Source organism: Phocoena phocoena, chromosome 1, assembly GCF_963924675.1.
Source record: "Phocoena phocoena chromosome 1, mPhoPho1.1, whole genome shotgun sequence".
Lineage (NCBI taxonomy): Eukaryota > Metazoa > Chordata > Mammalia > Artiodactyla > Phocoenidae > Phocoena > Phocoena phocoena.
In genome coordinates, this window is record NC_089219.1 from 113,431,413 (window position 1) to 113,709,293 (window position 277,881).

The 277,881-nt window shown below is 50.1% G+C and overlaps 12 protein-coding genes, 1 long non-coding RNA gene and 1 pseudogene across 33 annotated transcripts; 9 read left to right on the plus strand and 5 right to left on the minus strand.

Annotated features, from left to right (window-relative positions):
* The first annotated feature begins 2,912 nt into the window (after positions 1–2,912).
* LMNA (lamin A/C) lies at positions 2,913–21,612 on the plus strand. Of its 5 annotated transcripts, none has more exons than XM_065890803.1 (13): positions 3,121–3,476; positions 14,911–15,067; positions 16,382–16,507; positions 16,768–16,938; positions 17,141–17,266; positions 17,822–18,042; positions 18,136–18,358; positions 18,788–18,895; positions 19,004–19,123; positions 19,554–19,643; positions 20,446–20,715; positions 20,992–21,014; positions 21,573–21,612. In XM_065890803.1, exons 1-13 carry the CDS (start codon positions 3,121–3,123, stop codon positions 21,610–21,612), a joined length of 2,031 nt encoding a protein of 676 aa, XP_065746875.1. The 5 variants fall into 5 exon arrangements, with proteins under 5 accessions (XP_065746887.1, XP_065746875.1, XP_065746883.1 ...); XM_065890818.1 differs by lacking the exon at positions 3,121–3,476 and adding an exon at positions 10,725–10,744; XM_065890811.1 differs by lacking the exon at positions 21,573–21,612 and having other exon boundaries at positions 20,446–20,565; positions 20,992–21,018.
* A 14,013-nt stretch (positions 21,613–35,625) lies between these two features.
* Positions 35,626–52,985, plus strand: SEMA4A (semaphorin 4A). 2 transcript variants are annotated; one of them, XM_065878348.1, is made up of 14 exons: positions 35,626–35,791; positions 37,650–37,810; positions 39,385–39,447; positions 39,701–39,799; positions 40,031–40,136; positions 40,957–41,073; positions 41,452–41,576; positions 41,738–41,910; positions 42,967–43,117; positions 48,468–48,648; positions 50,523–50,641; positions 50,751–50,908; positions 51,178–51,274; positions 51,667–52,985. In XM_065878348.1, the coding sequence occupies exons 1-14, from the start codon at positions 35,650–35,652 to the stop codon at positions 51,967–51,969; spliced, it is 1,995 nt and encodes a 664-aa protein (XP_065734420.1). In that variant the 5' UTR covers positions 35,626–35,649; the 3' UTR covers positions 51,970–52,985. The 2 variants fall into 2 exon arrangements, with proteins under 2 accessions (XP_065734420.1, XP_065734419.1); XM_065878347.1 differs by having other exon boundaries at positions 35,639–35,791; positions 51,174–51,274.
* Positions 52,986–55,136: 2,151 nt separating this feature from the next.
* Positions 55,137–55,587, plus strand: LOC136134304 (large ribosomal subunit protein uL23 pseudogene; annotated as a pseudogene).
* Positions 55,588–63,499: 7,912 nt separating this feature from the next.
* Positions 63,500–80,911, plus strand: SLC25A44 (solute carrier family 25 member 44). 2 transcript variants are annotated; one of them, XM_065889375.1, is made up of 4 exons: positions 63,500–63,643; positions 69,003–69,640; positions 75,938–76,065; positions 79,550–80,911. In XM_065889375.1, the coding sequence occupies exons 2-4, from the start codon at positions 69,016–69,018 to the stop codon at positions 79,739–79,741; spliced, it is 945 nt and encodes a 314-aa protein (XP_065745447.1). In that variant the 5' UTR covers positions 63,500–63,643; positions 69,003–69,015; the 3' UTR covers positions 79,742–80,911. The 2 variants fall into 2 exon arrangements, with proteins under 2 accessions (XP_065745447.1, XP_065745438.1); XM_065889366.1 differs by lacking the exon at positions 63,500–63,643 and having other exon boundaries at positions 69,016–69,640; positions 75,914–76,065; positions 79,550–79,741.
* Positions 80,912–82,382: 1,471 nt separating this feature from the next.
* Positions 82,383–107,704, plus strand: PMF1 (polyamine modulated factor 1). Of its 10 annotated transcripts, none has more exons than XM_065875626.1 (5): positions 82,383–82,564; positions 103,291–103,396; positions 104,128–104,228; positions 105,447–105,642; positions 107,188–107,704. In XM_065875626.1, the coding sequence occupies exons 1-5, from the start codon at positions 82,404–82,406 to the stop codon at positions 107,239–107,241; spliced, it is 618 nt and encodes a 205-aa protein (XP_065731698.1). In that variant the 5' UTR covers positions 82,383–82,403; the 3' UTR covers positions 107,242–107,704. The 10 variants fall into 10 exon arrangements, with proteins under 10 accessions (XP_065731698.1, XP_065731716.1, XP_065731706.1 ...); XM_065875644.1 differs by having other exon boundaries at positions 82,404–82,564; positions 104,131–104,228; positions 107,188–107,241; XM_065875634.1 differs by lacking the exon at positions 103,291–103,396 and adding an exon at positions 97,645–97,753 and having other exon boundaries at positions 82,404–82,561; positions 107,188–107,241.
* Positions 107,705–109,379: 1,675 nt separating this feature from the next.
* On the plus strand, positions 109,380–110,454 carry BGLAP (bone gamma-carboxyglutamate protein). The gene is made up of 4 exons (XM_065875695.1): positions 109,380–109,470; positions 109,704–109,742; positions 109,947–110,016; positions 110,170–110,454. Exons 1-4 carry the CDS (start codon positions 109,407–109,409, stop codon positions 110,297–110,299), a joined length of 303 nt encoding a protein of 100 aa, XP_065731767.1. The 5' UTR covers positions 109,380–109,406; the 3' UTR covers positions 110,300–110,454.
* Positions 110,455–110,542: 88 nt separating this feature from the next.
* Positions 110,543–115,558, minus strand: PAQR6 (progestin and adipoQ receptor family member 6). 3 transcript variants are annotated; one of them, XM_065876691.1, is made up of 8 exons: positions 115,432–115,558; positions 113,928–114,003; positions 113,355–113,482; positions 113,017–113,222; positions 112,752–112,878; positions 112,262–112,358; positions 111,905–112,055; positions 110,543–111,567 (listed from the first exon to the last, which is right to left on the minus strand). In XM_065876691.1, the coding sequence occupies exons 2-8, from the start codon at positions 113,976–113,978 to the stop codon at positions 111,293–111,295; spliced, it is 1,035 nt and encodes a 344-aa protein (XP_065732763.1). In that variant the 5' UTR covers positions 113,979–114,003; positions 115,432–115,558; the 3' UTR covers positions 110,543–111,292. The 3 variants fall into 3 exon arrangements, with proteins under 3 accessions (XP_065732763.1, XP_065732767.1, XP_065732771.1); XM_065876695.1 differs by lacking the exon at positions 115,432–115,558 and having other exon boundaries at positions 113,937–113,978; XM_065876699.1 differs by lacking the exons at positions 112,752–112,878; positions 113,017–113,222; positions 115,432–115,558 and having other exon boundaries at positions 113,928–113,978.
* A 1,036-nt stretch (positions 115,559–116,594) lies between these two features.
* SMG5 (SMG5 nonsense mediated mRNA decay factor) lies at positions 116,595–144,429 on the minus strand. Of its 3 annotated transcripts, XM_065875038.1 has the most exons (22): positions 144,230–144,429; positions 140,198–140,296; positions 139,550–139,673; positions 139,027–139,183; positions 137,073–137,162; positions 136,036–136,125; positions 135,245–135,323; positions 131,578–131,703; positions 131,404–131,472; positions 130,734–130,942; positions 129,921–130,058; positions 129,156–129,755; positions 127,305–127,480; positions 126,110–126,185; positions 125,228–125,403; positions 123,994–124,152; positions 120,798–120,857; positions 120,237–120,396; positions 119,724–119,814; positions 118,799–118,873; positions 118,227–118,365; positions 116,595–118,047 (listed from the first exon to the last, which is right to left on the minus strand). In XM_065875038.1, the coding sequence occupies exons 1-22, from the start codon at positions 144,301–144,303 to the stop codon at positions 117,964–117,966; spliced, it is 3,051 nt and encodes a 1,016-aa protein (XP_065731110.1). In that variant the 5' UTR covers positions 144,304–144,429; the 3' UTR covers positions 116,595–117,963. The 3 variants fall into 3 exon arrangements, with proteins under 3 accessions (XP_065731110.1, XP_065731118.1, XP_065731126.1); XM_065875046.1 differs by lacking the exon at positions 129,921–130,058 and having other exon boundaries at positions 117,964–118,047; positions 144,230–144,303; XM_065875054.1 differs by lacking the exon at positions 123,994–124,152 and having other exon boundaries at positions 117,964–118,047; positions 144,230–144,303.
* A 1,773-nt stretch (positions 144,430–146,202) lies between these two features.
* On the plus strand, positions 146,203–152,075 carry TMEM79 (transmembrane protein 79). Its single transcript, XM_065892792.1, has 4 exons — positions 146,203–146,283; positions 147,077–147,879; positions 148,160–148,373; positions 151,029–152,075. Exons 2-4 carry the CDS (start codon positions 147,120–147,122, stop codon positions 151,240–151,242), a joined length of 1,188 nt encoding a protein of 395 aa, XP_065748864.1. The 5' UTR covers positions 146,203–146,283; positions 147,077–147,119; the 3' UTR covers positions 151,243–152,075.
* Positions 152,076–152,331: 256 nt separating this feature from the next.
* GLMP (glycosylated lysosomal membrane protein) lies at positions 152,332–155,252 on the minus strand. The gene is made up of 6 exons (XM_065896923.1): positions 155,175–155,252; positions 154,418–154,675; positions 154,014–154,214; positions 153,671–153,889; positions 152,950–153,206; positions 152,332–152,835 (listed from the first exon to the last, which is right to left on the minus strand). The coding sequence occupies exons 1-6, from the start codon at positions 155,250–155,252 to the stop codon at positions 152,670–152,672; spliced, it is 1,179 nt and encodes a 392-aa protein (XP_065752995.1). The 3' UTR covers positions 152,332–152,669.
* Positions 155,253–162,507: 7,255 nt separating this feature from the next.
* Positions 162,508–177,410, minus strand: CCT3 (chaperonin containing TCP1 subunit 3). Of its 2 annotated transcripts, XM_065872638.1 has the most exons (14): positions 177,261–177,410; positions 175,325–175,386; positions 174,558–174,608; positions 174,406–174,468; positions 173,616–173,712; positions 171,215–171,332; positions 168,881–169,067; positions 167,819–167,968; positions 166,919–167,051; positions 166,657–166,738; positions 164,996–165,176; positions 163,981–164,226; positions 163,574–163,705; positions 162,508–162,838 (listed from the first exon to the last, which is right to left on the minus strand). In XM_065872638.1, the coding sequence occupies exons 1-14, from the start codon at positions 177,289–177,291 to the stop codon at positions 162,734–162,736; spliced, it is 1,638 nt and encodes a 545-aa protein (XP_065728710.1). In that variant the 5' UTR covers positions 177,292–177,410; the 3' UTR covers positions 162,508–162,733. The 2 variants fall into 2 exon arrangements, with proteins under 2 accessions (XP_065728710.1, XP_065728718.1); XM_065872646.1 differs by lacking the exons at positions 174,406–174,468; positions 174,558–174,608 and having other exon boundaries at positions 177,261–177,291.
* A 1,163-nt stretch (positions 177,411–178,573) lies between these two features.
* Positions 178,574–183,440, plus strand: TSACC (TSSK6 activating cochaperone). Its single transcript, XM_065897932.1, has 3 exons — positions 178,574–178,610; positions 182,210–182,353; positions 183,289–183,440. The coding sequence occupies exons 1-3, from the start codon at positions 178,574–178,576 to the stop codon at positions 183,438–183,440; spliced, it is 333 nt and encodes a 110-aa protein (XP_065754004.1).
* A 21,459-nt stretch (positions 183,441–204,899) lies between these two features.
* On the plus strand, positions 204,900–216,301 carry RHBG (Rh family B glycoprotein). The gene is made up of 10 exons (XM_065897918.1): positions 204,900–205,145; positions 210,172–210,358; positions 210,860–211,010; positions 211,127–211,274; positions 213,121–213,287; positions 213,590–213,727; positions 213,808–213,941; positions 214,502–214,623; positions 215,629–215,702; positions 215,901–216,301. The coding sequence occupies exons 1-10, from the start codon at positions 204,959–204,961 to the stop codon at positions 215,967–215,969; spliced, it is 1,377 nt and encodes a 458-aa protein (XP_065753990.1). The 5' UTR covers positions 204,900–204,958; the 3' UTR covers positions 215,970–216,301.
* A 15,612-nt stretch (positions 216,302–231,913) lies between these two features.
* Positions 231,914–247,021, minus strand: LOC136138684 (uncharacterized). Its single transcript, XR_010656787.1, has 4 exons — positions 246,789–247,021; positions 234,682–234,799; positions 232,978–233,040; positions 231,914–232,241 (listed from the first exon to the last, which is right to left on the minus strand). It is a non-coding gene; the product is annotated as an uncharacterized lncRNA (long non-coding RNA).
* Between the last annotated feature and the right edge of the window lie 30,860 nt (positions 247,022–277,881).

Genomic DNA, 277,881 nt, shown 5'->3' on the forward strand with positions numbered 1-277,881 from the left:
AAGAAATAACTTGCCCAAAGTCAGTCACCTGAAAAAGTGGCAGGACCAGATGCACTTGTTCATTTAAGAAACACTGAACACCTCCTGTATGCCAGGCTCTGGGCCAAATGTTAGGGACACAGATGGCCAAGATTTGGTCCCTCCTGTCCCTCACAGCACTTTTGGGAGGCAGGGTCAGAGGAAGGCCCAGGATGCTATGGGACCAGAGGAGGGTCCCCCTCCAAGGTCATTGGTCTTCAAGACAAGTGCTCCTCCACTGCCCAAACCACCCCTTGGACTCAACAACTATATTCTGATATCACTTATTAACGTTCCAGCTCCCAGCTTCTGGGATCCATTTGGAATTCATTATCCAGTTAAGGGTTCTATGCTGCTCTTTAACCACTTGTGCTTGGTTTTGCCTTTCCCTCTGTTTTCCCTACAAGTGGGCAACTCCCTTGAGAGCAAACATAGTAGCTCAACCCCCATGTCTCTGGTAGCCACACTACCCATGTTACAGATGAGGGAACCGAGGCCCAGAGAATTCAGTAGCAGACCTGTCATCGCATAGCAAGTGGGAGATAAGATTGGAACCTGGTCTCCACCCAGTCACGTCTCCACCCAGTCACAACTCCCCCCAGCCCTCACCCCCAGCAGGCTCCACTCCTCTGGACCTGGCCTTCCCTGCTTTCTCCTGCTTCTTCTGGGACTGGTGATCTACACCTGGAAGCAAGAGAGCAGATGATGACATTTGGGATTCAGAGTTAGGACTGAATATTCAACATAAAGTCCCTTCGAAGTTCACGTTGAGGATTGAGGCCATTGTGGTGGTGGTAAGGTGGGGGGACCCTTTGGAAAGGACCTAGAGTGAAATTTAGGGTTAGTTCCCCCTCTTCTTTCTCCTGCCTCTTTTCTCCAAAGATGGGGAGGTCTGGGCTAGGAAGGGTTAAGTGTGGTTTTGCTTCCCCAGCCTGGAGGGGAAGCCAGGCCAGGCAGGGACTGAGGGGAGGGGGTCGGGGGGACGCTCAGTGGAGTGGGGGCTAAGGCAGTGGGAACAGCCAGTGTCCCGCACGTTTCATTGGCACACCCACCCCGCCTCTGCTTTTGGTTTGGAGAGCACAAGAGGGAGAAACAGAACAAGGCTTTTTGTTTTGTCTGGGAAGCTGAAGGTGAGTGCCATGCCCTGGGGGAGAGGGCTGCAAGGAGGGGAAGCCATGTCCTGAGTCCCTTAACTGGGTGCATCCTGGATACTCACCACACTGCCAGTCACCCCCCTAGAGATGGGAACCTAAGCATCCCCTTCCCGGTTCCTCTCCCTGAATACTCAAGAGTCCCTGCCTTAATCCCACTCCAGCCCCTTGTCCCTCTGAAGCCAGCTCCAGAACCCAGAACAGAGGACCTGTCCAGCTCTGTTTCTCTTGCGCATCCTGATATCCTGGAGCTGTAGGAGTCAGCAACATAATTTAATTTCCCCCGTTGCTCATCAGAGAATAAGCTGTGGAGGCCACAGGGGCAGGGCAGGAAAGCACGTGGGTTCTGGAACCTCAGCCACCGCCACCTCTTAGGATGAGATGGTTGGTGGGGCCAGGGCCAGGATAAGGGGAGGGGAGTAGAAGGCCGATTAAAGGGGTCTTTGGTGAGTCCTGGGGAATGGAAGCCCCAGAGCCTGGGGTGGGGAAGCCTGGGGACTTGGGTGATCCTGTTTTGTGAGAAGGCCTGGCCCCTCCCCAGAGCCAGTGGCAAAGCAGACCTGGCCAGAGAGGAGTGTAGAGATAAGTGCAGTGCTGGCCCTGCAGCCAGCAAGGTTGTGGGAGTCTTTGCTGTCCCTACCTCCCACCGCCCCTTCTCTGGCTGAAACCGGGATAGAGACCCAACATTGGCTGTCCAGCCCCCAGCCCTGCTCCCCCTTTCAGGCCCCTCTGGGAACCACAAAAATCTGGGACCTGGTGTCCTGGCAATGTGATGAATGCATGTACAGCTCTGGTATCTGTTTTAAATTATCCATTAAAAGAAGTACAGTCCTGGAAAAAAAAAGAAGTACAGTCCTGGAGTTGGTGGGGTGGGGTGAGGAGTAGAAAGGGACTGAAGGGGGAGGAACCCAAGGCAGACTTTTTTTCCAATTGCTTGAATCCAAAGGAAAGGGGCAGGAGATGGGCAGTGCCTGGGTCCAATTCTTGGCCTTCTCTGGGGCCTGTGGCTTGTTCCTTGGGTCTAAGACCCAATGGTTAGTTTTGAAGGCAGGTTAAATTGGGGCAGAAGATAGGAAAAGAGCAACTCCAAACTCCTGGTCCCCACCCCAAGTTTGAGGGTGTAAAAGGCACTCAGGATCCAGAACTTTGCTGCAGCCCTCCCTCCAACCACCCCAGGGAACCCAGGCATTCCTCCCCACCTCACCCTGGCATCCTGAGATGCAACTTTGAATGGACTGCCCACATGTAGGGGGGCGGGCGGGGTAGGGGTGACTCACTATCACTATGGGGAGGAAAGGGGGAGCCAGTGGTGGAAGAAGAGTGAGTCACCCTGATGGGCACCAGCCTTAGCCCTCCCCCTACTTTATCTGCCTGCCTGGCACCCTTCCTTGCTTTACACCCACTTTCCCTCTCTTCCCCGCCCTTTGCCCACCCACCCTCACCCCTTGGCTCTGCCCTCTACCCCCAAAGGCCTGAGGCAGTGGGGGCAAGCTTGCAGCTTGGAGCGCTGAGCAGGCAGGGACCTAGACGCGAGCTTCAGCTAAGCCTCGGGCACGCGCGGGGTGCGCGAGAGAGGGTGGAGCCCTACTCCGCCACCACCGCCGGGTGGTCCTCTCCCCTCCTCACCCCTCCCGCCCCCCCAACCCCCCGTGGGTATGCGACGGCCCCTTTAAGAGCAGTGGCCCCTCCTCCAATTCCCTAGACCTATTAGAGCCTTTGCTCGGGCGCCGGTGACTCAGAGTGTTCGCGGGAGCGCCGCATCCATACCGGCCAACCCAGATCCCGAGGTCCGACAGCGCCCGGCCCAGATCCCCACGCCTGCCAGGAGCCAGACGAGAGCCAGCCAGCCGGCCGGCGAGCTCCCACCCCGAGCAGTCTCTGTCCTTCGGCCAGAGCCGCTTGCCCTTACCGGGACCTCTGCCCCGCGGGCAGCGTTGCCACCCTGCCGGCCATGGAGACCCCGTCCCAGCGGCGCGCCACCCGCGGTGGGGCGCAGGGCAGCTCCACCCCGCTGTCGCCCACCCGCATCACCCGGCTGCAGGAGAAGGAGGACCTGCAGGAGCTCAATGACCGCTTGGCGGTCTACATCGACCGTGTGCGCTCGCTGGAGACGGAGAACGCAGGTCTGCGCCTTCGCATCACCGAGTCCGAGGAGGTGGTCAGCCGCGAGGTGTCCGGCATCAAGGCCGCCTACGAGGCAGAGCTCGGGGATGCCCGCAAGACCCTCGACTCGGTGGCCAAGGAGCGCGCCCGCCTGCAGCTGGAGCTGAGCAAAGTGCGCGAGGAGTTCAAGGACCTCAAGGCACGGTGAGTGCGCCCAGGTGGCGGCGTGGGGCCGGGAGAGGTGCAGAGAGGGCGAGCCGACTGTCGCCCTTGCCGAGCTCCAGACGGCTGATAACTTTGCGTTATAGTCTCCTCCCTCACCGGAACCGCCCCCAGCGGGTGACTGGCAGTGCCAAGGGAAATTGTCAAGACAGGACAGAGAAGGGAGGGGTCTCTGGGAGAGGGTGGAATATATAAGGTAACGGCGCGGGCAGCAGGACCAAGTAGGGGCTGGTGGCAGGTCCACATTCTGTCAGGGTGGGATTTGCCAGTCATTTGGGGCCTGGGGGAGAGTCTTGGGCAAAGCGGAACTGGCTCCGCCAGGTCTAAGAAATCTGGGCACCCAGGACACTTTGGAGTGGGTGAAAGGCTCCTGTTAGAACTTTCTTGGCAGGCTTGGCACTGTGCCAACTTTGCCCAGCCTGGCTCTGAACACATGACACCCACTAAGACAGAGCTCCCAACCTGGCAGATGTCCAGTGGTGCTGGAGAGAGGTCACCAAAACAGGGTGACCCCCTTTTTCCCCTGCAGGGGCATGGTGATGGCCCCCTCAGCACAACCCTTACCCAGGTTCTCTCTAAGAGTTGGGAAGCTCTCCTTCACTCCCTACCTGAGACCTTCCCTGGACTCTGACAGGCCAACCAAAGAGCTCCAGGAGAGCGGCTTCCCCACAGCTCTCACAGCCCTTGGCCTGCTTGGCCCAGGAATGCAAGGGAGGGAGGGAGACAGAGGGCAGAGGCTCCCAGCTCAGGAAGTTGTGCTATGCCCAGGTCTGCCTCCCCGCTTCCCCACCTTCCCCCATCCCACCCTCACCCTCTGCCTGGAGTCTTCGAGGGTTGGGGGCTTGTCGCTCCCTGCCTCCCTCCTTGGGGTGAACCGCTTTCATTTTCCCAGCCAAGCTGAGCAGCCTTTGCTCTGGCCCAGTCCTCGCAGCCGCTGACTTTTTGTTGTTGTTCTTTGCCTTGTTCAACTACCAGAATATAGTGACATTTTTGAAATCCAGCCGTTGGAAGCTTCAGGCCACTCCTACCTTACCCATCCCTGCCCCACTCTACCGCACCCTACTTGGCTCCTCCCTCTTTTCTAAAAAGGCCTTTGGAGCTGGGAAGTTTAGGCCATCTTCAGCTCCCCAAGAATTTGTTTTCTATGAAGACCTCAGCCAAAGAGCACTAAAGGTGCTTGGAGATCCCTGGTTGGGGTGGGGTATGGTTTGACTTTCCTTCTTTTCCTTGGCATCATCTTCTCCAGACTCATGCTCTTCTCAGAACCTCTGTGTATTCTGTGCTCTTTATACCCCTTCGTGAGCCCCTAGCCCCAGGCATGGTGGGTGTGGCAGATCCATCATCCCCTTGTGAAGATTAGATGGAAATTGAAATTGTGTGGAGAGGCAGGGTGACTTGCCTGCCGCCCCCCCACTCTGGCTGTGGCTTGTGGGGATCTCAGTTCTCCGGCCAGACCAGGGATCGAACCCGGGCCATGGCAGTGAAAGCCCAGAATCCTAACCACAAGGCCACCAGGGAACTCAGGTTGACTTTATTTCTGTTGAAAGGGATCACTGCTGTCATTGTCCACTAGTGATAGGAGTAACTTAGTTAGCAGGACAGACAGGAGGCAAGCTAAGGGGAGTCCCAGAGAATTAGCGTTCTAAACTAGTCCACGCAACTACCAAACTACTACCTTGCAGATCCCTGTGAAGGGCATTGTTAGCAGATCTTTTTCTGGGGAAGGCATTGATCAGGGAACAGAACAAGTGGAGTCTATGGTCTCTCGCTAACCCAGCCACGCCAGTCTGTCTCCTCTGCCTCCTGGTGCAGCTGTCGGGCCTGGGACACCAGGCGGGTGTGCACGCATGTGGGGCAGGGCCGGGGGTGGTGTGTGTACTTGTTATATTTAGCCACCTGCCTCTCCTCTCCCCCACTCATCCTGGCTGGGGAGGCTGGACTTCCGGAAAAGGGGGGGCGGGTTTGCACACCTGGATCCTAGGCTGATGGGAGGGCTCAGGTTGGGGTTTCTGTCCTGTTCTATGTCCCCAGTGGGAGGAGCAAGGATTTGTTGCTCCCTTTTGCGTCTGCTGTGCTCAGGGTGAGGTGTGGAGTAGAATGAAGAATTTGGGAGAGGAAGAAAGGCATTGTCCTAACTCCTCCCACTAAAGCCTAGGGAGAAGGTGTTGCCTGGTTTAATGTTTAGTTAGAGCTCAGAGTTCAGGGCCAGGCTTTGGGTTGGGATGCAGAGCTGTCTGTAAGATCTTGTGGGGATTCCTGGCCCAGCCTGGGTATCTTGACCACACCCAGGGGTTTGGGGCACCCTCTCATCAGGCTGGGTTACGGGCTGCAAGCAGAAACACTACCCCCACCCACAAACACATACACACATCCTGTCAATTCTGGAGCCCCAGGGATTTGGACACCTAAGTGCGGGAAGAATGAGGAGGTTAAGAGCATCAGGGAAGGCCTGCCTGGGGTCCAGGCTGGGAACTAGGCCCCACCCCAAGCAGGACAGCTGGGTGGATGACTCAGATGCTGCCCTCCTCTCTCCCACCCTTGTGGCTTTACAAGAGACAGGGTGGAGACAGCAGATGTCTTAAAGGGAGGGATGGGGGCCTGAATGTCTGCATCTTCTGCTCCCCGCTCCCCACTGCATCCTGGGATCCTTTTCTACCTCCTTCCTAAGGTTCTGGTGGTGGTCTGGAACCGGGACTCCTGACACGCAGTATGCACAAGCAGTTCTAGAGTTGAGGTCTAGAGTTATGGGCTTGGGCTACGGGATGGTGCCAGGGTCTGTGTCTTCCCATGCGGAACTGGTGGAGGAAGGCTGAGTCAGAAGTGGGGAGATCCCAGCCCCACAAAGCAGAAGCGTCTCTTCCTCCCCAGACAAGGCCTGGGTGCTCAACGACTTCCTGAATTGCCCACCTTTTGCGGCCCTGGTTGGGACAGGCAGGGACCTGCCAGGCCCAGGTTCATCCAAGCTCTCATCAGGATAAGAAAAGCAAAAGCCAGAGAAGTGTAGAGGCTTGTGCCATGTCACACAGCAGGGGAGTGACGGGTCAGGACTTGAGCACAGGCCTTCTGCTTCTTAGTTATGTGCTCGTACCATTAAACCGTACTTCTCTAGCTTAGGGGACAGGCTGGAGGATCTGGAAGGCGGGTTGGGATGACTGAGGCGCACTCCTGCAGTCTGGAGATTCTGCTCTGGGACCAGTGTTGTCTTAATGTTCTGCTGTTCCGCAGGGCCTGTTAGCACTTGATCGATAGCCTTTGCCACATCCCATACCTGGAAAGACCCAGGACCCTGCCAGGCCATGGATCATGAGACAGAGCTCAGGGAGGCTGGTGATTCCTGTCTTGAGACTGTCTTGGGACTTGTCATGGGAATTGTCTACCTGGATCTGCAGGAGGCTGTGCCCTTTGGCAGATACATAAGGATAACAGGGATGGAGGCCTTCGAGGGTACCTGGGCCCCAGTCCTCACCTGAGGGAGCTCCTGGTGTCATCTCTTCCCCCACCCCACACCCTGAAGTCCACATTCTTATTCAAACGGAAAGAAGAAGGTACAGCTAACCCTGGGGGCTGAGCAGTAAGTACTTAAGGAGCTCAAGAGAAATAAGAAAGACAGTAATTCCTGCCAGGGCCCCTGATTGCCTTTCCACGATTGATGCCCCCGGCCGGCACATCCCCTGGCCTCCAGGAATCTGAGACTTACTCTTGCATGGGATGTGCCCATTGTCCCCACTCCCAGTCCCACCCCCAGTGATTCAGTAGCTCAGTGTCAGGGCTGAAGGCAGGGACAGCTGTGGGGACAACTGGTAGGAGATGCCTTTACCTACCAACTGTGCCCTCTGCTCCCCCTCCCTTGCCTGCCTCCTCCCCAGCCCCTGACCACCTCTAGCAGCTGCAGCAGGCAAGACCAGGTCTGGCTCAGAGGCCCAGGGCAGTTCATTCTATCCTCACCTCCCTGAGCCCCACCCTGTGTACTGAAGATGACACAGGCCAAGCTCGAATATTCTTGGAGATAGCAGGAAAGAGGTTCTTTGGGGAAGGTTGCAGCATCTCCTACTGCTTAACAAGAGGCAAGGTGGTCCACCAACAAAATGACAGGTAGCAGGAGGTAGCGGAAACAGCCCTGGCCCTTGGTGTCCTTAGTTCTAGGCTTGGCCCTGCCGATAAATTGCTGTGTGACCTTGAGCAAATCACCCCCCATCTCTGGATTTCCCTAGCTATAAAAGAAAGGGGTTAGAGCAGAAGGTCTCCAGAGATCTCTCTGGTTCCAGAGTAGTACAATGACCCACAAAGTGAGAAAACAGTCCTCTAAAATACCACGCTGTAAGTATGAAAATCGAATATAATTAATAACCAATGCTATTCACAATAGAAATATTTCCCACAAGCTTGGAATTAAAAGTACTAACACCCTCCTCTCTTTCTCAGAGAAAGTTTGTGAGAAACGGTTAACTATTATGGCATCATATCCTTGGCTTATGCTTTGTTTTTACTGCTAGTAGGAAAGGACACTATGTTTTTAATGCGGCTCCCTTCAGGACATGTCATGTAGGCTGTATCATGCAGAAGAGGGAGAGTCCCATGGATCTGTGTTGGGGAAGAAGGGAGGCTCTGGGGCAGGCAGGACTGTTACCTTAGTGCTGGCCAGGATTAGACAGCATGAACCCGGAATAAGAGGGAGGTGCAGGGGTGACCTTGAACTGCCCCCCTTCTATCCTTCCTGCACCCGCAACCTGAGGCTGGGCTGTGAGGAAGTCTTGGCCCTTAACAATCTCTCAAGGAAGGGGACAGTTTGGCAAGGAGGTGGGGCAGGGTGGGGGGACAGGAGCTCCCCCTGCCCGTTTGTGGGAGAGGAAGCTTGAATCCTGCCTGTCGAAACCAGGAATAATTCTGGCTGGAATCCCAGGCCCAGCAGACGAGCTGAGTCACGGTAGAGGGCAGAGTAGAGAGTGGACGGGAGACCCTGAACTTGTCCGGTCAGAGAAGAAAAGGCAGAGGGATGGCCTTTTATTGAAAACTAGGATGGGTGTTCTTGTTCAGTGGCAGCAAGAGGGATGAGGGCCTGAATCACATGAGGGACAGATGGAGGGGAGCAGAACACAGGAGTCCCTTTAGGGACTGGCTCAGGGGAGTTAGAGACCCTTAATTTCAAGGGTCCCAGACCTGGGCAGTTGAGAGGGGGCTGTTTGGGATTGCCAAGGCACCCCCTTCCTCCTCCTGAAGCTCCAACGCTGCCACCCTCTGCTGGCTGGGAGAGAGCATTGCATCTTCCCAGGCTGGAGTTGGAATGCAGTGGTACCAGAACTCCTCGGCCCTCCCCCCACTTCCTCTCTTCATCTTGGGGTGCGGCTCCCACCCCCTTCCCGCTGTTGTCAGGGTTAATAACCATGAGCCACCAGGCGGAGGGTTAATACGTCCTAAGAAGGGACTGCTAAGTCACCTTCTTGTAGGGATCCCCTAAATGTCCCACCTTATGGCCAGTGGCCTCCCTCCCTCCCACCCCCAGGACGTCCTACCTCTTCCCAGGCCTTCCGTCTCCCCTCCATGCCCCCACTTCTTTTGGTCTGTTCCCAGGCCTCAGCCCTGCATTTTTATGACAACACAGGAATAATTTCTGGAGAAACAGGCCAGGAAGAAGGAAAGTGGAGTTTGGCATGGGACCTGGAGGGAGCGGTTGGTCAGGAAGCCCGCTGCCTGTTGTCCAGGACCCCAGCACCCTGGCCTCTGGCCGCAGGCCTCTCCTGCCCCTGCACAATGCCACGTTGATACACCCAGCAGCTGTGACTCAGGCCTGGCCCCCTGCCAGTCCCAGCGCCTCTGCTGGAGTTGCGTCTGAACGTGTCAACAGGCCCCCTGTCCCCCTCTCAGCCCCAGTTCCCCCATCCCAACCCTCCCTCTGCTTGGAATTAGACCTGGCTTTGTCTGGGGCGAAGACAGCTGGGAGCCTGGTGGCTCTGGAAAGGGACCTGAGGACCCTCAGACCCCGAGCATATGTGGCAGGTGTCACACCCAAGGGAGGCGTGCAGAAGCAGAGCCATGCCTGCTGTGGGCGCATGTGCCTTTATGGGGAGGCCCATGCACCCACATACTGGGGGTCGACCTCTACCATGTGCTTTCCAGGCGCAAGACATTCAGAACTTCACAGGGTGGCGTTTGGGGGAGGCTCAAGGGGCTTCTAAGTCCCTGAAGCACCTGCCCCTCTCAGTTCCTCTCTTCAAGGTCTCCTTTCCAGAAAGGGCTGGTGCCTTGAATGCCAGAGTGGGGAACCAGATGTCCCAGCCTATCCACGTCCTACCCATACCTGAAAGTGATGGCAGACCCACAGACCAGCCAAGAACCCAAGCAGTGGTTACTTTTGTGGGTAGGGGACCGTCGAACTTCATGGCTCCACACACAGCTGTGGGAGTAGCTGATGTTTGAGGGCTGTTTCACTAAGTCTCTGTGTCATCACTCTCAGACTGGGGTGGCTCCCAGCAATTGAGCAGAAGCCGAAGTGTCTTCCAGGCTCTCTCCCTGGGTGTCTCTGTCTACTTTCTGCACCCTCTGTGTGTGTCATGCCATTTTCTGTGTCTGTCTCCATCTGTTGTGAGTGTCCTCAGGTGACTGGGTGGGCAGGGTTTTAGGGTCTGAGGCTGCTCTTCTCCAGGCCTCGGTTTCCCTATCTGTAAAAGGGCAGGAGTTGGTCCAGGAAGAGGTCCCCCTAGAAGCCTTGAGCTCCTCCTAGTCTCAGGGCATTTGGGGACATACAGAAAAAGCCCGGAGACACACTTATTACTGGAAAGAGAATAAACCAGCAGATAAAACAACAGCTGAACGCACTTGGAAGAGGAGAGAGGGCTGGGACTGGATCTGGAGGCGCTGGGCTGAGGCGGGGCTCAAACAGAGGTGGGGGCGTGGATTTGGATAGGTGGAGGGAGGGAAGGATACATTTCAGTGGGGGGAGTTGCTGGAACAAAAGGAGGAACGTGCGGCCGGCTTGGGGTGGCCGTTGGAGACGCCCCATCACCTGGCAGGGAGTCAGCCTGGGCAGAGGTCTAGACCCCTGGGAAGAGAGGGGAGAACTCTCGCCGAGCCAGGAGGGCTGGGAGTCACTGCTCTGCCCCCAGCCCTGCTCTGCCCTGCCCAGCCACAGGGGGCTCCCTTTCCTGTGAGGCAGGAGACGCTGGGGGGGGGTTGGTTAAGGGCCCTCTGTGCGCCTGCCTCCCCTCCCCCTCCTCCCGTCTCTGACCCGCGGCGATGGGGAACACGGAGGGCCGGTGAGGCTGGGGCGGGGCCAGTGAGTGGACAGGGGCGGGTCTGAGGGAGCCCCGGCTGGGCTGGTCCGGCTCCTCCACCGCCCCCTTGGCCATCTGCCCCTCCCACTTCTTATTTTTAGCCCCAGCCCGTTGTCGTTGCTCCCCTTGTCTCTTCCTCAGCTCAGCGGAGGAAATGGGGGCCTCTCCCTCGGGGCCTAGCAAGTTGCTCCCGGCAAGCGGGCCCAAACAGGCCTGCGGCCGGCCCTGGCTTCCATATCTGGCATCTGAGCTGGGCTGAGGAGGGTGACTCAGCGGGCGGGTCAGTGCCTGGCCCAGTGCCCACCTCAGCCCCTTTGCCGTGCTGCGTGCCTTTCTTCCCCCCCCCCCCCCCCCCGCCCCAGGCAGCCCCCAGAGTCCTGGCCTGCAGTGGCCCTGGAGCCTGGCTTCCCTATCCCACCAGCCAGGCTCAGCGTAACAGAGCCCCAGCCTGGGGCCACACGCGCCAGCTCCCAGGTCTCATTTCTACTTTATTCTTTTCCTCTCTGCTCCCCTGCCCTCCCCACCCCACTCGTCCCTCCTTCTGAGATCAGATATGCCAGACGTGGGAAGAGTTAGAAACAGGATGCCCAGCCCTTCTTGCCTCATGAGCCGTCTGGGATGGAGCCACTCCTGTGTGGGAGGAGCCTGGCGGATGGGAGGGAGAAGCCGGCAACCCACTGGCATGGCACGGGGCCTGGGGCAGGACGTGGGTAAAGCCAGGGTCTCCCCTGTGAGCACCAGAGGATTTCCCGACCCCTGCCAGAGTATTGTGTGCTTGAGGATGAGTCACCTGTGGAGCCCCTGGTTCCCACCCTTCCAGCTCCCCTTGCCTGCCTCACCCTCTCCTCCCTGCCAGCCCAGTCCTCCCTGCCCTAGCTGTGGGGCAGCAGTCAGCATGTGCCCGGCTTTCCCACCGCCAATCCCCAGTGGACTCAGGCACGGGCAGCAGCACCACTCTGGGGCTGAACGCCTGGCCAGTGTCTGCTTGGGGTCCCTGCTAGGGCTGAAGACCCCAACTAGGGAAGAAATGGCATTTGGACCTGGTGGTCAGGCAAGACTGGGGAGGAGGTTGGAGAGGCACTGGTTTCCGTACTGCCACCCACAGCGGTCTCTTGGGGAGTGCTTGTGGCTCCCTGGCCACAGAGCTCCTGAGGTCTGAGTCATGAGCCCATGGGTGACAGCAGCTGCTTCCCCACAGAGGGGAGCTCCCCAAACACAGCTGAGAAAACCACAAAGGCTCTTCCTTGCTTCCCTCTCTTTGCTTGGGGTTTCCCTCACCTGCAGGGTGTGCCTTAGTCCTTTCATCGCATGTCTTTTAAGCGCTAATCAAAGCCTCCAGGAGGGGAAGGAAAATCACCCCCTTAATTTCTCTGGAGGCCATTAGAGCACGGGAGGTGGAGCAGTACATCAGTGATTTCCAGCTCTGCTCCCGACTTGCTGTAGGACCCAGGAGGGACCCTGGACGTAGCTCTCTGTGCCTGTTTCCTCACTCACGTAGTATTAGCACCTATCTCAGTAGGGAAGCTGTGGAGATTAAGTGAGTTAATATTATAATATTTAGAGCAGTGTCTTGTATGCAATTAGGTGTGTTTGCTGTCATTATATGATCATTAGTATTAGTCTGAGTATCAGTATTAATATTAGTATTACTACCACCCCACCTTTGGGAGCAGAAGGAACTGAAGAGGTTATACTGAAGGACAAAATCCTGCAGTTGTCAGGCTGTGTGAGCCTCCGAGGACAGGGACCGAGCAGCTCCGTTGTTTTCCTCTGTCAGTGCTGCGTTGCACTGCCACAGGAAAAGTATTTCCAAGGAGAACTTCTGAAGTTCCTCTTCTGGTGTCTGAGGAGGCCAGGGAGGCGGGACTAGGGAAGAGACACCCTTGAGATGCCTTCTGAAAGCATCACGGCGCTCCTTCCTGCTTCTCCCAGCTCAGGCTGGCTGGATCTGGGAGCCCTCTTTCTCCTGCTGGCTTCTCTGCTCTCTCTAGACCTGTGGCTTAGGGGGAGGAGGGGGGGGAGGGGGAGGAGGGAGGGGAGGGGGAGGAGGGAGAGGAGAGGGAGGAGGGAGAGGAGAGGGAGGAGGGAGGAGTCCTGATCAGCAGCCAGAATTGACTGTGACCTACCCCCACCCCCACCCCCACCCCAGTCCCCATAGCAGCTTGCTGTGCTTGACACTGGGTCACTCACCTTCCTCCTCTGTGCCTCAGTTTCCTCATCTGTACAAGGAGGGGATTAAGCTGAACGTATGCTCAGCTCCTTCTAGTTCTCTAAATTCTGAGAGCCTCCCAGGATGGCCAGCTGCAGCCGTTAGCCTGCAGGGTAGAGAGGCCTCTTGGCTGGGAAGTCCCTGCCAACCTTGGAGTCAGCCCAAGGGGCTCGGAATCTATGTCTGCTGCGTCGCTTCGCTTTACCAGCAGTTTTTCTTCTTTTTCCCTCCTCGCCCTGCAGCTGCCTCAGCTTCGGAAAAGTTCTGAAGTCATGGAAAGTTGGGGCTATGCTCCCAGCCAGGGGCTGGGCCGGATGGCAGCCAAAACCTGAGCTGGGTTTTGACTTTATTTTTAGCTTTTCTGGCTGAGACGGAGGAGGGGAGACATCCTCCAGATCTGGAAGGGCCTCTTTTCACAGGAGACAGACACTGTTGCATTAAACAGCTTGTTCTGAGATGTGGCCAGAGGCCTGGACAGAGCAAGTGTGCAGGCTGGGGGTGCTCCCCCCAGGTCTTCGGGTCCTTCCCTTGCCTGTCTGGGTGTTGCTCTGTCCCCCCTCCCAGTGGAGCCCAGTTGGAGGGGAGGTGGCTCCTGTTTGAAATCTAAGCTGGTGGCAGGAGAACACCATCTCAGTCTCGGGCCCTCCCTCCAGAGCTGCCTCCAGTCTAGCCTTCTCCGTCCTGCTTCACAGTGAATTGTTGGGTCTGCTGGAGCTGAGGGCTTTGGTGGCAGGAGAAAAATGTTGGCAGGGCCACTTTTCTCCTTTCCAGGATAGAATTTTTTCCCCCTGCCCACGTTTGGTTTTCCTTTTTTCCATCTGCCATGGTGGGTTCATGCTTGAAGTCTGATGAGTTGCAGATGGCAACTGGGCCCAGGCCCCTTGTCTCTTTCCTTCCACTCCCTGGGTCTAGTGGTTTCTCTCACCACGCATTGCTGAAGGGATCATTACAACTGAAAAGTTCTTGGGTTCCCCAGAGGTCTTTAAGAAAATAGGATCCCTCTATTTCTCTAGGTCACTCTCCAGCAAAAATCATCAGCGGCCCAGAAAGGGAAGGGAGGTGGCAGAGGCAACCCCTGTTTGGTTGGTTCTAGCTAAAGCTTTACCCAGTTTGAGGAGTGGGGAGGTTCAAGGCTGGAACCCAGATGGACCTGGAGGCCTGGGGGTCGCATCTGGAGCCAGATGCTGAGGCCTGTGGTCGATGTGTCAGGCTCAGCATTCTCAGGCTCTGATGAGGCCCAGAGGGAGGGAGGCTGGAACCCCTGTGCTCTGCCCAGATCAGGGGACCCAGACTGGGTCCGAGAAAGGGAAGGGTCAGTACCATGCCTGGCCGTCCTCATCCCAGGTCTCCCTGAGCTTTAACCAGACTTTCCCTCCCAGCAGTTCCCGGTGTGTAAAAGGGACTAGGGGAGGTGACAGACACCTTTGGGTCTCAAACTGATAAGTGTTAGGGACACACAGACCCAAGGCCTAGGAGCCTGGCTGTCTGGGTACCCGCAGGGAAGGAGGCTTGGCTGAATGGAAGGTGGGTGGAGTCGGGGGAGAAGGTTAAGGCCCTCTGTGGGAAGGGGCAGGAGACAAAGGTGGCTCTGTCTCTTTGGGAAGGAATGGGAGGGGAGAGAGGGAAAAGCATTCATCTCACGGGATCGAGCTTTGCCCTTGGCCCCAGGCACGTTCCTGAGTACTGAGTCATGGGAAGGGTGGAGAAGCAGGAAGGGGGTTTTGGGGACCTTGGGGGAAGTGGGAGTCCAGCCCCAGAAGCAGGCAGATGCAAACAAACCAAAGTCAAGGATGCCCTCCCCTGGCAGTTTGAAGGATAGCAGAGCCAGGCCCCACAGCTGACCTCCCAGAACCTGACTTCTCTCTCTCCCTGGGGGACCTGGCTCTCTCTAGGAACACAGACTCCTCCTCTTAAACCCACTCTTCCCTGGCTTCTTTAGCAATACCAAGAAGGAGGGAGACTTGATGGCTGCCCAGGCCCGGCTCAAGGACCTGGAGGCTCTGCTCAACTCCAAGGAGGCCGCACTGAGCACTGCTCTCAGTGAGAAACGCACGCTGGAGGGCGAGCTGCATGACCTGCGGGGGCAAGTGGCCAAGGTGAGGCCCGCCCGTGATGCCACCTGACACCTGTCCCCCCTCCCCTGCCAAATGCACACTCACTCATCCACCCCAGGCCCCCTCAGGAGGTGCCCAGTCTGACCTGTCACATGGCATCAGAGCCATTCCCATGTCCTGCCATCGTTGCACCCATCCAGACCATATTGCATCCTCTGCTGCCCATGGTGTCTAGCACGGTGAATTTAAAAGAATCCACAAGCCATTTCCATTTAACTTTGCAATGAATTGTGCCTGGCCCTGGATCCCTCCCGGTTTGACCCTGCTAGAGAGAGCCATGACCTCTCTGGGAGGCAGGAGAGGATGTAGACTGTCCACAGAGCCCTGATCGGGAGCTGATGGTCGATCACATATGGATGCATGTTCTCAGTGCTCAGCATGTGTACGATGGTCTTTACTTTCAAAACACTTTGCTATGTATTCTAGCCTCTAATCTCTCATGTTACAAGCTAAGGAACAGAATCAAAGAAGCTGGCTTGTTCCCAATCTCACAGCCACGTCTGCTCAGAGCAGGACCAGGACTAGAGACAGTCACCAAGCTTCTGTCCTGGGCTGTCTTCCCTCCCAGGCCCTGCCGCCACGGTACACCGTGGAGAGACCAGGAGAAGCCAACATGTTGACAAGAAAACCAAGGCTGGGCCATTCTCCTCCCAGTTCCTGCCCCCAGCCCTTCCCAGCTTCACTTCCCAGCTTGTGCTTTCTAAGATGAAGATCTAAGACAGGTGCACCCCTACTTGAGGTTTAGAGGATTGTTTTGTGGCAGATAAGGGCGCGTCTCTCCGTGATCAAACCCCTGCCTTCCAGTCTGGCCGCCTCTGCTGTCACTCTACCCGCTGAGCCCTGTCCTTCAGACTTCAGCAGTACTGACTAGTGCACATGTGTGCCTTCTTCCCTCTGTGCCTTTGCACTTGGCTCCTGTCTGCCCCACTCACCTGTCCTTCAGATCTCAGCCTCTTGGAGGCCTTCCCGGAAGCCCCCTCTACCACCCCAGGCACACTTTGGTTCCTTCCGTCATGTTCCTTCTGTATTCTGGACATACTTCCTTTATAGCAATTGCTGTGTTGTGCCAGAGAAAGGAGGCACTGTCTTTTTTTTTCTTAGCACAGTACCTACCCAGAGTCATTACTGTGAGGGAATAAATATATTATTACCTCTATGGGTATCCAAGGCTCTCACTCCCCTAGACCTGTTTCTGCACATATAAAGGGATGTGCTGGACGCAGCCCACTTCTCAGCTTCCTTCCAGCTCTGATGTCCTATGATCCCTCTCCCTGACCTCTGCCCCCTTCCTCTCAGCTCGAGGCAGCCCTGAGTGAGGCCAAGAAGCAACTTCAGGATGAGATGCTGCGGCGGGTAGATGCTGAGAACAGGCTGCAGACCCTGAAGGAGGAGCTGGACTTCCAGAAGAACATCTACAGCGAGGTGGGAACTGTGCCCTGCAGACCGGAGGACCAGGGCTGGGTGGTGACAGACGTCAGAGCTGGGGCTGGGGGATCAGCTGTGTGCAGAGCTCCCTGCCTGACTCCCTTGTACTAGTGGATGGGGAGTTGGGGGGTGGCCAGCCCCCAGGTTAAAGTGGGGCTTTATAGTGACTCCATTCAGGGTTAGGACTGGGCCAGGAACTTGGGTTTCATCCTTGAAGGACTAGTTCTGATTTTGGTTTCTGGGTCCAACCCTTCCAGGAGCTTCGTGAGACCAAGCGCCGCCATGAGACGCGACTGGTGGAGATTGATAATGGGAAGCAGCGTGAGTTTGAGAGCCGGCTGGCGGATGCCCTGCAGGAGCTGCGGGCCCAGCACGAGGACCAGGTGGAACAGTACAAGAAGGAACTGGAGAAGACCTATTCTGCCAAGGTGCTCATTATCCCGGGGCTCCCTTGCTGCCTCTGCCCCCAGCAACCCTCCACCCGCCCACCCTGAGATGTCCTGTGGGAGATCGGGAGGATGGTGGCAGGAGCTCAGGGTACCCGGCACCTGACGCTGCAGCAGTGATGCCCTTCTGAGGTCCCTCCTGCCTTTGGTCGCTGCAGCCCTAACCCTGTGTCCTCCCCTCCAGCTGGATAATGCCAGGCAGTCAGCCGAGAGGAACAGCAACCTGATGGGGGCCGCCCACGAGGAGCTGCAGCAGTCCCGCGTCCGCATCGACAGCCTCTCTGCCCAGCTCAGCCAGCTCCAGAAGCAGGTGATGCCCCCACCCCGCCCCTCCCCCATCAGCCAATAGTCTGGGCAGGATGTCAGGATGTCAAGTGGAAGTCCTGAGGAGGGGAGGATAGTGGACAGAACATGCCCCAGGACCACAGGCTGAGTAAGAAGCCTAGGATTTGGAGTCAGATGACCTGTTTGCTGTTCCAGGACTACCTCTTATCTCGCCTGTAAGACCTTCGCTTCTCAGAGCCTTAGTTTTCCTATTTGAATATGGAGATCATTCTTATCCTCCCTAACTCATAGATCTGCCAGGAGACCCAGTGTGAGGTGTTAAAAGCATCAATGTTCTTCTAGCTGGCTGTGCCACTTGTGGCAGAGGAAATCGGTTCTAGCCTCAGATTAAGAGATTTCAGTTGGATATTGAGAAGGCCTCCCCAGTCGTCACCAGCCAGCCGAGGCCACATTAGAGCCATAAACGGCTCTGATGGGAGCCTGGAGATCCTGGGGAGGATAGCTGGGTGTCCCCTGCCCCTTACGTCTCCATACTTGGGGCCCTTGGGAGCTCATCAGACCCCTGCCCCCCGTCACCCAGCTGGCAGCCAAGGAAGCAAAGCTGAGGGACCTGGAGGACTCGCTGGCCCGTGAGCGGGACACCAGCCGGCGGCTGCTGGCAGACAAGGAGCGGGAGATGGCGGAAATGCGGGCAAGGATGCAACAGCAGCTGGACGAGTACCAGGAGCTGCTGGACATCAAGCTGGCCCTGGACATGGAGATCCACGCCTACCGCAAGCTCCTGGAGGGCGAGGAGGAGAGGTGGGCTGTGCGGGAGTCGGGGAGGTGCTAGCGGCCGCCTCTGGCCTGCCACCGGCCTTGACTAGGCCCCCCACCCTGTCTTCCCCTCCGCAGGCTACGCCTTTCCCCCAGCCCCACCTCACAGCGCAGCCGCGGCCGGGCCTCCTCCCACTCGTCCCAGACACAGAGTGGGGGCAGCATCACCAAAAAGCGCAAGCTGGAGTCCACAGAGAGCCGCAGCAGCTTCTCCCAGCACGCTCGCACCAGCGGGCGCGTGGCCGTGGAGGAGGTGGACGAGGAGGGCAAGTTCGTACGCCTGCGCAACAAGTCAAATGAGGTAGTCCCCCAGGTTGGGTCTAAGAGAATGCATCCGGGTTAGGGAGAAAACCTGGAAAGTGAAGGGACGGAGTTTGCGGGGAGGGCTGTTCCTCCCATCAGAGGCAGACCAGGGCAGTGTGGCTATCTCCTCCACACTCTGGTTCCAGTCCTGGCTCCGGGACTTGTCAGTGGCAGCGAGACCTTCGGCAATTTATTTAACCTCTCAGAGCATCGGTTTCCTCATCTGTAAAATGGGCATAATAATAGTCCCTAACCCTTTGAATTCTTGGGAAAATGAAAGTACTGAGTATGTTTGGCACAGCATAAGAGCCCATAGATGTAGCTATTATTTATCCTTGAGGGGAAGGCAGCGAGGGGCAGAATAGAGTGAGATAGACCCAAGAGCCTGAACGAGCCTCCCCCAACCTTCCCCTTCTCTCCCTGGCAGGACCAGTCCATGGGCAACTGGCAGATCAAGCGCCAGAATGGAGATGATCCCCTACTGACCTACCGCTTCCCGCCAAAGTTCACTCTGAAGGCTGGTCAGGTGGTGACGGTGAGTGGCAGGGTGTTTGGGACTCTGGGGTGGCCTCGGGTGGGGATGGGTTGGCCCGAGGATGGGAGTGCTGGAGTGAGCACCCTTCTCTAATTCTCCCTCTCCCAGATCTGGGCTGCAGGAGCTGGGGCCACCCACAGCCCCCCTACCGACTTGGTGTGGAAGGCACAGAACACCTGGGGCTGTGGAAACAGCCTGCGCACGGCTCTCATCAACTCCACTGGGGAAGTGAGTATGCCGCAGGCTGGCCTCTCACTGGACAAAGTTCCCCTGACGGCCAAAGTAGGAGCCAGCTGCCCCCAACCCAAAGGGGCCAATTCAGGGCCACTTTCTCCCAGCTCTCCTGTGCAGTCCCAGGCCCCAAACTCTCCACCCAGTGTACAGACCCAAAGCTGCCTCCCCCAGCAGCAGGAGGGGTGGAGGTTAGACAGTGAGGATTGTTAAGGCAGACGATGCTCCTACCCAGAGAGTTTGACGGTGTCACCCTGGGGTAGAAACAAGTTCCTTAGCTCCATACCACAGAGGACAGAGTAAGCAGCAGGTTGGACAAAGGGCAGGCCACTCGAAGGTTCTTAGGTGGTCACTGGGTTGGGTATGCTACACACCTCCTCCCCTGGCCCTGAGCCCCTAACCCCTGGGGCTCTCGTATCCCCGGCAGGAGGTGGCCATGCGCAAGCTGGTGCGCTCAGTGACTATGGTTGAGGATGACGAAGATGAGGATGGAGATGACCTGCTCCATCACCACCACGTGAGTGGCAGCCGCCGCTGAGGCCAAGCCCACGCTGGGGCACCCAGCCAGGCCTAGGGACAGCCTCTCCCTGGCCTTCCCGTGCCCCAAAAATCTTTTCATTAAAGAATGTTTTGGAACTTCACTTGCTGCCCTGGCTTTTCTTCTCTCTCCTCCCTATACCTTGAACAGGGAACCCAGGTGTCTGGGTTCCCTACTCTGGTAAGGAAGGGAGTGGAACTTTCTGATGCCATGGAGTCTTCCCATGGGAGCAGTGGACAAGGGTCTGGATTTGTCTCCTGGGACAGGGATGGGAGGACAGATGTGGGGCACCCAGCCCTGCCTCTCTCCCCCAATTTCTGTCGCATGCATCTCCTTTCTTGTCTCCTCCCCATTCCTGTCACCTGCATGGCCTCTCATCTCCCCCATTTTTCCTGGGAGAACGGTCTCTCTCACCCGCGCCACTTCCCAACTAATTTTGCATGCCTGCTGCTCTACAAGCTTGCCCACTCTCTCTCCTTTCCCTCTTAAGCTCAGCGTAGCTAGGACAGAGTCAAAGCCACAACTCCCATTCCCTGTCTTCTATCCCCAAGTCTTCATGACCCTGCCCCCTTTCGTGTCCTCCCTTCCCAGCCCCGGGCCCCCTAAGCCCTATCGCTCACCCGCCGTTAGGTTAGGTTAGGTTAGGTTAGGTTACTTGAGCGCAGAACCCCACCTTCCCACCTGGCAACTGGGAACCTGCAGGAGCGCGGAGCCTGGGTGTTGGGCCTGAGCAGTCAGTCTCAGACTCGCCGTCAGGCCTGAGCCTTGTCTCCCTCCTCAGGGCTCCCACGGCAGCAGCTCGGGGGACCCCGCCGAGTACAACCTGCGCTCGCGCACCGTGCTGTGCGGGACGTGCGGGCAGCCTGCAGACAAGGCGTCTGCCAGCAGCTCGGCAGCCCAGGTGGGCGGATCCATCTCCTCTGGCTCCTCCGCCTCCAGTGTCGCAGTCACTCGCAGCTACCGCGGTGTGGGGGGCAGTGGGGGTGGCAGCTTCGGGGACAGCCTGGTCACCCGCTCCTACCTCCTGGGCAACTCCAGACTCCGAACCCAGGTGAGTTGTCCCTCTGCCTCTACACCCCCACAGGCAGCGGGGGCCCTGGTCCCTGAGGGTTAGGGTGGCCCTGTGGGGGGAGAGCCTTCTCTTCCGCAGCCCGGGGGAGTGGGAGCCTCCTCCCCGAAGCCCAAGATCCTAGATGGTCGCTCCCACATCCTGCCCCTCCTGTCTGAGCCCCAGATTGGAGGGCAGGGGTGGGGCGGGGGGTAAGGGAGGGAGGGTACGGGCCAGGTGCTGCGGCTCACACCTCTCCCCTTCTCTCTTCTCTCTTAGAGCCCCCAGAACTGCAGCATCATGTAATCTGGGACCTGCCAGGCAGGGATGGGGGCGGAGGCCTCCTGCTTCCTCCTCACCTCGTGCCCACCCCTGCCCTGCCCCTCCTGGGAAGGGGCTTGAAGCCAAAGAAAAATACCCCTTTGTTTTTTCTTCTATGTTTTTGTTTTTTTCTAAGAGAAGTTATTTTCTACAGTGGTTTTATACTGAAGGAAAAACATAAGCCCCCACCAAAAGCGCATCTATCTCAATCCCCCCCTTTTTTTCCCTGCTTCTGGGGAACTCTGTATCTGCCTTAAAACCAAAGAGGGAGCCAAGGGAAAGGGATGCTTTTTACAGAGCCTAGTTTCTGCTTTTCTGCCCTGCCTGCTGCCCCCATCCTGGGGACCCTGTGACATGGTGCCTGAGAGGCAGGTGTGGAGTCTTCTCCGCCAGGCCCCTGGGCCATCCCCCATCGTTCCACTACACCTGGCTGAGGCTCCTCCGCCTGCCCCGCCCCCAGTTCCCCCCTGTCCCCAGCCCCGGGATGACTTGATTCTCCCAGGTACCAGCTGCGCTTGCTTTTTCTGTATGTTATTTAGACAAGAGATGGGAATGAGGTGGGAGGTAGAAGGAGGGTGAAGAAAGGTTAGAATGAGCCTGCCGTCACCCAGCTTCAGAGCCAGAGGTGGGCTGTGCCCAGTCACTGGAGATCGAGGTCAGGTGGGTGTAGGGGAGGAGGGAGAGGGAGGCTGACTAGAATGGGGGAGAGCCTGCTGGGGCCCCACCACAGAGGAGGAAGATGAGGAAGGGTGGAGGGTGTGTGGCAGTGGATTTTGGCAAACACTTAAGGAGCCCCTTGCCTCCCATTTCCCATCTGCACCCCTTCTCTCCTCCCCAAATCAATACACTAGTTGTTTCTACCCCTGGCTGCTGTGGTGTCTGTCTTTGTTGGTGGGTGTCACTGTGTGTTCTGAGGGGCAGACAGACAGACACACACACACACACACACACACGTAAATGTCGCTCAGTCACCGCATCCTCACGCCGCCCAGCCTTGCCCCTGCTCTAAGGGAGATGCGACAAGGCCCTCAGAGCTTCAGATGCACATCTGGGCACCCAGCGGTGGCTGATGGGGAGAGGCTGTGACCTGAGCATTGCCCACCCAGTGCAGGGCTCTCTCTCCATAAGTCCCTCAGAGAAGCAGAGCCTGAAGGAGAGCATTTCCTTCCAAGCTTTCTTCAACCAGCCAGCACTTAGCGAGCACCTTCTTCGTGCTACACCCTGAACTCAGCGTGAATACTGAGACTTGATGATATGGACCCAGTCTGAGGGTGGTGACATCTCAGGACCTGGGGCAAGGACAGATGGGGAGGAGGGAATAGAAGCCAGTGAGAGCAGCAGGAAAGGGGCAGGACTGACTTTGCAAACAAGCAGTTAATGTCCCTCTGCGCCACACTCCATGCTCAGCTCAGGGACAGGGAAATGGACAAGACAGTGTGTTCCGTGTCCTCAGGGACCTTACATTCCACTGGGAGCCAGAAAACGTGGACTGCTGTGGACAAAGGGACGTGTCAGGCGGAGTAGGAGCCTCAGAGAGGGAGCCTGTCATCTGGGGGAATGAGGAGCCCAGACTGAGGGAAAGGGCCCCAACCAGGGAAAATGAGCTATAGGAACCAAACTTTCTCTGGCCCTTTATAAATTCCAAAGCATCTCTGCGCTATTTCATTGGACCCTCATACTGTCTTGACAGGTGGATATTGTCCCCTTTGCCCCTGGAAATGGGGACTCAGAGTTAACTCGACAAGACCACACAGCTAGTAGATGGCAGAGAACCCAGGGTCCTGGCTGTAGACCCCTACTTCTGTGACACTATGCTCCCCGTCTGAAAAGAAAATAGTGATGATAAAATATAAGTTTATATTCCCTGGGACAGAGGAGTTGAGCCTGCAGTCAAAAGTCAGTGGTGGCGCAGTGGTTGAGAATCTGCCTGCCAATGTAGGAGACACGGGTTCAAGCCCTGGTCTGGGAAGATCCCACATGCTGCGGAGCAGTGAAGCCCATGCGCCACAACTACTGAGCTTGCACTCTAGAGCCCGTGTGCCACAACTACTGAAGCCCACGCGCCTAGAGCCCGTGCTCCACAGCAAGAGAAGCCACCGCAGTACAGCAAGAGAAGCCACCGCAATGAGAAGCCCATGCACCGCAAGGAAGAGTAGCCCCTGCCCGCTCGATGCAACTAAAGAAAGCCCGCGTGCAGCAACGAAGACCCAACGCAGCCAAAAAAAAAAGTCAGTGACAAAAAGAGCATGTCTGGGTTTGTGGGAAAACGAATTGGAGAAAGCAAAATGAATGAGAGGAGAAAAGTCTCTTAAGTCCTGCTGGAAAGTTCTGGTTCCCCATGGGCTTGAAACCAGGTGTCTCTGGGAAAGGGATGCTGAGAGGATGAGGCGTGGGCTTGAGGAAGTGGTCCCTTTCTGAGGTGGGCAGCTTCGAAGAAGGAAACCCTTTCTCAGTCCCAGGCGAAGGCCTCAGGCGTCCCAAGTGGGTATGGGGTCTTGGGCATCATTGGAGTCCTGTGTTCCTTCTTTTTTATTTATTTATTTATTTTTGCGGAACGCGGGCCTCTCACTGCTGTGGCCTCTCCCGTTGCGGAGCACAGGCTCCGGACGCGCAGGCTCAGCGGCCATGGCTCACGGGCCCAGCCGCTCCGCGGCATGTGGGATCTTCCCGGACCGGGGCACGAACCTGCAGAACCTTCCCGGACCGGGGAACCTGTTCCCTGCAACGGCAGGCGGACTCTCAACCACTGCGCCACCACGGAAGCCCCTGTGTCTCTTCTAAATGAGGACTTCCTGGGATGGACACGTGGGGGCGCCAGAGCCCCACCCACGCCGTTGGTTCCCCCTGAGCCCAGCAGGACCCCGATGGATGGCGCGGGCTCTGAACATGGAAGGCTACGTGCGCACTGTGGGCTGGGAAGCACCAGGACCAGCCGGCGAGGTCCTGGCTCTTGAGGAGGGCAGAGCGATAAGGCAAACCCGCAAAAGCTGCGGCAAGCGGACCATGCAGTCGAATTGGTAGCTACCACTCAGCCCAGCGGGTGCGTCGCACACGTGGTTACTTCACATGACACTCAGCGGACCACAAATGACTATTAAGAATTTTGTTGCTGTTAATAACATGTAACACATACTCTGTAGTAAAACGGAAAACACAGGTAATTACAAAGAAGAAAAAAGAAGTCATCCCTTTCAATCACCCAGAGGCAACCCCGGGTGGATTTCCTTCCAGATTTTTTTTTTTCCTGAACATATATTTATTGATAGTTTACATAGTTAAGGTCTCACCGTGGTTTAAACTTTGATTCTGCTATTCTCAGTTAACGTGCATAAGCACTTTCCAATGTTATTTCAAAATAACATTGACTTGGGACTTCCCTGGTGGCGCAATGGTTAAGAATCCCCCTGCCTAATGCAAGGCACATGGGTTCAAGCCCTGGTCGGGGAAGATCCCACATGCCGCGGAGCAACTAAACCCGTGCCCCACAACTACTGAGCCTGCGCTCTAGAGCCCAAGAGCCACAACTACTGAGCCCTCGTGCCACAACTACTGAAGCCCGCACACCTAGAGCCCATGCTCCGCAGCAAGAGAAGCCACTGTGAGAAGCCACTGCAAGGAGAAGCCTGTGCACTGCAACGAAGAGTAGCCCCTGCTCGCCATAGCTAGAGAAAGCCTGCATGCAGCAACGAAGACCCAACACAGCCAAAAATAAATAAATAAGTAAATTTGTTAAAAACAATAATAATAACATTGACTCTTTTCCTATCATGTAAGTAATACTTGGCCATTACAGAGAGGGTAGAACAAGAGAAAGAAAAATATTATAATCATCTGTGCTGCCACTACTCAGGGGTGAACACTATGAACATTATGGGGGAAGGCCTTCAAGCATTTTGTTTGCGATTTTCAAATATATACATATATTTACAATTTTCTCCTGGCTCTTGTAAATAAATGTGTCCTGGAACAGACATCTTTGCACACATCTCTGGGCATTTCCAAGAAGTAAATTCCAAGAAGGGGACTAGCTGAGACAAAGGTATATACATATTATAAAGGCCGTTGATAATATTGTTAAGTGTCATCCAGAGAAACTGGGTCATTACCATTCTCACCTGCAGCAGAGCCCACTTTTTCCCAAACTCTTCCCAACACCAGGATTTTTGTCAGTTTTAATCTTGTTAGGAAAACAATTATAGTTCATTAGTGTTTCAAATTGCATTTCTTTGAAGAGAAGTTGAAACTTTTTTCCATCCACATATATTGGTTTTTTGCATTTCTTCTGGTGTGAATAACATGTTTCTAACCCTTTTGCTCATCTTTCTACTGGCAAGATTATCTTTTTCATATTGGTTCTTAAGATAAGGGAGAAATGGGGCTTCTCTGGTGGCGTAGTGGTTGAGAGTCCGCCTGCCGATGCAGGGGACACGGGTTCGTGTCCCGGTCCGGGAAGATCCCACATGCTGTGGAGCGGCTGGGCCCGGAGCCACGTGAGCCACGTGAGCCACGTGAGCCACGTGAGCCACGTGAGCCACGTGAGCCACGTGAGCCACGGCCGCCGAGCCTACGCGTCCGGAGCCTGTGCTCCGCAACGGGAGGGGCCAGAACAGTGAGAGGCCCACGTACTGAAAAAAAAAAAAAAAAAAAAAGAAGATAAGGGAGAAAGCTTTTCCTCTCAATTTTATCTATCTATAGCTATTAAGTCATATGTTTAATGGCTGAATGAATATACAACACTTCATTTAACCACCCCCTCTGGACATTTAGATTAATTCTCAACTTTATGATTGTAAATAATGCTGCAGTGAATGTCTTGTCTTTAAAGATTTCAGGTAGTTTCTTCGGATGGAATTCTGATGATTCCCCTGCTGACTGGTCTTTAAAGTCATGACCACGCACCCCTGGGACTCCCTCCCCTGCTACTCCTGTCCCTAGCCCAGTCATCCCTTTTCTCCAGATGACTATTTCATACCTGTCCTCTCTCTTCAGACTTCCCCTCTTCACTCTCAGCTGCTGATCTGCTTCCTCCTTCATTCCCAAAAGACTGCTTTTGCAAGGTCCCCATGACCTGCACGTTGCTAACCCAGCTGCCACTTCTCAGTCTTCATCTCCCTTGACCTTGTTTGTCACTGCTCAGCTGACATTGCTGAATCTTCCTCTTCTCCCTGACCTCTGATGGATGGAGTGACCCAGGGCTCAATTCTTCTCTCCTCTGTCTACACTTAGGCCCTGAGAGACTTCCTCCAGGTACATGGCTTTAAATACCATCCATATATTGGTGACTCTCAAGTTTATACCTTTAGCTCATTCCTTTGCCCTGAACTCCAGACCTGAATACCCACTTGACAGTCTAATGGCTCTCAAAGTTAACATGTCCAGAACCGATACGCTGATTTCTACACCTCCACTCCACTCTAATCTGCTCTGTCTATAATCTTCTCCACCTCAGCCAATGACCACTCTTCTTTCCGGTTGCTCAGGCCAAACACCCTGGAGTTTGTCTCTAACTCCTCTTGTCCTCTCATACCCCACGTTCAGTCCATTAGTAAATCTTGCCAACTCCATCTTTAAGATATATCTGGAATCCAGTTCATTCTCACCACCACTACCATCTCTTGTCTGGGTTATGGCATTAGTTTCCTGCCCTTGCGCCATACACTTTATTCTCCACACAGCAGTGGAGTGGTCCTGTAATTGTTGGGTCACTCCTCTGCTCAGAACTCTCCAGAGCCTTCCCAAAGCACTCAGTGTAAAAGCCAAAGTCCTCTAAATGGCATGCAAAGCCAGGCATGACGACCCTTCCAGCTCGTCTCTCACGGCTCTCACTCGTGCTTACTCTACTTAAGCTGCAGTGACTGCCCATGTAATTCCTAGAACACACCAAGCACACGACTGCCTCAGGACATTTGCACTAGTGGTTCCCTCTGCCTGGACCCCTTTTCCCATCAAATATCTACTTGCTTGTTCCCTCACTTTCTTCAGGTCTCTATTCAAATGTCACCACCTAATAAAGCCTTCCCGGACCAAATTTAATAAAATAGCATCCTCCTCCTCATTCTGAGTCACCTTCCCTGGTTTGTTTTTCTCCAGAGCACTTATCATCACTGGACATATTTTGTTTGTATATTTGTTCATTTTCTGTCTTCCATACTGGAATACATACACCTGAGAAGAGGTGTTTTTGTCTTTTTGAATCCCCATTACCTGGTGCAGTGTCTGACAATATAGTAGGTGATTTATAAGTATTTGTAAATGCATAGACTCAGAAATAGACTCAGTGGGAGCACTTTTGCAGAACCTGAGACCTTTAGCCAAATTACTTCCAAAACAATAGGGGGCAGACTGTTAGTATTCCCATTTTAAGTGAGGCAGCTGAGACCCAGAGAGAAGAGAGGTTTACCTGAAATCACCCAGCTCACTCCAGGACTCCTGATTCCCAGAAAACACTGTGGCAACTCAGAATACTGTGGGAGGACCCAGGAGGGCTTTACAGAGGAAGGGGTCCTTTTGTGGGGAGGGCATGGAACATTTCTATCAGGTAGAAATGAGGAGAAATACCATCCCAGGTAGGGCATAGAGTCTAAACTGAAAGTTGAGGAAAGGCAGGGTCCAAGTGGACTGGGCGGAGCCTTCCCAGGCTGAAGGGATGAGAGGAGGTCTAGAACACCAGTCAGGGAGTTTGAAATTAATTCCACAGGCACTGGGGAGCCAGGGGGGATTTTTGAGCAGAGCAGTGATATGAGAACTGAGATTTTCTGCTGGTTCACTGCTGTCTTTCAGTTTCCACTTCTCTTTCCCTCTACTTATATGTATCTCTCAGCTGCCCCCTGTCCCTCCAGGGCCAGAGGTAACTGGTTAAGTCATTTTCCTTTTCTATGTCGCCACCCTGACAGCTGATCAGGGAGTAGGAGGGGGAGGGGCTGAGCCAGGACCCTTTGTCTCTTAGCCTCCCCAGCACCTCAGTGACCCCTACCCAGGGAGGGGCGGAGGAAACAAGACTTAGAAGGTAGTTGAGAGCGGAAGGTGCCTCCCGCCCTCCCCCACCCTAAATTGACTCTGAGGTGCTGGCCTCCCCTCCCCCTCTGGGGCCAGGCCTCAGTCCCTTACAATCCTTGGGCTGATTCTCCGTGCTTAGTACCAGTCAGTGCCAGCTGGCAGCTCTCACCGGAGACTGAGGTGGCACGAATATGGGGAAGGGGGGAGGAAGTGGGCAAGGGCCCAAGGGGAATAGGGGCCAGGATTCGAAGAGGTGGTAGTCATAAGCTGGGTGGCCAAAATGGGGGTCGTATGGGAGGAAGAAAGGGCTAGACTGAGGAGTCTGGGGGTTTCCAGGGGAATAGAGGATGTGTCAGGCCCCCTACTCTGGCCCTCCTGTCCCTGGCAAACCTAATCCTCTCCCCACCACCTACTTTCCTCTACACCTACCCCCTTAAGCTGCCCCTAGCTAATTCTCCTTGGTCCCTTTAAGAGCTGCCTGGGAACTGGGGCACTGGAGGGGGCTGGCAGGGCCCCCACCCCTCCCCCTGCCCTGCCTGCCTCTGCTCCGCCCCCTGCCTGGTACAGACTCTGCTGGAAGTCTTGGACGCCTGGGTTAGGGTCTCCACTGCTGGGCTGGGGGTAAGGCTTGAAAGTGGTGGGGAAGGGGGACCGTGGTCCCTGGGGTGGGATGGGGTGGCGTGGGATGTCAGTTTCCTAGCCCTATGGACACGGAATATCTGTGTGCCAACTTCAATGGATAATGTAGGGGGCCCTCTGAGTGGTCCTCCAGCCTCGGACTGGGGGAAGGGTAGCCCCAGGTATCTTGAGGGACAGAGCCTAGGGGGCAGGATGCCTGCGTATCCTCACCCTTCACTCCCCCATCTTATTTTCCTGGGACCCTCATTTGCTAACCTCCATCCAGCCATTTCCTGCTCTTCCTGAAATTAAAGACATAGGGCCCCGACGCCGTCCTCCCACAGATGGAGAAACTGAGGCTAAGCAAACCAGAGTAAATAGAATTGTGTGTACCTCAGCAGGAGAAATGGAGATTAGGATGTAGAAAGGTTCTCCTTTCTCTACCCCAGCGAGCTAGATACAGGGGACTTGGGAGTCCAGCGTACCCCAGCAAACTTCTAACTACAGCCACAGTCCCCACCGGAGACTAAGCCCCTGCTCCCCCGTCAAGACAACTTAGCTCCTGCCTGCAAGTTTTGATTTCCATATGTCAAAGCCAGGAGAGGTTCCCCGAGGCCCAGCTGGGTAACCTGGAATGAAGTGGAGCTGGGGGCGGGGGCTGTAGACTCCCCCTACTTTACTCCCTTTTCAGAAATGGAAATGTAGTCCCTTCCAGTTCTGCCACAGAGACTGTGACCAATTCCCCTAAAAGGGAAAGAGATGGGGGCCAAGGACACCCCCGGGTGTAAAGTTGTTCTGCAGTCCAACCTGCCTGTTACAGCCCTAGCCCAGTTTCCTCTAATCCCTGCCACCTTGATTCCAAATCATTTCTTCCCCTCCTGCCGTGTGTCCCAGTCCTGGGGAAGAAGAGCCTGTAGGCACCCTCTGAGTTCCCAAGGGCCTCGGGCTGAGGGCACACAGGATGGCATGTCAGGAAGTGGGGGGAAGTGGTAGCAGCTCTGCTCAGTCCACTTCTGCTTTCACCACAGACCCTTCTTGCCCTGCCCTGGACAGAAATGCTCAACCATCACCCCAACGCAGACCTAATCTAAAGGGGAACCAGGTTTGGCCTGTGAAACTCCCTGCCCTGGGCCGGCACCAGCACACTCACTTCCTTCTTCCTAAAAATACTAAGTCTAGAGATAAGCCAAGCTGCTCCCAGGTAAGCTGGAAAGCCATCGTTTTACCTATGTGAATCAGAGAGGGCAAGTGCCCTGCCTATGATCACACAGCAAGTTACAGGTATGCAGGCCTGGGATACAGGGCTCTATTTTTGTTTTAATTTTTTAAAATTTTATTTATTTATTTATGCGGTACACGGGCCTCTCACTGTTGTGGCCTCTCCAATTGCAGAGCACAGTCTCCGGAAGCACAGGCTCAGAGGCCATGGCTCATGGGCCCAGCCGCTCCGCGGCATGTGGGATCTTCCCAGACCAGGGCACGAACCCACATCCCCTGCATCGGCAGGCAGACTCTCAACCACTGCACCACAAGGGAAGCCCCGGATCCAGGGCTCTTGCTCCCCAGTCCCATGGTACCTTTTCTCACAATCTTCCCACAGGCGAAGAGAGGCCAACCTGGAAGGGGCTTTTTGTTTTCCATTTCTTTTTTCCTTTTTGTTTTTTTTGGCCACAGGGCATGTGGGATCTTAGTTCCCCGGCCAGGGATCGAGTCCACACCCCCTGCAGTGGAAGCATGGAGTCTTAACCACTGGACCACCAGGGAAGTCCCCTGGAAGGGGCTTTTTCAACTCCTCATTTTAGCAGTGAAGAAGTTGAGGCCCAGGGGGAACAGGAGGGAACTCTGGTAAACAGTGGCTCAGGATGAGGGCTGGAAGAGGACACCAGGCCCAGCTCCCAAAGCTTCCACCCAGACCCCTGCTTGCCTCACAGATGGGAAAGAATCCAGCTCAGGCTTGTCTCTTTTTAGCCCTATCTCATCTGGACCTCTAGAAAGTCCTTTCTGAAGTCTTCCCTCAATCCCTCCTCTTATAGCACAAACTTTCTCCTAATAGGTCTCAGGGGGTTAGCCAAAGAAGGCTTCTGGCATCTTCTTGGTAAAGTGGCTTAGTAAGAAATGGCAGAACCTGAACCTGGCAATGGAGCCTTTGCCATGCAAGCCAGGATAATATTAATAGAAGAGGGCTTCTTGGGCTTCTTGACAGAGACCCTGTCTCTTGGCTTCTTTGCATAGATATTTGTGAGTTCATTTGCATCCTCATTGGCAAACTCAAAAATTTGCCTGGGGTCAGGCAGACCAGCATCCAGGTGTGACCCCCTTTCTTATACACAGTTCCCGAGAGAATGGGGAAAACACAGAGAAACCAACCATAAAGGAGAAATGGCCCCAACTGACCCCCTGAACCCAACTGGGGAACATCTGCACTGTGGTGCCTGCCTGACGGTGGACAAGGGAGCTGAGCAAGGACCCCCAGGGGTTAGTGTGCCCCCTCCTGCCTCCCCCCACATCCGGAGCCCTGCCTCCTCCACACATGTGGATCCAGGAGCCTCAGAAGGTGGGGCGCAGGGAGACACTGGGTAGGAGGAGGAAGAATATGGGGAGATTCTAGTCCCTCCCACTTAGAGATGCAGTTGCCATGGTGACTGAGGACGAGTGAGGCGGGATGGGGTTGGGGATGGGGGGGTGGGGGTGTGGCAGGGCCGAAGGCACTGGGAGACAGGAAGCCTGGCATTCCAGGGGGAGGGAAACACGGAGGCCGCTCCAAGCTCCAGGTAAGGGAGCGGGAGAGCTGACAGTTCAGAAAGGAGGGGGCGGGCCATTGTCTGGCGCTCGCTCTGCCCTGAGGAGGGGACAGAGAGAGGGGGTCGGGCCATTGTGTTCAGTACTCAGCTCAGTCTTCCAGCACTAGTCAGACGGAAGGAGGAAACCTAGCAGGCACTGGGTAAGGGGTTAGGGGGGACTGGGCTGGGTGGGCGGCAAGAAGGCTGGGAGACTGGGGATGGGAAGAGGTGGGGGGGATGCTGGGGGAGTAGAGGTTTGGCGATATCGCTAGTGCCTTAGACACAGTAGGCACTTAATAACTATAAGTTGATTTGACTTGCTTGTGATTGTAACAAGAGGGTAACGAAGGGCAGGGCAGGTGGGGCTAAGAAGGAGAGCCAGGAAGCTGATGTTCCCTAGGACTGTGCCCTTCTGGGGCTGTCCCTGAAGCCAGACAGGAGAGGTGGTGGGGGAAACTGGACCAGCTGGGTCATTGGCAAAGCCAGGAGTGGCTTCTCTCCTGGCTTCAGGAGCCCCTCCCTCAGTGAGGTATCCATGCTCGCTCAGGGTGCAGAAGAGACGGAGTCCCTGGGGTGAGCATGGGGTAAGTGTGGGAGTGACATCCCCATCTCCCTTCCCACCTCCATCCCCACATCTACATCTCTATCGTGGGCTAAAAGCTGGCCAGAAAGGGGCTAGTATTTGATGTAGTCTAGGGGCCGTGGGGGAGGAGTCCCCACTGGGGCGGTCAGGGTTGAACTCAGCATTGTTGTCATGGGGGTCCCCTGGCTGGGCCCCAGGGCTGGGAGAGAAAGGAGTTGGGGAGCTCCCACACTGGAGCTGTGAAATGGCACGGCCCCTACAGCCTGGTCCTTGAACCTCTGACCCCTTCCTACCACCACCCCACCTGAACTGCTGCCTGACTCCAACCTCAGCCAAGACACTTCGCCTCCCTGGCCTTGGTTTCCTGGTTTGTACAGTGAGGGCGTGGGACCCTGTCAGCTCTGAGCATTCTTGATATTTTGGGCAGGACCTGCTACACCATTTGCAGGGCCCAGTGCGAAATGAAAGTGTGGAGCTCCTGGAACAAGATCAAGACTTTCAAGACGGCAGCAGCTGGGCGTTAGACCGAGCGTGGGGACCTGCGTGACTGCGCAGGTCACATGCCCAGGAAGCCAGCCCTGGCTGTGGGCTCTGCAGGCTGCAGCAAGGGAGATGGCAGTGTAACTTGGGATCTAACTCCTGAGGCTCTGGTGCAAGACAAGCAGTGGTAGCGGCAGGGTGCCTTTCCTCCCCACCAGGCTCCTCCAGGGAACTAGACCAGAAAGCCCTTGTGGAGACAGGGGGTGGGACCTGTACCTGATGGCCTTTCTTCAGAGAGGTTTCTGTTTCCTCTTGAGTCAGGAATCACCCTAGAGGCACTGTTTCTTAGCCCATCGGAGCTAGAACTTGCCACCCCCCACCCTACACACTTGCCTTCTCCATGCAAGTGGCTCAGAGCTGAGTTTCCCCGACTAGGGCAGGAGTAGGACTCCTGAGAGACAGTGTAGCTAAGGGAGTCACTCTGGTATGAGGCAGATATGAGTTTAACTTGGCTTCTGGCTGTGTAACCTCCTTTGCCTCACTTTCTGTCATCTCTAAAATGGGATTATAGTGGTACCTAGCTAAAATTGTTGGGTAGACCAAAGCCTGATAATGCAGACTTCATATTCACTGGAGAGGCTGGGGAAAGGGAGACTTGTTGCCAGAAGGAGAATTCCTGGGTCTCTGGAGAAGGAGGAACTCGGCTCAGGGCATTGAATCTAACAGTTCCAGAGAGGTGGGAATAGGGCAAGGACTGGGAGGGTGGGGCTGGAACCTCCTTCCCCCAAGCCCCACCCACCCTATCAGAGCTCCTCCCAGAGACCCAGAAAAGACGATCTGTTCAAGCAGAGAGGTCCCAGAGCAGGTTAGGCTCTGAGGCGGGGTCTGGGTGGGAGTTTACCTTGATTCTGACAGTCTACAAAATGTTCTCTGTGTGGCTTAGACCATGGCTTCTCCCAAGGATCTGGCAACAAGACTCCATGAGAGTCTGGAGAAGTCTTAGGTAAGTCTTGATAGAAACAGTTGTCAGGAGGGGTTTGGCTGAGGCCAGCCCTCAGGGAAATTGAGGGAAAATGGGAGCAGAGGGAAAGGAAAGAAGGCTGAGCAGACTGATAAGGAATTCTTCTAAGGAGGAGCCTAGGCTGTCCCAACACCCTGTAGGCTTTGCTGTGGCAAGAGGGACGGAAGTTACCCTACAGGAAGGACTTCCTGACCATGAGGAATGTGCATTTAAGAAGGAGGTGGGTTATTTATTGGAGTTGGATTAGCCCTGGGGTGTCTGTGCTCTTTAACCAGCCGTCAGCTGGGCTCAGGCTGAGTGGGCAGGAAACTACCCACTTTATAGGTCATGAAGCCCTTGGTGTTAGATGCCTTATTAACCCTGGATTATGAGGTTCCCCCTGGAGCCTTCAGGGAGGGGGTGAGCAGCCATCATCAGGCGTTTGGGTACCCCAGAAGTAAGTTCAAGCTCAGATGGGAAATTTTCTGGGTTTCCCACTGGCCTGATGCTGCCATAAGAGTGTTGGAGATAAGACTACAGAAGGAATTTCCACAGCAAAGCCATGGATAAGAGCTTAATGCAATTGTTTTATTTATTTGTTAGATTTTTAGAGCCATTTTAAAAAATTGAAGTATAGTTAATTTACAGTGTCGTATTAGTTTCAAGTGTACAGCAAAGTGATACATATATATATATTCTTTTTCAGATTCTTTTCCATTATAGGTTATTACAAGATAATGAATGTAGTTCCCTGTGCTATACAGTAGGTCCCTGTTGTTTGCAATTGTTTTATTTTTTAAAGACTATGGCCCAGTTGGAAGTGGGAGGTTTGAAAGTTTAGATCACTGCAGGGACTTCCCAGTAGGTAAGAGTAGAGAGACCGCACCTTGTGGGTAAGTGGAAAGAGGAATATGAAAGACTGTGTCATGTCTCCTAGCTGGGAAGTCTTGAGCAAGAGGAGAAACCACTGCTAGTCTGGTTAGACTGGATGTGATGAGATATAGGGACAGGGGAATGGCTGAAATGACCCAGAAACTTTCTGGATAGATGAGGTGAAAGACAGAGGTGTGCCTCCTTTTAGTCCCCTCCCAATCCACCAACTTCCGCCCAAGCCAGGGATCTGTCACAACTCGAGGTGGAAATTCTAGTTTCCCTTGCCCAGAGCTCCCAGTGCTGGCTTTGCCGCTATGGGTACCTGGAGCGCCGCACGCCTGGCCCAGCCAGGCTGAGCCTCCCGTCCCCTGCCTCTGGGGCCTGGGAACCCCCCTTCTTTATTCTCTTGGATGGCACCCACGCCCAAGAGTCTGGACATCTAGGTTCTGCACTGTGTCTGGCTCAAGGGTGAGATGAGATGGGTGGCTGGGGGGTGGCAGTCCCAGGGGAGGATTATGCAGAGGCCCAGGGAGATAGACAGCAGCAGCACAAGGACCAGGGAGAGAGGGGGCAGCTGCAGAGGCTGGGAGACAGCCAGCCAGTCCCTGCCCTGGGCCACTTTCCGCACGATGCTTGTAGCCAGCCCTCCAGGCTGGACTCCCATCTCCTCCCTGCAAGAAGAGGCTTGTAGGCCTGAGAGTCAGCGACCTAAGCCCAGCTGGGGAGAGATCAGAGCAGGCTGATTCAGACCTGGTCTGCTTGTTTGGGTCATCAGAGGGTAGGGCTGTGTACGAGGCCATGAGTATCAACAGATCTGAAAGTGCCAGGAGAGTCACGTCTGAAGAATCTATATTGTGAGTGCAGGAATCTGCTCCCCAGAAAGTTCCCTGCCCAGGACCAGGCATTGGTTTGGGCTCTGGGCTATAGGAGGAGGGAAGGCAAAGAGGAAACAGCAAGAAAGACTTCCCTGAGAGTAAGGTGAGAAAAGGCAAAGTGGGGCTATTGGTGCAAAGAGATCAGAAGGGCGGGATGGGGAACAGCTGGACTCCTACCCAGAGGGGAGAGTGAGGCGGGATAAGGCCTGTGGGATGATGGAAGTGAGACTCTCTAAGGGCACTCTGGAGAGGAAACTGGCCCGTCTCTCTAGCATCCCCCCCACAATACACACTTCTGCTGCCTGGGGCTATCTGATTGGTTCCCAGGGAGGATGTGGTAAAGACTGCTCACCCAGAGAGTGGCGGGTGCCTGTTTCCCCAGAGCCTTCTGGTGACAGCCCCTGGCTGAGCATGGCCCTTCCAGCCCTGGGCCTGGACTCCTGGAGCCTCCTGGGCCTTTTCCTCTTCCAGCTGCTTCTGCTGCTCCTGCCACCACCGACGACTGCACGGGGTGACGGACAGGGGCCCACACCCAGGGTCAAATACTACGCAGGTAAGTGTCTGATGATCAGGAAGTGTGGGGACGGCAACACCGGGCTGACTGAGAAAGGAGTGAATGATGAAACTCACCTGGGGCAGAGATTGAGGAAAGGGAAGTGACGGTACCAGGGGTCCAGGGGCGTTGTGCCTTCTTGTTCACCAGAGTTGGTGATTTTTCTTTCCCTCCTTAAATGTCACTGTTATCAAACTGGCCACCTCAAACCCATAACTGCTTTCATGCCCTCAAGTGCCCCAAAGCCAAGGCCCCTGCCAGAAGAGCATCTGTGGGCCTGGTGACCCAGGACATACAACTGCACACATGATGCTGGACCACGTCATGCCCAGTACTGTGGACACCAAGAATACAAGAACTCCGCGTGGCCTGGCTGGGATACGGACCCTGGGACCCTTTAGGCACAGCTTGGCTGGTTTCTTACTGAGGCTGTGGTGACTGCTGTTCTTGCACCTCCAGGGAAAAGATTCAGGAGGGAACATGGGCCCTGTAGGAGTTGTAGGGGCAGTCTCCTGGGCACAGCTGTGTCTTTAGCATCTTTCTGGGGCAACGCGGTAAAGGAAATGCATGTTGCCCGATGATGGAGGGGCCTCTGTATTGGGTGCTGGGATTACAACATAAACAGGGCTCAGCCCCTGTCCTCAGAGTGCTAATGGTCCCAAGGGGGAGGCAGATGAACTGACAACCACACTTCGGGGCAGTCAGTTCAGTAACAGAGGGGTGTATACAGTTCTGGGGAGGCCGGCCTCTCCAGCACCTTGCCACATGTTTCCCCAGCTCCTCCTCTTGGTTGGTCCTAAGAGTCTCTGAGCCTCCAAAGGTAACAATTAGCTAGTCAGTCCTCTAACTAATGCAAAAGTACAAATGTGCTCATGAGAGAGGATTTCAGAAGCTCCTCACCCCTTGCTGATGTGCCAGGGGACCAGGCACACACGCCCCACCTCTGCCACACCACGGTGATGGGGAGACCTCAGGGAACTTCCCACAACCAGATGGAATCCCATGCCCAGGTGACATCTAGGCGCTTGCAGGAAACTTTGGAGAAAAACATTTCCTTTCTGTTCAGCCTATGGCAGTGATTCTTGTGGTGGAAATTTCCTGCAATAGAGGCGGGGAGGAAAGTGGGGCTGGTGAGTGGGTCCCCTACAACCCACAGCTACTTTGACACATAGTCCTATCTACATCTAGCTTTCCTGTCTGTGGCCGCCAACACCTTCCTGTCGTCTCTCTGCCTTCTGCTCTCCCCACGAGTGAGGCCCAACGTGTCCTCCCCCACCGCAGCCCCCAGGCCTGGAAGAGCATCCACTGTACCTCACTTTATTTCCTGTCCCTTTGTCTGTCTCTTGGGTACGGGCCACCCTCCCCCAGCCCCAGTCTGTCATTACCCTGTCTCTGGCTGCCTTTCCTCTCTACTATGAGCTCAACACACAAAGCTCCTATGGCTGCCAGCAGGGTGGGAAGAAGCAGGGAGCTGCCGATGAAGAGTGGGTCCAGTTGCCAAGGTCTGGGGAACACACTCTGCCAGCCCTTTTCTTCCCCTGATTTTATCTCAGAAATCAGCTGCTTGCCCACTGACTTTTTTTTTTTTTTAACTTTTTGTTTTTCTTTTTTTTTTTTTGCGGTACGCGGGCCTCTCACTGTTGTGGCCTCTCCCGTTGCGGAGCACAGGCTCCAGATGCGCAGGCTCAGCGGCCATGGCTCACAGGACCAGCCGCTCCGCGGCATGTGGGATCTTCCCGGACCGGGGCATGAACCCGTGTCCCCTGCATCGGCAGGCGGACTCTCAACCACTGCGCCACCAGGGAAGCCCTGACCACTGACTTCTCATCACTGTCTCCTTCTCCCCACCTCTCAACAGGGGATGGACGCAGAGCTCTTAGCTTCTTCCACCAGAAGGGCCTCCAGGATTTTGATACTCTGCTCCTGAGTGGTGATGGAGACACTCTCTATGTGGGGGCTCGAGAGGCCATTCTGGCTTTGAATATCCAGGATCCAGGGGTACCAAGGCTGAAGAACATGGTGAGAGGCCAGGGGAAGGGCGTGGGCTGGGAGTGAGGAGGGGACCGACAGCTGCCCTGTGCTTGGGCTGCTTACGCATGAATAACCACCCAATTTGCTGTTACCTATAATCAGCAACAATCAGCAATTCTTTTTTTTGTTAATATTTATTTATTTGATTCGTTGGCTGCATTGGGTCTTCATTACAGCGTGCGGGCTTCTCTCTAGTTGTGGCCCGTGGGCTCCAGAGCGCATGGGCTCTGTAGTTGCAGCACGTGGGCTCTCTGCTTGTGGCTCGCGTGCTTAGTAGTTGTGGTGTGCAGGCTTAGTTAGCCGGCGGCATGTGGGATCTTAGTTCCCTGACCAGGGATTGAACCTGAGTCCCTGCATTGGAAGGCGGATTCTTAACCACTGGACCACCAGGAAAGTCCCCAACAATCAGCAATTCTTCGTATAAACATATATATATGATTGGTATAACAGACAAGAAACACTATAGTGGCCTCACTATTCATTGGTACCATGAATACTGGTTGAATACTATTAATTACTAAAATGGCTGATATGGAAATCATTGACATATGAGAGAAACATTGACTCAAATTATATCAATAATATGATATCCACCCACATCACTGAAGCTTCTGTGTTAAATTACAGCCACCCTACTCATGGGAACAATGTGCGGGAGAAAGGGAGAGGGAAGGATAAAAGGGAGGGAGGGAGCTAGCAATTACTGAGCATCTCCACGGTTTGTTTTTCTCAATGTGTGGTCTGTGGGCCACCTGCACACATGGGATGCCAATTAAAAATACAGATTCTGGGCTTCCCTGGTGGCACAGTGGTTAAGAATCTGCCTGCCAATGCAGGAGACACGGGTTTGAGCCCTGGTCCGGGAAGATCCCACGTGCCGCGGAGCAACTAAGCCCGTGCGCCACAACTACTGAGCCTGCGCTCTAGAGCCTGCGAGCCACACCTACTGAAGCCCATGTGCCTAGAGCCCGTGCTCCGCAACAAGAGAAGCCACCGCGATGAGAAGCCTGTGCACCGCAAGGAAGAGTAGCCCCTGCTCACCACAACTAGAAAAAGCCCGCGTGCAGCAACGAAGACCCAACGCAGCCAAAAATAATAAATAAATAAATAAATATAATTAAAAAAAAATACAGATTCTCTGAGGTGTGAGGAACTGACATTTTTAACAATTTCCCCAGGAAATGTGGTGGTTTTCTTTGCCAACTGCTGCTTTTATTACCGTGCATGGCATTAGGCACTTTACATATGCTACCTAGTTGTGCCCTCCAGAAGCCCGTGCAGTTGACCAAGATCACTCAACCAGTAAGTGGCTGAGTCTAGATTCAAACTCAGGTCTGATTCCACAGGCCATGTTCTACCATGGAGCTGTGTCCTAATGAATAACAGTATCATCAGAGTAATAGCCAGGGTCACAAAGTGAGGTTATTATAGCCCACTAGCGTGTAACTAACCAATATGCCTGCTGGTGATTTCACATCAGAGCCAAGCGGGGGATGGTAGGTCAGAGCTAGAGCTGAAGACCTCATTCCCTTTATCTCCCCTTTCCCAATGTCGCACTTCAGATACCCTGGCCAGCCAGTGACCGAAAAAAGAGTGAATGTGCCTTTAAGAAGAAGAGCAATGAGGTAAGTAGGGGTGGAGATACTGGGGCTCTGGTAGAGAACCCTGGTGTCCCTAGACCATCACTGGATGATCGGGCAGGCAGCAGAGGATGCTTGTTTGCATGATAATTGCCTGCATCAAGTTCTATAAAGACAGAATGGGACTGCCTCAGCATTGCCCAGCCCTTCTCCCTACTAGGGAGTGAAGGAGCAGCCTCTGGGGGCCCAGGAGTTTGGGGCAAGCGCCCTGGAGGCCTGAATTCTCTATCTCCCCCAGACACAGTGTTTCAACTTTATTCGTGTCCTGGTCTCCTTCAATGCCACCCATCTCTACGCCTGTGGCACCTTCGCCTTCAGCCCTGCTTGTACCTTCATTGTGAGTTATCTGGCACCAGCTCTCAGGCCCCAAGCATCCCTCCTCACGTCTACTCCCAGCTCATCCTCTGCAGCTCTGGAAAACTCTGGTTTTCCAGACACAGGATCCTTGTGAGCTTCCGGGCCCTAGACCAATTTTCCTCTACATCCCCTCCCCTCCCTCCCTCACGCCCCTCCTTTCCCAGACATGAGACTCTGGCGTTCTGGCCCCCCAGCCACTCCCCCTCTCTAGGAACTCCAAGATTCCAACCTGTTGCCCATCTCCGAGGACAAGGTTGTAGAGGGGAAAGGCCAAAGCCCCTTCGACCCCGCCCATAAGCACACGGCTGTCCTGGCAGGTGAGTATGAGGTTCCCTGGTCCACCCCAGCAACTGCTTTCCCTGGTCACCCTGTGACATATGGAATCTGACAATTTCCTGAAAAACAGGGGACGGAGGGAGGAGAAGCCAGGAGCCTCGGAACACAAAATCAGAGGGAGAATCAGGTAGCCCAAACATCAGCTCCTGCTGAAACTGCCACAAAGGAGGTGGAGCAAAATGGATATGGAGAGAGGCACAGAGGTGGGACGGTCCAGGAAGGGTCTCAGGCAGGGAAGAGGTCTGAGATTCAGTCATTTGTTCAACAAGTATGCTCTGTATGAATGCCCCCTCTGGTGTGCCAGGCATTGTGCTAGGAACTGTAGGGATTACAAAGAAGAAATCATGGTGCTGTGCCCTCCCAGACACAAACCATTACAGACTTCCCACCCTGGCTTCCTGAAGGCGGTGGACTTTGACTGAGTGGGACCTTGAAAGATAGGTAGATGGGCAGGGAAGGTGTTCCATGAAGAAAAGGGTAGGACTTAAGGTACGGAAACAAAACAAAGCCATCTTCGGGCAACAATGAGTGATTCTAACTGGCAAGTGGTTTAGCTGGGCATGGGAGGGAGGAGCCAGAGAAAAGTGCCAAAACACTGAAGGCCATAAGGTTGGCCATTCCCTGTGGGCAGAAGGACCTAAGAATGGTGCTCAGTGGGGGGCTGTGAGCTGGGCTTTGGGATTCCATAGGAAGGTGTAGAACACATGAAGGAGGCCAGAGACTGATGTGAATGCTGACAGGTCTGAGGAGGGCAGGGGCACCCTCCAACTGATGAGGTCTCCCCGCCTCTCCCCACACTAGATGGGATGCTCTATTCCGGCACCATGAACAACTTCCTGGGCAGTGAGCCCATTCTGATGCGCACACTGGGATCCCAGCCTGTCCTCAAGACGGACAATTTCCTCCGCTGGCTGCAACGTAAGGACCTGAGCCCCACTCAGCACAGGTCTGGCCCCCTTCCCCAAGTCCCGGAGACCTGGCACTGTGAACTGCTGTTAATTCACTCAACACTCGTTTGTTGAGGCATAACAGTGTGCAAGGCAGTACTGTTAGGCATTGGCGGTACTGCAGGGAAGAAGACAAAACTCCCGTCCTCTTGAAACTTGCATCTTACATAAATAATTAAAGAAGTACCAGTCGCTCCCCGCCCCCACCCCCCACCCATGGCTACGTCTCGACCAGCTGTGGGACCCGAGAGGTCATGTCTCCTGTCCTCCAGAGCCAAGGGTTTTCACAAAGGGGAAGCCAGGGCATCCAGGTGCTCCATCTCTTAGCCCATCTGCCCCGCCCCTGCAGCGGACGCCTCCTTCGTGGCAGCCATCCCTTCGACCCACGTGGTCTACTTCTTCTTCGAGGAGACAGCCAGCGAGTTTGAGTTCTTCGAGAAGCTCCACACATCCCGGGTGGCCAGAGTCTGCAAGGTCTGCAACCTGGGCGGGAGGCGGGGCTGGCTGTGGAGAAGCCAATGGGGAGATGGCAGAGGCGGGGCTGAGCACTTAGGGACCAATGGGAGTGAGGGGCGGGGAAGAGGGCGAGGTCACGTGGGGCAGGGGTCGTCCCCTGACTCCTCTGGTGCCCCTAGAACGACGTGGGCGGCGAAAAGCTGCTGCAGAAGAAGTGGACCACCTTCTTGAAGGCCCAGCTACTCTGCGCCCAGCCGGGGCAGCTGCCCTTCAACATCATCCGTCACGCTGTCCTGCTGGCGGACAATTCCTCCACCGATCCCTATGTCTACGCTGTCTTCACCTCTCAGTGGTGAGCAGCCAGGCGGGAACGTGGCGGCTGGAAGCGGGATTACGGGTCAGCACCCTTGTTGCCCTGGCCCGCCAGGGAGGGTAGGAACTGATGTGAGCCGAGCACGTACTCCACACTTCACATACGAAGGCATTTGATCGTCACCATCTCCCAGGAATTTGACTCATGCCCTTAATGTAGATGGGAAAAATAAAGCTCAGAAAGGTTCTTATTAGTTTATATCCTGCCTGGTTCCAAAGAGGATAGGAGGCAGCTTACAAAAGGCAAACATTAAAATAAAATCAAATCCATGAGGAAATGGAAATAAAAGGAGAATAAGAGAACCCAGGGATCCGGTCAGCACATTACACATGTGCTTTACAAATGTGCGTTACAAATGTGCAGTCCTGGGATGTCGGCACAGATTTAGCTCTGAGCTTCCTAATGGTCAGAGCAAAGAGTGAAACACCACCAGCGACATAAGATAAAAATACAGTCATTGATTGGAGGCTGAGAAAGTTTAACCTACTTGCTGTGGTCTGGGATCTTCTGACAATATGTCAGGTATCAAAGATATCTGTTGTAAGCAGGGTCTGGTATCTATGGCATCCAGAACTGAGAATATGGTGTATGTCACAGGTTAAAGAGAACAGGAGAGACCTTTTGTCTCCACAGACCAAGGCTGAAGGAATAAAAATAGTTGTAGTTAAGCTCTGTTTGGTTATCTGAGGACCAGGAATACATGGGCTCCCCAAGGAGGAACACTTCATCTGGAGCCTGTTGGGCGGCTGGTTATACTGCTCCTCCCATAGGGGCCCAGTCTGGGCAGGCCAGGCAGGAGACACCCCAGGGCATGAGCCCCATTTAATTCTCATTAAAGATAATCACACCTCAGATCCTAAGATGGGCTAGAGTCTGGGGCTCTCCTAGCCCTTATCACCACAGCTGGGGGCTGACCCAGCCCTTCATCCTCCTGCCCTTCTGGGGTTTCTCACCAAGGGTGGGCCAGGGTTGGAAGGGGAGCTTCCTGGTATAGCAGAGGAGGTTACAGACAATGTCCCCTCTGGCTTTCTCCAGGCAGGTTGGTGGGACCAGGAGCTCTGCTGTCTGTGCTTTCTCACTCAAGGACATCAAGCATGTCTTTGAGGGGAAGTATAAGGAATTGAACAAAGAGACTTCACGCTGGACTACTTACGGGTTCTCTGATATCAGTCCTCGGCCAGGCAGCGTGAGTACTACCCATCCCACTGAGCAAACCCTGCCTCCCCAGATACATAATATGCATGTCAAAGTACCTATCACGGCATAATAAATGCCCAATAAATGCTAGTGTTCCCCGCACCCCCAGGTCCTGTCTGCTCAGATATTCACCCATTCTGGCTGCCCACTTTCCACATGTGGTCAACCCCATCCTAAACACAGAGCAGCACCTCTTCACCCCAGCTGAGTGCACCCCAAATACCTGGGTATATCACTAAGGAAACAAGGGAGCACGGGCTGTGCCAAGGACTGTCTTGGGCATCTTCACCTGCATTTCTTATTTAACTTTTGTTTTTTGATCAGAGTGTATATGTACAGCATTTAAACAATCATATAGATTTACATGGTTAGTTACAAAAAACAGCCCTGTTTCCTATCCTCAGCACTTTTTCCTCTCTAGAGACAACCACCTTCAACTCTTTTAGCTGATTCTTTTGATATTTATCTCTAAATCTTGAAATACTTTTCTTGCTACTTCTTGATGTTTCAGTGTCAGGCAGTGTCTATTGAATTCCCATTCTGGATGGTGAGGATTTAACCATGTCCCCCACCCGCACTCAGCGATGTGCTAAAACTGGCTTGCAGCAACTAGCAAGAACCCTTTGTGCATCTCTTTACAAATCCGAATTCAGTGACAATACATTGATAGCTTGAAATCAGCCATGGTGGGAATAATACATCATGGAAATCAGCAAGCACTTCAAATCAGAGGTCCCCCCACTCGTCGTTCCCCAGAGCTGCCTTATCAACACACCACTGCACCCACTCCTCATCTCCCAACATTGTTTTATAGTAATTTTGGTTAAATCAATATTTGTATTATGATTCATTATTCACAACTGAGCCAGGTAGTAAGACATGATTATTTTTCCTTTTTGCATAATTTAAAATTTTTCCCTGGGGTTAGTAATTATCTTGATTATTATTATTTTTTTTTGCTTTGTTTTCTAAGCTCTTATCTTTAATTCAACCCCAAACTCTTCCTCAGTTATCTGAATCTCTTTTAAAAACAGATCCATTATGTATTCTAAGAGTTTCATCTTCCTAGAGATCTTTCCTATCTGCTGTAGTCTGTACTACATCTACATCTTAACTACATCTGGGACACAGCTGCCATCCTGGAATCTCCCTTCCTCATCATTCTGGACATTCCCTTTGCCTCTTCCTTGTGACAATCTGGTGTTTCTTGCATCCCACAACTTCCTCTCTTTCCTTTTTTTTCACTTTCTCATTTTAGTGGAGATTCCCGGAAAGGGATACATGACAGGTAAATTTTTCTGAGACCTTGAATGTCTGAATATGTCTTTATTCTACATTCACGTTTGATAGTTTGCCTAGGTGTATCTAATTCGAGACTAGAAATGATTTTCCTTCCAAACTTTGAAGGCTTCTTCTATTATCTTCTAGCTTCCAATGCTGCTGTTGAGAAGTCTAAAGCTATTCTGATCCCCAACTCTTTGAATGTCACCTGTTTTTCTTTTTCTCACTGGAATCTTGTAGTACCTTTTTTGTGTCGCTGGTTGTTTTGAAATTTCATGATTGTGCCTTGATGATATCTGTTTATTCATTGTCTGGACATTCAATTTGCCCCTTAAGCCTGGAATTTTAGTTCTTTCAGTTCTAAGAAGTTTTCTTGAACTATTTCCTCCTGTTCCCTTTTCATTCAACAAATATTTTTTGAGGCCACCTGTCACTGTTCTAGGCACTGGGGATATAGCAGTGAACAAAATAGACAAAAGTCTCTTTCCTCATGGAGCTGACATTCTAATGTCAGAAGGTTTTTTCACTTCTTTCTGGACCTCCTGGACTAGTCCTCTACCTTTTAAAATCCTTTAAAAGATTTTTTCCATGTCTTTGGTTTTGTTCTATTTTCTGAGAGAGTATCTCAATTTTATCTTCTGATCCTTCTATCAGATTTTTAATTTCTGCTATCAGATATTTAATTTACTAGATTTTTTGAGCTTTGAATATGTCTTTTATAAACATGTTCCATTATAGAGAATTTTAAATATATAAAAAGTGAACAGAATAGTGTAATGGACCTCCGTACAACCGTCAGCCAGCTTCAACTCATAGCCAATCAAACTGTTTCATCTATACCCCACCCACTTCTCTTATTATTTTGAAGCAAATTCTGGTCATTGTATCATTTCATCTGTATTAGTTTCCCATGGCTGCCATAACAAATTACCACAAACATGGTGGTGTGAAACAACAGAAGTTTATTCTTTCACAGTTCTGAAGGCCAGGTGTTTGAAATCAAAGTGTCAGCAGGGTTGGTTCCTTCCGGAGGCTCTGAGGGAGAATCTATTCTATGCCTCGCTCTGAGCTTCTGGTTGGCTGCTGGAAACCTTTGGTGTTCCTTGGCTTGTAGGCACATCACTCCAATCTCTGCCTCTGTCATCACTTTGCCTTATCTCTGTATGTCTCCTCCACTTCTCTTATATAGACACTTGTCATTGGATTTAGAGCCCATTGTAATCCAGAATGAGTCATCTTATTTATTTATTTATTTATTTATTTTTTTTGAGTCATCTTTTTTAAAAAAATATTTTATTTATTTATTTGGCTGCGTTGGGTCTTAGTTGCTGCATGCAGGATCTTTAATCGCATTGCACGGGCTTCTCTCTAGTTGTGGCATGCGGGTTTTCTCTTCTCTAGTTTTAGTGCACAGGCCCCAGGGCATGTGGGCTCTGTAGTTGTGGCACGCGGGCTTAGCTGTCCCGTGGCATGTGGGAACCTAGTTCCCTGACCAGGGATCAAACCCATGTCCCTTGCATTAGAAGGCAGATTCTTTACCACTGGACCACTAGGAAAGTCCCCAGAATGAGTCATCTTAAGATTTTTAATTATGTATACAAAGACCCTTTCTGCAAATAAAGTCACATTCACAGGTTTTAGATGGACATGGCTTTTGGGGGGCTACCATTCATCCCATTACCTCATCCATAAATATTTTAGTATGTATCTTCAAAGGATAAGGGCTTTGAAAACAACAACAACATAGCCATAGTACCATTGTCACACCAAAAAATTAATAATAGTTCCTTAATCTAATATGCATTTAGTGTTCAAATTTCTAATAGTCTCACAGATATCATAAGGGTTTTTAAAAACTATGGTTTGTTTATTGGAATCAGAATCCAAATAAGATCTGTAAATTTGAATTGGTTGTTCTTTTCAGTCTCTTTTAGTCTGTATGTTCCCTTTCCAACTTCTTTTTTTCTCTCGCAATTTATTTGTTATGTAGAATTTTCCACAGTCTGGATCTTGATTTTGCATCTCTGTGATGGAGTTTAAGTATTTTCTGTAAATTGGTTGGTGTTTGGATCTAGAGATGTAATCAGATTAAAGTTTGATTTTTGGGAACAAAACTACCTCATAGTGGTAGTGTGGTCTTCTTTCAGGAAGTATGTAACCTCTGGCCACACTCTTTGAAATAACAACTCCTCTTTTGTAGCATTATGTTCTTGTTTCATGGGTATATTATCTTCATACTTATCTCTCTTAAGATAGTAATGATATTTTGCTGGGGTTTTCTTTTCTCTGAATCATTTCTGTTTCTTCTTAGATTTTTGTTTATTCATTTTTTCCATTTCCTTGTTTTGATCTCTTTCATGTTCATGGTTTCACTCACATATCTGGTAATCCTTGGCTATCTACTCATATTTAAGAGGGAGGGGACCATGAAGCTGTTTGGAAACTCTGCACCCTGGGCATGACTTGGCAACTTGAGCTCTGTGATAGCTCCACTGAGGATGGTCTGGCTGGACTGCTTTGTTGGGGACCTTCAATGTCAATATCTTTAAGTCTTTCCTCTTGGACCTCTAGTCAGTTTTCCTGGAGTAGATTCTTCCAGTCTTCTGCCTGGAGGGAGATGGTCTGGCTCCTGGTGTCTGGGAGCCATGGGGAAAGAGGGCTGGGTGTGGGGGAAGAGTCTCAGCAGGTACTGTGTCTACTTGGATTTAATTCCCTGCTTTCATGGTGGTGTCACCCATCTCTGCTGTACTCCATTCAGAGTCCCTCTGTCTTACCCTCTCCAGAGAATAAACCTCCAGTTTGGGGCTAGGGTATGGAAGGGTCAGTCACTCAGTGGCATGGAGCTGGGAGGAAATCTGCCTACTTCTTAAAGAGACTTTCAAATAATCTTCTTTATTCAGCCCCTCCTTTGCCCCATTTCCAGAGGTGTCTGGGGCCACTAATCCATGAACTTCAGGAATTCTGCCTTATAAATCAGATAGTTTGGGGTTATCCCTGGGCTGGCCTAAGAAGATTCTTTTATCCTGCTAAGTCTTTTCCTATTTGTTCATTTGCTTTCCAGCTTCCAAAATGTGGCTGCTTTTGCCTCCTCTCCTGTTCTCCCCATCCCTGTAGGTTTGTGTCTTTAAAAAAAAAAAAATCCCTTTGGGAGGAAGTGAGAATAAGTGCCTATGCTCATTCTGGCATCAAAATGAAATACAGATGTTATTACATCACTTTACAGATGAGGAAGTTGCAACTCATAGAGGTGGGGTAACTTGTCTGAGGACATATCTTGTAGGTGACAGAGCTGGGGCTGGTGTTAAGACAGTGCTCTTGGAAACGGAGGACAAGAATCGTGACCAAAGATCAGGACACAGGTGTCCCAAAGCCACAGTATGCTGGTGTTGGCAGGGCCTTTTGAGAACAGCTGGTCCAACCCCCTCATTTTATGAGTAAGAAAAAGAAGGCCCAGAATGGAGAAGGGATTCTCCCAGAGTCACGCATCAAATTCATGCCACACCATGATGAGAAACACTCCCTGTTCACCACCCCTTTCTGTGACATCATTCATTCAATTACTGACTCAGCGAACATTTATTGGGCACCAACTGTGTGCCAGGTCCTGTGTTAAGCCTGGACTTAACAGATATGAGTTCAAGGTGGTCCTTGTCTGCAAGGGACCCTCGCTCTACTTCCTGCTGGTGGCCAGGCATCCTTGGTGAAGGTGATGGTGGAGGAAAATAATGACAGCTAATGTTTATGAAATACTTACTTTATGCCAAGCACTGTTCTATTTACTTTTCATGTGTTGGTGCGTTGCATCCTCACAGCAAGCCTGTGATGTGTTGGTAATAGGCCCATTACACTGTTAAGGAACCTCAGGCACGCTCAATTCAGAGGCTGGAATTCAAAGCCAGGCAGTTCCCGAGTCCAGCTTTAATCCCCATCCTGAAATGAGGACTGCCAAGAGGAAAGGAGGCAAAGGATATTAGCCAAGGGGGAGGGAGGGAGGGAAGAGGCAATGGGTGAGTTGAAGGAAGGAGAAAGCTGACCTGATCTGCCTCCTTCCCCTTCAGTGCTTGGAGGGCCCCTCCTCTGATAAAGCCTTGACCTTCATGAAGGACCATTTCCTGATGGATGAGCCGGTGGTGGGGACACCCCTGCTGGTGAAGTCTGGTGTGGAGTACACACGGCTTGCGGTGGAGACAGCCCAGGGCATCGACGGGAATAGCCATCTGGTCATGTACCTGGGCACCAGTGAGTAAAGGGCTGAAGGCCCTCAGGGGACCAGAGCAGGGACTGCAACTCGGGCTGAGGAGGGAAACCTTTGAGTTCATTGACTCAGGCATTCATTCAACAAATGTTTTCTGAGCATCTACTTTGTGCCTGGCACCCTGCTAGGCTCTGAAAATACAGTGGGAGAACAAAACAGTCCTGTCCCTACCTTCTCTGAGCTTTCAGTCTGGTGGGGGAGAGAAACATGGAGGGCTTTGGTGGCCTCAGCAAGAACTGTTTATCTTATGGGGAAGACATGCTAGAGAGGTGAAGAGTGAGGGAGGATAGAGGGGGAGCTGGAAACAGCGAGAGTAGAGATCACAGATCATGCTTCAGGAAGCTTGGCTGTGAAGGGGAAGAGGGGAAGGGGAGGTGACTGGAGGAGGGCGTGGGATCCAGCCAGCAAGCTTTTTAAAGATGGGGAAGATCGTCAGGATCCGGTAGAGAGGGGGATGGCGAAGAGGTGGGCAGGTGAGGGGCTAAATGGCAGGTTAAGTTGCAGAGGCAGCAGGAAGCCTGGTTCTAGAACCAGGGGGAGGGACTGGTCGTGAGTGGGGGAGGTACAGACCTCTGCTGGGATGGGAGTGAAGGAGTAGAAGAGGGGATAAGACAGGAAGGGGGCATGTATAGACTTGATGGGGGAAATGGGCAAGACATAGAGGGAGCTCTTTTGTGAAGGCTTTTGTGTTTTCTACGAAGTAGGAGGACACAGGGTCGTGAGTGAGGGGCAGGGTGGGGGGAGATTGAGGGGTAGAAAAGGTGGGAGGTTTGAGGAGAGAGGCAAAGATTCAAATATTCATCGTAGAAAGAAGGAGAGGGACTTCGCTAGTGGCACAGTGGTTAACAATCCGCCTGCCAATGCGGGGGACACGGGTTCGATCCCTGGTCCGGGAAGATCCCACATGCCACAGAGCACCTAAGCCCGCGCACCACAGCTACTGAGCCTGCACTCTAGAGCCCGCGAGCCACAACTACTGAGCCCGTGCTCCTAGAGCCCGCGCTCCGCAACAAGAGAAGCTACCATAATGAGAAGCCTGCACACCACAATGAAGAGTAGCCCCCGCTCGCTGCAACTAGAGAAAGCCTGCGTGCAGCAATGAAGACCCAACGCAGCCAAAAATAAATACATTTATTTTAAAAAAAAAAGAAAAAAGGAGAGACAGTCTGCGGGGGAGATGGGGAAGATTGCCAAGCATATATTATATTGAGGGCCTGGCTGAGGTGGATGACCTTGAGCTTTAGTGGAAGAAACCCATCAGGTTCATTCATTCTTTTAGGACATCAGCTGTGCATATATTGGGTATACAATAGAGAACAAAACAGACAAAAATCTAGCTCCTTTTTGGAGTGCGTGGGGACAGATAATAAACATACTGAAGAGTCAATTACTGGGTGCATTATGAGATTAGAAAATAAATGGAGCAGTGTGTGGTCAGGAATGCCAGTTGGGGTGGTAGTAATTTTTAAAAGGGTGGTCAGGGTAGAACTCACTGAAGTGCCTTTGAGTAGAGACACTTGATGGAGGTGAGGGAGGCTGGTGATGTGATTTTCTACAGAAGTGCTCAGCAGTCCGCTTCCCCATGTCCATGGAGAAAGGGGACGGTTGGGTTCCTCCAGGCATGGAGTTCTATCAGGCAGTTGCAAAGGAAGGGCCGAGAGGCAAGGGATTTCCAGCCATTTACAAGCAAGCTCCATCTCCGTGGCATAGAGGGAAACGGTCTGACAGACCTGTGTCCAGTGCACACTTCAGAAGGAACTTTCTGACAGCTGGGGAAGCCATCTGGAGTCAGAGAGGGAGCACGAGAGGGGTGTGTAGATGGGGTCAGACAATTTCAGCTCTCTCTGTCTCTTCACAGGCACAGGGTCCCTCCACAAGGCTGTGGTGAGTGGGGACAACAATGCTTATCTGGTGGAGGAGATCCAGCTGTTCCCTGACCCTGAGCCTGTTCACAACCTGCAGCTGGCCCCCACCCAGGTGGGAAGGGGCCTGACCCTCAGATGGCCTTCTAGTGGGGCAGACATTGGGTGCTGGGTTCTTCCTAGGTGTGGCGAGGACGCCCTGACACTCTCCATCTTTCTTCCAGGGAGCAGTGTTTGCAGGCTTCTCAGGAGGCATCTGGAGGGTTCCCCGAGCCAACTGTAGTGTCTACGACAGCTGTGTGGACTGTGTCCTTGCCCGGGACCCTCACTGTGCTTGGGACCCAGAGTCCCAAATCTGCAGCCTCCTGCCCACCCCCATCCCGTGAGTGCCAGTTACCCAGCTTATGGTCTTCCTCTTTCCAGGTGCTACTAACACATTCCCTGCAAGATTCCCCCGGCCTGTGGGGGGCTCCTTCAGGGATGGAGTTGCATCAGGCAGTCCACTCTGGGCTTCTCTTCCCCTCCTCTCTGTTCTACCTAGTCTCCCAGACCCACCTTCTTCCCCCCTGCACTTCGCTCTCTTGCTCCCGCCTCCTCCCACTCTTGGCTGTTTCAATGGATAATTTTTGCTTTCCCTGCCTTCTCAGGAAGTCCTGGAAGCAGGACATGGAGCGTGGGAACCCAGAGTGGGCATGTGCCAGTGGCCCCATGGGCAGGAGCGGAAGGCCTCGGAGCCGCCCCCAAATCAGTGAGTGTGGGACCAGGGGAGGCACAAAGGCTCGGGAGGACTTCTGGGAGGGGATGGGCATTTCTGCCTCAGTTTCTCCCCCAGCACCTGCCTGGCTTGAGACCTGAATACCCAGAGTTGGAATGGATTGGGATGTAGGCTGTAGGGAGGAGGGATAGGAATTCTAAGCTGGGATTCAGGGTTGGGGTTGAAGTTGCTTCTGGTGTCAGAGTTGCAGTCAGATGGACTGGGGAGGTTAGTATGGGGCCCAGACTGGAGATAGGAAAGGGGTCAGAGTTGAGTTTAGGAGTTGAAATAGAAGTTGGAGGTGGGAGTTGGGGCCCACATGTCGGGTAGAGACTCCCTCCTGCCTGCTCTCTCCTTAACCTTTGGCCCCTTTCCCTTACCTACAGTTAAAGAAGTCCTGGCTGTCCCCAACTCTATCCTGGAGCTCCCCTGCCCCCACTTCTCAGCTCTGGCCTCTTACCACTGGAGTCACGGCACAGCAGCGATCCCGGACATCTCTTCCACAGTCTACCATGGCTCCCTCTTGCTGCTACTGCGAGATGGGGTGGGGGGTCTCTATCAGTGCTGGGCCACTGAGAATGACTTCTCATACCCTGTGGTCTCCTACTGGGTGGACAGTCAGGACCAACCCCTGGCCCTGGATCCTGAACTGGCGGGCATTCCCCGGGAACGCATGGAGGCCTCGCTGACCGGAGTCGGTGGTGGGGCTGCCCTGGCTGCCCCGCGGTCCTACTGGCCCCACTTCCTCACCGTCACTGTACTCCTTGCCTTAGTGCTTTCAGGAGCCCTCATCCTCCTCCTCGCCTCCCCTTTGGGGGCACTCCGAGCCCGGGGCAAGGTCCAAGGCTGTGGGACCCTGCCCCTCGGGGAGAAGGCCCCATTGAGCAGGGAGCAGTGCCTCCAATCCCCCAAGGAATTCAGGACCTCTGCCAGTGATGTGGACGCTGACAGCAACCTCCAGGGCACTGAGGTGGCTTAAACTCTGGGTACAAGCTGGAGCTGTCGGGTAGGGCAGGGCGCCTGACCGTGCTGGCTGGGGGTACCGGGAGCAGTGCAGCCCTGACTAGGGTGGGCGTAGCACAAAAGACCACCTTCCTCCCACAAGAGGACCTTCTCTGCCATTCTGTGCCACCGATAGCACTCAGTGGGGCTGGGCACAGCGGTCTGACTCCCCTATGGGACTCCCTTCTGCCAAGCACGTGGCCTCTCTAATGGGGGCTGCCCCAGACCTGGACCTAGGCTATGATAGGAGGACCTAGAGAGGATCCTTCAGTTCTGGCCATTCCGGGATCTTCCAGAAACATACTGCTACAAGAGACCCTAAAACACCAAACACCTAAGCAACTATAAGATAGCACACCACACCTGGAGACTCCACTCTAAAAGCAGCTGCCACCTTGGACACCAACACTCCCCTCTCCCAAGGCTCTCCAGGACTCTGCAGGGAGCTGCTCCCTTCCTGCTCCCCTTATCAACTCAACCAGGGAGGTCTTTCCTGAAGTCTCACCTCCTTCCATCTTGCTTCAGTTGGGGCAGATTTAACCCCTTCTGGCCTGGCTAGAACACAGGGGTAATCTGAGCCTTGTTCACTCCTTTTCCCTGACTGACCCCTGGACCCCTTTCCTCTCCCCTCTCCTTTGTTTTGGGATTCAAAAATGACTTGTCACAGACAGTTTATTTTTTATTAAAAAGACAAAGCTTATGACTGGTGCTATTTTTGTCAGAGCAGAGCGCTCCAGCCGAGGACCGGGGGAGGTAAGGGGAGCAAGCAGTCCGAGGACATTAGTAGGTTTGTAGGGTGATTGTTCTCTCCAGCTCCAAACCACCTTTTTTGCCCTGCCAGCTGCCTCCCAGCCCCCAGCCAGCCCCACAGCCCTTTCTTCCACTCCAGGCACTGCTAGAGAGTGCCTGCAACTCTGCCTTTGGGGCCAACACACGTCTGTGTGTCTGCCGGCCAGGCAGCACCTCATCCATCACGGACTCCGTGCTGCAGTCCCACAGTTGCTGTCCCCAGCTGTCCCACACTTCTCTTGACTCCTCCTCAGCCCCCCTTTCCCACTGCAAGCTGTTGGTTTCAACCCTTGGTGGATTGAATTTATAGCAAGACTGTGCAGTCACCCCCATCCTGGCCACATCCTTCCCAATATCTGACAAACACTCTGTCCACGCCCCCTTATCACCTTCCCCCTCTCCCTCCTGTCACGAAGGCACATGTCCCTCCTCCAACGAAGGCTAACAGGTGCATTTGCCCCTTCCGCTGTGCCAAGACTCCCTGCATCGCCCTCCCCACTTTATTACTCCCTCATCGTTAACCTCCCTTCTTCCACCCACAAGTGTGCTCTCTGTACCGAAAAAAAAAAAACAAAGCAATAATCCTTCCCACAGCTCCACCCTTTCAGTCTAGCCCCTCCACCCTCACTAACTCTTGCCTGTTACCACCAATCACCAGGCAGGGTCCGTTCTTGCTGCCCCCCACCCCACCCCACCCCCAGTGTCGCCCTCACCCTCTTTAATGCCCTGTGGTCCGTCTGGCTTTTCCCCCACCTCTCTGCTCAGATGACTCTCCACGATTTCCCAGAAGCCCCCCCACTGGCCTTGACCTCTGTGCAGTCTTTACACCTTGGCCACACTATTCTTCTTACAACTCTTCTACTATGGCTTTTTCTTCAAAAAAAAAATTTTTTTTTTTTAAATTTTCAATTGTGGTAAAAAGCACATGGTGCTATAACATTTGTCTCCTTAACCATACAGTTTAAGCATACAGTTCAGTATGTTAACGATATTCACATCGTTGTATAACAGATCTCTAGAACTTTTTCATCTTGCGAACCGGAAAGTTGATGTCCATCAAACACCATTCCTCCTCCTCCCAACCCCTGGCAACCTTCTGTCTATTAGTCTGACTATACTTTAGGTGCCTCATATAATCATATAGTATTTGGCCTTTTGTGACTGGCTCATTTGACTCACCATACTGTCCTCAAGGTTCATCCATGTTGCTGTATATGACAGGATTTTCTTCCTTTTTTGAGGCTGATTAATATTCCATTGTATCTATAGACTACAATTTCTTTATCCATTTGTCTGCTGATGGACATATGGGTGGTTTTCACTTCTTCACCATTGTGAATAATGCTGCAATGAACATGGGCGTGCAAATATCTCAAGATCCTGTCTGCTAGGGCTCCTTTATTGGCGTTATTTGGCTTCTCTTGGTATTTCTCCCCTTCTGGTTCCTTTTCTTCCTCCCATTACCCAATGCACTTTTACCCTGAGGCCTGGCTTTCACTGTTCCAAGCACCCTTTCCAGACCTTCTCTCTTGTGGCTCCCCATGACCTCTAGGCCAACGGCTGTGGGGTAGTGGAAAGGGAATGAGGCCAGGGTTGAGCTCCTGGGGCCTTCGTCTGCTGTTAATAGACTTGGACAGCTCTTCCTGTCTGCACCTCAATTTCTTCACCTCTCAGAGGGAAAGGATGCACAGGAAACTTCCTGCCTTAAGCATTATGGATCCCTCACTGTCAAATACGTAGCTCCAGAGCTGAGCTTTCTCCTGTCCTCCAGCCAGTTCAAGGACAAGCCTGCTGGACATCTTTATCCAGGTGACCCAAAGGCTCCCAGAACACCTTTTCTCTGTTTCCCTTCTCAGCCTCCCACCAGCATCACTCTGGAATGTACTCTTTCCTCATCTCCCTCCAAGGTGTAATTTAGAGGCTATCTCCTCCGTGCCATCTTCCCAGCCTGCCCCAGTCCTGGCTGATTACTCTTCTCTAAGATTTCCCCAGCACTCACTCTCTACATCATTCATGAGGTACTTAGGCCCAACCATAAGAATGTAAAACACAACTTTTCACGAAGATGGCGCTGAAGGCGAAGAAGGAAGCCCCTGCCCCTCCCAAAGCCGAAGCCAAAGCAAAGTCTTTAAAGGCCAAGAAAGCAGTGTTGAAAGGCATCCACAGCCACAAAAAAAGAATGTCTGACGTAATCTACCTTCCAACGGACCAAAACACTGAGGCTCAGGAGGCATTCCAAATATCCTCGGAAGAGCGCCTTTCAGAGAAACAAGCTTGACCATTACGCCATCATCAAGCTCCTAGTCAGCCATGAGGAAGAGTGAAGACAACAACACACTGGTGTTCAGTACGGATGTCAAAGCCAACAAATACCAGATTAAACAGGCTGTGAAGAAGCTCTATGACATTGACGTGACCAAGGTCAACACCCTGATCAGGCCTGATGGAGAGAAAGAGGCATATGTTCGACTGACTATGATGCTTTGGATGTTGCCAACAAAATTGGGATCATCTAAGCTGAGTCCAGCTGGCTAATTCTAAATATAAAAGTTTTCAGTATATATAAAAGAAAGAATATAAAACACAGAAGGGGATGGCACACGCAGTTACCCCTGCTGGACTCTCAACACCCTGGGGGCAGGAGGTATCTCAACCCCATCTCCACAGCCTAAAGCGTGAGGCACTATGCTCTAGTGAGAGGAGGCACCTGGGAAATGCTTACTGTTTATGAGAGCAAAACCTTGTCAGTCTCATCCTACCTGACTTCTCTGCAGCCTTTGACACTGGTGACAATTCCTTCTTGTAACACTTATGCTTTGGTCTCTGGCTGCAGTGCTCTTGCTTACCTTCCTAGCTCTCTGACCACTGCTCCTCAGGTCTTTTAAGCACTTCTCTTTTCTTATTTCCCTTGAAAATTCCCCTTGGACAATATCTTCTGTGTCTATTGCTTCCACTCTCACCTCTCAACCGAGGATGCCCATTTATTCATTCAGCAAACATGCACAAAGTACTTGCTATGGTTCAGAATCTGGCCTAGGGACTTCCCCAGCGGTCCAGTGGTTGGGACTCTGTGCTTCCACTGCACGGGGCTCAGGTTTGATCCCTGGTCAGGGAACTAAGATCCTGCATGCCAGCGCAGCATGCCCACCCCCGCCCCGACCAAAAATAAAAAAGAATCTGGCCTAGACAGCTGGGGAGAAACCTGAATCAGACCTGCTTCCTACCCTCACAATCTGGCAGTAGGGACAGACTAGCAACAGTCAGAGCCCAGGGTGGGGTGGGGAAGAGCTATCGTGGGGGACAGAGTACTGCAAGCTCAGGCTTCCTGTCTCCCCCTCTAGCTACTGGTTACAGCCACCTGGATACACCACAAACATCTCTGATGTAACGTGTCCCCAGCTGAATTTATCAACCCTTTCAAACCTACTTGCCCTCCCTTGTTCCCCATGCTAGTTAACCTCACTGCGATGGAGAAGCTTGGGACCTCTTCTCTCTCACTCCTCCACATTTAGTGGGCCACCAGTCTCATCTCCTCTTCCTCCCCTCTCTCCCTGGAATTCCTCAGCACCTCTCCATTCCCACAGGCCCAGATCACTGACCATGACGGCCAGAGCTGACCCTTGACCAGCCTCTGCCACCTTCTCCTGCTCCCATCCTGCATTCCACTCTCCGATAAAGGGTAGTTTACTTAAAAAAAAAAAAAAGGGCTTCCCTGGTGGCGCAGTGGTTGAGAGTCCGCCTGCCGATGCAGGGGACACGGGTTCGTGCCCCGGTCTGGGAGGATCCCATATTCTGCGAAGCGGCTGGGCCCATGAGCCATGGCCGCTGGGCCTGCACGTCCGGAGCCTGTGCTCCGCGGCGGGAGAGGCCATAGCGGTGAGAGGCCCGCGTACAGCCAAAAAAAAAAAAGAAAAAAAAAAAAAACCTGCCTAAAACTCCAAATGGCTTTTCATTAAATCTAGAATTAAAAAAATGAAAACCCCTTGGTATGGCATGGCTTGCCTCCAGCTCCTCCATCCACATCTAGGCACTACTTGTAAATCCTGAGCCCCTCTATACAGCTTTCTGGAAAGCTTTATTGAGTGCCTAGCACTATTCCAGGCCTTGGTGACACAGAGATGAATCGACATTCTGCGTAGAGGAACCAACAGTGAGGTTCTTTGGGCATGCCGTGTCTCCCTCCTAGAACAGCATCTTCTGTGTGTGCTCTTCTCTACCCTCCCATGCAGAGTTAGTGAATTATGCACACTTCAGTATAACTGTTTTCATACAGTGCTGCTTTTTCATTGTGTTTCTGTGAGCCTGGCATATGGTAGACGCTCTCTCAGTGCTGAAATCCATTCATCTATTCAACAAATATTTACTGAACACCTACTATGTGACAGGCACTGTTGGGTGCTGAGGGCAGATCAGTGAACAAAACAGACACTATTCTTGCCATCATGGAGCCTACATTCTAGTGTAGGAGAGAGATAAATAAGTAAAATAAATAGGGTACTTTATAAACAACTTTTTTTTGTTTTTTTGGCCGTGCGACTTGCAGGATCTTCCCCAACTGGGCCACAGCTGTGAAAGCCCAGAATTCTAACCACTAGGCCACCAGGGAACTTCTAATAGGGTACTTTATTTTATTTTTTTTAATATTTATTTATTTGGCTGCATTGGATCTTAGTTGCAGCATGTGGGATCTTTGTGGTGGCATGTGGGCTCTTCATTGCAGCACATGGGCTCTCTAGTTGTGGCACGCTGGCTCAGTAGTTGCAGCGTGTGGGCTTAGTTGCCCCACGGCATGTAGGATCTTAGTTCCCCGACCAGGGATCGAACTCACGTCCCCTGCATTGGAAGGTGGATTCTTAACCATTGGACCACCAGGGAAGTCCCCCGATAGAGTACTTTAAATGGAGATGTGCTATGGAGAAAAAAATTTGAGTTGGAGAAAGAAGGTTGAGAATGGAAGGAGTGTCTACAAGTTTAAATAGGGGATTCAGAGTAGGTCTCATTGATAAGATGATGTTTGAACAATGAAACAATGAAGTAAGTGAAAGTAGGAGCTATGTGGATGCCTGCAGAAAGAGCTTCTAGGCAGCAGCAACAGCCAATGCAAAGACCTTGAGGCAGGAATGAGATGAAATGAGAAAGATGCTGTGTGTGCATGGGGAAAGATTGTAGGACCCTGTAGGCCACTGTAGAGACTTTGGCTTTTACTGTGAATAAATGGGGGAGCCATTGGAGGATTTTGAACAGAGGAGGAACATGATCTGACTTAAAGCTTAAAAGTATCACTCTGGCTGCTTTATTGTGATTGGTACATAGCAGAAGCAAGGGTGGAAGCAAAGAAACCAGTGAGGAAGCTACTGGAATAATCCAGGTGATAGATGATGGGGACTCTGATTAGGGTGTTAGTATGTTGGTGATGGGAAGTGGTCAAACTCTGAACCTTTAAGAAAAAATTTTTAATTGAAGTATAGTTGATTTACAATGTGTTAATTTCTACTGTACAGCAAAGTGATTCAGTTACACATATACATACATTCTTTTTCATAGTCGTTTCCATTATGGTTTATCACAAGATGTTGAATATAGTTCCCTGTGCTATACAGTAGGACCTTGTTGTTTATCCATTCTATATACAATAGTTTGCATCTACTAATCCCAAACTCCCACTCCATCCTCTCCCCACCCCCCCAGCAACCACAAGGCGGTTCTCTATGTCTGTGAGTCTGTTTCTTTTTTGTAGATACATTCATTTGTGACATATTTTAGATTCCACATATAAGTGATATCATGTGGTATTTGTCTTTCTCTGTCTGCCTTACTTCACTTAGTATGATAATCTCTAGCTGCATCCATGTTGCTGCAAATGGCATTATTTTGTGTTTTTTTATGGCTGAGTAATATTCCATTGTATATATGTACCGCTTCTTCTTTATCCATTCATCTGTCTATGGACATTTAGGTTGGCTAATTATAAATAGTGCAATGAACATGGGGGTGAATGTATCTTTTCGAATTATAGTTTCCTCCAGATATATGCCCAGAAATAGGATTACAGGATCATATGTCAACTTTATTTTTAGTTTTTTGAGGAACGTCCATACTGTTTCCTATAGTGTATGCACCAATTTACATTCCCACCAGCAGTGTAGCAGGGCTCCCTTTTCTCCACACCCTCTCCAGCATTTGTTATTTGTGGACTTCTTAATGATAGCCATTCTGAATGGTGTGAGGTGGTACCTCACTGTAGTTTTGATTTGCATTTCTCTAGTAATTAGTGATGTTGAGCATCTTTTCATATGCCTATTGGCCATCTGTATGTCTTTTTTGTAGAAATGTCTATTTAGGTCTTCTGCCCATTTTTTGACTGGATATTTTTAAAAATTAATTAATTATTTTTGGCTGCATTGGGTCTTCGCTGCTGCACGTAGGCTTTCTCTAGTTGCGGCAAGCGGGGGCTACTCTTCGTTGCAGTGCGCGGGCTTCTCATTGTGGTGGCTTCTCTTGTTGAAGAGCATGGGCTCTAGGTGCACAGGCTTCAGTAGTTGTGGCTCGCGGGCTGTAGAGTACAGGCTCAGTAGCTGTGGTGCATGGGCTTAGTTACTCCATGGCATGTGGGATGTTCCCAGACTGGATAGAACCCATGTCCCCTGCACTGGCAGGCGGATTCTTAACCACTGCACCACCAGGGAAGTCCAGGTTGTTTGTTTTTTGTTATTGAGTTGTGTGAGCTGTTTGTATATTTTAGAAGGTAAGTCCTTGTCGGTTGCATCGTTTTCAAATATTTTCTCCCAGTCTGTAAGTTTGGACATATTTTTAAGATAAAGCCAATGGTATCTGATGATGGATTGCATGTGATATATGAGAAAAAGAGAACCTTTAAGTATGGCTCCAGGAACTATACTCAATATCTTATAACAACCTATAATGGAAAAGAATCTGAAAAAGAATATATGTATATATAGTTATCTGAATCACTTTGCTGTACACCTGAAACTAACACAACATTGTAAATTAACGATACTTCAACTTAAAAAATTGGTTAAAAATTTTTTTAATAAATAAGATAAATAAAAAAGAAAAGGATGGCTCTGGGATTTTCAGTCTGGGCAGCCAAAAGGATGGCGTTGCCAATGAATTGAGATGAATAAGAGAGCAGGTATGTCAGATTTCAGGGAAGAACAAGAGTTCCATTTCTGACATGCTAAGTATCAGTCAGGATTCTTCAGAGAAAAGAAACAGAACCATTGGGATATATATATATATATATATATATATATATATATATATATATATAATATATTATTTATATATATAATGTATATTTTTTCATGGCTGAGTAGTATTCCATTGTATGTATGTACCACATCTTCTTTATCCATTCTTCTGTTGATGGATATTTAGGTTGCTTCCATGTCTTGACTATTGTAAATAATGCTGTTATGAACATTGGCGTTGATGCTGCCGTCTTTATTTATTTATTATTTATTTATTTATTTTTGTCTTCATTGGGTCTTCTTTGCTGCGTGCGGGCTTTCTCTAGTTGTGGCGAGTGGGGGCTACTCTTGGTTACACCGCACAGGCTTCTCATTGCTGTGGCTTCTCTCGTTGTGGAGCACGGGTTCTAGGTGTGCGAGCTTCAGTAGTTGTGGCACGCGGGCTCAGTAGTTGTGGCTCGGAGGCTCTAGAGCGCAGACTCAGTAGTTGTGGCGCACGGGCTTAGTTGCTCTGCGGCATGTGAGATGTTCTCAGGCTAGGGCTCGAACCCATGTCCCCTGCATTGGCAGGTGGATTCTTAACCACTGCACCACCAGGGAAGCCCTATTTATTATGTTTTGCCATTTAAAAATTGAAATATAGTTAATTTACAATGTTGTGTTAGTTTCAGGCGTACAGCAAAGTGATTCATATATATATATATATATATATATTCTTTTTTTTTTTTTTTTTTTTTTTTTTTTTGTGGTACGTGGGCCTCTCACTGTTGTGGCCTGTCCCGTTGCGGAGCACAGGCTCCAGAGGCGCAGACTCAGCAGCCATGGCTCACGGGCCCAGCCGCTTGGCGGCATGTGGGATCTTCCCGGACCGGGGCACGAACCCGTGTCCCCTGCATCGGCAGGTGGACTTTCAACCACTGCGCTACCAGGGAAGCCCTATATATATTCTTTTTCAGATTCTTTTCCATTGTAGGTTAGTATAAGATAATTGAATATAGTTCCCTGTGCTATTCAGTAGGTCCTTGTTGTTTATCTATTTTCTACATAGCAGTGTTAATCCCAAACTCCTAATTTATCTCTCCCCCCACACTGGTCATGCTGAAGTCTTTTTTTTTTTAAATTAATTAATTAATTTATTTATTGGCTGTGTTGTGTCTTCGTTGTTGCAAGCGGGCTTTCTCTAGTTGTGGTGAGCAGGGGCTACTCTTCGTTGCGGTGCGCAGGCTTCTCATTGTCGTGGCTTCTCTTGTTGCGGAGCACGGGCTCTAGGCACACAGGCTTCAGTAGTTGTGGTATGTGGGCTCAGTAGTTGAGGCTTGTGGGCTCTAGAGTGCAGGCTCAGTAATTGTGGTGCACGGGCTTAGTTGCTCTGCAGCATGTGGGATGTTCCCAGACCAGGGCTCGAACACATGTCTCCTGCATTGGCAGGCAGATTCTTAACCACTGCGCCACCAGGGAAGCCCCATACTGAAGTCTTGATGCAGAATTTCTTCCCAGAGAAACCTTAGTGTTGCTCCAAAGGCCTTTCAACTAACTGGATGAGGCCCACCCACATTATCAAGGTAACCTTTACCTAAAGTCAGCTGATTGTGGATGTTAACCACACCTACAAAATACCTTCACAGCAACACCTATTAGTGAATAACTAGTTACTATAGCCCTAGCCAGATTGACATAAAACTAACTTTCACACTAAGCTTGAAATGTCCATTAGATATTTTGAGGCAATTGTCAGTACAAATCTGTTGTTCAGGAGGGACCTTTCCTAAAGGCATCAAATTCTTTAATTGTAGTAAAATCCCATAACATAAAATTTACTATTAGTGATATTTAGCCATTCACAGTGCTGTACAATCATCACCACTATCTAGGTCCAGAACACTTTCATCACTCCAAACGGACACTCTGTACTAATTAAGCAGTCACTCCCCACTCTTCCTCCCCCCAGTCCTTGGCAACCACTAATCCACTTACCTGCTTTTTGTCTGTATAGATTTGTCTGTTCTGCATATTTCACCTAAATGCAATTACACAATATGTGACTGTTGTGTTTGGCTTATTTCACTTAGCATAATGGTTTCAAAATTTATCCACATCATAGTATGTATCCATATTTCATTCCTTTTTTTTTTTTATTCACTGTGTAATATCCCATTGTATGGGTATACCACCGTTTGTTTCTACTTTTTGGCTATAGTGAAGAAGACTGCTGCTGTGAACATTTGTGTACAAGTTTTTGTTTGAACACTTGTTTTCAACTCTTTTGGGTATATATTCAGAGCGAAATTGCTTGGTCATATAGTAATTTTGCTTAACATTCTGAGGAACAACCAAACTGTTCCCACAGCAGCTGCACCATTGTACATTCCCACCAGCAATGTCTGAGGGTTCCAATTTTTCCACATCCTTGCTAACACTTGTTACTTTCTAGGTTCTTGTTTGCTTGCTTGCTTGCTTTAATTTTAGTCATCCTCGTGGGTGTGAAGTGGGATCTCATGGTTTTGATTTGTTTTTCCCTAATTGTATTGAACATCTTTTCATGTGCTTTTTGGTCATTTTTTTGAAGAAACATCTATTCAAGTCCTTTGCCCATTTAAAAAAATTGGATTGTTTGTCTTTTTGTTGTTGAGTTGTAGAAATATCTATTTTGAAATGAATCTCCACCCCCAGCCTCCCAGTCCCTTATTTAAAAGGCTCTGCCTCTTCTTTTAAATGCATGCATAAGCAAATAGTTTTAGAGCTGGAAGAGACCACTCCACCTCCAGGATGTTCCCTATTCCTGCAGTTTTTTGAGTTCCCCAACCTTAAAATTGGTTGTCTAAACTTAGTCCTTCCTGCTGCACACTGGCCTGTTTTGGCTCTGTAGATGAGAAAAATTACACAAAAATTTACAGATTAGATTTGAATTTAAGGATTCCAATAGATCGGAAACACAAGGTGACCCACTTAGAACAAGATCTTCAAGAAGCGCCGGGTGACTTTAAATTTCCAAGAATTAGAAAGACAACGCATGCGCTTTAGAGCTAAGGGCATGTCGAAGCCAATGAAGGCGTGGCCTCTGCCCGCATTCAAGATGGTTCCCAGGACCTTCCACCCTTGCTGCGGGGGCGGGGCGAGAGGCTAAAGGCTCAGAACGCCATTGGTGGAGTCGCACACCGTTCATCCCCGCCCCCCGTAGGGGGCGGGAGTGACAAAGTCCCAATTTCCGGTTCCGTTAGTACCGGGAGCCCGGTCGAGATGGAGGAAGATGCGACCGGAGGCTATCAGTCGCCCGAAACAGAGGATAGAGTGGGAGCCGCGGCCTAGAGATCCACGCTTGGAGTTCACCTCAGACGGGGCGGAACCGCCCTGATGTGAGAAAGTAAGAAACCACCGGCTTGGGGTGCCTGAGGACTAAGGTCTCCGAGGACCTGGACCTGTCAGGGAGGCAGCGGGTGCCTGCAGTGGCCGGCTGCAATTCAGTGGGAGCCCGCCACGCAGTTTGGGGAATGAGGGGCGACTCCAACGAGTCATCTTTTCCAGTCGGAGGAGCATGAGTTTCGCTGACAGCGAAAGAAGCATGGCGAGGCGGCACCTCGGGGGCCAGGACAGAAGCAGCTTAAAGGGGGTGTCATGTGGAGTAGGTGAAGAGGACTGTCATGTGGTGTCTGTCATGAGGGATCACGTGGGCACCTATGGAAGACCGAAGGAAGGCTGGATGGAAATCGCTTCATGCCCCAGAGGGGAGGTTGTCTTGAAGGGAGAGGTTGGAGGCATGCCAGGGAACTTCCCTAAGGAAATGCATGTTCATTAGGACAGGTGGACAAGCATGTAAATATATTCACATTCATGTGGTAGATAGCTCCCAGGATGCAAAGCCTTGATGCAGTTGCAGTAAGAAGTACAGAGAAACAGAAGGAGGAAGCAAAGATGTTTCCAGCACAGAAGTGGGGACCAAACCCCACGGATGTCTTGTCAGGAGTTGTAGGTGGCTATTTGACTTGCGGGGGGGTGGTTGTTGACTGAAAAGATTTGAATAAGTCTAGAAGTCATCACTGAGCCCAGTCCTGGTGACAAGTCAGGATGGAGTCAGAGGGCTCCTAACCTAGTCATAATGGTCTGGACTCCTAGAGTAGTTGTTATCATTGTTATAATACTGACAATCCTTAATATTTAAGGCAATACTTTCCAAACTCTGATATATGTATTAACCACCCAGAGATCTTGTGAACATGTTGGTTCTTATTCAGCAGGCCTATGGAGCATCCTGAAATTCTGTATTTCTAACAAGCTCCCAGATTATGCCCATGCTGCTGGTCTGTGCACCACTCTGAGTAGCAAAGATTTAGAGCAGCACTGTCCAGTAGAGCTTTCTGAAATGGTAGAAGTGCTTTGCTGTTAACAAAGTGCTTTCACACATTAGCTCATGAGAGTTGCACCACAGTGACATAGCTATGGCAGGCTTTACTAGCCCCATTTCACAGATGAGGAAACTGAATTTCAAAGAAGTGACTTGGTTCCAATCCTACTAGTAGGTAATGGAAGTGGAACTCAGACTTGGATCTCCTGACTACTAGTGTTCTTTTCATCAAATGACCTTACATTCCAGGTGACACTGCCTTGTCCTGAACCAGGATCTTATTTCAGAACCTAGTGAACAGTCTGGTGTGGTTTTTCTGGTACAGGGAGAAGGGAAGTGGAGAAGGAGGTATACCTACTTGGGCCAGTTTGTCCCTTTCCTCTGATGGGTTCAGCAGTGGGGGTTCTGCCTCTGACATCTCATTTGATGATTTCAGGACATCCTGGGTCATCTGTTGGGTCTCCATATGAAGCACTTTAACCTTTGAGTCTAAGCTGTGTTAAAAGATGGGGGAAAATTCAGAATTGGAGCCATGAACACAAATAAGGATCTGGGAAAGAGCCATAAAGAAGCTGGGCTGATTGAATTGGAAGAAAGGAAGGCTGAAGGAAGTGAGCATACAGGTATCTGCATGGAGGATTTTCCAGAGGGTGAAACACAAGGAACTGGTTTTGATATTTCAGCGGGAAGTTTGGAGGTTAAATAACAAGGAGCAGGTTGAGATCCCAACTTTTAGGAGCAACCCACCTTTCAAAGGGATAGAGGGGGTGGGTGCAGTGCCTTCCCCTTCAACTGTAGAGGCTCAGCCCTCTGTGGCATGACCCTTAGTGGCTTCTTCTGTCACCATGGTAATGATAGAAATTACCTGCTTTGGCCGTGGAGAGTCCTCCCTTCTTTCTGGGAATTTAAAATAGACTGGCACATGTGAGAGATGGAGGAAAGTGGGGAAATGGGGCGCTGGGTGCTGCTGTAGGATTTCTCATCAGGAGTTGTTGGCACTCTGTCATTCAGTTTGATAAGTTGAGACGGTGCCCACAAAACCAGGTCCTAGAACAGAGTCCTTTGTGGCTCTGGCTCTCTGCCCTGCTCAGCACACAGTATCCATGAGCTGGGCAGGAGTCCTTGCTTGAGCCCTGCCGTATTTGTCCTGTGATGACAACAGGCCTACCCAGCCACTCAGCTCAGTCACTCCACAAGCACGCTGGGAAAGCAGAGGCAGCTCTTGGTTTCAATGGAATAAAGCGGAGAGAAATCCCTGGGCATCTGCTGCCAGGAGCTTATGCTTAACCCTTGGGTGACTGGCAGTCATGAGGGCATTAATTCTGTCTCCCAAGGGTGGGAATGACCTGGCTTTATACTGAACAGAGTGATTTGTGCTGGAACTCCTCATCTCCCATGAAGTAGAGGGCATGATGGAGTAGAGGAGCAAACTTGGCTCATATCCTGCCTCCGCTAACCAGCTGGGTGACCTTGGGCTTGTTCCTTTTAACCTATTTGTTGTACCTCAATTTCCTCATGTAGCAGAAGTGTCTTAACTGTGTAGAGGTTAAGTTGTAAGGATTACTTGAGGTAATAGGTGTTCAGTAAATCCTAGTGTCTCTCTCTCTTCTCCTCCTCTCTCAGTGGAAATGGACACATAACCTTGGGACCCTGGATGCCAAACACCCTGTTTGTTAGTGATACAGTGATCCCTTTCTCTTGAAGGGCCTTAAAGGAGAAGTTTGCCGCACTGGACTTGATGGGTGTCCTGGGCTGAGGCTGGAGGAAGGGCCACTTTTGCCCACAGCAGGTGGCACATCAGTGTTCCAGGGGTTCTCCTCCTAGAACCCCATCTCTAGCTCATTTCCCATGGCCTAGATTCTCTGTTCTGGTCAACCCAGTTGTTTCAAGCCATTGTTTTCTCCCTTTCACTGTCCACATGTATTCCTCCATTCAAGCTGCTTTGTCCTCCTCCAGGAAGCCTGTCTTGGTTACATGTGCCTCACCCATGCCTCACCTTGAAGCTGAGGTTTTCCCTCAGCTCACATGTACTCAGTTTGCACTGCAGGTATCTTATACTTTAATGAAAGTGATGCAGTCCAGCTCAGGAAATTCCAAAAAGCTAACCTTGCTTCCCCACTGACTTATATGGTAAACCAAGAAGCTGCTTAGGCTGGTTGGGACCTTTGGTTGGGGAAGGTGGTTGAGGATGAACTCTGGTTATACACTTGACATGAGATTTGTCAAGGCTTTGGTGCTGGGACTGCCTGTGTAGAACACTTCACCTCTCTAGAGTTGTCCTTTTGATGTGGCCACCTCCTTTCCCATCCCTTAAGGATTTCTCTCAGAGCTTAGGGAGGCCCTGATTTCCTGCTTCCTGGACTTTAACTTCTCACTTTCCCCTTCTGGCTGAAAATGTCCAGTATCCTACACAGGAGCACATTACATTGTCACTATGCGTATGTCCAATATGTGATGTCCTCTCATTTGACATTTCTTTTTTTTTTTAATTATTTATTCATTTATTTAATTTTTGGCCACATTGGGTCTTCACTGCTGCACGCTGGTTTTCTCTAGTTGCTGAGAGTGGGGGCTACTCTTTGTTGTGGTGCGCGGGCTTCTCATTGTGGTGGCTTCTCTTGTTGCAGAGCACAGGCTCTAGGCACATGGGCTTCAGTAGTTGTGACACACGGGCTTCAGTAGTTGTGGCTCAAGGGCTCTAGAGCACAGGCTCAGTAGTTGTGGCGCACGGGCTTAGTTGCTCTGCGGCATGTGGGATCTTCCCGGACCAGGGCTCGAACCCAGGTCCCCTGCATTGGCAGGTGGATTCTTTCTTTCTTTTTTTTTTTAAAATTAATTTATTTTATTTATTTTTGGCTATGTTGGGTCTTCGTTGCTGCATGCGGGCTTTCTCTAGTTGCAGTGAGCGGGGGCTACACTTCGTTGCGGTGCACGGGCTTCTCATTGTGGTGGCTTCTCTTGTTGTGGAGCACAGGCACTAGGCGCGCGGGCTTCAGTAGTTACGGCATGCGGGCTCAGTAGTTGTGGTGCACAGGCTTGGTAGTTGTGGCACACAGGCTTAGCTGCTCTGTGGCATGTGGGATCTTCCTGGACCAGGGCTCGAACCCATGTCCCCTGCATTGGCAGGCAGATTCTTAACCACTGCGACACCAAGGAAGCCCCTCATTTGACATTTCTTAAGTTGAAAGCTCCTGATTTTATACAGTTATTACAGTTGTAACCTTATTAGTTTTGTTTGAAACTTTAGTCAGTGGATACACTTAACATGAGGGCCACATGTACATTAATTTGCCCTGGTTTCTTTATCTCTGTGTCTTATATCTGTTCCCCAGAGGGATACTGTGTCTCTTTGAAGAGACTGAGTTTCTCAAAGGCAGAGTCTCTATATCTTTTCTGTCACTTGAATCTCCCTTCACTACCTAGGGGCTGAGGTTATTATTTATATGCCTGGGGATGAAGGAGGCCAAGCATGTTCTCTACACTGTAGTTAAGACTCTTCAGGGAAACTGCTTAGCTCTCAGGTGGTTCTCTTCTTTCTCTAGAGTGAGTTATCTAATAACCAAAGAGGACTCTGACCTTTGGCTTGTTCCTAAATTTCTAACTCCTTTCATTAGAAGGAAGGGAGGTGTGTGTGGGGGGGGTGCCTGTGGAGTGAAAGCCCCACTTGCCTTCTTCCTCACACTTTTTTCTAATGCAGACTGGAGAAGGTGTAAGTGTAGTGAATGTGGGTCAGGAGGAGCTCAGAGGGGCCAGCACAGGAAACCAGAAATAAAGTGAGGTGAGTCAGCTGGTAAATGGTGGTAAAAGAGGCACCCTGCTGAGGCTCAAAGGCCCAAGGCTGAAGGCCATGTCTCCTCAGTAGGCCCAGGAGTGTCAGAAATGGAGCACTTCCCTTTAGCCTTTAGGAAACTCCAGAATGTCACTTAGTGACATCCCATTAGCCCACTTAAAGGCCAGGTGGTTGGTTTGCCCACAGCATCCTGAGCTGTCTGGGTGAGCTAGAGAAGGAAAAGGAGACTGGGCCATGACACCAGGGCCTGGCCAGAGGCAGAGAGACCAGAATAGCTGATCTGATAAGCTGGGGGTAGGGAGCTGAGGTGGGAGTGGGCCCACGGGAGTCACTGAGGTGAGAAACAATTTTCAGAAGAGGGGTCCTGAATTGGGACAGACTGGTAAAGGAGAGAGAAGAGGGCACTATCCCGATCCATGAAGGAAGAATCAGGCAGGGGTTGGCAGAGCCAGACTGGGTGAAGTCTAAACTTTGGAGAAGTGAGTACCCCAGGAGCTGAAGCCTGAGAATGGGGTTTCAGAGCCCATCCAGGAGGGGAAAGTGCAAATTCTGATCTCCTTCACATTCCCTCCACCCTGCTCAAATCCCCAGGTCTCCAGACACAATGGAGGACAAACGTAACATCCAGATCATCGAGTGGGAACACCTGGACAAGAAGAAGTTCTACGTGTTTGGTGTGGCAATGACAATGATGATCCGTGTCAGTGTCTACCCATTCACCCTCATCCGCACTCGCTTGCAGGTTCAGAAAGGCAAGAGCCTCTACCATGGGACCTTTGATGCCTTCATCAAGATCCTACGGGCAGATGGTGTGACTGGCCTCTACCGGGGGTTCCTGGTCAACACCTTCACCCTCATATCTGGCCAGTGCTATGTTACTACTTATGAGCTCACCCGGAAGTTTGTAGCTGACTACAGCCAGAGCAACACAGTCAAATCACTGGTGGCCGGTGGCTCGGCCTCTCTCGTGGCTCAGAGCATCACAGTGCCCATTGATGTGGTCTCCCAGCACCTGATGATGCAGCGTAAGGGTGAGAAAATGGGCCGCTTCCAAGTGCGAGGGAATCCAGAGGGACAAGGGGTAGTTGCCTTTGGCCAAACCAAGGACATCATCAGGCAGATCCTGCGGGCTGATGGACTTCGTGGCTTCTACCGGGGCTATGTGGCTTCGCTGCTTACTTACATCCCAAACAGTGCTGTCTGGTGGCCCTTCTACCACTTCTATGCAGGTAAGCAGGGACCAGGAGGGTGGGGGTGGAGGATGGTTACTAATGGACAGAGATGCTTTTGCTCTGTGCATGTTGAATCCAGGGGGATTCAGAGATTAGTAAGACATGGTTCTTCCCTTCAAGGAGCTAATATTATAGTGGAGGGAATCAGACAAGTAAAGTATATGACTGTAGGACATAGCGTATGTTCTCGATGAATCAGGATCAACTAAGTTTAGTGGAATATTGGCAGAGGATCATAAGGTGGGGAGGGACAAAATCCATAGGATTTAAAGATGAAAGCAATGGAGCAATGGGTAATAGCTTTTGAGTTGGATGCCTTTCCTTACTATTTTTTTTTCTTTTTTTAAAAAAATTATTTATTTTATTTATTTATTTTTGGCTGCGTTGGGTCTTCGTTGCTGCGCACGGGCTTTCTCTAGTTGCGGCAAGCGGGGGCTACTCTTTACTGCGGTGTGTGGGCTTTTCATTGCCCCGTGGCATGTGGGATCTTAGTTCCCTGACCAGGGATCGAACCTGTGTCCCCTGCATTGTAAGGTGGATTCTTTACCACTGGACCACCAGGGAAGTCCCTCTCCTATCTTTCTAATTGTACTTTTTTTTTTTTTTTGGTAGCTCTGTCTCTTCTTCTGTTTAACACAGTCTTTCATCTGGAGTATTTGGTAAAATTCAGATACATGGACTCCACCTCGACCCTTTGTATCAGATTCTTTGGGAATGGATGCTGGCAATCTTAATGTTAGAGAACCTTCCTAGGAAACGTGAGCATTTTCTCTGGAGTCTGTCCTCACCCCTCTCTCCTCATTTGATTTCATTTACAATTAGAGTTGTCCTTTCCTAATATGTCCAAAATTTCGATTTCTGTTCCCAAACTTACGTGTCCAGAGCTCTGGACAGACATCCTGGCTGTTGGACCTTTTGACCTGGAGGCATGCAATTACATCTGAAATTTGTTTCAATTAACCATTTTTCATCCAAGCTGGCTTTCTCTTCTGACTTACTTTCATGTGTCAGTGGCCATGTTATTCTCCAAATCACTGAAACTGAGGCCTTGGGCATAGTGCTTGGCCCCTTGTCCTTGTCCCCACATCTAGTCCTAGTGACCCTGGAATGTCTTGTCCAACTTTCTCTCCATTCCCACTGCCTTTCCTGAAAACCATTCTCTGTACCTACCCTCTTGGACTATTGCATCAGCCTTCTAGCTGTTCCAAGTCTCTTCCTTCCTATCTACACACAAGTCCCTAATGGATTAACTTTATTTATTTATTTTTAAATTTTTATTAATTTATTTTTGGCTGCTTTGGGTCTTCGCTGCTCTGCGTGGGCTTTCTCTTGTTGTGGTGAGCGGGGGCTATTCTTCATTGCGGTGCGCGGGCTTCTCATTGTGGTGGCTTCTCTTGTTTCAGGGCACGGGCTGTAGGCGCGAGGGCTTCAGTAGTTGTGGCTCGTGGGCTCTATAACACAGGCTTAGTAGTTGTGGCGCACGGGCTTAAGTTGCTCCACGGCATGTGGGATCTTACCGGACCAGGGCTTGAACCCGTGTCCCCTGCATTGGCAGGAACCACTGTGCCACCAGAGAAGTCCCCCTAATGGATTAACTTTAAACTCTGGTTGTGATGTTCAGTGGCTCCCACTGCTTACTCAGTAAAATCCAAACTCTTCAGCCTGGCTTCACCTTCCCTTTTCAGTGAAACATCCTGCTGTTTCCCTATGTATAGTCTATGCTGCAGCCAGGCCAGTTCACACACCGTTCCTCCACCATGCATCATCTCTCCCACCTCTGCTGTATTCATATCCCTCTGCTAGATGCCTTCCAGGTCCACTTACCCTGGTGAAATCATGACTCATTGCCTCCTCTCCCATACTCTCCATGTATCTCTCAACTCAGAAAGGATCTTTCCCTCCTTCCAACTCCCATGACATTGCTTCAGTCTTTCTTAAGGCAGTTAGAACATTTGCCTTGATGTTATTTGTATGTGCCTGTCTCTTCTATTATTTGCACAGGTTCTTCTTTTTTCTTAATGCTTTTTTTCCTCCAGCTTTATTTTGATATAATTGACTGGAAAGTTTCTTGGAAGGGGGTGGAAACTAACATTTACTGAATACCCACTGTGTACCACACTCTGTGACACTGTGTGTCTCAGGGCCTGGTGAATTGTAAGTGCTCAGTAAATATTTGTTGAGAGAGTAGACTGGTTTTTGTCACTCCATTTTTTTTTTTTTTTTTTTTCCTGCGGTACGCGGGCCTCTCACTGTTGTGGCCTCTCCCGTTGCTAAGCACAGGCTCCGGATGCGCAGGCTCAGCGGCCATAGCTCACGGGCCCAGCCGCTCCGCGGCATGTGGGATCTTCCCGGACCGGGGCACGAACCCGGTCCCCTGCATCGGCAGGCGGACTCTCAACCACTGCGCCACCAGGGAAGCCCTGTCACTCCATTTTGCTTAAAATCTACCAATGCTGCCTTATGGGTATTTACAATAAAATCTAATGCTTCTCACGGTCAGTACAGGTCTATGTGATCTGGTCCCTGTCTGCTTCTCCAGCCCCATCTTGTGCTCCTCTGCCCTTACTCACTCTGGTCCATTCTCACTGCCCTTCTCTCAGTTCCTGAGACACACCAAGCTCTGTTCTCACCTCAAGGCCTTTGCAGATACTGTTCTTTCTGCCTGGAATAGCCTTTCCCCTGTTGTTTGTGTGTCTGGGTCCTTCTCATGCTTAAAGCCTCAGCGTACATGCCATCTTTGCAAAGAAGACTTCTTTTTTTAAAAAATAATTAATTAATTTGTAACTTTTTGGCTATGTTGGGTCTTTGTTGCTACGTGCGGGCTTTCTCTAGTTGTGGTGAGAGGGGGCTACTCTTCGTTGCAGTGTGTGGGCTTGTCATTGCGGTGGCTTATCATGTTGTGGAGCATGGGCTCTAGGTGCGCAGGCTTCAGTAGTTGTGGCACACAGGCTTCAGTAGTTGTGGCTCGCAGACACTAGAGCACAGGCTCAGTAGCTGTGGCGCACGGGCTTCGTTGCTCTGTGACGTGTGGGATCTTCCCAGACCAGGGATTGAACCCCTGTCCCTGCATTGGCAGGTGGATTCTTAACCACTGTGCCACCAGGGAAGTCCCAAGAAGACTTCTTTACCCAGTTGGAAAGAGGGCTCTTTCTGTTTTCTTTTTTTTAATTGATTTATTTTAAAATTTTATTTATTTATTTATTTTGGCTGTGTTGGGTCTTCATTGCTGCGTGCAGGCTTTTCTCTGGTTGCGGCGAGTGGGGGCTACTCTTGTGGTGTGTGGGCTTCTCATTGCATTGGTTTCTCTGGTTGTGGAGCACAGGATCTAGGCGCGTGGGCTCAGTAGTTGTGGCTCATGGGCTCTAGAGCGCAGGCTCAGTAGTTGTGGTGCACGGGCTTAGTTGCTCCGTGGCATGTGGGATCTTCCCAGACCAGGGCTTGAACCCGTGTCCCCTGCACTGGTAGGTGGATTTTTAACCACTGCGCCACCAGGGAAGCCCTGTTTTCTTTTGTAGCACCTTGTTTTCCAGATGCTGCCTTCCAGTGGTTGTGAAATGTTTTCTTCTCAGGAGCAACAAGACACCCTTGAGGCAGAGCCACCAGTTCACTTTGTCTCTTTCTGTATGCTGACCCTGGGGAAGAAAGTGATTAGAAATCCAGGGGAGAGGTGGTTCTGGTAAGGCTTAAGGAATTCTGTCATGCCTTCGGACTTGGAAGCCCTCGCTTCTGTCCTGCCAACCTCCACCATCCTACTTGTTTCCTAATCTTTAGTTGCCTGGCCGTAAATTACCAAAACTAGGAGCATAAGAAAAAAAATATATATTATATATATATATATTTTTAAACCGAAGTATAGTTGATGTATAATAGTTTATAAATTACAGGTGTACAATATAGTGATTCACAATTTTTAAACGTTATACTCCATTTATAGTTATTACAAAATATTTGCTATATTCCCTGTGTTGTATAGTATATCCTTGTAGCTTGTTTGTACCTCTTTTTTTTTTTTTTTTTTTTTTTTTTTTGAGGTATGCGGGCCTCTTACTGTTGTGGCCTCTCCCGTTGCGGAGCACAGGCTCCAGACACGCAGGCTTAGCAGCCATGGCTCACAGGCCCAGCCGCTCCGCGGCATGTGGTATCTTCCCGGACCAGGGCACGAACCCGTGTTCCCTGCATCGGCAGGAGAACTCTCAACCACTGCGCCACCAGGGAAACCCTTGTTTGTTCCTCTTAATCCCCTACCCCTATATTGCTCCTCCCCGCAAGAAGAAATTCTTAAAGGTATTATGGTGACTGAATTGTACAGAGAAAACTGAGAGGGAACCTTGGAGATGATAAATCTATTTTACATCCAGTCTCACTCAGAGTAAAAGCCAAAGTCCATGCAGTGGCTTCAGGGCCCTACCTCTTAGACTTCATCTACTGTTCTTTCCCTCATTCATTCGGCTGCAGGCATACTGGCCTTGGTGCCAAAGACCTCAGGCATGCTCATGCCTCAGGGCCTTTGCATAGGATGTTACCTCTGCTTGGAAAGTTCTCGCCACAGATCTATAAGGCTTATACTATCCTTTAGGGCTTTGCTTAGACTTCACCTTCTACCCTTTCTGCCCTTGGCATTCTTTATCTCCATTTCCTGCTCTATTTTTTTCTATAATTAGCACACAACATGTCTGGCATAGTTGTATATTTTGCTTTTTATTTATTTATTGTCTGTTTTCCCCCACTAGAATGTAAGTTTCATAAGGGCAGGGATTTGAGGCTATTTTATTCACTGTTGTATCTTTAGAACCCAAAGTGACTGGCTCGTGGTAATCACTCAATAAATCTTTGTTGAATAAATGAACGAACTCTTGTCTCTCGCCTTCAGAGAGGGAAAAGCAAAATAATTCAATTGCAGGTGAACTTCCTAGTGACACTGGGATTGGGTGAATCTGGGTATTATTCCATCTTCTTCATCAGCATTTTGAAAAATGAATTTTCCTTTCTTTTTTTTTTAAAATTTATTTATTTATTTATTTTCGGCTGTGTTGGATCTTTGTTGCTGCGCGCGGGCTTTCTCTATTTGGGGCAAGCGGGGGCTACTCTTCCTTGTGGTGCGCCGGCTTCTCATTGCGGTGGCTTCCCTTGTTGCGGAGCACAGGCTTTAGGCGCGTGGGCTTCAGCAGAGTTATGGCACGCAGGCTCAGTAGTTGTGGTTTGCGGACTCTAGAGCTCAGGCTCAGTAGTTGTGGCGCACGGGCTTATTTGCTCCACCGCATGTGGGATCTTCCCTGTCCAGGGCTCGAACCCATGTCCCTTGTGTTGGCAGACGGATTCCTAACCACTGCGCCACCAGGGAAATCCAATTTTCCTTTCTTGATATAGGCTGAAGAAAAGTTCTCACTGTAGGCTATGATTTTCTCTTTTAATTGTAATTGTTTTTATTTTTTAAAACATTCATATGGTTCAAAATTCAAAAGGTAAGAAAGGGTATGCAGTGAAAACACTCCTCACCTACCACAGTCACCCAGCTTCCTTCCTTAAAGACAATTAGTGTTACCAATTTTTAATGTATCTTACCAGTTATCCAGTGCATGTATAAGAAAATATGTGGTGTGTGCTTTTCTAGCCAGTGAGTTGTGAAAAGTAGAGCATAAGCATAAGAGTTTTACATCAGGAGTGATTTCTGAAAGGAGTCAGCAAGCAAAGAGGTTTTGAAATCCCCTTCTCCAGAGGAATTTTGTCCTATGCAAAATGACTTCTGGAAGGGGCCTGAGATTTTAAAATTTTTGTTGGTTCAGGGCTTCCCTGGTGGCGCAGTGGTTAAGAATCCGCCTGCCAATGCAGGGCACACCGGTTCGAGCCCTGGTCCAGGAAGATCCCACATGCTGCGGAGCAACTAAGCCCGTGCACCACAACTACTGAGCCTGCATTCTAGAGCCCGCGAGCCACAACTACTGAGCCCACGTGCCACAATTACTGAAGCCTGCATGCCTAGAGCCCGTGCTCTGCAACGAGAAGCCACCGCAATGATAAGCCTGCGCACTGCAACGAAGAGTAGCCTCCACTCGCCACAACTAGAGAAGGCCTGCGTGCAGCAACGAAGACCCAGTGCAGCCAAAAATAAATAAATAAATTTATTTAAAAAAATTTTTTGTTGTTGGTTTAGATGGAAGCAAAGATGGGAGTTATAGGGTCTAAGGTGGCTAAGGATGGAGGGTTTGTCATCACTGGGCCAACTGGTAGAAAAGGTTTGGGGCCGTGTGGAGTGGAACCTCATGTCTTGAGGCATTATCTTTCCCTTGATTCCAGAGCAGCTCTCGTCCCTCTGCCCTAAGGAGTGCCCTCACATCGTCTTTCAAGCCATCTCGGGGCCTCTGGCTGCAGCCACTGCTTCCATCCTCACCAATCCCATGGATGTCATCCGAACCCGAGTACAGGTAAGACCAGTCTTCTCCCCTACCCTCTTCCCAGATAAACCATTAGAAGTGTGATCTTCAGGCCCTCCAATATTTCCTGACCTCTTTGTGTCATGGCCCTCTAGTCTAGCCAGCCTTCTCCTGGTCATCCAAGCCTCTTCCTTGTGGTTATGCTTACCATCTACAGAAACCAGCTGAGCACTTTGAATCACCTAGAATGTTTCTGTCATCCTGTCTGCTACCTTGCATGCCTCTACTCCTTTCCTTGCCCATGCCTCTAGGAATTCTTACTGCTTTCTTCTAGGCTTTCATCATAATAGCATAGCCTATCAACCACCTTTTCCTTACCTTGTAGCTTTGTGGTTATTAGAAATATGATTTTAGTTAATTTCGTAAGTCTATCTAGCTTCTCCACTTGGCTATGTGCTCTCTACAGTGAAAATGACTGTCCTTGAACAGGTTTCACAGATTGTTCTGTGTGGACTCAGCACAAACACAGACAAAGCCCTGGGTGGTGTTGTCCAGAAGTTATAGTCCCTGTCTTTAGTCAGCTTAATGACAATTTCACAGCCCTGAGTCCAAGGAAATAGAATCTGAATGATAATGTATAATATACAGATGGTAGGTTTTGCTATATAAAGCTTTAGGTGGAGGGACTTCCCTGGTGGTCCAGTGGGTAAGACTCCATGTTTCCAATGCCAGGGGCCTGGGTTCGATCCTTGGTCAGGGAATTAGATCCCGCATGCATGCTGCAACTAAGAAGCCCACATGCCACAACTAAGAAGCCCACGTGCTGCAACTAAGACCCAGTGCAGCCAAAATAAAAAAATAAATAATAATAAAATTTAAAAATAAATAATAATAAAATAAATAAATAATCATAAAATAAATAAATATTTTTTTAATAAATATTTTTTAAAAAGCTTTAGGTGGAGAGAATGGGGGAATTTTAATATCTGATTTGGGTAACTTAACAGGACAGCTGTCCAGGAGAGTGTGGTCATTGACTTACAGTGAGAAGGAGAGGGAAGGAAAATAACCTTAGCAGATGGAGGTGAAGTCAGCTTCCCTGATACCAAGATGTTGGGATGGAGGTGGCTGGTAAATCTAGGTACAGTTGACTCTTGAACAACATGGAGTTTAGGAGCACTGACACTCCGCATAGTTGAAAATTTGAGTATAACTTGGCCCTCTGAATCTGTGGTTCGCCATCCACAGATCGCATAGTACTGTAGTGTTTTGGGTTTTTTTAAGTATAAATAAAAATGAATTTTTACTTAAATCATTTTGGTATAGATTATAGTCAAAGATATTTAAACACATTGTGGGTAATATAAGCAGGCAGTTCAATTTTAAATTCAATTTTTTATGTAGTAACTCTGCTACCTATGTACAATTTTTTTTTTTTTTTGCGGTACGCGGGCCTCTCACTGTTGTGGCCTCTCCCGTTGTGGAGCACAGGCTCCAGACGCACAGGCTCAGCGGCCATGGCTCACGGGCCTAGCCGCTCCGTGGTGTGTGGGATCTTCCCGGACCGGGGCACGAACCCGTGTCCCCTGCATCGGCAGGCGGACTCTCAACCACTGCGCCACCAGGGAAGCCCCCTATGTACAATTTTGATTTATTTCCAGAGAAGTAAAATAATCTCTTTAAATTTAATGTTAGCATAAGCATGGAATTCTTAAATTAACCAAGTATGTACTTTAGAGAAACAGGAATATATCTTGACATGTTTAGAGAGATAGGCAATCCATAAAGATTAAATAGCAATGGTAAAGTCTTCCCGGTTATTTTATTTATTTTATTTATTTATTTTTAAAATTTTTATTAGTACTGTAGTGTTACTTGTTACTGCTGGAAAAAAACATACTGCATATAAGTGGACCCATGCAACTCAAACCCGTGTTGTTCGAGGGTCAGCTGTGTATTGGTCCCTAGGAAAGTATGCGCCCCCTCCACGACCCACACGTTTGAAAATGAGTGGCATCTGATTGGTTTGCAAATAATAAAGTGTATAGGTTCCATCCTTATTCTCTCCTGAGCCTTGTTCTGGGTGTTCCATGAGGAGATTCAAGGAAAAGGACAGGTCCTTACTTTGAGGAGTTCCCAGGCTGGAAGAGACAGCACATATGAGGACCAGGGCCATAGCTAAAAAAGCCCTTGACGTGGCTGTGGATAAGTGGAGGATTAGGGGAGCACAGGTGGTCAGGGGAAGAAGGGAAAAGGGGAATGTGGAGGAGGGCACTAAAGGAGGCAGAGAGGAATGGGGAGACGTTCTTAGTCAGAGATGGGACTACCTTGTGAATAGAGGGAAGTATAACAAGGAGTGTGTCTGTCCTGCATTGGCTGAAGGTCTGAAGGGGGTAATCTCTAAAAGTGTAATTTGGTGGCAGGTGTGGGGGTAGGGGGGAAGAAGAGGGCAAGACTATTAAGAAAAAAGAGAGAAAAGATTCCAGTATGATAGGGAAGACAGGTCACAGGGTGTGTGGGAGATGACAGGGTTGGAGGGGGAGGACTCTAGCCATGGGGCTTCAGAGGGATTGAGATGATCAGAATCAAAATCACTGGTAGAGAGAGCTGAGACAGGCTGGGACCTGGGCCCCTTTGCTGCAGTGCTGCAGGGCTTGCACATGGACACACTTCTCCTTGAGCAACGGAATACAAAGAAACTATATGGGACTAAAAACAACTGTGTGCATGCCCAGTTGGGGCAAATTCTGGACCCAAAACATACAAAGAAACCAAAAAACCCAACTGCCACTTTTGAAGTGCCGGGAGCAAAAGCAGGGTACTGTGCATGCTCGCTGCACACACCACCAGCTAAGGGGCGGCAAAATACCTAAGCCACCCCTCTGGCCGGACTCCTGGACACACCCCTACCCTCACCCCATATAAGAAACAAGCTTACCTCCCTTTGGGGAGTGAGCAAGGGCCCCAGTAAAGCCTCGCCTGAATTTCTTGTCTGGCCTCTAGTCAATTTCTATTGCTTCGGGAAGGCCAAGAACCCTGGCCCGTAACAGAGCTGCAGAGGCCCTTAGAGGTGATTTAATCCAGCCTCCCTGAGACCAGAGAGAAGCACTTGGTCCAAAGACTCATCACTATGTAGTTTATCTAATGATATTAATTATAACTAACATTTATTGAATACTTACTGTCTGCCAGTCACTGTTCTCAGCATATACAAGTATTCTTTTGTTTACTTCGTAGAACAACCACACAGGGTAGGTATTATCATTACTATTTTATATTTGAGGAAAGTGGGGTGCAAAGTGTTAAGTAAAGTACCTGAGATTATGCTGTTAGTAAATTGTGGAGCAGAATTCATACCAGGCAGTCTGGCACCAGAGCCCCTACTCAGTCACTGTGCTGAACTGTCCCGCAGAAGCAGAGTCCAGCCCTCTGATTCCCAAGTCTAATTCTTTCCACTTTAGCCTAAGGCAGAGGGAGATTGGGTAGAGGGGCTTTGACTGCAGACCGTCGTCCTCCAATGCGTTGACTTTTCCAGGTTGAGGGCAAGAACTCCATCATCCTGACCTTCCGACAGCTGATGGCAGAAGAGGGGCCTTGGGGCCTCATGAAAGGCCTCTCCGCCAGAATCATCTCAGCCACGCCCTCAACCATTGTCATTGTGGTGGGCTACGAGAGCCTCAAGAAACTCAGCCTCCGACCTGAGCTGGTGGACTCAAGACACTGGTAACCAGTGATGGGGAGAGAAGCCTGCTGTTTCCCACACTACTCTGAGTCAGGGGCAGAGAGGAGAGGGTAGCACCCTCTTCAGGTGCCCCACCAGATACCGAGTCCAGCCCTGGGTCAGGGACAGAGACTTTGAACTGCTCTTGCTGAAGAGGCTCCACGCCTGGATCCCCTGCTCTCATTTTTAAATTTTCTTGCCAAACTGGGCTCACTCATTCAGTACAGGTACTGTCCTGCCCTAAGGAAATCCACTCTCCCTGCCAATCCCACTCCATCCATCCCCTGCCAACCCTTCTCTGCCTTCCCCCTCCATCTGTGTCCCTGAGATCCTGAGAAGAGCTGCACATAGAACTTGCTTACTACCACTGGTTCTTCCTCTTGGGCTTTCAGCCCAGATTCCAAGCAGTTGCCATCAGCCCTTTCCTGCTTCATCTCTTAGGCTTGCTTATTTTTATTTTGGGACTGAGCTGCCCACCAGACTACTCTGCTTTTCCCTGCCACTGGGGGCAAGGTGCCAGGCACTTTTGCACAGGGAGTGGGAGCAGCAAAAACCTCTGGTTCTCCAGAGCACTCATCCTCTCTTTGGAGAGTTATTAGGTTGGGGAGAAATGTTGATACTTTATTTTGTGTGTGTATTTTTCTGTGAACCAGGCTACTGTCTTAGTCCTGCTAAAGCACCAATCCTGCAGTCAGAGCCCACCCCTTCCTCAGACAGGTGGAAAAATATCATGTAGCTTTTCCCTCAATCCCAGTTATCTATCCCTCCCAGTCCCTTCAGTCCCAGCAGCCTCAGGGTATATAAGCTGTTTTTTTCCTCCTGGCCCAGATGACTACAGTGGTGGGCACAGCTCTAAATAGATCAGACTGTCTGGGACACACTGGACTTGGAACACTACCCTGAAAAGTCTGGTTTAGAGAGTAGTTGGTTTGGAAAGTGACAGGAGTATATGTGTGCCCTAGTGCATCTCCCTCGACCAGCTGAGCCAAACCTAGGAGAGGGCAGTGGAGGTTCTCAGCCCCAGGCAGTCATAACACACAGATATACCCCAATCACTTGGACTCACAGAAACAGATGTCTCACAATGGGAGTCTCTGAGATGTGGAACTGTTTGAGTTTTTCTTGTCTCTGATCTGAGGAGTCATCCCGGTCATGGTACCCTCTGGAGAGATGCTTGGAGGCGGGTAAAGGGCGGGTCAGGAACTCACCCAATACCAGGACCACTGCATTTACCAGCCTGATACTGCCGAGATGATCTGTTGAAGCTCTCAGGAGCTAGATGATGAGTGCTCCTTCCCTGCCTCATCCTTCCCCCACAACACACACCTCCTCTACCAAGCTTGTGTTGCAGGTGAGGAGAGGTGCAGTAAATGGAATGAGAAGAAGGCATATCAAACCCTGCACTTTTACTTGAGACATCTGGCTTGGATGACCCTTCAAACTTTCTTATTGGTCCCACCCCCTGGGAGAGGCCATGGTGCCAATTTGAAAGGTGCTAGCTACCTGAAGCCTTGATATTTCTTATGGCTGCCCCACATTCTATCCCCCAGGCAAGATCAGAATCTGAATTCTCTACCTTCACCACCACCACTGCCCATCTTGGGCTCTATCTTTGAGGGTTATTTTCTCTTTCACTTATTTTTATTTTTGTCTGTCCCTTCTTGCACTTTGTCAAGAGTCCTCCAATTTCTATTCACAAATGGTCATCCAAAGGGTTGGGCCCACAGATCATGAATCTTCCTGCCTCTCAGTCACTCCTTTACCCTAAGAACCACCAACATAATAGAAGCCAGGGGTCCCTCCTTTCTCTTTAAACTCATCCTAGTGAGACCTTTGGAGGTTGGTTTTCTCAGCTCCGCACCTTCCCCTCCCTACAGTCTTGTCTTCAGTCCTTCCCCACCATTGCAAAGTGGGTAAAGTATCAGGGACAGGAGGTAGTCTCCTGTTTCTCATGTCTTAGGTTGTTTCCATCCCAGACTCCTCCAGACTCTTTCTTCTGTTTTATTCTATTGTACAGTATTTCAGTCTCTCACCTGTTTCCTCTGTCTGTCTCTCTCTGTCACACACACAGTTTTAAAGGATGATGGGCATTTACTAAAAGGGACCCCTGGCCCCTACTTTCCCATCTAATATTAGGGAGAGGGATTGGGTTTGGTTAAAATGCCTTGGTCGGGGTGGGATAGTGGGCTTCCATTTTCCCAGGACCATGGATCTGGACCAATTGGAATTTTTGATATATTGGTCTGTAGCCAAAATTGGAAGAAACTTTCGGGAGACTGGGCAAGACGGGAAACCTGATGGGAGTATTTAAGGACAGGGGAACAAAGTGCAGATGCAGTTAACATTTGATAAAATGGGCTCGTGAATATTAACAGCGAACATTCACTGTTGCACTGTATGAAGTCTCCGAAGTGTAATTAAACGTTTTTATTGAGTCCTTGAGCTTTGCGCTTATTTTGCCCGCTTGCCGAGAAAGTATGTTACGTAAGTGTATTGTTCTTGTATTAATACGTGTGTAACCCTCCGCCTCCGGCAGTTTCCCCTCCTCGCGGCTCGGTGATAGACATTCGCTGCTTCCAATCGGAGGCGCGCAGTCCGGGGGCGGCCAATCGGGGGCTTCGGTGGGCGGAGCGGTCGGGCCAGTTAGCTTTGGCGGTTTTATTTCAACATGGCCGAAGCGAGCGGCGTCAACGTAGGCAGCGGCTGTGAGGAAAAAGGGCCTGAGGAATTATCTCAGGAATCTGCGCGCCCCGGCACTACCATCTCGAGGGTGAAGCTTTTTGACACCATGGTGGACACTTTCATCCAGAAGTTGGTCGCTGCTGGGAGGTAAGGTGGAGGAAGTGAGGCTGAGTGCCTATCTCGCAGTAGGTTGAGGTGGGCGAGAAGCAAAAAGAGGGTTTGCCCCGCCAGAGTCTAAACCCCGCGAGACCAGGACGGCCCCAGGGGAACCAGCCCAGTCACGTGGGTCTGGGGTTCTGGGTTATTCATTGGCAGTCATATTCTATTCTCAATTCCTAACCTTCCGGAAGTCACGTGATGTTTACTAATACCTAATTAGGTAATGTGGAGCACATTTAGGACAAGTAGCTACTCCTTCCAGTAAACCTAGTTTTTGTTTTTTGTTTTTTTGTAAATAATGGATGCACTTATAAATTTATTTATTTTATTTATTTTTGGCTGCGTTGGGTCTTAGTTGCTGCCTGCGTGCTTTCTCTAGTTGCCACGAGTCCGGGCTGCTCTTCATTGTGGTGCGCAGGCTTCTCATTGTGGTGGCTCCTCTTGTTGCGGAGCAGGGGCTCCAGGCGCACGGGCTTCAGTAGTTGCAGCATGTAGGCTCAGTAGTTGTGGCTCACGGGCTCTAGAGCGCAGGCCCCGTAGTAGTGGCGCAGGGCTTAGTTGCTCCGTGGCATGTGGGATCTTCCTGGACCAGGGCTTGAACCCGTGCCGTTTCTTAACCACTGCACCATCAGTGAAGTCCCCAGTAAGCCTAGTTTTGATTATAGGTGGTTGAGAGGAAAGACAGGCTTTGGAGTTAGATTTAGGGTTCAAGTCTTGGCCCAACTCAAAGTGAGCGAGACTTAACTGCTCTGTGCCTGCGTTCCTCATAAATAAAATGGGAACAATAGTACTTTTCTCATAGGGTCGGTCTTTCTGAGGTTTAAATGAGTAAAAACTCAGAAGGCTCTTAGAACAGTGCCGGCTACGTAGAAAGCATTAGACTTCTAGCTGTTGTTATGGAAATAGTAATAACCTTCACTGGGTGGTTGTGAGGACTAAATGTATTGCCATAGAAAGAAACACTTCCTCTCTTGATTTCTACTTTATATGAGCAATATTCTAACAATGCTGTTGACCTGAATTGTTGGACACTTTAATCAATAGAAATTGATATGGGCTTCCCTGGTGGCGCAGTGGTTGAGAATCCGCCTGCCAATGCAGGGGACGTGGGTTCAAGCCCTGGTCCGGGAGGATCCCACATGCCGCGGAGCAACTGGGCCCGTGCACCACAGCTGCTGAGCATCCTCAAGCCACAACTGCTGAGGCCCGCATGCCTGGAGCCCGTCCTCCGAGGCGGGAGAGGCCACCGCAGTGAGAGGCCTGCCCGCTGCAGCGAGGGGAGGCCCCCGCAACTAGAGAAAGCCCATGTGCAGCAACAAAGACACAGCGCGGCCAAAAATAAATAAAATAAATCAACCCCCCCCAAAAAATGAATAAAAGAAAAAATATTTTTTTTTTTAAATAGAAATTGATAAGAGGCCAGAGGAGAAATTCAGGCAAGGCTTTATTGAGACTCATGCTGCTGCATAAGGGAGTGAAAACAAGTTACAGGTGTCCTTGCTCATTTTTCTGAGGGGGAGTGAGCTGGTCCCTTAAATGGGGTGAGGGTAGGGGTGGATCCATTGGTCCGCTGGAAAGGTGGCTTAGGTGGTCTGCCCACCCCCTCAGTGGTGCTGTGTGCAGGGATCATGGGCAGTACCCTGCTTTTGCTCCTGACACCTCGAAAGTGACAGTTGGCTTTTTGGTCTTTTTGTATCTTGATCAGAATTTGCACCAACTGTGCATGTATGTAGTTGTTTTTAGTCCCTTATAGTTACTTTGTATTGTTGTTTGAGGAGACATTTGTCTAGGTGCAAGCACTGCAGGAAAGCGCCCCAGGTCCCAGCCTGTCACAACAGTATTGGACACTTTAAAGGAAGAGTTTTGTCCATGGTCCCATACCCCAGAACGTTAATGCTGAAACACTGTTATCAGAACTTTAAGGGGTCTGACCACAGCCTGTTTTCCATCCACCCTCTATGTCCCCACTACCCCTGTTCTTTAACATGATCAAGACTCTCATCTGCTCCCTATTTCCTTCCCTCCTGGTTTTAGGACTTTACCTTTCCTACAAAAACCTTATGATACATCTCTTCACTCACTGATTCACTCAGCAAATATTTGAATGACTATTCTGTGCCAGGCACTGTGTCAGGTGCTGGGGATATGATAAAGCAGACAAGGCCCCTGTCATATTCAGTGGGTAGAGACATGAAGTAAACAAAATAATCATAGAGTTTGGTAAGGTAATGAACGAGCAACTTAAGGGAAAGGAAAACACTAGATAGGACAGTTAGGAGATTCCACTCTGAGGAAGTGACATTGATATGAAACAAAGAATAGAAGGGAACCAGCTTTTCAAAGAACTAGAGAAAAAGCTTATAGGAAGGAAGGACAGCTTGTGCAAAGGTCCTGAAATGGTCAGGGCGTTCTAGGAGCTGGCAGAGTGAGAGGAAAATCAGAGGAGGCTGCACAGGCAGGTGACAGCCTTATCAAGCAGGGCCTAGTTTCCATAGTAATAAATTTGATAAAATAATTTGTAATCATTTTTATGGCCCATTCATGACACATCATCATTTTATGTCCAGGCAAGACCTCTCCATTGATTGATTGATTGGCTTTCCCTTACTCATTCTTACCCTCCTCTCTCCTCCCCACAGGCCCTGCTTTCTGTTGGCTATATGTCCTCCATTTATTCATGTATTCATGTACAAATGTTTTTTGGACATCTCCAGTGTCTCAGGCTCTGTTTTAGGAGCTGGAGATACAGCAGTGATCAAGATAGGAAGGTCCCTGCTCTTGTGGAATAGACTTTCTTGTGCCACAAAGAAAAATAAATCAGCGTGAAGGAACAGAGAGCAATGGGGAAGGGGTCTAGGTTAGTGTGAGTGCAGGGAGGTGACATTTGAATAAGTCTGCATCCTTGTAAAGTGTGTTGTTTTGTCTGTGTATTTTTTTTTAATTTGTTTATTTATTTTTGGCTGCGTTGGGTCTTTGTTGCTGCATGAGGGCTTTCTGTAGTTGAGGTAAGCGGGGGGCTACTCTTCCTTGTGGTGCGTCAGCTTCTCATTGTTGCAGAGCACGGACTCTAGGTGTGCAGGCTTCGGTAGTTGTGGCCCATGGGCTCTAGAGTGCAGGCTCAGTAGTTCTGGCGCACGGCTTAGTTGCTCCGCAGCATGTGGGATCTTCCCAGACCAGGGCTCCAACCCATGCCCCCTGCATTGGCAGGCGGATTCTTTTTTTTTTTTTTGCGGTACGCGGGCCTCTCACTGTTGTGGCCTCTCCCGTTGCGGAGCACAGGCTCCGGGATGCGCAGGTTCAGTGGCCATAGCTCACAGGCCTAGCCGCTCCGCGGCCCAGACCGGGGCGCGAACCCGTGTCCCCTGCATCGGCAGGCGGACTCTCAACCACTGCGCCACCAGGGAAGCCCGGCAGGCGGATTCTTAACCACTGCGCCACCAGGGTAGTACCCTGTCTGTGTATGTTTTAAATTTATATGAATGATAGTTGTGCTGCATACGTCTTTTTTCACTTAATAGATTTTTTTTTTTAAAGATCTAAGGATATACTATAAATGCATATGGTTCAGAGCTCTCAGTGCTGCTTGTCATTTCATGATATGCATCCAGCACTTACCCATTCCCTATCATGGCACCTGGTTGCTTCCAGCTCCCTCCTCCACAAATTATGTCAGGATACATCCCCTCACAGACTAGTGCTAGAATTTCTCTGAGGTATATAATGGATTGGAATCACGGGATCCAAGGGTTTATATCTACCTATGTTTTGTCAGATTGCTTTCCAGAAAAGCTGTTCCTTTCTCCTGTGTCCTCACCATCACTGGGTATCTACCATTTTAATATTTGCTATTCTGAAGGTGTGAAAGGGGTATTTCATTATTATTTTAATTTGCACATTTCTGATTCCTCATAGGTGTGGGCAATTCCTTATATACCTCATTAGTCATTTGGCTTCCTTTTCTGTGAACTGCCTACTTATTTTCTGTAGTGTTTTTGGGTTTTTTTTGGACCTTTATTTTTTTAATTGGGTTTTTTATCTTGATGATTTGCTGGAGTTCCCTGTATAGTCTAGATATCAATCCTTTGTCTGTTTCAGACTGAAGAGGAAATAGCTGTCTCTGTTAGATGTTAACTTTGTCTATGATGTCCTTTGAGTAACAGAAATCCTTAATTAAATAAAAAATTACACAGATTTTAGTTGCTTACACTTTACCCCAGGAAGATGAAGCAGAAAGAGAAAGGTAGTCATCCCAAGGGACCTTCTCCCAAGCAGTATGGATACTCATGACTCTTCTCAGCCTTTGCACTAATTTCGTATCCTTCAAACAGTCATAATAAATTGCTAAGTATTGCCTAATCAATTTGTATTTTAAAACCCTTAATTTTCATGTAATTCATGTTTTTCATTTTATGGCTTGTGCTTTTGAGGTCTTCTTTACAGAGGCTATGCCAATGCCCAGGTCACAAAGATAATCTCCAGTGTTTTCTTCTATTGGCTATTTTATCATTTTACTCTCTGCTCTAAATCTGTGATCTGTCTGGATTCAGATGTAAAGTGGTAGTCTCAGTCAGTCTTATTTTTTTTGTTTTCCCAATCATTGTCAACTAAACAGTTCGTTCGTCCCCATTGCTTTAGGGAGCCCCTTTTATCGTATGGCAAGTCCCTCCGCCTATTGTGTCCCTGGGTCTCTCTTCTGCCCCAGATCTATTCACCTGTCTTTGTGCCAGTGCATATGGGTTCTTAATACCAAACCTTTGTAGCAAACTGTAAATCTGGTACAGCAAGTCCCTCTTCTCTCTTCACTTTAAAATTGACCCAGCTATTTGAGAACCTTGATTTTTTTCCTTGTGAACTTCAGAATGAATTTTTCTGGATCCTCAAAACATTCAGCTGCAATTTTTGGTATGTATTTTTGGCAAATTAAGGAAGTCCCTGTCTCATTCTAGTTTTCTGAGAATTATTAAGAAGATCATGATTTGGTGTTGAACCTATCAAATGTTTTCTTCCCCAGTTAAGAAGATCATATAATTTTTCTTTAGTTCATTAACGTTGATGATCTACATTGGAAGATTTTATGGAAGTTAAACTATCTTTGCATTCTTGGAATAAATCTACTTAATTATGATGCATTTAAAAAATACAGTTGGATTTAGTTAGATCAGTGTTTGTATGCCATAAGTGAAATGGGCCTATGGTTTCTTTTCTTTCACTGTCCTTATCAGCTTATAGCACCAAAGATATATTAGCCACATATATCCCTCTTCAGGAACGATTTATATAAAATCAGGATTATCTAGTCCTCAAAAGTTTGGAAGAGCTCATTTACGCCTAGAACTTTCTGGGGTTGTCAAGGACTGGCAGTATTATGTTAAAGAGCAGTGATGCAGTAGGCACCTTTGTTTTGTCCTCAAAGTGTCCCCATAGTGTTTGTTGCAGATTTTTGGTGTTTCTGTTTCTTTAACGGCTACAAGTCTGTTTAGATGTTATTTCTTCTTGTGACAGATTTGCCATTTTACAGGTTCCCCCCCAGAAATTTGTCTCTTTCACCTGTTATATTAACTTGTAACTGAACTGTTTGAAATTATTAATTTAATTTTCATTATTTCCCTTTTTTCCATTATATGCTGTTTATTTTCGACTTTATGTAGCCAGAGTTCTATCTTATTAATCTTTTTAAAGGATCAGCCTTTTTTTTTTAATTTCTGTGTTTTGAGGTTACTATTGGTCTCTTTGTATCTATCCTTATTTTTTTTTATTTATTTAGATTTATTTTATTAGTCTCTTCACAAATTCTTCCTTCCTTTCTTTCTTTCTTTTTTTTTTTCTTGGCGGCGCCATGCAGGTTGCAGGATCTCAGTTCTCAAACCAGGGATTGAACCCAGGCCACGGCATTGAAAGCCTGGAATCCTAACCACTAGGACACCAGGGAACAGCTCCAAAATTCTTGAGTTGAACATTTAACTCTTCTTTTTCAATCGTTTTTGTTTTCTGAAAAATGTGTTTAAAACCATAAATTTTCATATAATTACTGCTTTTGCTGGTTTCTACAAATTCTTATATCTAATATTTTCATAGTCATTTATGTTTTTAAATTGAGATTTAATTCATATACCATAAAATTCACCCTTTAATGAGTGAAATTAGTATATTCAAAAAGTTGTGGAACCGTCACCATTATCTAATTCCAGAACATTCTTTTCACTCCAGAAACGTTGTACAGTATTCATTAGCAGTCACTTCCCATTTCTCATCCCAGTCTCCCAGCTCCTGGTAACCATTTACTTTCTGTCTGTATGGATTTGCTTTTTTTTTTTTTTTTTTTTTGTGGTACGCAGGCCTCTCATTGTTGTGGCCTATCACGCTGCGGAGCACAGGCTCCAGACGCGCAGGCTCAGTGGCCATGGCTCACGGGCCTAGCCTTTCCGCGGCATGTGGGATCTTCCCGGACTGGGGCACGAACCCGCGTCCCCTGCATCGGCAGGCGGACTCTCAACCACTGTGCCACCTGGGAAGCCCTGGATTTGCTTTCTCTGGACATTTTATATAAATGGAACCATATAACATGTGGTCTTATGTGTCTGGCTTCTTACGCTTAGCTTAATGATTTCAGGGTTCATCCGTGTTATAGTATATATGAGTACTTCACTCCTTTTTATGACTAATAATTCCATTGTATGAATATACCATATTTCATTTATCCATTCATCAGTTGATAGACATTTGGAGTTGTTTTTAATTTTTTTTGTCTATTATGAGTAATGCTGTTATGAACATCTGTGAACAGGTGTTTTCAGTTCTCTTGGGGATATACATAGAAGTGAAAATGCTGGAGTGTATAGTAATTCTATGTTTAACTTTTTCAGGAATTGCCAAACTATTGTCCAAAGCAAGTGTACCAATTTACATTTACACCAGCAGTTTCTGAGGGTTCTGATTTCTCCACATCCTCACCAATACTTGTTAGGTCTATCTTTTTAATTACAGCCAGTAGTCATCCTAGTGGGTGTAAATTGGTATCACATAGCATCTTGGATTTGCCTTTTCCTAATGATTAATGATGCTGAGCATATTTCATGTGCTTATTGACCATTTGTATATCGTCTTTGGAGAAATGTCTATTCAAATTCATTGCTCATTTAAAAAAAGTTATTTATTTTTATTTAGTTGTGACAGCTCTTGCAGCAGGCGGGCTCCTTAGTTGCAGCAGGCAGTCTCCTTAGTTGTGGCTCACTGGCTCCTTAGTTGCGGCACATGGGCTGCTTAGTAGTGGCATGCATGTGGGATCTAGTTCCCTGACCAGGGATCGAACCCAGGCCCCCTGCATTGGGAGTGTGGAGTCTTAACCACCGTGCCAGCAGGGAAGTTCCTCATTGCTCATTTTCTAATTGGGTTATTTGTTGTTTTATTGTTAGCTTGTAAGAATTCTAATTTTGAGAAGTCCAATTTAGATTACTTATTAATTTTATTTATTTAGGTTAAAAATTGAGAAGAGTTTTTTCTTTGATTGCTTGAGCTTTTAGTGTCATATTTAAGAAAACATTGTGTAATGCAAGATCACGAAGATTTACGCCTATATTTTCTTCTATATAGTTTTAGCTCTTACATTTAGGTCTTTGATCCATTTTGAGTTAGTTTTTGTATGATATGAGAAAGAGGTCCAATTTCATATTTTTACATATGGGCATTGTCATTTAATTTTATGTACTTTGTAATTTTCCTTACCATTTCCTCTTTAACCCAATGATTATTTAGTAGTATGTCATTTGGTTTCCAGACATGTAATTTTTAAAAAGTTTTCCTTTTGTTGCAATTTCTAATTTTATAGCATTATGGTGAAATAACACAGTTTGTGGGATGCTGATTTTTTGGGAATTTTTGACACTGGCTCTATATGGCTAAGTCTATGGGCAGTTTTTGTCAGTGTTCCGTGTACACTTGAAAAGAGTGCAGTTTCTGTTTCTTGGGTATAAAATTCTATACTTATTTATTAGTTTGAGCTTTTAAATTTTATTATTAAAATATTTTAGGAATTCCCTGGCAGTCCAGTGGTTAGGACTCCATGCTCCCACTGCAGGGGACACGGGTTTGATCCCTGGTCCGGGAACTAAGATCCTGCATGCCACGAGGTGTGGCCAAAAAAAAAAAAAAAATATATATATATATATATATTTTTTTTTTATATGCTCATTTAAAAAATCTTCTTGATTGAGCCATTCATTTCTTTTTTAAAATCTCCCATCACAGTTGTTTATATCTATTTTTCCCCATAGTCTATCTTTGTTGCATTATATAGAGAGGTTATTATTTTTACTAGGTGCAAGGGAGTTTATTATTCTAAGAGAAATGGAAAGCCATTGATATTTTTTAAGTTGTGACTGGTCTTTTTTTTTTTTTTTTTCCGTGTGTGGGAGATGGCTCTCCACTGGCTTAAAAATCTATTTATTTGAAATGCTCTGAATACAGTGACTGATCTTTAAAAGGTACTCTGACTGCTGTGCAGATGATCGATTGTTGGTAGGATTCTTTTAAGGTCTTTCTAGGCTTCTAGACTCTGATTTTTTTGAGACCCCAGCCCACATCATGACAAATTTATTTATTTAAATTTATTTATTTACTTATTTATCTTTGGCTGTGTTGGGTCTTCGTTGTTGCTTGCAGGCTTTCTCTAATTGTGGCGAGCAGGGGAACTCTTCGTTGTGGTGCACGGGCTTATCGTTGGGGTGGCTTCTCGTTGTGGAGCACAGGCTCTAGGGCACGCGGGCTTCAGTAGTTGTGGCATGCAGGCTCAGTATTTGTGGCTCGCAGGCTCTAGAGCAGAGGCTCAGTAGTTGTGCATGGGCCTAGTTGCTCCACAGCATGTGGGATCTTCCTGGACCAAGGATCAAACCTGTGTCCCCTGCATTGGCAGACGGATTCTTAACCGCTGGACCACCAGGGAAGTCCGACAAATATATTTAAAAAGCATCTAGTATCTTGACTGAGGTGGTGGTTACACATGTGATAAAGATACACGGGGGCTTCCCTGGTGGTGCAGTGGATAAGAATCCACCTGCCAATGCAGGGCACACAGGTTCGGTCCCTGGTCCGGGAAGATCTCACATGCTGCAGAGCAGCTAAGCCCATTGCCACAACTACTGAACCTGCGCTCTAGAGCCCGTGAGCCACAACTACTGAAGCCCATGTGCCTAGAGCCCATGCTCCGCAACAAGAGAAGCCACCGCAATGAGAAGCCCGCGCACCGCAATGGAGAGTAGCCCCTGCTTGCCGCAACTAGAGAAAGCCCGGGCACAGCAACGAAGACCCAACGCAGCCAAAAATAAATTAAAAAAAAAAAAAAAAGATGTACACACACAAACAAATGTATGTGTAACTGTTGAAATCTGAATGAGTTCTTTGGATTGCACCAATGTCAGCTTCCTGATTTTGATATTGTTCTATAGTTGTGTAAGATGTTAATAACATCAGGGAGGATACATTTCTTTGCAGCTTCGTACAAATCTATAATTATTTCAAAGAAGTTCAAAAAAGTTTACATACAAAAAATATTCATCGTAGCTCCATGTTCAGTGGAAAATAGTTGAAAACCACCAAAAATGTCCAATATTTGAAGAATGTGGTTATGTAAATATAATAACTATCTAATAAAATACTATGGGGACTTCCCTGGTGGCGCATTCGTTAAGAATCCGCCTGCCAATCGAGGGGACACGGGTTTGATCCCTGGTCTGGGAAGATCCCACATGCCGCGGAGCAACTAAGCCTGTGTGCCACAACTGCTGAGCCTGTGCTCTAGAGATCACTAGCCACAACTATTGAGCCCACGCGCCCTGGAGCCCATGCTCCGCAACAAGAGAAGCCACTGCAATGGGAAGCCTGCGCACCACAAGGAAGAGTAGCCCCCACTCGCCACACCTAGAGAAAGCCCATGCGCAGCGAAGACCCAACACAGCCAAAAATAAATATAAATATACATTTTTTTAAAAAAAGGTTAAAAAAAAAAAAGAGTGGTTTGGAGGGGAAGATGAGGGAAAGGGGATCTCCAAGAGGATGCTGACTCTTCATGATAGTGGTTTAGTGGAGGATTTTACCATCGACTGAGATGGGGAAGAAACACTCCCCGCTGAGAGCTGGGGGAGAGAAATGGGTCTGGGGTTGGAAATCAAGACATCTGTTTGGATAGGTTCAGTTGGAGATGCAAGGCAGCCACACTTCTGTTTCACAGCTCTTTTGCTCCCTCATTCTTCCAGCCCACCGACTGTCAAACCGAACTTCAGTATCCTGTCTGCACTCCTCTGCCCCTACACTCAGCCCCCGAGCAGCACTGTAGAGTCTCACCCATGGTGGAAAATGGTGCCTCCACAAAGTCATGTTCTTGGAATTCATGTGGGCCCTCAGTGAGCCCATGATCCTCGTGTCTCCAACCAGTTCTCTTGCCCTTCTCCACAGTAGCTATTTAAAATCTTCATCATGTCCCTCAGGCCCTTCCCCTGCTCTGCTCCCTGTACCCTCTCAGTGAAAATGACCCCAACACCTGGTTCATAGAGAGAATTGAGACCACCAGGCAGGAGTTTATACATTTACAAATTTGGCTGAGAGATGCCCAATCTTGCATCCTCCTAGCGACCTCCCCATCAATTTCCTTCCCTCTACATCCCAGGTTGTGGCTTTGGGTCTTTGCATTCCCAGGTTCTAGTTCTCCATCTCCAGTTTTTTCCTCAGCTTAGGGCAATTTGCCACCATTCCCCTAAAACCTTCCTTTCAAGGTCACTAATAACTCTTTGTTGCTAAATATTTTGGATATTTTTTCATCTTTAACCTACTTGCTTTCCTTGCAGCATTTGACTGTTAACCACTTCTCTGTCCTTGATATTTCTCTCCTGGCTTGCAACACCATTCTCTGTCCCTTTACCTCACTAGTTGCTCCTTCTTGGGCTCTTCTTTCTCCACTTGACCCTTAAATGTGTGAGTATTGCCCTTTCCTTACTTCACCTACACATGTTCATGATCACATCCCATTTGATATCTTGCTGCTGCTGAAAGTCCTTTGTGACTGTTCATTGCTCCTTACCATGGCTTCCAAGGCCCCACATGTTCTAGCCCCTGCCTACTTCTTGTTCCCCTCTCTAACTATACTTGGTTATACTAACCTCATTTCCTAGAATGTCAAGAGCTTTCTCACCTCAGGGCACTTTGCACTTGTTGTTTGCTCTGCCAGCAATGATTTTCCTCCATCTCTTCCCTGACCTTCTCTAAAGCCACCTTTCACCCCTGGTTATTCTTTATCATGGCACCTTATTTTATTCCTTCATAGCACTTATCACAGTATATAGTTCTACTGTCTGCCTGTTTGTTTGTGGTCTATCTTCCCCACATAAAACGTAAGGTCCTTGAGGACAGGACCTTATCTGTCTTGTTCACCACTCTCTACTCATTGCTTATTATGGTGCCTGGCACATAGTAGATATTCAATAAATAGTTTCGGAATAAATGAGGGTTCCCAAGCCACATCTTCCTCCTGAGCTTCAGACCTCTATCTCTAACAGTCTACTACTAGAAATCTCCACTTGGTGTCCCTCAGAACCATTAAGTTCAGCAAAACAGGATTTCTCCTCCCTCTGTGGTCCCAAACTTGGTTGAAGATACCACCATCTACTCATTCTCTAGGCCAGAGATTTGGGAGTCCTCATTGACCCCTTACTTCCAGTCAACCACCAAGCCCTGTTGGTTCCAGCCTGTCTCCTCAGTGTCCTCTCCATCCTTTGCAAATGCTTTAGTTCAGCCCCTCACTATCTCTCATACGATTGTTGCACCAGCTTCCAAAATGGCCCTCCAGCTTCAGTCCTGCCCCCTACAGTCTACAGCTCAGATTTGAGTGTGTATTTCTCCTGCTTAATTGGCTCAGGGTTGCTTCCAGAATCAAATGTCAGCTCCTTAGCTTAGTGTAAAAGGCCATTAACTCCTTGGCCCCTCCTGTCTCTCTAGCCATGGTCAGGGCCATGGGTATGCAGCATATGCACACTTGCGTGCAGGTGCAAACATACACGCACATAAGCTCTTCAGCTTTGAGTGCTGCACTGTCCCCCCACCCTTGCCACCTGCTCTTTCCACTTACTGCTTCTCGCTAGAACAGGCTTCCCCTCATTTTGTTAAGTAGGAACTTACGGCTGGTTTCCACATAGAAAGGGCTCAGTAAAATGTCGTATGAATACAGACTTTTAAAATGTATCCAAATGCTTGACCCTCTCCCAAGTCATTAGAAGTCCTCAATCCCAAAGACCAAGTATTTATAGCGAGGACAGGAATCTTTACATAGTAAAAGCTAGTTTATTCACATGTCATTTATCCAAACGGATATTTTAAACCGCAGGTTGGTTTTCCCTACAGCTCAGCATATTTTTCACATTCATGTTAGCTTAACTAGGGGGGCAAATTATATGATGCACTCCACAGTGACTGGAAGATTATTGGCCTCGCTGGGCTATCAGATCTCACAGACCCACAACCCTGTCTTCAGTTAGGGTGTCTTCATTTCATTGGATCGGCTGACACAAAGACGCCCGAATCTGTCCTTTCTCAGGCTTCAGAACATAGAAACGTGGCCATGTTGGAACTTACCATTTGCGACCTCTCCCTTGTCCTCTGAAAATGAAGGATTCTTTTCTGTCCTTACAGCTTCCTGGACCTTCTGAGAAACAGCTGTTCTCTTAAAGCAAGCAGATGAGGCTTGCTATGTTTTGTTATAAATCAGGACCCGCCAAGAGAGGCAGTTGATTAGAGTTGGTGTTGGTGGGGCCCCGGTTGAAGTTAGCACTGTTTGGGGTACCCGTGGCACCTGGCAGCTGTGCCACATGTGTTGTCAGTGCCGGGGGGGCTGAAGGGAGTGAGAGGTGATTGGCAGTTCCTAAGTTCTTAGATGCCAGACTGGTCCAGTGCCTGTCCTGGTCCAGTCTTGCAGCCTGAGATGTGCTGCAGTGTGATTTGTGTAAACTGACTTAAAGCCTACGTCTGACAGTGACCGAGGAAGGAGAGCTGATTGCATTCGTACATGAACTGGTAGAGTTTTAAACTAGTGGCAGAGACTGTTGGTGTTCATAGGAAACAGTTTTTCACAGGAAAGAGTGGTTTGATATGTAAAATGTTCCGATTAAATAAGTGTTTCAGAAATATCTCACCATCTTTGAATGTGCAGATGATGCGTGCTACTGGCGGTGATTCGTTTCTGAAGTGTGGGTATGACTCACCAGACTGTGGTGTGCGGCTTCAGCCCCATCATGCTGATTCTCTCTTCTTTGTGTGTTTCCAGACCATCTACCTCACTCTATCCCTACTGTGTCTGCCTTGCTCAAGTCGGCAGTCACCTCAGCTGTGCCTCCTGAGTCTACCCTCACACAGCAGCCGGAGGGAGCTTCTAACATACAAATATGATCTTGTCCCACCCCTGCTTAAAACCCTTTTCTAGCTCCTCCCATCATGATATGGTCTAGACTCTATGTGTCTGGCCTACCAGCCTGCAGACTGTGTGTCTGGGAGGCCAAGGCACCTGATCCAGAGCAGATGGTTCCACATGTCCCAACTCTGTGACCTTGGATAAGCTTCTCTCTGCCTCAGCATTCTCATCTGAAAAATGGGCATGGTGATAATAGACCCTACTTCATAGAGTTATCGTGAGGACTAAGTGAGTTACTTCACGTAGAGTGCTTAGAACAGTGCCTGGTTCTAGTCAATGCTCAGTACACATTTCTTGTTATTACATCTTCATACACAGGCATGTCTATGCACTCTTCAGCTGCGCTGCCAGGGCCTTCTGTCCTCTGACCGACTCCTGCTGCTCTCATAGGTCTCAGACGTTGCTTCCTCCAGGAAGTCCTTGTTGGTTGCATCACTTGCAAATATTTTCTCCCAGTTCGTAGAGAAACTGGTTTATGGTTTCCTTTGCTGTGCAAAAGCTTGTAAGTTTGATTAGGTCCCATTTGTTTATTTTATTTTATTTTTTTTTAAAGGTAGATGTGTTTATTTATTTATTTATTTTTGCGGTACGCGGGCCTCTCACTGCTGTGGCCTCTCCCGTTGCGGAGCACAGGCTCCGGACGTGCAGGCTCAGCGGCCATGGCTCACGGGCCCAGCCGCTCCGCGGCATGTGGGATCTTCCCGGACCGGGGCACGAACCCGTGTCCCCTGCATCTGCAGGCAGATGCTCAACCACTGCGCCACCAGGGAAGCCCCATTTGTTTATTTTTGCTTTGATTTCTATTGCCTTGGGAGGCTGGCCTAAGAAAACATTGGTACAATTTATGTCAGAATGTTTTGCCTGTGTTTTCTTCTAGGAGTTTTACGGTGTCAGGTCTTATATTTTAAGTCTTTAAGACATTTTGAGTTTATTTTTGTGTATGGTGTGAGGGAATGTTCTAACTTAATTGATTTACATGTGGCTGACTGACCTCTTATTTTCATCAAGGAACACTTCTGTTTTCTTTTCCCCTCTTGCTTTCTCAGTCTTTGGGGCTGAGAAAGGGGGGAGGGGGAAAGACCAAACAGAGAAACCCCTTCCCTCCCCTCCCCTCCCTTCCCTTCTCTTTTCTCTGCTTTCATTTTTTAAATAAATAAATAAATTTATTTATTTATTTTTGGCTGTGTTGGATCTTTGTTGCTGTGCACGGGCTCTCTCTAGTTGCGGCAAGTGAGGGCTACTCTTCTTTGCGGTGCGTGGGCTTCTCATTGCAGTGGCTTCTCTTCTTGCAGAGCACGGGCTCTAGGGTGCGCAAGCTTCAATAGTTGTGGCTCGCAGGCTCTAGAGCGCAGGCTCAGTAGTTGTGGCGCATGGGCTTAGTTGCTCCGCAGCATATGGGATCTTCCCTGACCAGGGCTCAAACCCATGTCACCTGCATTAGCAGGCGGAGTCTTAACCCCTGCTCCACCAGGGAAGTCCGAAAAACATTTCTTAATGAAACAGGGCAGCTGTACAGGTGGTGGTTGGAGGGTGGAGAGCATGAATTTCTGTCACTGCGCTCCCCCGCTTCTATCCCCAGCTTCTATCCCCAGCTTCTATTCCGTCTTGGTCTGTCTTTGGCCTCCTCTCCTTTACTGGTCGGAAACGCCAGTTCTCACCCGCCCTCTGGCGGACAGTCTGTGGAACATGCGTTCAGTCGGGCAGCAAGCCGGTTACCATGGAGAAAGAAGGCAAGCCAGGGCTTCCTTAGCACTAGTACACGTGTTTACTTGTCTGTGCCTCTGTCTTTCCATTCTTACACAATTTATCTGCGTATGTAAACTGACAGATTGACTAGCCACCAGAGTTTGATTCTGGCCTTAAGTACTTTAAGTTAAACTTGTGTGATAATTCAGTTTACAATGAGTTTTTAGTGCAGTAAAAGACATGCTTTATCAGTGAGTTCAAAAACAGTGATGGGGCTTCCCTGGTGGCGCAGTGGTTGAGAGTCTGCCTGCTGATGCAGGGGACACGGGTTCGTGCCCCGGTCTGGGAAGATCCCACATGCCGCGGTGTGGCTAGGCCCGTGAGCCATGGCCGTTGAGCCTGCGCGTCTGGAGCCTGTGCTCCGCAACGGGAGAGGCCACAACACTGAGAGGCCCGCGTACCGCAAAAACAAACAAACAAACAGTGATGGTATCTCAGATATTGCACAAGAAGTATTTAAGAGAAAAAAATAGGTTAAAATCAGTTAATGTAGTCATCTCTGTTTTGAAGCAGTAAATGCAGCTTTTAAAAGTTACTTTCGGGAGGGAGATGCAGAGGGAAGAGATATGGGAACATATGTATATGTATAACTGATTCACTTTGTTATAAAGCAGAAACTAACACATCATTGTAAAGCAATTATACTCCAATAAAGATGTAAAAAAAAAAGTTACTTTCATTGATGACAAATGTGGTCCTTTCTGTGGGACAACAGTGTAGCCTTTTCTTTGTAGTGGGGGCCAATGGGTTCTTCCTGCATATGCAGTTGCAACCAAAATGCATTTACTAAGCCCCTGCTTCTGCAGACTTCTCAACCCTGGGAAGCCAAGTTACTGACTGTGTTCTACACTTCTCAGGGGGTGGTGAGGACTGTTCCTTTGAGAATAGTAATAATAATTGTAGCTAACATGGAGCATTTCCGGGTGTGCTCTGCACTGTACTAAGTATTTGTTTATGTAACCTCATTTCATCCTCACAGTAATTTTGTGACTTATGGATAGTTATTATCTCCATTCGACAAAGGAGGAAACTGATGCTTATAAAGGTAAAGAAGGTGTCCGGGCTCACTCAGCTGATGAGGGGTAGAGGTAGGATATGAACGTAGGCAAAAGGACAGGCAGTCTTTAGAGCCGTACACTCACCCAGCACAAAGCTGGATGGCCCCTTGTGTACCCTTGGAAGGCCGAGGCCAGGAGACCGTTCCAGCAGAGGGCAAAGGGGGGCTTGGCAGAGGGGCCATTGGGGATGCTCTGTGAAGAGGACTGCTCTGTCCAAGTAGCCCAGGGGTCCAGGGTAGGGGAGGTGGCTGGGAATGGACCAAGCCTGAGGCCAGGCAGCCCAGGTCTCAGCTCAGCCCCAGTTGCCTGGTCTACAGCATGTCTTGAGTGTGCTATTCTGGGTACCCTGGAAATCCCAGCACCATTGCAGATGGCGTCCCTATCCACAAAGACATTAGAGTTTACATGAGAAGATAAAAGTTAATGTTTGGAGGGGGTGGCAATGAATGTTTTCTAAAATGCATCACTTTTCCTGTTTCTCTGTGAATGTATGTTTTTGGGAAATTCACAAGGGCATTCACAGCATTCCCAGGTCTGCATTGTCTCCCAAGAAAGGAATCCCTGGGGGCTGGGGGGAGAGGGAATTGCATGAAGTTGATCAAAAGATACAAACTTCCAGTCATAAGATAAATAAGTACTAGGGATGTAACGTACAACTTGATGACTACAGTTAACATTGCTGTATGGTATATGTGAAAGCTGTTAAGAAAGTAGATCCGGGCTTTCCTGGTGGCGCAGTGGTTGAGAGTCCGCCTGCCAATGCAGGGGACATGGGTTCGTGCCCCGGCCCGGGAGGATCCCACATGCCGCGGAGCCGCTGGGCCTGTGAGCCATGGCCGCTGAGCTTGCGCGTCCGGAGCCTGTGCTCCGCAACGGGAGAGGCCACAACAGTGAGAGGCCCGCGTACAGCAAAAAAAAAAAAAAAAAAAAGTAGATCCTACGAGTTCTCATAACAAGAAAAATCCTTTTTTTTCTTTTGTTTCTATTTGAGATGATGGATATTAACCACACTTATTGTGGTAATCATTTACCAATATATCTAAGTCAAATCATTATGCTGTATACCTTAAACTTACAGGGTGCTGTATGTCAATTATGTCTCAATGAAACTAGAAGAAAAGAAAAGAAACCTAAATGTCCATCGATAGATGAATGGATAAAGAAGATGTGGTAAATATATACAGTGGAATATTACATAAAATATATACAGTGGAATATATATATATAAATATATATAAATATATACATATAAATATATACAGTGGAATATTATATAAAAAGAAATGAAATTTGGTCATTTGTAGAGATGTGTATGGACGTAGAGTCTGTCATATAGAGTGAAGTAAGTCAGAAAGAGAAAAACTAATACCATATATTAATGCATATATGTGGAATCTAGAAAAATGGTACAGATGAATATATTTGCAGGGCAGGAATAGAAACGCAGACGTACAGAATGGACGTGTGGACACAGTGGGGGACGGGGAGGGTAGGATGAATTGGGAGATTAGGTTTGACATAAATACTCTACCATGTGTAAAATAGACAGCTAGTGGGAACCCTGCTGTATAGCACAGGGAGCTCAACTCAGTGCTCTGTGATGACCTAGATGGGCGGGATTGGGGGGAGGGAGGTCCAAGAGGGATGGGATATATGTATACATATAGCTGATTCACTTCACTGTACAGCAGAAACTAACACAACATTGTAAAGCAATTATATTCCAATAAAAAAAGAAAAGAAAAGAAATCACTTTCCTCCTGACCTCCAACCTGGCTGTTCTCCCTCCATGTCCTTGGAGCATATGTTTCCCATCTTGTGTGTTTGTAACAGTGTACATGTTTCTGGGTCCTTCACTTTCACTGAAGTCTCAGAAGGGTTGACGGGCAGCACTGGTGGGCAGAATTATCCTCACCCCTGCCCTGGGCCCTGTCTGCTGCCAGCCGCCTGAACTGGGTGGAGATGCACCCAGCTCAGATGTGCCTGGCGAGTGGGCTGGGAGGAGGAACAGGATCTCCCGTGTTTGAGCCAAACCCATTTCAAGCCACAATTACCCGGTTTCAATTCCAGCTGTGCTTTGTCAGGTGTCATGTATCCCTCCACATTCCTCCATGTAGCCACATGGCTGCGTGGCTCGAGGGGTCAGTGGCAAAACAACAAGATGTCTGGGGCTCTGCTGCAGGTTGAAATGATGCCTGTCATCTTTGTATTGTCCTTTTGGTACCTAGGTTTAGCCTCCAAGGGGTACTGATGTCTAATGTGTACCCTCAGAAGGATGAGAGACTGTCACCCTTACCCAGAGGTGTGCTGGTAGGTGCGTACAGCCAGCTCTCCTGAAATAAAGCCCTGGCTTGCAGTGTTTGCCAGTTTCTGCTAAGCTTACCAGCGTAGCATCACTACACACAGTAGAGAAGAGATGGGCAGCAGCACACCTGTTTCCACAGATCAAGACCATAGATGGAAACAGCTTCCAGAGCAGAGTAAAATGTGTAGAATGATTAGGAAGTCATATGTTTTGAGCAGTTAGTATCTTTTTTTTTAAAATAAATTTATTTATTTAATTTATTTATTTTTGGCTGCGTTGGGTCTTCGTTGCTGTGTGCGGGCTTTTTCTAGTTGTGGCTAGCGGGGGCTACTCTTCGTTGCAGTGTGTGGGCTTCTCATTGCGGTGGCTTCTCTTGTTGCGGAGCACAGGCTCTAGGTGCACGGGCTTCAGTAGTTGTGGCACGTGGGCTCAGTAGTTGTGGCTTACGGGCTTAGTTGCTCTGCGGCATGTGGGATCTTCCTGGACCAGGGCTCGAACCCATGTCCCCTGCATTGGCAGGCAGATTCTTAACCGCTGCCCCACCAGGGACGTCCCGGTACCTTTGTTTTTAATATAATTTATTGTAACTTTGTATAATTTAATTTTCAGTAATAGCTGTGTTTAACAACTGGCTCACAGATTTCCTGGAAATTTAACGGTTATCTCTTGCAAGCCACTGTGAGCTGGCCTCAGCACACCACTGCTCTCACACTGCACCTGTTTCAGAAGACATTGTTTTGGGGGTAGGAATTAGGCCAGGAGGCCCAAAGAGCCATGAGAAAAGGAGGACCCACTAGTGACTCCCTGGGTGTGGTGGGGGCTATGCATGGGGTTCCAGGTACCTAACCCCCTGTTTGTCCAGAGCCCAGCAGCCTGGCTCACATGGCTGAGGGGTATCTGGGCCCATAGCGAAGCGTCAGGGTGGGTTTTTTGTGTTCCAGGACTCCTCCTCAGACACTTTTCACAGGTCCCTTGAACATTGCTTCATCAGAGAGGGCTTCACCGACCACCTCCCCACTTAGAGGTGATCCCCATGGTACACACTCTCAGCCCCATGACCCTGGTTCTTTTCCTTCCAGGCACTCTCCACAAGTAATCTTCTCCACATTCACATGTGAGTTTCTATGTTTGCTGCCATCTCTTCCTCTACTGGAAGCTCTAGGAGGGCCGGGCCAGTCTCACTGACCCGGAGCACCCAGCACATAGCAGGTGCTCAGTGAACACTTGTGGAGGGGAAGGGCCTGAGAGAGCAGGCTGAGAGACACGCACAAAAATGAGGAGGGAGAGGAGACAGCCATTTACCTTATTTGAGTTTCTTTTTCCAAGAAGAACAAGCTGTTGGCAGTGTACTGGGTACCCTTTGACCTTTCCAGCTACAAGGGGTGTATCTGCTGCCAAGTGACAGAGACCTGATTTTAAATGGTGTGAACAATAAGAGAAATCCATTAGCTCACTAACAAGAAGCCCCAAGGTAGGGTTGCTCCAGGTGGGTGTTTTCAGCAGCTTGACGATATTCTCAGAGACCCGGCTTCTTTCCCTCTTTCTGCTCTGCCTCCTTAGGGTAGAAACTTTGCTCTCAGACCAGGCCCTCCATGGTTGCCGGGAGCTAGAGGCATCACCTGGATGTAGTCATGCCCTACAGACATCAGTTCGTTCCGGTGTGGCTCTTTTTAGGAGTAAGGAAACCTCTCCGAGAGACCACATGTCCTGTCCTAACGCAGCCCTGCCAGGGGACTAGGATGACCAGAGCTTCTCAAAGTGGAGTGCCCAGACCAGCAGCACCAGCAGCACCGGCAGCACCTTGGAACTTGTTCAAAACTGAGGGGGTGGGGCCCAGCGATCTGAGTTTTAACAAGCTCTCCTGATGATTTGGTGCTTGGTAAGGTCAAGTTTAAGAACCACGGCTGGCCTAATTGTGACCCACCCTTCAAAGGGTGAACTCAACTGGGGCTCTGCTGAGAGGAAGTGGGGAGACTGGTGGGGCTGAGCCATCCTCAGAGACTGGAGCTGCAGATGAGACACTTTGCATCTACTGCCTTTAACCAGCACCATGAAGGAGACAAGGCTCAGAGTCCTGTGATGAGGGGCAGGGCTGCCCAGGCAAGAAGAGCCTATGACTCTGAACCCCCCAACCTTTGCCTTCTCTCCTTACCCCCAGCTACCAGAGATTCACTGACTGTTACAAGTGCTTCTACCAGTTGCAGCCTGAGATGACACGGCGCATCTATGACAAGTTTGTAACTCAGTTGCAGACATCTATCCAGGTGAGTGGCAAGAAGCCCGGCAGGTACTATTGGCTCGGGTCCTGCCTCCAGATCATCAGCCCCCTGAAGGCAGGGACCCTGCCGTCAGCCCCTCTGTACCCTCAGTCCCCGAAACTGTCCTCTGTGCCCCCAGGCTGCAGTGGCCATCATCCGTTCCCTCCAAATGACAGGGGTATCTTGAATGCCTCTTGTCTCATTGCCCTGTGTTGTAATTGAGTTTATAGTTGTTGTCCCACCTGACCATGTGAGCTCAGCGAGGGCACGCCTGGGTCTACTCCTCTGTGTTTCTCCAGCACCTGGTGCAGAGCCTGGCACAGAGGAGGCATTTAGCAAATTGTTGAATTCATTGGAACTGCATACCGGAGGGGATACAGAAAAGGACAGGATTCCATTCCTGTCTTTAAGTGATCCCTCTTGGGAGTTTAACTTCCATGCTGTCACACTCCAGGATGGGCTTCATTAAGCATCAGAATGTATGTGTGCTGTCCGCAAAGGGTGCTCAGCTGTGGGGACAACAGCAAGGATGCAGCCTTCAGAGATGATGTGCTGCAGGCTCTTTTTAAATGTTTTCTATTTTATACTTTATTTTCTTAATTATAAAAGTCACATGTAGAAAAGTTGGAATATTTGTATAAAGACAGAACTTAAATTAGCTAAAATTTTACTAAGTGCCGTTAGTAGTTCAGCATGTGGAGTTGTCTGGTATTACTATAGCTCTTTCCTCTTTTCAGGAGGAAATCTCTGAAATCAAAGCGGAGGGAAACCTGGAAGCTGTCCTGAATGCGCTGGATGCGATTGTGGAAGGAAGCAAGGACTGCGAGGAGCCGGCTTGGTGAGAAGGGTGATGCCTGCCCCCCGGCATGGACAGGTGGAGAGGACCAACACCAAACAGTGACCCAGAACAGAGAGACAAATGCATAGCCCCTCTGGGGCAGGAGAGCTGGGGGCAAGCGCATGTAGTCCAGGGGGTTGAGGTGACTGGGATGAGAGAAATCTTCCCAGGGAGCTCATTTCAGGACCCATCTGGCCTGCAAGAGAGAGGGTAGAGGGAGTGGGATGAGGCACAATAGCGAGGTTTGGAGTCTTATGTCGATTAGTCTGGCCCAGGCATCTGGTTTTTATTCATTTGTTCATTCAACAAACACTTAGAAGCACTTATTATACGCCTAATACTGTTGTAGATGCCAGAGACTCAGCAGTGACTAAGACACGAAAGACCTTCTCTCCCGGGGCTGTCATTCCAGTGGGCAGCCCTGCTGCCAGGTTGTTCTGGGCAGGATGGAGAAGGAGGCCCTGGGGACAGGAGTGGAGAGTTGAGGCCACCGAGATGGCAAGTGGCCTGAGCTCCTGCCTCCTGCCTCCATTTCCTGCCTGAGTAGAATCCTAGGTCAGGAGGAGTAAAAACCTTTTTTGTGCTTTTCAATTTGCTAATGCTTTGTGACATTCATAACTTAAGAGAATTAACTTTTATAACTGAGAAAGAATTTTTAAAGAACCTACAGTGGCTTCTACCCCACTGCCCATCAGAACTGGCCTATCTCCTCACTCTGGGCACTCAGCACCCCCTAAACTCTTGCCTCCTCAGACCTGTCTTTCCTGTATCTTCTCACATTAGCCAGCCAGGGCCTCTTGGGGTCTGGGCCTGCTCTCAGGCCACCACCTTCCCCCATCTCTCCAGCTCACAGTCCCATGGTGTGGAGGCACCAGCAAGGCACATGGTCACAAGGACCGAGGAAATCATCTCCAGCCCTGGAGGTTTACAGCTGGAGGGAGTGTCTATGGATGAGGAGGAGGGCTAAGGTGTGGGTTGGTGAGAAGAGGAGAGATGGGTTCCTGGGAGCTGAAGCTAAGGGACAAGGGGTTAGCGTCCCCTCAGGAGCAGGAGCCATGCGGTTGGATCTTGGGAGTGAGAGGGACTGCAGGAGAGTCCTGGAGAGCCAGCCAGCTGGAGGCTGAAGGTGGGAATGCCACTGGCTGGGTTTGGAAGGAGAAGCCTTACCCCACACAACGACTCTCTGTCCCCACCCCTGCGCCCCCTGCGGCCCTGCAGGCGCCCTAGTGGGATCCCAGAGAAGGACCTGTGCAGCGCTGTGGTGCCCTACTTTCTGCAGCAGCGGGACGCCCTGCAGCGCCGTGTGCAGAAACAGGAGGCCGAGAACAGGCAGCTGGCAGATGCCGTCCTGGCCGGGCGCAGGCAGGTGGAGGAGCTGCAGCTGCAGGGCCAGGCCCGGCAGCAGGCCTGGCAGGTGAGTGTCCCGGCCCTGCCCTCAGGCACGTGCTCCCCTGCTGCAGCCGAGGAGAAAACGGGCCCAGGGAGGGCAAGTGACTTGCCCAGGGATGGCTCCTCCACGTCAGGATCAGGGTTAATCCTCTGTAGCCATGGTGGTTCTACTCCATGTGATCACTGCCCAGTACTTTTAAAATGTGTACAGTAGAATGACTTCTAGAGCCGTCAACATACCTAAGACATATCCTCCATGCAACAAATATGTGTCCTTTGAGGGTGAACTCAATTTCTGAAAGTGGCCCACAGTCACTTGGGGCCAAGTTGGTGAATAAGGGGCAAGAGAGTAATCAGGCTGGGTGACGCAGATAGCACATGTGGCTACAGAGTGATGAGATGGATTTTCTCGCCAGCTCAAAATGTAGTTCCAAAAGAGGGTTTCTAGTGGGGCTTGAACGGTGGCCCATTATTGGGTTCTCCTCATCATTTAGATGTCCAACTTATGTTTACCTGTGGCCACTCGACAGCTCCCTTCCTGGGGCAGACCCTCCTATTCCCGAGGGGAAGAAGTCCCCAGATCCATGGCTCTCAGGTCCCCTGGTCTTCTTCCCAAGACCAGTCAGGGGCAATCTGAAGGCCCTGCCCCAGCCTCAGCAAGGCCCCAAGCCTCAGGGAGGCGGCAGCAGGAAAAAGGCTGGTGCCTTGCTCTGCTTCCTCTTATCTTCACCCCCTCAGCCTCCTCCTGTAACACACTGGCCCTGGGAGTGTGTAGTGTAGTGTAGTGTAGTGTGGTGGCCCAGGCCCTACACAGCAGACACCCAGGTGGTATAACCAAGGCCTCAGCCTAGTGCCGTCTCCTGGGACAGGTTCCACAGTTGAGAGTTGTGTCTCGGGTACTCTCGGGGCTGCCTTGCTGAGTCCTGGGGCTGCCTTGCTGAGTCCTCCGGCTGCTCTGCCATTGGCGCTTCATCACCATGAGGCCAAGGGTCACTCCCCTGTCTAGGCTTTGGCTTCCAAATTGGCCAAATAGTGATCCCCAACGCCCTGCCAGCTCTGACATTCAGTGCTTCTATTTTAAGAGGAAGAAGGAAGCCCCCTGCTCTTATAGCCACACCTCTCCCATTACAGCTACAGATGCTAACCATTGTTTGAAGTGGGTCAGCTGGATTGAGTGTTGAGTGCTGAGCCCTGTGTGGGCTCAAAGAGCCCTTTTTCACTACAATTCCCATGTCTGTAGCCCAGCTGAAAGTCCACTTAATTTAAGAAAGTTTCTCAGCTAGAAATCTCCAGTGAGGTCAGAGGATCGGGGGACACTTAAGGGGCCCTTTTTGAAAATTGGCTCTTCTCTGGGGAGGCCCAGCCTAGGTGGCCATGGCACCCAGCCTGCCATAAACAACTGCTGAGTGGGGCGGATTTCCTAATATGCCTTGCTGGGCCTGTGATATGAGTTTCAGACCCCTTCCTTATCATCCTGGGGGAAACCCAGGCCTGGAGTCAAGGACAGTAGAGGGAAAGGGTTTGGATTTTCTCATCTCCCAGTCTGTCTGTTCTCTCTCATTGATGCCAGGCTCTACACAGAGAACAGAAGGAGCTGGTGGCTGTGCTGAGGGAGCCTGAGTGAGGAGGAGAGGGCCTGGCCCAGGAGCAGAGGGCAGTCAAGGTCAAGGGCCTGTGGTCCAGGATGCTGAGCCTGAGTGAGCTGCCTCCGAGAACAGTCCCTAAGCAGTGATGAAATTTGCCGGAGAAGGAGGCCTCAGCTGTCTCCACTGCCTTTGTGCCTCTGGGGCTCCCTTGGGGTCAAAAACACACACTACCTTCAGATTCCTCAGTGTTTTCTTCTAACTTTAGGATTCTTGGCCAGCTCCCGCCCTGGGAATTAGGCACCATGCTGCCTCTCCTTTAGGTTCAGGCCAACCCCCCACCCTACCCCCATCACACATATCGCCTATTCCTGAGCCCTCCCTAGGACCTGGCTTGGGGAACCTGTATTCAGTTTCCACTGATTGCCCCCTTGCTGGCCAGCCCAAGGGCCCTTGCCATGTTCTCTCCACATCCGCAAATAAACTTCCTCCACTACACTGTAATCTGTGAGGATGCTCCCTCTGCCTGGGCCTCTCCCAGGACTCTCCTGGGCCAAGATCCCACCCTGGACTCCAGAGTCCTGGCTCCAGTCGAGGCCCCAGTTGCAGGGCTCTGAGAGCCTCCAGGCTGGGGAGGGTTGGTGGGGGGTGTATCTGACCATCATGTATGGAAGGGCAGTGAAGCCCCTTGTCACAGAAACCAGGAGCCTTGGGTTCCCTGAGGCCAGGACAAGCTGCCGGGGGGGTGTCACTCTGTCCATGCGCCTGCCCTTCTCTTTGCCTTGGGTTGATTCTGAGAGGCTCTATGGTGGGCCTCCTTAGGTGTTTGTTTGCGCCTGGTGAGTGCTCGAACATGGAGCAAGTGGGCCCTCCAAATGGCTGGGGCTTTGTCCTCTGGCTTCTCACAACCCCCTCTTCCCCAGCCAGGGCCACAGGGCATCAGGAGTGACTTAGCCAAAGGCAGAGTGGGTGTTTCCTCCAGACTGGAGGGTGAAGGGAGTGGGTGTGGGTGGGGGCAGAACTTTCTTCCCTGGCGAGGGCTTCACCCTAACTCTGTAGAGAGAGGCCTGGTTGGGTCTGTCTAGGAGCAGCGGGGACACTCGGGAAGATGGCAGGGTGGTCCCTGATCATCAACCCCACCCCCCCAAGTTGAGCCTAGTGGCTCCTCTCTCCTCCTGGACACGCCTAAACATCCAGCCACCGGCCGTGGGGTGGAGGCAGCAGTGCTTCGTCTGGCAGGTCTCCACCTGGTGAGTGGGTGGTGGGGGAGGACACCCTCCCTCTTCTCCAGGCTGAGCTGAGGCAGAAGTGGCTTTCAGGTCTGGGGTGGGGCTTTTCAGGCTGGATGTTCTGCCCCTCAGAGGTCAGGTCCCCAGGGTTGTTGGCAGTGGGGAGGCTGTGAGGGCAGGAAAAGGATCGGGGTGGGGCGGTCAGGAGCTCAGAGGTGCGAGGGGCATGGGGAAGGGGGTTCCCACCTCAGTGCCCACCTGGCCAGTCGCAGACAGAAGGGCTGTCCTTACCTCACACCTGGCCACACCTGTGTTGGCTTTTGGCTCTTGGCCCTATGCTGCCCCAACCCCTTCCCCCATCCCAAGGCTCAGGGCCTGAGCAGAGTCGAGCCGCCCCCATGCCAGGCCTGCTGTTGAGGTCTCTCTGGGGCAGAGGCCCTCGGGGTGAATGAGGGCATTGGCCCTCCCTCACTGAGTTTGGCTCCTGCCCACAGGGCTGACAGTGGAAATCAGCCTGTGGGAGGCTGTAGCCCAGCTCTGTGCAAATCTATTTTGGACCTCTGGGCCCCCCTTCCTCTCTAGGCTCCCCCTCCTACCTGTCCCGGTCTGCCCCGCTGGTGCTCAAACTGAGGCTGGGGCTCCGAGGGAGAGTGAGTAGGGGCTGGGAGACCTGGGGCAACCCCCTTGAGGAGGGGCTGGGGACCTTGTCTGGAGGCTGGCAGTCTTGGACTGAGGCCCACCTTCCTCCATCACTCCCAGGGGCCTGCCCAGGCAGCCGCAGCTCCAACCACAACATCCTTTGGGGTTTGGCCTAGGCGGTTGACCCCCAAATAGCCCTGGTAGATTCCCCCAAGACCCGCCCGCACCCTTGCCTCTGGGGCACAGCCCAGAGAGTATAAAACAGTGCTGGAGGCTGGGAGGGGCAGACCAGCTGAGTCCTGAGCAGCAGCCCTAGCACAGCCGCTGACAGACACACCATGAGACCCCTCATGTTCCTCGCCCTACTGGCCCTGGCCACACTCTGCCTCGCTGGCTGGGCAGGTGAGTGCCCCTACCCCTGCCCCAGCCCGTGGGAGCTGTGAGGGGAAAGCACCATGGCCTCACCTCTCCTCACCCCTTCCACTGGCAGTCCCTATTGGCAGTCTAACCACCTTTCTGTGGGCTCAGTCCATTTGCCCCCACTGCTGTCCTTGTGGAGGGAGAGGAGGGGAGAGGGGAGGAGAGGGAGAGCCCTAGGGATGAGCAGGGGTGAACTGGGCTCCTTTTTCTTGCAGATGCAAAGCCCAGAGATGAAGAGTCTGGCAAAGGTGCAGGTATGAGGCAGGGCCTGATGGGAAGCTGTGCCCTGTATCACTCAATGGTGCTGCCCACTCCCAGCACCCCTGTCTCACCCTGGTCCCCTCAGTCCCATTCTCCCCTCCTGCCCCGTCCCATCTGGCTCTCAGGAAGGCCAGCCTACTCCCCACCTTGTCCACCCAAACTCGGAGTCACCTGACCCCTGACCCTCTGCTCCACAGCCTTTGTGTCCAAGCAGGAGGGCAGCGAGGTGGTGAAGAGACTCAGGCGCTACCTGGATCATGGGCTGGGGTGAGAGAAAGGGAGGTGCTGGGCCAGGGCCCTGCATCTCCAGGATGGGCTGGGAGGAGCGGCCGCTGTGGGAGGACTCTGGAGCCCCAAGCGCAGTGGGAGGAGGGGCGGGCATTTTGCATGGAGGCTGATGCCAGTGTGTTGGGCTCTCAGAGCCCCAGCCCCCTACCCAGATCCGCTGGAGCCCAGGAGGGAGGTGTGTGAGCTCAACCCCGCCTGTGATGAGCTGGCTGACCACATTGGCTTCCAGGAGGCCTATCGGCGCTTGTACGGCACAGCCTAGAGCTCTCAGCCCTGCCGGCCTGGCTGGCAGCCCCCAGCTCTGGCTCCTCTCCGGGACCCCTCCCCCTCCCCTCTCCCTGACCTCCCTGCCCGGCAAGTGTGAGATCCCAGCAGCTGGGAGCATCATCCCAGCTGCTCCAGAATAAACTCCGGAAGAGGAACTGGTGGGGCTGTGATTCTTTGTCCATCTATGGAGTGTGAGGAGGACGTATTGGGAGGATGGGGAGTGGAGAGGAGGTTTTACCTTTTTCAGTCCCAGAAAGTGCTTCCCAAAATCTGTTGTTGAGTTATTTATTTATCCCTGCCTCAGTCCAGAAGCATTGAAGGTGGCTTCCTAAAGTCTAAATAGGGTTCTCCTCTCTAGCCCAGCACCCTCCCCCACCTCAACCCACTGCCCCATCCGTGACACACCCAAATAGACCAGATCCCAAAGGCCTGGATGCCTGGAGTACACGGCTGTGACCAGGACAGACAGCCTCATCGCCATAGGCAAAGAGCTTCCGGTAGATGGTACTGCCTGGTTTGGGGGTGGGGGCAGTAGCGGGCCTCCTGGCCTGGTTAATAAGCATTCAGGATAGGCCTGGGTTAGTCATGTTAGTTCTTGCCTGGGCTGAGCAGAAACTCCAGGAGCACCAGAGATGGGACCAGATGAAAGGGCCCAACACCTCCCCGTCCCAGCCTTCGATGGCAGGTGGAGCAGCTCCAGCCTGGACACATGCACCTCCCCTCTCAGACCCTCAGCACTTCCCCCAGCCCCATCAAGAGCACCCTCCTGACCCTCCTACTCTCTACCAGCCTCCCAGCCCCTCTCCTCTCCTCTGCCTTCTGATCTCCGCACTCTCTCCTCAGCCACTCCTCTTGGTTCCAGGCTCAGAAGTGCCCCCGTCTTAGCAGGCCTGGGTCTGGGCTCCTCCCCAGCACAGGGTGGGGGGGGTGGGGGCGGGGGGGGCGCCTGGCCTCTGCTTCCCTCCAGGGCAGGCTCAGAGCTGGGGCCTCACTGTAGTTTGGCCTTCGTATTCCTCTCCAGCGGGCCACCCTGCAGCAGGGGGCACGTACTGGGAGCCCGAAATAGGGAAGCTGTGAAAGCAGCAATGATGAGCAGGTTCCCGGCCACTGCCAAGCCCAGTGTGGCCACTGTGCCCGCCAGGCCCAGCGGCGGTTCCTGCATGGCCAGCCAGGCTCGGCGAGATCCCATATCAGCCAGCACCGCCTCCAGCTGGAAGTGTGTGCCCAGCACTGCACAGATGTGGAATAGCTGGTGGCTGTGGCCTGTGGGGAGGATGGGCAGGTGAGGGCACATACCCCATCCCCAGGGCTGCCCCAACTCATCCTGTGACCCATGGTGAGCACCACATCCTCTGGGCCTGCTACTCCCCTAAAACTGGGAATAAGAAACCCAATTCCCAGAGTTATTGGCAAGAGTGAGTGAGCTGCTGTGCACAGAGCCCCTGGCCTACAGGCTGCTGGTTTTGTTGTTATCTGAGGACTGGGGCTGGGCCTGGACCCTGAGGGCCCTGCCAGGAATACTCTCCTTTACTCAGTTCACTCTGTGCTCTGGGGAGCTGTCTCCCCATCCCCTCCTGGGCCAGGCCAGGTCTGCTCTCACCGATGTAATCGAAGCGTCCTGGTGCCAGCCGCTCAGGCAGGTGGGAGGCAAAGAGGAAGCCAGTGAGCAACGCGCAGAAGAGGTGGTAGCCGTGGCTGGTGCTCAGTGCCTCCTGCCCACAGCTGTGGCCCCTGCCCCAGCACAGTCCGAGCTGGCAAAGGAAAAGCAGGGTTGACGGGGAGGGGCTTTGGGGGTGGACATCATGTGTCTGGGGTCTGGTGAGGATGAGGAGGGGGAGGGCACAGCTGGACTGGGTGCTGGGCTAGGAGGGTGGGCAGCAGGGCTGAGTTAGGGATCGAGGGGGCAGGGCTGGGGGTGGGCACTGTGAGGGTCAGGACAGGAAAGCAGGAGCCTTACCCGATAGAAGAGCGGGAGGTTGTCGAACAGAAAGGGATAGGTGAAGGCAGCCGTGCGGAGGATCTTACTGAGCGCAGGGCTTTCTAGCTCGGGGAACCTGGGAGGCGGGAGTGAAAGGCTGGTCACCATCCTTATGCTGGGGTGGGGGTCAGAGGAGGGCAGGGGACCTTTGGCCAAGATGGAATGTCAGTGTAGCTTAGTGGCTATGAAAGCCCTTAGGCCACATGACTTCTCTGTGAGTGACAACAGCTGTTAGATGGGGATAGACACCTGCCTCTTAGGTGGCTGTGAGAGTTAGAGACGGCGCAGGGATGGTGCTGGTGCACAGGGTCTGGGCACAGTAAGTCCTCAATAAACGGTCCCATTGTTACCAATGTTGTTCAAGAGCAGTGAAACGCAGGCACACCCCAGTGGTCCCGGGTGTCCAGGTGTTTGTGGGTGCTCTGTCCTGTCCCTCCGCCTTCCCCTTCACCACTGGCCGAGAACCCACCGGGAGTAGCAGGAGAGGCCGGTGCACAGGAAAGAATTGAGTGCGGCGGCGGGCACAAATAGCTGGTGCAGGCGGCTGTGCAGCCAGGAGGCCGGCATGGAGTAGGCGGCATAGGGGAAGGCGCAGCCTGGCGGGGGGGGGGGGGGGGGGGGGCGGGGGAGGGGAGCTGAGGCCCCGCCCCGGAGACCCCACGCCACACCCCCGCCCCGCCCCGGAACGCCCCCGCCCCCCTGCCCACCGCCCCAGCCTCTGCCGCGGGGCTCACCCAGGCTGTAGAGGCTGAGCGCGCCGTAGTCCAGGAAGTAGCAGATGTGACGCGCGCGGGGTGACATGGAGCTGAAGGTGTGCGCGCAGCACGACGCAAACGGGTAGAGGCAGGCGGGCAGCAGGAAGACGAGCAGCGGCCAGTGGTAGGGCTCCGACCGGAAGCCCTGGCCTCCCGCCAGCGCCAGGAGGCGCCACAGGAAGTACCTGCGGCAGGCACGTGCTCAGGCCACCGGACCCCCAGCGACTCCCAGTGCAGCCCGCGGGCCCGGACGGTCCCGGTCCGCCTGAGTACCCCCTTGAGCTCGAGGCCCAAGCCTGGGACAGAGCCTCCCTCACCAGGTGGGCAGGAAGTGAGTCCAGATGTTGACGGTCTCGTTGGTCATCTGGAAGGAGCTGAGGACACAGTCCAAGGCCGAGCTGGTGGGGCGGCGGTAGCCAGACATGATACCATCTTCCCAGAACACCTGGGGTTGTGGGGGCAGGGGAGGAGAGGAGTCACTGTGTCCCACCCTTTCTCTCCAAGGGACTCCACTGTGTCCCACCCTTTCTCTGGAAGCAGGGTGGAAGGGAATGGGCTGGAGATCACAATGGCCCCAAAGTCAAACTAAATCCAACCCCATCTCACCACAGTTTCCAGTACCCAGAGAGCAGGTGAGAAACAGAAGAGGCAGAGTAAGGGAACAAGATAGGATGGACACAGGGTGCTCTGAGGAAGCCGACTCTGGATAAAAGAGTGTTCTGGGCTCTAGGGAGCAGGTCACAAGCCTGTTCCTTAGAGAGCAGAAGAGTCCCACACTGAAACGGCAGGGATAAGAGTTAGCCTAGAGCAGGGACTTCTGCACTTGCAAAAAGAGAAGAAACTTTGCCCCAGCCAGTCCCCTGAGAAGTAGGAGTTGGTGAATCCCTCACCCTGGGGACCTGGTGGACGCGAAGGAGTTGGGGCAGCTTGAGACTGAGCATGGTGGCCCGGCACCTCCACGTTGACCTAGAGACAAAGGGCAGGGGGGGAATTAGGTATCTGCCCCCATCCACAGGTCCCTTTTCGCCCAGGTCCAGGCTGAACCTGGTCACTGAGTCCCAGGGTAGGCTGTGTACACGGGCATGCATGCGGGTGGTAGCTGGCCACCAAGCTGCTTCCTTCAGGCCAGGGGAGGTCATAACCCCAACCCCTCCCCAGCCTAGCCTGGGGGGTATTTAGTTCCCCCACTGAGAGGGGCTGGTCAGCCTCGACTGACTCAGCAAGGAGTGGAGGGTCCTCCTCAGCCAGAAGGCTGCCTCAGTAACCCTGGACCCTGGAGCCAGGTCCCCAACCCCCCGGTTTTGTCTCAGAAGAACCCTGACTTACGGAGGACAGCACAGAGAGAGCCTAAGCACACACGGCACCACCGCCATCGCCAGCAGCAGAAAGCCCCTTGGCTCACAGTGCCTGGGCTGAGCACAGAAAACTTAGGGTGCTCAGGGAGAATTCTTGGAGAGGCCAGATGCCTCCCGGTGGAACAAGGAATTAGGGGGATGCTTGGCTCTTCTCTGAAGACTACACTTGTGCCCCGGGGGGGCATTTGGGGTCCCTGCCCCACCTGAGCCCCGGCCCCTCAGCCTCAGACCTGTGTGCTGCCTCCGGGTGGCCGCAGCTTTGCTGCCCGCCTGCCCGCCTCTCAGGCCGCCTCTCCCAGGCACATTCCTTGGCACAAGTGGATGGGCTGGGCCGCCAGGGCGGGTGGAGCTGCCCCAGGAGGAGGGAGAACAGGACACTCCTCCCACTTCTCCAGGCCAAAACTTTCCAGCCCCACCCCGTGCCTCTTCCTGTCATCGCTTTGCCTGCTCTCTGGTGTGCATGTTTGCTCCGCACACACTCTGGGCCCTCACACCGCCAGCCTGAACCCCAAGCCTCTGTTCCTGCCTTTCAACATTTTGGGGGCCCTCTGCCCTTGAGCTGGGTGCTGGGGACCCTGCTGGGCACAAGGCCGACCTGGTCCCTAGTCCCTGCACCCTGGCTGAGATTTGATAGATGACCCTGGGAATTCCCTGGCGGTCCAGTGGTTAGGACTCTGTGCTTTCACTGCCGAGGGCCTGGGTTTGATCCCGGGTCGGGGAGCTAAGATCCCGCTACCACAAGCCTCGGGGCGCAGCCAAAAAACAAAAAGAAAGAAACTAAGATGACCCCTCCCAGAAGTGGGATGGGGGTATTCTGACCTATCCTGAGTGCGGCCCAAGCTGCCTGGGGGAAGGGTGGACCAGGAAGATGCTGGCGTCTAGCTCCCCTCAGGGTCCCTTCCCTCAGCACTGGGGTTCAGAGGTCTCTGAAGTAGAGTTTGTGCTGTAGCCATGGAAATGGGGGAGGGGCCGGCCGGAGCAGGCGAGCGGCCTCTAGTTCCCCAGAACGGGCGTCTTGGCCCCAGGTGAGCTTCCTTACCCAGAGTTTGATGGGCGCTCCTAAGCTGGTGGGTCGGCAGGCCCCGGGCTCCACGGGTGGAGTCCCTGGCTCTTGCCAGCCGGGCCAATGGGAGGGAGAAGAGAGTGGCAGGCAGGCGGGCCAGGCCTGGGCGGGGAGTGGGAGACAAAGGGGAGCCAGAGAACAATCCCAGCCTTGTCCAGCCTCCAGAGAGCTGTGCGGGGTGGCCCAGCCCCATTAGCAGGCAGCTCACTCGGGCTCCAGCGCACAGCCAACCCCTTCAGCTTGACCCCACCCCACTGAGAGCAGACTGGCCGGAAGAGGCCAGGGCCCTAGCCAGGATGCAGCCAGGGTGGTGCAGAGCGCCCCCCTCAGACCAGGCTGCCCCACGGCTCCAGGGTTCCAGGCTCTCCCAGCAGCTGAGTGGCTCTGCCTCAAGCTGGGCAGAGGAATCCAAACCCTGAATATGAATTCTCCGAAACCCCTTCTCACTGTGCTTCGCTGCCTCTCAGCGCCTGGTGCTGGGCAGAATCCAGAGCAAATGCATTTGGTAAATGTTGGTTCAACCTCGAGGGGTTCACCAAGCTTCTCCACTCCCCAGACACACTTGAGGTGTCAGTCCTTGCGGAGGGATGGGGTTGAAGACTCAGAGGCTGGTTTCAAGGTTCACCCTCACCTCTCCATTGAGGAAGTTTCTCCCTGATTCAGAGGACCCAGCTGAAAACCGCAAACCACCCCCAGGGAGCAATGTAGCCTTCAAAATAGTTGACCCTTGAACATAGGTTTGAACTGCGCTTATATGCAGCTTTCTTTCACTAAATATGTACTCAGTACTACACGGTCCCCAGTTGGTTGAATCATGGATGTGGAACTGCAGATACAGAGGGCAGACTGTAAAATCAAGTGCTTGCACAGGTCTTTGCTTGCACAGGGGTCAGCGCCCTAAGACCTCATATTGTTCAGGATCATCTGTGTATTGTTTTCACCTATCACCCTTGTGAAGGCAGCAGCTCAGTTCAATGAACTTCACATCTATCAAAACCATCTCTGGAGTTTGTGCTCCAACTGCTGGTTACTTGCTTCAACTGGGCCACCTCAAAGAAACCTTTCCAAACTGCCATTTCAGTATGTAATCTCCAATGTCCCAATAAAATTGTACAGAAAGGCACCAGGAGACAAGGAGCGGGCTTCTGGGGGTCTTTATTAAGTGATGCTTTTAGTCTCAGCCTCTGCCAGGGACTGGAAGTGGGGGTGATCCCACTCCCCCCAGGTTGTACCAGACTTGCTGTCTTAGAGGAAGGAGGCAGGCAGCCAGTTCTCCTCCGAGAACAGTCTGGGAAGCTAGGCTAGTGCTGGGGTGGGGAACAGCAGAGCTGAGATCCCCGACCCTCAACCCCCAGCCCGAGCTGTATGTGCAGCCCGAGCGGGAGGGGCCGAGGCAATCCTGGCCAAAGCCTCCCACACTCAGCCCCACTCTTGCTGCTCCACTCACTGCCCTGAGCCATTCGTGATCTCTGCTCTCACATTCACCTCAACACTCCAGAAGCTAGCCCCATGCTCAGCTCCTCCAGGCCTTTAGTCCCGGGGAAGGACAAAAGTAGGGAAGCCCATCAGGGCAGAGGGTCCCTGGGCGGGCAGCTTCAAGGGGCCTCTCCTTTCTGCTGTCCATCCAAACACAGGCCCCTCCCTAGATAGTAAGGGGGGTTGTGGCCTCAAACTTCACCCCTCTCTCCTCTTACCGGCATCCCACTCTGTCCCAGCACAGCAGCCCAGAGCACAAAGCGCAGTGACCATGGGGCTGGCGGGCACAGAAGCCCTCAATGGCATATAGGCCGGACTGCCTGCAGCCGTTGTGGGCCTGCTCCCTGCCCTGGAGGCTAGACGAAGGGAGACAGAAAACAGAAGCGGGGCAATGGGTGTGCATCCCCTGCAGCAGGAGGAGGGGATCTAAGCCCTGCCCTGCTACTGGTGCAGGCAGCTCCAGGCCCCTCTTCCTTAAGAGTCCCCAAGGCTCCGGAGCTGCCCAGCCCCTGCAAAGGGAGATAAGAGGGGGATGGGTGGTCCTCAAGGAGAGGAAGGGTCTGCAGAGAACCACCCAGACACCTGGTGTTACCCAACTCTACCCCCAGGCCCAGAGGGCCCAAACTCCTGGCACCAACCACCCTGCGTCTTGGGTGAGGAAGAAGGGCCCCTTCTGCTGTCCCTTCCCCTCAGAGGTCCAGGAACCACTCCAACGAAACGCAGACACCCGTGCCTGCCACCTGCCCCTGGGGAAAGCAGGGGGGCTGAGGCAGGAAGGCTGGCTAGGGGCCCACAGGCCTCTCCTGCTCCAAGCACTTTCCTTGCTTTCCTGACGTCGTCTTGGCAACAGGGGGACCCCGCCCTCCCAGCTGGCTCCTGGGCCCTCCCTGCAGCCTGTGTGCAGCTGGGCTTCCTTCCTGTGTGCGTGCGTGAGTCTGCGTGTGGTGGGGTGACTACAGGTGGTGGTCCTGGCTGCCAGGGAGGGCAGGAGAGATCTGGAGTCAGCCCCGCTGCAGGGCCTGGGGGTCGGTCTCAACCAATCTCCTTCCACTGCTTGTAGAAGTCCAGAACATTCTTGATGTCCACACTGGCATGTGCAGCGGCCTGCAAGGCTGCCTGTAGAATTGGGGGGAGGACAAATGGAGGAGGGCCTGACCTCCCAAACTCTGGGACAAGTTGTTGAGGGGCTGGGGAAGGGGTGATGGAAGAGGAAAAGGGCAGCTGTCTGGTCTGAGGGAGTCGACACCGGTACCTCTTCCCCATTCCACACTGCCAAACATCACCCCATGACCCACCTGCATAGGGCCTGAGAGCGTGCTGGGGTTGTCCAGTGGAAGGCCTGTGATGATGGTCACCATGCCACTCGGGTCCTCCTCACCTGCGCCCTGGGCCAGAGTCAGCTGTTTGCAGCTGTCCAGGATCTTATAGAGCGTCCTGGTGGGAGCAGGGGGAAGGCGGGCCAAGCCCCAGCATTAGCACAGCCTGAACACCAGATCTCCAGGGCACAGGGGAAGCTGGGGTTGAGGAGGGCACCAGGAGAGAGCGAGAGAAACCAGGCAGCCCACAGGAGAGGGTCCTGGAAGCTGGCCCCAGAGGACATGCTACAGGGACTGGGCAAAGGTTCAATGAGTGAGGAAGCTGAGCCCAAGGATCTCAGGGCCACGGGGGCTCAGATGCTGGAGCAACTTCTCACTCCAACTAAGGTGAGACCTGCAGGAGGCCTCTGGCAGAATAAGCCTGGCCCCGCGCTGGTCCTGCTGCCTGTTACGGAATTCTCCGGCCCCGTCCCTCTGTCCTGGGGAGTGCCCACAGAGGAGCAAGGTAGGCAGCCTATCTGAGGTTCTAGGGGTGGGGGCTGAAATTTTACCAGGCATCTGCATCCTGCCTCTTCAGCTTATGCCGCTCAAAGCTCTTCCCCACCTCTTTCTGGCAGCGAATGTACCTGCAAAGGAGACGAGAGAGTGTAGGTTGGGGGCAGGGGAGAGGGAGGGCACCTCATACAAAGCAGGCCATTGTGGCGCAGGGGACCCAGTTTTATCGGGGGGGGCGGGGCACGTCTCCCACATCACAGGTCTGTTTGGAGTCATTCTGAAGTGGCTTCCTAGCTGCTGAGCCCAGCTTGCTTTTCCTCCTGATAACATCAATTCTTTGGTTCCTCCCTGGGGAGGAGCTGGGAGGGGAGAAGCAGCAGATGCTTTTCAAGTCAGTGCTTCTGGAGACAAGGTCCAAACAAGCAGGCTTTGTGCAGCTTTCTGACCAGGCAAGGGCAGATGCAGAGGAGGGGTGGGCCAGCCAGCAGAGAGCAGGGCGCTTTCTCCCTCTTCCCTACACCCAGTGTCTAGTCCTTTTCTGGCCCCAAAGGCCAGAAGGGAGGGCCTGTGCTGGGCTGAACACCTATACACTGCCATCTGTCCCCCCAGCCCCATGGGAAGCCCCTGGGCAGCCCCGATGAAGGCACTCCCACCTTGGTCAACCTGATCACCTAAAGCAGGAGAACCTCCTGCAAAGGAGTCCATAGGTTGGAGATGGGGGCTTGTTCCCCTCTCCCCGGTCACAGTGATCTCATGTTTGCCCCAGAGGTAGATGGACAGCAGGTCACTGTTTCCCAACAGGGCTCCTAGCTCCTCCAATCGCTGTCTATTTCAGCACCTAAGACCCTGACTTCTAATTATGTCTTCGGCCTCCCTCCCCAGGCAGTGAGCCAACTGTGACCAGGGTCCACGTGTCTTACACGAGGAACACACGCATTTATTGTCTGTGCTCAGCAGAGGTCCAGCCAGGCCTGCGCTCACCTGTTCCCTTTTTTAAACTCTGCCTCCAGGTATCGGATCCCATCCCGGGCCCCGGGGTGTTCCTTCTTCAGCAAATCCAGGCCATCGATCACTGGTGGGCAAGATGGGGGGTGGGGGAACGACAAAACAGATGAGCTCAGGCTGTCGTGACTCGGGGCTCTGCAGAAGCATGCGCACTCACTCCAGGGCGCACTGCAGGAAAAGGGGCCGTAGCTCCTACAGGAATCCCGAAGCTCCTCCGAACACTGACCTTCTGCCAACAATGTATGCTGGCACCTTACCAACTGCTTTCACTTAGATTTTCTCATCTGTTTCTCCCAACCATCTTGTGAGTCAGGGTTTAACAGGGATTGTCATGCCCACTTTGCAGATGAAATGACTGAAGTTCAGAGAGGCAGCAGGACTTGACCAAGGCCACTGTGTGTAAACTGGGCCCCAAGTAAGGGTCTCTCAATCCCAAGCCAGATTCTCTTCTAGCCACACTCTCTGCTCCCACCTCTCCAATATACTTACCTGTCCTTGGGATGATGACAATGAAGCGGCCACTGGTGGCCAGCTGGCGGATGACAGGGAGGTGGTGGCAAAGGGCTTGGGTGTCGGGGACGAGGTAGGGAGACATTGCTGACTGGGCCTTGGGCTGCTGCAGGCTCCCTTCCAGCTGAGAGACCTCGAGCTGTTGAGAGAAGGCAGAGTGGGTGGAGCTGCATGCAGCCTGGGCAGGGGAAGAATGGTACTCAAGGTGGCTCTTATGGGGCTCCTCCTGCTGCCAATGGGAACAAGGGACCCCTTCGACGAATGGCCTCATAGGAAAAGTAGACAGAAACAAGTGGTAAAGGAAAGAGGAAGAGAAAGAGAAAGAAAAGAGACAGAAGTGAAGGCAGAAGGGAGCACAAAAGCTCAGTGACAAGTCAGCAGTTGGAAGGCAGTCTAGGAGGCTGGGAGGGTAGCCAGGGCAAGGTGGAGAGCCACGGCAGGCAGAACAGGGGCTGAAGCTGGAGGGTTGAGGACGTGCCAGGGGGCTTCAGGCAATAACCAGATCAAGAGCAGAAGGAGTACGGGGCCCCAACTTCTTACCTGAAGCCGTAGCTGGGCCATGTCTCTCATTAGCCTGTTCCGCCGAGCTTCCTCCTGTGCCTACAGGGGGGAAATACCAGGCGCTAAGCTAGGACAAGTGATCAAGTGATCAGTGGTCAGAAGCTGGGGGTGAATATCCCTCTCTCCAGTGGTCCAGAAGACCAAAAGGGATTCCTGGGGTCTGAAACAGGTACGGCCTCATATAAAGTCAGCTCTCTATCACTCCTGCTAAGTGAGGGGAAGGGAGGCGTGGGAGAAAAAATATCCCTCCTGTGTAATCTGAACACATTTCATTAGGAGCCCACAGAAGCTCACGCCTCCCAGGGAGAGAGGGAGGGGATGGCACCTGTCTGTGTCTCAGGGTTCCACCCCTGCTCCTCTCAATCTGTCCTCCCTCCCAGGGGATACCATCCATGCACCCCTTCGCTTTCTATCATCATCCACTTGCCAACTTCTTCCACAAGCTGCAGCTTCAGCCCAGACCTGACCACTCATGAGTTCCAGACGTACGTACCCAAATGCCTACTTGACAGCCCCACCTGTTTCTCAGAACCTGCTTCTCATCCTCCAGTGTTCCCCAGCTTGCTAAGTAAACCACCATCTGCCAAGTCAGAAAGCTAGCTAGCTTTGGCTTTTCCCTCTCTTTCAGCCCCAGAAGCTATCAGCCTCCCAGTCCTGTCAACTGTACCTCCTAAAAAATCATTCACGTCCCTCTGCATCCCTCCATCTTCAACATGCAACCCCGGTCTAAGCCAGTACCTCCCACCTTGACTATTAAAACCACCTTCTTTTTGGTCTCTGCCTCCAGCCCAACTCATTTTCTCTGCCTGCAACCAAGGCGATCTTTCAAAAACCATCTGCTGTCCATCATGGCCCTGACTAAAAGTCCTGTGATGGTTTTCCTTTGTCTTCTAGATGAAGTCCAAATTCCTTAGTACGGTCTAAAGATGGGGACTTATTCTAAAAGACATGGGGAGCCACTGAAGGCTCTTTGACGAGCAAACTGGCATCATCAGTGATGCTTTAAAATATTAGTCTGGAATGTATAATCTCATCCTAATCATAAGAAGACACCAGACAAAGCCAAGTGAGGGACATTCTACAAAACAACTGAACAATACTCCTTAGCACTGTCAAGATTATAAAAGACAAGGAAAGGGACTTCCCTGGTAACGTGGTGGTTAAGACTCTGGGCTCCCAATGCAGGGGGCATGGGTTCGATCCCTGGTCAGGGAACTAGATCCCACACGCATCCCACAACTAAGGAGCTCGCCTGACTCAACTAAGATCCGGTGCAACCAAATAAATAAATAAATATTTAAAAAAAAAAAAAAAAAAAAAGACATGGAAAGACTGAGGAGACACTAAAACAATCAAATGTAATGTGGGATTCTGGAGAAGAAAATAGACATTTACAGGAAAACTAGTGAAATCTGAATAAAGTCTGTAGTTAACAGGATTGTACTAATCCTAACTTCTTAGTTTTGATAATTATACTATGGTTATGAAGTGTCCACCTCTTACCCGCCTGTGGAGTGTCCCCTTCGAGAAACTCTGGTAGAGAAAGCAAAGAAGGGAGGCAGAAGACCAGACCCATCGGGAAAGAGGGGTCCCTAAACCAGGCAGACACTAGAGCCCAGAGAGTAGGAGCAGCGCCCCGCCTGGCTTGCAGAGAAGCTAAGCTCCCACAGCAGCTTAGAACAAGGACAAGAGCCTGGTCTTTCCAATTCCAGAGCCCTGGCTCTGCCACTGATACCTCCTCCTTTGTCATTCTGAGCTTCCTTGTCTATAAAATGAGGCTGCAAGCACCCACCTCACAGGGCTGTTACAGAGTTAAATGAGATGTCACATGCAAAGCAGCTTTGCACATGGAAAACTCTCGATAAATGATGGGAGATGGCAATATGACAAGGACCACGCTGCTGCTGCCAGGGGATAAACCCCTTGGGGTGGAAACGTGACTCAGGCAGAGCAGGAGGCAGTCCCAGCAGGCAGTGTGGCCTGAGTCCACTGTGGCCTGTGGTGTCTAGCACCACACCAGAGGGGCTTTCAAGTATTCCGTGCCCCCAGGAGGAGTCTTCGGGAGGTTTAGGCCAGAAGAAATGCCTGCAAACTCTAACATTTTTTGAAGCTGTGTGACTTCCCCATAATTATTTTTGTAACCCCCTGTGTTTTCCCCTATGCAACAGCAATGAAAGCCTTAACACAAAAGGTTAGTTTTTAACAAAACGTGCTTGCTTTTAAGGCAGCAAGGAGAGGGGTTTCTGGGGAGACTGAGCCCCTTCCCATCCGCAGGAAGGGGGTACTCAGAGGTCGGGGAGCCTGGGGCTGGGGAAAGGAAGAACATGGGGGAGGAGACTGGCTTGAGATGAAGAAGAACCCCTGGGCTTGCCAAGACACGTGGGCCGTGCTTCCCGCGCCAGACACCACCCCCCCAAATGTACTGGTGCCACTTAGCTTGGGGAGGACAACACGCCCAGGGTTGTGCAGGCCCCACTAAAGAACCCACAGTGTTGCTCACAAAGTATTAGCCTCACAAGAGAAAGGCCTGTCTTGTTTGCTGCTGTAACCCTCATGCCTAGGATACTGATGGGTCTGGCATAGAGCAGATTCTCAGTAAGTATTTGTGGAATGAATGACTGACTGGAAAAGAGGTAACACAGGCCACCTCCTACTCTTTGAGGCTTCTATGGGATGGAAGGGTTCCTGCATGGTGTCTGATGCCAGGATCCCGCCATTCCTCAGTCTTCATCCCTCGGAAAGGAAAGGGAAGGGAGCATTTCGCTGAGCGCACATACTCCACAGCACACGCTCCAGAATGCAAAGTGCAAAGTGCCCGCCGTTCTCTATCATTGCTCAGTCACAGCAACCCCGTAACGCTGATTCAACTACTCCTGCGTAACCGATGAGGAAACAGACTCAGCAAGGTTAAGTGACTTGCTCAATTCAGACTAGGAGGTGACAGAGATGGCCCTCAATCCCCAGTGAGTCTACATACAGGCCGGTGCCAGGCTGCCTCTGCTCAAAGCAACTCTCACTCCCTATCAGCCCTCAGTTCCCTCCCCAGGCTCAGTCTCCCCGGCCCCAATGACCAGGTTCTTCAGTCGAGGGCCACCAGTGTGTCTAAGCCTCTGACCCTGGCTTTCTCAGTGAGCCCACGGGAGCAGAGCAGACAGGGAGGGGAGGCCTGACTCACCATGCGGAACTGGGCCTGGGCCTGCTGCAGCAGGCTCTCCTGCTCAGACTGGGCGATGCTGACGAAGATGCCGACCTCTGGGTTGAACTGCAGGATGCTGCCTTGCAGGCGGGCAACAAAGTGGCCAAAGCTGCGGATGCAGCAGACGCGCACGACCGTCTGTGAGGAGACATGGGAGGCGGCCCGGCTGAGCAGGGCCCTCCAGGCCCACTGGCCCCCGCTCCTCCCCTCCGCCGTCCCTGCCAGCCCAACCAACTCAGCAACACGGGCTCCCTCGTAAGGCCTGTGGTCTGTGGGGTGGAAAAGAGGAGCGCCGAGGCCCAGGGCCTCTAGCTAACGGAAAAGGAGTGGGCAAGTAGGGCGAGGAGACTCCCAGAAGGACTAGAGAAGCAGGACTCAGGGCTGAGAAGAAAGAGACAAGAGCATGGGCTGGGAGTGATGAGACCTGGGTTCTTATGCCATCTTTCTCTGGGTCTCAGATCCTAACGTGTAAAATGAAAGGACAAACTAGATCATCATTTCCAACTTATGTTTTTGGTCAGCAAAACCCTTCTTTCCCCATCAAACAAAAATCTTATCTAGAATGCTAAAATATAAAACAGACTATCAAGCCAAGCTGGAGAAGGAGGAACCAACGCGGGGGGTGGGGGTGGGGGTGGGGTATGTGTGTGTTGGGGACAGGGGCTGGGACGCCTGTCCACTTGGCTTCCCTTTGCTGCCCCAAGACGGCCCATGTGGTGACACAGATTCAAGGGTGAAAGTCACTGGACTAAATGGGTAGCACATTCCCTTCCAGCTCCAACTTTCTGTTTGCTGGTCAGCTTAGAGGAGGCTGGGCTCAGAAAAGAAAAGAGACCAACAGAGATTTCAAAGCCCTAATAATTTACTTGTTTTGTCCTCTCCAAAAAGTGGAGAAAGGGGAAGGAGGCTTGCTCTACAAAGGGAGACACTACCAACAGCAAACCTGTGGAAGGACATCCTGCCAAGGAGGAAAGGAAGTCCAAATGGTTCACCGAGTGAAAAAGGTCATATCCTGGGGATATGACCATCTTCGCCACACCGCCCTCGATGACTAGCAATGACTAACTAGCTGTCATCACAGCTGCAGCCCCAGGGACATGCTCCCTGTCTGGATGGAAGGGTTGCCTGCCCGTCCCCCCCAGCCCTGAGCCCCTGCTTTGCTACTGAGTCTGATGAACAACAGAGCTTGTGGCGTGAGAAATGATATCCTCACCTCCTCTGAGGTGCTGAGCAAGAGCCGATCCGTGTCAAAGTTAAAGCGTCTGTGGGCAGCCCGGAGGGGAGGCAGGTTGCGAAGTGCCATGTCCTCTGGGAGCAGCAAGCTAGACGGGAGGTCAGGCAGTTCACAACCTTCAAGAAGATCCTGGACCTCAGGACACAGGACCAGGCCTGGGGAGAAAGAGGACACATGAGACCACCTGCCCTATGGGAGCCCCCAGTCAGAGGGACACAGCCCTTCCTCAGAGGCTGTGAGACAGGACATACTCCTCGGACACAAAATGGGGAGAGATGGGGGGGAGGAAAGGAGAGATGGGTACACAGGGCCGCCAGGCAGAGCTTTAGGAGACCAGAGCTGGGAGGGTTAGAGGACCGCTCAGACTGGGATGGCCCCCTGACAGAGGGACAATTACACTAGGATGGATGTGAGAGGAGGAGCTCTGGAAGAAGGAATGGACTGCCCTTGGGTGAGTCCAGAGGTAGGAGAAGGTGATTTCCAGCTGGAAGGTGGCAGGAGGGGATGACCCAGACAGATGGGCTCTGAAGGTCAAGGTCAATTCTCAATGAGGAAGGCAGCGGTGCCACACCAGTGACTGGGGCTGGCTCACAGGCTCCCCTCACTCTGCTCTTGCCACTCCACTGCCTTCCCCAGGGAGCACACTCCCTGGTGGACCAGGCCACCTCCCCACAGTGGGGCAGTGTTGGGGCAGGAAACCAGAGAGGCCCAGACCACAATGACTGCTGTGTGTTAGGGAGGCTAGGCAGTGAATCCCATTAACCTCCTTACCCTAAGGACCAGGTTACCAGGAAGGGGGAGGCGGGCTTTGTGGGGCCAGCGAGGGAGAGAGAGGGAGGACAGTGCCAGGGACTCACTCACCAGACTCTTGGAGTTCGCCAGCAGCTGGCAACAGATTAAGCAACACAGAGAGGCGGTTCCACAGACTTTGAGAGCTCTTGAGGGAGAGAGAGAAGAGGAAGCCTTCAGCTGGGGCAGTGCTGGAGGCTGGCAGTGAACAAGAAAAGCACTATATCTGAGGGGTCTGGGGCTATGGTCACAGGCCTAGAAGCGTTTGAGAGAAAAATTAACAAAAGAGGCCAAGGCGGGGCTCACGGAGGACTTGGAAAACAGGGAGGAATGAAGAAGGGGGCCATGAAGCCTCACTGAACGTCATCAACCGCTGAAGGCTTGAAACCACAGGAGAAACTCTCTGGGTCTCGGGAGTGGAAAAAGCTAGAGTGCTGGAGGAAGCTTCTCCCTGTCTAGCACAAACTTTTCCTTTCAGCCCTCCACGTGTCCACACTGGGCCACCGCTCTGGGGATATGACCATCTTCGCCACACCGCCCTCGATGACTAGCAATGACTAACTAGCTGTCATCAGGCACAAGCGCATGCCCACGGCTGTGCCTGGCCCTGACCTGAGCTCCCTCATCCAGGGAAGAGGGCGACCTGCAGAGAAAAGGGTCTCTACAGCAGGCAGGGGTGCTACTGGAATAAGGGAGCACTGAAGAAAAGCCTCAGGGCACCGGAGGCTCAAGATTAAGACTCTGAACCTGAGAAAGGAAGGAACAGGTCACAATCACGCCAGCCAGTCTCCATGGCAGCCCGCTTCTGACACCACTCACTCCAGCTCCAGGACTCTCTTTAAGCCGTTTCCCGGCTCCCAACACCTGCACCTTGTCTGAACATCCTGTCACTACTCAGTGCTCTCTCCTTTCTCTGGACGCCGGTGTTTACCTATCAAGGTTAGCCCTTGAACACATACTGTCACAGACGTTACTCATAATGGCAGGCATTATGCCTGGCGTTGGGGACACAAAGCAGAATAAGCAGTGCTATTTTCCCAGTCCACAAAATTTGTATCCCAGCCCAGGCCACAGACTCTTTGAGGGCAAAGGTCATGCCTAATCCTTGCCCTGTAAAAAGCATAAGGAGCCAGCACAGAGCAGGTGCTTGACAATAACTTTTGTCTTGACCGGCCCACCTGAGGGGATTCCCACACCCCATCCTGGCTGGCGTCCTCCCCTTACACCTTGGGACCTGACGGAGAGCAGTGGGAGTGGAGTGACGCACCTGCGCACACACAATGATGAGGTCGGGGTTAGTCCGCAGCCAGTCCAGGAAGACTTTCACAGCAGGAAGCAGGCCTTCGGCCATCAGGACTTGCAGCTTCTCCTGGATGCTGCGCTCATTCCGACAGGAGCGCCCACTAGACTCACTTCCCTCAGACTCAGAGCCCTCTTCAGAGGCTGGGGGTGGGTGACAGAGAACCAGGATGAGCGACTAGTAGGCATGTGGCAACAGGCTTCAGCTCTGTAAGGGGAGCATGCCCCAACCTGCTTGGACTCTTCTGAAGAATTCTGATGTGAGAAGAGAGGACTCAGCCTCCCGCCTAACTTTTCTAGGCTCAATAACTAGCTGCTTTTAAGCCAAGAGCCTGGTGCCTTTTAAAATACGAGCTAAGGGGCTTCCCTGGTGGTGCAGTGGTTGAGAATCCGCCTGCCAATGCAGGGGACATGGGTTCGAGCCCTGGTCCGGGAAGATCCACGTGCCGTGGAGCAACTAAGCCCGTGCACCACAACTACTGAGCCTGCGCTCTAGAGCCCACGTGCCCCAACTACTGAAGCCCGCGTGCCCTAGAGCCCGTGCTCTGCAGCAAGAGAAGCCACTGTGATAAGAAGCCCACGCAATACAACGAAAGAGTAGCCCCTGCTCGCCGCAACTAGAGAAAGCCCGTGCACAGCAACGAAGACCCAACGCAGCCAAAAATAAATAAATAAATAAATAAAAAACACGAGCTAATTTGTGAGGTCTACAGCTACTCACTCAACTGATATTTATGATGTGCCTATACTGTGCAAAAGGCAGGGCAGACAGTCAGAAGTGAGCTACAGGTGGGGAGAAAAGGGGTACAGAATTAAAAGAACTACTTCCAACTCCTAGCTCTTCAAGTCTGCAGGTTAGAACACTAAGTAGTTCACACTCCAACTCTGAGCATCAGCTTCCTCATTTCTTTTATTCATTCAAAGTCCCAACCATGTGCCAAGCACTGTGTTAGGTAATGAGGATACAGCGATAGACAAAACATGGACTGCCCTGCCCTCAAGAGGCTCATGGTATTGCAGGGGAGGGACAGACAAGTCAACGGACAATGTCACTCGAGTGGGAAAAGGCTGGAAGTTGCCAAGGTGCAGAGTCTACAGGAGCCCACAGGAAGCCTACCCTTGGAGGAATCCCAGACCAAGTGACTTTTAAGCTAAAATCTAAAGTGAGAATTAGGCAAGCAATTGGCTAATTGAGAGGCTCGGGGCAAGGGAGGAAAAGTATATTCCAGACCAAAGAAGCACTGTGCACAGAAGCTTGGAGGTAAAGAACAGAATTTAGAATAGGGATGATAACTCTTCCACCACAAGACTGCAGTGAAAATTAGATAAGACCCCCAAAAAATCCAACCCAGTGCTTGGCATAGAGTAGATGCCGCAAATGCTCACTGCTGCTGCTGACCAGGTGCTCCCTTTGCACCTCAGGGGAAGACCCTCAGGGAAACAGTCTCATTCTAATCCACCTGCCCTGGTGGGTGCAGTTTTTCTAGCTTCCAGGAGCCCTGGTAGGACCTGGGATGGCACGGGAGGGAGTTACAGCTGCAGTGCTGTGTAGGGAGAAAAGCCCCAAACCCACAGGGCAAGGTGGGAGTGGGAGGAGAATAAGACCATGAAATCAGTTGGGAGCTGAGAATAAGGAAGTGAGCAGCAGAGGGGATTCCCAGGAAAAAACTCCAGGCCACACTACAGGCAGAAGCCGAAAGCCAGGCAGTGAGGGTGGGGATGAGAGGTACTCAAACAGAAAAAAGTGGCCTCTCTCAGATGAATGCCGATTGTATGGAGGTGAGGACCAAAGCAAGATGATGAAGAGAGGCCCAAGTACCTGGCTCTGAGGGCTTGTCCACATCCCCATTGACACAGGGCCTGCGGCTGGCCAAGGTGGGAGCTTCGGTGGCGGGCTGGAGGAGCAGGTTGCTGAAGGTGGGGGCCAGTCGGAAGCAGCGTTTAGTCTGGAACATCTGGGTGGACATGGCTTGTAGATTGCTGGCAATGCTGGCCTCACTGGGGCCCAGTGGGCCGTTGAGGGATTCAGGAGCCTCTGACCTGGCCCGAGGTGGCTCCAGGGCTGGGGACCGTGTCCCTTCCTCGTCCTCCATATCTTCCAGGTCTGATCGGGACTCTTGGCTGTTCATTTCTGAATCTGTCTCGGCATCAAAGGCAGTTCCCCCACCTTCAAGGCTCTTGTCGGAGCCACTGTCTGAGCCCTCACTGGCCCGGGCTGAGTCATGGCTCGAGTCTGAGTCAAAGCCTTCACTCAGGTCACTGTCATCACCAGCTTTGGGTGGGTGGCGCCGGCGGCGGAGGCAGGAGAGGCGGGAGAACTTCCGGCTCTTTCTGACCTCGCCATCTTGAGATGCTGCAGGAGGAGGCTCAGGACCCGGCTCCTCCACCTTCTCCAAGGGTTCCTTGGACTCTGGTTCATCTGTGGAAAGAGGACAGTCAGGTGGGGCCTTAGGGACAAACTGGAACGAGGACACTGGCAGGTGCTCTTTGACAGCACCTCCCCTGCCACAACTGTGCTCCCCTCCCACGATCCCCACACCCCATGCTAACCTTTCCACAGTCACAACCTCCCCCGTGCCTGCACCTGTGCCATCACTCTGGAACGCCGGGACGGGATTCTCGCCCTCTTCCAGCTCAGCTTGCAGCCGTATGTTGACATGATTGACGAGGTGGGAGAAGAGAGCCAGGGTGAAGGCAATGGCCGCACTGTACTGCTTGGACCCTAAAGCCAGGAAAGCCGGCATTAGGGGCCCAGGGCCCTGGAAAGGAGCGGGCTCCACCAATTTCAACCTCACCTCGCTGTTCTCAACCTTTCCCAGGATCCAACTGCCTCCGAAAACTTCCTCTAAGGTGAAAAAAGACTTCCCAGGTCTCTTCACTCTCATCCTGCTTCCTCATGTAAGCTCAGGGATGCTCTTGTCCCATCTCATCCTCCCTGGCTTTGATGCCTTCACGCAAGCGTCTCCCCATACGCCCCAAGCATCTTTGCACCCAGCCCTGCCTCTCCCTCCCGTCCATCCAACTTTGCTCTACATACACCTCCGGCAGAAAGGTTTCCAGAACTGCCTAACTGCCCCCACCCCCAGCAAGTCTGAATTCCGTCTGGATCATCAGCTAAGCATCTCAACCACTGTGTCTGCCTGGGTCCTGGCCAAGGGTACGTGTGTTTGTGGGTGCAGGAGGGCGGAGGGGGTGGGAATATGCTGTTGCCTTTGTTCATTCACTAGGGGCTTCTTTAGGGCAGGGTTCCTTGCCCCTGTCTCCCACAGCCAGGCGGCGACACAGGTAGTGAAGGGACTGCTTGTGGAAGCAAGTTCACGGATAAGGAGCTGCAGAAAACGGTAGTGAGGATCCCAGAAGCCAGTCTGGGAGAAATGAGGGACAGAGGGAGAGTTACCTGCTCTCTTCAAGCTGTGCACACCCATAAGGCAGATGATGACCATCTGAAAGATGAGAAGGTCCGGGAGGAAAGCATATCCACTCTCATACTCCTCCTCATCCTCACTGGCCAGGCTGAGGTTGGGTGAGGAGGGCAGGTAGAAGAGACAGAGGTTGAAGTCCTCCAGGACTGACTGGCAAAGTGATGTCAGCTCTGAGTCCACAGAGCTATGGAAGGGCAGGATAACAGGGGAGGTCAGTGATGGGGGCTGGGGCAGGCAAAAAGAGCTGGGAATACAGGATTCAGAGAAAAGACCACAGGATCCTTAGGGGAGACTTCAGAAAGAGAAGCAGGGGGAATCAGTGCTTGCTGGTCTCCAAAGCAGACAGAATAACACGGGAAGGGCAGACACGCAGTGGAAGGGATGTGGGTAGGCTTCCCATTCGGCCACTCCTTCAACATCTAGTAAGCACCCACTGTGCCAGAGGGTAAGCCACCCAGAGAATGGGCACAGAACATAGGGTGAGACAGTGAGGGATGCCAAGAAAGGACTAGCCAGCTAAAGAATTTCCAATCAAAAGGCAGAATTCACCAGCCCACTCCCTCCTCTTCAAGTCCCCTGCCAGAAAGAAGCCATCGTGATGGGGCTCACAGGACACAGTTCTTGCCCACACTCTCTTCCACTCACCTGCTTTTGGGCTGCAGGAGGCTTTGCAGATACATAAAGTTCACCAGCAACCTCTTAATGTCTTTACATCTGAAATGAGAGGAGCCCAAGGTAAATGGTGAACAGCTCCAGGGTCCCTATGGTCCTACTGCACCAACTGCAGAAAGAACCCCTCTTCCCACAGGCCCCACTCACCGCTTCTTACTGGGAGAGAGCTTCCGAGTCTCGCACTTCTTCAGCTGGTGGTACATTTTGGCTGCCTTGTCATACAGCCGCTTGAGGTTCCCATAGGCCCCCTCAAAGGACACTTCCGACTGGATGCTGAAGGAGACAGAGGTGAGCTACTGAGTCTTGGCAGAGGCAGAGGTGGAGAGGGGAAATGTCAGTCTTCCAGGGATTTAGGGAGCACTGTTTCTAGTCAATACAGGCTGCTCCCAGCCTCCCCTTCCATGTATGCACTCAGGGTGAAAGCTATCTTTCCTAATAAAATACACACATACAATTTCCAGATTAATCAGAGTAATGATGACATCTGCATCTCCTCTGTATCTAGAAATGGGACAGTTAATCTCACTGAATGTTACAAACTTAACTTAGTTACCATCCCTGAAACACACTATCCTTCATCTTAAAGCACAGGCACTTAATAGGTAGCATTTAACAAGCATTTACTATGTGCAAAGATATTTACATACACTACTTCAGTTAATCCTCATATTCATTCAAATGCAAATATGTACTGAGCACCCCACTCTGCGTCACGCACTGTACCCTACTATTGTCCACATTTACAGATGAGGAAGTAAAGCCTGAGAGATCAAGTATAATGCAAAGGTCACATAAGGGACTTCCCTGGTGGCGCAGTGGTTAAGAATCCGCCTGCCAGTGCAGGGGACATGGGTTCGAGCTCTGGTCTGGGAAGACACCACATGCCGCGGAGCATGCACTACACTTACTATACTACATGTAGTAAGCCCATGCACTACAACTACTGAGCCTGAGCTCTAGAGCCCACAAGCCACAACTACTGAAGCCCGGTGCCTAGAGTCCGTGCTCCCCAACAAGAGAAGCCACCGCAACAAGAAGCCCGCGCACCGCAACAAAGAGTAGCCCCTGCTCGCCACAACTAGAGAAAAGCCCACGCGGGGCAACGAAGACCCAACGCGGCAATCAATCAATCAATCAATCAATAAAACAAAGGTCACATAGCTAAAACATAGTAGAGCTGAGTCTCCAACCCAAGTCTGTCTTATCACAAAGCCTATGAACTTAAGAGCATGCTATACTTTTTAAAAAATGTCTTGTTTTTTGAAACATCTTTTAATTACAAAAAAGCAGTGATAGAAAAGAAATACACGTCAGTGGTGAATTAAATATAGCTACAGGGCTTCCCTGGTGGCGTAGTGGTTGAGAGTCCGCCTGCCGATGCAGGGGACACGGGTTCGTGACCCGGTCTGGGAAGATCCCACATGCCATGGAGCGGCTGGGCCCGTGAGCCATGGCTGCTGAGCCTGCGAGTCCAGAGCCTGTGCTCCGCAACGGGAGAGGCCACAACAGTGAGAGGCCCGCGTACCGCAAAAAAAAAAAATAATAAATAAATTGATACTCCTTCCACTGAGAAGTGGGTTCTGTGTCACCTCCCCTTAAATCTTGGCAGGGGATGAGGGTGGGAGACGACGACTATGCAACTGCTTTGACCAAGAGAATACCGCAGGAGTGACTCCACCAGTTTCCAGGCCCAGCCTTAAGAGATTGGCAGACTCTACTTCCAAGTTTCTTGGGTCATTATTTGCTGTTGGAGCCCTGAGCCGCTATGTAAGAAGTCCATCTGCCCTGAGGAAGATACCACATGGAGAGGCCCTGAGACTACAGGCAGAGGGAGAGGGGTCCAGATGAACCAACCCTCCAGATATAGCAGACCCCCAAATCAGCCAAATACCACTGACTGACCCTAGACAATGCCACCAGGAGGAGAACTGCCAAACTGAGCCCTAGCCAAATGCCTAACCCACAAACCATGAGATATAATTGTTTAAGCATAGTAGAGGAGGACCTTATTTGGCACCTCCCAAACCTGGATGTGCTTGGCTCTCTTTGAAAGTGATTCACCCTAAATCATGATTATGAATGTGATGAGGGATCCAGGACAAGTAAGGGGGGCATTCCCTGGAAGGCATGCAAGGAATGGGAAAGATGCAATGGGTGGTTATAAACCTGGTAATCATATTCAAGAATGAATACACAAATAACAAAGGCTGGACAGGGTGTGGAGAAAAGGGAACCCCCCCACACTATTGGTGGGAATATAAATTGGTGCAGCCGCTATGGAAAACAGTATGGAGGTTCCTCAAAAAAACTAAAAATAGAGTTGCCATGTGATCCAGCAATCCCACTCCTAGGTATATATCCAGACAAAACTATAATTCAAAAAGATACATGCACCTCTATGTTCATAGCACTATTTATAATAGCCAAGACATGGAAACAACCTAAATGTCCATTTACAGATGAATGGATGAAGATGTAATACATATATATATATATATATGTATACAATGGAATATCACTCAGCCATAAAAAAGAATGAAATAATGCCGTCTGCAGCAACATGGATGCAACTAGAGATTATCATATTAAGTGAAGTAAGTCAGACAGAGAAAGACAAATACCGTATCATATAACCTGTATGTGGAATCCAAAATATGACACAAATGAGCTTATCTACAAAACAGAAACAGTCTCACAGACATAGAAAACAGACTTGTGGTTGCCAAGGGAGAAGTGGGGGTGGAGGAGAGATGGAGTGGGAGTTTGGGGTTAGCAGATGCAAACTTTTACATATATGTAGAATGGATAAACAACAAGGTCCTACTGTATAGCACAGGGAACTATATTCAGTATTCTGTGATAAACCACAATGGGAAAGAATATAAAGGAGAATGTATGTATATGTATAACTGAATCACTTGGCTGTACAGCAGAAATTAACACAACATTGTAAATCAACTATATTTCAATTAAAAAAATAAAATGAATATAGTGGATGGGAGGCCAGTCTGTAGTGATCTAGTAACGGAACAGGGTAAATATCTGTTGATACAGGAAACAGGTTTCCTTGACCAGGAAGGCAGAATTAGGTTATTTTACTTTACACCTTAGTAGCTGACCATTTAAGCTATGAAGACCACCCTTATTCCCTTTAGGCTTTGAAGCCCAATTCACTATATAACTTCTTCTGAGACAGATTTGGCTTCTCAAGTAGACTCTGGCCCTGATTAGGTGGCAACAGTGAGTTTCCTGGCAGTTTATGTCTCACTAAGACTTAACCAATGGCATTCTCATTTACCTAGCACTCTCACGTGCATTTGGTTATGGTGACTTAGTAACCTAAGCCTAATCAACTTTGGGTGCCCTGAAAAAATTTTTTTCATTCTAAGAGCTAAGTGTGAGATTCAGGGAAGCAGTGATCCACCCTGTTAAACTTGTCCCCCCATGCTGTCATCTCTGTCACCTCAAGACACTGAAGCTCTATAGTTCTGAAGTTCTTGTCAGAAGCTACTTTGGTACCATTTTATCAACTATATCAAATTTATTTCCTTCTTCAGGAAGGCGGCAATCCTGTTATTTTTCAGGACAGCAGACAGCTACTTCAGCTGCCCAAGTATCTACAAGTCCAGGTGGCGAGGTGAAAAGCAGCAGGGCTGTGTCAGGATGCCCCTGAGAGAAGGGATCCCCTCAATCTTAGCATTCTCCTATCTATCTCACCCAGGAGCTAGAGAAGGGAGAAAGGGAAGAGAGAAAACAAAGCAGGAATTGTGCAGACATGGAAGTAGGGCTGGGGAAAGAGCTGGCAAATACTCACCAGCGCAGGTAGCAATACATGGCTTCCACATTATAGTACTTGCTGCCGGCAAGTGTGCCCAGCTGGTTGAAGGGCATTCCTGGAGAGGAAGAAAAGTCACCCAGTCTGTAGCCATAATACTCACCGAAAGCTGCAAGACCCAACCCACGTTAAGCATCAGAGAACGCACGGGGAGAGCAGTGGGTCTGCAGGCGACACCGGTGCCTCAGGTGGTCAGCAGTTTAATCTTGCTCCTCCAGGGCGTTATCGACTCTAGACTCACTTCCTATCAGTCTAAGCCCACCCGGACCACCAGGGATTTCAGCACTGACAGCTGCCATTCCTTCAGCAGCAGCTGTGCCTCTTCCAATGCTGACTGAACTCCATGGAGCCCTCTCCTCTATCCCAGCTCAGTCTCTCACCTCTGAGTTCTCCTTCCTACATGCTAATCCCCATCTTCTCCTGTAATGGAGCCTTATCCGTTCCCTCACTGTGCCTCCATGGGGGCAGCTGAAGTATGGTCCCCTCTTTCTACAGAAACCTCAGGGACAGGGAAGCCATCTTGTCTCTCCCTCTTCTTCTGCCTCCTTCCTTCTTAGCTCAAGACTTTCCCATTTCTCTTCTCCTTCCACCATCTTCTGAGTGTGTGTTACAAGGGTCAGAATGCAGAACCAAGGTGAGGTATGAAAGAATTGAGAGTGGGTGGGAAGGACCCAGGGGGAAGTGAGTATGGCCTGCCTGCCATCTCAACATTGTCTTCCTCTTGGAAAATGCTGCTGGGTTGGGAGGCCCCAGTGGAGGGGTCCACTTACCAATCTGGGGAGCCACTGACAGGGCTTGGTAGTAAAATCTCTCAGCTAGCAGCTCAGTGTCTACGCCAGCTAATTCATTCTGATATCGTGCTGCAGGAGGGAGAGGAGGAAAAGAAATACAATGATTCCGTGTTTCAGAAAAACCTCCCCTCATCTGGGAGTCTACTCTGGAGAACTGTAATAAGAGCCCGGGAGGAAGATACCTGAGCTAGAAGGCAGGCTGCTTGGGTCTCTGGCACAGTCCTAAGTCTGCATGACTATGGGCAAACTGTTCAACTCTCTCTTCCTTGCTGGTAGGTCCAAAATGTAAAGAATATTTAGTGTTTGTAAAGTAAAGAGGCTCTTCTTGATTATCTCTTCCCAATGAAGGGGCTGCAGCATATATAAATGCTTGAAAAGACTTCTGATATTTGGTTCTGGAATTCAACTGCTCAGTTCTAGAGAGAAGACATTACTAATGACACTTGGTCAATCTACTGTGAAACAGCCGATTCTCTCTGTGCCCCTTGCCTATAAAGGGTCCAGGAGTGGGATGGGGGCAGGGAGACGAGCCTCAGATCAATAAAGGATAATGCATCTGACAGCCACACACCGGCAGCCTAATGACAGAACCTTTGTCTATCAGGACTAGATAGCCATAAAGCAAGAGTACTTTTCCATTCTGAGAAACATATTTCAGGCAGGTAAGTCCTCCCTGAGGTCTAACTGCAATTCCTCTAGGAATCCATGAAGAGAAAACCCCAAAGGAGAAAGACATCAAATTAAAATCTTCCTAACCCATCGCTGAAACCAGGTTATCACCCTGACTTTCTTAAAAAGCAAAGACATTTTCCTTCTTCTTGTATTCACCATCCTTTTCGACTCATGCACGAACAGTGAAAAGAAGGAAACACTGTAAACAGACTGGAGGAGAAAAGTTATCAGAGGCCACACTGCGCCTCCTGCTCTCCAATCACGTAAAGGGTGGTACCAACAAGAGCAGTTGGAGCCTGTCCTGTAGCCCAAAACAGAGAAAAATGAAAGGTTCGGATTCTTACACAAATCCCCCAGGTACACTAGACATCGGTGGCATGCCATCTGTGCCCAATCCATCTCCTTCCCTGAGGCAGACACTGGCTTCTTGCATCCTGAGAAAGAGAGAGAGAGAAAGAGAGAGAGAGATATGTTTATAAGCCCATTCCTCTGTCCCTACCTTTGGGGAAACACCTTTCCTAGGTGGAGAAAGGAGATAAAGAATCCAGGGCTAGTTTTAGAACACGGCCTTATGGGGCAGAGAAGACACCCATCCAGGACACAGATAGAGACACAGGCTCACAGGTAGACAGAGGTAGAGACACAGAAACTCATAGGCAGGGGTCATTCATAGGACAGAAAGGAACTACAACAGATGGGCTACGGTCCTCAACCTAGGACAGCTCCCTGGGGGAAGGTCGTGTGAAAGGTCATCATAGGAAGGCTTCTAGAAAGTAGAGGTGAGGCTCAAGTGTCAGTACAGTTGTGGGTGCCTTGGGTAGCAGCTCCCCACCTAAAGGTAAAAAGTTTGGGTAAAGATGGGAAACTTGCCCAGGAAGAATGGCATTTGAATGAGGCCAAGGTAAATGCTCCTGGCTTCTGCTTGGTGGGAGGTCCACAGAGAAGGCAGCCTATGGAGAGTCTATTCATGAGGGAAACGAGGTCATCTTGCCTGACCTGAGGACTGGTGGTGGCCAGAGCCAAACATGCATGGGCTCTCTCCTCTCCCTTCACCCAGGCAGCCTTGTAACTTCAGAGAGCTCCGGCTACTTGGCAGGCAGTTTTCCCATGTGCCAGGTACTGTTCTAAGTGTATTAAAATATCAACTTAAGTAATGCTCAAAGCAACCGCATGAGGTAGTTACTCTTGTTACTTCCATTTTACAGTTAAAGAAATCAAAGTTGCACAGCATCCTCCTATCCATTCCACTTTGCAGCCACACTCCTGGGTGTGTAGCTCCCATTCTGAGCAGCCTTTCCTAATATTCTTTATAGAGACATCGCTGAGTTGGCTGAATGAGAAATATCAATAAGGAGAAAAACTAAAATGATTTGGGGAACTGACCCTTTGAAATAAGGGTTCTTAATCTTTGTTTAAGCTATGGACCCCTCTGGCAATCTGGTATAACACCTATAAATGTTGCCTTGGATTGACGTTGTTTTGTTTTGTTTTGTTTTTGGCTGCGCCACACATCTTGCAGGATTTTAGTTCCCCAACGAGGGATTGAACCCGGGGTCCCAGCAGTGAGAGTGCCAAGTCCTAACCACTGGACCGCCAGGGAATTCCCCATTGTTTTGTTTTTAAATGTTTTTAAATGTACAAAGTACAGTGCTCTGCTTCTGACCAGAGAATGCTGCCACATAGGGGTGTAGACACAACCTCCATCTCTGACCCAGAATGTCTTTGTCCTGGTGAGGGAAGGGGCATGGGGCTGGGGGAGGGTAGGGGGTATAAAGAGCAAGGGGAGTTGGAGGAAGAGGGAAGGAGCTCTAAAGGATAGCTGAACTGAAGAGAAAACCACCATAGCTGCCAGTACCTCAGAAGGCCAAAAAGAGATTTGCACTATCTTGAAAGAATGTCCATGATTTCCCCAACGTTTCTAAAAACTTTAATACTTTCATCAACTACTAGGAAACAATCTCTAAAGTTAAAAGAAATGCCAGCCAAATTCAACTGGAAGGAAAAAAAATGCTATTAATAACATCTTTCAGTGTCAGACCTACTCTAGATCATTCCATTCCCTCCCCGACTCCCCATGGGTCTACAATCCCAGACTGAAGAGGTCTCTCTCTCTCTTTCCTTAAGATCTTTACCCCGAGTCATACGGTTGTTTGGGTAAATCCAAATTTCATGAAGCATTTGTAGGTCTTCTAGAATGCTCTCTGCCTGGCTGGGTCACAAGGTACATGGATCCTGAGGGATAAGAAGGCCAGAAGTAGAAGCATATGAACTTGCTCCTTGAGCCCAGGTTTCACTGACCTATGAGGGGGTCGGTGACATGGGTCCAGTCGATGCAGCACTGCAGTTCTAGCTGGTAGTGGGACTGGATATAAAGAAGGAGATGCTGGTAGAAGCCAATACCAGCGACCAGGTGTGTCCTGTAGGCACATTCCAAGGTGCTCCGGCTGTGGATATGCTGGAGATTGGGAAAGGGAAGGGGCTAGTTAAGCAACAAGATCAGAGTTCTGCTCCCCCATCCCTAATCATATTCATCTCCCTGAAGAAATAAACTTATCTTCTTGGCTCTGGAACTTTATCCACATCTCCTCTCACTCACAAGTTACCCCTATACCCTTAGACCTACTTCTCTGGTCTCCCCATCTGGGATCAGGCTCCCCTCCTTCCCTGATCCTAATTCCATATGACTCTCTCCCTTTCTGCTATCTCTTCCTTGGTTTCCCTATCTACAACCATACTCTGGCCCACTTGCCTAGCTGTCCTTTTCTTCCTTAGCTTCCCCACTTTAGACAAACATCTTCCCAAGATCTTGACCTCCCCTTACCTTTTTGTTAGTCTTGATAAGCTGGATAACTTCGTAGTACACCTTTCTCCACAGCAGCTCCTCTGCCTTCCTCCCATAGTCCACCGGGTGCAGGAACATAAGCTTGACGCAGAGCTCACGCAGCCTGGGAGGGTGTAGAGGAGAGCATGAGAGGGACTGCCCATCCCTTGGTGAGGGACACAAGAACTGAGGACAAGAAGGCATTTGCCAACACCCCGACTGACAAATCCCTGTGCCTCGCAATAGACATCCAGGGTCAGTCAGTAGGACCCAAGACAACAGCAGTCCTGGAAGGCAGTGGGAGCCCCAAAAGACAGAGGCAGGAGCAATAAGAATTTTAATAATCTTCATTTCTTTCCCTGCACCTTTCTCTCCTTTTTACTCTGCCTCTGTATCTCCTCTTTCCTTCCTTCATTATGCAGTATGGCCAACTCCTCCAACTCAAACACCATTCTAATGGTGTTAGATGTAGAAGCTGGAGAGAGTGACGGATCCCCTCTCCCTCTTAGGAAGGCCAGAGACGTCATACCCCATTATTGTACCATGAGGTCAGGAGATAAAAGAGAACATGTGTCTATATGTGACAGGGTTTCAGGTGGAAAGGAATAAAGAAACTGTAAGAATGTGTAGTTTAGAGTCTCAGCTTACTTGTTCCTCAGGCTAATGTTCTCTGGTTTGAACACTTCTTGATAAGCAGTTTTGTTGCAAAGGATGAGGTCAAGTCGATGCACAGCCTCCACCACGGCCCTGCAGGGAAATATAGGCAAACAGCCTCTGAGCCATGTGTATAGTCCCCCTATGATGCTGGAACCCTGATCCTAGAGGAAAAGCTAAAGAATTTGGGGTGGGGAAACTAAATGGCTGCAGATTGAGCTCCGTACAAAACAAGATGAACACAGTCTCCATCCTGACACAGCAGTCCCCTCAGGAGACATCTGGCAATGCTGAAGACATTTTTGATTGTCACTACCTGGGGGAGGGGAAGAAGAGGCATTGCTATTGGCATTTACTGTGTGCTGCTAGACACCCCACAATACATGGGAAAGTCTACCACCATAACTATCCTGCCCCAACTGTCAACAGTGTCAAGGTAGAGAAACTGTGATGTGGAAGGTAGACTCTCAATGGAAAGAGCATAGGCTGTGATGCCAGGCAAAACATCTAGGGATTGAACCTGGCTGTGTCTTACTAACTCTATAACTTTGGGCAAAATTACCTACCTCTTTAAGCCTTAGTTACCACATGCATAAAAGTGGAAATAATAGCAGTTACCTCAAAGGGCTGTTGTGAGGATTAAATGAAATAATTTATATACAGCACTGGTATACAGTATGCATTCAATAAATATTGGTGGAATGAATAAATTATTATTATGCAAAGGCTTATTATCTCTGACATAAAGGAAAGGCATTCCTAATATAAAATTCTGCTTTGGAATAATGGGGTAAGAGAAAGGGGGAGGGTGTCCCTAAACTGCTTAGTTATAAGGTCTCCTGGATCCTGCTGAAGGAACTGTTTCTTTAATATAAAGTGTAGGCTCTGGAAACAGACAGCCTGGGTTCAAATCCTAGCTCTAGTTCTTACAAGCTATGTGGTCCTGGGTAAAAAATCTAACTTCCGGGACTTCCCTGGTGGTCCAGTGGTAAAGAATCTGCCGTCCAATGCAGGGGACGTGGGTTCAATCCCTGGTCGGGGAACTAAGATCCCACATGCCGTGGGGCAACTAAGCCTGCGTGCCTCAACTAGAGAGCCCATGTGCTGCAAACTACAGAGCCCACGCGCCCTGGAGCTTGCACACCACAACTATAGAGAAAAAACCCACACGCCACAACTAGAGAGAATCCCGCACGCCGCAAAGATGCCGCATGCCTCAACGAAGATCCCGTGTGCCACAGCTAAGACCCAACGCAGCCAAAAAAAAAACCCTTAAAAAGAAAAATCTAACTTCCTTATGTGTCAGTTCTCTCATCTATAAAATGGGATTAATATCATCATCTACTTTGTGGGGGTTAAATTAGCTAATATATAAAGCACTTGTAACAGTGCCTTGTACACAGTAAGTACTCAAAAAATATTAGTCTTCATCCTGAGGAAGATATTCCAGACCCTAAGAGAAAAGTTCAAGGAAACTCTACAATGGATGGCCAAGAGGTGCCTGGGTAGGTATCATCTCTGGAAGGGTAAAACCCAGAGGACAGACAGCAGCTGTGAGAACAGGTGAATCAGGCACAGCTCTGGACACAAAACAACCAAAAAACAGGGAGTGATGATTCATAAAACAGTCCAAAATTGTTTCAGAACACTGAAACATGCTCCTGGGCTGGGGAAAGTGGGCCACAGCAGGCTAGCATCTTGTGGTGGCTCAGGTGGTACACCACTAAAAGCTGTCCTGTACAGGGCGAAGTGACCGCCAACACCCAGCTGAGTGGGTGGGATGGTAATCAAGGCCTTCTCACAGGCCATCTTAAGAGCCCAGCATTTCTCCAAACACCTCCTGGGCTGCCTAGAGATGGAAGCCAAGCCCTTTCAGCCATCCTGGCCCTCAATGCCAAGGGCAGCACCAGGCAGCCATCAGTGATATGCCAGCTTAGTCCCCAGGAAAGGGCTTTTAACTTCAGTGCCATGCACAGATGTAAGGAGGCTGTGTGTGTATGTATTTTTATGGACAGGCCCCAGGGCTTTCCTTAGATTCTCAATTCAAAAAGGTTAGTAACCACTACTCAAGGAAGTTCTAATTGCAAACTCTTAAACCTGAGAGGTCTCCCCACTTTCTTCCACATTTCCCATCAGACCCTAAGCTCCTCCACTAAATTGTAATCTCTAGAACAAAAACTACAAAAAAAAGTCTTGTGTCTCATTCACTATTGTAATCCTAGGCCTAGCAGTGTTAAAAAAAAAATTTTTTTTAAAAACAGTTAAAATTGGCCTAATTAACTGGTGCTTGTGTCCCTTCCAGCATCCCTTTTCCAGCTGCCTTTTCTGAGGCGCTTAAAACATTTCAGAATTTCATTTCTGTAAACAGACTGTGGGAATTTCCCAAATTTACTGAAGGTCGGATGACAGTTACATAGTCTAACAACATATTTACCTTGGGCCAAGAAATCAGACCTTCCTCCCGCAGTTCTTCCCACCAATCAACATTGCTATAATAAATAATAAAAAGAGATCCGCTGCCTCAAATTTCCATCCTGCCCAAAGCCAACAACACACAATTACCAGCAGAGATACCCACGTGCACACATGTAAACCACACATGCAAACATATCCGCTTAAGTCAGTCAGTTCTGTGAGGGCAGTGGCTTGAGAAAAAACAAGATTTGTGAATGATTAGAAGGATGACCAGAGCCATTTCCAAAAGCTGGAGACAAGTAAGGAATCTTGCAAGCACTGCCCACTCTGTCTGACAGGCAGCACTGACAATCGGCTGCATGACAAGGCACACATGCCATCCCAGCCAACTGCTCACCCACCTGGAGACTGCTTGGGGCAGCCCACAGTGAGAGCCCTGGGGCTGATAGATTGGATCACTTTTCTATTTTTGCATCAGCCTATACTCCCCTCTGCCTTCTGGCTTAGGAAGCCAGAGCAGGCAGGATGCCTACTCAAGGGAGGAAAAGACAACATGTTCTTGACTCTTTCACTGTCAAGATGAGGCCCATGGCTCTGAAGCTGGTCTTCTCATGCAAACACCTCTGGTTCTAAAGAGCCTGAGCCAAATGAAAACCCCAAACCCTACTCCCTATTAGAAAGCAGAAAACTCAATTTGGTCTCTATGCTTCAACCTACTTTGATCCAGTTCAAGAGCCCATGTTTCAGCTGCCCCACACAGAAAATCCTCGACTCGGGGCAGGAGGAGCTCACTCAGGATGGGAAGAGCTCATACTGGCCTGTTCCCAACAGAGGGCTGAAAGACTGAAGATGTGAGTGGCACAGTGGCACTGTGGAAATCAGAAACCAGGAATGGAAGTTGCCTGGCAAGAGACTGTAGTCATGAGGCTGGAAGGAAGGCAGAACTCAGGAGTCCCCAGGTGCCCTGAAATGGGCTCCTATGACCTAAGAACATTCTGGACTCAAAGTCCTTCACCGCCCTTCCAGTCCAACACAAATAGTCTTCCAGCCTCTTTCTTTTCATTCCGATTCCCAAAACTTAGAGCCATAAGGGACCTCAAAGCCTATCAAATCCAAATCTCTCCTTTTAAGGATGAGAAAACTGAGGCCCAAGGTTAAACTGAGAGAGAATGGCAAAGCAAGGAGCTGAACCTGGCTCTCTTGATTTCAGTCCAGGGCTCTTCCCTGTTAAGTCCTTACAGGGTTCTAAGCACCATTCCCTTCCGGGTTTTTCTCCTATCTGTGACCCCACCCTCACCTTCCCAACCCTTGCAGTCCCCAATTCCCACCTTCTTACCCCAAATCCGCAAAGCTCGGTGCCCGCCCCAAGCTCACTGCGGAAGGTATCCCTCCACGTGCTTCCCTCCCAACCTCCCACCCACCCAATTCTTTCTTTCTGTTCAATCCAGCGTTACGGGGCCCCGACCCCTCTGCTCCCTCCAAAATTGTACCCCCCCCTCCCTCGCCCGCACCCCAGCCCGGCACCAGAGCCCGCCCGCCCGGGAGGCCCCGCCCCTCGCTGTCCCCCCCCACTTCCCTTGGCGGCTGCACTCACACCCCGGCCCCTCTCACCGGTAAAGCCGCTTAGTGTGGAGGACCTTTGCTTCGGGCTCGCTGCTCTCCCCTGTGGGGGGGCCTTGGCTCATGGTGCCCGGGCCCGGGGGCGGATCCCGGTCACAGACCCCCGCCACCTACCGCTACCGCCACCACTGCCGTCTCCGACCGTAGCCGCAGCCACCACCGCCGCCGGCCCTGCTCGGCCGCCATAGCTGCGAGGCAGCTGCCCGCGACAGCTCCTCCTCCGCCTGCCAAATCTCGCGATACCAGCTGGAAGTTGCGGGCCAGTGGCCTGCCACTACCAAATCTCGCGAAACTCGTTTTCCCTCCCGGGAAGTTGCCAGAACTAACTGTGGGCAGCATGGCATCTTTCTGGCTTCTGCAAGCCCTTGCGAAAAACTTTATTGACAAAGCTGCCAGAGAACGAACAGTGAACTCTGCGGGGGAGCTGAGGCTAAGCTGGATCCGGGCAGATGGACTCACAGCTAGGAGTATGACTTTGCTTTGTCCGACGGTGGTCATTTGGTCCATCCTTCTGCCCGCACCCCCGCCACATTTGAGCCGAGCCCCTTTCAGATTACTAGTTAGGGTGATTCCACTTCTCCCTTTTCCCCCATTATTTAAACAAACAAAAAGCGTGTATGTGAAAATTTTCTTGGAAAGAGTCAAGCATAGCGTAAGAGTAAGGCCCTCCAATACAGGACTCTTGTACAGGCATCTCGGCCCTTCAGCTCCCGCACCCCAACCCAAAGATTTCCACTTGCATGTTCATCTCTCACCAGTCCAGCAAACATTTATTGAACACCTGCTGTCCTCCAGTCACAATGCTGGGTTCTGGAGACACAGAGATGAGCAATCCAGACACTGTCCCTGCCCTCACAAAGCTCAAATAACTTCAGGGGAAAAGATCCACAGGACTGAGAAGGTACACCCTTAAGCGTTTCTGCCCCCGGAAAGATCACCTTGGATTCCAATTGCTTTCTTAAACCTTAAACCTAACCTAAAAGGCAAGGTGTCAGGGGACCTGTGTACCGCTGTAATGGGAACATAAATTCCTTTGCCAGACACCAACCTTCTTTCTGTTCCTGAAACAACCTGTCTTTCCCACTTATTGGCCTTTTACCTGCTGTTTCTCTGCCTGGAACACTCGTTCTCCTGATTTCCCATCAAGTCTCAGCTCAAATATCATTCTGGCAAAGAGGTTTTCCCTACTGAAATTGTCATATTGGTTTAGTTGCTAGGCTTCTTTATTATCTGTTATCCCAAAAGAACAAGCTCTTTAAGCGCAGAGGCTTTTTTTTTTTGGCCGCGTGGGGTCTTTGTTGCTGCACGTGGGCTTTCTGGCTTTCTCTGGTTGCAGGGAGCGGGGCTGCTCTTCCAGGGGCTACTCTTCGTTGTGGTGCGCGGCCTTCTTATTGCGGTGGCTTCTCTTGTTGTGGAGCTCAGGCTCTAGGCGCGCAGGCTCTAGAGCACAGATTCAGTAGTTGTGGCACACGAGCTTAGTTGCTCCGTGGCATCTGGGCTCTTCCCAGACCAGAGATAGAACCCGTGCACACTGCATTGGCAGGCGGATTCTTAACCACTGCGCCACCAGGGAAGTCCCAAGCACAGACACTTTGCCTGTCATCTTGCTCTTTCCTGTGTCTGTGCTTAGCTAATAATAGGTGCTCAATAAATATTGAATGAATAAGTGTAGAAATTCAACCTCTTTTTGGGTATCCCAATCTACTCCAAGCACCCTCTGATGCCCAAACCCACTTCTTCCTCCTTTGCTTTCCTGTGCTGAGGGTTCCTACGCATCCCATGTTGCTAGGACACACACTTACCTCTATGATCAGCTGCACCCCCACTTTCAGAAAGGATGACGTCCTCCTTTAATGCTTTTTCTGTCGGCAGATTCAGCAGGGCGGGGCCTGCCCCTTTAAACTGGGCCGCACCTGCTCTGGTCAGACTGGTTTGGAGACACAGGTAAAGGGAGGGAGACTGAGAGGAATACTCGCAGAGCCAGCAGGGAGCTGGGCAGCTCCTTCCCGGACACTGGGGACCCTCTACCTCTCTCCAGATGGAAAGTAAGTGGGTGTCATGGGTCCAAACACTAAGGGTTAGGAGGTCTTTGAAGAGGTGGAGAGAGGGGAATCAGCCCCATCCAGAAGCAGTGAGATGGAAGGCGGCAGGGAGGGAAGAAAGACCAGAGAGGAGGCACGGGAAACAGTCTTGATTAGACTTAGAGATCAGAATGAACAGACTCAGGCCCTCCGGAGACATTGTGGGTGGGTTACTGAGAAGTTTGGAAACTGACCAGGTATCCAGATTGGTGACAAAAGAACAGGATGCACTGCTGTTGCCAGCTCCTTGGGACAGATCTCTTGGCAAATCGTTGGTATCAGTTGCCAGGAGAGTTCCAGTTGGGGATCTGCAGGGGAATGGGAGGTGTGGAGGTGAAGGGGCAGCTTCTCTGTCCCACAAGAATATCCTTAGTGGGAATAAAATCCTTGGCAAAATTCTAGACCTCTCCTTTTCCTCCCATTCCTGCATTAGGGTGGCCATGACCCCAGGGGTTTTGGTGGAGGGGGTAGAAGGCGTGGGTGGAGGCTGGCTGAGGCCACAGCTGCCAGCACCTGTGCCCCCTGACTCACCCTCTCCTGATGAATAACATTTGATGTCGAAAGGGTGCTTCCATTTCGGCTCTCACTTCCCTCCTGCCTCCCTCTGTTTCAACACCTTCCTCCGGACCATGTTCTCCCTAAGGTCCCAGAAAGGACTAAAGTCCATGAGGCCGGCTGCCCTGGAGACTTCCTGTTCTGTCAGCCCTTCCTGAGGGCCAGAGGACCGCAGCTTCTGAAAGAACTTTACTCCCTCCAGGGTGACATGACCTTGCGGTAGACCCCAGAAGTGAAGCCCCAGGATGACAGAACCCGAGACCCTGGCCCTGCTGGAAGTGAAGGGGCCGGAGGCCCTGGAGAAGAGCCCACCGCAGGCTTTGGTCCCCAATGGCCGGAAGCTGGAAGGGGAAGATGGGGTTGAGTCCCCTGGAGCTGAGTCCTCCAGAGCGGGACCTTCAGCTGGGTCTCCCACAGCCGGAGAAGGGACGGAGGATGGTCTAGACAGCACAGTAAGTGAGGCTGCCACCTTGCCCTGGGGGACTGGCCCCCAGCCCAGTGCCCCGTTCTCAGATCCCCCTGGCTGGAGGAACATTGAGCCTGAGCCCCTTAAGTCAGAGCCACCCACCAAGCTAGAGGAGTTGCCCGAAGATGACGCCAACCTGCTGCCCGAGAAGGTGGCCCGGGCCTTCGTGCCCATCGACCTACAGTGCATTGAGCGGCGGCCCCAGGAAGACCTCATTGTGTGCTGTGAGGCCAGCGAGGGTGAGCGCCGCCAGACCTTCCTGCCCACCCGGGCCACCCACCCTGAGCCCCCGGAGCGCAAGTGGGCCGAGGCAGTGGTGAGGCCGCCTGGGTACTCCTGTGGGTGCTGCAGGGGACGTGGAGGCCATGAGGGGCTGAGGGCCATGGCCTCAGTGGGAGCCGCCCTCATCCTCTTCCCCTGCCTGCTCTATGGGGCATATGCCTTCCTGCCCTTCGATGCCCCACGCCTGCCGACCATGAGTTCCCGCCTCATCTACACGCTGCGCTGCGGGGTCTTTGCCACCTTCCCCATTGTACTGGGTGAGCCTGGGCCCTGCAAGAAGGGAGGGGGCATGTGGGAGCTCGGCTGGAGGGCAGGGCCTGCCTGGCTTGGGGAGCAGGGGAGTTTCCCTTCACTAGACCTGGACCCTCAGGGCCTCCCACACCCTGTCACCCCTGTGTGCCCACCTCCTCCCAGGACCACCTCAGCCCCACCCACGGTGCAGAGCCCATGCCCATGAGCTCTCTGCTACGAACCCTGCCTCCAGCTTCCTGCCTGCCGCTCCTCTCCTGACCCTATGTGTCCTCCAACCCTACCCAGGGATCCTGGTGTACGGGCTGAGCCTGTTGTGCTTTTCTGCCCTGCGGCCCTTTGGGGAGCCACGGCGGGAGGTGGAGATCCACCGGCGATACGTGGCCCAGTCGGTCCAGCTCTTCATCCTCTACTTCTTCAACCTGGCCGTGCTTTCCACCTACCTGCCCCAAGACACCCTCAAACTGCTCCCTCTGCTCACTGGTCTCTTCGCCATCTCCCGGTGAGCTGGGGCTGGGGGTGGGGCAGAGGGAGGTGCTGGTGCTCAAGAGGCCCAGGCATCTGAATGTCTGGAGAGCCAGGGAGCTTTCTGGATTCTGCATCAGCCCAAATGTGCACCCCAGAAAGTTGAGTGACTTTCTTCCTTGCACTTTACCTCACCTGGTAGCAGGTGATCAGCTCATATGTCTTTCATAAGATACGTGTATCAACCTAGAACGGGAAAGGCTTTCAGGTATCACCTAGACCAACCTCCCACCCCTTGCAGCCACTCCTCTGTGGCACTCTGGTCAGGTGGCCATTGGCTGAACATTGGTTGAACAGCCCCTGTGAGCAAGTGCTTAGTTCTTTATAAGGTAAGTCTTGTTTCATTTTTCAGAAGTCCTAATTATTAGAAAGTCCTTTTTTATATTGTGCTAAAAACTGCTGCCCTGACTCTGACCTCTGTAATTGCCTAGACAAATTCAGATCTTTGGAAACAGTTCTCAATTCCCCCACTCCAACACGCTGCTTCCCCAGTGTTTACTTTGCTAAATGGCCCTGGTCCCTCCACTATCCCCTGTCCTTCCCTCTAGGCAGGAAATTCTCCTGTCAGATGGGAGGGATGGGGGCTGGACAAGGGTATTGTCCTGTTCATACAATCCAAGGCCACACAGATCTCATGGCAGCCTCATTACTCTGCTTTCATTTAGAATTTGTAGGCACCTGAAATCCTTAGGGGTGTTTTCACGTGAACTACTGTTAACCCAGAAGGCACCTTGGAATTTCTGAAGCCAAAGGCAGGCCTTTCCATTTTTTCCCCTAATACATTTCCTTTTGTTATTTTCTTTTTTTTTTTTTATTTTTTGGTACGCGGGCCTCTCACTGTTGCAGCCTCTCCCGTTGCGGAGCACAGGCTCCAGAAGCGCAGGCTCAGCGGCCATGGCTCACGGGCCCAGCCGCCCTGCGGCACGCAGAATCCTCCCAGACCGGGGCACGAACCCGTGTCCCCCACATCGGCAGGCGGACTCTCAACCACTGCGCCACCAGGGAAGCCCTGTTATTTTCCATATAGCATTCCAGGTAGCTTTAACTGCTAAAGCATTCTTCCTATTTAGCTTAAATCTGTCTTCCTGTCACTTCTGACTGTAGTCTAGTGGTCATTTGTCCCACCAGCCTCCTGACCATCCTGCAGCCCTGCAAGTTCTCCCAGTAGATGTTTCCCAAGATAAATACGTTCCTGCTCATGTAACTCAACCTCCCATCTCCCTCTCGGGGAACGCTGGTCTCAGAAAGAAGTTGGTTTAAGCCCCAAGAATCATCAGGGAGCTAAAGGACCAGCAGTCGTCTGGTCCATCTTACCCATTTTACAGAGAGAAAGTGACTACAGATTGGGGGAGAAGAGTCACATAGGTCAGTCAGCAGCAGAGGCAGGACTAGAACCCAGGTCCCTTCCTTCTCTCATCCAGGGTCCTTCTTCCGTACCATGGGCAAGTTACTTAAGTATTTTGTGCCTCAGTTTCATCATCTGTAAAATGGAGTTATTGTGAAGACTGAGTTAGTTAATGCATGTAGAGTGCTTGCAACAGTCTAGTACTTGGTAAGTGTTCACTAAATGTGAACTTTTATATTATTATTATGCTATGCTGCCTCCTGGTGCAGTAGAAAAGCAGCAGTTACTCTTTCCTCCGTTTCCCAGGTAAAAAAAAATAGAGACATCACAATTTTGTAATAAGTGATCCTTCATATATTAAGAGGAAGCTGCTGCCCTCCCGCCACTGAGGAGTGTGTATTTTGAATGGATCTTCCAAGAGGGGAAATTTGGTTGTGCCTAGTCCATCCCTCTGGGCTTCAAGCTCTCTTGAAGCTGGTTTCCTTACTCTCTCCTTTCCCTGAGGGGCAGGAGACGGGGTGATGAACAGGCATGGGTTCAAACCATGGTTTTACTATTTCCCCAATGTGTGACTTTGGACCAGTCTTACTTAACCCTTTTGGAATCTTAGTTTCTTCATCTGCAAAAGGGGAAGTAAATACAATGGAATGTACTGCAGCTGTGAAATAATGAAGCTGTTTATATACTAATATAACACAATCTCCAAGATACATTAAATGAGGGGAAAAAAATCAATGTGCAGAACAATCTCTATATTTAGTATGTTACCAAACTTCCAAAAAAAAAGGGAAAAGGAAAACATAAATCTTTTCGCTCATATGTAAAGAAAACATCACGATGTACAAGAAACCAAAATACTGGATGTCTGGGGTGGGAGTGGAACAGAGGTGAGAAGGTGAAGGACGAGAATAGGGTATCTGGGAATCAGTAAGGGAAGACATTTTACTATACTCACTGGTACCTTTGAATTTTGACCCATGTAAATGTATACTGCCTACTCAAAATTTTTTAATTAAAATTTGAAAAGTACACAAAGAGGGAGGTGAATAATATTCACACTTCACAGAGATGCGGGGGTCTAAATTAAATTAAACATTGCCCCTAAAGTAACTGGTACCATGCCTGGCACATGATAAGTACATAAACACTGGCTGTCTTTAGAGGTATCAGTTGTGCTGACCAACACCCAGCCACTGCCTTCACTTTGTATTCCCCCCATCATCAGCCTGTCGCCAGTTAGCTCATGTACTTCTCTCAAGGAAAGCCCGATTTTTTCTTGCCTCCCAGGCTGATATACTGGCTGACCTTTGCCGTGGGCCGCTCCTTCCGAGGCTTTGGCTACGGCCTGACATTCCTGCCCCTGCTGTCCATGCTGGTGTGGAACCTCTACTATATGTTCGTGGTGGAGCCCGAACGCATGCTCACTGCCTCCGAGAGCCGCCTGGACTACCCTGACCACGCCCGCTCAGCCTCAGACTACAGGCCTCGCTCCTGGGGCTAAGCCGCCCCACCCCCTTGCTCCCAGCCCTGGTACCTGGGTGGGATGAACCCACCTACTGCCCCGACAGGGGTCCCATCCAATCAGAGCCTGGACTGTCCCCTGCTCTCCGAGTTGGGGCACTCCCCTTCACCTTTGGAGCCTGGGACAATTAGGCGGGAAGGACTCAGACATTCTTTCAGGGAAAGAGGTGGACAGCCATATTCCTTAAGGATGCTGAGGGCACAGGACCAGGAGCAGAGGCATGGTTCCTTCCTGAGCAGCCTCCCACCACTGCCACTAGGGCCCACAATGGCTGGACTCTGCTCCACTCTCCAGTCTCCTGTAAGGCAGCCAGCAGAGCCACAGCCAAAACTCTGACCATTTCTGTGCTGGGTGTCCAAGCAGAGGGCCTCAAAGAGACTAGAAACCTTGCCCATGCCTAAAGGTAATGGCTGGCCATCAGATCAAATAGGACGTTCATGTTTGGTGAAAACCTTCTTGGGGACCTGTATTCAGGACCCTCCATGACTGGCCATATAGGCTCTTGAGCCTCAGTCAAGTCAATTACAGCTGTCCCAATCCAGTGTGGCTGCCTCCTCCCTTCCAACCCTTTAGGTCCCTGTAACCTTGCACCTCCAAACTGCCCAGAAGTCATACCTCTCTCATGGGAAGAGGAGCAGACAGGGAAACCTGCCTCCCAAGAGGCGCGCGTGTGTGTGTGTGTGCGTGTGTGTGTGTGTGCGCGCACGCGTGCGCGCACACACCCACACCTGTGGTGGCTGGGAGTGGTTGGAAGACATAGTGGTTGATGTTAACCCCGTGTGAATGTGTGTGTAACAATAAACAACTACCACTGTCTTCCTTGGCTCTTCCTTCGTGTTTGCACCGTCTCAAGAGTCCCTTCCTTGTTTGATTCAGACTGCAACAGAGACCTCCCAGCTCCACATGTTGAAGAGTGGCTGGCAGGAGCCTGGTCCCATGGCAAGGGAGAGAACTGGGCCTGGGGAAGAAATGGCGCTGCAAACAAGAAATTGTCTTCCATGCCCACCTCCAGCCCTCTCATTCCCTGGAACCAGACCCAGCAACACTCACACACTGAGAGACAAGCCCTGGGGAAAAACTTAGTCTATTTCATGCCCTCCAGGGTAGCAGACAAGTCAGAAGGCCTCTCATTTAGGCCTGTGAGTCCCATTCAAGGGAAATGGGGGGATGGAGGGGCGGGGAGGCAATGCAGAGGGGACCCTCCCTTTAGCAATCACTCTGTCCCTGGTCCCTCCTCAAAGTTTGAAGGAAGCCCCACCTGGGTCCGCAGGAAGTTGAGGCTGGTCTCTGAGGTTCTGCAGAAAAGCAAGATGCGAAAAGGGAGCAGCTGGCTAGGAATACTGACCCTCAAACCTGCAGACCAGCAAGGCAGGTCCAGTAATGTCCTTCCCTCTAGAGAGCAGGCCTCAATTTATAGGCTGATATTCTGAGTACCGCTTGTGGTCCAGCAGCAGAAACACACCTCCTGCCAGCAGCATGAGCGCTGGAGCACCCAGGGCCACTGCCACGATGCCTACGACTAGCGAGGACAAGGCATCTACTGGAGGGGTGCCCACACCCAGGAGCATGGACCTAGAGCGAGCAGAGTGAGAAAGAGAGGTGAGCAGGCTTAGGGGGGAAGGCCGAGAGGCCCAACCCTCCTCCACTTCGACCTCCCAAACCCTTGGCCCAGGCCCTGATTCTCACCAGCTGAGGTAGTGTTTGTCCCAGTAGCCAGGGCCGGTGGAAGCCCCAAATGTCAGATTGAAGGCACAGAAGTTGTTCTGGGACCCAAAGAAGGCTCGGACAATGGGTGACTGGGGGAGAAGGTATGCCAAGGTGGGGTAAAGAGGGGAAGCTTGGCAGGGCATGGCTGATTCCCGGCCCCCCTGCTTCTGAGAGAAAGCCACTGGTCGCCACTGCACGAAGCCTGATGGGAGGGAGCCCCATAGCAGCTGGTCCAACTGGGGAGAAAGGCAAACAGGCAGGATGAGGAGGACCAGTGGTGCCCGACCTTTCTGTTCCCCCACCCTTTCCCAGCCTCTGTCTGTCACGAGTTGTCCTGAATCCTAGGCCTGGTTCTAGAACTCACAGGCTGTTTGCATCGATCTCTCCTCTGTAGAAAGGGGAGCTGGACTGGATGGCACTGGGTCCTTTTCCAGCCTCAACACTCAGCAAGCCTGCACTCAGCTCCCTCCTTTGGGCCCCCGGGCCCTTGCAAACCCCATCTGTCAGAGCACTAGTCACACTGTACCGCCTTCCCTCTGGCTCCTCCACTGAGAGCAGAGACTGGGCTAATTCATGAGCACAGTGCCCAGCACTTAAAGGAGCTGAGTGAAGTGTTGCTAAATGGTTGAATGATTCTCTGAGGTCCTAATGGGGTCCCCCTTCACCCCACACCCATCTGCTGCTCTGCTGGAAGCCTGACCTGGAAGACGCCAGGTGCATATTCATCATCGATGGAGTGCTGCTCCTGCACTGAGGGGCAGTCAGGGCCATGGCCCAACGTGGCTACCTCCAGCCCAAACAAGGAGTGGTTTCCCCGGGGAGAGGCCCCAACCAGGTCCACCTCTAGCTGGCAGGTGTCCGCTGTGTGCAGGAGGCGAGGGGGTTGGGCTGGTCGGCCAGATCTGGAGAAGGCCTGAACCTAGGATGGAAGAGGCATGGGAGGCGTGGGAAGCAGGTGGATGCCTGTGTTTGAAGGCGACCCCCATCATTAACTCCCACCCTCGTAAACCAGCCTTTTGAGTTCTGATTCCCCATACCCTTACCCTGAAGGCCAGGCTGCCACTGGCAAAAGCCCCAGTGGGGTCGTGAATGGGGTGGCCTCGAAACGTGGCGCTCAGGGTGGCAGGATCCAATGAGTCAGTGATGTTGTCCCAGGAGAAATCGGCCAAGGAGTATGGGGGATACGATTTTCCTGGAGGCTTTGCGGCTGCATCGGATGCGTTGGTGCTGTCAAACTCAAACAGCTGGCGGGTGGGGGTGGGGAGGGACTAGGCTTGCCTGAGTCCAGCTTTCTCCTGAATCACCACCACCACCCGTTCACTGGCCCCACCCCAGGCTCTCATACCTGACTCGACTTCACCTACCCCCAGTCTTCAGTTTCTCCCTCTAACTCGAATGAACCCTCTCCTCTGCACTCCTCCCCTTGGTTCTCCCCCAACCTCCTCACCCTGGTAAAGACGAGGGCAGAAGAAAATTGGATGCTCTCCTTGGGGAGCACCACGATGCCCCCGTCAGGCTTAGAGGAAATCAGGAGGTTCCAGTTGACACTCAGGGTGCTGTTGGGGGTGTTGGTGGCCACCAGCAGCACGGCTGGGGGTCCCAGGCTGCTCCACACATAGTGCAGGGTGGAAGTGGCACCCACTGCCTGGATATGAAGCAGGTTCTGGGAAGGGTGCAGCCAGTCAGAGATGACCTTCAGAGACACCTGAAACATGGAGCAGTGGAGGGTCAAGCAAACAGGATCAGGGAGAGACACAGAGCAAAGAAGTTTGGGGATAAGGAGAGGGGCCTTGGAAAATGATGAGGAAAGGGTGGGACCTTGGGAGGAATGCTTGTGGGAGCTAACAGAACCTTCTTGTAAAGGGCAGAGGTGGGGTGGAGGAGAGGTGGGTAGAGCCAGAACTGCCTTGACCCTGGTGGAGAGATCAGGGCACAGGGCTGAGAAGAAGAAAGAAATCCAACACTTGTTTGGACCTGGCTCACTCAGGGCTAAGTCAAGGTCCAGGTTTCACCAGAAGACAGGAAGCTCTCACATCCACCCTACTCCACAATCCTGTCCCGTGACCCATGGCTGCTCCGACCCCCAGTTTGAAAAACTCTTTTGTCAATGCAAGCACACTCCACCCCCACCAATTGTTTGCCCTAGTTTCCAACCACCCTTCAAGGTAGCATATCCTAAAACACCTACTGCTCTAGCCCCTCACCTGGCGGGTCTCCTCCCCCAGAAGGCCAAACGGAGCTGCTGTCAGAAGTAGGCTCAGGAGGAGCACGGCGCTCCTCATAGCTTCTCACGCAGTCCCGACTTCAGAAGGCGGAAGAGACGCCGAAATCATGTGACTCACAGATTCAGCTGATCACTTTAAAGGGCGGGACCATCACAACAGTTCTTAAAGAGACCGCCTCCCTTAACCCAGATTTGTGAGTGAGAACAGAATCAGAAAGGTTAGGAGTTCGTCATCCCCAACCGACCTGGCAAGCAAGTCATCCCAGGCTAGATCTGCAGACATACTCCCAACCTCTCCTACCCAACTGGTCCCGCTAAAGTTACCTATAAGCAGGCATGATGTCTGGATTCAACATCCAAATGTAATCTATAGAATGACTCTGTGGCAGGGAAGGCACTGAGAAGAATTTGAAGGAATTCGATGGGAGAGATAGCACACCTCAGAGGGTTCCTTTTGTCAGTTTTTAATATCTATTGAGCCCCCAGCTATGCAGGTTCTTGTCTTGGAAGAGTTCACAATTTTATTGTGGAGAAAAGAAACCTCAGAAAACAGGACATGAAAGTGATACATAATTGTCATAGGAGGGAGTTCATGTCTGGCTGAATGAATGCACTTTTTATTTTTCTTGTCTTTTTTCTTTAATTTTTAAATTTTATGTATATTTTGGCTGCGTTGGGTCTTTGTTGCTGCGTGCGGGCTTTCTCTAGTTGCCGCAAGTGGGGGCTAATCTTCGTTGCGGTGCACAGGCTTCTCATTGTGGTGGCTTCTCTTGTTGCGGAGCACAGGCTCTAGGTGCATGGGCTTCACTGCGACGCGTGAGCCCTAGAGCGCACAGGCTTCAGTAGTTGCAGCACGTGGGCTCAGTAGTTGTGGCGCACAGGCTTAGTTGTTCTGCAGCATGTGGGATCTTCCCGGACCAGGGATCGAAACTGTGTGCCCTGTATTGGCAGGCAGATTCCTAATCACTGCACCACCTGGGAAGTCCTTTCTTGTTTTTTTGTTTTTGGTTTGTTTGTTTGTTTTGCCTAATCCTAAAATTACTTTGGCTAATAAAAAATGCATATAGTACAATATTCATAAGGTACCAAAGGGTACCACCCCTATTCCCCAGCAACCTGGGTCCTTCCTTGAGACAACCACTATTGTCAGTTTCTCATGTGTCCTTCATAAAATATTCTATGCATGCTCAAGTGTATGTTTTGTTGGGTTTTTTTTGGCCGTGCCATGTGGCATGTCAGGGATCGAACCCGTGCCCCCTGCAGTGGAAGTGCAGTCTTAACCACTGGACTGCCAGGGAACTCCCTCAAGAGTGTGTGTGTGTGTGTGTGTGTGTGTGCACACTTGATAATACATATACATATATACACACATATATATGTATAATAAGATACAATGCAATCCACTGTTCTGCAGTTTGTTTTTTCACTTATATATTGAGGAATGTTCTGTATCAATGCACTTGGAGTTGTCTCATTCTCCAGTCTTTCACTGCAGGGCAGACGTTCCATGGGTATATTTAGCCAGAACCTTGATAGTATCCAACATTTTGCTACGGCAAACAACACTGAAAGGAATATCCCTGTATGAAAAGCATTTCATACATATTTGTAACCAAATCTATAGGATAAATACTCAGGAGTAGAACTGCCCAGTCAAGTTGCCCTCTATGAGGTTCATCAATTGACACTCACACCATGTCTGAGAGCCCATTTCCCCCACACCCTGGCAAGTGCTTACCAAACTTAATTTGCATTTCCCTATGAATAAGGTTAAACATCTCTTCATGTTTTATTAGTCATTTATTTTTTGCTTCTCTGGAGTTATTTATACACTTTGCCTATTTTTCTGAGGCCCTATCTTCTTTTTTTTTTTTTTGCAGTAAGCGGGCCTCTCACTGTTGTGGCCTCTCCCGTTGCGGAGCACAGGCTCCAGACACGCAGGCTCAGCGGCCATGGCTTACGGGCCTAGCCGCTCCGCGGCATGTGGGATCTTCCCGAACCGGGGCACGAACCCATGTCCCCTGCATCGGCGGACTCTCAACCACTGCGCCACCAGGGAAGCCCGGCCCTATCTGCTTAATGGCCAAGTTCTAAAAGTTCAAGGAAATCAACTCTTGTACTGTTGCAAACATCATCCTCCCTCTCCCATTTGTTCTTTTTTTGCCATGCAAATATTCTATGTAGTTACATTTATTATTTTTCTCCACTCTGATAAGTATTTATTTACTTACTTACTTACTTACAGCCACACTGTGCAACTTGCAGGATCTTAGTTCCCTGACCAGGGATGGAACCCACGCCCTTGGTAGTGAAAGCGCAGAGTCCTAACCACTGGATTGCCAGGGAATTCCCCTGGTAAGTATGTTTTTAAATCTCGTGTCTTCTTCTAGTACTCTTATATCTAAATCTTTCAGTCGCCTGGAATTAATTTTGCTGTAATAAATGAAGAAAGGATCCAATTTAATTTTTTCCCCAAATGGCTACTCTAGGATAAACTAAAGTTTCCTTAAAAACTTTCATTTTTCTGGCCTTACTACCCAAAGCAATCTACAGATTTAATGTGATCCCTATCAAATTACCCATGACATTTTTCACAGAACTAGAACAAATAATCCTAAAATGTATATGGAAGCATAAAAGACCCAGAATTGCCAAAGCGATCCTTAGGAAAAAGAACAAAGTAGGAAGCATTGCCTTCCCAGACTTCAGACAATACTACAAAGCTATGGTAATCAAAACAGTGTGGTATTGGACTTCCCTGGCAGTCCAGTGGTTAAGACTCCATGCTTCCACCGCAGGGGGCAGGGGTTCAGTCCCTGGTTGGGGAACTAAGATCCCACAATCTGTGCAGTATGGCCAAAAAATTAAAAAAAAAAAAAAGATACCAGCGTGGTATTGGCACAAAAACAGATGGAACAGAATAGAGAGCCCAGAAATAAACCCACACACCTATAGATAATTAATCTTTGACAAAGGAGGCAAGAACATACAATGGGGAAAACACAGTATCTTCAGCAAGTGGTGTTGGAAAAGTTATACAGCCACGTGTAAATCAATGAAGTTAGAACACACCCCCACACCATACTAAAAAAAAAACCTCAAAATGGCTTAAGACTTAAATATAAGACATGACACCATAAAAGTCCTAGAAGAGAACATAGGCAAAACATTCTCTGACATAAATTGTACCAATGTTTTCTTAGGTCAGTCTCCCAAGGCAATAGAAATAAAAGCAAAAATAAACAAATGGGACCTAATCAAACTTACAAGCTTCTGTACAAAGGAAACCATAAACAAAACTAAAAGACAACCTATGTACTGGGGGAAAATATCTGCAAATGATGCAACCAACAAGGGATTAATTTCCAAAATATACAAACAGCTCATACAACTCCATAACAAAAAAACAAACAACCCAATTGAAAAATGGGCAGAAGACCTAAATAGACATTTCTCCAAAGAAGACATACAGATGGCCAACAGGCATATGAAAAGATGCTCATCATCGCTAATTATTAAAGAAATGCAAATCAAAACTACAGTAAATCAACCATACTGCAATAAAAATTAATTATACATAAAGAAAAACCTACAATGAGGTACCACCTCACACCAGTCAGAATGGCCATCATTAAAAAGTTTACAAGGGCACTTTCCTGATGGTCCAGTGGTTAAGACTCCGTGCTTCCACTGCAGGCAGCACAGGTTCGATCCCTGGCTGGCATATCGCACACTGCGGCTAGAAAAAAGAAAAAAAAAGTCTACAAATAAATTTTGGAGAGAGGGTGGAAAAAAGAGAACCCTCTTACACTGTTGGTGGGAACAGAAATTGGTGCAGCCACTATGGGAAACAGTATGGAGGTTCCTCAAAAAACTAAAAATAGAGTTGCCATGTGATCCAGCAATCCCACTACTGGACACACACCCAAACAAAACTATAATTTAAAAAGATACATGCACCCCCTATAGCAGCACTATTTACAATTGCCAAGACACACAATGGAATATTACCCATAAAAAAGAATGAAATAGTGCCACCTGCAGCAACATGGATGGACCTAGAGATTACCGTACTAAGCGAAGTAACTTAGAAAAAGACAAGGACCATATGATATCACTTACATGTGGAATCTAAAATACAACACAGGACTTCCCTGGTGGTCCAGTGGTTCAGAATCTGTGCTTCCACTGCAGGGGGCACGGGTTCGATCCCTGGTGAGGGAAATAAGATCCCGCATGCTGTGTGGTGTGGCCAAAAAAGAAAAAAAAAAAAAAAAAAAACACAAATGAACATATCTACGGAACAGAAACAGACTCACAGACAGAGAACAGACTTGTGGTTGTTAGTAAGGGGTGGGGGTCGGGGAGGGAAGGATTGGGAGTTTGGGATTAGCATACGCATACTATCACATACAGAATGGATAAACAAGGTCCTACTGTATATAGCACAAGGAACTACATTCATTATCCTGTGATAAACCAGAATGGAAAAGAATACGAAAAAGATGTCACTTTGCTGTACAACAGAAGCAGTCACATAGCACAGGCAGATCAGCTTGGTGCTTTGTGACCGCCTAGAGGGGTGGGACAGGGAGTGTGGGAGGGAGATGCAAAAGGGAGGAGATATGGGGATATATGTATATGTATAGCTGATTCACTTTGTTATAAAGCAGAAACTAACACACCATTGTAAAGCAATTATATTTCAATAAAGTTGTTAAAAAAAAAGTTACAGAGAAGTTATAATGCCATGAGAAAATGCCTCTGACCCCATTGCTAAGTGAAACTAACAGATGAGAAAAATGTTCTATACTTGTTGAGCTTTTTCTGTTCCTATTTTTTTTTCTTTTTCAATAAATAAAGTTTTGCACAGAAATAAGACTGGAAGTAAAAATAACAAAATACTAACAGTAGTTGGATTCAGATAAAGGGGCTTTGGATTCTTTAGAAAATCATTTCTATTTTTCTGTATTTAATAAATATTCTTTTGGAACTTTAAAACAATCTTAAATCAACTATACTTCAATAAAACTTAAAAAAAAAACTTTTCACTTTTCTTGAGAAAAAAAGTACTTGTACCCTCTGAGGTTATCAACTCTGGACTTGACAAGCAAGGATGTAAGCAAGAGTCTTGGCCGAGTTCAAAGGGTTTCAGTAAATAAGAATTCAAGTCTCCCCACCACCCCCAATACACCACTTTTGGGGGGCGGGGTGTGGAATAGGACTTACTTGAATCCAGGAATTTGCCAGGGAAGAACCATGACAAAGTCAAGGTGGCAGCAAAGTTGTGTTCATGGAATCATTTAGAGTTTACACAGGCAACAAAGTGGCTTGGATAGCCTTTAATCACTGTTAAATTTAGCCTTTGAACAGCACAGAAGGGCTCTGAAAGCTAGACTGAAGAGTACAGATTGATCTAACATGCCAGGAGGAACTTTCATAGGTTCAGGAGACTTTGTAAGTCTTAAAAGAATAAAGAGGCACTGATGACAGGAGGTAAGACTACTATGTACAATTATCCAAGTGCTTAACCATTACAGCTGAAACCAGAATGGACCCAGAAAGGTGTTCAGGAACAAATGGGAGGCAATTCCTCCCTCCACAACTTCCAAGCACTACTTCTTCAAGATCTTTTTATCTACTTGAGAATTAACTCATCTTTCTTTAAGGTCTTAAAGCTCTGAGGGAATTAACACTGCAAGTAAAGACGCAGGGATTTCAGCAAAAGATAGGTTGGCTTATTTCAGAGCCTCTCATTGAAGAGAAAAAGCTGAAGACTTCATTTTATTTTTATTTTTGACCGCGTTGGGTCTTCATTACTGTGAGGGCTTCCTCTAGGTGCAGCGAGCACGGGCTTCCCATTGCAGTGGCTTCTCTTATTGTGGAGCATGGGTTCTAGGCACATGGGCTTCAGTAGTGTGGCACAGCAGTTGTGGCTTGTGGCTCTAGAGCGCAGGCTCAGTAGTTGTGGCGCACGACCAGTGTCCCCTGCACTGGCAGGTGGACTCCTAACCACTGTGCCACCAGGTAAGTCCCAAGCTGAAGACTTTAGACTGGGTTAAGCAGGAAGCTGAATACTAGGCATGAAGAGTCTCCAGAAGCCCTTTTCCACAGCACACCTCTGTTCAGGCAGCACAGCCAGCTGTGAATGCACTTATAGAGGCAGACTGCCTACACAGGAATTCTAGGTCTGCCATTTATCAGCTTTGGGACCCGTGGACAAGCTACTTTATGCTTTGGATTCCCCATCATAAAATGGGGTTATTACCTACCTTATAGGGTCCTTTTGAGGATATGCAAAGTGAACAGAACGTATCTATTATACAATAGGAAATGTGTGCTAGCTATTATTATTCTACCTAGTATTCAACCTAGTAACACTAAGTCCCATGGTCAGGGAGGAGACACAGTCTGATTGCATGAGTCATGAGGACAAAGGGGACAGTGGAAGGCCCAGAGGAAGGACTCTAAAGAAATCAAAGGCTAGCCCCACCTAGCTTCCAGCATCTCAGGGCCACTACATTTTTTTTTTTTGTCTTGATAAAAACAAAGCACAAAATGGGACTTACATCTTTTGTTTCTGCTTACAGGGAAAGCAGAGGTCCTACTGTGACACGGGCATGCCAGGAAAATAAGCCAGCAAGCCAAAATAGACTGGAATCAAGAACACCACTGGGGGCTTCCCTGGTGGCGCAGTGGTTGAGAGTCCACCTGCCGATGCAGGGGACGCGGGTTTGCGCCCCGGTCTGGGAAGATCCCACATGCCGCGGAGCGGCTGGGCCCGTGAGCCATGGCCGCTGAGCCTGCGCGTCCGAAGCCTGTGCTCCGCAACAGGAGAGGCCACAACAGTGAGAGGCCCGTGTACTGCAAAAAAAACCCCAAAAAACAACACTGGGAGAGGGCAGAGAAAAAGAATTCTAGGTATGATAGGAAGGATTCTGAAAAGTTACAGGATACAGTACAGAAACAGATGCTCTATGTCCTTTAGGATAAATGCCTGAGCCCTAGCATGTACTGGGTGTTGCTCTACGTACAACCACATACAAGAAACACCCATGGTTTGGACAGGTTCTTCCTGTTCTTTGAGTGGTGAATGCAAGGGGGTACGTTTTTAAGCTTTACAATATCATGCTTTGAACTCCAAGAGCCTTCGCAACCAGCATCTACTGAGAAGTCTGAAGAGTACCCTCTCAAGGAGGCAAAGATACTGAATGACCTCATTCCCATCTCTTCCCAGTGAGGTTTTTTGCCTCTTCCCTCCTTGCCAGGAGGCAGAGATATGACCCAAGGTTGAAAAACAAATAACCACCATCTCAAATGACTTAGATTTAATCATCGGAAGCAAACTAAATGGAAAGCTTACAATAGAGAAGAATTACATGTCAGTGCCTTTTGCAAACTGAGCTGGGACAGAAAGGGACTGGGGCTGCCCCTCAGCCCAATCTCTTCCAAACAAAGACATCCACAGTGTCCCTGGCAGTCTGGCTCAGGGAAGGGGGAGACTGTTGGCTCTGTGTGTTGAGGTTGCCTTGCCACCGCTCACTCCTGGCCAGCATCAGGAGCCCCGCCTTGCTGGCTCTGGTCATCACCCTTTTTTTTGTGGCCTGATACGATGTCATCAATCCGCAGCAGTAGAACTGCCGTCTAGGAGAAAAACCACAGCCCCAAAGAGGTTAGCAAAGAAGGGAAGGACACTTGTTTTCTTTTAGACGTATCACCTAGCTCCTCCTATATAATTACCATTTTATCTGAAATCTACCCTTTCAGAGTCTTGAATGTAAAATGCAGTTCTCGGTCAGCAAGGGATGCAGCCTGTGCTACGTTACCTTGCCTTTTTTTTTCCTTCTTTTTTTTTCTTTTGGCCATGCTACACAGCTTGTGGGATTTTAGTTCCCCAACCAGAGATTGAACCTGGGCCCTCAGCAGTGACAGAACGGAATCCTAACCAATGGACTGCCAGGGAATTCCCTTTTTTTTTTAAATTAAAAAAATTTATTTTTGGCTGCACTGGGTCTTAGTTGTGGCATGCGGGACCTTCTTAGTTGTGGCATGTGGACTTCTTAGTTGCAGCATGCAAACTTCTTAGTTGTAGCATGTGAACTCTTAGTTGCGGCATGCACGCGGGATCTAGTTTCCCGACCAGGGATCGAACCTGAGCCCCCTGCATTGACAGCACGGAGTCTTACCCACTGGACCAGGGAAGTCCCCCTACGTTGCTTTTTAAATGAGCTAAATATAAGTAGGGGGATGGAATTCCTTGGGAGATCTTTTAGGGAATGCTCTGCCTTCTATCCCCGCCTCCTCAAGACTGGACCAAACACACTGTTTTCCGGTTATCTGGAAATTAACAGCACAGCATATGTCTTAAGAGTGCCTCACCTCCACTGCTGTCTTATACGTTTGCAGCTTTACAGCCAATGGTTCCCAGATGCCCAGTTCTTTCATGTCCACCAAAGTACCTGTCTCACCATTTACGCCCCAGGTCTCACAATTCTCCTGGGTGTGCTTGGCCTATAGTTGGAACAAGCATAAATAATTAAAGGGGAAAATACTAGGGACAAGTAAGCTGACAGAGACCATTACATAAAAATCAAATACACTGCACTGATAAGGTAGGGATAAGAGGAAACGGCAATGACAACAAACAAATCAAAAATTAAGAAAGAGAAGAGATTTTAAAGGAACAAGCTACCAGGAGAAACTGGAAAGACAGACATGAACTACCCTCTTAGGCCAAACACAGCTTTTCCTACCCCATCAAGAGAAGAGCATGGAAAGGAACTCACCCGAAGGGAGGTAAGTAGACGGATGGTGCTGGCCCCACAGTTTTGAATAAGGGTACGAGGGATGACCTCTAGGGCTTGGGCAACAGCCCGATATGGCCATTGTTCCACACCAGTCATGGCCTTGGATTTTTCTGTCAAGGCATGAGCCACAGCCATCTCAGAAGCCCCACCCCCAGGCACCAGCTGAGGGTCCAGGAGAACATTGCGGCACACCTGCATGGCATCCTGGAGGTTGCGTTCTACTTCCTTGGGAAAGCGAACAAAGAGTATAAAGCCAAAGCTTGATGACTCAAGGACAAATCAGAAGCACCAAAGGACTTCCTGACCGCCAAATTCGGTAAACCACCAAGGAGGGCAAACTAAGAAAGGTCCTTCAAACCTTTTGGGCAGGGCAGATGCTACTAACTCTGGAAAAACACATTAACTACAACTGCAACAAGGCCAGGGGGAATGTGGTATCACTCTGGGATGTTAGGCTTTTGTCCATTGTGCTTGACAGACCTATAACCTTACTCTGTCCTGTCTAGCTGTGTACTCTAGGAGGCTGCACGGTGTAGTGGAAACTCTCTGCTTACTAGCTATATGCCTTTGGTAAAATACTTAACCTCACTAAGGAAAAAAAACAGTAATATTTATAATTTCAACTTAAAAAACAAGGAAACAGTGGTTGCTAGTGGATGGGGAAACGATGAGCCATTGTTCAATGGGTATAGTGTCTCAATTTTTTGAGATAAAAAAAGTTCTGAAGATCTGTTACATGTGAGTATGAATACATTTAAAACTGCTGTAACTGTACACTTAAAAATTATTCAGATGATAAATTTTACATTAAAAAATTTTAAACCATGATTAAAAATAAAAATATTTTAAAAATAAAAAGAAGAGAGAGATTTGTGGCTTCAGATGGCAATTAAATAACTATAAATGGGCAACAGGATAATTTTAGGCTCTCTGGGAAACTCTCAAGAAATGGAACGACCTAGATCATTCAGTCACACTTCCAAGGCTGACTCACCGAGAGAATCTCTTTGCTGGCCCCCCGTAGGAGAATGGTGCAGGCCTTGGGGTCTCTGCACTCAGTGATGAATGTGAAGTACTCATCTCCAATTTTCTTGATTTCCAACAGGCCTGCCCCTGTCCCAACATCTTCTTCTCTCAGTTCCTCTGGTCGGCTGACTATTCGGCCCCCACAGGCTCTATTGATTAGATGGGGAGAAGGGGGACAGGGAGAAGACCAGATGATGTCAAATACTTTTACTCATCTTCTTGGTCCTTAGGGTCTGTGGTGGGGTGTAAGGGTTAAGGGCCAAAGTGGACTGCTAGCAACACTTCTACCTAACTCGAGACGTCTTGGTTGCCTGGTGAAATAGAGTTCCAAATACATAGGTGAAGTTTCCTTAAACTAATATGGCTTTATAAGTGAAAGTGTGCATACCTAAGGCAACTACTGTAACTAGATACAAGTTAATTCGAAGTATACTTAGTGGACCCTAAAATTGGGACAAATGAATTCTTATGCATATCTGACCAAGTGTATAACACATAACGGTCATTTCTAGATAGAACTCATCCTATAATGCCCAGTTAGATCTCAAGGCCAATAACAGGACTGTACTAAAGACAATGTAAAGGTCAAGCAAGAAATAAGGTGATTAGGTACATAAGTGTATGTCTCACCCAGTTTTAATAAATATAGGGCTAATTTTTTTTTTTCTTTTGCGGTATGCGGGCCTCTCCCGTTGCGGAGCACAGGCTCCGGACGTGCAGGCCCAGTGGCCATGGCTCACAGGCCCAGCCGCTCCGCGGCACGTGGGATCCTCCCGGATCGGGGCACGAACCCATGTCCCCTGCATCGGCAGGCGGACTCTCAACCACTGCGCCACCAGGGAAGCCCATGTAGGGCTAATTTTTTATTTGTCACTTTTTCCCCATTCATGGGCATGTAGAGTCAACTATGTATATGTATGTATGCCAAACCATTTCAGAGAAAGCGTCTTAAGTATAAAATTGGATTTGGATCTATGGCATATTATGTGATGTTAGGATAGACTTACCTTTTAAAAAAAAATGACTCTTAAAAATAGATGGTATCTGAGCCTACATATTTGTGCTGAAGTAGTGAGTGCAATCTAAGGTTGCATTAACAGCAGCTGAGGATCCAATCAAGGTAACTGTTGGATCTGCTATATTCTGAGCTAGTTAAAACAGACTAATCTGAAATGGATCCCTACACCAAGGTAGTGATCATAGATGTCTAAGCATAAGCTGTTCACTACTGGTTAGGAGCAGTAGAGTCTCATGCAGCAGATAACTGTTACTCTAGATAGAGGACTTCTTCTTCTTTAAATACTTATTTACTTACTTGGCTGCACTGGGTCTTAGTTGCAGCATGCAGGAACTTTAGTTGTGGCATATGGGATCTAGTTCCCTGACCAGGGATCGAACCCAGGCCCCTCGCATTGGGAGTATGGAGTCCTAGCCACTAGACCACAGGAAGTCCCTCGACAGAGGGCTTCTGAAGAGGGCAGATGGCTAAACCCAGGTTATTTCCATCTGTAAATAATTTGGCTGGCTTTATCCTATGCTAAACTTTTTCAGATAAGGATGACTACATTACGAAGCTACAAAATAAAAACACATGGGAAGGAGAATCTTATTTTTACCTGGCCTACTCACCTAGCAATGCGATTATTGTCTGTCTTCCGGACTCTGCGGATGGCTGTGATATTGGCCCGCATGAGGTAGTGCTGAGCTAAATCTGCAAGAACAGAGGTGTCAAGCTGGAAACCAGAAACCCTGGGTTCTGAACAGGTTTTATCCTCCACGTACCCTAACCATCACATGTTAATTATATTCAGTGTATGACAACATGCGAGGAAAAAAATCACCGACCCTCTTCTACCACAACAATAGTCTGGAAAAATGAATGTAGTCCTACCCGAGATGCCCTTTTCTGTGATGACCACGTCTGGCTTCAGATGGATAATGTCCTCACAGAGCTGCTGAATGTACTCTTCTTCCATTTGGAGGATTCGGGTGAAGTCTTCCTCTCGTGTGATCTCAATGTCAGTCTATGTGGTGAAGAAAAGTCACTCTGAATTAAAAATTTTGGATTGGTGAAGCTCTTTAGGGTCATCCCACCTACTATACTCCCTCCATCCAGCACTCTCATGTATCCCAGAAAGCATGAGTTAGAATAAGCCACGACCCAACACCTCTATAAGCCACTTTAGCTCCAGCAGTCATCTAGTTTAACCCCATTTAATTATAAAGCAACTGGAATGCAAAGTCACAATGTAATTAGTGGAGTTTGGCTAAGGTCTCTAGCCACTTAGTTCAATGTTTCCTCTGACCTGTCAGTGTACATGGTAACTCAGCGTCTTAATTCTTCCCACTAATAAATCGATTCTTGTTGCCAACCACTGCTTGATAAACTTCAATTACTCTGTTTTATCCAAGGGTGATGGAGCCTTGTAAGCTTCCTGCCCTCTGGAAATTCTTTGGCACTTCAAAGCTCAAGTAACTCCTACTCTATGTCCTACTGATGCATTATGAAAGGTGGCATGATAGTGTGGAATTGAAGCTGAACAGAGCTGGGTTCAAATTCTGATTTGGCCAATACCAGCTGTGTTCCTCAAGCAATTAACCTAACTTCTCCGAGGTGTAGATCCCTCATCTGTAAAATGGAAGTCAGTATCATCTGCTGTAAAGGGTAGTTGTAAGAATCAGAGATTACTTGTAAAGGTCACAGAGTAAGCATGTAACAAACTTTTTAATTCCCTTGCCCATATTAACAGATTCTTACATCAAATTTAAGGAATAGGGCCAGGGACATTACCTGGCTTTCTCCTTTCTTGTATTCTAGAGAAGAATCCAGCAGCACGATGCGAGGGTTCTTAATATAGCGCCGCATCCGCGGATGGGTCACATCCTTGTTAATCATGACTCCACGTAACACACACGAGTCTTCAATGATGCCGCCAGGTATCTGAGCAAAAGAACCACTTCAATCCACAACAAGGAGACAATTTCTCAACTCCCTGCCCAGACATTCATCTTTCCCAAATGACCACCATTTCAGATTTTTAAAGTATCTTTTTTCCATGAACCTCTAAAACAACTACAGTTGTAATCATATTTCTTTCTCTCTAGGAAGCACATCAATCTTAGCACATGATACACAATTTGAAGGTCGGCTGAGACAGAAATTCAGTGATTGACAGATTTAAAGGGGCACAGGGACTTCCCTGGTGGTCCAGTGGGTAAGACTCTGCACTCCCAATGCAGGGGGCCTGGGTTTGATCCCTGGTCAGGGAACTAGGTCCCACGTGCGGCAACTAAAAGATCCTTCATGCTGCAATGAGGATCCTGTGTGCCGCAACTAACACCTGGCGCAGCCGAATAGATGAATGGAGAATCACGCAATACTACTTAAAAAGAAAAAAAAGGGTGCAGATCTCTACTTCCTGAAAGATATTTCCATGAATTTTAGACATAGGGCTCCATCTACTGGCCACAAGATATTAATGCTACTTTTAAATCTTAAATTAATAAAGATGGAGAAAGCATTCTGGGGCTTATTAGCGCTATGCTGTAGAGCCCTTGTTTATTTCCTGACCCAGTGGCTGATATGTATACAAATGCACAAATACAGACACAAAAATAAGCCTTTCTCTTGCCCCTGTAGACCCTGTGTAGGGACAGCAATGAAGCTAACAGAATTATTTCAGATACCTCTTTGGCACCCTCTTTTTCCAAGTTTTTGTTTTCCAGGTAGCAAATACTCTTCTTCCTGGTTCTAATAATAAAAATATCTTGCTCTGATTTAAACTTATTTCCTCCACAAGTGTCTCATTCTAGGAAATAATTTGTCTCCAAAGTACACACTCAAAGAGTTTACCTTTTCTACCCTTGCATATTTCTTGATGTCAATCTCCTTCCGACCGTTCTCCTCAAACTGTACAGTTTTGACAGCATCCAGGGCAATGTTGCAAGCCAAAGAAGACCACCGACTGATTACTTTGGTAGTAATGGAGCTGTTGATGATGTTCAGCATCGCATCTCGGTTACTGGTGTCAACAGGGGTACTGGAGAAAAGAAAAACAAATAATATGCTCAGTGGGATCTTGGATGTTTATGGAAGTCCTCATCTATATTTTGATGACTATAATAGTGGGCCAACAGGCAGAACAAGGGGAATCTGTTCCTTTGTAGGAAACTAAGTGTTATCAAGAAGTAACTTTGTTCACCCTCTGCCTTTTAGCAAGATTATAATTAACCCATCCCTGAAAGGTGTCTCAAATCCCTGAGTAATCTGTTCTCATGTCTGACAACTCTTCACGCTTAGAGTTTACAGTAAAATAATTTCTTTACCTTCTGCTCCAACCAAATAAACTCTATTACTTTCACAACTTGGGTCAAGACACATTTTATCTTTGAAACCTCATCCTGTAACTAGCAAATTCTGAGAGCTCCTCTTGAGAATCACCATCGGTCTGTGCTATCCATTTGGACAACTGATTCTATTTTACCTAGCATCATAATACATGGTGTGCCACAGTGTTTTTATGTGTTTAGTCTCCTCCAACGAGACTATAAATTTGCACATGGCAAGACTATCTAGTAAGAGACCTTGGATACCATCTTGTCCAAATTTTCACATACTGTTGAAATCCCTTTTATTAACACAGTAAGACACACAATAAGCAATCATTAAATAGTTGCTGAATTATGTATTTTAGGGAAAAAGCAATAGCTCCAAAATTATTATCTAAGATATACAGGCAGTTACTGCTTGATAAAAAAAATCATTAATGATTCAGCTCCAAATATTCAATAAATCCTTTGTGTACTCTACATTCTTACAAAGTTTACTTCATAAAAATTTTTTTTTTTTTTACAGTACGCAGGCCTCTCACTGTTGTGGAGCACAGGCTCAGTGGCCATGGCTCACGGGCCTAGCCGCCTCGCGGCATGTGGGATCTTCCCAGACTGGGGCACGAATGGATGTCCCCTGCATCGGCAGGCGGACTCTCGACCACTGTGCCACCAGGGAAGCCCCATAAAAATGTTTTAAATCAAACACCTCCTTAAGAGTGCTAGACAGATATTATCATATACTTTGTTTCTTACAGCAGGAAGTACAATACAAAGCTCACCAAATTGCTAGGTACTTGTGTACCTGACACCCTAAGGATATGAGTAGAAAATTATAGGTTTTTATTAATTAATTAAAAATAAATTTATTTAATTAATTGATTTATGTTTGGCTGTGTTGGGTCTTCGTTGCTGCCTGTGGGCTTTCTCTACTTGTAGTGCACGGGCTTCTCACTGTGGTAGCTTCTCTTGTTGCGGAGCACAGGCTCTAGGCGTGCAGGCTTCTGTAGCTGTGGCTCGCGGGCTCTAGAGTGCAGGCTCAGTAGTTGTGGCTCATGGGCTTAGTTGCTCCACGGCATGTGGGACCTTCCCGGACCAGGGCTCGAACCTGTATCCCCTGCACTGGCAGGCGGATTCTTAACCACTGGGCCACCAGGTAAGTCCCAGGTTTTATTTTTTAAACAACCTTTTTAATCAGAAAAATTTTGCATTCTGTATCAGGTTCTTACTTAACTGACATTTCCTCAAGTAGAAGTCACACATTCCTATATTCCTTTTATTACCTTATAGCACTCAGCAAACATAGACTAACAGCAAGCTCTGTGATAACTAGAGAGGACTCAAATAGCATTTTCAGTACCAGTCCTTTTGATTTTAATGAAAACCCCTGGCTACCATCCTCCACAGTACTTTAGAGAGAGTACTGAATTAGTTATAATCATACACGATGGTAGGGTATTTTAAGCCCTGAATAATTAGTTATCTAACTCCTTAACTTATTTCTCCCACTAGAATCTAAAACTTTGCAGAGTAGCTCTATTTTACTTACTACACATTTCCCATAGCAGTGCCTAACATGGAAACTAGCAGACTGCATATAACCAAAATATATTTTGAAGAATTAAACCTAGCTTCTTTTATTTGTCTGCTTTGCATCCTTTGCCATTTTCTAAAAACTTTTATTTCTCTTATCCTTCCCTTCATTTTGCTCCCCTCTTTGTTTCTCCTTCTCACAAAATAATACCAGGGTATAAACTACTGGTGATGTGCTCAGTCTTCCTTTACCATCTAAGAACAGATTAGTCTTCCAGGCCTCCCATAGTTGACGCTACCCATTTCTGGTCCCCACCTCCAATACCTTATTTTCTTAAGGGTGCTGATCATATCGTCCAGAGCCCTGCGGTAAGCACTGATCACCACTGTTGGGTGCATCTGCTGCTCTAGGAAGTGCTCAGCCACAGATAACATCTCCCCTGCTGAAAAAAGATACATATACCATAACATTTTGAAAAGTACCTGGATATCAAGGCAACTTCATTATGCTTCTAAAAATACCTGCTCTTTTTTCTAAAGTAGGTTTCCCCAAAAGTATGCAAATACTATTCCAAATTTTATACTTTGTACAAGCAAATTTGGAAAAAAAATTTCTCATCAGATATATTTTAAATGATCAAAGATTGATCCCAGGTTTGACTTATTCTTGTGATCTTACTAAATATTTGTTCCCAGTTTCCTAAACAAATGGTAAACATTTTCCCAAAGACTCTAAAATTGAAAGAAAAATAAAGGAAAATTGACTTGCTTATTATTTCAATACCTAGCATGTAGTCAAACTGCTGGTACTGAAAACAAACAAAACCCACAAAACTTTATATCTACAAGAATACCCATAAAAATTTACAAAATTTACCCTCTGGAAGAGGGATTATTGGTAAAATGTCCCCTCCTTTTAAAAACTGTCCTTACTTTCTAATTCTAATTGCCACACACACACACACACACAAGCTTGTTTCTAAAAAAAGTTTTAAAGAGGAAAAACCATTATTTTGGTCAAAAAAGGACCTTCTGCACAAAGGGCTTGTACTACCAGGTCCACTGACACTAATTTTTAAAATGTACACAAATGTGTAAAAGTTCACATGTATACTCTTTGGCATGTGCTCAAATGTTTGATTTCAATACTTTAGAATTCCTAAGTGACCATCATGTATATTAAAAGAAAGATAATCAAATATTTTGAAACATGCTCTAATAAGTTAACTTAGAAAAGACTATACCCTGTTAAAGAAGAATCAGAACAGTATCATAGAAGAAAGATATCTTCAGAAATGGCAGTTTGGGTTTTTTAAAAGCTACCTAAGTCTAAGAAACCTAGACTCATGGACACTTACTTAATATCTCCACAAGATTTAACTAAGATTACCAGCTAAAAAATTCTGCCTGATACCTAAAGCTCATCTTCTACCCAAATAAGTGAAAAAGCATATGGAGCCTTACCTACTTCTTTCATCCTCCAAGTTTCTCTTCAAAGTACAGAACTAGCCATATGTAATTAATTCTCAATCCACAAAAGAACTGGATCTAAAGATGTGATTAGTTGGTGGTGACTCAAGCAAATTTCGACCCAACTCACCATTCTCAAAATGCAATACAAAGGCATTTAAAAATTAATTTTTAAAAAGTTCATATAATAATAATTTTGTTAAGGATTCTATTTTTAGGCCTGTGGACCAACACTATAAATTGGCATCTCCTAATTAGAAAAGTTTTTTTTCTCAATTCCTAAAAACATATTGCTACAGATTTTCATTTTCTTAAATTAATTAATTTTTTAATTTTTATTTTTGGCTGTGCCACATGGCTTGTGGGATCTTAGTTCCCGGACCAGGGGTCAAACCCACCTCCTCGGCAGTGAAAGCGTGGAGTTCTAACCACTGGACCACCGGGGAATTCCCATGTAACACATGTAAACAAGTATCCTTTACGTGGTATGTTTAGTGGCACGTTTTCTACATTTTTTGCGCATTTTCTTGTTGATTTCACTGTTTAAAATGGCCTAAGTATAGTCCTAAAGTACTATCTAGTTTTCCTACGTGCAAGAAAGCTGTAATGTGCTCTGTACAGACAATAACTTACTACATAAGATTTGTTCAGGCATAAGTTATAGTGCTACTGGGCATGAGTCCAGTGTTAATGAATCAACAATATATATTAAATAAGGTGTCTTTAAAACAAACAAACAAAACATAAAACGTATATATTTATGCACTGATAAATATGTGACTGGAGGCTTGAGGAACCTAACCCCATACTCCTCCCGGAGTGATGGTTTAGTATTCACTAATTCAGTGTTTGTGGTGACTTTATAGAATATAACTTATTGTGAGTAATGACAATGGACTGTATTTTATTCAACCAGATTTGCAAAGCTCATCCTATACCACGATGAACATTTTATGCTCAGTTGGAGAGAATACACAGAAAATTAGCAAAAAGTTCTTTAAACATTTATAATTAGTGGATTGGTAAAAATGTTCTTCTTAAAATATGACTCAGGGGACTTCTTTGGCAGTCTAGTGGTTAAGACTCCATGCTTCCACTGCAGGAGGTGCGGTGGGTTCCATCTCTACTCAGGGCACTAAGATCCCACATGCCACGCGTTGTGGCCAAAACAAAACAAAAATATCTGATGTTATTTCTGGCAAAAATCTTAATGTTTCAATCTAATTTTCCTTATCAACCTTCCATTCTTTTCTTACCAAGAATAATTACAGATGTGGTCCCATCTCCAACCTCTTCATCCTGTGTCCGGCTAATTTCAATCATGGACTTGGCTGCTGGATGCTGTACTTGAATCTGAAAGAAAGACCTCTTAACCCATTCTGCTTGGTCCTAACTCTTGAGCTTCTTGCTTCCACACTGACTCCCTTTTATTGTTTTACCACAGCTTTAAAGATTAAAAGTGGCCCCTAAGAGATCTAAGTAAAACACCTTTCCAAGTCTTTCTTTTTGGGGAAAAATGCATTAGGACAACTTAACTACTGAAGTTTCTTGAGAACAGAACAGTATCTTTTAGCTTATTTATTGGGAACACCATTGTTGTGGTTGAATTGTGTCCTCTGAAAGAACATGTTGATGTCTCATCCCCTGAAAATTGTATTTGGAAATAGGGTCTTTGCAGATGTAACCAAGTTAAAATGAGGTCACAGAGGTAATCAGGGTACATTCTAAACCCAACCACTGGTGCCCTTATGAGACACACAAGAAAATGCCATGACAGAAGGGGAGTTTATAAGCCAAGGAATGCGGTCAAGCATCAGAAGCTATAAGAGGAAGGATTCTTCCCTAGAGCCTTCAGAAGGAGCATGGCACTGCTGACACCCTGAGTTTGGACCGCCAGCCTCCAGTCCATGTGAATAAATTTCTGTTGTTTCAAGTCACACAGTCTGTGGTAACTTGCTACAGCAGCCCAAAAAAGCTAATCATTATTTACATTATCTCTTTATGTATCCTTTATAAAATGTTAGAAAGCAAAACGAAAAGTCAAACCTCTCGAAGAATAGCATTGCCATCATTGGTCATCACGATGCCTCCCATTGGGTCCAAAAGCATCTAGGACAAAAGCAGAAGTTATATTTAAGTGTCTCAGAAAACAGAAAGGGAAAATCTGTAGTCGAAGTTTCAGTATGAGATAAGCCTACCTTCATCATAGACTTGGGTCCCAAACATGTTCGGATGATATCTGCAATAGTCTATGGAAAGAAAATACAAAACATGTAAGCACAAATCAGAAGATGGTGAATGTGTTAGGGGAAGAGGCATGAGTAACCCACAGAGCCAGTGTTTTAACAAGGACACTTCTAAAGTAGGGCTGGTGACCGCTTTAAATACAGCACGCCACATGGCTAGATTCTGTTCTTTGCTTTTTCCGCTTTGGGAATGTTTTCTGGATGCAGAAAGAAATAACTTTTCACAAGGAAAAAAAGAGACATGCCTTCCAGAGCTTCAGTTTCCCAGCAGTCCAGATAACTGAAGGTCCACGTATTTGTATTTCTTTCCATGATAGTAGCCTCCACCCCATGCTAATTAGATCTAGGGCTTTTTCATTCTTTCATTCAAAAGATATTTACTGAATACCTACCTATGCAGGATCTACAATGAGTACTAAGAATACAAAAGGGAATTAATACAGTTCTTCCCTTCAACTAACTCAGTCTAGTATGAAAGACAAACACAAATAGAATATTATGAGACAACGTACAGCAATAGAATATGCACAAGTTAGTATGAGAAGACCATTAGGCCCAGCTCAGAGAGGGAAGGCTTCCTTCTCCTTATCACCGAGAGAAATATCCTGAAGGAACGGAAGTCAACTTTTCCTCTGCCAAATTGCAAACAAACACAGAAATACTAGGGAAGGCAGCTACAGGCAAACTATTATAAACAACTTAAAAGATGCGCTACCTACCTTGGCGGCATTGATGTTTCCAGATTGAACTTTTCTTCCAGATTCACGCTTTGTGTTCTGGCCTAAAATAGATAAAAACAAAAGGCAACAGCTCAGGACTGCCCCACTGTATATAAGCTATTTATTCCCCGATCTTTGAAAATAAAAACACCCAGGTTTCATGATGTATATACGAATTAAAGCTTATCAACTTGTACTCTTTAAATATGTGCAGCTTATCGTATGTCAATTATACCTCGACAAACTGTTAAAAAGTAAACGTACATACTTATGGCTACTTACTTCTTTATTTACTTCAACCCCTGGTATACGAAGAAACAATCCATAAAGCTTCAACTTTGGAATCTTGGTCATCACTTTCCCTCTAGCCAAACATTCATGTATTTACAGCAAGAATTCATAACCTGAGATCTGCGATCCGTGAGATTCTCAAAGGGCTGGTGTCTCTAAAAGCATCAATCTCTCCTTTACGTAAAAAGGGAGTTTGGGGGTTCATATTCTCCTACTTGGATATGGGGAATCATACCGACAGTCCTAGCATAATTACTGATAGTGCCCCCCACTGTGCTGTGGAATGAGAACACACACTCAAGTGTCTGGGTCTGCCAAGATAGTCACTTCACGCTTGGACATAACAAGAATGCCTCAGTTACCCATTTACCATTAGGAAGAGCTGACTACATATTTAAATAAGGAGCCTAACTGGATACAGCCACTAATGCCAGAGATTAACGTGGATCTCCAAAGGGCTGCACAAGGCACCACTCAGTCACCCCAGGGCCCTCTCAATGGGAGACAAGCCAATGACTATAATTGAACCTAAGTAACGTCTCACTCCTCTCTCCAAATTATATTTTCCCTACAATTTGCTGTAAAATTTTCGATCCAGTCCCATCAAAACTAAACACAATTCTCAGGATTTCGATTCCTATTTCAGACAGTGATAACTAAAATCCTACATGGACCTTTCTGATGGATTCATCAGAAAAAACAGGGTTTTTTTCTGGGTTAAGTGAATTCTTGTCTGAAAACAGTTATTTCTCAGGTATAGACAAAATAGATAAAATCTTGGAATAGCATTCTCTACAAAGAAGATGGTGAGGGAGGGAAAATGGCTAGTCAGGCATCTCAAGTGCTCTTGCAAATAGGATACAGAAGTTACACAGGTTGGAATCATACCAAGGGAAGACAAGGGAAATGGGACTCGTAAGTAAGGAAAGAAATCTGGGATGTTCCCGAAGGGTAAAGAGAACCAATCGAGGAATCTGGGAAAACTCAGCTGGTAAGTGGGAAAGATTACAACGTAGGGGACACTTGAGGGAATAATTACATCTAAGCCGGACCAGTGAGGGAAGCAGGGTTACTTCGTGAAAGGGGGTTGACTAACAGAAATTCAAGAGGACAGCTACCGAAGAGGAAGTGGCCAAGGATACCACTCGCTGTTTGCCAGACCCTCTTTTAAACAGCTGTATCTCCTTATCTCATTTCAGCCTCACAATCCTATGAGGAAATACTGTTAACCCTAATAACAAAGATGGAGCCATTTTCAATCAAGCAGTTTGGCCGAGGCCACACCGTTACTAAGGGATGGGCCAAGATCATAAAGCTAGGCCAAACTAAAAAATCTTTATTCATTCAGCTACACACTGAAAATCGCTCAAGGAAGAGTGCAAGGGCGGGGGTTGGGGGTGAAGAACGGAACGCCGTTCCGTTCAACAGGCTCGGCGACAGGAAGGTCAGTTTGCATTTGCCAAGACAGGGGAATGGGTTAAGAGAAGAGAGGAAAACGGGAGAAGGGGCTTCCAAAATTAACGACTGGAAGGCTCAGTGGCCGGACCTGAGCGGGACTGGGCTGAGGCAAGGCTGTAAAGTGCGGAAAAAGAAGGGTGGTGAAGGGGGGGGGGGGGGTCCCTTCCCCGGCTTTCCCACAACTCACTAAGCACGAGTACCGGACGATGGCCCATCATGGCGGCGCGATGCAGAGCCGGGTACCCCGAGCTGGGGGAACCAGCAGAACCTTCTGGAGAGAGAGAACCAGCGAAGCCCAGAAAACGCTGCTTCCACAGGGCTCACACGCAAACCCGCTACTCTCCGGGTCGCCACCAATCACCGCACCCACCTCACTGACCGGCACGCACACAGACCAATTGACATTCTTAGACCCGCCCCCTACGTAATAACGCAGGGAAAGCTAGATAGAGAGAGCACGATGATGGCAGTGAGAGGGCACAGGCGCTTGCGCAATAGGGTGGCCGCTCCCGGCCGCGTGCTGCGCGAACCTCCGCGCAAGCGCCAAGGCTGGGGTAGTTGGCCGACATGCCACTACGCATGTGTATCAACTACAAGGGTTGGTGCTGGGGTTGAGGCCTTCGATTAACACAGCAGGTGAGGTCCTTAAACTCTTGCGTCTCAGCTCCTCTCGGGTTCCGAAGGTCAAGAAAAGCGTAACAGTTTCCACGCTTTCGTTCCAGCCTTAGCAACCGGGAGGGATGGAGGGGCGGGGCTTAAACCGGTGGTTGAGGGAAGACCCGGCCGGTGTGATGCGGGGTGAAATGGGAGTTGTAGTCCGATCGGACTGTGCTGGGCGGTTAACTATTCTTCTGGGCACGCTGGGAATTGTGGTTTATTGTCTCTGACTCGTTGCTGTGCGTGGACCTTCACCTTCTTAGGTAAATGTCTTCTGCTGAGGCTGTGAACGGTACCGGAGGGTGATGGCTTACTTTTTCCCCGAGTTATCATATCTAAAACACTTTTTCAAGTGTTCCCTGTAGTGCTCTAAGATTTTTTTTCTCCACGCCCATTCCCTCTTCTGCCCTCCTCATCTCCTCAGCTACCGGTGCATTAGAGATGTTGGGAAGCCAGAGTTTTTAAATTACCTTACAAGACAGGAAAAGGACGGATATTACAGAAATTAAAACGAGGAGAGAACACAGAATATTTGCCCGTTCATAGGAGACTCTTAAGGTTTGGGCATGGTTACAGTACTATTTTGTCCGGGAAAAAAGGCTGCAGTGCTACTAGAAACAGCTGTTTTCCAAAATAATGAAGGGGCTGTGAGACCAAGATCAATTCAAGAACAATTACTTATATTTGGCCATGAGATAGAACAGTACACCCTTTCACATTTTTTCCTCCCCAAATTGGAACAGCCTGAGTTCTGCTGGGGAGAACTTATGAAGTTGTTAATAGTAAAATAATAGCATGGGTTGTCAGTGGTCATGTAATTCTTTCCCAGGCACCACACTTCAGATGGAGCAGCATTCTAGTCATCCTACTAACAGAAGAGGTGTGTTTCAGAGGCCCTGCTTCCTCTCCCTTAAAACCAGATCTCCTTGGGCTTCCCTGGTGGCGCAGTGATTGAGAGTCTGCCTGCTGATGCAGAGGACACGGGTTCGTGCCCCGGTCAGGGAGGATCCCACATGCCGCGGAGCGCCTGGGCCCATGAGCCATGGCTGCTGAGCCTGTGCGTCCGGAGCACAGGCTCCACAACGGGAGAGGCCACAACAGTGAGAGGCCTGTGTACCACAAAAAAAACAAAAACAAAAAATAAAACAAAACAACCAGACCTCCTTAATTGCTCAGCTTGTGGGAAAATGAAGCTAGTTGTAGGTATATTTTTTCCTGTTACTTATTTAATTGGAAAGTATTTGTATATGTTCTGCATTTCCCACTAAATGGAAACATTCTTGTATTCCCAGTGGCTAGAACTGTATCTGTTAAATAATAGATGCTCAATAATTTTTTAATAAATTTTTAAATTTATTTTTGGCTACTTTGGGTTTTAATTGCTGTGGACAGGCTTTCTCTAGTTGGTGGTGAGCGATGGCTGCTCTTCGTTGCCCTGTGTGGTCTTCTCATTGCGGTGGCTTCTCTTGTTGCAGAGCATGGCCTCTAGGCGTGCGGGCTTCAGTAATTGTGGCTCACGGGTTCTAGAGCACAGGCTCAGTAGTTGTGGCGCACAGGCTTAGCTGCTCTGCAGCATGTGGGATCTTCCCAGACCAGGGCTTGAACCTGTGTCCCCTGCATTGGCAGGCAGATTCTTAACCACTGTGCCAACAGGAAAGTCCCAGATGCTCAATAATTATATGTTGAATGAATATATTAATTATTCCTTTGTATCTCCTCTTAATACTTAGAACAGAAGACGTATTGTTGGCTAGAGTGAACAGATACTCAGACTGAGTGGGACAGCCCCACTTGGTGGCCAGGGAAGTGCCTGAGACCATCTGACTCCAGAGCCTATTCACTTAACTGTTAGGTGGGGTAGATTACTCTATCTGAGAGGCTTGCTCTCTCATAACTTGAACATAAATGAACTAGCTCTTCTCACAGATTATATTGTGCAGTGGTAAGGAGCATGACTGGAGTCTGTAGGCCTGGATTTGATTCCGCCATTGGCACATACTCATTGTGGAATCTTGAGCAAATTTCCTAACTTAAGTTTTCTCAAAAAAGATGCGGATAAAGCTACCTACTTCATAGGGTCATTATGAGAAATGTATAAGATAATGTATGTAAATCACTTTTTATTATTTTCTCTGTTCTGCTTCCTTTTGCTGCTCCCCAACCTCATCCTCTGTTATACATTGTCCAGTCAGAAATATGGTTCCTTTAGTATGGACTGTGTGTAACGTACTCATCAAACCTTAGAATTCAGTAGAAAATGCATCCTCATACACCTAGGAAGGGCCCAAATTAGAAGTGCATTTGCATGGAAGTTCACAAATTTGTCAAATGGTGAGAAGAATCTTGAGGCCTGAGTTTCACCTTCTAGCTCCTTACCATGCTGAATGAGCCATCAAATGTGGTGATGACTTTGGAGCAGGAGTGAGGAGAAGATGGAAGACCTACGGTAGGGCTCAGAAAAATCCACAAACCCAGGGCAAAAACATGGATTTCCCTCACCAAGAGTAACTGATGGTGCTTGATCACTTAATGACTGTCTAAACGGCAATACTGTCAGTTCCATGAGAATAGCAACCATGTCTGTTTAGCTCACTGTGGTATCTTCAGTGGCTGATACATTGCAAGCACTTACCTGTCTCTTATGTGTATGAATGAATGAATTTAATTTTTTTTATCCTTTTTTGATCTCATTATGATAGTGAATAATGGATTCCCCACTGTCTCAACCCCTTTAATTCTTTCATAGAACCAGCTGTTCTGCCTTTCCATCCATTGCCCCTCTGTCTACTTTGCCACTTCCTTTTCATCTTCCAAACTCCTGAGGAGGAGTTCCCCAAAGGTCCAGTTTTCTCTCACAGTCTTTGACCTTGGAGAGCTAATGTATTTTTGCAGTTCCTTCATCACCTCTTTGTGACTGGCCTGGCAGTTTGACCTTTCACCTGAGCTCAGTGCCTTCTCTCTGGCTGTTTTTCTAGGCATTTCTATTTGGACTGTCTTGTCTCACCTCAGATCCAATATGTCCAAAATGTGATGTATGTTAATGTGACATTACCCCAACTCAGATTCCCTTGAGTGAGAAAGGAAATTCAGAGGCTTGTGCAGTTGGGAGGTTGCTGAGGTAGTCAGAGAGTAGGAAGAAGAGCTACCAGTACCACAGGGACTGGAACTGGGGATTCAGTGCCTGTAGCTATCTGCCCACCTCTCCATCTTTCTCCTGGACTCTCTCTTCTCTCTAATCTCTTGCTTGTATCTGCTTTTCATAGCATGCTAGCCAAATTCAGTAGCTTTCATTGACCCCAAATTTACATCTTCCCAGCATAGCAAATCAGAGGAAAGCAAGCTTTGACACAGAATCTATATATCAATCCCAAGGAATGACTGGCCCAGTTTGCCTCATGTGCTTACCCCTTCAATCAGTCACAGTTGCCAAGGGGGATAGGATACCATGATTGCCCTGTATTGGGTCACATGCCTATTCCCGTTGGAATATGGAGAGGGGTCTGATGTATGTATGACCTGGAATCTGGGGAAAGAGTAGTTTTCCAGAGCAAGGGTTGCTCAGTAGACAGAAATGACATATGTCTCCTATAGGACTCATGATTTTCTCCCTACAAATCAAATTTTCCTTCTAACGTAACTATTTTTGCCAAAGGTAATCTGTTTTCCCCTTTGAGAACTTCCATGTCCAACCCATTTTAATCCCAGTGGATTAATTAAAGTAGAAATTTTATCATATTTTCTAATCCTAAAAGGCTCAGTGACTTTCTGAGAAAGTCTCAGATTTGCTATTGGAAAGGGTCTTCCATGACCCATCCTGCTTTCCCACTCTCCACCCTCTAATTCTGGCCACTTTTTTAGGGCTCCTCATCCTTCTGGCCATATTCTTGCTTCCTTGCCTTTGCTCACACCATGTTTTTTTTCTCCCACTTGAAATATCTTTTCCACTTATCCAAAGCTTCCTGTTTTCAAGGTCCAATAAATATCCTCCACCTGCCTGGAGTCTTCTTTGACTGTTGTACTCATATTGATATCTTATCCCATTTCAAAAACATTCATTTTAACATTTAATCACATCTTAGTGTAACTAAAAGATAAAAGGACTTACTTTCACCCGAGACTGTCAGACTCATTGTTTATGTCCTGTGTTGTTATATCACCATTTCGCCAGTGTCTGATTCGTCTTCCTAAGTAGGTATTAAACACCTAAGAAACCATGTCTTAGATGTCTTGTGGATGCCCTAACATTCAGCACAGTAGTCAGCATGTAGCACAGATCAATAAGAACTTGCAGAATATAAGCAAATTAGATTTTAGCTTATCCCAACCCTGCTTGGTTTTCCTCAGTCCCACTATGGTTTCTCTTTTGTTTTATATAACTTTCTTTGAAGATATTCAGGCCAGGGTCTCAGCACCTGCATTCATAGACCAGACGCAGGGATCTAATTAGGCTGTCCCTTGTCGGAATGAACTCTGACTTAGTTGCCTCTGATTTTGTTCCAGCCAAAGAGGAAGGTAATGCTGTGCCTCTTTGTCGAGCCAAACCCACCCCCAACTTTATTAACCTTCAAGCAAGTTCCCCACCAGCCACTTGCCTGAAAATCCCAGCAACAAAGCTGTCCTCAGGTAATGAAGGATGCAGGGTGGATTTCCCAAATGGACTCAGCAGGGGGAAGGTTGTATGGAGGAGGTGGCTGGAACTGGCTGAAAATTTTATTGCTTGCTAGTAATGTTAGTTGAAAAGTGGCCAGGGAAGGAAATAGTAACAGTTAGCTCAGTTTCTTTGCATTTCAGTTATTCATCCTCCCACGGCAACATCAGTGGGTATTTAGCATACCTGTGGGAAGCCACGCAGTGCACCAGACAGTCATGACTCCTGTTTTTGAGGACCTCAAAGTTTAACAAAGAAGTCAAGACCAATAAATACACAAACAATGGATAAATAACTACCAAGGTTAACTAAGAGCTGGATGTGTATAATGTAGTTGAAAACATTAGAAAAAGAATTGATTTCAGCAAGACTGGTGAAAGTTAGACAACAGGAAGAACTTCGGGTCACTGCTGATGACCTTACTATGTCAGGTAAGAAGAATGCTGAGGCATTCCCTGAGCTCTTGAAAGGGAAGTTAGGCCTCACTCTCAGACCATTTCATTCACTCATCAAATATTTGTTGAACACTTATGCGCCGGGTACTTACTCTTCTAGGTGCTGGGGACACAATAGTGAACAAATCAGACAAAAATCTATGCCTTCCTGGAGCTTACATTCTAGAAGGGGGAATTAGCCAACAATTATGTAACTAATTACAAAATATGCCAAATAATCATAAGTACTAAGGGAAAAATAAAGCAAGAGAGTGGGTAAAAAGTTCCAGTGGATTGGTTTCAAATAGGTAGCCAGATAGACTTCATGGAGAAGGTGACAGCTGAGCACAACTGCATCTGGGTTGAGTTGTGCCCAGAAAGATTAGAGCAGTCATCTTATTAGAGCCCTTCCCACCTCAGTACAATTATAAAATCTCTCTTTTGTCTCCTTTGCACCTCCATTGCTCTTCCTTCAGGAATTGACCACAAGCCCAAGGAATGCCTAGGACTCCTAGAATATATGTATGCCAGTCTCCAGCTTGAGACCCAGCTTGCCCAACAACGGATGGCTATTTTTGAAAATTTACAAGCATCCATGACAAAACTGGCTCCTGGGAGAGAAAGCTAGAACTCTTCTCTCCCAACCTTATCTTGCAATCTGTTGTTAAATCACCTGCCCCAATTCAGTAAATGAATTGTGGAACAAAGTTATCGTGTATGTTTTCCCTACTCTTTTCCCAGTAAACCCTTGGTGGAATCTGGACATATATATTCTACAAGTGGTTGGTTAGTTCACAAGTTCATAGTAGGTGTTCATTGAGTGCAAAGCACTATACAAGGCACTTGGGGATACATATTACAGAAGAGAGAGTTTTGGGGGATTTACTATCTAACAAGGCAGATAAGAAAAAGAATTCATTGTAAAATTTAGTGGTACTCTGAGGGGGAATGGAAGTTTAGAGATAGAGGTTAATAGGATACTGGACCAATCGTGGAATCTTGCTGGAGGAAGTGGTGCCACTTGATGAAGGAGCTGCATTGGATGGCATGGACGGATGAAGTAAGGTAGTTTCATGTCAGTTGGGAAGCTTGGACAAAGACATAGAGGTAGGAGAATAAGTCATCAAAAATTAGGATAAGAGGGTTTTTTATGCCCAGAATATAGGAGATGAGGCAGAATGTAGAGCAGCTGAGAACAGACAGAGCAGCTTTCCCTGGGGAATTATTCTGGTAACAACTGTTAGAAAACTGTCTGATTTTCATTCTTTTCTCTTTTTTTTTTTTCATTCTTTTCTTTTTAAATTAAGTTAATTAATTAATTTATTTTTGGCTGTGTTGGGTCTTTGTTTCTGCACGCGGGCTTTCTCTAGTTGCGGTGAACAGGGGCTACTCTTCGTTGCGGTGCACGGTCTTCTCATTGCTTCTCTTCTCATTGGCTTCTCTTGTTGCTGAGCACGGGCTCTAGGCATGCGGACTTTAGTAGTTGTGGCACGTGGGCTCAGTAGTTGTGGCTTGCGGGCTGTAGAGTGCAGGCTCAGTAGCTGTTGCACACGGGCTTAAGTGCTCCGCGGCATGTGGGATCTTCCTGGACCAGGGCTCAAACCCGTCTCCTCTGCATTGGCAGGCAGATTCTTAACCACTGCGCCACCAGGAAAGTCCCAGCTCTGATTTTATTTGAAGCACTAGAGAGCAATTGGAGGCTTTCAAATAGCAGCAAGGCACATATAATGGGCAAAACATTTTGGGGTGAAGGGAGAATGGAAGTGGAGAGGCCTGCACTAATTAATAATAGCAATCTGATACAATACTACCAGGGTCCGGATACAGGGTTTAGAAATAAAGACAGGCAATGGGTAAATCTGAGCTAAATTACAGAGAAGGACTAGTCTCGAGCTTGAAACACCAAGAGACTGCATCCTGAAATTTCTAAGTTGGGAAGTCAGTTTAGCTTTAATGAGGGTTCAAGTCCAGCCATAAGTTTTCAGTGTTTGAGAAGGGGACACCTGAGTTTGGCTTAGCCATTTGAGCTAAGGTTGAGGAATTGGGGTTGGGCATTGAAAAAATTCTGATTAAGCTATTATCCATGGAGAAAGAGAAAGAAATAATTTAAATAATTTTACAAAGATATTTGTGGATAAGTTTGGACCAAATTGTGGTGCCTGGGCTTCTCATTGCAGTGGCTTCTCTTGTTGCGGAGCACAGGCTCTAGGTGCATGGGCTTCAGTAGTTGCAGCACGTGGACTCAGTAGTTGCAACACGTGGGCTCTAGGGCGCGCAGGCTTCAGTAGTTGTGGCATGCAGGCTCAGTAGTTGTGGCTCACAGACCCTAGAGCACAGGCTCAGTAGTCGTGGTGCATGGGCTTAGTTGTTCCGTGGCATGTGGGATCTTCCTGGACCAGGGCTCGAACCTGTGTCCCCTGCATTGGCAGGCAGATTCTTAACCACTGCGCCACCAGGGGAGTCCCCAAAATGCAATTTTTGAATAAAGTCTGAATGGGGTCCCCTCTTCCCTTAGCCAGTGATCTCTCCATTCACACTTAAAATTTAAGAGTCATGCTCCCACTAGAATGGCTGTCATCAAGAAGACAAAAGACAACAGTTGCTGGTGAGGATGTGGTGACAAGGGAACCCTTATACCCTGTTGGTGGGAATGTAAATTGGTCCAGCCACTATGGAAAACAATATGGAGATTCCACAAAAAATTAAAAATATATCTGCCATATGATCCAGCATTCTACTACTGGGTATATACCCAAAATAAATGAAAACAGTATTTCGAAGAGATAAATGCACTTCCATGTTTATTGCAGTATTTGCAATAGCCAAGGTATGGAAACAACCTAAATGCCCATCAGAGGATGAATGGATAAAAACGATGTGGTATGTATACACAATGGAATTTTTATTCAGCCATGAGAAAAGAGGATATCCTGCCATTTGTGACAAAATGGATAGACCTTGAGCACATTATGCTAAGTGAGATAAGTCAGATAGAGAAAGACAAGTACTGTATGATATCACTTATATGGGGAATCTAAAAAAGTCAAACAAAAAATAAAGTAAAATGGTAGTTTTCAGGGGATGGGTGTTTGGGGATAAAAAAGTGATGTTGTTTAAGGATACAGACTTGCAACAAATAGTAAATAAGCCATAGTGATCTTAATGCACCATGTAATGAATTTAGACAACAATATTGTGCTATGATTATGTAATGTGATATCACTACAACAGCAATCATATTACAAAATATAAATATATCAAAATAACACATTGTACACCTTAAATATACACAATGTTATCTGTCAAATATATTCAATAAAAAAAGTTATAGTCACACTTAATGAAAACATATTCCATGTTCATGGATAGGAAGACTCAACCTTTTTTTTTTTTTTTTTGGCTGTACTGCCCAGCATGTGGGATCTTAATTCCCTGACCAGGGATGGAACCCACGCGCCCTGCAGTGGAAGCACGGATTCTTTAACCACTGGACCGCCAGGGAAGTCCCAAGGGAAGACTCGATCTTGTTAAGATGTCAGTTCTTCCTGCCACTGCAATGAGAAGCCCGCGCACCGCAATGAAGAGTAGCTCCCTCTCGCTGCAACTAGAGAAAGCCCATGCGCAGCAACAAAGACCCAACACAGCCAAAAAGAAAAAGAAAAAAAGACAAATTGTACTGCCAGGGATAAAGAGGGACATTTCATAATGGTAGATAAGTTAGGATAAAATGTTATATTCAAGCAATGGAGTGCTACTTAGCAATAAAAAGGAACAAACTATTGATACATTCAACAACATGAATGAATCTCAAAAACATTACATTAAGTGATGGACATCTTGCAGAAAAGAGCACACATTGTACCATTCCATTTATTTGAAGCTCTAGAACACACAATATTAATATATGATGGAAAAAAAACTAAAAACAACAGTTGCCTCTGGGGATGGAGTGGGAATGAGAATTGACTGGGAACGGGCAGAGGGAACTTTCTGGTTGATGACTCTATATTTTGATATAAGGTTTGGGTTACACAGATGTATGCATTTGTCAAAACTCATCAAACGGTACACTTAAGATTTGTGCGTTTCATCAGATGTAAATTTTACCTTAAGAAGAAACTGTAAACAAATATTGACCTCTAGTTAATGATATGCATACAGAAGGTTTAGGAGTGAAGTATACTGATGTCTGCAACTCACTCTGAAATGCATCAAAAACAAAAAAAAAATAGGGGCTTCCCTGGTGGCACAGTGGTTGAGAGTCCGCCTGCTGATGCAGGGGATGCAAGTTCGTGCCCCGGTCCGGGAAGATCCCACATGCCGCGGAGCGGCTGGGCCCGTGAGCGGCTGGGCCCGTGAGCGGCTGGGCCCATGAGCCGTGGCCACTGAGCCTGTGCGTCCAGAGCCTGTGCTCCGCAACGGGAGAGGCCACAACAGTGAGAGGCCCGTGTACCACAAAAAAAAAAAAAAAAAAAAAAAAATAGATGGAAGGATGGATAGATAGTTATGCAACAAATAGAATAAAATGTTATGGTTGAGTTTAGGTATTGGTAGTCCATGAGTTTTCACTGGAAAAAATTCAACTATTATGTATGTTTGAATATTTTCATAATAAAATGTTGAAAATAAGGGTCCTTATGTTTAGAGATACATACAGAGACATATACAGATGATGTCTGTGGTTTGCCTCAAAGGAACCTTGGTAGAGGGGCCTGGGTTGGGGTGTGGATGAAATAAAATTGATCATAGGTGGTTAATTGTCTTATCTGGGCGATAGGTACTTGAGACTCCTGGATAAATTCATCAATGGAATTGTTTTAAAAATGAGGTGTTTTACAGCATCACTGCATTCTTCGTGATGAGATAATCCTAAAAATGATAACATTTGTTGTTCCTTTTTTCTTCATTTCTTCATTCATTCATTCACTGGGTGCCTCTCATGTGGCAGGCACTGATCTTGGAGCTGGGGTTAGAGCAGTGGATAGAACAAAGTCTCCATCTCGTGGAGTTTTCATTTTAGTGCAGGGAGACTGACAGTAAGAAAACAAGTAAATACATAGTTATGTTGGATGACAGTAAGAACTATTAAAATATAGTGTAGTACACAGTTCTGCAAATGGGGCCAGGGACTCCTGAGTGTTCCTAAAACCCTTTTAGGGGATCCTTGAGGTCAAGACAATTTTTGTAGGAAGTAATACTAAGACATTATTTGCCTTCATTCTCATTCTCTCATGCGTATACAGTGGGGTTTTCCAGAGGCTACATGGATGTGATATCACAACAGATTGGATACAGGTATGAGAATCCAGTTATTTTTCTATTAAGCCAGACATTAAAGAGATTTGTAAAAATGTAAATAGTGCTCTCGTTAATTTTGTTTTGGATAATATAGTTATTTGTATTAAAAATATTTGTTAACATGAGGTTGCTAATGTTTTTAAATGAATACATGAATATTTTAAAATGTTCTAATTTCAAAAAAAAAAAAATGTTCTAATTTCTAACAAAGTAAATATAGAGAGATATAACCCATATAAACAAAAGCTGTTTGGGGTCCTCAATTTTTAAGAGTGTAAAGGGGTCCTGAAACCAAAATTGTGAAAATCCTTGGTATAGTGTAATGGAGGGAAGGGGGAGATTGTGGGAGGTAAGGGAAGCCTTACTGATAAAGTAGCATTTGAGCAGAGACCTGAAGGTAGAGAGGGAATGAGCCATATAGGAGTAGAACATTCCAGGCCAAGGGAACAGAAAGTGCAAAGGCCATGAGGCATGCCTGGAATTCTGGAAGAACAGACAGATATTTGCAATGGCATGACTGCAAGGAAGAGTTGGAAGGAGGTGAGATCAGAGAGGTGATGAGAATCCCAGATGATGTGTAGGGCATTGCAGAGTATTTTAAGGACTTTGGCTTTTTAAATTTTTATTTATTTATTTTTGGCTGTGTTGGGTCTTCGTTGATGCGCGCAGGCTTTCTCTAGTTGCAGCGAGCGAGGACTACTTTTCGTTGCGGTGCGCGGCCTTCTCATTGTGGTGGCTTCTCTTGGAGCACAGGCTCTAGGTGCTCGGGCTTCAGTAGTTGTGGCACAAGGGCTTCAGTAGTTGTGGCACGTGGGCTCTAGAGCGCAGGCTCAGTAGTTGTGGCGCGTGGGCTTAGTTGCTTCGCGGCATGTGGGATCTTCCCAGACCAGGAAGATGAACCTGTGTCCCCTGCATTGGCAGGCAGATTCTTATCTACCGCGCCACCAGGGAAGCCCAGGACTTTGGCTTTTACTCTGAGTGAAATGGGAAACCATTGGAGGATTGTGAAGAGTCATGTGATCAGAAATACATTTATTTTGACAGGATGACTCTAGCTCCTGTGTTGAGAATAGATTGTGTAGAGGCAAGGGGGGAGGAGGAGGTTATTTTAATAATCCGAGCAAGAGGTGAAGGCAGCTTGGACCAGGGTCGTAGCTACAGAGGTAGTGAAAAACGTTTAGAGTCTGAATATATTTTGAAGGTATAGGTCTCAGGATTTGGTGATGGATGGATACGATGTATGAGAGAAAGAGAAGTCAAGGATGACGCTATATTTTTGACCTGAACAGCTGGAATGATAGAGTTGTCATTTATGAGATGGAGAAGCCTGGGGGAGGAATAGGAAGGTGTGGATGCAGAAGCAAGGTTCTGACTGTGTTAGATTTGTGATGCTTGTTATGTATTTAAGTGGAAATGTCCACCAGGCAGTTAGATACATGACTTAAATTCAGGGGGGAGGCTTGGGAGGAGATAAAAATTCCATAGACATCAGTATATTAATGATATTGAAAGCCACAAAACTGGAGGAGATCACCTAGAGAATGAAGAGGCAGAGAATAGAGCTCTGGGCACCACAAAGCTAAGAGTTCCATGAGAGGAAGAGCTACTCTCAGGCTCTGCTGTCCTTAGCTTTGACTGGAAAGGCTAAGGTAGTGTTAGATGAAAACATCTTCAAGAATGAAAGAACCAAATTACCCTTCTTTCACTGTTAGGAACATAATTTGATTACTAGAAACAAAAGTTACTTTAATTATTTTCCCAAATTTTCTTTCCCGTACTTCCTTGTCTCTGATTTTCCGATCTTTCTCCTTCCAGGCCCCTGATCAACCAAGCCATTCACCACTACCGTCCAGAGCTCCATGTATACTCGACGTCAGGCCACTTCTGCCATACAAAGTAAACGACTGACTAGGTGTGGTGCTCAAGGCTCTGGTCCGGGAAGGATCTCCCTCCATGGTGTCCTTTAGGGCCACCCCTGAGTAAGGCTGTGATAGAGCAGCAGCCCATTTACAGCTAACCCCAGTGTATCATGTTGACCCATCTCTGGACCAGACTGAGTTTTTGTTTTTAACTTTGATTTACAGAGAATTTAGAACATACACATAAGTAAATAGAATAGTATATGAACTCCCATCTATCCCTAACTCAGGCTTAACCATGGCCATTTCTGTCCCATTCATCTCCCCTCTCATGATATTTTAAACAAGTTGCATACATTACATAATTTCACTGTAAATATTTTAGTATGTATCACTAAAAGATAAATGCTTTTGGAAAATGACAACATTATTATTACACTTGAAAATAGCAATAATACTTTAATATCAAATATATAAGAAGTGTTCAAAATCAGACCCGAGTTTTTGTTCCTCTGTCAGTTGGTCTTGGAAAGTTTCCCATGAGGCCATAGATATGAGTTGAGGGAAAAGCACTGGAGCAATGGACATAGACAGTCTGGACCACCAGTTGATGTAATTAGCATGGGTCTTTTGGATCTGCTCAGGCCTAATCCCAAATATGCCATTTTCCCATTGTACAATGGATTGCTGCTGTGCCCCCCCAATCTTATGACTCAGTGGATCTGATAATACCCAGTCAAGATGAGTAGCTCTGGATGAATAGTCACTCGATGTCCCATAGTCAGTGCTGGGTCTGTGCTCAAGCCCTGTAGCCCATTTTTCAAATGATAACATTCTCTTTCACAGTAGGCAGAGTTTGGCTCCGGAACCCTGAGTCTGTGTTACAGCCCTCCTACTGGGGCTTTTTAGAGACTCTCTACAACGTTCTAATCCACTGGAGAGGCCTTTGGATTCATTGTGTTTTTTTGTGTCATGTGGCCTTATTGGCAGGACAGCTTCAATCATAGCCTGGACATGCCATAGAGCTCTCTCTTGCTTTGAACCCCACTCAAAACTGATACCCCTTCAGGTCACCTAATAAATGGTTTGGAGCAATATTCCCATGTGTGGGATATGTTGCCTCCAAAATCTAAAGAGTTCTGCCAGTTACCATTCTTCTTAGTGGTAGGGGATACAAAATGCAACTATTCGTCCTTCACTTTAGGGGAGATGTTCTGGCATACCTCAGATTATTGGATCCCTAAAAATTTCTTCAATGTTGCAGTGTTGGAGGACAGAGGGAATGAAAAGCACCCACCAAACTGAGAAGGCATCTTGAGACTGAAAAACGAGGCAGCTCCATATAATCAGTGGATCAGTGGGTGGGATTGGGATCGAGCTGCTTTCCATACCACAGAGGGGCCATTGGGATAATTTTATAGTTAACCTAGGGTATAGGGGTAGGTGCTTGGAAACAGGACGTACATTCCTAAGTTAAGATTTGTGAATGGGTAACTAGTCTTGTGGGCACTGGGAATATGTCAGGGAAGGTTTTTCATCATTGTTTGGGGACTAACAGAGAACAGAAGCTACCTAGTCCGAATGATTATTAGGAAATATCTATTAACTACAAAGCCCTTGATGACAGAGAAGTGATTCACTGCACACTACAGTCCTGGGTAGGGTCAGCGAAAGGTCAGGAGAAACTGTAAGGGCCCAAGATGGCGTCAGTCACACTAACAGCCATACAGACAGGAGCCTGAACCTTCTAGTCTTACTAAACTACTTACCACTTCATGATCATCAAGTCCAATTAGTAAATCAGCAATATAGTGGGCTGGCATATGTTGGGCAGCACGTCAAGACAATTGAGTTCCCTTCAGACTCTATTGGTTAGAGAACAGGAGAGTTAGCATGATCTTATGGCGAGACAGTGATTGTGTACTGCTGTCCTCATATAAAGGCAAATTGCTTTAAACCATCCTTACCAAGGAGGATAGAGACCACACCTGCCAGACCAATAGTCACATATCAATGCTAGAAGCTGGCCAGTAAATATACCACATTCAGTATGGCAGCTATGATTGGGGCTACCATGTGGTTAAATTTATGGTAACCCGTTATCATCCACTCTGTTTGGCTTCTGCAGGAGCCAGACAAATGAATTGAATAGTATATGAACACTTATGTATCCATCACTTTATCCCAACAAAACTACCATCCCTGTGTCCTTTAAGTATTTGATGGTGGTGCTAATCTCTGCAAGGGGAGAGGGTTGCTTCTGCTGACCTGGAGTGTTCAGATGAAGCTGGAGGTTCAGAATTCTCAGGTTCATGCGCACAGATGTCTCATTCCAGGTCTTTGAGTCTTATTCTTTTCCTATCAGGGTCCTGACTTTGATATAGGAGACCTGTTGGTGCTGTGCATTCAGTCTCCTTTGCTGTTCTGCTACCCTCAGTTAGATCCCGTATCTGATTTTCTCACTGTCTGCCCTGCAACTAAGATGAGAGTCTCCTTAGACATTGCCAAAGAGGCTCTCTGACTTTCGTGGTATGCCTTGAGTTGTTTGTTAGTTGACCTGAGCCTATAATTTTCTTTTTTTTGAAGGCTTCCAAAGCAGTTAAAAGCCAGCCAATCCTTATAAATTACCATTGCCCCCATGCCATTAAAGGGTCATAGCTATCACAAATGCCAACACTTCACCTTTTACCACATCCCAGTCCACCACTGGTGAGAATCTTAGTTATTTGATGCTGTCATACACCAGGAATTACCAGCAATGGAATCCTTTTTGCCATCTAACTAAAAAGTGATCCAGCTTCAAAATCCCATCCTGATAGTCTTCATTCTAGTCTGGAACCAGTTGTTTTAGCCAGTTTCTCCCCAAAGCAAAGCCTGAATCAAGTGTTTTTCATGCAGGTAGTTTATTTGGGAATGAGATCCAGAGAGAAGGTATGCAGAACAAGCGGAGTGGACAGGGAAGAAGGGAAAGATGATATAAAGATGCATCATTCAGTTGGCCACCACTACAGGTGACTCATGCTCAATCCCACAGGACCTTTTGAGGAGCCTCATGAAATGGATCTCAGAACCATTTCTGAGAAATGAAATGAAATGAAAAGAGGTAATGAAAAGGGGAAGTGTATCTATTGGCTCCTGACCCCTGCTGGACAAGAGTGCCCCACTATTGTTAACTCCCTGTCTTAATCAGTCTAGGATGTTATAACAAAGTACCATAGTGGTGATCATTTTGTAATGTATAAAGATACCGAGGGAATTCCCTGGCAGTCCAGTGGTTAGGACTCCATGCTCTCAGTGCCGAGGGCCTGGGTTCCATCCGTGGTCAGGGAACTAATATCCCGCAAGTCACACAGCATGGTCAAAAAATCAAAACAAAACAAAATAAAATAAAATACAAATCGAATCACTATGTTGTACACCTGAAACTAATATAATATTGTAAGTCAGTTATACGTCAATAAACAAACAGAAAAACAAAGTACCGTATACTGAGTGGCTTATAAAAAACAAATTTAATCTCTTAGTTCTGGAGGCTGGAAGTCTTAAGATCAGGGTGCCAGCCTGGTCGAGTTCTGGTGAGGGTCCTCTTCCAACTTCTTGTATCCTCACATGGTGAAAAGAGGGTGAGAGAGCTCTCTGGGGTCCCTTTTTTAAAATTTCTTTTTGCAGTACGCGAGCCTTTCACTGTTGCGGCCTCTCCCGTTGTGGAGCACAGGCTCCAGACGCGCAAGCTCAGCGGCTATGGCTCACCGGCCCAGCACTCCGCGGCATGTGGGATCTTCCCAGACCGGGGCACGAACCCGTGTCCCCTGCATTGGCAGGCAGACTCCCAACCACTGCACCACCTGGGAAGCCCTCTAGAGGGTCCCTTTTTAAGAGAACTAATCCCATTCACGGGGGCTCCACCCTCATGACCTAATCAACTCCCAGTGTACCACCTCCTAATACCATCACATTGAGGGGGTAGAGTTTAGAGTTTCAATTTCAACTTAGAGTTTCAGTTTCAGTTTAGAATTTTGGGAGGCTACATTCAGTCCCTGGCACCCCCATGCTTCCAGTTTACACATGCATAAGTCTTTGTAGGTTCTTGCAAAGAAGCCCCAGGGCAATAAATGGGAGGGGTGGCACAGATTCCAAGGAGAGACACTGACAGGTTGTACCTGCCCTTAGCTGGTTGAAGCTTGTATGAAACTGTCACCGCAGCATTAGCTGGAGCAAGAGGTAGGGTCCAGAGAATTTACAGAATAGTTGCCTGTTATAACACGTGATAGTGCCTTTGGGACATCCTCATGACAGTGTCTCAGAGGGAATTGCAGGGATGGGTATGGGAGAAGGAAGATGGCTGGTGTGCCTGAGCGGCATTCCCCCAGTGTCCTTCTCCTCCTGGCTTTCCCCTCAATGGGGCTGAGATTTCACTAACTACTGTTTCTCTTCCTTCTTACCTGACTGTGTATCCTAGAGATACTAGATTTTGCCATTACTTCCTCTCCAGGGCTTGATTCCTTTTTGGGTTCTGGGGCCTTTCTAATTGCTCTGAGGCCAAGAGAAAGGCCTGGAGAAAAATCTCTGAGGGGAGCCTGGGTCCCTCCTTCTCTTCTACACTGGGGCAGAGCGGGTGGGGTGGAATTGATGGATGGAAACCCTGGGATCCTCACAGCCTTCTGGTCTCATCCAGAACCTCTAGCGCCGAGTGCTAAACTACCTCCCTGCAAATAAGCCCTCTGCTGTGGGCTTCCTCTGACACAGAGTTTTGGTTTTCCCTTCCCTTTACCACTGACACATTGGCATTTTTCCACTGAATGAACAGTGGTGCCCGGACTGACATCTTCTGCTCAAGCCTGCTTTGCCACCACTTTCTTCTCTGGGTGAGCTGGGCCAGCTCTGGCCTGGCAGGTCCTTCCCTCTGTGTACTGACACCGACTCCTGGGGATGGGATGAAAGCCAAGGGGATGGCAGGGTCCCATAAGTGAAGACCTCATAAAGCAAGCAGTAGGGTCCTAAGGACTCAAGTAGTCGATTTTCTGAGACAGGAGGTGATGGGTGCATCTGATTCAAGGACTACTGTTTGCTGCCAAACTGAACACTTACTGAAAAAGTCTGAAGATGGGTAGTTTTTGTTTTGGATTTTTCAGGAAGTGAGACACTAACAAAGAAGTGAAGCCATTCTGTGATCTCAGGTTTGACTGGTTTGACTGGTTTGCTCTTTAAGCAGGTTCAACCATGAACGCACATCCTTGGTGAAGAGGGTAAGCCATTATCGACCTTTGTTTCCCTGAGGTTCTGAGACTCTTAGAGCTAGAAAAGGCCTGAAAGTTCGTCGTTGTGCATCAGAATCACTCAGAGGGCTTGTTCCATGCAGACTGCTGGCCCCGCTCCTGGAGTTTCTGATTCGGTAGGTCTGGGGCAGATCCTGAGAGCTCTCCTTTCTTTCTTTCATTTATTTATTTATTTTATTTTGGCTGCATTGGGTCTTTGTTGCCGTGCGCGGGCTTCCTCTAGTTGCAGCGAGCAGGGGCTACTCCTCGTTGCGGTGCACGGGCTTATCACTGTGGTGGCTTCTCTTGCTGTGGAGCACGGGCTCTAGGCGCCCGGGCTTCAGTAGTCGTGGCACATGGGCTCAGTAGTTGTGGCGCACGGGCTTAGCTGCTCCGCGGCATGTGGGATCTTCTTGGACCAGGGATCAAACCCGTGTCCCCTGCATTGGCAGGCAGATTCTTAACCCCTGCGCCACCAGGGAATTCCCAGCCTCTCCCTTCTAACGAGCTCCCCGGTGGCAGGGGGCTGATGTGCTGGTCTAGATCAGCGATCCTCACCTCTGGCTACTCATTGAAATTGTCTGGAGAGCTTTAAAAGAAAAATACTGGTGCTGAGACTCCACCCAAACCTATTAAATCAAAGTCTCTGGGGGTGGGGGCAAGCACTGGTATTTTTTCAGTTTCTTCCCCAACCCAAATGATTCAGAGGGACACTGATCCAGTGTCTCCACCAGGCCAGCATGGTTCACTTGAGGGAGTGGGTGCTGCCATACGGGGTCTCTCACAATCATCTGAGCCTTTTCAACTTTCCCGCAGTGGCTCTGGTGAGGGTGCTTTAGGCCCCCTACCCCTCTGTGTCTATGATTCTCCTGCCAGGAATTACCCAGCTACCTGCCCAGCTGCAGGAAGCCCAGTCTCCTCCCAGGGCAGCAGGTCTGGGTGCTAGAAGGCTCTTGTACCTAAACCTGGGTCTGACTCCTACAGCTTTCTCCAAGCACTTAGTAAGCCAATTCCATGGTGAGGACAGGAACCAATAGTGCCATCCCCAGCCCCTGCAATCTCAGACTTCCATTGCCCAGATAAAGCAGCCCCGGTTCCTGTAACATCCTCTGTGGTTGTCATCTGAACCTGCCTCTCTGTTTATTGCTCATCTCAGATGTGGCAGTTCTAACTGAATCCAGAACTTCAGGTGTGTCCAGAGCTTGGAAAAATGAAGATCGGAAGGGGAGATTCAGAACCCTGGAGGAGTTCTCTGGGAGCATTTCCCCAAGACACTCCTCCACCCCACTGGCCCAGCTTCTCCCTTCCTGAACCCAGGATCTTCTGGGTTTTTTCATCTGATATTTGCAGACCACTTGGCAGGAGTTTGATGCCGTCAGACCACCAGTTTCAAGGAGTGACACGTTTTTTTATTATTATTATTCTTTGGCCACGTGGCGTGGCTTTCGGGATCTTAGTTTCCCAACCTGGGATTGAACCGGGCCACAGCAGTGAAAGCGCTGAGTCCTAACTGCTGGACCACCAGGGAACTCCCAGTAGTGACACATTTTAAAACAATACAGTTAGAAAGAACTTTAGTAAGTTTCTCATTAGTGAAGAATCAGGGGTTTTTTGTTCCTGTTCTTGACAGCTTTTCCCTTGCTGTGTGACCAACGCATAGAATAGTGCCCAGCACATAGCTGGCTCTCAGTAGCCATTTGCTGCATATTTAAATGGCTAATAAAATGAAATACTTAAATAGATAAATATTGAATGAGTAAGTGGGAAGGATAATATTGTTTACAAACTGATCTGGCTAAGAAGATAGGACAGTGAAGGGCACACTGAGAGCCAGCCAGGGAGCCTAGCCCAGCCAACAGGGCGGGGTCCCCCTCTTTCCTGTCCACCATCACTGCCCACGCCCACGGAGATGGAGGGGTGTGGCCTGCCCCCTCCATGGGAGCTAACCTGCTACTGGCTTGAGCTGCGAGTGCTGGAGCTGCAAGCCTAGGGTGAAGGTGTTGTTGGCAGAGGAAGGTGGGGACTGGTGTGATGACTTAGCTCCATTGCCAGCTGACCAGCTGTCTCAGGGTGGAGGGCCTGGCAGAGGAAGCAGTAGGGAAGGGCGGGCCCTCGAGGATGGAGATCTGGAAAGGACTCCCAGCGGCGGGAAAGGACTCACCCTGGTGGAGTCAAAGTCCTGTCTCCTTTCAGCCCAACATTTCAGTCAGCAATTGGGTGTGGGGACCATGCCATGCCCAGTAGAGGGGTTGCCCTCAAGGTGGCCCAGTCCAGAGAAGGGGTGGAGGTATAAATCCCAACGGGGCATCCAGCACTCTAATTTGGGGAGCACACAACAAGGAGCCCAAAGGGAGGGAATCATACTTGAGGTGGGCCTCGAAGGTGAAGTCCTGTTTTAGTTGAAGAAGGGGCACGCAGTAAGAGCCTGAACTAATTACCCGCCAGAACTAAAGTACAGAGTCTGGAAAGTGAATCTCTCAGCCTGGAGGGAGAAACAGGCTGCATTTGGGAGGGGTCTTCTCGGTTCCCTGCTGGAGATGGGCCCGCCACCAGTGGCTCAGGTCAAAAACCTGGGTACCATCCTTGACTCGTACATTAGTCAGCTCAGGTTGCCATAACAAAACACCATAGACTGGGAGTTTCAACAACAGAGCTTTATTTTCTTACAGTTCTGGAAGCTGGAAGTCTGAGATCAGCATGCCAGCATGATCTGTTTCTGGTGAGAGCTCTCTTCCTGACTTGCAATCAGCCACCTTCTTTCTGTTGACCTCACTTGGCAGAGAGGGCGAGAGTGAAAGCGAGAGCAAAAGAGGTGGGGGGAGCTCTCTGGTGTCTCTTCTTATAAGGGCACTGATCCCATCATGAGGGGGCCACTCTCATGACCTCATCTAAACCGAATTATCTTCCAAAGACCCCATCTCCAAATACAATCACCCTGGGGGTTAGCACTTTGACGTATGACTTTAAGGGCACACAATTCGGTCCATAGCAACTCCTTTCTCTCTCACCTCATATCCAATCCTTCGGTAAACCTTGTCAGTTCTACCTTCCAAATATGGGACTGACCAAAAAGTTCGTTTGGGTTTTTCGTAAGACGTCAAGGAAAAACCCGAACGAACTTTTGGGCCAACCCACTACGTCCAGAATCTGACTGCTTTCTGCACTGTTACTGCTACCGTCGGCTCTTGCCTGGGTTGCAGCAGTGGCGTCTGGACTGGTTACTTGCTCCCCAGACAGCCAGAGGGATCCTTTAAAATAATACATCAGGTCATGTTATTTCTCTGCTCTTGACCCTTCAAATTGCTCCCCGTTATCCTTACGGTAAGGTCCAAACTCCTCACCAGGGCCTTGAGCCGTCCGTGTGCTGGCCCCCGCTACCCCTCCTGCACTGCCCCATGGCTCACTGAGCTCTTGCCACACTCCTTGCTGTTCTACCTCAGGGGCAGTGCATTTGCTGTTCCCTTGGCCTATCAGTCTGTAAGATCCCCTCTCACTTCCTTCCATCCCTCCTGAGGCCTTCCCTAACAATCCAGTCTAGCAGCACCCCTGTCACTCTATCCTCTAGCCCAGCTTTGTTTCCTTCAACAAACCTCTCGTGACATCTTATGTATCTATTTGTGTGTGTTTATTGTGCGTCTCCCCCGCTAGAACAGCAGCTCCATGAGGGCAAGGACAATGCTTATTTGTTCACTGCCAGGTCCTCAGGTTTGAAAGCAGGGCCTGCTTGACCTTGCAACGCATGGCTCAATAAATAGCTACGAAATGAACGGCTGAATGGTCATGACCTTGCTTAACAACATTAGGAGACTCAGATTCCACATTCTCCTCTGTGTCTCAGGAGCTTGGTACGCTAGCGGGGCTGCAGGAGGGAGATCAGAGCAGACAGCCCACGTCCCCAGATGTGCCCCAGGGAGGCTGAGTCTGATCACAGCCCAGTCTGATCGCTCTTCTGCAGCTCCTGTCAAACCTTATGGAACCATCTTACCACCTCCATCCCGGCTGCTTCAGGCCCGGGGCAGAGAAGATGTGCTTCCAACCTTTACAATTGTCCTGTCCTGGGTTGTATGTAAAGAATATTTCTATCCAACTGCTCCCTTTCCAGAGAAGAGAGGTGTTCATCACAAAGTGTCACTCACTTTGGGGAAGGGGGGGATGCGACTGGCCTAGGAGAGCAAGGGTCCAACACCAGGATGCCTGAACAACAGCTCCTGGCAGAGGGAGACGTAGTAGGGCTTGAGCCGGCTTTCCTGGCTTGTCCAGGGCGGAGTGTGGTTTTGGTTGGTTTGGTGGCGGCAGCAGAATCCTTAGGAGAACTGAGGAAGGGAAGCTGGGGTGGGGATGTGGCTTCTCATCTCCCCGCTCCCTTTAACTGCTGTCACCTCCGCCTGACCCATTTCTAGATGCAATTCCACTGCACCCTAGATTCCCTCCCAGCTTTTCTCTATCTCTTTTTTTTTTTTTTTTTTTTTTTTGCATGTGCCACATGGATTGTGGGATCTTAGTTCCCCGACCAGGGATGGAACCCTGGCCCTCGCAGTGAGGGCTGAGTCCTAATCACTGGACAGCCAGGGAGGTCCCCCCTGGCTCCAGTCAGGCACTTGAGACTTAACTGAACACAATTATATTTTTAAAACTAAGGACTGAGGGACTTCCCTGGCTGTGAGCGCTGATCAACAGTCACAACCATGGCTGTACTATTGAAGACGTACTACATGTCACGTGATTTGTGGACCTTAATCCTCACAACAACCCCTGTGGGGTTATTAACTCTTCTTATCTCCATGTAACAGATGAGGAGACTGAGGTTCAAGGCATGGTAAGAAACTTCTCCAAAATCTCTTTTGGACAGAGCTGGGACTCTGACCTCTGTCCCTCTCATTCTGAGGTCACACTCTCACCTTCTGCTCTTTGCTGTCTTTCAAAATTTTACTGGTCAGGAATTGATCACAGACCCCCCAACAGGATCGCGAGAAGTGCACCACTGAAGCAGAGCTGCTGTCAGGCCTTGGGAACTGAGACTACATCTCATCCATCGTGGCATCCTGAGAACAGAGCATGATTCTACTCTGTTTGATGGTGATGGAACGTGGAGGATATTCCTCCAGAATCTGGCACGTAGCGTAGCACCTGGCACATAGCAGGAATGCAAACAAAATGTATTACGTGAGTGGAAAACATTTTAATTTGATATCACTGCCTTCTGACAAACATTTTTCCCAAGGTATTGTCATTTTCATTTTACAGATGAAGAAACCTTAACAAACACAAGTAATCTGATTTTGGCGATCTTTTACATGGAAGTTATTTTGGTGAGCCTCTGGGGACAGAAAGCCATATTTGATTCTACCATTGGCTGTATGTAAACACAACCATATTTTGTATGGTGCCACTGTGGCTGTGGTTTTTGGGAAAAAATGAGGTCTGGGATTTTCCACCCCCAGAAAATGGGTGCTGAGGAGTTCTCTAGTATAGTTTCTTTTTCTAGTTTCATACCAGACTGTTAGACAAAAAGGAATCCCCCTGTTCCACCTTACCTGTGAAATTAGGCCAGATCTCATGGTAAGCCTCACTTCCTCTGGGAAGCCTTCGCTGATCACCCCCAGCATGGGTTGGGTCCCCATAGGACCTGTCTCCCCCACTATCACCTTGGCAATGCGATTGCCTGCTGATTCACTTGCATCCGCCCCAGATAGACCTCCCACCCCCACCCAGGGATATATCTCGTCCCACTGGATCTCCAGCCCCTAGCACCATGTCTGGCACACAGTAGGTGCTCAATATATGTTTGTTGAATGAATGAAGGCTCTGCCTTCTCCCAAATCTCCTCTATTCAAGAGTTGTTGTGTCACAGGGGCTGCTGGTCTGATGGCCCTTTCTGAATATGCTTGTCCTAGGCCCCAGACTCTGCTGGTCACCGCCTCCAGCCGATGACAGGAAAACACATCAAGACTGTGTCTGCCCCCTCCATCCTTTCCTGTCCCCAGAGGCGCATGTGCCCATAGTATGTTGGAGTCAGCAACCCATTTGCCCTCTCTGCTCAGCCAATCAGAACAATAATAACCATATCTGTTGACTGCTTATGAAAATGCCAGTGCTCTACATCGATTATTTGTAATTTTCATAACACTTCCACAAAGGGAATATTATTACTCCTATAGATAAGGAAACTGAGACTCAAAGAGAGCTCAACAATGTGCTGAGGTCACACAGCAAAGGTGTATTGAATGAAGGAAGGAATGAACAAACAGGTGTCTTACTGATTCTGGCGCTTTGCTGTTTTTCTCTTTTGTTCCCCATAAACACTGGGGATAGCTTGATGGAGCAAAAGGACCCAATTGGCTTTGGGGATTCCTGAGCCAAGAGAGCAGGGAATAGGGAGGAGGTGACCCCAGTAGAGAACAGCTCCAAGCAACCCCGAGTTACTCAGTAACCCAAACCCTGGTCCCCGTGGACAGCCTGGCCAGGCTGGGCCAGGGCAAGCAGCGGACACCAGTTCCCCTTGGCCACCCTCAAGTGCCCAGCTGGTCACAGCTGGAAACTGGAGATGGAAGGTCAAAGATTGGGCAGACCCCAGGCCGGGCAGGATGGGAGCTGGTGACAGAGTTTGGGCCCTGAGAGGAGGTCAGGGGTGGAGGAAGGGGTGAGAGGTGAAGCCCCCCCATTCCATCAGAGTCTTCAGGGCCAGAGAAGGCAGGAGGAAGGGCCAGGGGCCCTGACAGCACTTGGCAATCCAAAAGAAAACCATGGACTGAGATTCTCCATAGTGGGTGGTGGGCCAGGGGAGCCCTCACAGGTGTAGGCCTGCCAGGAGAGCTCAGAAGGGGCGGGTGGTCCAGGGGGACCCTCAAAAGGGGAGGACTGTCAGGGTTTTGCTCTCTGTTGGACCAGGGGTGATACCAGATGGTACCCATTAGTTGTTAAAATACCAAGATCCAGGGCTTCCCTGGTGGCGCAGTGGTTGAGAGTCCGCCTGCTGATGCAGGGGACACGGGTTCGCGCCCCGGTCTGGGAAGATCCCACATGCCATGGAGCGGCTGGGCCCGTGAACCATGGCCGCTGAGCCTGCGCATCCGGAGCCTGTGCTCCGCAACGGGAGAGGCCACAACACTGAGAGGCCTGCGTACCGCAAAAAAACAAAACAAAACAAGATCCTCCTATAAAGATGGTATTTAGCAGTTCTCCAAAGGTCTCCAAGTATGCCCTCAAGAGGTTGGCCCAGCTATCCTGGCCCTTCCAGGAGGCTCCCTCTAGACCTCCCACAATCCAACAAATAAAGGGTGGACACCTGCCAAGTCTGGAGGCATCCAGGACCCAACCATGTTACACGTGTGGCTAGAACCTCAGGTCACAGCCCCAGGACCTGGCTTAGGGTTGACGCTAAGTGCATATTCGTTGAATGAATGAATGAGCAACAGAGGAGAGGGAAAATCAAAGGTTCAGAGGAATTCAGAGAGACTAAGAGAGACAACAGGTGAATAGAGATGGAGGAGGCTGGCATCAGGGTGGAGGCTCCCAGAAGATGCTGGGAAGGCCCAGCTCACTCCTTTCTCTCTTGCGTTCTGCTGCTTTTGAAGACTCTTCCCCTTAAGGGCCTGTCCAGTCCCTGCCCGTGCAACCCAGGGCAACCCCTGCTCCCAAACAGGGCTCAGGAAGCAGGCTGAACCTTTGGGGCAGAAGGCTGGACCTGGGAGGATACCCCAGATGCTGAATTATCTGAGAATCATTATCCAAAGGCTGCTGACCAGACATCTCCTCCCCCCCGCCCCATGCCACCACCTGCAGAGGAGCTAGAAAACAGCCATCTTGCTGACCAAGAAGTGAGAGAGAGTCTTGGGGCCAGGGGCCACCGAAGGCCAGAGAGCCTGCTCAGCCTGGTAGAGCAGTGCTATCAGAGGCAGCTACCACCCTCCCATGCCTGCCTGGCTGGGCACCTAGAATCCAACTGTCCCCCAGAGCCCATGCTGGGCCAGAGGCTCAGGCCCCTGAGGGGAGGTAGGGAGGAGGTGAACTGGGGAGAGGGCAGAAGGGGAAGCAAGGAGGAGGGTCAGGGACCCCTGTCACTCCTGTCTCTTACAATTCTTGAGAAGAGGCAACCCCCATTCCTAGGAGGAGCCCTACCCTGCATCAGTTCTGGGCAGTGGCTGGTCCCTATGGGCCTAGGCCACATCCCCTGAGAATGGCAGCTCTTCCTTCAGGCTGAGGTCTGAGACATCTTTGCAAATACCCACAAGTCCCTCCCACACAACAACCCCTTCAGACAGCTGGGGTTAGGCTACGGGCAGTGTAGACAGAGGGCCTTCCCCACCACCAGCCCCACTGGCCTTCACGTTTTCCTCTTTGAAGCCCCTTGTGGCCTCTGGGAGTCAGAACCAATAATGTGAGGGTCCTCCATCTGTTTAGAGGTCTCCAGGGGTCCGGCACCCACTGGGTAGAGGCCATGTACCTCTGCCTGCTGATACCCACCCCTGGCCTCAGTTCCTGAGTACCTTGAACGTGTGCACGGTTTCTGCTTATGTGGGTCCCCTTCTTGAAACATCTCCTTTCCTTTCTTCACTTACTCAGTTTCTAGGTTGGCCTTCCAGGCTGCCTTCAGACACCACCTCCCGGGAAGCAATTCTCCATCTTTGTCCCCTCCCTCATCCCCACTCCTGTGGGTTCTGCAGCCTCTCCTCTAGGCCCCCAGAGCCTCTGTGATTCCCAGGGTCACACATTTACCCCAGTGGTAATTCAGTTCTCTCCTAAGTGTCTCTCTCCCAACTGGAGAGTGGCTCCTGGAGGGAGGGGTCATCTAGTTCATCTCTGAAGCCTGGTTCACAGTAAGTGCTCAATTAACAGCTGCCTCCTCGCTGTCTATCTACCAGGACCCCAGCGGATGCAAATCTTGCTTGTGTAACAAGGGTCTCTTGACTCTTAACTGAGAAGACTCTTCTGCCATCTAGCTTCCCTTCTTTCCAGCTGCTGGGGCAGCCCAGACCCTCTCATATCCACACTGGACGTGCAGGGAACCCAAGTGTCAGTTGGCCCCTGCCCAGCCTGCTCGCAGGTCCAGCCTTCTGACCTACAAGTGTTGTGGGATGCAGACGCGGGTGAGGAGGCTGAGGCTTGGGAGTGGGGTAAGGCTCAGACCTCCCCGGCCAGGTTAATCATCAATGCCTAGAGAGCCGGCTGTTCTTAATCTCCGTTCCCTATCGCCTTTTCAGTTGGACAAAAGATTGAGTAATCCCTCTCCTCTCTCTTGTATTAACCCTGGAGGGGCTCGGCCAGGGAAGTCTGAGCCTATAAGGCCGCTTATTCTTTGGGAAACACTCTCTAACAGCATGTTTGAGGGGGCGGGTGCCCTCCCTTCTTCCTCCCCCCCACCGCCCCCTGCGGTCCCGCAGCTGCGCCCCAGCAGGCAGAACATGGGGCGCCTCTCTAGGGTCATTTCCAAGGACCTGTCCCAACCGGAACGGCGCCAGGGTCAGCTGGCCCAAAGGAAAGAGGACTTGTGGGTACAAACGCCCCATCGCCTTCCACTCCTTGCCCCACCTCAGGCCTGGGACGCCGCCCACCCTTCCCCGCCTCCCGGGCTGGAGCCAGGAACTGCGGGCAGGTAAGCCTCCTTGTGGGCGGGGCCTGGCTCTAGTGGGCGGGGCCTGGCTCGAGTGAAACCTGCCCGGCCCGCCCGTTGAGTGTCTCCCAGGGCCGCGCTCCAGGAGCCCTATCCGGAGCCGGAGACTCGCAGCTTCTATCCCATGGCCGGGTCTCCCCGCCGCACCGCGGGCCGGCGACTGCAGCTGCCCCTGCTGTGCCTCCTCCTCCAGGGCGCCACCGCCATCCTCTTTGCGGTCTTTGTCCGCTACAACCATGAAACCGACGCTGCCCTCTGGCACTGGCACAACCACAGTAACGCGGACAATGAATTTTACTTTCGCTACCCAAGTGAGTGCGGGTGAGGGCACGGGGAGAGCTAAGGCCCTAAGCTCCCCCCATGTCTTGGGAGGGAGCACTTGCATGCCCAGATCTAAGGTGCCCCAGATTTATTATAATAACACCCTTTCACTAGCGTCTGCCACGTTCCAGGTATGCTGAGGGCGGCACATGCATTTTTTTCTCCTTTAGTCTATGAAGTAGGCAAAGATGGGGAAACTGAGGCTCAGAGAGGTTACGTGGCTGGTTCAGGGTCTTGCTGTCAGAATTGAGGGAGCTGGGATTTGAACCCAGATCTGAAGCCCCAGCTTTACCTACTCTCTTGTTGGCCTAGTTGGGCTTTGCTGGGCTGTTCAGAGACTTTGCCTTTCCTGGGGCCTCCACCCTGACCACAGGGAAAAAATCACCTGGGCAGGGGAGGTAGGGAGTGGGGCGCAGGAGGCAGTGATGGCATTAGCTGTGAAGGCAGCCAAGACTAGTGGACTGAGACATTTCTTCCCCAGTCCCCCAAAGCTGGTCCTTCCAGAGCCAGAGAGAAAATGATGTGACTATCCACCAGCCAATCACAGAGTAGCAGCCCCCCAGCCCTGCAAAGGAGGCAAGGCAGGGTCATTAGCCCATTTCACCTAGGAGGAAGCTGAGGCTCAAAGGGGTTGTGATTTGTTCATGATCACCTACCATGTGAGTGACAGAGCTGGAACTAGGACTCAGCCATCCTCAGGTCCTAGCACCACAGCTCACCTGCCTGCTGACAAGGCCCAGGAAGGAGAAGGTTAAGCCCCTGCCCCCTGTTGTGGACAGAGCCTCTCCCTCAAGATTGGGGACCCAACCTTGTGACTCAGGCCCTGGGCAGCTGGGACCAGATCTCCCAGACTTCATCACAAATGTTTGACCAGGTCTCTAAGCCTGAGTTTTCCCCATCTGAGCGATGGGGAGAAAGATGCCTCCATTTGAAGGATATCCATTCAAATGAGGCCCAGAATGTGAGAATCTCCTATAAAAATCCCAGGCTGTTATTACCCTACTTTCTGTATGCAGAGCTGGTGGCAGTGTGTCCCCACCTGACCCTCTCCCAGCCCCAACCCCAAGAAAATGAAGCTCACAATGCTGAGGATAGAGAGGGTGAGGTGGAGGCTTGGACCTGGGCATAAAGTGCCAGAATACCGGCCATCCTAGGCCGAGGGAGGGCTACAGCTCCTCCCGCCCCACATTTCACCCCAATTCTGGCTGCATGAGGTGAGCCATGGATGCTGGAATCAAAGCCAGAGCCACAGAGCTGGGATGGCAGACTCTTGGGGTCATACATTTGTCCACAGAGATGGGGAGTTGGGCAGGGACAGTCCACAGGCTGCGAGAGGTAAGCTCTTGTCCTAGGGTCTGACCTGGCTGCCTGCCATGGACCCCCATTTGCTTCTCCCATGGGCCTCACGGCGTCCAAGCCCTGCTTGCTTCACAGTCCTCCCTGAAACCCCCAACCTCTCATCCCTCTGCTGCAATGGTAGGCTCTCCTGGATGCACAGTTTTCTGTCCCTGGATTGCAATAAGAGGAATAGCAGTGGGAATCCTACCTCTTTTACTGCACTAGGTTTCTATCCCTGTGGACTTGGGACCCTGGTGCAGGGATGGGTTGGGGAGGAGGGAGGTGTGAGGTCCGTGGAGCGTGGGGCTTTGATGAGCCAAGTCTTCACCTATCCCTGTGTCCTGGAGAAGTGGTCAGGGCCAGAGGGTGGTGTAGCCACTGCCCTTTGATTTGGGAGATGAAAGAGAGTTTTGCCGCTGTTGTTTAGCTGTGGGATTAGCCAATGCCAAATGCGTGGCTGCTCTGAGTATCTGTCTGTTACCTCTATAGGAAGGGCCTTTAGAGCTCATCTGATCCACTCCTCTCAGATGTGGAGAGAGAGCCAGAGAGGTCATGTGACTGCCCAAGATCACACAGCAAGTTAGCCAGCCTAGAACTGGGTCTCTTGACTCCCCATCTGCAGACTTTCCCCCACATTACAAACTTCTTATCCTATGAGGCAAGTAATGGAAAATAAGAAAGGGGGAAAACTAATACAATATGTAAAGCAACTATACTCCAATAAAAAAAAAAAAGAGAGAGAGAGAAAGAAAGAAGGGGAGAAACTAGGGGAAAAGACTAGGATACAGGGGACACAGAAGCAAAGATGAGAAAGGGTTCTAAGAAAAAATATGGACAGGTTCTTTTTTATATATCTCTGAGACCTGACTTGCAGGGAGAGGGATTTAGGACAAATGGAATCAGGATTTTCTTGAGGTGGGGGCAGGGGGAAGTGACTGGGACCAGAGTGGTTTGTGACTTTTCTAGGAGAATACAGCCCTATCTGCCCTCTTAAAGGCACGTGGGGGTAGAGTGGTGGGGGGAGATGGCCTCCCCAGCTTACCACTCCCTTTTTCCTGCTTCTCACATTTTATATCCCCACTTTACAGATGAGGAAACTGAGGCTTAGAGAGGTTAAGTGGCTTGTCCAAGATCACACGGTGAGAAGTGGAGGGGGGAGGTGCTGGAATTTAAATCCAGCTCTGTTAGATGCTAAAGCCCCAGCTTTAACTGTCCCTTTGTCCCACAGTCTGACCTTGTTCAGGAGTCATCTGGTACAGTTGGGGAGGGGCAATAAGGGAAGGAGGGAGGGTGATAGGTGGCCCTAGAGGGCTTTTATCTTCTCTCCAACCAAAGGTGCATGGGTTTGGTGGGGGTGGGGATGTGATGGAAAACAGGCTCCATCCTGCCCAACCCAGGGATCCCCTGAAGGGAATGTTGAGGGGTCATCTCATCTATCCCCCTGCCTCCAGCTGGAATAGCCCCTTACCCACCACAGTCCATGGAGAATGTCTGTGTGGAATGTTCCACAGAGTGGAATGAGTAAAGGAGATTTCTTGATGTTTAGACTCCAGGTGAAAGGCCAAGGGATTGAGTTTTGATTCCAAACAAACTCGGGGTGGGAGATGTAAATATTATTGCCATTTAAGACAAGTTCTAGAGCGGGTTTCGGCATGAAATGGGCATGACCCAGCCCCTTTTGTTGTTTTGTTATCCTTGGGCAAAAGAACAGACATGGCACCCCCTTTACTGTTTGCACAAGGAGAAAACAAGTCAGGCTGTGAGGCTAAAAGAACTAAGGCTTCGGGCTGAGTTCTAAAAGATACCTCTCCTTTTCTGTTGGGTTTTGAGATCTGAGAGGGAAGAGAGATCTGGGTGATTTGGGGAGTGTGTTGGGCTGGAAAAGTGGCACAGTGGTGGAGACATTTAGTGAGGCCAGCGGACCTCCAGACCCTCACCCACTTGGCCACTGGGGCTGGCAGCTGAGCTGTAGACCTCCAGTTCCAACATGCACCCAACCCTCTGCCAAGGGCTTGCAAACTCATTTCCTATCAGCCCATACACAGCACACACACACACACACACACACACACACACACACAAAAGCAGAAAAATTTGCTTCTCTCAAAGTTGTTGATTACATTCTAAAGTTCAGTAATAAATTTTTGGCTTGTTGGTGCTTCACCTTTAAACAAAAAAGGTGATTGTGATTTTCTTTCTTTGTGATCTGCCTCTTTCTACAAGAGACGCGGCCATTTACAACAAAAACGTGAATAAGAAAAGTATAGAAGCAGTACACAAATAATAAACACTGTGAAGGCCTACAGTTGTTATAGTTGAAATTCCTGTAGCTCTGAGCTTCCAGGCAGCTAGGAAAAAGGGGTAATATGGTCAGTTATGTGTTCTCATCAGAATCAAGGAAGCCTCACACATGTGATTCTTTGATCCTTTGATGGCTGTCCTCCACCGACAGCTCTACATTCCCAGAGCCTGGTGCATGACTGCTTAGTAAACATCTATCACATGAATGAGGGAAAGCAAACCAGCTCCTGGTTCCTCAGGGGCAATGACATTTCCTAGTACTAAGTTCCAGGAGAAATTTCTCACATGGAGCTATGAAAGGAGAGTTTATGGTCATGGTTGACCCTGTTTCTCAGTAAGTTATTTACAACAAATGCAATAATGCACTCAAGTGTTTCTCTAGTATTTCTCAATTACAGCCAAAGATAGCACAGCATTGTGGATACATAGACCCAAGACAAAGGAAACAGGACTAGATGCACTGGCTGAACATCATAGTAGGTTGTGTTTCAAACCCTATTTACAAGTAGATGGGGGGAGGGGCACAGAACAAACTAATACAAAAGCAAATTGTTGTATTTATCTCATTTTCACTATTACTGTTTATTATTTTAGATTTTTTTTTACACAGAATAGAAAGCAAACAGAAAAGACCCCAAATCTCCCTGCCCAGAAACCCCACTGACACTTTAAAAAATTCAAGCGATTCATCTATAAAATTAAAACATTCAAAGTATAGAAAGAAACAAACTATAGGGTAAAATCCTCCTTCCCGGAGTGGCCGTATTGCATACCTCCAGGGGGCATTATTTGCTCCAGAGTTGTACAGCTCAGCAGCCCTGCCCCCTCCCTTCAATTTCTTTTCTCTGAGATAATCTCTGTTAACAATTTAAAGTTATTTTTGTAAATTAATTTATAAAATTTAAAATCCTGAAAATGGAGAGGTATAGATTCTGAAGTATGAGGAATGGAGGGTAGACATCAAGAAGGACTTCCGACAGAAAGGGAAAATTTAAGAAAACCCGGAAGGGGAAGAGAATTTCCAGCACAGAGGGCAGGGACTGCGCCAGGAAAGAACACAGGAAAGGTTGGACTTTTCACTGGTTGTAAGCAACCCAGGGATAGGGCAAATGAGTGGGGCAGAGAAGAGAGCGGAAGGCTCTACTCTCTTGCTCTGACCTGGCGACAGCAGGGATAGTCTGGGTCCCACTGCTCCAAGCTGGCCAGCTCTGCATGGGGGATCTGGGCTGGGAGGCCGGCCATGCCCAGGGAGTTTTATAAGCTCGGCTCCAGCCTCAGGGCGGCCCTGGCTGGTGAGAGCTGGGGGCACTGGCAGGATGGCTGATTGGTGGATGGGTGGCAGCCTGAGCAGCCCTGAATGCCCCCTCCACCCTGCAGGCTTCCAGGATGTGCACACCATGATCTTCGTGGGCTTCGGCTTCCTCATGGTCTTCCTGCAGCGCTACGGCTTCAGCAGCGTGGGCTTCACCTTCCTCTCGGCCGCCTTTGCCCTGCAGTGGTCCACACTCGTCCAGGGGTTCTTCCACTCCTTCCACCGTGGCCACATCCATGTAGGCGTAGAGAGGTGGGCAGTGGCGGTCACCCTGGCTCCCCTCAGGTCTACCTGGGAGGCCCCTGTCCAAGGGACCCAGCTCAAACCCAGTCCCTCAAGTCTGCTCCCTGACCCAGGTTTTTGACCCATCCGTTGATTTCTTTTAGGTGCCCTGCCTATTCTGTTGCCTGATTTCTTCTCCCATCCTCGAGCCCCACGTCCCCATTTCTTTAGGCCCCTTATTACCCAAGAGATGTTGGGAGGATAGATAGTGTCATGGAAAAGGGCAGGGTTCAGAGGAGCTCTTGATTCAAGATCTGGTTCTTCCACCTGTTGTGGGCTTTGTTTGCTAAGGCCCAGAACCTCCCTGAGACTCTGTTTCCGCATCCACAAAAAAGGCGAGGTGATAGATACCTTCCTGCCTACCGGGGAAGAGCTTAGGTGGGTAGGCTCATTGCCTCCTCCCCTCCCCCCACCCCCCAGGGCTGCCCTCGCTTCCAGCCCCCTCTCACCCTCCCCATCCCAACCCCCCAGCATGATCAATGCTGACTTCTGCGCTGGGGCTGTTCTTATCTCCTTTGGTGCCATACTGGGCAAGACTGGGCCGGCTCAGCTTCTGCTCATGGCCCTGCTGGAGGTGGTGCTGTTTGGCCTCAACGAGTTTGTGCTCCTTAGTCTCCTCAGGGTGAGTCTGGATGGGGATGGGGTGAGGAGTGGGAGTGGCCAGGGCCAGGCCCTGAGCAGGGAGGGCGTCGGGTAGGGGCGAGGGACTGCCCCTCCACCTCAGCTCCACCTCCCCAGGTGAAGGATGCAGGAGGCTCCATGACTATTCACGCTTTTGGTGCCTACTTCGGGCTGGTCCTCTCCAGGGTCCTCTATAGGCCCCAGCTGGAGAAGAGCAAGCATCGCCAGGGCTCCGTCTACCATTCGGACCTCTTTGCCATGATTGGTGAGGCCTGCTGAGGTGTGGTGGGTACGGGGCCGGTTCATCTCCAGGCCTGGTCTTGGGGGTGCCACCTAGAATCCTTGGGGCTCTGGCTGGGAACTCCCTTCCAACTCGGATTCTTCCACCAGAGCCCCGGGAATCCATGCTCACCATTCTCAGTAGTTTTATGACAGGTTCTTAGAACTCAGCACTGGGGTACGCACATGCCCTGAGATCCATCCTAGGGGCCTTTCTCAATCGAAGTCTGAGGGCACCAATCTCTGTTGAAGACCTCCAGGGTCCCCACTACCGACAGTTAGATACCAGACTCCTCAGCCTGGCGCACCCACCCCTGCAGGATCTTGGCCACTCCTCCCCCCCCTTGCCCCCCCCCACTCACTCTCCCCGCGCTCTCTCTCCAGACAGACTCAGCTTCTCCCCATCTCTAACCTCCAGGCTTTTGTCCCTGGGGCTGCGTCCCCCCTCCCGAGGTCACGTCCTCTCAGGGGATTTCCTGGAAGCCCCTGCACTCTCAAGGGGGAGAAGGAGAGGTCGTAGGTCACGCCGGAGAGCAGTAGGGTCTGACCTGCAAGCCCCATCATCACCACCTGTTTCTCCTAAGCGCATACCTCCGCCTTGGCCTCTGCTCCTCTCTCTTTGTTCACTAATGAGTCAGGAAAGGAAATCCATATTTTATGTTTTTTTTTTTTTTTTTTTTGCGGTACGCGGGCCTCTCCCGCTGCGGAGCACAGGCTCCGGACGTGCAGGCTCAGCGGCCATGGCTCATGGGCCCAGCCGCTCTGCGGCATGTGGGATCTTCCCGGACCGGGGCACGAACCCGTGTCCCCTGCATCGGCAGGCGGACTCTCAACCACTGCGCCACCAGGGAAGCTTTATTTTATGTTTTTGAGGGTAGTATTGAGTAGTGACCGAAGTGCCCGTTCTTACATTAAAAAGAGACTGGTTTTGTATTTCTTGCTCACCTCTGGGTTTGTTGTGAAATAGAGCATGTGGAATCCTAGGTCAGCTGAGGCCTCCTTGTCCTTTGAGACCCAGATAAGTTTAGCTTGAAGCCCAAAGGCTTCCCCAAGATGTCTGTGCTTTCCTGTGAGGCTTACATTCTCAGATCTCCTCTGCCTCCCAGCTTCTTCCAGACAGGAAAACTGGCCTCTTCCTTGATTCCTCCCAAAACTCTTCTCAGAAGACGCATGTGTATGTGTGGTAGATTTTAATCAGACTGTGGAGGTGCAGAAGTTACATCGCAACCCAAGGACCACTCAGGACTAAGGGGCAGTCTCTCCCTACCCTACCGGGTCCCCAGCTCCCCTTCACCTGCCCTTGGCGCCTCCCCCTCTCCCTCCAGGACTGACCTGGGACCCGCAGGCAGGGCATATGGAGCTCCCAGTCCTTACCCCGATGCGCAGGCCCAGCCCATCGGTGCTTATGGCAGGGCCCACCCTCTCCAGGGGGCAGTTGAGGTTATAAAACAAGTGATTTTCCTCTTATGTATATCAAGTACCAGATTAGTGCCTGACATGTGGTGCCCTTTGCCTTTTTTTTCTTTCCTTTTCTGATACTTAAAAAATCTCAACCCCCTGTGGTTTTCGATCAAGTAGCTCCCTTTTGTGCCAGTACCCTGTGATAGCTACCATTTGTTGAACACTTAGTACTGGCTAGGCCATGTGCTATGCACTTGGTATGTATCACCTCATTTAGTCCTCACTTTATAAAGTAGGTATCACTATCCCCACTTTACAGATGAGAAAACTGAGGCTGCTGAGAGTAGGTGACTTGAGTGCAGTTACACAGCTTGTCCCTTGTGGGGGAGTCACCTCCTTCCTCTCATTCTGCCTGCCTGCCCACCATTTAGGGACCATCTTCCTATGGATCTTCTGGCCTAGTTTCAACTCTGCACCCACTACGCCGGGGGATGGGCAGCATCGGTCGGCTCTCAACACGTACTACTCCTTGACTGCCAGCACCCTCAGCACCTTTGCCTTGTCAGCCCTTGTCGGGAGGGATGGGCGGCTGGACATGGTATGGGGGAGAGGCTTGGGAGAGGCAGAGGGATGGACCGGGAGGCGGGGGAGAGATCGGAGACCCTGCAAGGAGGATTCTCCAGGGGAACAGGTAACGGCACAGGCACAGGGGGCTCCATCTGCACTGGAGGCGTTGGGTCAGAGCATGAGGTGATGACAGGATAGCAGGAGAGTTAGAGGGTTAGATGGTGGGGGGACTTCCGAAGCAGTAGGTGCTACTGTGGTGGGCGGGGTTGGGTTGGGTGTGGGTGTGATGATCTGAAAGGGCCTCCAACGCCTTGTTCTTCTGTACTCCCTTAGGTCCACATCCAGAATGCCGCACTGGCCGGAGGGGTTGTGGTGGGGACATCGGCTGAAATGATGCTGACACCCTTTGGGGCTCTGGTAGCTGGCTTCCTGGCTGGGACCGTCTCCACACTGGGGTACAAGTTCTTCACGGTACAGATGCCTCTTGGGCCCTGGGCAGAACAGGGGGTCTTCGGAGGGCACACGAGACTCATTATTTTCCTGTTCTCCAGCCCACCCTTGAGTCAAAACTCAAAGTCCAAGACACGTGCGGTGTCCACAACCTCCACGGGATGCCTGGGGTCCTGGGAGCACTCTTGGGGGTCCTTGTGGCTGGACTGGCCACCCATGAAGCTTACGGAGATGGGTGAGTTCTCCCCACCCTCACCCCCCATCCCCAGTGGAATCGTTATCCCCCTTGAACTAAGTCCCTCACTCTCTTCCTCCTATTGTGGACCAACAAGAAAAAGCTGTCTATTTTCTTTCATTCATTCATTCATTCCTCTACCTCCTGGGAGCTGAAGAAACTGGGGTGAACGAGACTGGGGACTGCCTTCTTGGTCCTCACTCAAGCGCAGCAGAAGGTCATTGAACAAATGATTTCAATAGTATTATTACTAAAGGGTCAGGTAAGAGATACTGACCCTTAGGATAGATTTTTGCACATCAGGGCTCAGAAAAGAGGGCAGGCAAAAGTGACCCTCAAAGTGAGCCTTGAAAGGTGTGAGGGTGTTGCTGGCACACGGGAGGTGGGAGGGTGTTCCAGGCTATGGGCCTGACTGGAGCAAAGGCCCGGAGGTGACTCAGCCTGGCAGCTCCCTTGAGGCCCTTTTGGCCGCTGCAGGAAGCGGTGCAGTGCACTGATGCACTGACCGGCCCTGGCTCCATGCTCCATCCCTGTCTCCCCCCACTCTCCCCTCCCTGCAGCCTAGAGAGCGTGTTTCCACTCCTAGCCAAGGGCCAGCGCAGCGCGACGTCTCAGGCCATGCACCAGCTCTTCGGACTGTTTGTCACACTGATATTTGCCTCTGTGGGTGGGAGCCTTGGAGGTGAGTGACCTTGGCCTGGGGGGGAGGGGGGGATGGGCGTTGTGAGGAGCTCCAGGGAGGGCAGAAGACAGAGGAGGGGGTTTCTCTGGAGGAAGGGCCATTTCATCCCATCCCCCTGCCATCCACTTACTCACAGGTATCTGTTGAGCGCCTACTTTGTGCCAGGTGCAGGGTGGGGTTGTACATTTAAGGGGTAACTTCCTCCAGATAAGTAGGACAAAGTGGGTACTTGCTCCCTTCCGATGCCAAGGGAAGGTGGGAAGCCTGCTAGGGGCTGACAGATCCCTCTCCTCTGTGGCTTCCCTGTGCTGCTCCCTCTGCCCACTAGAGGGCAGCCCAACCTCAGGCTGAGACCCTGAAGCGTGTAGGGCTAGGGGCAGGGAGGGAAGAGCCCTGCCTGTCTCATCACCAGACTGGAGCACCAAAACCTTCCACAGAGGCAGCCTGCCCACTGACGCCAGGTCAGGCAGTCCTTCCTGATATCTGGCCTTAGTCCTTTTGGCCTTCAGAATAAAACGTCTGATTGAGTATCCCCACCCTCCTGCTCCCACCCTGAGATTTTCATTCTCAAACAAGGTTCAGCTCATTCATTCATTTAATTACTTACTTACTCAATAAACACTTTCTGCACCCCTCCTGGATAGGCGGCCACAGAAGGCTCATGAGCTGTGGTTCATGACAGACTCACTATTTGGTCCGTTCCCAGCTGTGCCGACTTGAATAAGTTATTTAACTTCTTTAAGCCTTGGCCCCCTTCTCTGTAACAGAGGGATCATATTCACCTCGCAGGGTTGCTGTGGTTGCTTAAGGAGGGCAATGCTTGTCAAGCACTTTGCATAGGGCCTAGCAAAAGTTGGTGCTCGATAAATACCACTGTGATATGCCTGTGTTGGGCATCACATTGACCTCATGCCTCCTGGCTCCTCTGTGCCCGGTGGGATTGAGTGGCAGTCTCCCCCATGGGGGTGGCAAAAAGCCTCACACATGATCCCCTACTGCCACCAGGGCTCCTGCTGAGGCTGCCCTTCTTGGACGCCCCGCCAGACTCCCAGTGCTACGAGGACCAGGTTTACTGGGAGGTGAGATGTGGTTGCAGCCCCTCAGGCCCATGGGGCTCTCTCACCCTCCAACCTTCCCTTCCCTGCCGCACCTCCTCTGACCCAACCCGCCTCTTTCCTTCCTCGCTTGCTCCCTCTCCTCTGGGGTCCCTCCCTGAGCTGTGGTCTCCAGCCCCCTGGAGCTGCCCCTTCACCTGCTCCTCCATCCTTGCCCTCCAGGTGCCTGGGGAGCATGAGGATTTAGCCCAGGGACCTCTGAGGGCAGAGGAACTGGAGACTCGGGCCTAACTTGCTTCCAGGCCTTGAAAGGACGCTCTCCTTTTAGAATATGATGGCTGGCTACCGTTGGGAAGCTTTTCTTTTCTAGTTCCCATCACTTCTGCTGCAAGAAAGAAGACAGGAGCCGGAAGGAGCCTCCTTACCATAGGCAGCATTGGGGGAGGGGCTGTAACTAGTGTGGTGAGGGGAGAGCCTCACACAGCCCCACCCCACCGCCCCACGCCCTGCAAGTGAGGCACCCAAGTGACTGCTGATCCACTGGACCAGCATCACTCCGTTACAGTGAAGCCTGAGCCAGGGCCTGGCTCTCTGAGGGTGATAAATACCACGGTCACCGAGGACTCTCACTCCTTTTTTTGTGCACTTGGAATTTGGGGGGCTCCTCCTACCATCTAACTCACAATTTTGGAACCTCGGGTGAGAAAGGACCTTAGTGGTGACAATATCCTGCCTCCCTGGGTCCATGGAACTCGCCCTAGGATGCCGTGTTCTGCTAGGTGGATGCCCAGACTGGGCTGACCTGCCTCGAGAGACAGGGAGCTCATTCTCCTCCAGCAAGTGTGTGTTTGTTATAGGGCAGACAGCTCAGGCTCCTGGAGAGCTCTTCCTATTCCAGAATGGCTGCCACTCTGACCCTCAACTTGGGTGGCCTCTGAACAGAGTAGGAAGAGGGCCCCTGCTGGGACTAAGAGGGGCATAAGGAGTTCTTTGCCACTAACTCCTCAGAAGCTGGAAGCAGCCAGCCCCCAGGCACCAACTTATGTCCCTGTCCCGAGTCTGAGGAGTGGGGACTAGGAAGGGCAAATGAGCTGCTGCAGAGAATGGGGCTTCCGTCAGCCTGAAGCCATCTGACCACCAGAGGGCGCTCCAGACCCAGCAGAGGAAGATGCGGCCTTTCTTGCCCCTCCATCCTCTACCAAGAACGGGAAGTCCTTCCTACAGCCTAAGGGCATCCCTGTCTGCTTCAGCTCTGGTCCTCACTATTCATGCCACAAGACTTTTCTGAGCTCCCATTCCCTACTACATGTCATTCCAGATCTCTCATTCAACAGAGAATCCATCCTCCCAGTAGACCTGAGCTCCTTTCCCAACCCCGAAGTACTGGGACCCCCCTCTGCCCTCTCCTGCTCTTCCCTTCTGGCAGGAGTGAGCATGACTAGAGAGACCTCTTCCTCAAAACCAAAACCCATGCACACGTAGGAACCCAAGGAGGGATTTGCTGAGGCCTAGTTCTGGGACAGGGGCAAAAGGTGCCGCCACGAGGCTCCAATCCTCACTGTAGCTGAAGGGACTGAGTCTGGCTGGGGAAAGAGGTCAAGCACAGAGTTGAAGAAAAGCTGAGGAACAAGGAGGGAGGTTGAGAGAGAAGTGCCCCATGGGGACCACCCCTGCCCATGCGGCCCAAATATATTTGGTATATCCCTCCCCTTGAGCTCCCCTCCTTCCTCCACAGCCTCCCCTGACCATTGCTGGCTGGGGTAGATATGTTGGAGGGAGATCCTTGTGCTGAGGCAGGATGACTGCTGAGATTGCAAAAAGGGACCCTGTCCTGTCAGCCCCTGCTGGGAGGGAGTCTGGGCAAGCAGAGGCCCTTCCCCCATTTCACCCTGCAGAGCCATCCCTCTGCCTCTGCATCGATCCAGGTACAGCCAGCTGAACTGTTCTGTCCCTGAGCTCCCTGAGCAGTCCTCAAACAGAGATCTGAAAGACTTATAGGAAGGAGAGACTTAAGGATAAGACCCTCCCTGCCCTTGCTTATCCTGGGTGGGAAAGGTTACGAGTATTCATTTACTACGCAGACCACCAACATTTTCCCACTTGATCCTTTCCTTCTACTCTGGTTCTTTCTTGACCACAACCAAATCTCCTCCAGGCTTGACAGAAAGGGGCTGCTCTAGCCTAGTCTGGTCATTGCTACCATCTCAATCCAGGGAGGCTTCCTGGAGAAGGGACAACTGAACCCTCCCTGGGAGAGGGCAATTACCCAGCCAGCTTCTAAGGGAGGAAAGGCTACAGTTCCTAGGGTGGCCCACCAAGAGATCCCTGAGAAAGGGTGATGGCTGCCCGACAAGAGATGGCCCTGAATATCCCCTAACCAGATAGTTCAGGCTCCATCACCCCCATAAAGCCTCTCATGGCCTGGGAGACGCCGCTGAGCTCTACTACAAGATACAGCGCCCTGGCTTCATGGCTCAGGGGACTCCGTCCTGGACTGAACTCTCCTAAACCAGGCCCTTGGTTTTTCCCTCTGCATTTCCTCCTCTCCCTCCCCCAGCACCCTGGTGGGCAGTCCATAGATTGTTCGGTCCAAGTGATGGACTGAGCCATCATTACTGGTTTGGGTCTGGGGGTGATCATCCCATCACTGCTTTCAGGCAGGGAGCTCAGAGGGCAGGGAAGGCAGGTATCCTTGGAGCCTCTCTGCTTCACCAAGACTAAGCCCCTCCCCATCTTTCCTGTAGCCCCTGGCTCAGCACCATTGGTTCCCCACACGGTGGCCCATCCATTCAGGCTGGGTTGACAGGGTGACAATGAACAGGTCAAGGAGATGGCGAGGACAGGGGCAAAGGGAGCTCCTTCCTCACCCCTTCAGGACAATGAGGCCTCTGCCCCTCAGGGACAGCCCCTCTGATCACCGCCATTATCACTCTCAATGCAGGACAATCAGACACTTGCCCACTCATGAACTCCGTCTGTCCAGCCCCAGTGCCTGAACTCGGGGGACAATGATGGACGAGGACACTTGGCCCCTGCTCGCCTCCCAGGGCCCCACTGATGGGGAAGGTTGGCTGCGCTGGGGTCAGTGTCAAGACAGCAGAGCCAGAGGCATTAGGAAAGGGTTTCTGGAGGTGGAGCTGTAGGGGCTTGGCACAAGTATGTGTGGGCGACAACAGAGCTTCCTGCCCAGACATCTGGCTGGGAGGTCCAAGGTTCCCCACGTGCCTCAGGGTGCTTCTGTGCCTGTGTGGCCAGAGCCCCCTGGGCCGGGCCAGGAGCTAGGAGCTGCTCCTCTGACCTCTGGAGGACCTGGCGCCCTGAACCTGCATAGCCTGGGGAAGGCCTGAGATGCCCCGTTATTGGGATTCAAATCACGGCGCATGGTGGCCCCAGCTCAGGGAGGAATTAGACACGGCGTGGGTGTCCGAAGTGGGGGTCGGTGGCGGTCCCGGGACAGACTAACTCGGCAGCCGCGTCCCCCGCCCCACCTCACCCCAATATTTCTCTCCCACCGTCACGATCTCCCCCGCCCGGCTCTGCGCGCCCCGTCTCCTTTGTCTGGTCCTCCCGCCCGCTCCCAGCCGGGTCCTCCGCGCCGCCCCGCGCGCCCCGGCCCGTGCGCCCGCCGGCGCTGCCGCCGCCGCCCGGGAACAATGCGGGCCAATGTCTCCGGGCGGGCGAGCGGGCTATGCAAATGTCCAACGGCCTGTGAGAATCCCCCTCTGCCGCCGCCCCGGCTTCCACCGCCTGAAAGGGGCTGGCGGCCAGGCCCGGGTGGGGGAGGCCGTCCCTGCATAGGGATGAGCTGTCTTCCCGGAGCGCCCGCCCCGGACAGAGCGCTATTGTCTCCGTGCCGCCGTCTGATCGCCGATCGGAGTTCGCCAGCCCGGGGAGGAAGGAAGAAGGCGACCCAAACCACGCCTTGGGGCCAGGCAGGGGTGGTCACCTGTTCCCTCCATACCTACTCCTCTCCCCAAAGAGACTTGACCTTGGGCTCAGACCTTGGTGGGCCCCCAACTTGGCACCCCACTCACACAAATCAGTTCATTTCTGAGCCTCGTCTCTTGGAGGTTAAACCTAGCCTATAGGTGATGCTCTTCCCATCCTCCCTACCTGTTAACTGCCCTCTCCATCGCCATCCATTTTTTCACATTACATTGACCAGAGGTGTCTCTGGAGCCAGTTCCCTTCCAGAACCTTGAGGGAAATACTCATAGTTTCCTCAAAGCAGGTTACTGGACAGAGATGCCCCCGAGGGATCCTCTGTGACTCATGAGCCCCAGGCCCAATCCAGGCCTCCTTCCTGCTTCCTTCTGCTGCCACCACCAGTTAAGAAGGCCCACCGTTTACTGGAACAAGCCCTAGCCATGCAGGACTGAAAGAAACTTCTCCAGTGATGTCGAGGTGCTGGGGAGTGGTTTGCCACAGAAAGTCCCCTCCCACAAGTGAAACGTGCATCCCGCTACCCCCAGCCCAGGAGCTTGTGCCCATCTAACAGATGATATTGGCCCAACACTGGATAGTAGGCAAGGGACCCTATGCTGGAAGCAGAGTCCATTCTAGCTGGGAACTTGGCCTCTGCTCTTGGGTGCTTACAGGCTGAGCTCCAGTAACAGGGCTTTCGACTCTGCAAGGTGCAGGACCTGATTCCACCTTTTCTAAACTCCCACACAGGCTCATGATCAAGGGCTGATGCCACTCAGGTGGGAGCTGTTTCAGAGCTGGTGCCTGGGCCCTTGAAACAGTGATGCTTCTGAGACTCGTAAGGTTTTCGGGGCAGAATCAATCGGGGCAACATCAAAATGAGAACTGTCCCAGGAAGTCCAGGTTTTCAGTTCCAGTAAGGCAGGAGAGGGTTGAATGGGGAGAGGAGGGAGAAGACGCTGGTAGGGCAGGCCGTCTTCCGGGAAGCAGGGCTTCTAGTGCTGCCTCGGAGGCCTGTTCATTTCTGGTTTGGCCCAGGCTTTCACTAAGATGGAGCACTTCCTTCTGTCCTCCTGGCCTCTGTGACGAGATCCAGGTACAACATGTGTGGCAACTCCGTTCTGGGGAGGTGGAGGTGCAGTGCGGGCAGTGGAGCCTGGCCTCCTGGGATAGCATTTGGGAGACAGATAAGAGGAAAGTTGGGGTCAGGGGATGTGGGCTGGGAGCTGAGGCATTTTATGGTGCCAGGGAAGTAGCCAGAGTCCTGTCCACCCCCACTCCCCACCTTTGGAAGTGGGCCCTCCTCCAACTCCTCACTGGGTCTCTCCTCCAACCTGGAACCCTCCAAAACATTCTGACCTGGGGCTGCCCAGCCTCGTGGAAACTCCTCCGGGGACCCCAAAAGCCACATCTGAAAGAAGCCAAACCCAGGTCCCTGCACGTCTCCACACATGGCTAGAGGCTCCACCCGCCTGAGCCCCAGAATACATCCTTCCTCCCATGACCCTCCCTCTTCTCGTCCAGGACATTTGCAGGTGGTCCCCAGAAGAGGTTGGACCAGAGATACCTGCTCTGAAGGGGGCCCTCTCTCTCTTTGGCCTGGATTTCTGGAGCTCTCTGGGCCTGCTCTGGATGGTCTTTGGAAGATCCCTGGGCAGGACCCAAGCGGACCCATCTTGGCTCTGAGGCTGAGAGAGGAAGTGGGCTTTGTTGTGCTGGGGCATCGGCTGGATTCTTAAGTTCGCTTTTCCCACCCTGCTCATCTTGGCAGGGGAGCCCTCAGCTGGAGAAGATGCCCCCCCCAACCCTAGTGTCCCCTCCTTCCCAGCTCAGCACCATCCATCTCCGTCTCCCCAGAGCAAGGAATGTGGCTCCAGGACACTGTGGGGCTTGTTCCCAATCCCCTTCTAGCTCATTTCACTTGGGCTTTTACAGGCTCGCCTTCATCCCACAGGCTGCTGTCTGGGTTCTGGCTCTGACGGCGCAGACAGAGATCTCCCCTCCTCCCTGCAATTCCTCACGCTTCATTTTGTCCCAACACCATCTGAGGAGGCTATGCCGTGGGGGGTCAAGGAACCCTGGTGTGGGAGCCGGTGGGGGCAGTGTCCCCCTTCTTCCCAGTCCTCCAGCCACTCAGCTGGCCTCTGCTGTAGCCGGACCCTACAGCTGCACGGTATCTGCAAGCTATGCACAGGGTCTGCAAGCCATCCATCCCCTCACTAGCATTCCTGTCCGCGCCCCGCAAGCCTCGATTATTGGTGGAATTAGTACCGGGCTTCTTGTTGGCAGTTGCTAATTAAGACCATTTTTAAACGTGGTTATTAATGCTGCAGAGGGCTGTAGCTGCCAGCATCTATCACCCGCACCACTGGCGAGGTGCTGGCTCTGGCTGGCTCCCGCCTGCCTCCATTTTGCCCCACCAGGCTTCAGGTCTTCGAGGCAAGGGTTGGTGGGTACAGAAGTTCAGAGGGGGTTTAGCTGAGACTTCCAGAGAAATGGAGGGGCCGCCTTCACTCCAGGGTGCCCCCAAACTGGAACCGCGAGTGTGTGTGTTGGTTGGGGGGGCATTGTGTGAGCCACGCGCTGCCAGTATCTTTCTTCCCCAGAATGTTCAGGGCTGCGTCAGGATGGAGCTCGTGAAGACTCTAGGGAGAGCTTGGGCCATCCCCTAACCTGCCCCTCTGCTCTCCAGCAACCCAAATACCGGTTTTGCCTTGAGCCAGGTGAGGGGGACCATTTCAGTGAGACACTCCATATAAAAGGGGGTGATGCATCCGAGTGGAGCATTTACCTCACAGTTGCTGAGTACCTACCAGGTGCCAGGTCTTAGGGATCCTCTCATAGATAAATCACCCTTCCAGGGCACTGTCCCAGATCCCTCCAGACTGGCTGAGGTCTGCCTCCTCTGTAGACCCCCTCACCCCCTTTCACACTTCAGCCAGCCTCACGATGTGTTGTAATGATCTATTCATTTTTACCTGCTCACCCCCACTGGACCACGCATTGCTCAAGGACAGCGGCTGTACGCTGCTTACTGCAAACAGTGAAAGGCTTTGTTGATTCAGCCTTCTCGCCCCGCTCCCTCCTCTCTGACCTCCTGCCTTGGCCTTCCAGAGCAGGATGTGTGGCATGGAGCCTCTGGCCCATTTTGCCTCGGTTGGACCCAGTCAGCCAGGACATGGAGGAGGTGTATGTGGCCTGGCATGTAGGGCTGGGCCTCTCAGGGGCCTTCCAAGGGAGCCGGTCCGCTCTCAGCAGGCCTGTCTGGGCTTCCCCTCCGGCCCAGCCTGGCCGCTGCACCCCTCCCTCTCCACCCATGTCCGGAGAGGCGGCCCAAGGCGGCTCAGGAGAGCTTGGGAAGGGACCCTCCCCCATACACCTGCTCTTCCCCATTCTTCTCCATGCGGATTTTACTGCCTTGACCCTTTCCTGCAGCTTTTGAAGGAAGGATCCACCAAGACTTTAGTGTCCCCCAATCCAGGAAAAGAGAAGAGGAAAAAGAAGTCCTGGAAACAAAACCCCTCCAACAACCTTAAAGTAGGAGAGATTGGTTGGAAGCCTTTTAATCCCTTAATCCCTCTCAGATGGGCCTTGAGACGTTAATGATTTTCCTAATTATTCCCTCCCATTTTCCCATCGCTCTGTAAGGACTTTCGAGAGGAGTGAAATTCCGAGTGAGCGGGTGTGGGATGAATGGTGGGCCCACCTCCCCCCGAGATCGAGCCCAGAGTCCAGGCGGCTGGGGAGGCGGGGGAAGTCCAGGAGCGCTCCAGCTGGGGGCTAGGGCTTCCCTGCCACTGACACCCGTGTGCAAGGCGGGCCTGGGACAATGGGGCTGTCGGGGGCTGCCTGAGAGGGCCAGGTGTGGGGCTGGGGTCCCCTCAGTGTGAATGGCCCATTATCCTGCCTAGAGGATGGGAGTGGAGGGTCTCTTTGTGTCCCCCAGGAAAGGCCCCTCTGGGTGATAATCACCCTGGGAGGGAGGTGGATGTGGTGATAAGGGTCTTTAGAGGGGGCCAAGCCTCCTCAGAGAACAGTTGGCCATTCAGGCCTTTGGCCCTTCTCTTGTTTCCAGCAGCCTGGGATCCTGTGGCCCATCCATGGGGGTGGGGGTGAGGGGGAGGCCAGCAGACATGGCCTAGCTCTGAGCTCAAGCCCCGTCCCCATCACCATAGCCTGCTACACTAAGTTTGGGGGTAACCTTCTGCAGGAAACCAGACCCCCTTCCCAACCCCTACCTAGTCTTGGGTACCCTGGGGCCTTGCCTCACCTCCACCAGGACACTGAGTTTCTGAGAGTAGACCTTGATCCTGGCGTGTTGCTCTACTTTATAAAACACTCGCAGAGATTCTCATTCCACCTCTACAAACTCCCTGTGGGGTGAGGGTATCAGCCTCATTTCACAGATGACAAAACTGAGTTTTGGAGCAGTGAAGGGACTCGTGTGAGTTTACACAGCCAGTAGAGGCAAAACTGAGATTAGAGCCTGATCTTCCAATCCTAGGCACAGGGCTTTTGCACTTGCTCCCTCTGCCTGGAATGCTCACCTCCCTAATGACCACGTGGCTGGCTTCCTCATCTCCTTTGGTCTTTGCTCAGATCACATCCTCCATGAAAGAAGTCTGGAGTTTCCTAAAAAGTGACACGGGAGGTGGGGGAGAGTAGGTGGAGGTGCAGGTGGAACGACTGGCCGTTGTTGAAGCTGGATGAGGGGTAGATGGGGGTTCGTTAGATTAGTCTATTTTTTTTTTTTTTTAATTTTTTTTTTTTTTTTTTTTTGCGGTACGCGGGCCTCTCACTGTTGTGGCCTCTCCCGTTGCAGAGCACAGGCTCCGGACGTGCAGGCTCAGTGGCCATGGCTCACGGGCCCAGCCGCTCCGCGGCATGTGGGATCTTCCCGGACCGGGGCACAAACCCGTGTCCCCTGCGTTGGCAGGCGGACTCTCAACCACTGCACCACCAGGGAAGCCCTAGATTAGTCTATTTATTTTTGCATCTATTTAACATCTTCCACAAGGAAAGTTTGGACAAAATCTGGCCTTCCGGAGGCACCTTATTTTAAGTTGAATCCACCACCCCGACTCCAGCCCTTAAGTTCCCTTTCCCTTCCTATTTTTCTTCAGATCATTCATCAGCATCTCTACCTATTTTGAGTATTTGCTTGGATTCATGTTGGTCTCCCACAGTAGCCTCACGAGGCCTGAGGTCCTGGGGTCTGTTGGTGCGGGCTGGTGCCCTGACACACAGAGCGGCACCTGGCACTTAGGGGCGCTTTGTCCATATTAGCGAAGGCCCGGATGACCTGGGTTTGCGGCCGAAGGCTCTTGGCCAAGCCGCCTTGAAGCCAAGAAAGGGCGGCCCATCGGCTTGGGTTTCCGGCCTGTGGGGTCCTTCAGCACCTGGAGCCACAGCCGGAGGGTCCTTCCCAGCGCCCTCCAGCCTGGGCTAAGCCCCTAAGTGTCCCATTATGTACCATTCACTTCTCACTTTGTCGGCCCGTCCGCAGCCGCTGCGTCCTTTTGTCAGAGGGGCCTGGGAGTGCGAGGGGCTATTACCACAAGGCCTCATTATTCCCAGCCAGAGCAATAATGACGAGTCCCTTCCCCAGGCTAGCACATTTTGCAGGGTCCCTCCCATTTAATAACTATAATAACGGCCACCATTTATGAGCCCCCACTTCGTGCCCCGCCGCGCCGAGCACTTTACATACATTATCTCATTTAATCCCCCCAACAGCTCTGGCAAATAGCTACTGTTTGTATCCCCATTTTTCAGATAAGAATGCTAAGACTGGGTGCCCAGAGCTCCTTTATCCTCAGCTCAGCCATACAGGGGGAGGAAGGGCAGGGATACACCCATGCCCCAGATGGGACAAGGAGGCGCAGAGACAGGAGGTGGTCTGGGAGAGAGCACACAGGAGATAGCAGGGCCCACGGCTGGGGCTGGGCAGCAAGCGTCCCTCGGGCATGTGCAGAGGAGGGCGGGCAGCCGCCCTCAGACCTCTTCAGGGGAGAGCAGCCAGGCCGTCACTGTGTGTTCACAGGGGCAGCTGCTGGCTTGGGGAGCTTCAGTGACTTGCCCTGTGCAGGGCTAGTGAGAATCCAGGGGCTCTGCCCGCAATGCCCACCCGATAGGGAGGGGGCGCTTCTGCTCCCTGGGCCAACACTGAAATGCTCTTAGAGGACCCGGCGGAGTGTGGGGCACAGGGACCGGGCCCTGGGAGGAGGCAGGAGCAGGGTGAGAGAAGGGGGAGGTAGAAGGAAGGAACTGAAATTGCACTGTTTCCTCCCCAGTGAGGAGTCTCAGGGGTTCTCTTATGCTCTGGCCTTTGGGGTTAAACACTGTCCTTCCCAAGCTTTCAAAAAAGATGCAGTAATTATTATTTTAAATTAGATTTATTTCTGAATAATAATTTCTTCACTTTTAAAAATGTTAATTTTATTTATTTATTTATTTATTTATTTGAGGCTTCCCTGGCGGCGCAGTGGTTGAGAGTCCGCCTGCCAATGCAGGGGACATGGGTTTGAGCCCTGCTCCGGGAAGATCCCACATGCCGCGGGGCAACCAAGCCTGTGCGCCACAGCTACCGAGCCTGCGCTCTAGAGCCTGTGCTCCGCGACAGGAGAAGCCACCGCCATGAGAAGCCCGCGCACCGCAACGAAGAGTAGCACCTCCCTTGCAGCAAACAGAGAAAGCTTGCTCAGCAAAGACCCAACACAGCCAAAAAAAAATAATAATAATAACTTATTTGGCCATGTGGCATATGGGATTTAAGTTCCCTGACCAGGGATCGAAGCCATGCCCCCTGCAGTGGAAGCGAGGGGTCTTAACCACAGACCACCAGGGAGGTCCCCAGTAATTTCTTCACTTTAAGGGCATAAAAACTTTAGAGGCCTGAAAGGGTGTACCACACAGTAAAGTTTCCTTCCTGCATCCGGGTCTCCACCACCCAGTTCCCATCCCAGAGGCAACTAATGTTTCTGGTCTCCCCTGTATCCTCCCAGAGCTGCTCAGACATTTAGTTATAAAAGTAAACACCGGCCCCTCACCAGGCCATTCATCTGTTTCCTAAATGCGTGGTAAGCACCTTCTCATCCAGGCTCTAGGCGGCCAGAGAGAACCCTTACCTCTTAGGGGATCTAGGGGTTGCAGGGGAGAGGAAGATCTCTCAGAGGGCAGAAACGGAGCAGAAGGGATGGCTTTCCAAGGAGAGGGAACAGCATATGAAAAGGCTTAGCGGTGTGACACCTGATGTGTGTCCAGGTCCCTAGTGTACCTTCTGCATGTGAGGCAGGAGGGAGTCTGCACCACTTCGGTCAGGCTGGACTCCCAGAGTCCGGGGTCTTTGGGCTACAATCTGCATGCTCTGCCACTCAGCCTGAGGTCTCTCAGAGTCTAGAGAGGGTTTGTTCGTCCCTTCCTAGAAAGGAGCCACCCCTGGCCAGTGGGACCCCTGGCGTCTGCTTAGCCAGGGGGCTGGGCCCAGCCCTAATCCCGAGGGGGAGACCTACTTTACCATGGTTGTGAGGGTGAAATCAGTTTATAGAGTGTTTTGTACAATGCTCGACACAGAGTACGTTTGCAGTTCGTGTTGGCGTTGTAACTGTTCCCAGGACACCCTAACCATCCCCGTCTCAATGTCCTCTCTCTGTGGGAACGTAAGTATCCTCCTTGCTCACTCCTGGCCCCCCAGATTCTTCTCCAGGCTCCCAGAACTCCACTGAACCGCAGCCTTCCCCTTGGTTTCCTCAGGGAGAGCAGTAGGGGGAGCCTCACCGGGGCACAGGATCCCGTGAGCTGAGGTGTTCACAGTGGAGAGAAAGACTGCCCCTCCTGGCCCTGCAACTCCGCCTCTTCTCACCCACCCTCCTTTAAAAGGAACCCACCCCCACTCATTACCGAGCCCCAGCAGCCAGGCCCTGGCTAAAGCCCTGGCTAAAGGCAGCAATTAGATCGTTAGCACCAGCCCCAACCCACCTGCTTGGAGTCCCTCAAACGCATTTTAATTATAATCCCTTAATCTCCCTCAGATGGCGAGGCTGGCTCTAGGGCTTTTGCCCCCAAATAGCCCCTTCCCTCACTCTCTTCCCCCAATTAAGGGGTCCTCTCAGCAGAGAGCCCCTCTCCCAGCTAAAGGCCTCCCCGCCTGGGAGCAGCCGCCTCACGGGCTCTGTCGCCCTCTCTATGGGAAGTGGCCCCAGATGGCCGGCTAGTCCGCCTGACGTTCCCATGTGTGTGGCTGCGCCCCCTCGGATTATGTGCCTCCTGCCTGGGCACGAGCTGAGATGCCTGGGACCACTTGTCTCTCCCTTGGTCTCCTCTTGTCCTGGTTTCTTTGTGTCCTCCAGGTAGCATCTCCCCTCAGCCCTTTCACAATGACTTCTATTTTCCTGTCAACCCATCCATGCCACCCTGTCCGGGCCAGCTGTCTCCTTGGCAATTCCATCCAGGAGCAGCCAGGTTCTGTCACAGGTGGAACTGAGGCCAGGGCCCTGACGGGACATCTCCTGGTGGCAGCGCTATAGTGACCTCCAGCTGACCTCAGCGGAGTGCAGCCTTGCCCTCCTGCCCCTCGTTGCCCATCAGGGCTCTGAGACCCTCCGCCACGTAGGGACTGGCAGAACATTGGGCGGCCTCTGTCCCTGAGCTCTGAGCAGGGCAGAGGCAGGGGGAGGGACAAGATGACCCAGCATGTGGCCCTGTCTGAAGCTGAGCCTGGATGAAGCTCTTTCCTGGGAAAGTTCTGTCACTAATTGACTTGCAAATGCCTTGTTTGTCCCCAGATTCATAATTAGTGCTAAGGATTTCTAGGGCCCCATCCCGGAGGGGGCTTTTTTTGGGGCAGCCTGTTCCTCTCCCCTCTCTGAGGTCGGCCGGGCTGGGGGTGGGCAGAGCCGGGCACCGGTGCCCAGCTGCCGTCCAGCGTTCCCACGGCTCTGGTGCCAGCGTGTGAAAGGAGAGGTGCGGGGGACGCGGGGGCTGGGGCTCCCCGCCATCCTTCAGCCGGGACCAGGGCCAAAGCCCTGAGGCTCCAGGAAACGCCAGAGCTGGGGAGCGGAGCGGGCAGTGGCAGTGGGTGGGGGCCGGCTGGCACCCCCAGGAAGGAGAGCCCAGCCGGTGCCTGGGCTGGCATTGGCCGAGCCTCCAGCAAAATGAATGGGCCAACAAGGGGCCTCTCTTCCCCACGGCTTCCCCACAAAGGCCTTGGCTACACCATGGGATGTGGGGGACCAGGGGCCACCGAAGGAAGAGGAGAGGCTATTCTCCAAGACGCCCCGACTCCCAGCCTCTGCATTCCCAGAAAGGGGCCCTGGGCTGGGGGCGCAGTGCCTTGGGTTCAGGCCCAGCTTGGACCTGGATCTGCTGAGTGAGGAGGGCAATCCTCCCAATCCCTGTGGGCCTCAGTTTCCCCCACCGTATTATCCCTGGCGTCCTTCCCAGCCCTGATGTCCCCCTCCCGGCTTCTGCCCACTCAGCTACCCCCACAGCCACACCCTACCTTCCACCGCCAGTTCCCAGCCCTCGGCAGGCCCTCTCTGGGCCTGAGACCCAGCCAGACCTCCCCTCAGCGGGTAGCAGCACTGCTCACTCAGGCACAGCCTCCCAACCCCTAAGGCCCTTCAGTTCCCCTCAGGTTAGAGGAGCGGCTTGCCAGAAGGGAGGAGTAAGGAGATCCTAAGCCATGGCTGCCTGCCATGGAGTCAGACAGCCCAGGGCCCTGCCATTTGCAAACTGTGTAACCTGGACCTGTCAGTCTGTCTGGGCCTCATCTGTGAAAGGCCTCACAGGGTTATCGCCGGGAATAGTGAGACAGTGGAAGACACTCCATGTGGGACCTGGCACAAAGTGGATACTCAATCGAAATTCTTTTTTTTCCTGCCTCCCTTTCAAAGCTTTCTGCAGTCTGCCTGAGTTTCTGGGTGACTGAGATGTTCTTTCACAGTCCACCCCCATCTTTTTTGCCTGGCTCTCTCAGCAGCCCCTCTATATTCCTCATTTCCTCTACAGTTCATTTCACAGGACTGGTCATTTTCCTTTTGGTAAGTTCTTCCCAAAGTCTAACCTTCTATTGCAGGTTGCTCCTCCCCAGGCCTGGCCTCTTTGCAGGCTGCCCTGCACCTGGGGCCCTGAGGGAAGGGGGTAGGGATGGGCTCTATGGTAACCCTGAGAAGAGAATGCCCTCTTCCCTCATCTGCATACAGACGGTCTCATTTGCATACAGACAGACCTCATCTGCATATGCTCAGTGGGACTCTGAGAGCAGATTCTTAAGTGTCTGCCTGGACCCTCCCAGCCCAGTCCTGGCATCCCTGTCGAGGGAGGGGTCCCTCCCCACCCCTTCTGCCCCTGTCTGGGTCTGGGCCTTTCTGTTTCCAAAAGGCAGCCCACCCTCTGTGGCTCCTCTCCTACCTGCTGTCACTAGTGTCCGGCTTTCTTTTCCTGTGCTCACGTAAGTCCTTCCTCCCACCTCCTCGTGCCGCCCCAGCTCCTTCACCAGGAGCCTCCCTTCCAAGCCAGGAGCCCAGGCCACTGATGGAGGCAGAGGGCTGCTTTTCCCTGCCCAGGCCCCCCAAAACCCAGAGGGTAAGGAAGCCATAGAAGGTTGAGGCTTAGGCTCCAGGGTCCAAACAAAAGCAGGGGGAGGGGAGGGGAGGGCAGACCTGGGCAACTTCCTTCTTGCTGATCCCAGGCCAGACCCTGTCTCCATTCACCCCTCCTCCTCTGGGGGCTGACCGCAGGGCTGCAATGGGTCCTTGCAAGGCTGCGCAGTTGGAAGGATCCTGAAAGGAGGTCTGGGAACTTCAGAAGCACTTGCCTGACCTGGTGAGCCCAGGCTTCACCCCTTAAATATGCCAGATTGTGATACAAATGGAACCGCCTTTTCTTGGGTGCATCCTTGGCCTCAACCAGCCCTCCTAGACCCTGTCCTTGTGGGGGGTCCTGGGGCTCTTTGGAATGTAGGTTAGGGGAGCTTGGAATTCTCCTCATGGGCCTCCACCATGCTGAGGACCCAGGACACAGCCCTTCCCCTCTCTGGCCTCAGTTTCCTCTGTAAAATGAGGAGCTGGGCTAGAACAGGTGGCTCTTAACGCATTCCTTCTTCCTGGAAATCATGCCCAGGTGCCTAGCCAGCATTCTGTGTGCAATTTCAGCAGATGCAAGGATCCCCCTGTGGTTCATCTTGACCTGAGGCTAGGAGCCCTGGCCTAGAGGAGCTAAAAATGCTGTGGTCAGTGTTTAAATGGAAGGGGAGGGGTGTGTAGACATACGTGCTTGGATGTGCAGAGTATCTCAGGGAGGACATAGGCACCAGTGGTTGCCTCTTGGGAGAGGAGGTGGGTGGCTGGGAACAGGGGAGGGTTAAGAGGCATACTTTCCCTCTTGTGCTGTTGGAATTGAACCATGTGTATTATCTTAAGCCTTTTTATTTAGAAAAATCCCAGGATTCCAGCTATAGTTCCACAGAGGGATTGTTGTTAGATGGGAGGAAGGACTTTTTTTTTTTTTTTTTTTTTTTTTGGGAGGAAGGACTTTTTAGGGAGTGGTAGAAGGCTTAAAAGGAGCTGGCACTCTGGACTCTGCTAACACTTTCCAGCAGGAAATCTCTAGAGATTGGAGGGGGGGCGCTATCTTTTGGGGGAGCATGTTTTATGCAGGTGTGTTATGGGGCAAATGAGACCAAGAGCACAGTTCCTTCTTGCTGTGGTTCCCCTGCTCCCTCAGGTTCCCTCCCAGGTATTGTTGGGAAGTCCTACCTGCTGTCTAACCTGAATCCCTCTTGTTAAGCATATTCTTCCCCTTCTGCCTCTACTGAGGGTGGACAGAGAGGAAGCAGGAGTGGGTGGCCCTGTGAAGCAGGGATGCTCTTTATCTCTGATCTGTTCAAACCCTGGAGGACATTTCTAAGGATGTGTCCCTTGGTGGCTGAGACAGAGGGCCATCCAGTGACCTCCCACACAGGCACTCTGGGGGAGCAACCCCACCCTCTCCCATCCTCTTGGTCCTTGGGGTGGTACCTAGGGGACTCCTTGGCTGGGAGCGTCAGCCCACTGCTCTGAGCTGGGACTGACCAGATCATGGATGGTGTTCCCAGGGGCCTTGGGATGGCTCAGAGAGGTGGGAGGAGCCAAGGAGATCTTTCCTCCCCAACCCATCCCCCACAGGTGGGAGTTCTGTCTTAGTGAGGCTTCCCCCTTTTGTTGCAATGGTGGCTTTTATAGCATTGGTCTCTTAGAGGGAGCCTGGTACTGCCCTCCTCTCATTCAGCCCCTCCCCTGCCCAGGTACATCCACTACCACTAGTACTGTTGGTCAGTATTCAAGAGTCTTTATTAGACAGGAGATGGGACTTCCATCTCAGAGGAATCTCAGCTCAGACAACACAGGAGAAACCAGGACAGGTGGGATGGACAGCTTGTAGACCCGGGAGCAATGGTGAAGCAAAGTGTTATCCCAGGTGGCTCCAGATACAGTGGGCTGCCCAGGCTGGAGACTAGGGCCTCCCCACTTCTCTCTGGCTCAAAGGCTTCTTGAAAGAGCTCTTCAGCTTGCTAGAGTTTAGCCTTATCTTTCAGTCAATCAGGACGGCTTCTCAGAGGGAACCCAAGCCAGCTGGGTGAAGTAGGTTCTTCTTTTTGGTCTGAAAAGAAAAAAAATGTCAAGATTGAAAAAGGTTCTCTTTGGATGGAGACCTTAGCAGGAGGCAGAGGGCAAGTGTCCAGTGACTAGGAAATGCAAGAGACCAGGGAGGGCTCCATGTAAAAGGGGGCCACCATGACAATGGATGAGTCTAGGAGCGTCGTCTAGGTGCTCTACGCAGGGCCATGGCAGGGGTTGTGTGTGTGGAGGGGGAGGCAGAGAGGGCATGCCCAGGGCAGGAGCTCAGATCCCAAACAGGTGAGAGGCTAGGCGGTGGCCCAGGGCACTTGCTTCAGGAAGACAGAAAGCATACTTCCTTGGCTCGGGACAAACCTGGGAAGATTTTGTTGACTTCTACAGCTCCCGTGGCCTCTTCCCCAGTCCTGTCTTTAACCTGCAAGGACTGTTTCTGCATTCCTCAGACTTCACTCCTGCACCTGAGAAGGAGCGCCCCTTCCTCCCCTGAGAACATGCAGAGAAGGCCCCCCCCCCGCCAATCTGGCCGTCTCTCCTCTCAGTCCCTCCGATTGTGTTTGGAACACGTTCTGCAGGAAGTCAGCACAGGGGAGGGAGACAGCATATGCTGTGGGAGCCACCAAGTCCCATTTGAAGCCCAGCCCAACTTACTAGTCCTGTGACTTGGGGCTCTGATTATGCCTTTGTAAAGCGGGGACAGTAGCACCAGTTTTCAGGACCGTTGGAAGATTAACTGAGACAATGGCTAGGAAAGGGCTTACACAAGCAAGTGGGTGCCAGATCAAGGTCAGTCCCTTCCTTCCTGGGGTGGAGGGAAGCTGTGCCTAGGAAAGAATAAAATCAATAGGGGCTACACAGAAATCAGGTGTCAGAAGCACAGCTGTGGGCACAGCATTCCTTTCCTGCCCCACCCGGAGTTGGGAGCCCCGAAAGTTCTCCTCACCCGACTTCTCCAACAGCTTTAAAATCTGAGAAGATGGGCTTCCCTCGTGGCGCAGGGGTTGAGAGTCCGCCTGCGAATGCAGGGGACACGGGTTCGTGCCCCGGTCTGGGAAGATCCCACATGCCACGGAGCGGCTGGGCCCGTGAGCCATGGCCGCTGAGCCTGCGCGTCCGGAGGCTGTGCTCCGCGGCGGGGGAGGCCGCGACAGTGAGAGGCCCGCGTACTGCAAAAAAAAAAAAAAAAAAAAATCTGAGAAGAGAATTTCAGAAAGAAATTCTTTCTGAAATTCTAGGCCACACCGCTGCGCTGCCCATCTCTGCTCAGATCAGTGTCACCTTCCTCCTACCTAGACTCTCAGACTTTCCAGACTTGCCTCCTTCCTCCCTGTCCCACCTCCTCCTTCCCTTCCCTGCCCCCAACCCCACCTTTGCCAGTCCCTAACCTTGACCTTGACCATACTATGGAGGGGTGGGGATGGGAGGTCTGCCTCACCCATCAAACTGGAAGCTCCCCAAAGGTAGGGACTCAGTCTCCCTCAAACCTGGGCTCCTTGAGGCCTGTGTCCCTGACGCCCTCTGGCCCTATTCCCAGCCTGGGCTGGCTCCCAGAGGCCCCGAGGTGAGCCAGCTGCCCCTCAGTGCCCGCTAAGTCTGTTAGCATCACCCTCCACAGCTCTCTTTCCCCTCCTTGCTCCAGATCCTCAGCCTGTCTGGGAACCCTGCTAGCCCCAGGCTGGCTGGATTTGGGGGAACAGCAGAGGAAACTGGTGTCTGTCAGGGCCTGGGAAGGGGTGGTAGATGAAGCCCAGCGCAGGGCCCTCCTCTGGGTGGGGGAGGAGGAGTCCAGATGGAACAGTCTCCGCCTGTTACACCCTCCCAGCTCCAGACAGAGGGAGCATCTCCTAGCAACCGTACAGTAGCAGGGGGCTGGGAAGAGGGTGGGGGCTGGGAAAGCGGGGCGGTGAACAGTGATATCGTAAATTATCCCTAGCCCCTCCCTACCAGCCCACCCTTCCTCAGTTGAGAATGGCCTCCTTTCTCTCTCCACCTGCTCCTCATTCAGGATTCCCTTGCAAAGCTGGCCCCTGCTCAGTGCCCCTTATAGGTGCCCCTCTAGCTCAAGGTGACCATTCTCAGCCTTCTGCTTGAGCTACAGAAGGAGGGAATTCTTACCCTCCCAGGATCTCTCAGGGACCCTGCTGGAACGTCCCCAGTGGCTGGAGGGAGAGACTGCCTTCCACCCCCACTGCACCCGAGCTAGAAGACTATCACTACTTGCCAATGGTCTCTGGCTCCTGCCTCTCTCTTTGGGTGGGGATGGGGGCAAGGAAGGGAAATTTCAAAGCATTTGTGACACTGACTCCACTTCTCTAAACAAAAGCTTTTAGACTTGGGGCCTCCAAGTCTTTAAGGGGCACTTGGGCCCCTCATCAATCTGGCCAAGTCTCAGTTTCCCTATCCCAACAGCTGGAGTCCGGGAAGCTCAATAAAGTGACTAAAGCTGGGTGGCAGTTCTTCCTTACCTCTCCAATTAGCCATGTCAAGCCAAGGGTCAAAGAACTGGTACTTCAGCAGTACAGATCTTGGTTAGACACTGGAAAGGACTTCCCAAGACAGCAGTAAGCAAGATCATGGAATTTCCTGGTTGGAGAGAGGAAAAGTCCGTCAAAGAAACAGGAAACTGAGTGGGAACCCCTTAAACTTTGTCTCATTAATGCTTTCTTAGCCATGTTAAATAACACATAGACAGTATTTAGCAGAGCCTGACATATAGTAAGCCTTGGTTTTGGCTATTTTTAAAAATCATATATTAATATGATTTTTTATTGGGTGGATATCAAGAGGAGAGATAAATCCCCTGGAGACCTATCTCCCATCCTCCAGGAACCCCATGGGAAAATCCAGATATGAGATAGTGCCCCAAGTACAAGATGGCAGCCAATTGCCATGGTAACAGCAGAAGAAGGAGTCTGGTTGGTTGCGGGGGCAGTGCCGGGAAGCCAGCTGGTGCCAGATGGACAAACCCAGCAGAAGGTAGCCCCAGCTGGGTGAAGCTCATGACCCTGTGCCCAGGGCTCTCCCTCCATATGCCAGCCTCAGCCTGTCCCTTCCCTCCAGGCCTAAAGGCTCCATTGCTATCTGTGGGGATTCCTCCTCGAGACTCTTGCTTGTACAACAAGGGATGACTGCTCAGAGACAAAAGACCCTCCTGCTCAAAGTCTCCCTGGCCCACCAGCCGAGAGGTCTAAACTGGTCTGAATTTAGCTCACTCCTGACAGTGCTGAGGAACCTTAAAATCAGGGACTTGGGAGGGCCCTAAGTGGCAAGGCTTGGAGGTACCATTTTGTACTCGTTCCGTGGAGGGTCGCAATGTCTGGCTAAGGTTCCCTCTGGAGAGCATTGAGACGAGGGAGCAGAGTGGGTTAGGACAATAAAGGGAAATCGAGCTTCACTCCACCCCTCCTCTCTTCCCGGAATGGCTGGACAGTATTCACACAGAGCCAGTGGGAAGTTCTTCCTGAGAAGGATGAAAGAAGCCATGGTCGTGGAGTCCCTTTCACCACATAGCTGTTAAAAACAAGTGCCTCCCAAACCTGTCTCAGCAAGCTGCTCACCTGCTCGAGACCAGGGAGCTCCAGCCAGTCCGCAGAGCCCAGCCACGCTTCCCAGACAGGGCTCCATCACGTTCTGCACCCAGAGTCCCTTCACTCTCCTCCCCAGCAACCCACTCCCTCATTTCCAAACTCTGGAAGCCTTCCTGGATTGTCCCCATCTGCCTATCGTGGCCCCTCGAACTCTGTGTCCCTCAGCATTTAGAATGGGCACTGGACATCTGCACACAGCCTTGAAAACGCTTTCATCCACACCGACCTATTTGATCCTCAGGGTAACCACGGAAGGAAGTTAGGATCCAAAGACGTTAAGTGACTTGCCTAAGGCCACCCAGCTAGTGAGGGAGGGAAGACAGAATTTGTATCGTGACCAGCCTGTCCTATTCCAGAGTCGAAAACCAAAACCTCCTTCTTCTGTTGTTCTTCCTATGGCCAGAGGCCCTCTTATCAAATCTGTGAGCAACCTGTCAGCTGAGGTGTGTCCACTGTCATTCTACCGCTTCCAGTGCCCCAAATCCAAACTTTTATGAGCAGGGATGGTGTACCCAACGGAGGGTCGGAGGTAGGGGAGAAGGTCTACCCACACTGCCAATTAGCATAAGTGACACTGAGGCCAGGCAAGGAGAGAAACCTCCCCTGGGTGTGGAGACCGAGGGGACCTTGGACTCCTTTTTGGGCTCTGGTCAGTCTTGATCCCAACATAGCCCTCCCTGGACGGGGAGCTCCGTGCAGAGCTGGAGGGGACTCTTATGCTGGAAGAAGAGAGAGGCTCCGGGCGGGGCCAGCCGCAGAGGTACTATGGGAGGGCACGTACAGTTGGGGAAGGGAGGCTAGACAGGCCTGGCAGGATCGGAGATACACCTGGAAAGACATGGGGAGGGAGCAGGGGCAGAGCCTTGGTGCTGGAGAGGAGCCTGTCCTGGGACCGGCTCTACCATGGATGGCCTCACTGTGAGACCTGGCCAAATCTCAGCTTCTGTTTCCTGCCAGGACCTGGCTAAAGCTTGAGGCCACCCCTCACCCTCCCCTCCTCCAACCCCATTCCAGCCCACTCCCAGTGGGCCCCGGGAGCTAAGCCCCCGCACCTGACACGGCCACTTCCACGGCTACTCACAGAGAGGTCTTTGTGCAGAGGCTGCGCCTGGGGGAGGGGCGGTAGGCGGCACACCCACTTACATTCCACCCTAGTGGCCGGCAGTGGCATCGTCATCTCCTCAGCTGTCTCTCCAGCCTCTCACCCCTTCTCTAGGAAGAATCTCCTCGGAGCCTTGGCCCACCCCTGGACCCTCCCTTACCCCTTCTCCCACTCCCTCCTCCAGGAAGTTTCCAGGACTGAACTTCTCTGTTCTTCACTCCAGTCCCCAGAGGTCCATCTCCTGTCCTGACCTCAGGGCACTCACTTGTGCTGGGGACCAACCTTGGCTTCTCCACGTCTCTTCCCAGGGAGCTCCCCTGAGCCTGCCCGACCGTGCAGGTGTGTGTGGCCGAGAGGAGTGAGGGTGATTCTAGAGGGGGAGAGGCAGAGACCCTTCTTCGGGTGGCTCCCACTCCTTTCACATTCCTCTCTTTGTTCAGAACCAGCCAAGAGCCAGTTAAGTATCTGGTTGGTGCTGGGCTCAGTGGGCAGCTAGATTCGGGTTTCCCCCTTCATCCTGGAGGTGGTTCTGTGCTGTCCCTGAGCCATACTCTGCACTCAGCACCTCTGAGGCTGTCAGCTAACTGCCCAGTACCCCTATCAAATCCAGTCTCCCTGGAGAAGCACATAAGGCTCCTAATAACTGAACTTCTGCCTCCATTTCCCATCTCCTCCCAGTCAGACTCCCTCTGAGGGACGCTCTAGTCGCCTGACATCACATGCTCTTCCCTACCTCCTTGCCTTCACATACGCTGTCCACTCCCCACCACGCACTTCGTCAGACGCCTTAGACGGTTAGCCCCTGCTTAACTTTGATCACTTTTATTCCCTTTATTTTATCACTTATCTTTTGGCCCCCTCCAGGAAGCCTTCCTTAACTCACCTAAGGTGTCCCAGGGCTCCGGCCCCCATGCTGCCACAGCACCTTGTATAAGTCTTCAGGACAGCAGCCTTTACACTGTCTTGTAATTATTCGTGTCTGCCTCCCCCACCAGGCTGCTAGGCCCTCAAAGCAGCTTCCACCTTCCTCTTCGACATAGCATCTGGCACACAGTAGGCACCCAATAAATGCCTGTTCAGTGAATGAGCTGACATGGAGATATGGGTAAGGGAAAGGAAGGTATGGATGTGAGAAGCGCTACCGAGGACGAAGTGATGGGTTCTGATGTGACTGATCTGGATGAAGGGGAAAGGAAGGAGGCAAATCCAGGATAATGCTGGGGATTTGCACCTGAGGACCTAGAAGTGTAATGATGCTATTGATAGAGGTGGGGAAGCAGGAATGTAGCACAAGACTTAAAGCACAATGCTGAGTGAGGAAGCATCTGAATGCCCTCCCTGTGTTTGGGGAATGGCCATCTCATGAGTTTTGGAAGGAGGTTGTACTTATAAGCCACTACAGAAGCCAAAAGCACAGGTACTTTCCCTGGTTTCCTTGCAGCTAGGGCCTGGTCATGCGGTCCAGGCTTAGCCAATCAGATGCACCACTCCAGTCTGATCTGGGAGCTAATGACAGGACCACAGTAGTTAGGGTGCAAATCTGGAGTTTAGAGAAATGAGTGAGCGTTTATAATTCCAAATGATGGTTGAAATGATAAAAGTGAAAGAGCATGAGTGGAAAGGAAAAAAAAAAAAAAAGAGCTGATAGCAGAACTTTGGGAAACAATTCTGACTGGAGAACTGATCTACTCAGAGGACTGAATGACTAGAACCCAGAATGAATAATCAGGGATATAACAGAAGAACCAAAGGCCAAAGGAGATCAAGGCCAAAGACATCAGTATGAAATGGATATCAGTAGGAAATGTTCCACAGAGGTCACCAGGCTTGAGCAAGGGCCATTTGGTCCGGTTGAAGAGTCTGTGTGAGAGGCTGGAGAGGGCACAGGTTTCACCAGTTATGAAAGTGGAAGCCAGACTGATGGGCTGAGGAGAGAAGACTTGGAACTTCACCTCAAGTACATAGAGAGGAGCCCTTCACAGACCCCAGAGAAACCCTCAAACTGACAGATAATCCTGCCTGCCCACACCTTACCCTCTCCCCCTCCTTTTCCTGCTGATACTCCCAGTTCTGATTCTTCCTGTATTTTTTTTTTTACGCTTTTCACAGTCCTCCAATTTCTCTAACCACTGGCACCCATGAGGGGTCTGGAACTAAACTCAACACAGAGGCCTCTCTACCACCTCTGATCGTATGTGAGGTTCATGTCTCTTCTGGGGCTGCCATCCCTCATCTCTCCCTCCTTCCTTCTCTCCCCATCCTCTTCTCACAATTCCACTAGTAGGAAGATTCAACAATGTTCCTGGTCAGCCAGAAGGTCCTTCTTATGGTCTCACCTCCCTCCCTGTCCACCAACCAAGGCTGGCTCTCAGCCCACACCTGTCAGAGGCGGCCATTTTATAGGCGCCAGCTACCTAAGATGGTGGCCTCCCTCTCTCCCTCTGCTTCCGTTCCCACAGCTTGCCTCCTACCCTTGCCCCTTTCTTTCTGAAGCCTGAGCCCAACAAGGTGGGGGGCCAGGCTAGGGAGCCAAGGCCGGAGGAAGCAGGACAAAAAAGGACAGAAAAGCCGGCCCCTTGGCATCTCTCCTTGGCATTTGAGTCTAGCATAGGGAGGGAGGGCAGAAGGGAAGAAAGAAAGTAGTGTGAGTTTTTATTTCTGTCTTCTTCCTGCCACCTCCCCCTCCAACACATACACTTTGATGAAAACAAAATCTCTCCCCTTTTCTCTCTTCTCCAACCCCCCTCCCCATTTTTCCTGGCTCCTACCAAGAGCCTCCTGGAATGCAAATGAGTTGTATTATGCAAATGTATGCAAATCAGGCTTAACAAGCGGAAGGAGGGGGCAGAATGCCTAATGAGTAATGGCGGAGGGTACAGATGGAGGGTGGCAGGAATGACCCCATCTTCTCTGTTCCCACAGCCTGGGGGCTTGCTGGGGGTAGTGAGGTGTCCTTCACTTCTGGGAAAGAGTAGGGGAAGGCACCGTTGCTTCAGCTGAGAAGGCCTAGGATGGCCTTGGCTATAGGTGAGGGACAGGAGAGCTTGGGGGGAGACAGGGTTAAGTACAAGGGACTCACTTACACAACCTTGCCCAGAGACTCTGGAGGTACCAGCCTCCCTGCCTGTATGGTCTGCTGATGGCTGAACCTTCAGCTGAAAAGGGTGATGCTTATGCATGCCATGGCTTGTGCATCAGAAAGGAGGATTCCCAAGGGAAGATTCCCAACCAGACCCAGGTTCTTCCTGGGTGGGGGGTGGTGTGTGTGTGTGCAAGCTGTCTCTCTTTGTGCTTTGGAAGGTGGGGGTTGGGGTGGTTGCCATGGCAACATACCATGGAACACCCACCTCCCCAACATCCAGCCCCAGAGGACCTAGAGAGTTGGGAGGGATAATGGATTGACACCCCCTGATGCCCCCACCACCTGGCACTGCCAGCCGGAGATGGCGGCATCAAATCCTAGAAAGAATGGTCCCTTTGTTTCCAGGCTTACGGTGTTGGGGGAGCAGGACTGGGCACACAGAAGGGCCTTTCCCAGGCCCCATTCCAGTTTGCATGACTCTTGCCGGCCTCTGGAGACTCCTTGTGGCCATCCACTGGCCTCTTTGCCCTGGCAGGTTGTTGCCCCCTTGCCTTGTCTCCCATGGGCTTACCAGCTACTGCTAGGTATGCCTTCCCCTGTGCTTCTCTCTGAGGCCTCCCTTCCCAGCCTTCTCAGACAGAGAGAGCAGTCAGTTCCATCTCTTCCTGGCTTGTGTGGACACACCTCACATGTCTGGACATGAATCCTGTCTTTTGTATGGGGGCAACCTGTGAACTCTACCTAACTGCAATAGGGCTGCTCCACCCAACTCAGGCAGGGAGACTCCTTAAGGAGGTATCAGACACAATAAGAGGGCCAGGCTGGAAACCGGGAGCCTGGATCTTGGCCTTTCCACTAACCAGCTGAGTGACCTTGGTCATACCTCTTGCACTCTCTTGGGAATCTGTAAAATGAGGGCTATAGAGCTGATGCTATCTAAGGCTCTGCCTGATCCATACACTCTGTACCTTACATGAGCTTTGGTTAAATTCTTCCTGAAATTTAACCCTCAACCTCCCTACTACTGGAGCCCTCTCATTCAGACTCCCCAAAGTGGACAAACCCAGTTTTCTGGAGACGGAATGGCAACTGCCCTCAGTCTTTTCCTCTCCCTGAGACTCAACAGCTGCCTGCGAACAACTCCCCAAAATTAAAAATTCTAGAGTCTTTGATATATAACCGTGCAGACAGGATCCCCTCCTAACCCTCCCGAAGGGGGTCAAGCACAGCCACCGCACTCACCGCCTGGGAGCTGTCCGTGGTGCTGGATACGGCTCTGGTGCCCTTGTGGAGGAAAGAGGGCGGGAGGGTGGTGGAGATCCCACCCACCCACCCACCCCAGACGAGAAGCTAAAGGGAAGAGAAGAAGCAGAAACATTTGGAAACAGCAAGGAAAGGGGCAGATGTATTTCTGAAGACAGTTTCTCCTCCCTGAAGATCTCCAAATAGCCAATACTACTTTGGGGGAGGAAGAGATCAAGAGTCAATGAAACTCTGAAACTCACACTCCTTCATCCCTAATGATTTAAGTGTCCCGGATTAGATCAGTCCTCATCTGGATCCTACTTGGAAATCCACATGGAGATGGAGTCATAGTTTCTGCCCTTGGGGTAGAGCTCAGGCTGAAGTAGTGGACAGGTTACAGACTTCGAAATTCCATCCTAAATTCTAAGACTCCTACGAGGAATCTAGTAATAAAGATGAGGAAGATACACAATCTGCCTGATAGTATTATGGCTCTTAGGAGCTTGTGGGGGGGGGGTAATAGAAAGGTAGGGAAAGTAGGAAAGGGTATGTGTGTGCCTGCTTGCATGTGCACAGGTGTGTGTGTGTGTGTGTTTGCGTGTTTCCCAGGCAGAGAGATGAGCCTATATCAGTGGTTCTTAACCTTAAATGCACATTTAGAAACACCAACGGGCCTTTTAAATGATACTGATGCCTAGGCCTCATTCTCAGGCACTCTGGGATATGCTGGACCCAAATATAAGTATTTTTTAAAAAGTTTCCTAGGTGATTTTAGTGCATAACCAAGTTGAGAATCCCTGGTCTGGAAGAAAGCAAATAAGAAAAATTTCAGGGGTTAAGCCTGAGCAGCTGGAGGAAGGGGCACCGCTAGGCCCCCTGGAGAAGGGAATGAAGAGGGAGGAGAAGGACAAACGTATAACCTCCCCTCTCCTCGGAGTTCCCAATGGCCCCAAGCCTGGCCTGGAGACCGACTCAGGTGTTGGGCCTGTCTCCTCTGTGCTGTGGGAGCTCAAACCATTCCAAGGCAATGAGATGAACTTTCCCCCCACCCCAGTCCCTTGTGCAGAGACAGGGAATGGGTGCAATGACCCTGAGGGTGTGCTGTTCCCCTTCACCCAGAAGGTCCCCAGGGAGGCAGTTGCGGAAGGTAAACAGCAACAATGGTCTCTTTCAGTGTCCAGATTCCAACCCTTCAGTCCAATTAGCAGACACAGCAAACAGCAATTCAGCTGCCTTCAGCCGCTGTCATAACAAACTCAGAGCAGCCTTAATGGGGGGATTAGGGCAAGAGGAGGGGGGGTGTGATTCTGAGCCCTGGGAGAGCCTGGGTGGCAAGGAAGGGTTCCCCTTTTTCTCTTACCTCTCTCCTATCTAAATATGCCCTGGCCCACACTTACCTTCCACAGCCCTGTTCCTCATTCTCCTCAAAGTTCTGAGAATGTTTCTATGGTTTTGTCTACTCTTTCCCTCCCATGATTTTAAAGCATTAACCTAAACTCATTTAACAACTAAGGAAGTTGGTACACCCTGCCTCCGAATGAGACAGTGTTCTAACCACTCAAGATCTCTGAGGTCTCAATAGCAAAGGAAGGAAGATGGAAAGGTCAAAGGTCCCCAGAACATCACTGTGGAAAGGAGGTGAAGAAATAAATATCAGTATTCCAACTCCCAAACCTTGGGAAGTACAGGCCTCAGAAGGACTTCCAGATGTGGAAGAATGCAGAGGGGCCTGTGCTCTCTGGGGAGTTATCACCCTTGGGAATCAAGAGTCAGCAGTTGGGGGACTTCCCTGGTGGCACAGTGGCTAAGACTCCACACTCCCAATGCAGGGGGCCCAGGTTCGATCCCTGGCCAGGGAACCAGATCCCACATGCATGCCGCAACTAACAGTTCTTATGCCACAACTGAGGAGCCCACGTGCAGCAACTAAGACCCGGAACACCCAAATAAATAAATAAATATTAAAAAAAAAAAAAAGAGTCAGTGGTTGGGAAGGTGGGGGGTTGGGAGACAAGAAGACAGAAAACACCCCCTCCCCCTTTTTCTTTTCTGGCTGCACTACGCAGCATGTGGGATCTTAATTCCCAGATCAAGGATTGAATCTGCACCCCCTGCATTGGAAGCACGGAGTCTTAACCACTGGACCACCAGGGAAGTCCCCGAAAACACCCCTTCTTAAAGTCTTTCAGAGATGAAGAAAAGTCTGCATACTGATAGACAGAACTCTCTTTGGTGCATTAATTATACCCACTACCTAACTGGTCCTTTAATTTAATAAACTCTTTTTAGTAACTCCAGAAGCTTAATAGAATAAATTTGGAATTATCATTTACACAGCCATACCTCTTTATCTACATAAGTCAGTTTACCAATCTTAAGTACTCTTACCAAAACATGGTAAGATCCATTAAGGAGAAAAAAATACAACAGTCATTCTGCCATGTGGACTCCAGCCACTTCCCTTAACAGGCTTCCCGGGTCTGTTCCTCCTCTCCCCAGGCTTCAGACACTGCTTCCTCAGGTCCCAAGAGTCCCTCCTCAACTCCAAAGCTGAAAAGGAGGAGGAATTTTCTCAAGTTTAAGTGTTTTGAGATCCTCAGTCGAGGATATGCCAAAAAGCTGTCCTTTGGCTCTCTGAGATCAATCATATGCTTTCAAACAGTCATTCCAAACTGTAGCCTTTAGCTACTCTGCAATCTAAGAATTCCTCTTTACCTGTGGGTATCATAACATATAAGATCTTTTAGATAGAATTCGTCATTTGCCCCATGTAACAACCCTGAGGATATAAATTCTTACCCCCACTGTACACATATCTGATCTAAGGCTGGTTAATAATGGCACCTAAACATAGACCTTGGTTCAGTCACATTTGCTCATTCTCTTTCATTCCCTAGCCTTTCTGGCTGTGTTGATTCCTGTTATTGTAAGGACCTTTCAACAAAATCTTTTTTGATGCCCGGATTGGGAAAATTTTGGCCCCGGGTGAGGGTGTGAGTGAAAATGTAAAACTTGAGACAAATATTTAGAAGAAAATTTCCTTTGAACTCCTGGACTCAGAATTCAACAGGGGAGGGTATTGGGATAAAGGGCTGAGGAGAGAAGTAGGTAAAGAACCTAGCTTAAAATTTGTTTTCCAGTAGGAATAGGTGGATGTAGCAAGATCCGAAGAACAGAACTAAAAATTCTTGGACACAGAAATGTGATGATACAAAAGAGAAATTGGTAAGGCCCTTCTGTGCCCCTTTCAACCCAGCCTCCATGCTTCCCCATTCCATCGGTTCTCCGATTGGGTTTAGCTGGAGGAAATGCTATCTGGTATAAAGGTTGGGGGAGGCAGAAGGCAGGACTCAGTGGTGTCACTGTGACGTCTGCGTTTGGTAAAAACCCCCAGATCCCAGAGTGTCTCTTCCTCTAGTGGATTTATAGCTATATGTAGCCAGGAATCCCTAATCTCACATCTGAGCTTCCTACCCACCATGGATCACGCACATCCAATCTCATACCAGGTCACACATCACTCAGTTTCTCACCCTCATAAGCAGACATACACGGCCCACAAACACTGTCACCCATCATTCTCCTGACAACCCTATCCACACACCCACACACCGTATGTATGCACGAGGCAGACACAAACCCTCACTCCCACATCGCTCCTGCCTCCTATTCCCCCTTTCCACTGAGGTGCTTGTTTCGTAGGATGTAAACTCTCAACCCACCAGTGCCCTCAGGCCCTGGATTCTCCTTTGGAGATCCTGTGGTCAAACACATTACTGGGATACAACAATAATAATATAAAGTCAAATGGTGTGGCTAATAATATAGGTTTGAAGTCTCCTGTGGATGAGCCTCAGTAGATCCCAAATACACATTTGCAGCTAACTACATGAAAAGTTAAAAAAAAAAAAAGTCAGCCCGTGCTCACAACCAGGCCTTGCATCTCACAGTGGGGTTTCCCTCTCCGCTGATGCAGATTCCCTCCCTTCTTAGCTCATTCCCATCTCAGTCTACCTACCTCACCCCCTCTAGTCCTTCCCTCAGGCAAGCATGGTAGAGTAGAGAAGTAGAGAAAGTATTGGATTTGAAACCACTGAGTGACATTAGCGATTCATTTGAATGCGTAGCTCCTGTTTGTAAAATGCGGTTAATAACAGCTACCTCACAGTGTTGGAGGATCAAAGGAAGGCACCTAGGCAGAGTGCTGTGACTGGGAAATACGGTGCGGTGTTAGGGATTAATAGTGCCTGCCCCAAACCCACTCCCTTTCTTCCTAATCCTGTCTCCAGCTGCACACCCCCGCTCCAAAAAACTAGATTTCAAACAGCTGAAAAAAGCAAAAAGGCCGTTAATCTCCCTTTCCTCCAAACCAGGAAGAAGACATAGGCACTCTGGACTCTCTGAAGCTCAATGGTTTTAGTTTGAATTCCCAAATATTTCTCCCACATAATATATAATTGAATCATAATCTTGTAGCTATAAAATCAGCTCCTGGGAGGAAATTTTAAACGTACACAGGCAAAGGCAGTCAGTATGAGGTCATTTGTCCAGTTGTCCTGCCCTGTGTTCTGGAATGCGGGGGTGGGGTGGGGTGGGGGGATGGTGGGGAGTTGTCGGGATGGGGAGAAGTAATAAATGCAGAGGGGCCCACTTCTAGTTTTGCCACAGTTACATTTATTCTACCAAGTGACTAGACCATCCTCCACTCAACTGCACCTAAACACCCTTTTGCTTAAAATATTTAGGTCAGGCCAGATAAATGGATTCTTTTAGGAAAGGCCCTGATTAATCTCTCTAATTCTTTGCTTTCTCTGGGCAGCATAAATACCAAGCGACAAATTCCTTTGTGTTGGAGCTCCTTGAGGCCATTTGCTCTTGGAGATGATTTCCAAGACAGTGAGGATGGGGTGGGGAGGTAGTGTGTCCTGAAAGACCCCAACTCAACCCCTTTAGTCAGTGAAGACAAAGCTGGCATGAGAAGCTTTTCAACACATCAGATTCGGGTCCTGAGTGGGAAGGAGGAAAGAATATGAAAACAAGGAGGCTGAGAAATACTCTGCACTCTGTCGCCCCGGACCCAGGCTGGGCAAAGAGGTTCCCCAGCCACCCTGTCCTCTTTTTGAGCGACCCCGCCCCCACCCCCAGTACTTCCAGCCTACCTCCACTTATCTCCACTTTGCCATTCTCGGCTCCCGATCTAGCTGGATAGACTTACGTGGCTTCAGGGAGCCCATCAAAGCAAAGGCTAGCCTTCTCAGGTGACCTCCCCCAAACTCTCCCGCCCCAGCAATAGCTGTGAATAGCTTGCGGGAAGCTGTTCACCAGCGCCCACGGGAGAGGCCTGGCCCAGGAACCCCCGGCACCGTCCGGAATAACCCTGCAACAAGATTTCAACAGATCTCTCCCTTGGAGCAGCTTCCCCGGCAGTGACCCAATCCGCAGACTGCCAGAAAAGGCCCCATCCCGAGAAGTAACCACAACGCCCTTTCTTGCTACCCCCCGACTCGGCGGGGGAAGGTACTGCCTTGCGCCTGGCTATGGGGCTGCGACTCCTACCTGCGCGGACCGAAGTTGGAGGGTGGAAAGTCGCCCCGACTGTTGCGGTCTTGAGGCCCGAGGGCCGCCGGGTCCTCTTCTCGCCTACCACGGCCCGTGGGTCCTCGCAGCTCTAGCTCCTCGCTTAGGCCTCCCCCGCCCGCCCGTGCCGCCAGCTTTCCCGGGGCCCCTCCGCGCAGTGTATGGGGTTATTTTTACTTTCGGTTATCTAGCTTTATGAAGACTCCACACCACTCATACAGCTAGATAACCAAAGATAACAACCAACCCCGCCTCCTGGCTGCCGTCGCCGCCTCTTCCACGCAGCCTCTCGGCTGCCGCTGCGGACGCCTGTATCGCCGAAGCATCCTGGTCGCCCGCCGATGGGCGCTGGGGAAAGGGTACACTGGTAGAGGTGGGGGACGGGGAGAGAAACAGAGTCCAGGACGGAAAAAGACTCAGAGACACAGGGACACAGACATGACAGAGACCGAAAAAGGCGTGGAAGGGACGCGACGGCCGACGGTGTCGAAGTCCGGGAATCGCCCCCGGATCCCCAAAGCTTGCGACGCCTCGTTTCCCGCTCCCCATTCGAGCCAGAAGCGAGAGAGTTCCGCTGGTCCCTGGGAGGAGGGACTCTCGGGCTTTTCGTGCCACACGGGAAGACTGCAGGGACCGAGACGGAGGCCTCCCAAACCTCACGGGGTCTACATTGCCCTCCTTTGGGAGATCCAGGCGCATCCGATAGACCGAACCTTAGCTTCCAGCGGAGCCCAAGCCTCCGTGTGGGGTCGTAGGGGGAAGGTGCGGAGCCGGCCCCACCACAGCTTCCACCTCGAGAGGGCGGTGGAAGCGAAGCGGAGCTCATGCAGGGGAAAGGGCTGGATCCAAGCCTCCGACTAAAAGGGGGAGCGGGTAGCGAAATCCTGGGGGTAAAACCCCGGAGGTGTCCCAGAAGGAAACAGGGAAACCCTAGCAACCCAAAGGGGGTGGGAGGAGGCGACCCAGGGACTACCAAGCGAGTCTCTCTAGGAGAGAAGGAAAAGGCAGAGACACACCCAAGAAGGGATCCGAGAGAGCACCCACGAGATGGGGAAGAGGGAAGAAAGCGGAGGGCGGGCCGGGAAGGTGAGCCGAGTCCCGGGCCCCGCAGGACCCCCCAGAGAAATGGCTTTGTACAAAGAGGTCCAGAATCACCCAGGGCTGTGAAAATGGCCGGGGGTCCGAAGCGAGAGGCGCCCTAGGGGTTGGTGGGAGTTCCGATCAGGAACGGGAATCGTCTAGGGGGTCCCGGGAGCCCTGAGGAGGGTGTGGGGCTCGGCCAGCCCCCCTTAGTGGTGGAGGTGCCGGCACGCAGGATTCCGAGGCTCTAGCCCACCTCGTGTCCCGAGCCAGCCAGGCCACTTACATCGAGCCTAGTGTGCCCATCCGTGCTCTCCCGCGCGGTCCTCCCTGCAGGTTCCCGCCCACGGAATGCCATTGCCCTGGGTCCGAGATGCCAGGGCTCAGCGGGCGCCGGGGTGGAGGCGCCCGCCGGGATCTCAGCCTCCGCCGAGCCAAGGCGAGCAGGGCAGAGCGGGCCTCACCTCCCTAGCTCCTTCCGTAGCTTCTGCCGCTGCTCTGACCCGGGCGCGCTCCGGCTCCGGACTTTTCATTCATCCTTTCACGCTCCCTCCCCAGGCGAGCCTGTGATTGGCTGCGCCGAGCCTGACGTCACCACCTCGTTCCCCCGCCGGCTCCGCCCCTCCCCCTTCCCAGGTTGAACCGGAGTGCGCAACTGGGGCGCCCTCCCCCCGGGAGAATGGTGAGGGGCGGAGGAACTACTATGTCTGTGTGCTGATTCCCAGCCTTTTGCTGCATCCCCGAGACCTGCCGGCCATCTCCAATCCATTGCCATTTGTGCTTCTGCACTCCAACCTCACTCTTTTTGTAGGTTCTACATTTTCCATTTTGGCCCTAGGTGTATTGCACCAGGTCCAGGGCTCAATTTTGGGAAAAGAGATCGAGTGACATCTCCTCAAAAAGAACCAGATGACTGGAGATTCTACCTCTACCTGCCTTCTCTCATCAGGATATTCTTTGTGCCTCCCAGACTGTGATCTTAATCTTTTAGGGTGGACGGGAACCTCCCTTGTTGGTTTTCAATCCAAAACAGTGAGGGAAAGATCCTGGAAGTTTGGGACTCCTATGGGGAGATGCAGGGTCTGAGCGAGGCTGGGCCTCCTTCTTCGCCGTGCAGAAATGAGAATATCTCTTGAACTTGTTCGCAGCACCAAAGTTCCAGGTAGGGGAGGCTGGGGATCCCAGCTGGCATTAGTCTGGGCAACACCTGCAGATCTGACCTAGCCCTGGAGGCCCTCGCTAGAGCTTTCTCTCCCTTCCCCCACCCCGTGCGCCTTGAACCGCGAACCCTGCACCCCCAACCCGGGTTCCATCTCCGGGTGTCTGGAGAGCCGGGGTCACAGGGAGAAAAATCATTCTCCAAGCAAGGTTTCAAGGTGCGGGCTTTCCCGACCCCGTTCCCCATGTGGCCGGGAGAATCAGAAGCGAATAATGCCGTGTCCCAACTCCCGGTGGCACACGCTGGTCCGCAGGCGGGATCCGGATTCTCCAAGGCTGGCGGAGCCCTCTGAGATCGAGCTGCCGACCCCCATTTGAGCCGCTGTGACTGACAGGGAGCAGTTCTATTTCCTGGTGCCGAGTTACCCCATCCCTCCACCCACTCTCCTCTGGGCCCCTTTTCTAAAAAATTCTATGACTTGGACATCGGGAGCCAGTCCCTCTGCCTAATATGGGTTGGGTCCTATCACCAGGGATCCTACAGCAACAGGGGTGCACTGGGTTTGGCCCAGTGTTTGGCCATCAGACCCAGCCAGGTGGTTTTATCTGCCCCAGGGTCCTGCCTCTGCATAGCCTAAGACAAAGCCCAGCCTGAATGCTATTTGCCTTGGTTAGATGCAAGCCGTGCCAGTGGGTTTCATCTGGTGCTCCCCTCAAAAACTGGAAAATGTATGAATAATTGCTGCATGATTGTGAGGTGGGGGACACTTTGAAATAGGATAAAGCCCAGGGCCCTGCGTTTCCCCACCGCAGTGACAGGAGGGAGCTGAAGCAGATGCCCTGATTTCCCCAGGTCTCAGGGCAGTGCTTGGCACACCTTTTCCCCCTCTGTCAGCCTCCATAGGGTCTCAAGGCCCCTACCCAAGGGAAAGGCCCTCTAGAAACTTCCACAGTGTCAATTCTTCACCCTCCCAGAACTGACAGCACACCAGCCAATGGTGGGGTATAGCTGCAGAAAAGCAGAGCCCTCCCCACGCTTACAGGTAGACATACCCTACTGGCGTGCTGCTAAATGCATTCCCTACATACATCCCCCATGCCAGGCCCCAGAGAAACTATACGCCTCTTCATGCCTACAGGCCTCCTCAAATATTTCTCAGTGTACCACCTCATACCCCTTTATAGGATACCCAATATCCTCTAGACATTCCAGCAATCCTAAATAGGGCCTACACTTCTCCGATCATACCACCAACTTCCCCTACAAGTATCTCTCCATTTGCCCTTCCACAAGATCCCTTAAAAGCACCCTAAACAAACCTTTCTGCCCCTCCATCCTACCCTCACCCAGCTCCTGGAGGCTGGGGCCAGCATGTGGGAAAGAGGCTGTCTTGCTAGCTAGCACACTCCCCTTTCTCCTCTGTAATAATTTCCAACCAAGTTCCCTGCCCTCTGTGGGGCCCAAGCTTATCTCCACAATTCCTTGCCCTGGCCTGGGCCATCCAGACAGCTTAGCAAGAAGCAGGAACCTCCCTTCCCCTTCAGCCACTGCTGTACTTTTGTTGGGGAGGAAGGAGGACAGAAACAGTTTTTTTGTCCAACAGAAACCCCTCAACCACACCCTTATTGCCCAAATTCAGACTCAACTGGAATTCCTGAAAAACCAAGGTCAGGAAAGAAGTGGGTACATATCTAAATTTCCCCAAATAGTTAGACAAAGAACTAGATCCCCTTGCACCTTACTATGGCTTTGGCTCCTACAGAGGTACCTCAGTCTAAACAGAGTGTCCAAATATAAGGTGGGGGGGGCCCACAAAAGAAAACGGAGATTATTCTAAGTTGTCCTGGTACTATCTACTTGGAATCCCCCTCTCTGCCTAGATTCCTAATGAAGTAATTTTTTGTTTAGTTTTGTCTGGGTGGAGTTGACAACCTGATCTCCCACAGCTCCTGCTCAGGGATGACGATGAGTGGGGCACCGTCTCTATTCTAATGGAGATAGAACTGCAAGCCATGAAAGAAGCAGAAAACTCCCCACCATCATATTAACTGGAATTGGTTTGTATACCAAGCCATGTGGCTCCAGTTTCAAAAAAGAAACTAATTCAAGAGTAGCAAATGAGACAGCCCTTCAAGGGCAGAGGCGACTTCATACATTTTTGACTCTATGGTATCTAACACCATGCTTAAAACAAAGTGGGTACCCAGTAACTGATGAATTAATTTATTTTAATTTTTATTTTATATTGGAGTATAGTTGATTAACAATGTTGTATTAGTTTCAGGTGTACAGCAAAGTGATTCAGTTATACATATTCATGTATTAATTATTTTTCAAATTCTTTTCCCATTTAGGTTATTACAGGATACTGAGCAGAGTTCCCTGTGCTATACAGTAGGTCCTTCAGTAACTGATGAATTCATAAAAGAATGTGTGTCTCTGTGAGTGTGTCTGCAAGTCTGAGTTTGTCTTCATGTGGATTGAGCCCACTGTGGATGCAGAGGGTGGGCATTGACAAAAGGTGTGTCCTGTGGAATCTGCGTGTGGGGATGAGAGGGGAGTGTGGGGAGTTGTATGTTAGTGACTATTCCGCAGTTCCTTTGACCGGAAGGGACCCTTCTACTGCGGAGAATTGGATACAGCAGACCTGAGAGAAGCTAACAGCTGGAGTAAAATGGGTGCATTAGATGCCCCTTGCGCTTGGCTAACCAGCCTCAGTCTCTCTAGGAAGGCCTCAGTTGGAGCAGAGCCCTCTGCTTCCAGCACACAGCAGATTCCGCTGCAGTGTTCTTAGAGCGATGGTCTGCAGACCCCACCCAAGTCCTTCAAGGGAAATTCTGGCAGACTGTGGAGAGAGCACACCAAATCCCTGGTGCTGATCTCAGTCTGTAAGTGTCTCAAATAGCCAAGGAGCATACATTCTTTGCCAGCGCCTGTCCCCACCCCCATCCCTACAGCCCTGATGCCCACCCATTGTCTGTGTCCCTGAAGAGGTCCATGTATAAAAAAACATGGCCTGAATTATGCTCTCTGGATGCAGCTTTTGGATGGATCTTTATAATTTGGGTCCCAAAATATATTTTGGCATCAAGCAACTCTCTTGAAATATTTAGGTAATTAAATAAAAAGCATATTTGTTCTTTGTTTCAATTATCAGGTTAATTTGCCTTGAAGATACAGATGAAAGCTGCATTTGGAAGAGGGTGGGTTCAGATATTTATTTCTGTCTTATCAGTGCATCATTGTGAACATTATCATACGTTATTCTTTTGCTACAGAATATTTGCATTTTCTATGGGATAGCGACAAATAAAGCAAGAATTTGCAGTAAAAAAAACATGGGGAAGCTGTGAAAAAAAAAATCTCTATATGGGCAGATGAGTTTAAAGGGCATGGAGACACAATCTGGAAGATTTCATCCCTGGGGACACCACCCTTCGCTCCCCACAAAGTGTTTTTCTCCTCTTGAGAGGCCAGCCTGAAAATTCCTCAGGTCTATCTAAGCACTGCCTCCCTGCCTGCTCCCAATTCTGTCCTTGAACTCACACACCGCTCACTTGCTTGAGAGCCCTGTGGAGTTGGAAGGGTGAGAACAAGGTGACAGAGGTGACAGAGGGTTAGCCATCAGCAAATGGTCTCTTTGAGAGGCAAAAGCATGAGTGTGTAAGGGTGCTGTGTACGCACACATGCACGCGCACACACACAAACCTATCAACTAAGACAAATGCAGTGACATATCTACAGATATTCTCAGCAGTACCACCTCCCAATGCTTACACACCCTGGCACACACACCCACTCACAGCTGTTTAAGCTCTGCAGGTCCCCCTTCACCACAACCCACACTCCTTTCCTTTCTCACCTCTATCACCCATGTGCAGATATCTCTGCTCCTCTGCAACCAACCACCGCCCCCTGTGTCAACTGGCCTCCATCTCTGTCCTCAGCAGCCTATGAGAGAGGGGGAAAAGAGTCCCCCGGAATCCTCAGTGCCTCTCCTCTCGCTCACGGAACTGGGTGCAGGGTGGCCTTCATTCCTAAGTCTCCATGTTCCATTCCCATTATCAATGACTATACAAGTCTTACAACAATCAGAATAGACCGAAATCAGGGGCTGAAAGCTAGAAGAGACAGGGCATGGGGTAGAGAGGTGTAGGGAACAGGAGAAAACCCAGATGATTGCAGAGCCAGCTTCTTTCTCCATGCTCACCCCCAACACCACCATCGAAAACAAACAAATAAGAAAATAAATACCCCCAAAGCCAAAGGGGGACACCTACGATGACACCAGAAACAAAGGAGGCTGCTTCTTCTCGGATGCCCAGCTCCTGTCAAGGAGGAGAATACAAAGGTTAAAGTCTTTTGAGTGGCTCCAGTCTTCTCTCACTAACACCTCTGTCTCCCTGACACTCTCTCACCAACTCCTTTTCTCCTAGTCTTATGTTTTTAGGACCTGGACAGTCTAGGTTCCCCTCTTCTGCCAGAGCTCTGGGCTACACAGGGAGATAGCTAAAAGAGAAAAGCCTAGACATGCAGGGAAGGCAGGGCCCCTGGCCTGAACTTCTCCGGCTCCATCTTGCCTGGACGACTCTAACCCAGGCCCATCTTCACAACCTCCTTCCACCTCCCTCCAAAACCTTACCGGCCCAGCGGTTTGAACTGAGCCTGTGGAGATGTTGTGGCCCTTCTGACTTAAAACTAGAGGAGTAATTCCCTGCCCAATGGCTACCATCCCCTCACAGATTCCTGTTGCTCATGGTGTACGAGAAAGCATGCTCAAGATAGAATGAAGGATCTGGGGTCAGACATACATTTTTGTCTCTCTAGCTGTAACTGCATTGTAAACTGTAAAGTGCTACGCACTTGAGATACTGTCAATCATATTGTGTCTCTAGCTTTCTTCCCCCTTCTCATCATTACCTATCTACCTATCATCTACCCATGAATATCACTAAGGATCCATAAAGACATCTCCTGTAGCTATCAATTTCTCCCTCTCTCCCTCTCCTTCTCTTTCTCACATACACAAAAGGTGTGAGTACAAAGCAGTTTTTAAAAAAAATTTTAATGTTGGGTATGAAACCCAGTCTCAATATTTTATAGTCTTAATTTCCCAGTATTTGCTTCAGGCTAAATTATGATTTTGAGGAATGACATGTGTACCACAGGTAACCCAGCTCCTAAAATACTAAGAGAAGTGTATTTGTGTGTGTGTGTGTGTGTGTGTGTGTGTGTGTGTGTGTGTTGGGGTAATTTGGTGATTCCTTCTACATCAAACTCAATTCCACAACGAATTCTTCCTCTTCTCCTTTTTTTTTTTTTTTTAAGTCAGGAAGATAACCTACCTAAATGCAGAGGAAATCAGAAAAAAAAGGAAGGCTGGGGAGCAGAGATAAGCCTTAAATCCAAGCCTGATTTCTAGGAGGGGTGTTTTGAATGCCCCCCTCCCCACTTCTAACACCCATGAATACCCACTTAACTCCCAGCCTCAGCTCTGCCAGCCCATCCATTTCATAAAGGGGTGTCTCAGTCTGGAATTATCTTCAGACCAAAGAGGGGGCCAACTCCAACCCCCAACTTGATAGAAAATAAGCACAAGGACAGTTGGGGAGCCTAAGGCTCCTTCTCCCACCCTAATCAAAAAGCGTCATGGGGTCCCTGGAGCAGCTGTACCTCTCTTTGCTGACCTCTGCCCTGCACCCCACCCTACACCCCCACCCCCACACACGATGTCCAGGGGGACGTGGTGACAAGGACCACACCCCAGGAGGCATGGAACAGGTGTGTGCTTGTTTGGTGGTGGCATCCTCAGCCTCTCCCACAAACCTGGCCCCTGGGGTACCAGAAATAGTCTGCCGGCCTCTAGCCTCTACTACCCCCCAATGGTCCCAGCCTCTCTCCCAGAAAGCACCGTGTGGGTGGGGACTGGGGATAAGAATAGTGTTTTCTTTCTGTCTCCTCTGGCCCTTCTTAAAAAACGAGAAATTAAAAAAACCACCATCAGATGGGTCGCATAAGGGCTGGAGCAGGGTTCTCTCCCCTTTTGAACCTAGGCATCTGCCCCCAATACCTCACTTGTCTTTAAGCTTTCCCACCTCCCAGCTCATGAGAAAAGCAAGGAAAAAGGGGAATAAAATTAATCTAAATGCTATCGATGTTTTTTCCTAATTCTGGTCTCCACCTTTTTGGAGATGTGGCTCCTTCCCCAGCCCCCGATCACCCCAGTCCCTCAGACTTTGTCCGCCCCTAAAACCTGAAGTCTTTGGGGCAGAGAGGAATAAGAGTCAGAGCGAGGGAAGAAGGTCAGGAGTCCAAATACAGAACCATTTTTTCTCTTCCCTCACATCTCCACTACAATCTTCCTTCCTGCCTCTCCTCTGGTGCAAGCATTAAGATGTTGGCCCTGTCTGGTGGAGAGAAGGGAGGGGCGGATTAATAGGATCAGTAGCACCGTGACCCTAAAGCCCCCCTGAATCCCATTGACAAACTTAGTAAGCTGTCTCCCGGTTGGCCTGGGCTAAGGGAAGGAGGGGGACCAAGAGGCGCTCTGGGACGGCTGGGCAGGGGCCTGCCTCAGCCCACCTCGATAGATAGATGGGGGAAGCAAGAGATGAAATCCCACTCTGCCAACTACTACTCACACACATGCCTCATCCCTTTTGGTCACCCCTAAATCTTTTATCAGCCTTTCTTTCCTGTGATTAGTGCACCCGCCTCCATTAGCCAGTGGGCAAAGTAGGAAGGTAGGGCGCCCTGACTGATTTTAGGGGATCCCTTCCCACCCCCAGCTCAGATGTCTGAGGCGCTAGGACCCTCCCGAAAGAATGGCCACTTACCCGGCTGCTGTGAGGAGGACATCCTGCTCGGGTGGCCCCTGCCGCTGGACTGCCTCTTTCTCCCGGCTCCCAGCCTCTTGTGGAGTGGAGGATGCAGCTCCGATGACGTAGCATCTGTCTATCCATTCAGGAATTTCGCTTGCCTCTCTCTTTCTTTCTCTTGCTGCGCTCCCTGGAAAGGCAGCAAAAAGGGGGTGCTGCCCCTGTCTGGAGACACCATCACCACCAGAATAACAACCCACTCTGATGAAGCCCCTCCTTCTCCCATCTAATGCCTGTCTGGGAAGGGGTCTTTGTCATCTTCACTCTTTCCCACCTCCTCCTACTGCCTTTTCTAACCTGAGGCAGGAAGAAGGGGCTAAGGAAAGCTATTGTTCCTCCAGGCCACCCTTATCCCCAAAGGAAGCAAGAGAAAGTGTGTGACAGAAATACCCTGTCCCCAGTCTCCTTCCCCTTCTAATTCACCTTCGAACTTGAGAGCGTGATTCAATGATGTGTGTCTAGGGTGGGGAGTGGAGTTGATACGGAGTGATAGAAAGAGGACACAGTTTGCCATTTGGAGGTTCAAAGTATTCCGGTCTCCCCTTCCCAAGCCTCCCCCAGCTCTCTGTCCCTGTCAGCTCAACTAATCACAAATCCAGATCTTAGCTGTAAAAGAGAAAGTGACAGTCAGAAGATGAAGGCTGAGAGCTGGAGGGGTGACCAAGATGGGGGGGGGGCAGTGAAGGCCAGCACTTAGAAGCCTAGACAAGAGAAGAGGAGGGGTGCGACCACAGATCCAAAGTGGGAGATAAATTATCTTGTTCTTAGAGGAGGGAGAGTGAGTTGGGGGTTGGTTTCCAGGGCTGGGGTCCCGATATCTGGTGGAAGCTGGGGCCCAGAATGGTACAATGGTCGGGTCTCTTTTCTCTCCCTCACCCCCACCCTCAGCCCCTCCCTCTTCTCCCTCCCTCTCTTCCTGGCCTGCATGGGAACTCAGTCTGAGCTCGACGTGACAGACAGCAGGCCTGCATGCTAATGAAGTTTGTCTCAAGTTCATTGTCAAAGCCCCCCCTTCCCCAAGGCCCCCTCCCCTCTTCTCTCATACACAAATCTCCCTCCAACTTTTGTCCCACAGACCTGGAGGCCACTTGAGTCTCTGCTGGCTCCCCTCTCTCACCCTCCCCCACTGCTTTCAGTCTCCCCTCTCCTCACCACCTCCCTCAGCTGGGGCGGGGGGCTCTCTTCTCCCTGGTGCCTTCCCAGCCACCTTCTGGCCTGGCCATCCCTAAGCTCTGAAAGGGGGATTCTGAGGGCAAAGGTCAGAGTCTATAGACCTGGTCCTTCTTTGCCTACCCCAAAGTAGGCAGACTTTGGGGAGGTGGGAGAAGGTAACAGACTGCCCCCAATCAAGGCTACCTGCCCCCCAATTCTCAGCCCTGTTCTGGCCCAGTCCCCCCATTCCAGCCTCAGCTTCCCCCTCCCCTCATTCCTCCCATTATGATTATTTTGCTCTCCCCTTGATTACATCTGCTTCACTAGCTCAGAAATAAAGATCCTTTGAGACTAATTTTGCACCCCCCGCCCCCAGCTCCCCACCCCTTCCCTCCTCCTTCCCTCTGGACCAGGGCTCCCTTTAGCTCCTTTCTCACCGGCTGAAGACATTGAGTTCCTTGTCTAGGGAGCTGGGGGGTTGATGGGAGGGGGTGCCAGTGGAATGGAGGGGGGGTCTCTCCAACTCTGGGACGTGTCCAGCAATCCAAACCTGTCCTTCCTTTGTTCCTACAAATCTCTTCATACTGTCACCACCCTCTGGAGTCTGCCTTTCTCCCAGTAACCAAGGGATTGGGGAGGAAGGGGAGGAGGACCCTGAACTCACTCCACCCCTCAATTCCAGAGAAAGGAGGGAGGGGGAGAAAGGCAGAAAAAAATTTAATCCCCCCCTCATTAGCCAGAAAGGAAGCTAAAGGGGATAATTATAATTAAAAGCAGACAGCTGTGGATTGCGTCTTTTATGTTCCTCCAGGCTTCCTCCCCACTTCTGCCACTATCACCCAAAAATCTGCGCAACTCCATGAGCATCTTCCCCTTGGTTTCCTGAGAGTGGGAGTGTGCTAAGAGAGGGAGGCATGGGGGCAGATTTGGGGAAGTGGACTGCACTTCCTCTCCCATAGACAGCACTTTCTTAAACATCTCAAAAGGCCTAGGACATGGAGATATCTCTTTCTATCCCCCAACCTGTACCCCAAAGCATGGGCCTGTAGGAGGGGGGCATTCAGGAGATTAATTCAATAATTTGGGGAAATCTTTGATTTTCCTAATAAAATAGTAATAACTTATTCATAATGATACTAATTCTAAGAATTTAAATATAACCTAGAATGTTTTCTCATTCAGGCTTCTCTTTCCTCCTCCCTTGGAGTGGCCTTAAAACATAGGAGGGGTAACTAAAAGCCGGAAGAGCTAGGATCTGTAAGCGAGTGTGTTATATCAAAGAAAGGCTCATAGATTTAGAGTACACAGAAATGCGCACAGATACATACGTATGCTCGATAATTTTCAGGGTGGTGTGGCTAGGCCTAGCTCTGCTATCCTATGTATTTATAGAACTTGATCATAGGCCAGAACAGCAGGGTAATTATAACAATATTAGCATATATGCAAATCAGGTAACCTATATACACTGAATGGAAGCAGATTATTATTTATTTCTCTCCCCCCCCACACCCCCCCGCTCCTTCCCTGGTATCAGCTCTGGCTTCTCAGAGCTGTACACCAGCAATTATCTGACATTATAAGAGGGGGTTGTAGCCCTGGAGGAGGGGGCTGAGGGGAGTAGGACAAGAAAAAAAAAAAAAACCTACAGGCGGGTTTTATCTCATTTTACTCAATGTTATTCTGGGAAGACTAGGGAGGGGCTCAGTGAGAACCCTTTGAATTAACAAAGGGAGGGGGTACGGAGAGACAGAGACCTGAGAACAGAGACAGATGAAGTCAGAAAAGCTGCGAAGCAGTGACAGAAATGGAGAGAGACAGATCCACAGTTCAAGGGAGTAAAGAAGCCAGAAACAGAGTCGAGAGGCACGAAGAATCCAGATCTGGAGAGAAAACAAGGATCTGGAGGCGGGAGGGATGAGCTTTCCAGGTTTACTCAGGATGGGCTTGGGGCAGCCCGAGGACCGAGGCCTTCCCCAGTCCTCTGCTGGCTCCAGAGCCCAAGCCACATTACCAAGTCCTTTGCCCTCTTTCCACCACCTAGTCAACGGTCAAGGGACCCCCGCCGAGGCTTTTGGCGCATCATTTATTCTAACAGCCACAGGATAAGCATAAATCGCATGAAGCAAGTCCGACTCTCCAACTTCCTTTCTCCCACCAGGGCTGGGCCGGGAACCCCTCCTCTCCTCTCAGGGGCTGTCTCACTCTCTGGTTCCCCAGCTAGATCTCCACGGGGTGCATCGGTCTCTAAGGAGTCAGCCATACCACTCCCTCCCTTTTCCTGTTCTATCCTTCTTTTACTCAGACACTATTTCTACCAGATCCAAGATTGGGAAGTGGGACCTTGACAGTTTTCATTGCTTTTCCATCATATTGTTCCCAGCGCTTGCCCTAATAAGTTGGGTACCTCTTCCTCTGCCTTGCGGGGTGGGATTCTGCTGGCCCATGGCAGCCATGGACCAGTGACTGGGATTTCAGAGCCTCACCTATATCCTTCCCTCCACTCCACTCAGAAGAAGCCTCCAGCCCCTAGGTGAATTAAGGAAGTATCTCTGTTTGGTCCCCAAACCCTTTTTATGTCCCTAGATATTCTTGTATCTCCATCATGTTTCAAATGTCTTTCTCCAGGTACCACTTGCAATGTGGCAATCTAACTGTCTGTTTCAAAAAAAAAAACCTTTGCCCACCTGAGGCAAACTTCGAAGAAGGCGATATAGGGAAGGGGGAATTACCAAAACTGTGGCAGGGTCCAAGGGCCAAAATGCCTGCTCTTAAGTGATATAATGAAGAAGAGGAAGGGTTCCTGAGAGAAACGAGACAGAGACAGACACCCGAAGATAGCGCAGCCAAAAGACTGAACGGAAACAAAATTTCAAGGCTCTACTTAGATTTTTACACAAAAACGAAAATGTGCTGTCACGTAAATCTATATAGACCAGCAAGATGGATAGGCTTTATCACCAATGACCTCTGCATCTACGACATGAATTTGTTTTTGTATGTGCTCTTGGAGCTGGCTGTGTTTCTCTGTGGCCATGTAATACAGAATAGTAAAAGAATTGAAGAGGCAGTGAGAGAAACACAGACAAACGGAGCAGAGAGAGAAACTGAGAGAGGCAGAGACCGACCCAGAGACAGCGACCTGCAAGAGTGAAAGAAAAAGGTACTAAGAGGAACCAGAAAGCCAGTTAAGGATCAGGGCAGATCCAGAGACTGACAGCCAGCCAGCCCCAAGGGCCACGCTGTCCATTCTCTAACCCACGTTAGAGACATGGGACGTGGCCCTCAATTCGGCGTGTTTCTCCCCCAGGCTCAGCCCAGAAATTGGTGAGTAGATTTGCAGCTTCATCAGGCACATCCCTCTGCGTGCATCTGGAGTCGTTTGGACAATGGATCTAATCCCTCCCGGGGCTGCCCCTTAGACACCCATCTCCATGCAGCCTGGCATTCTACGATGGGGACTCACCTGCCTGTGTTTCTCTTTTGCGCTAGGCACTTTCCTGCTGCTGTGGCTCTCCTGTTACAATAACCGAGCTCCAAAACGATAGAGCGCCCTGTGTGCACCTAAATATCGCTTATCTTCTCTCCTACAAAATTAATTTCTCTGGCAATCCAATTGGACATCTGTAACCACACATTGCCGGGTGTGGTTCTCAGAGCTGTCCATGTGTAGAGAGGGTTTGTGTATGGCATGAATAGGTTTATGTTTTTATCCAGCACAGTCTATGTGTACCGGCACCTACCTGCAGTCAGGCTCCACCATCGGCCAGGCATGTCTGGCCATCACTGGTGCTGCTACAGCCCAGGGCACCTTTCAAACCCGGGACTTCTGGGGTGCAATTCAGATAGTTTTTTACCCCAAAGTTCCCCCCTAAAGCTGCCAAACGCTCCCCTTTTGCTGGGTTGATAATATGTCAGATACATCTGATTCTCCCACAAACCAGTCTTTCACCAAAGAGCTCCCATGGCACCAAATAATCACGGCCGCCCTGGAAAGGAGACAGACCTTGCCACAGAGGCTTGGTCTAGCATGCCAGCTTGATAATGATACCAGTGAGCTAGAGAGAGATTTTCTACTTGACATCTCCCTAGTTGTGTATTGGTACCTATATTTGTATACATATGTTACTTTTATTCTTGGAACCATATACATCTCTTCTGCTCGTTTTCACAAAAATAATGGTCTCCATGTGGGCACCTGGCCAAACACCGGCACTGTGTGGGATACATGTGGCACGGAATACATACTGGCACACATATCGCATGCCTGCTTTATACTCTAACACAGTGCCATTTTCTTGGTGCAGTGCCCGCTTCTGTCGGCTTCACAGAGGGTTCTTTAGGTCCGATGCTCATTTCTGGGGCTCAGGCTCTGGGGTCTGGGCTGGATCCCTCAGCTAAAAATGCAGCCAGTATTCCCCACCTTTGGAGCCCCTACAGCCTTAGTCCAAGCAGAGCTACTGAACTCTGGGTGGCTGCGTATATGGCTACTGCTGTGCCTGCTGGTGAGACCAGGCAGGTTCCCTCCCCACTGCCGGGAGCTCTCCCCAGGGCCACCACTGTGATGGGTTGAGTCGTCAGCACTGAAACCCCCCTGAGCGGCAGTGTGTGCACAAGTAGGTTTGTGTGTCTGCCTCATGTCTGTATGCAGTGCGCAGTCATGTGTGTGCTGGTTGGTGTATGTGTACTATGACCACATATATGTCCGTATGACCATATGACCCTCTGTGACTGGTGTGTGTGTGTAGTTTGGGGCCATATGTGTTACATTTGTTGATCTCGGTGTTTGTGTTTGTCGCCGTGCGCTGTGCTTGCGCAGCGCACGCCCTTCAGTTGGCTGTGAGCCTCGGTGTCTTTGTGGCTCGTGGACCATGGTCTGCGGGGCCCTGAATCCCAGTGTGTGTGGACCTGTGGCTTCTATGTGTGAACTGCGGGTGCCCGGGCGCGGCCAAAGCCAGGGAGGAGCACGCCCGTGCGGCCCCAGCCGGCGCCCCTGCCTCTTCTCTGCGCTTTCGCGGGCAGCAGCGGTTCCGGCTCCCGCTTGCGACAAAGTCCAAGCTCCGTAGCGGCACGGGGCTCGGACGCGCCGGGCTGCGCCGAGGGGGCTCCGGGTGCGAAGGGTGAGGCGTGGGGGACACTCGCTTCTTCCCCAGGGCGGGACGACCGCGGACGCCTCCGACGCGAGAGCCGCAGGGCTGCGGGCGCCCAGGAGAGGAAATGAAAGCACGAGAAGAGCCGAGGAGAGAAGTGAGCAGAAGAAAACAGAGAATCGGAAAGAGAGAAAAGGGAAAAACAAAATCTATTTGAAAAGAAATAACACGTTAAAACAAACGAGATAAAATAACACTAAATGAAATGAAAAGGAAACATACCAAAGGCATTTAAAATGTTAAACTAAATTGTAGAAACGGCAAAGGAACAAAATGGAAAAGAAACGACTCCAAGGCGCCCGAGGGGAAAGGGAGCCTAGACGGGGCGAGTCGGCGTTTGAGAGCTTCGGGGATCCGGGCGTCTGCGCTCGGCCCAAGGCAAGCCCCCGGGGCCTCCTCTGCTCGTCCGCCCGCTCCCCGGACCCGGGTCCGGCGAAAAGCCCCGCTGGAGGGTCTGTTAGTCCCGACTCGCCCCGCCAGCAGCGATGGCACAGAGGACCACCTCTGCCCCCCACCTCCGCTACTGAACTCACCCGCGGGGAAAATAAAACCAAGAATGATCCTCCTATCCCCCCCCCCCCTACATCCCCCGACTGTCAGGGTCAGTTCCCCCCAGGGTTCGTGTTCTTGGCCGCGAGGCCCTTGTAGGCGCCTCTCTGGGTTCGTGGCGCCAAGCGGAGCCACGGGAAAACCGGCCTGTTGACAGCGTGGGGTTTGGGGGACGCGGCGGCGCCCACTCCCTGCCGGCAGCTCAGGGCCCCAGCCCCAGCCAGGAAGTCCCGGACTGTGGTGCGGGGCCAGGGGGGTGAGTAATTAATAACCAGGAGCAGCTAGGGTGTCAGGGGATCCTGGCAAGATGAGGAGAAGGAAGATGAGAGAGACAGAATAGAAAAGATGGGGCCAAGAACGGGGCGGATAAGAGAGGAAGAAATGCTGGAGAAAAGGAAACATAGAGATAAAGGGGAAAAGGGAGACGGAGAAAGGTGGTGGAAGGGCAGCCGAGCCCCTCGAGGAGTTTGGCCGGAGGCACTGACATCCTCTCTCCCTGAAGCACCGCTGGGGGCCCTTGACCTTATCTTCCAAAGCTGCTGAATTCTGCCTTTAGACCCTGGGCTTCCGGTAGCGGATGGGGAGACCATAACATGGTAGCCTGCAACAGGCTTCAGAGAACTAGGAACGTGCAGACTCCGCTGAACATGTCTGTGGCTCTCAGAAGCAGAGAAAGGTGATAGAGAGAGTGTGAGGCGATGGGGAAGCTGTAACATCTTAGGGCACAGAGAAGGTGCCTAAGAGATGCACCCAGCAAGCTGAAGTTCTCCAGATAAAGGTGCAGAGCCATTTCTGGAATCACAGCCACCAAGAGGCTTGGCTGAGTTCAGAGCTCCCCCATAAGCTCCAGCTGACCCAGTGGCCATTTTACTCTCAGAACACCTGAATAAATACCTACCCTAGTCTCTCTCCTGGCCCCCCGTATTCATGGACTGGTGGGGAACAGGCTGCTAGGACCAACTATGTGGCCTTGGCCAAGTTATTTCCTCCTTTATAAAAGGAGAGTCTGGGGCTAGGAGTCACCAGTCCTTCCAGTGGAAAGATGATCAGAGCCAGGAAGGAATGAGACCAACCCAGGTTTGGCGAGTCAGTCAGTCTCAGCCCAGAACATTTTGGACTTCATCAGTAAACATACTGTGTATTAATTTTCAGCAGGGTGCAGTCCAACCTAAGAGAAAGGCACCAGCTGTGGGGAGCAAGAGGACTTCCCAGGAGGGTGAATAAGCAGGCAGGGTGCTCTGGGCAGAGGATGACGTAAGGCCAGACAGCTTGATGGGAGAGCAAGGTGTTGGGAAGAGCACAGTCTGCAATGGCAGCCCTGCCACTTAGCTGGCTGTGTGACTCTAAGCCAGTTACCTAAGCTCTCTGAGCCTCTGTTCGGAACAGGTAAAATGCAGGAGAGGAAACATACTTCCTTGGGTTGTGAACTCAGTGCGTTAATGCACCCAGTGTGTACCTGTTTGGCCCCTCATAGACACTCAAGAAATAGTAAGTTTCTTCCAGTCCAGGATTGTTATGTCAACTGTTTGATTTTCATATTTGCTGGGAGAAATTTTCATATTTGCTGGGGGGGAGGGGGGCTTGGGAGGTGAGGAATGGCTGTAGCTTGCTGCCTTCTTGTTTTAACCAGTCTACAAATCCTTGTGTCAGCCTCAAATTATCTCAAATAAACAAATACACACATAACAAAATGTCACCCTTTAAAAAAATGATACTAAAATAAAATAAAACATACCTCAGTACATTGAAATAGCCTGAAACAAAATGCTGTACAAGTGGAATTCCTCCTGGAACCCTCACCAGTCAACTGTTACATCTCTTAGAGTTTAATATACTCAAAAGTGTTAGAATTTTTACTTGGAACTGAATAATTTGTGCTGCCTTTCTATCTGCCCCTCCCCACCACCAACTTTCCTTATTTACATACTTATTTTCAGAGAATTGTGGAGATTCTATGTATGGAAAAATGCATATTTGACTATTTGTGTTTTGGCTTTTAATCCCCCAAGTTAAATCTATAAATCTGATACAATTCCAAGCAGATATCTGTTCAAGAATGGTTGTAACAATAAAGTTTTGGAAATTACTTCAATACTGAAATAAATCAATAAAATGTTGTGCAGTAGTTAAAATAAAAATTTAGACATCTATAGCAACACGAGCAGATCTCACAATATCATGAAAGCAAGTTTCAGTCCTAGTTCTGTCACTTACTGAAGTGGGTGACCTTAGGCTTTCCAGTGTTTCGATTTCAATTTTCCTCACTTAGTTGTGGGGAACTACAAATAACTTACACACTACACACTACAAATAACTTATATGACCCTACCTACTGCACCACACCTCATACTGAATGCGTCTCCCATACGCGTCCAACTCAGAGGCCCAGAGTCTCCAGATGGAGGGGATCCTAAGTCTGGAGGCACTTGGGCTCTGGGGGGATTGAGGTGAGTTAAAAGGATGAAAGGTTGGGCAGAGTGGCTCATTATCACCTTACCTCCCCTTTCACATTTCTCCCACCTCCCCAGTCGCTGACCATTTCCCCTGTCCTGGCTCTTTCTCAGCCTGGCTTTCAAGTCTATGGAGAGTGGAGGGAGTCCCAGTGGAGGGAGTGGGAAATGGACTGAGATTCCACTGGGAGGGTTATCATTTGGATTCTAAGAAGAATTTTCTGACCTCCCAAGGCAGGAGACCCAATATCTTTCCCCAAAGAAGAGTTCCTGGGAATGGAAAGTGTTGGAGGCAGAGGACATTAGTGAAGACACCCCAGCACACCCAGGAGAGGGAGGAGGGAAAGGAAGAAAAAGGAGGCTCTGAGAGGGCACTGGGAGAATTCTTATTTCTGTGCTCTCTCAAGTGGAGAGGGGCTTCCATCGCCCAGCTAACGAACTTCTTCCCAAATTCTCTGTGCAAGATTCGGCTGCTCCCGGAGGGGGGTCCTTTCTAACAAGGTGCCCCCGGGCTCTGCCCCTCCCTCCCCAGGAGCTGAAGCCGCCAAAGGTTCCTGGAATATAATGGATCATTTTCCAATTTACCAGGGTCTTAGAGATTACGCCGCTAATCCCATCAAAGACCATCTGCTTACATTGTCCCTCCTGAGCCAAAATAAATAGATCCTTTACTCTCTCCACTTCAGCTCCTCTGGGGTATTGTAGCGGGAGAAAGTTCGACAAGGCCCATCCCATTTCCCCCTCCCTCCTGCTGCGGGCTGGACAGAAAAGGAGAAAACAAACTTAGCTTGTCTGAGGTGTGAAAGGTCACTTATGCTCCTGACCTGCATTCTTCTCGGGAGCCTGCGACGATGGGAATCGGGGAGAGGGGCGGGCCCGGGGCTCTGGGGGTCTCTGAGGATCAGCCCCCTGTGGAGGTGTGGGACAGCCCGTTCTGTGCCCCACTGGCCTGCTGTCTCAGCTCTGAGGCCACCTTGCCCCAGCCCACTTTTGGTCTCTCTTTCTCTCTAGTCTCTTCAAGTTTCTCCCACCTGTGACTGTTGGGAAATAATTATTGAAATCTAACTTTCATCCCTCCCTTGGCAGAACTGTGGGGAAGAGGACAGGAAAATCCACAGAAGCACTAATTTAATTCCATCTAAAAGTCATTTCTTCTATAGACTTTTCACACTTATTCTCTTCTTTGTTATTACTCTGTTGTCAAAAGGGGCTTCATAAATGGTGGAGGGAGAGGCTTAGGAGGAGCCTCACGGGAAGTTTATTTATGGCTGAACCGGGAGGAATATGTATGTGCAAATCGGTTCCAGGATTTAGATCATGCAAGTTATTTATTGAAAGGTGATAAGTGCCATAGAAAATAAATGAAATATAAAACAGGGTAAGGGAGTGAGGGATGGGGCCTCACTGAGAAGGTGGCATTTGAACAAAGACTTGCAGAAGATGAGAGAATTATTCAAGAGGAAATCAGGAGAGAGTTCCACACACAAAGAATAGCCGGTCTCTTCCCATCGTTTCCTGTGTCTTGGCCACTTCTAACCCATTCTGTCTCTCAGCCATTATTTTTAGCTGTTCTCTGACCTGCTCAAGAACCTAAAGGGGCTCCCAGCAGCCTGCTTTATCATCTCCAGGACAATCTGCAGAGGCAGGTCTCCCCAGCTCGGCCAACAACCAACTGCCTGTTTGGAGCGACTGCCCCAAACACACTTGGTCTCCAGAAGGGGCACATGTTTTATTTTAGAAAAGCAGCATAGTGACAGAAATAACACAGACATTGGAGCCAGGACGATCTGTTTGAATCATTCCAGCCCTGCTGCTTACTAGCTAGGTGATCTTGGGTCTGGATCCTCAACTCTCTGACTCTCCATTTTCCTCATTTGTAAAACAGAGATAATGCCAACCTCACAGGACTGCTGTGAAAAATCAATGAGGTAATACACAGTTCCTGGCGGGTGTTCTATACAAAACACTGTGCAAGACAGAGCAGGGACTGTGCCCCAACACCATAGAGAAGTTCGAAAGCCTTTGCTCAAGAAATTTAACAGCAGTGTGTAAAGCATTTGCACATTTAGGGACACAATGTTAATTTCCCAGTTATAAGATTTGTTCATTTGGCAAACGTGGCTGGATACTTCTATATACAAAGCACTAAGAGACACAAAAGGGAATGAGGCGTATGCCCTGGTTAAAGAGTGAAGACAAGGACACAGATTACTGATGTACATAGCAGGACATGATATGTGCTCAGAAAACGAGATAGAAATTCTAAGGGGAGAGCAAGAGGTCCTTTTTAAAATTTTATTTTATTTAATTTATTTATTTTTGGCTGTGTTGGGTCTACGTTGTTGCACGCGGGCTTTCTCTAGTTGCAGCGAGCGGGGGCTACTCTTCCTTGCAGTGCGAGCGCAGGCTTCCCATTGCAGTGACTTCTCTTGTTGCGGAGCACGGGCTCTAGGCGTGCGGGCTTCAGTAGTTGTGGCGCATCGGCTCAGTAGTTGTGGCTCGTGGGCTCTAGAGTGCAGGCTCAGTAGCTGTGGTGCATGGGCTTAGTTGCTCCGTGGCATGTGGGATCTTCCCAGACAAGGGCTCGAACCCGTGTCCCCTGCATTGGCAGGCGGATTCTTAACCACTGTGCCACAAGCGAAGCTCAAGAGATAATATTCAGTTGGCATAATGTGGAATCAGGAAGATTTCGTTAAGGGGGTGACATGAGCTGGGTGGGCCTTGAAGGATGAATAGGACCTGAACATGCAGAATGTAGGGAAAGGAGAGAATGGGAGAGACCATGCTTCACGATAATGCATATCAATAAGACTTGAACATTTAGGTAATTGCAAGCTCATTATGAACCGATACCATCATGTAACTGGTAAAGGCTAACGTGGTCTTTGGCTTTATGAGGTGAAGAATCACATCCAGATCAAGAAAGATGAAGAATGTTACTGCTCTTTGAACTGGCTTCATCTGAAGTGAGATACTAACATATAAGATAGCACTGAGAAGAGGATTAGCTAAAAACAGGGGGCTCTGTGATATATAAGGGGTATGACCATGGGCGGGTTACTTCACCTGTCTCGTCTTCAGTTTCCTTATTAGTAAGTAAGGTGAGAATGACACTGGCTGCACAGTAAGTGAGGATTAAATGAGATTATATGAAAACACCCGCTAAAGTGACTGGCACATGGAAAATACAAGACGTGATTTCTGTATTTAACTTTCAATGGGCCATCATGTAGAAGAGGGGCAGACTAGGGATTGACATATATACACTAATATGTATAACTAATAAGAACCCGCTGTATAGCACAGGGAACTCCACTTCACTATACAGTAGAAACCAACACAACATTGTAAAACAACTGTACCCCAATAAAAAAAAAAAGGAAAGAAAGAAAAGGGACAGACTAATAGTGCAGGAGAAAAACAAATACCACATGCTAACGCACATATATGGAATCTAAAAAAATGGTACTGATGAACCTAGTGGCAGAGCAGGAATAAAGACGTAGACATAGAGAATGGACTTGAGGACATGGGGGGAGACGGAGGGGGAAGCTGGGGCGAAGTGAGAGAGTAGCACTGACATATATACCCTACCAAATGTAAAATGGATGGCTAGGGGGAAGCTGCTGCATAGCACAGGGAGCAGCTGGGTGCTTTGTGACGACCTAGAGGGGTGGGAGAGGGAGCATGGGAGGGACGCTCAAGAGGGAGGGGATATGGGGACATATGTATACGTATAGCTGATTCACTTTGTTGTACAGCAGAAACTAAACAACATTGTAAAGCAATTATACTCCAATAAAGATATTTTAAAAAATAGTGTAGGAGAAGAATTGGTGAATGGAAATAAGGAAGCAGATTAGGGTTGGCATGGAGAAGGATGTATAAATGGCCAGAAAAGACCAAATATAGAGAATGTTTTGTTAATAATGGCCACCCATCAAAGACATAGAGGAAGGAATTTCTGATTTGGGTAAGGGCTTGAACTAGCTGTTTCAAACATTCCTTCCAATGCCAAGATTCTGACACAAAGCAGTGGATGTGTCAGCTTAAATTGAAAACTATAAGCTTCCTTGAAAGTTCCATGAAGGCAGGAATCATGCCCGTTTGGTTCATTTCTCTATCAAGTGCCCAGAAGAGTATAACAGGCATTTGGTAAATAATTTGTTGAATGAATGAATAAATGAGTGTTCTGTTTCAAGTGCTTTATATGCATTATTACAAAGGCAGTAAATGTTACAGTTCAAAGGAAAAGCATGGGAAGAAGTGAGGTCTGGAAGAAACAGGGAGAATCAAGGAGTCATAGCCCATAGACAGAGAAAACAGGATAAGATGGTCGTATTTGTTGTACTGTGCTAAAGGAAATTTGGGGCGTCACTGGGCTGCATATCCACGGATGGCTGCTAAAATAGGATGTTGGACAGAGCAACAGGAGAAATGGAAATAATATAGAAAGGGGAATTTTGTCTTAGAGTTACAAAACCAAGCAGAGTGAAACTAAGGAGAAAGCAACATATTTCCACTGGGGTGATGTTCACGACACAGAAGACTTGCGTTATGGTGGCAAAGGTGGCATGATCAACTCCCTGCTTTGTACCACAGTAGCTTTTCAGGATTTCATGGCTGAGATGGGGGTTTACTCGATGGCCCCCGGCTTTTGGCAGAGCCTTCTTTCCTGTAGCAAAGAACCAATACTCGATGGGAGGATAAAATGAAGTTTCCATTAACTATACTCCTGATTTCTGCTCTGCTTTTTCTTTGCTGAGAAATGCTATGGGCTTTCTATCTATGGAGAAAGTGGAGGAGACATGTCTTTGGTGTCCTGAGGCAGGAATGGGTGAGGCACTCACTTCTTCAGAGTACCATTATTTGATTTAAAAAAAAGAAAAAAAAAAAGATTCCTGCCACAGTTCTTTTCCCAATCAGTCTAGATTGGGAGTCCTATCTGAATGCCTCCTTACCCTGATCCAGATTTCTCATGCAGTGTTCTGAATTTTCCTTTTTCTTTTTATGCCCTTTTGAAAGCTGGAACACTCCAACCCCAGGGGCTATTTGAAAACGACCCTAGGAAATATGCATTTGGTTCCCCTCAGATTTTCGCTTCCCTGCCTGCATCTTTACCATTAGAGAGTGTCATCTTTTGAAAGAATGTAGGTAGAGAAAGGGAAAAGGTGCTTAAAGTCAGGGGAACACAGATGAGGTGCTCCGTCTCATCTCTTGGTGTCTTGCCTTGTGCTGCCACCTAGTGTCCAAAAACCTTAAATACCTTACCGTAGGGAGGGACCACAGTTCATTCATTCATGCAGATTCATTTATACATTCATTCTCTCTTTGTTTTCGGGTTTTTGTTGTTGTTGTTTGTTTTTGGTTTTGGCTGCACCACGCGTCTTGAGGGATCCTAATTCCCCAACCGGGGATAAAACCTGGGCCCCCAGCAGCTGGAAGCACAGAGTCCTAACCTCTGGACCGCCACGGAAGTCCCAATACATTCATTCTTTTTTTTTTTTTTTTTTTTTTTTTTTTCGGTACGCGGGCCTCTCACTGTTGTGGCCTCTCCCGTTGCGGAGCACAGGCTCCGGACGCGCAGGCTCAGCGGCCATGGCTCACAGGCCCAGCCGCTCCGCGGCATGTGGGATCTTCCCGGACCGGGGCACGAACCCGTGTCCCCTGCATCGGCAGGCGGACTCTCAACCACTGCGCCACCAGGGAAGCCCCCATTCTTTTTTTTTTTTAACTTTAAAATTTTATTTATTTATGTTTGGTTGCATTGGGTCTTCGTTGCTGCGTGCAGGCTTTCTCTAGTTGCGGAGATCAGGGGCTACTCTTTGTTGCAGTGCGCAGTCTTCTCACTGTGGTGGCTTCTCTTGTTGCGGAGCACGGGCTCTAGGTACGCGGGGCTTCAGTAGTTGTGGCACGTGGGCTCAGTAGCTGTGGCTCGCGGGCTCTAGATCACAGGCTCAGTAGTTGTGCACGGGCTTAGTTGCTCCGCGGCATGTGGGATCTTCCAGGACCAGGGCTTGAACTCGTGTCCCCTGCATTGGCAGATGGATTCTTAACCACTGCTCCACCAGGGAAGTCCTACATTCATTCTTTTATTCACTGATGCCCTTAACCTTTTAGCAGAAATATGCTAAGCCTTCCCTCTGGCCAATTATGGAGCAAGTCACCCCATCCCTCTGTTTGTTTCTAGGTATCCCTGCTTTCATGCTGCTCTAGACAGTTCCCTCTCTGCCCTTTTCTCCCTGTTAAAAAAAGAGGCTCCAGCCTTTCAACCTCTTGCTATGGTTGAAATTCATTCCTTTTTGTTAGCAGAGGTAGAGAAGCTGTGCTCTGTATTCCCTTCCTGACCATGAGTTTCCAACTTGAGGCACGGCGTTGATGGGAATGAAGAGCATAGACGGCAAAGGCAGTGGAAGGGAGCAATGACACAGTATGAGATTAGACAAAGGTATAACCTTTGTGGCATGTTATAGTTAATAAATAGTGTCAACATATGTCAGGATATTTAAGATTTATAGCAACCTAGTGAGGCTCACAGGGCAGGTATTAGTATCATCATTTCACAGGTGAGGAAACGGATGCTAAAGAAAGTCAAGCAGTTAGCTAATCAGTGGCAAAGCTGGGTAAGTCACAGGTCTCCTGGCTCTCATCCAGGGTTCATTCCTTTAGAGCAGGCTGTCTGAAAGAAGAGAATGGAAATGTAGAACTAGAGAGCCCCATGTATGCCTGGAGGAGGAGGGGACAGGGAGATGGAAGTGGTGGCATCACAAAATAGCACACTACCGAGCAACATGCCCTAGAGGGGAGCGTATGTGGCCAGGAGACTCAAGCTGACTTTTTCCTACGGGAGAGTTGGAACTCCTCCTTTGGCACAAATGCTCCTCCTGGTGGCCATGCGAGGCTATGGCAATATCCTCCTCCACACAGGAGGAGAGTGAGGAGAGAGGAAGGAGAGGGGCTGGAAGGGCTGACCTGGGCTGGGAAGAGAAGCTGGGAAGTAGAGTCATTTAATCTACACTGATGTGGATTTCCAGAAAGGCAGGCACATTCATACTAAAGTATAAATAGATAAAACCCATTTTGGGGCTTCCCTGGTGGCGCAGTGACTGAGAGTCCGCCTGCCGATGCAGGGGACACGGGTTCGTGCCCCGGTCCGGGAAGATCCCACATGCCGCGGAGCAGCTGGGCGCGTGAGCCATGGCCGCGGAGCCTGCGCGTCCGGAGCCTGTGCTCCGCAACGGGAGAGGCCACGACAGTGAGAGGCCCGCTTACTGCAAAAAAGAAAACAAAAAACAACCAACCCATTTTGAATGTATTTTATAATTTCTACTGTTACTATAACATCTAAAATTTATTAAACACTTAATCTTTGTTAGACACTATTCTAAGTGCTTTACTTGCATTATATTGACTCCTCACAACTCTGCGAGGTAAGTACTCACGGAGAGTCCAAGAGGTTAAGCGATATGTTCTGAGTCATACTAGTAAGTGGTGGGACCTGGGCTGACTCCAAAGCCTGGAACACTGCTTCCCTCTACCTAACACTTGGAATAGAACTGACTGTGTAAAAGTAGGCAAAATTTATTTATGTCGGAATCCAATGGGAGAAAATAATCTCTCTTCCTAGGGGTATCTCTGATCTATTCCAGTTTCCAGGAATGACTCCCTCCTACAAGGCCACTCAGTCTAGAAACACAGCACAACAGCTCACCTGACAGAGCCTGAAATGTGGAAGTTGAAGGATTAACAAGAAGGGACCAAATGTTTATTTGATTGGTTCAAATCAGCCAAACTAAAATTTAACACACAGCACATGACTGCTTTGAACACTGCCTAGTGGGGGGCAGGGGGAGGGGTGCGCGGGGGCGGGGTTAAGGTGAGAGGAGCAAAGATAGCCAAGAAACAGTCCATATCCTTTGAGAATATAAGAGACTAGCTGGGAAGACAAACATTTGCAAAAATATCTCTGAGACAAGGAAAAATATGACAAAGAAAAGCAAAAAATACTAAGAGTGGGGGTTGGAAGAGGTAGAACTAAAATGTCCCTTAGAGGATTTGAAGGGGTTTTAGGTAGGAGGTGGCATCTGAATTGGGCTTTAAGTGTGGGTAGGATTTCAACAGACACATATGGGGGGGTTAGATAAGGAAGAAAAGGAATTAAAGAGGGAAGCAATAGCAAGAACAAACACTGGGTTAGGAGTGCAGGGCATGTTGAAGGCTCCTGTTTTGGCTAGGTGGAATATAAGTCCACAAAGGGCACTTGCAGGATGAAAGGCTGGCATTAGAGGGTGGAGAGCCTTGGATGCCAAGCTAAAGGGTTAGAACTTCATTCAGCACCAAGAGCAATTTCGGATTTTTACCTACAAGGAGTGATATGTTTAAAACTATGCTTTAGAATGAAATCTGTCAGTGATAGTTGAAGAGGGTTTGCCAATTTCTAGGCAAAAAGAACAAAGGCTGACTGAAGGAGGTGGTGGGCAGATAAAGAAGGGGCAGACGTACAGTGAACATGCAGAGATTCAGGGGACCTGGAAACTGGCTGGATATGGTAGAGGAGCGGGAAGAAATTATGTGGTGAAATACCACACAGAAGCTTTACCACTAACTAGACTTGTGAACACCACCACTTTCTAGTAGTTTCCTCATCTATAACAATGGGAATAGTAAATCAACTTTACACAATTATTGTAAGAGGATTGGATTTGACTGTGTATGGAAAGAACCTGGCATATAGCAGGTACTCAATACCTGGTAGCTATTAGATTATGGTGTTTTTTTTTTGTTTTTTGTTTTTTGTGTTTTTTTTTGCTGTAAGCGGGCCTCTCACTGTTGTGGCCTCTCCCGTTGCGGAGCACAGGCTCCGGACGCGCAGGCTCAGCGGCCACGGCTCACGGGCCCAGCCGCTCTGCGGCATGTGGGATCTTCCCGGACCGGGGCACGAACCCGTGTCCCCTGCATCGGCAGGCGGACTCTCAACCACTGCGCCACCAGGGAAGCCCTAGATTATGATTTTGAACGTGACCATTAAAAGTATGGTGACAGCATTAACTGAAATGGGAAACATGGTGGGAGAGCAGATTTTTCTGTGTGGGGAGGGGAAGGGGTTGTTGGCTCAGGAATTCAATACGGGACTTGTGGAATCTGAGGAGTTACATCCAGGTAGAGCTGTCTAACAGGTAACTATCTCATTTGGGTCTGGAATTCAAGAGAGAGGCTGTGAGTCATCAACGTAAAGAAGATCACTGAAGCCACGGAAGTAGGTGAGAAAACCCAAAGAGAGAGGGGAGAGAGAGAAGAGATGAGGGTGGAGGCACACAAACACTTAGAGGGCATGAAGAATTACAGACGTTCTCTTGAGAGGAGAACCGGGAGAAGGCAGAGCCACACAGCCAGAAGAAGACGGCCTCAGGATGGAGGTCATGGCTCTGCGTCACAAGCTACTAAGACGTGAAGGAGGACAACAGAGACCAAGATTTTCAGTATGGCTTTGAGACTGTTTGGGACCTTGAAGACTACAATTTCAGGAGAGAAAAGGGGCTGGAACACGTAATTCAAGGGGTGAGAGGTAAATGAGAGTCAATAGACACTTCTTGATCACTGTTTAGAAAAGTTTGATGATGAAAAATAGGAGTTTGAGAAGGTACAAGTTTGAGAAGGTAAAAAAGGTGATGGAACTCTTTTCTTGTATAGGAGAGATTTAACTATATTTGCTGGAAGAGGAAGGACATTAATACTCTATTAATGGAAGATAATGCTCAAATAAGGCAAAGGTTCTAGGGGAGGAGGGAAGGGCAGGAGTGCTTCGGAAGGGTCAACCTTCAAGGAGGGAGAAGAAACGACTTTTCAGAGACAGGAATTTAGGAAAAGAGGGAGATAAGAGAAAATACTAAAGAGTCACCAAAAACATATTCTGGAAGCTCATATAGAATAGTCTAGAAACCACTGCGCAGGAAACCAGCAAAAATCGGGCCAGAGGCTTAAAGAAAGGGCAGAAGATTGAGAATTATCTCTATGGGAAATTTGGTGTAACCTTCCCCTCGGCCTTTCAAGTGAGTTGTGTATCCCGGGGGAGTTGTGAGAAACAAAGGATAAAGGATTTTGGGGAAAGGCAGGGGCTGAGAGTTGGAGGGCCAAATATAATCTATCATATCAGCAAAAATTAAAGGTGCTAACATCCAATGTTGGCAGAAGTACAAGCAAATGAATGCTACCCATATACTTCTAGTACAATTTTTCTGGAAGGCCAACTTGGCAATATGTGTTAAAAGCTTTTCAAATGTGCATACTCTTTGGCCTTCCACTTTCAGTTCTAAGTATTCAGTCTAAGGAAATAAAATACGTACATGTATGTTCCGTGCTATTTATAATAGAAAAAAAGGAAACAAACAGGATTTTCATCAGGGCAGTAGAATATAGTACATGTGTAGGAGATAATACTATGCAGACACTAAAAATATAGAAAATCATTTACTGACATGATAAAATGATTATGACATTAGTAAGTGAAAAAGAAAGCATAATACACAAAATATAAGTGTGTTCCCAGTCTTTTAAATGCCTATCTACCTACGCACACATTTGGAGAAAGAGAGAGAAGGAGAGGGAGAGAGAAAAAGAGAGAGAGAGATGAAGACATGTATCTGGCTTGGGCAACAGAGAAAGTATTGTGACCATTAGCTGTGATAAACAATTTAGGAGAAATTAACAGTTTCAGTCCTGGAGATACTGAGTTTTTGTTCAGTTTAATCCGTAAAATACCCTGGGGATATGTTATATAGGTAGCTGGATACATAGATCTGAAGCTCAAGAGAGAGATTTAAGCTACTGACATAGATTGGAGGTCATCAGCATTTATGTGCTTGCTTAAACCTCAGGACTAGATGACACTTCCCTGAAAAGGAGTAAAGAAGAAAGGGCAGCAAATACAGAACCCCCGGGAAACAATACACAGTAAGCAAAAGGAGTATAGCCAGTAAAGAATAATGTCTCTTAGATCACCAGCAATCTATAGTTCTTGTACACCACCCCATTACTGGAGACATGTAACCTTGCTTCCATCTGACTGAAAAAATCCACAGGAGCTCTCCTACACCACCTTTCCTACCTCAAGGGTCTGTATATAATTATGACTTGTGCCTTTAACCCTGCTGCCTACTTCAGAGGAGGAGACTTCTCACTTCCTTGCAAAAGCCAACCAGTCTCTTCAACTGGCTGATTTCTCAACTCCCTCCCATCCCCTCTGATGATGCATGTTCAAGTGTTCCCTTTCTCGAGCATTTTCAGTATCTCCTATGCTGCTGGTTTTGTCCCCTTTACCAACAAACATGCCATGATTTTCTCAATCTTAGGAACTCCAACTGGCATTATTTCTCCAGTATTTCCTGCTTGATTTTTCTTCCCTGTAGTGCCAAACTTCTCTGCATGATTTATATCCTCTGTCATCACTTCACAACTGCTTTCTTTATAAACCACAGCAATATGTTTACCAACTCCCTCTGTTGAAACTACCCTGTCAAAAGTTACCAACAGTCTCCTTATCTTAAAATCTAATGGGTTTTATTTGGCCAACACAGTCTTTGATCTTTTCGCAAGTTTGATGATGCTGACCATCCTTCTTTCTTGAAAACAGTTTCCAGTTTGGTTTAATAAACTTTGATGGAACACCTCTTAGTTAGGTGCAAAGGATAATACTTGATCTCTGAGGAGTTTAGACCAGTTGGAGCAGTTCAGTGAATTTAGCAACAGAGACCTTTGCCCCGGTCAGAAAGGCTTCAGTGGAATGGTGAAGGCTGACCTTAGACTACAGTGAGTTGAAGAGTAAAGCCAACTTATAATGGGAAAAGATAGAGTAGAAATAGCAAATGCAATTAATTCTGTTATGAAATTTGTTGGAGAAGGGAAAAGGAGATAAAACTTTCTAGAAAGTACCTAGAAGGGATTATAGGACAGTGGAGCAGTAGAGAGACTTAAACATGTTCTTAGACTGAAGGAAAGATGCAAGTAGAAAGGGAAAAGTTGAAAACAGAGGAGGGGGACTTCCCCGGTGGCACAGTGGTTAAGAATCCGCCTGCCAATGCAAGGGACACAGGTTCGATCCCTGGTCTGGGAAGATCCCACATGCTGCAAAGCAACAAAGCTTGTGTGCCACAACTACTGAGCCTGCGCTCTAGAGCCCGCGAGCCACAACTACTGAAGCCCGTGTGACTAGAGCGCATGCTCTGCAACAAGAGAAGCCACCGCAATGAGAAGCCCACGCACCGCAACGAAGAGTAGCCCCTGCTCGCCACAACTAGAAAAAGCCCGTGCGCAGCATAAGTAAGAAAAGAAAAAGAGGAAGGGAAGGGTATAACTGATGGGGCAAAGCCCTGGAAGTACCAAGAGGGTTGGAATTGATATTACAGAACTGCTATGAACAGGAACAGGAACCTCTTCCACTAAAATTATACTTAAGCATGTATGATTTGAGGGTGGGAAAAGAGTTCCTCTTTGTTACTATACTAGAGAGGCTAAAGACTGTGGCCCAACAAATCTGGCCTATAGATTGTGTGTGTGTGTGTGTTTGTTTACCTGCATAGAGCTTCAAAAGAATCTGAATTGGTTGCCCACATTTAAAAATCATGAGATTTCAAACAAAAATCTGGATTTCCAGCTTCC

What these genes read in the sequence shown, in the direction of transcription:
- SLC25A44 (XM_065889366.1), top strand. Translation starts at nt 69,016, where the DNA reads ATGGAGGACAAACGTAACATCCAGATCATCGAGTGGGAACACCTGGAC. An exon ending in CTTCTACCACTTCTATGCAG is followed by an intron (nt 69,641 to 75,913) that starts GTAAGCAGGGAC and finishes TCATGTCTTGAG; the next exon opens with GCATTATCTTTCCCTTGATT. An exon ending in TCATCCGAACCCGAGTACAG is followed by an intron (nt 76,066 to 79,549) that starts GTAAGACCAGTC and finishes TGACTTTTCCAG; the next exon opens with GTTGAGGGCAAGAACTCCAT.
- CCT3 (XM_065872638.1), bottom strand. Translation starts at nt 177,291, where the DNA reads ATGATGGGCCATCGTCCGGTACTCGTGCTTA. An exon ending in GACAATAATCGCATTGCTAG is followed by an intron (nt 165,177 to 166,656) that starts GTGAGTAGGCCA and finishes TCTAATCAATAG; the next exon opens with AGCCTGTGGGGGCCGAATAG. An exon ending in CGTATAAGACAGCAGTGGAG is followed by an intron (nt 162,839 to 163,573) that starts GTGAGGCACTCT and finishes TTTTTCTCCTAG; the next exon opens with ACGGCAGTTCTACTGCTGCG.
- PAQR6 (XM_065876691.1), bottom strand. Translation starts at nt 113,978, where the DNA reads ATGCTCAGTCTCAAGCTGCCCCAACTCCTTCGCGTCCACCAGGTCCCC. An exon ending in GCTCAGCCTCTACAGCCTGG is followed by an intron (nt 112,879 to 113,016) that starts GTGAGCCCCGCG and finishes CCCCCCCGCCAG; the next exon opens with GCTGCGCCTTCCCCTATGCC. An exon ending in GGCCTCTCCTGCTACTCCCG is followed by an intron (nt 112,359 to 112,751) that starts GTGGGTTCTCGG and finishes CCCGCCTCCCAG; the next exon opens with GTTCCCCGAGCTAGAAAGCC.
- PMF1 (XM_065875626.1), top strand. Translation starts at nt 82,404, where the DNA reads ATGGCCGAAGCGAGCGGCGTCAACGTAGGCAGCGGCTGTGAGGAAAAA. An exon ending in AAGTTGGTCGCTGCTGGGAG is followed by an intron (nt 82,565 to 103,290) that starts GTAAGGTGGAGG and finishes CCTTACCCCCAG; the next exon opens with CTACCAGAGATTCACTGACT. An exon ending in GACTGCGAGGAGCCGGCTTG is followed by an intron (nt 104,229 to 105,446) that starts GTGAGAAGGGTG and finishes GCGGCCCTGCAG; the next exon opens with GCGCCCTAGTGGGATCCCAG.
- TMEM79 (XM_065892792.1), top strand. Translation starts at nt 147,120, where the DNA reads ATGACAGAACCCGAGACCCTGGCCCTGCTGGAAGTGAAGGGGCCGGAG. An exon ending in CACCTTCCCCATTGTACTGG is followed by an intron (nt 147,880 to 148,159) that starts GTGAGCCTGGGC and finishes AACCCTACCCAG; the next exon opens with GGATCCTGGTGTACGGGCTG. An exon ending in GGTCTCTTCGCCATCTCCCG is followed by an intron (nt 148,374 to 151,028) that starts GTGAGCTGGGGC and finishes CTTGCCTCCCAG; the next exon opens with GCTGATATACTGGCTGACCT.
- SEMA4A (XM_065878347.1), top strand. Translation starts at nt 35,650, where the DNA reads ATGGCCCTTCCAGCCCTGGGCCTGGACTCCTGGAGCCTCCTGGGCCTT. An exon ending in GCACACGGCTGTCCTGGCAG is followed by an intron (nt 40,137 to 40,956) that starts GTGAGTATGAGG and finishes TCCCCACACTAG; the next exon opens with ATGGGATGCTCTATTCCGGC. An exon ending in TGCAGCTGGCCCCCACCCAG is followed by an intron (nt 50,642 to 50,750) that starts GTGGGAAGGGGC and finishes TCTTTCTTCCAG; the next exon opens with GGAGCAGTGTTTGCAGGCTT.
- GLMP (XM_065896923.1), bottom strand. Translation starts at nt 155,252, where the DNA reads ATGAGGAGCGCCGTGCTCCTCCTGAGCCTACTTCTGACAGCAGCTCCG. An exon ending in ATGCACCTGGCGTCTTCCAG is followed by an intron (nt 153,207 to 153,670) that starts GTCAGGCTTCCA and finishes CTTTCTCCCCAG; the next exon opens with TTGGACCAGCTGCTATGGGG. An exon ending in GACAAACACTACCTCAGCTG is followed by an intron (nt 152,836 to 152,949) that starts GTGAGAATCAGG and finishes TGCTCGCTCTAG; the next exon opens with GTCCATGCTCCTGGGTGTGG.
- LMNA (XM_065890803.1), top strand. Translation starts at nt 3,121, where the DNA reads ATGGAGACCCCGTCCCAGCGGCGCGCCACCCGCGGTGGGGCGCAGGGC. An exon ending in TGCGCAACAAGTCAAATGAG is followed by an intron (nt 18,359 to 18,787) that starts GTAGTCCCCCAG and finishes TCTCCCTGGCAG; the next exon opens with GACCAGTCCATGGGCAACTG. An exon ending in CCCCAGAACTGCAGCATCAT is followed by an intron (nt 21,015 to 21,572) that starts GTAATCTGGGAC and finishes TATGTTATTTAG; the next exon opens with ACAAGAGATGGGAATGAGGT.
- TSACC (XM_065897932.1), top strand. Translation starts at nt 178,574, where the DNA reads ATGGAGCAGCATTCTAGTCATCCTACTAACAGAAGAG. An exon ending in TCATCCTACTAACAGAAGAG is followed by an intron (nt 178,611 to 182,209) that starts GTGTGTTTCAGA and finishes ACTCTGACTTAG; the next exon opens with TTGCCTCTGATTTTGTTCCA. An exon ending in AGCAACAAAGCTGTCCTCAG is followed by an intron (nt 182,354 to 183,288) that starts GTAATGAAGGAT and finishes CTCTTCCTTCAG; the next exon opens with GAATTGACCACAAGCCCAAG.
- SMG5 (XM_065875038.1), bottom strand. Translation starts at nt 144,303, where the DNA reads ATGAGCCAAGGCCCCCCCACAGGGGAGAGCAGCGAGCCCGAAGCAAAG. An exon ending in CTCCTGCAGCCCAAAAGCAG is followed by an intron (nt 130,943 to 131,403) that starts GTGAGTGGAAGA and finishes GCCCTTCCATAG; the next exon opens with CTCTGTGGACTCAGAGCTGA. An exon ending in GGACAAGCCCTCAGAGCCAG is followed by an intron (nt 127,481 to 129,155) that starts GTACTTGGGCCT and finishes ACCCACCCCCAG; the next exon opens with CCTCTGAAGAGGGCTCTGAG.
- BGLAP (XM_065875695.1), top strand. Translation starts at nt 109,407, where the DNA reads ATGAGACCCCTCATGTTCCTCGCCCTACTGGCCCTGGCCACACTCTGC. An exon ending in AGAGTCTGGCAAAGGTGCAG is followed by an intron (nt 109,743 to 109,946) that starts GTATGAGGCAGG and finishes TCTGCTCCACAG; the next exon opens with CCTTTGTGTCCAAGCAGGAG. An exon ending in TACCTGGATCATGGGCTGGG is followed by an intron (nt 110,017 to 110,169) that starts GTGAGAGAAAGG and finishes TTGGGCTCTCAG; the next exon opens with AGCCCCAGCCCCCTACCCAG.
- RHBG (XM_065897918.1), top strand. Translation starts at nt 204,959, where the DNA reads ATGGCCGGGTCTCCCCGCCGCACCGCGGGCCGGCGACTGCAGCTGCCC. An exon ending in ATTTTACTTTCGCTACCCAA is followed by an intron (nt 205,146 to 210,171) that starts GTGAGTGCGGGT and finishes TCCACCCTGCAG; the next exon opens with GCTTCCAGGATGTGCACACC. An exon ending in TGCTCCTTAGTCTCCTCAGG is followed by an intron (nt 211,011 to 211,126) that starts GTGAGTCTGGAT and finishes CCACCTCCCCAG; the next exon opens with GTGAAGGATGCAGGAGGCTC.